We start from the raw sequence: 288,358 nt of genomic DNA, 5'->3' as shown, positions 1-288,358 counted from the left end.
ATCCAGGAATTCCTAGCTCAGCATCTCAAGGCGCAGAGCTACCACGGTCGGTGGAGTATGTAAAAAACTGCTGTTTTTCACTGTTTTCAAATCAAATAAAATGCATCACGACAAGAGATGGAATTCTGATATCGTACGTGTTTCATTTGATTGTGCATGTTTCGTCATTTGATTTGTGCATGAAAGCATGCATTTTAAGATTTGATTGTGCAGGGAATTTGAGGCTTTACTCGTTATTATATTGCGAGAGCGTAAATAGATTTTGGATGAAAAGGGGGGAGGGGACAGGTCGAAGATAGCTCGTACAAATACAAGCAGCCTCTGAAAATTTTTTTTAGAAACGAACGAACTATAAAATGTTTTGTCATCAGGTACCCCTTCTGCTCTTTGCACACCACTGTACACCATTCCGAATCGGAACCGGTTTTCATAATTGAGTACTGCCCGGATGACCAGATTTCGGCTGATAATGATAGAATTTCCAGCAAACTTTTTAATAAATGAAACCATCACCGTTTAGGGGACATTTTGTGGATCACCGCGATTTGTGGACGACATAGTCAAATCCTATTGTACTTTCGTGTAATGGTTTTAGTTTAGTGTTACTTGCAATGATGTTTACCGCTCCGGTGCCTTGAGAAATACTGAAATATTTCAACCCGTAAGTTCTACCAGTCTCCAAATAATGACTCCATTGCTAACATTAAACTGATAAAGATGGATTTTTACTATTATAATAATGCGTACATATTTTTTAACTTTTCATAACGCTACTGTACGAATCAAAATCTGTTTTCTTCTTACGAACTTATCTGTAATTATAAACTATGAGTAAACGGTAGCACTTACGTTACATTAAACTGTAAGTAAGAATTGAACTAGAATGAGATTTTCACTGTGCAGCGGAGTGTACGCTGATATGAAACTTCCTGCCAGATTAAAACTGTGTGCCGTCCGAGACTCGAACTCGGGACCTTCGCCTTTCGCAGGCAATTGCTCTACCGTCTTTTTTTTTTTAATTCTTTCTTGATCTCATTTTGTTCTATTTTGTTCGTTGTATATGATCGGGGCGGACGTCTCATGACAGCTGTAGAAGTTGTTCGTTGAACCGTTCACTCAGTTTTTTTTATTACAGAGGGTAGCTAAACCCTCTGACCGAACGCGCTGAGCTACCGTGCCGGCTTTACCGGAGCACGACTCACGCCCGGTACTCACAGTTTTACGTCTGCCAGTATCTCGTCTCCTACCTTCCAAACTTTACAGAAGCTCTCCTGCGAACCTTGCAGAACTAGCACTCCTGAAAGAAAGGATATAGCGGAGACATGGCTTAGCCACAGCCTGGGGGATGTTTCGGCAAGGTTCGCAGGAGAGCTTCTGTAAAGTTTGGAAGGTAGGAGACGAGATACTGGCAGAAGTAAAACTGTGAGTACCGGGCGTGAGTCGTGCTTCAGTAGCTCAGATGGTAGAGCACTTGCCCGCGAAAGGCAAAGGTCCCGAGTTCGAGTCTCGGTCGGGCACACAGTTTTAAACTGCCAGGAAGTTTCATATCAGCGCACACTCCGCTGCAGAGTGAAAATCTCATTCTGGAAACATCCCCCAGGCTATGGCTAAGCCATGTATCCGCTATATCCTTTCTTTCAGGAGTGCTATTTCTGCAAGGATGGGCAAAAGCCAATAGTGTCATCGAGATATCGATAGTTTATAGCTACCGATAGATGTGCTGCCTAACGATACTGCATATCGCTTTTTCGTCTCATTATCGAAAATCAGAAAAGGAACGATCAAGAGGTTTCTGTTCGATGGACGTACAGTCCAGAATTAGTGTTACTTGGACGAAATCGCAGTGCGCATTGAGACAGTCATCCCACCGACGCACCAATTTGAAGATACCCATTTGGTGTAACACCGTATCCTGTTGTGTGAAGAGGTCCGTCACTGCCTGCTGTACATCCTCGTCCGATAGGAATTGTCTGTCAACCCTTCGAGGCCTTTTTCAAGGGATCGTAGGAGTGGTACCGCGTGGGGAGAGATCACAACCATAGGGCGGGTGTTCGAGTGTCCCTCACTTAAGCTGGCGTACTTTCTTCCTTATATTTGCTATATGGGGACGTGCGTTATCATGAAACACCAGCAATCCCTGTCGCACTAGTCCAAAACGGTGCTTTTCGACAGAAATGCTGCCCTCCACACATTCTTCATTCTCCGATGGTTGTCTACTAGTATCATCAGGTGAGAAAAGAATAACAGTAGGTTGGTGGTGTTTGGACGCATTTAGTAATAACGTCGTCATAGTACACGTTTCCGCATTTACCGCCCATAAGTCGGAAAGTCACGAAGGCCAGACTAACCCCTTGCCTACATGTCAGTGCTTATATACACACATCAGAGTCGCGATACGTTGGATGTATGCTGCAGCAAAGTCCTTAAACGGAAGCCTTTTGATCGCCCCTTTTAATAATACACTTAGTTATAAGAGCAGGTGTAAAAAGGCACGTGTAAATGGTAGATGCTATAGAATGCGTAGGGATAGGGCAGGGATGCAATGCATGGCTGATATCGAGAGGTTCATTGCAACGGATTCTGCGTCATTCATAACAAGGAGTGTGAGCAGCTGATATTTCTAATTCGTTTGTTGAACTGCATTCAACGCTTTTCCAAAGTGGACTTCTTTGAATGCTTTCATTTCTGAGGTAATTAAGTCATTTATTTCTAGTGTTTCCTTTGAATACCGGTGATTTTACACCAGTGGTCCAACAGAAGGAAATGACGGCACGTGTGTGTAGCTACGACTGCGCCATCTAGCAACAAGGATATAAGTTCAGGCGGAGCGCCGCCATTTGAGGCAGTGAATCCCTACTTGCGCATTCCCACTGTAGAGAGCAGCAGCGCCTGGCGTGTTTCGTACCTGACAGCGCGAAAAGCAGCTAACACCGCATACACATTGATAGGATATAGTACGCTTTGCCTTGCCCAGACGTTAATATAAGAACTCTGGTTTAACCATATTTTTGAACTACGTAAAAGAGAATGCACGTCCCGTCGATATGCATACCACGTGGGGCATCGCCCCTAAGCTCTGTGACGATGTTGGAAATAGAATATTTACGCACAATGATGAACAACACCGCACTTATCAATTATTTCATCGGTCGATCACAACCAGTTTCGCTCATATCGAAAACGTCATGAAAGACACAGGGAAAAGCGACTAAAATGCATAAGCATAGCGACAAAGAAGACAAAAATTATAACCTCAGTCGAAAAGGTCAGGAGAGAATTTGTGTTTGGTAGAACGAATAGTCAGTCACTAACACCCCATTTAAAACTCGAACTGTTATCATTTAGGTGAAAAACATAATGATTTTGGTCAGAGCACAAACACGTCATAATTCGCGTTGTAGGTAAATACATACCACATAAGATAATAAAAGACAGTAACGCCCACTTTGGTTTAAAATTACGATACGAAGACATTGCCGAAAACAGCGAGTGTGGGACTGTAACATCATCGCAACAAAAGAGAATAGCGAGAAATTGATTGGAAATGCTTAATGGCAATTCGTACATCAACAAAGAGACCAATGTGTGAAGCCCACAACAATTTCTACAGTCGAACCATGGTAAAAGTTGTACATACAGACATACATACATACATACATTAATCTTTGTTCCATGGATCATGAATACGACATTTTGTAATGATGTGGAATGTGTCAATTTAAAATAAGTTTTCTTTACACAAAATAATTAATTACTTCTTATCTAAGAATTCATCTATTGAGTAGAAGGAGTTGTCATTCAGAAATTCTTTTAATTTGCTTTTAAATGTTGGTTGGCCATCTGTCAGACTTTTAAAACTATTTGGCAAATGACCAAAGATTTTTGTGGCAGCATAATTCACCCCTTCTGTGCCAAAATGAGGTTTAATCCAGAATAGTGAAGATCATCCTTCCTTCTAGTGTTGTAGCTATGCAGTTCGCTGTTATTTTTGAAATGGGATGGGTTATTAATAACAAATTTCATAAGTGAATATATGTATTGCGAAGGTACTGTAAATATCCTGAGTTCCTTAAATAAATGCCTGTAAGGTGATCTTGGGTGGGCTCCAGCTATTATTCTGATTACACGCTTTTGTGCAATGAATATTTTCTCTCTTAATTACGAATTACCCCAAAATATGATGCCATATGAAAGTAGTCAATGGAAATAGGCATATTAGGCTAATTTACTGATATGTTTATCACCAAAATTTGCAATAACCCTACGAGTATAAGTAGCTGAACCTAACTGTTTCAGCAGATCATCAATGTGTTTCTTCCAATTCAATTTCTCATCAATGCACACACTCAGAAATTTTGAGTATTCTGTACTAGAAACAGACTTCTGTTCACAGTCTATACTTATAAATGGTGTTATGCCATTTACTGTACAGAATTGTATAAACTGTGTTTTCTCAAAATTTAGTGAGAGTCCACTTGCAGAGAACCACTTAATACTTTTCTGAAAGACATTATTTTCAATTTCCTCAGCTGATTCTTACTTCTTGGGTGTGATTACTATACTTGTATCATCAGCAAAAAGGACTAGCTTTGCATTTTCATGAATATAGAGTGGTAAGTCGTTAATATATATTAAGAACAATAAGGGACCCAAGACTGAACGCTATGGGACACCATTGTTGATACCTCCCCAGTTAGAGGACTCTGCTGGTTTTTTAAGCCGATCTGTACTGTTAATTTCAATCTCCTGCATTCTTCCATTTAAGTATGAATTAGACTATTTGTGTACTGTCCCACTCATACCACAATACTTAAGCTTATCTAGAAGAATGCTACTCTAGAAGAATGCTACTTTTTCAAGAATTTTGGATAAAGGTGTCAGGAGTGAGACTGGTCGGTAGTTGTTAGCATCATATCTATCCCCTTTTTTATGCAATGGTTTAACAATAGCGTATTTCAGTCTATCTGGAAAAATGTCCTGTTTCAGTGACGTACTACAAATGTGGCTGTGAATCCTACTCATTTGCTGGGAACAAGTCTTTAGTACTCATTTGGAAATGCTTTTACTTTTGAGTAAATTTATTATTTTCCTACTTTCAGTAGGAGAGGTGAGACGCATTTCAATTTTATCAAATTGCGTAGGTACTGCCTCTTCCATATACTGCCTTGCATTTTCTAATGAATAGCTGGATCCTATTTTGTCTACAACACTTAAAAAATGATTATTAAAAATGTTTTCTACTTCTGACTTCTTGTTAACAAACTTTTCACTGTGTTTGATAGAAATACAGTCTTTCTGTGCACTCGGTTGCCCTGTTTCCCTTTTAACAATATTCCAAATTGTTTTACTTTTATTATCAGATGTGCTAATCTCAGACATAATACACATAATTCTGGACTTTTTAATAACTTTTCTTAACACAGTGCAGTAGTTTTTATAATGTTTCACTGTTTTGGGATCATTACTCGTCCTACCTATAAGATATATTTCCCTTTTCTGTTTACAAGATATTTTTATCCCTTTAGTAAGCTATAGATTTTTACATGGTTTCTTACAATTATGTTTCACTGTTTTCTTAGGGAAGTTGTTTTCAAATATACTCACAAAGGTATCATGAAATAGATTAAATTTAAAATTAGCAACATGTTCCCTGTACACCTCACCCCAGTCTAACTGTCGCAAGCTTTCCCTATAAGTTTGAATTGTTAAATTGTTAAATGAATGCACTATTTTGGAGGACTGTTTTGCATTACTGTGTGGAGCTATATAATATACTGTAACTAGCTGTGCATCATGATCAGCAGGCCATTCTTAACAGCAAAAGTTTTTATTTGATTAAATTTATCCTGGTCTATGGAAACATTATCTATCAGTGTGCTGCTTTCCTGTACCACCCGAGTAGGAAAATCAATAACTGATGTCAAATTGAAAGAACAAAGTAATACTTCAAAGTCAAGCTTTCTCTTGGACTCTTTCAGCAAATCTACATTGAAATCCCCACAAACAATATTTTTTCTTTCTTCTGTCTGACAGATAGCACAACAAAGAATCCAAGGTCTTCAAAAATAGTTGAAAATTTCCCAATGGGGACCTATACATGGCTACAATTGTAAAAGTGTTATTATTTAGTTGATGCTCACATGCACCTGCTTCTATATGTTGCTCTACGCAAATTTTTTTTGTTTCCAAATTTTTCACACTATGGCAGATTTTAACATACATGGCAACTCCTCCTCTCTCCATTGTGTCTCTACTTACGTGTGCTCAAAGCTTATATCCACCTACATTTAGCATTTCGATACCTGTGACTACATGATGTTCAGACAGGCATAGTGCATCTATGTTTCAGGAAAACCTAGGAATTTGTCAAGTCAGTAGACATATGGAAACCCCGTACAGTCTCTCACTCCATCAATCGGGTTTCGAGACAGTAGGCAACACACAGCACGTCGAAATATTCAATTCTGCGTTTAAAATCGCATTTTGCATTACACCACCGTTGACTGAAGCACAAACTAACACTTGAGTGATGTTGAAATAATTATCATCTGAATTGAAAAACAAATGAAACTACCCAACGCAAACATAGCAGTATACGCCGATGAAATTCCCGAAGGATTACACATTGAATATGCAGCAGAATTATCCCTTTTCCAAGCTCACATTTATCAAGAACATCCTGCGTAGTAAATAGCCCCGACTGATTGGGGCTATGTTTAAAACCATTTTGTATTGTACTCTGGTTTGGAATACTTTTTGGTATATGTACAGACAAACCGTATAATTGCATTGCACAATTCTTTGATGTTGTTTTACCCTTACGCCTTACATTGTACTATGTATTGTGTCACTACTACAGTGCCACCTGGTAGTTCATCGTAACACCTGTGCTGTTTACTTTAGAACGGTGTCTGTCAAATTGGTAAATTGGCTCCCAGCTGACACTAGTGGGTAATTCAGCTCTCATGGTGGGCGGTAGGCATATTCTTTAACTTTTTGTAGCTCTGCTTTATAAATTTTATAAAATAAAGTCACTTTTGTAAGTTACTTCCCTAGTTTATAGCGGCAATGAAGACATTGCTATCGTACGCCCATACCAACATATCCATCCATCCATCCTACTTTATAAATCACCATTACTGTGGAATCGATAACGCAGATACAAAAGTGGGTGGTACGTTAAAGATGTTGACTACCCATGCCTTAGAACCTCAGTCTTCATTCAGTTATTGTACGAACATGAACGTTTAAAGTCGGTGCGATATCCATGGCATTTTAGGTAACGGTTGTTTTATGCCTGACATGCCGATATCCCATGATTTTCATGTTCCTGAAATACCTTTTTATGATGTCACACGGTATAATGCGCATATGGTTGATATTCACTGAAATGTATTGCATAAAATACGTTGTATATATTATTGTTATGTAATAATGTATCACACCTCATTATATGTTAACCTACTGTGCTTACAATTTCTATATATGCTATATACAGATGCGTAGATGGCAACTTGGTTTGTTGAAACTGGTGAGCTAAATAAATGCTGTAAAATAGCGATCTTAGCTGTTTGAAGTTTCTTACTTCTATTTTCACTTCAGGGAATAGCATCCGTCATCTATATTATTACTGAGCAATTTACTGAAGTGTTTGAAAGCGAGTTCATAGAATCACTTTCAGACTATTTCTCCATTGTTCCACTCTCGAACAGCACGTGTAAAAAACTAACACCTAAATCTTTCCGTGCGAGCTCTGAGTTCTCTTGTCCATCCCACACGTGTCCGGAACGTCACCAGGCACGTCTTAGCTGGTGATTGGGGCTCAATTCGAAGCGGGACTCATAACTGAAGAGAATTCAACTCCAGCAAATGTGATTCCATGTGGAAGGCCTGTCTGGGCACGTCCCGGACAGCGGTGGGATACCAACCCGACTGTCGTCCGCCATATAACACGACAACCAGGCGTGGTGGTCTGTGGTGCCATTCCTTTTCATAGCAGGGCCCTTTGGATGTCACCCGCGTCAACCTTACAGCACAGCGACAATATTCTACGCCCCATTTTGTTGCCTTTCATTGCAAGCCATCCTGGGCTTACATTTCGGCAAGACAATACCCGCCCGCACACGCCGAGAATTTCTGCTGCTTGTCTTCGTGCTTACCAAACCTTGCAACGGCCAGCAAGGTCGCCGGATCTCTCCCCAACTGAGAACGTTTGGACCGTTATGGGCGGGGCCCTCCAACCAGCTAGGGATTTTGACGATCCAACGCGGCCATTGGGCAGAATTTGGCACGATGTTCGTCAGGATGCCATCCAACAACTATCAATCAATTGCTTCCATAAGGACCAGAGGTAGACCAACCTGCTTTTAACTTCCTCAATCTGTGAAGCTATTTCTATTGAATAAATAATCCAATTTTTTCTACAATTCTACTCATTTGTTTGTCTGTAATTGTACGTCACATCTACCGATTCCCGTCAATTCGGGTAATTCCTTCATGGTGCGTCTTTTATCTTACAATATTCTTTGCGAGTTGCATATTTACATTATATTACTGGTTGCTGAACTTACTACCTACGCTTCTTGCTGTTGTTTCGGGTTTTACCTTTGTAATTGTGACACAAACAGTTTTTCACTTTTATCTTGCACAAAATCAGGGCAGTATCCGCCATATTGTCGACTGACATCTTTCTTTACATCGGAAGATTATATCTATGGGCTAATTAAAATATACTTTCACGAGAGATATAATTTTCCGATGTGAACAAAGATATCATTCGGAAACATAGCGGATACTGCGCTGTTTTTTTTTTTGTTTTTTTTTGTTTAGAAAGATTCAAGCGAAAAAAATGTTTGTACCCCGATTATAAAGGCGAAAATCATAAAAACTACAAGCAGAGTAGAAAGTAAGTACACCAACCAGTAATATATCAAAAATATACAGCCTGCAAAATATAGTAGCTAAACAAAACTGGTAATTTGCAGAAGCAGGTTGCAGCATCTATACTCATGTCGATGTTTTGAGGACGTACAACTAAAGACTGAAAAATGTATTACGCCAATTGAAGATTAGTGAAAGCCCGAAATGTGTATTAGCATCAATAAAAGTACATAAAAACTTGCTGGTTTCTGTAGTTCTTAAAATAATATAATCCACAGCCAAGGAGACCAACAACCAATTACATGGATAAATTGTTATTAAGAAGCGTATCGCACTTTATCGCTCAGGCTTGTCACATATCTGCTCTCTTTTAAATATACACTCCTGGAAATTGAAATAAGAACACCGTGAATTCATTGTCCCAGGAAGGGGAAACTTTATTGACACATTCCTGGGGTCAGATACATCACATGATCACACTGACAGAACCACAGGCACATAGGCACAGGCAACAGAGCATGCACAATGTCGGCACTAGTACAGTGTATATCCACCTTTCGCAGCAATGCAGGCTGCTATTCTCCCATGGAGACGATCGTAGAGATGCTGGATGTAGTCCTGTGGAACGGCTTGCCATGCCATTTCCACCTGGCGCCTCAGTTGGACCAGCGTTCGTGCTGGACGTGCAGACCGCGTGAGACGACGCTTCATCCAGTCCCAAACATGCTCAATGGGGGACAGATCCGGAGATCTTGCTGGCCAGGGTAGTTGACTTACACCTTCTAGAGCACGTTGGGTGGCACGGGATACATGCGGACGTGCATTGTCCTGTTGGAACAGCAAGTTCCCTTGCCGGTCTAGGAATGGTAGAACGATGGGTTCGATGACGGTTTGGATGTACCGTGCACTATTCAGTGTCCCCTCGACGATCACCAGTGGTGTACGGCCAGTGTAGGAGATCGCTCCCCACACCATGATGCCGGGTGTTGGCCCTGTGTGCCTCGGTCGTATGCAGTCCTGATTGTGGCGCTCACCTGCACGGCGCCAAACACGCATACGACCATCATTGGCACCAAGGCAGAAGCGACTCTCATCGCTGAAGACGACACGTCTCCATTCGTCCCTTCATTCACGCCTGTCGCGACACCACTGGAGGCGGGCTGCACGATGTTGGGGCGTGAGCGGAAGACGGCCTAACGGTGTGCGGGACCGTAGCCCAGCTTCATGGAGACGGTTGCGAATGGTCCTCGCCGATACCCCAGGAGCAACAGTGTCCCTAATTTGCTGGGAAGTGGCGGTGCGGTCCCCTACGGCACTGCGTAGGATCCTACGGTCTTGGCGTGCATCCGTGCGTCGCTGCGGTCCGGTCCCAGGTCGACGGGCACGTGCACCTTCCGCCGACCACTGGCGACAACATTGATGTACTGTGGAGACCTCACGCCCCACGTGTTGAGCAATTCGGCGGTACGTCCACCCGGCCTCCCGCATGCCCACTATACGCCCTCGCTCAAAGTCCGTCAACTGCACATACGGTTCACGTCCACGCTGTCGCGGCATGCTACCAGTGTTAAAGACTGCGATGGAGCTCCGTATGCCACGGCAAACTGGCTGACACTGACGGCGGCGGTGCACAAATGCTGCGCAGCTAGCGCCATTCGACGGCCAACACCGCGGTTCCTGGTGTGTCCGCTGTGCCGTGCGTGTGATCATTGCTTGTACAGCCCTCTCGCAGTGTCCGGAGCAAGTATGGTGGGTCTGACACAAAGGTGTCAATGTGTTCTTTTTTCCATTTCCAGGAGTGTAGATTACTAGTACGAAGTAAATTCCAACATGTCCTGATCTGAACTGGCTACATCATTCAGTAGACAAAATAATGGCTCATGTAATTAATTAATTAATGCAGTTTGACTGTAACATGGTCAATGAAAACTTATTGAACAGGCGTACGTTAGCAGCAGGAGCAGCACCAATGAACACAAGTAAACACGAAGAACCATCTCTAATATTCCTGCAAGAGTGAATGTGTTTCAGCAACTCTGCTTGTAGTCAACTGCAGTGCAATAGGAATTTAAGCCCTGCTCTGTGATTGTAACAGTCATATGAAAACCTGAACATATACACTGTTGTAGGATCACATAGAGCGTCTCTCCAAGTTACAGCAGCATCAGGACCTATCTTATTTGTTGTGAAATTCATGCAATAGAATCTGAATACGTAATATTTAGAATAAGGGATGCTATCTATGATTTGAAATATTAGTCGAGAATTGCCAAATGCATCAGTTATCAGAGACAAAGGTTGCTCTTCGCAATAGGCGATCACGTAATGGCGGCAGAATTAAAGCTGTGCTATGCGTACCATATCAATGAACAGTGGCGTTGAAATGAGAGGGAATATTTAAGTTCCATCTTATATTATTATTTAAAAACTCAAGTGAAAAGAGTAACACGTGAGCTCTTAGAAGACAAAGACGCGTGGGGGAAGTAAGCCAGATATGCCTGATATGCAATCATCTATGAACCAAGTGTACACAACACAAACCATTTAATAAGCTAAAAAGAATGGAAGAGCGATTGTGTTGCCTGTATTACTCTTCGAATTAAATCTCTAAATGACGATTCTCTACCAAGTCTCGTGGGTGCTGACCTCACAAGACAAATAATTAACGACGGCACGTGGAAGATAATTACGCTCGCTGCATTTATAGCAACTTTACAGTAGAAAACAGTGAAAATTTAGTCATGAAATGCAAATACCTCGTAAACGCTTAAGCAAATAACTGTGCAGACAGGTAATCTCTGCAGATACTGCCCCACCCAGCAGCAAACACAGCGCACAGCGACAGCTACTTCAAGCCAGCATCTCTCTCTCTCTCTCTCTCTCTCTCTCTCTCTCTCTCTCTCAATTTGGTCAGCATGTGTAATCTTTGAAGCTTAAGAGAAGCCATGTGTCTGGTTTTCGGCTCAGGGTGCCAGTCATATCGCTACCCGCCGAGATATATATATATATATATATATATATATATATATATATATATATATATATATATATATAGGCGTGTAGCGATATGACTGGCACCCAGAGCCGAAAACCAGACATATATATGTATATGTCCCGCCGATGTCGGCGGGTAGCGATATGACTGGCACCCTGAGCGGAAAACTAGACACATGGCTTCTCTTAAGCTTAAAAGATTACACAAGTTGACCAAATTGTTTGCAGCCGGTTCTTGGTATAGGATACCATCTTTGCATTACTTAAGCAGTAAATGTTTCGCAGAATATAGTAATAGAAAGAGTTGAACATTGAAAGTGACTATTTAATATATTTCAATATCCTTGCGTATATTTCAATATTTTACACTTTTCATTGTTTCCTGCCATCATATTAAATAGTTAAAACAGTGAGGGACACAATTTTGTCGAACATTTGCAAGTAAGTATATATAATTGGTGGTGGTGGTTAGTGTTTAACGTCCCATCGACAACGAGGTCATTAGAGACGGAGCGCAAGCTCGGGTTAGGGAAGGATTGGGAAGGAAATCGGCCGTGCCCTTTCAAAGGAACCATCCCGGCATTTGCCTGAAACGATTTAGGGAAATCACGGAAAACCTAAATCAGGATGGCCGGAGACAGGATTGAACCGTCGTCCTCCCGAATGCGAGTCCAGTGTGCTAACCACTGCGCCACCTCGCTCGGTAGTATATGTAATTGTCAGTTTTTATTTCGTGCCTCTGGCACCGACTGTTATTTCGTGATTTCACGGATTGATAATAGAGTATTAACATCTGGGCGGATAGAGTAGAAACAATTTTGTTGTCTGACGAGAAAGAATATAAGTATGCTTTTAATTAGTAGTGACGCCCATGTCTCCTTTCAGTAAGTAGAAAGAATTATTTACGATTATTTACAGTGAAGAAAAGAGAATTGTTCTAGTAATTACGCCTCAACATTCGCCAGTACTTCGGATAATTTGTATATGACTCTTCTGGGAAGAGATTTATTTCAGAATTACCTTCACTGGACGTCTGAATACCCTGTTTGAGCACGGAAATTTAAGGTTTCAATGCGCACTCTGCACTTCATTGTGCTCCATACTATCTTGATGTATCAGTAAATATGAATATATGTATTAATCCTCGCAATACTTAGGGGTAAGGGGTACTTTACGCCCGACTTTTCAAAATATCTAGTCATGTCCCTTATATTTTAAAACTTTGAAAGGAATTGAGATTGTTTTTAATGATATCTTCTACCATATTCCGAAACTGTTTTAAATTTTTCAGTAAAATTTAACCCAAACCTTTACGTCCTTGTAGTAGACTGACTTTTCGCAAGTTTCTTTATTCATATTTTCACCTTAATTCACCAATATACAGGGTGAGTCACTAACTATTGCCACGAAGAACAACTCCGAAAGTATGGTAGTAGCTGAAACGTTTGTGGGACAAATGTTGCATGGGACAATGGGGCCTATAATAAAGACGTTGGTATTTTGTTGCTGGGCGGGGTCGCTTCAGAGATATGAAGGTCATTTTTTTTTCATTTTGTTAATGGGATGCTACAGTCTGGTATTTATTTTCTGATAGCGGCTATCGAGACGAATCCAATGATGTGTAACAGTAAGGTCTTTGAAGGTCAACGAAGGTGTTCGACGTGATGACCGTTGGTATCAATGCAGTGCTGCAGTCGTCTTGTCATGGATTAAGTGGTATTCCTTATCACTTCGGCACATATCGAAGCACATGAACTGACAATTATCTCTCGCATATCTTCAGGTGTAGTTGGAACGTCTTTGCAAACAATGTCTTTTACGAATCCCCACAAGCAAAACTCCAGATGCGTAAAGTCTGGCGAACGAGCCAGCCACGACACATCTGCTCCGCGTCCAATCCAACGATTTGGAAATTGTCTCTGCAACTCATTTCTAGGCATCAAGGAAAATGTGCCGGACGCCCATTGTGTTGATACCACATTCTGTTCCTTGCTCCTAAAAGTATTTCTTACAATAACAGACCTAATGTTTCTTGAAGGAATGTGGTGCACTTCCTACCATTAAGATTCACTTCGATGAAATAGGGGCCTATAATTCCGTCCTCCAGAATCCCACACCATACATTCACTGACTACAGATTTTGGCGTGCAACTTGCTGCAGCCAACATGGATTTTCAGTTGCCCAATAATGCACGTTATGCAAATTAACATTTCCATGGTTCGTGAATGTAGCCTCATCAGTAAATAAAATCAAATTAATAAATGCGTCATGGGCTCATGCCAGATTCACTTCCGGTTTGACGCGAACTAACACAAGGAGCTCGAACCACAATGGCAAGAGTACCAATTTCCGTTTCCTCGTTAGTAACTTTCCTTTACCGGGTATGTTTCCGATGCGTTAAAGATCCAGTTGTTCTCAATTTATCATACACAAATTTAAATGAGGTGAGTACATTGAGGATATCTTTCAGCGTATAAGTCTCTAGCTCTCACTGAAATTCGTTAGCATTCTGCGTAAATGGGAAGTATATCAACTTGTCCTTCGAAGGAATACATCATTCACATTCGCTTGATTCGACGATACTAGTCCTACCGTTCCTGTTAGTTTTGTATTGCAAAAACGTCGAATGGTTCAAATGGCTCTGAGCACTATGGGACTTAAATTCTGAGGTCATCAGTTCCCTAGAACTTATAACTACTTAAACCTAACTAACCTAAGGACATCACACACATACACGCCCGAGGCAGGATTCGAACCTGCGACCGAAGCGGTGGCGCGGTTCCAGACTGTAGGGCCTAGAACCGCTCGGCCACAACGGCCGGCCGTCGAATGGTGTTCATATGTCAGTGGCACGTTAGATGGATACGACGTATTCGGCGAATATTTACTACTTGCACGATATACGAGAGGGAATTGTCAGAGCATGTGCTTCAGTAAGTGCCGAAGTGATAAGAAATACCACTCAATCCACGATAAGAAGATTGCAGTTCTGCACTGATACCAATGGTCACCACTTCGAACACCTTCTGTAAATGGACGTTCATGCCACCTTTGTGACCTTCAGTGACCTTCAAAGTCCTTACTGTTTCACATCATTGGATTCGTCTCGATATCCGCTATCATAAAATAAGTACCAAACTATAGCATCCCATTAAAAAAAACAAAGTTGACCTTCTTATGTCTGACGGGACCCCATCTAGCAACAAAAAACCGTCATATTATGCCCCCCATTGTCCCACGCAACATTTGTCCCAGAAACTTTTCAGCTACTATCATACTTTCGGAGTTATTCTAGGTGGCAATAGTTTGTGTCTCACCCTGTATGTTTAAAAAGTATGTTGTGAATAAAAGTCAACGACAATTAATGATATTTGTATTTTTTTTAAACTTTTGTGACGGACATAAAGTATTGCTCCTTGGTTATGGAAAACGCATTGTTATGGCTAAAATTGTTTTAAAATACCTTTTCAGGTTATGAACTCTACTTACACATTAGCACCTATTTAGTAAGTGTGTTATAAATAAAAGTTAACAATTAATGAAATTTTTTTCTAACCTTTTTTGTATTGGGCATAATGTACCCCCCCCCCCTCAATCCTTCTTGTAGTACGATTATGGGAAACACATTGGTATTGCTAGGGTTAATTTGTTTGTTTGTAGAACAGAATATAAACTGTGAGTATGTAATTACTGCCTATACGAGGAATCCCACAGGCGAAACGGAGCAGCGTGTAGAACTCTACTAGCGATGCTCATCTGTCAAAGACTAGGGAACCAGAGTGGTAAGCGTGAATCAGCGTAAATCACATGAAAGGGAAAAATAACTTAATGGGACATAAAAAGTTAGATTTATCAATATTTGTAGCACATCTTTGGCAGTTGTGCACTGTTTTCATACCATAACAGTGAGAGAAGCAGATGCCAATCCCAGATTCATGCGATGAATCTTAAAGAAATGTAACTCATCCACGAAGGAAGTGGCTTATAAAGCGCTTGTTCGACAAATTCTTGAGTACTGTTAATTTAGCTCGGATTCCTACCAGGTAGGACTGATAGAAGAGATAGAGAAGACCCAACGAAGAGCAGAGCATTTCGTCACGGGATTGTTTAGCCGGCGCGAGAGCGTTACAGTAATATTCAACAAACTCCATTGGCAGACGTTACAAGAGAGGCGTAGTGTATCACGGAGAGATTTACTACTGAAATTTCGAGAGAGCACTTTCCGGGAAGACTCAGACAACATATCACTTCCCCCCAACTATGTCCCGCGTAATGACCAGGAGGAGAAAATTCGAAAATTAGAACCAAGACAGAGACTTACAGACAACCATCCTTCTCACGCGTTGTTCGCGAATGGAACAGGATATGAGGGCTCCGTTAGTAGCACAGAAAGTACGATCCGCCACACACAATTAAGTTAGGGCTACAAAAAGTAACATTTGGTGGCTTGCGGAGTATGATGCACATGTAGATGTAATGGAGACAGTGGGTCAGGTAGGTGTGTATATGCCAAGACAAGATATACCAGGCAGAGCAGAGGGTCATACGAGACAGACGAAACAAGCAGCATTAAGATGGGGCATTGGACGGTAATAAGTTTATATTAGAACAAATGTGCCTGAAGTGATGATTCCTGTCAGTGATGGCACAGGCGTAAGGAAACGGGTTGGTGTTATTGACTTAGACATAATATAAGTGATGCAGCAGTTTTCACAGCAATTTAAAACTGAAATCAGTGAAAATTCTCAAATGTTACCGCAGCAGGGCAGTTAAACTGCAAGCATTAATCAAAGCGGGAAACAGACTGACAGTACGCTATCACAGCAGAGCGGTGAACTGTCAGATTTAAAGTGGTATGGATTTTACAGCCGCAGGTTGGCACATAAATTTCTGCAGACTTTTGGTGGATCGAATATTTTATATGTCAGTTTAGAAATAGATAAAAAGAATGTGGAAGGGGAGTACGTATCAGAATAAAAGTTATTAATGATGGTTATTATTAACAGATGAGGAAAAAAAGACGATGATTATCGTGGAAGACACATCAAAATGGCTGAACAGTGTGCAGAGGCGAGGTCTTCGATCTGGAAACATATACAAACAACAACAAAAGTTTTGCATCACCCCGGTTCCCAGAACTCTTGAAGACAGACGTTCACTGTGGATATTTTATCACAGACACAGTCCCTTTGACTGTTCAGAGATGTCACTAAACCCGCCCAAAGATGTAAACATCCATGCATAAGCAGCGCCTATTAACGGAGGGTGTCCGACAGCCGATCAGTTCCAGTCATTCGACCAGGAAGGAGGAACACGGCTCGTGTTGTCTGTAGTTCAACCATGCCTAGACGGTCAATATCGCGGTTCGATAGCGTCCGCATTCTTACTTTGTGCCAGGAAGGGCTCTCAACAAGGGAAGTGTCCTGGCAACTCGGAGTGAACAGAAGCTATGCTGTTTGGACATAAAGGAAATACAGAGAGACAGGAACTGTCGATGACATGCCTCGCTCAGGCCGCCCAAGGGCTACAACTTCAGCGGATGACCTCTACTTACAGATTATGGCTTGGAGGAACCCTGACAGCAACGCCACCATGTTGGAAAATTTGGAAATTTGTGGTAAGGTCTTATGGCATCAAATTGCTGAGGTCATCGGTCCCTAAGCATACCCAGTACTTAATCTAACTTAAACTAACTTATGCTATGGACAACACACACACCCATGCCCGAGGGAGGACTCGAACCTCCGATGGGGGGAGCCGCACGGACGGTGACAAGGCGCCCTAGACCGTGCGGCTACCCCGCGCGCCATCATGTTGAATAATACTTTTCCTGCAGCCGCAGGGCGTCGTGTTACGACTCAAACTGTGCGCAATAGGCTGCTTCACTCCTTACGTCCATGGCGAGGTCCATCTTTGCAACCACGACACCATTCAGCACGGTACAGATGGGCCCAACAACATGCCGAATGGACCGCTCAGGATTGCCATCACATTCTTTTCACCACTAAGTCTCGCATATGCCTTCAACCAGACAATCGTCGAAGACGTGTTTGGAGGCAATCCGGTAAGGCTGAACACCTTAGACACACTGTCCAGCGAGTGCAGCAAACTGGAGGTTCCCTGCTGTTTTGGGGTGGCATTATGTGAGGCCGACGTACGCCGCTGGTGGTCATGGAAGGCATCGTAACGTCTGTACGATACGAGAATGCCATCATCCGACCGATAGTGCAACCATATCAGCAACATATAGGCGAGGCATTCGTCTTCATGGACAATTCGCGTCCCCATCGTGCACATCTTGTGAATGACTTCCTTCAGGATAAAAACATCGCTCGACTAGAGTGACCAGTACGTTCTCCAGACATGAACCCTATCGAACATACCTTGGATAGATTCAAAAGGGCTGTTTATGGACGACGTGACCCACCAACCACTCTGAGGGATCTAAGCCGAATCGCCGTTGAGAAGTGGGACAATCTGGACCAACAGTGCCTTGATGAACTTTCGGATAATATGCCACGACGAATACAGGCATGCATCAATGCAAGAGGACGCGCTACTGGTTATTAGAGGTACCGGTGTGTGCAGCAATCTGGACCATCACCTCTGAAAGTCTCGCTGTATGGTGATACAACATGCAATGTGTTGTTTTCGTGAGCAATAAAAAAAGCGGAAATTATGTTTATTTTTATCTCTATTCCAATTTTCTGTACAGGTTCCGGAACTCTCGGAACCGAGGTGATGCAAAACTTTTTTTGATGTGTGAATAAAGACATAAGAGCACTGTACTGATGAATACAAAGGCTTGGGGATATGCGGTTCAAAGGTTATTAGAAGTGCAAGACATACTAAACATAGAATTTGAGTTTGTTTAAAATTTGTCTCACAAAGATCTCTAGGCCGAGCGCAATTTTTGAATTATGTTAGAGATGTTGTGGAACTACTCTGGAACGAGAAAACAAAATAGCATCTTTTTTATTTATGACTTCTTTCGTTAAGTCTTGATAGAACAATTTCATATTTAAGGTAGAATTACAAGTACAAGTAACAAGTACAGGAAGCCTGAAGATGGCCTAATAGACCAAAAACTAGTTTGCAATAAACACAAATCAGTAGAAAAAAACGTTGTACTTGTCATTCAACATTAAAAATAGCTTTCATTTAGCGACACGGAGGAGGAAATGGCATCAGGTGTGTGTTGATACATGTGAGGGAGTAAAAAAATATGAATCTAAATCCTTAAAGAGGTATTGATCCAGAAATTGTCGAAGAAGGTAAATGCAGAAATTTATAAATGTTGATTGATTTATCATAGATTATCTAAAATAGCATTTAAAACTCTCGATAATCCGTGTGGAATGGTGTACGCATTTTACACAATCGTAATTTCATCATTCATCTCCAACTTGACATACCGCCTATTTTTGCGTGAGTTGTATTTTTACATTACTTATGAATTTCGTTATGTTCGTCAACTAGGCTCCTTTAGCACCAGAATGAAAGAGCAACGTCCCACGTAAACAGTCAACTGAGAAGCTGGTGGATACATTCGCGAAGTGGTGTTTGATGTACAGTACTAACCGAAGTCTCACACTGAAAGAATTTCCCATACGTTATTATGATCCAAAAAATTGATATTATTACTTTGTATTAATTATAGGAGGAAACTACAAAAGTCCTTCTTAATTGTACGTGATATGACACTGAGATAAGTAAGTGTTAGTCTTTATTTATCTAAGTGGGAAGGGTCTGGAGGATGACGAAGCATATGGTATTTAATAGTAGAAAAGAGACACCTCTACAAATTTCACCTTCTATCCATGAACTTCAATGGCCGACACTTACCGATAACCATATCCTTAATCACCCTGTCCCTGACTAGTGAAAGGACTCCAGGCCACATACATTGGAACTTGCGCTTATGGAGCTTGTGGCGGAACAAGCGCTGTAACGTTTGAGAGATACAGAGGCGAGCGAGTGTTACCCCAGTTCACTGCTAGTGGCGCCACGTCACCATAACGCGTCTGTGCGTAGCACACGAATATTGCACTATAGTTAAGAATGAAATTAAAAGTTAAAGTTGCTTTTTCAAATTTGGCAACATATGCTTTAGTGTAATAATGTTTAAACTGTCGAGTATCAGATTGATTAGCTCAATATTTTACTTAAATACAACGTTTAAAAAAATTAGTGGCACTAAATAATAAAGCTAGGAAGCCAAAATTGGTCTTAATCTGCAGATGCATGTCAAAATTAAATGTTACAAGTCTCAACGTGAATAAAGGGTCTAGTGAAGCAGGGGACACAACCCGTCGGCTTTGACCAATGAAGTCAGAATTGGCCAGAGAGCATTCATTACACAGATGAAAGAGCTGACAAGACTGTTCAGAAACAAAGGAATACGAGAGACGAAAAATGTGGTTGACATATATGTCATATATCAAGGCAACTAGTATTTTCATGTTAAGGATATCGCGTGTTTGTATCGTATTATATCTGTGGAAAATGAGGGGGAAAAATGGATGGAAATATTGGTAGCTCAGAATACTTCACGTCACATATATATGGGTTGTATCTCGAACATCATTCGAACTGTGTTGGTTAATTGCAGTACGGGATACAAGTTCAGAGTACGTCTATTTTTTTTCTTTTTCTTTAGCACTAATATCCTGTTGTTCAGTTCAACTATATAGGTCAACTGAAGCACGGGATACAAATTTTACAGCTGTTGTTTCTTTCGCCTCCGCTACCAGTAATAGTCTGTTCTTACGTAGATAGTAGTACTACCGATGGGAGAAGGAGCTACGTACATAATATTTGTATCCCATACTTCCAAAATAGTTCAAATGGCTCTGAGCACAATGGGACTTAACATCGGAGGTCATCAGCCCCCTAGAACTTAGAACTATTTAATCCTACCTAAGGACATCACACACATCCATGCCCGAGGCAGGATTCGAATCTGCGACCGTAGCAGTCGTGCGGTTCCGGACTGAAGCGCCTAGAACCGCTCGGCCACCGCGGCCGGCACCATACTTCCGTTGACCTATATATATGTATACTGCTAACAAAAACGTGGAAATGGACGTACGTTACATTTGCAACCTGTGCCTCATTTGAACTACGCGAAGAGGCGATAAGACGACACACATACAGTTTGTATCCCGTACTTCACTATGGGGTACAGTTTTTTTCCGCCTTCATGCTAATAGTATCGACTAAAAGTTATAGTTTTGATCACAGTAGTGACAATAGTATCCCGTTCTTTAGTTGAGCTATATAGCTATACACAACATTTGTATCCTGCTGTCCAGCTGATATATATTGGTAAATCTCATCAATGTTACGTATGTCGTTATTTTCGAATAGGTAGTGTCAGTGTAAATTTTATATCCCGCCTGGGAGGCAGTGCGTGGGTAAGGAACAGGAAAAGGAAAAGATACTATCTCGGTACTGCAGATACAGTTAAGGTACCTTTACTAGCGGATAACATATGCAAACATATTACATAACTTGCAATGTCGTGCGAATTTGAAGCGAAGTGTCCTGGCTGTCTGCAGCTGATGAAATGGGCTGAAGCAGTCGCGGAGCTCGTAGAACTCGACAGCACCGGCTAGAGGGCGCTGTCGTCGGTGTCTCTCGTAGTGCCAACCTATCAGAGCGGAACAACGTTGTGGCATCCTAGCTATCGATACCACAGTAAGGTCAATTGAAGGACGGGATACAAATTTAAGTTGTGTCGGGCGTTCCGCCTTTAGTATTGCTAGTATAGATTCGAAAAAATCGTACTGATACTAGTGCTGGGAAACGAAAGAACGACAACTGCGAAATTTCTATTGCGTACTAGAATACACGAAAACATACGTAATGGTGTATTAGAACAATGTAATACGTCAAATGCAGTAAAAGAAAAAATGGAAAACTGAACTTACTACACGGGAACTTCTTAAAAGAACCGAAGCTCGCCTAGAAAGACATCGACAAAAATAACATACCCACATACACAACAAACAAACTATCATGAAAACACACACACACACACACACACACACACACACACGCACAGCCACACAGATTCACCCCCCCCATCCTAATGTGAAATTAGCTAACATATTTCGAACGGTACAGTTGCCAAACACGTTTAAGAAAACATTTAAACGGGCAATGTGTTTGGGGAATACTACGCCTCCACGAATATTCGTGTAAGTGACTTTGAACTGTGGAATTCTGGCGTTTCCCCTTCCCTACAAGAGATTTCACAGCTGACCAATAACCCTCTATGCTATCTGTGAAAGCCCATGTGGATAATGATCTGAACTCAATATTGTGATTAGCTATGAGATGCTGATAACCTCTTTCCCCTAAATCCCTATTTGAAGAAAAACCATCTGAAATTACAACGGAACCCTCTGCAACGTGATCTTCAATTAAGCTGACCAAAACTTCCTTCCTTCTACTGGGTACTACTTTAAACACTACATCGTCACACTCTTGACATCAAATCCATAATTCCACCGGAGGTTCCCCCCTGTTGCACTTCCTTTTGCCAAAATGCGATTCGTCACTTTCGACCATAACAGCCGCACCCGCCCCCCCCCCCCCACCCAAACTGCCAACTATAATTCATGTATTCCCCACAAACTTCGCTACAAAAAGAGTACCAATGCATAACTGTACGCTTACTCACACAATATTCGTGGACACACAGCCACACAGGGTATCTCAAACACCAACAGTACGTGATTTTCATAATGTCTCTCTCGATCCACGTCCCTCGTCTAATGGACCGCCACAACCGATCTGTGCTGCAGCGTCATAGGCTACGAATAAGTCGTTAATACGGCGACGAGACACGTGTGAGGCGCATATGTTCGCCGCACTCACGACATCGAGCACACTCAGCAACGAGACCACACATCTGTAAAAAACAAATCGTGGCCAACATGTCTACGCCCATAGCCTCTCTCAAATCGTCCAGGTTCATCGGAACAGATAAATCCATATCTACAAATGAAAATGAGATACAAAAAATTGTCCTAAAATAAGAAACTAATAGTCCAAATTACCTCAATATCACTAGGAATGAAATTAAGTACCGAATGAATTGCAAACACACAATTATTTAAATAAATGAACACGAATAATATTAAATGCACACGAAAAATATTTTGAGCAATATGTAGCGTATTTAAGAAAAATTGAAGGCGCTAAATATTAGACTTAAAAACGTGAAAATTTGTATGACACTTCAGTTCAACATAAAAACAATAACTGTGGTGTCACCGCCAGACACCACACTTGCTAGGTGGTAGCCTTTAAATCGGCCGCGGTCCGTTAGTATACGTCGGACCCGCGTGTCGCCACTGTCAGTGATTGCAGACCGAGCGCCGCCACACGGCAGGTCTAGAGACACTTCCTAGCACTCGCCCCAGTTGTACAGCCGACGTTCATAGCAAAGGTTCACTGACAAATTACGCTCTCATTTGTCGAGACGATAGTTAGCATAGCCTTCAGCTACGTCATTTGCTACGACCTAGCAAGGCGCCATATCCTTTGCTATTTATCTTGTGAAGCATGTACAGTCAAGAGAGATGTTCACCAATTGTGGATTGAAGTTAAGTATTTTACCAGTTACCTCCTGTTTTGCTAGTCTTATTTCTCTGACCTGTTCCAGACCTCACGCCAGCCTGCGTGAGCTTAAACGCATGCCTTTCGGCTTCCTCCAAACCACGTGAATTGGCTCCTGCCAATTCACAACAATAACTACATGATCCCATTAAGCTACCTCTAATAGTTTTCGAGTAATTTACTGTAAACTAAATTTGGAACAAAAACGTCCTCATTTGTAGTAGATTAAGTATCTGTTATATTAATATTAGAAAGTTTTGATTACAGCTCTGGGTGAAACATATTAAATAATACAGCTATAACAAGTTTTAGGGCCTTGATGTTAATAACAACCAATACAAGGTCTCTTAAAGTTGTAGTTCAGAGCTCATGTTCTACTGTAAGTTCCGTTCTAAAAATTCTAGAAGGCAAAGTTTTAATGCAGGCGAGCTAAAACTTTTTTTGTGATTGTAACCAACTTACCTACATGCACGCAAAAAATACGAAAATTCAAAATTAACACACAACAATGTCATAAAATATTATGATTCTGAGAAAGTGTCCGTTTAGAGGCTACTACCGTGGGCATAGAGCGAATGACAGCGTATTTTCCCTTGGCCGTCTGCTGCGCCCGTATATAAATACAGCCCGAGAGGCAAGACGGACATCACTTCACACCCAGCCACCGTACAATTCCCATCAGTCGAATGCCGGAGTGCGCGCTGCTTCAGATGACGTCCGAGACAGGCTGTTACTAAACGTATATTTTCAGTAATAATAGAACGTGAACTCGCGAGTACTGTGCGCCGTCCTAGATCGTTTAATTTTGAAAAGACTTCACCTCGCACTCAGCTACCGTACGTTCCACGTCAGTCAAACGCCGGAGTACGCGATGCCTCAGATAACGTCACAGGCAGACCGCAACTAAACGCTGATTTTCTGTAGAAATAGGAAGTGAAATCGTGAGGACTATACACCGTCCTGGATGGCTTAGATTTCGCAAAAGTAACTGTTAGTGTGCCGCCCGTAATGTTAACAAATCTGTGTGGCAAGTGGTGACAATGATTTGGGATTTTTTTTTTTATCAGTATTCAGGGCGAAAGACAATTTAGTAGGAACCTTCCGTCGAGGTCGACTCTGAACTGCTCATAGTGCTGTTTAGGATAGAAAGATTTCCTGTCTGTACGAACATAATGAAAATTACAATGTTGTGTGTGTCAAACTTTACCAAATATATGTATCAATTAGAACTCAAAATCTTCATTTATAATCTCAGTCCTGATCCCGCTGAGAAAATAGAGAACAGAAACATTTCTTTCCGTGCGTTGGGATAGAATGTAGACTTGCAGACTGGGAACTATGGTCAGTACGTTCTCCTTCTCTTTCTGGCTGACCACAGAAATAGTTGCCAGGATCTCGCAAAAGACGGTGAACAATATTTACAACTCCAGTTTCCTCCTATGACAAATGATTATTAATATGTTAAAACAACCCGCCGCCCCACAAGCTACATGACGCCATAGATGTAAAGTGTCCGATGAGATCATTGAACATGTTGAATAAGGTATCAGGAGCAAGCAATAGAATTTATTTCATTGCGTTGCAGTCCAATTTTTCTCGCAACTGATAACCGTCGCAGCGAACATCTGAAACAGTTGCTGTGCTGTAAACTGTGCTACTCGACTATGCAAATTACTGAGTAAGGGACTTACAGCTGCGTTTCAAGGAAAATGTTTGCTTTTCTGGAAGTAAAATATACGCTATCTGATCAAAAGTATCACAGGGACCTCTATGTAATATCACGAGAGGCGGACTCGCCACTATGTAGGGCATCTGTGTTTACTGTGTTGTTAGAGAAGCAGCGAGAGCAGAATAGGTCGGTCAGAAGAGCTCAGTGACTTCAAACATGGTTCAAATGGCTCTTCGCACTATGGGACTTAACATCTGAGGTCATCAATCCCCTAGACTTAGAACTACTTAGACCTAACTAACCTAAGGACATCACACACATCCATGCCCCAGGCAGGATTCGAACCTGCGACTGTAGCGGTCGCGCGGTTCCAGACTGAAGCGCCTAGAACCGCTCGGCCACACCGGCCGGCTCAGTGACTTCAAATATGGTCACTTCATTGGATATCACCTGAGTAACAAATCCTTCAGGGACATTTCAACGCTTCTAAAATTGCCCGAGTCGACTGTTAGTGATGTGAGTGGGGAGTAGAAACGTGAAGGAAGAACCGCAACTAAACCAAGGCCAGGCAGACATATACTGGCAGACAGGGCCTGTCGAGCATTGTAGAATGATGGTTGTAAAAAAAAAATGCATGAGATCGAAGGAAGGAATCATTCTTGCCTTCGAAGGTGCTACCAGCAGTCCAGCTAGCACAATGACTGTGCGTGCAGAGTTAAAAAGAATGCAGTACAATGGTCGAGCAGCTCCTCTTATGCCACGCATTTCTGTAGCCAGTGCTAAGCGACAACCTGAGGCGGTTTAAAGAGCGAATACACTGGACAATGAATGATTGGAAACGAGTGGTTTGGAGTGATGGATCAGGCTACACCCTGTACATTCCGATGAAGTGATATAGTTTTGTGCGAGTATATGAAGGACATTACCTGTACCACATTTGGTGCCAACGACTGGTGATACGGTATGAGGTCAGTTTTCGCATCCCCTTATTGTTAAATGTTGAATGATATGAACAAATTTTACAGCATTACTGCGTACAACAGAGGAATAGTTCAGAGACGATAACTGTAACAGCATGACAATGCATCCTGTTGTAATGCAACGTCTGTGAGGCAATGATTTATGGTCAGTGACATTCCTGAAATGCATTAGCCTGCCAGAAACCCAACCTGAACCTAATGGAACACTTTCGGGACGAGTTAGAACATCGATTTCGCTCCAGACACCTGCGTCATCACTACTTCTCTGGTTTCGTCTCTTGAGCGAAAATGGGCTGCCATTTCTCCGTATATAATGTCCAGTAATAGCTGCCCGGTTACTTTTGATAAGACAGTGTGCACTGATGATCTAAAACCTAACAGTTACTGCCTACTGCGAGACTGAGTGATGCTTAGCGTCGTTGCGGGCACGTGACGTGGTGAGGGAAGTATATAAGCGGACCAGAGACAAATTACGAATTATTCTAACGATACCGGCCGCAAATGTAGAAATACGGCGACAAAAACAACTTTGACAATGTTATAGCCTGGTACCTGGGAATGTGTGTCAAGGAAACAGCGAAGCTGTTCGGATGCACATCTGCTAATGTTGTGGGCATATATGGAAACTGGTTCAAGAACGGTGAAACCACCAGTAGGCGACAAAGTGTGGACGCCCACGCCTCATGACAGAACATGGAGATCGGATGCATGATCCCCTCTATGAAGCAAGATATTGGGTGAGCGGTGGCTAATGATGGTACAAGCAGTAGTGCTATGGAATACACCATTCAGTGCACATAGTTCAACACAGGACTGCTCAACAGACGACCCACTATGTGTTTGTTGTGTCCGTGAATGGGGAACAACAAATAACAGCAGGTATGAGTTGATGACAAGTTTATTCCACAACAAGGGAAAGACGAAAACAGAATAATACAACACTACAATGACTGGGACAGCGATCAGCAGAGACCGTGGATAACACCGAGGTGAAGCAGAATCCCTGAGCAGTCCAGTTCCAGAGCTGGGTTGAAATCATGATGATGGTGAACCGAATGGTGTGGCGTCGTGATATCAGCGGGAGTGAAGTCCAAGGCAAGACTGCCTGGGGTGCTGCTGCATGACAGAGACAGATGGGTCCTTGTAGTGCAATGGAGTTCAGGCAGGAGAGCTATGCCTCCAAAATGACGGGTGAGGGAGTGTGATCCTGGCATCGTGATGGTGTCCTATTGGTCGGCGGGAACGGTGTCGTCCAGCGGTACTTGCGACTTAGAGGTCACGAAGCAGGTGAGGCCATCTGGTAGCGTTGAGACACTGCACCCAATGACCCAGTGTTCGAAGAAGTGGATTTGTGGACTGGGCGGTCTTCTCGTAGAAGGACCGAGCAGCCTGGTGGAACCTATCTCGGACGGCAGGTAAGTTGGACACCCTGACGAGGTCGGCCGACGGGAAGTCTCGAGGCAGGTGTAACGCCAGCCGCAGGACCCGGTTCTGGAGCCGCTGTAGACGGTCGACGTGAGTCGCAGCTGCGTTGCCCAAACCACAGCGGCGTAGTCGGAGATTGGGCAGATAAGCGTGATATAGAGCACCAGATCTAATTCAGGTGGGAGCGTCGTCGACGGATTGAGGAAGGGGTACAGTTGGGTCAGTCGACTCCTGGCCTTTCGGACGACGTCGTCGACGTGCTGTCGTCACTTTAGCCCCATGTGCAGCGTCACACCCAGGTACTACGCTGTAGTGCCCCAAGTTACGGCGGTTCCCCTCATAGTGATCCGTGGAAGGTTGCCCAGGATGTGCTTTATCGTGATGAGGAGAGCTTGCGTCTTAGCCCCATTGAAGCTAAGGCGCTATATAGTCGCCCACTGACTGAGGGTGTCAGTCGATGCCTGCATGCGACGGTGGAGCAGTGCTGCATTCATGCTTCTGATAAACAGCGCCGTGTCATCGGCATAGAGGGCGAGGTGAACGCTGTCAACTCGAGGCGTATATGAAGTGTAGAGAATATATAGTATGGGGCCAAAGACGGAGCCTTGGGGAACTCCGGCAACACGGCGGCGCGTCGACAGGCCGTCAGTCCGGACATGGAAGCTCCTGTCGGCGAGATAAGCTTTCAGGAGACGGACATGGAGCAAGAGCACGCCGAGGTCCGGGAGCTTAAAGAGGAGCCCCTCATGCCATACAGAGTCGAACGCCCGTGAAATATCCAGACTGCCTGGTGTGAGGTGCTGCATGCGCTTATAAAGCCCCGAGCGGCATAGGAGTACGCCCGCCGTCGATGAGTTTACTGCGGCGTGGCACAACGTGACTAGCGCGGTATCGTCGTGTAGTTATTTGACGAGGTTACGTCGGCCGGGCCAGGCTTTGTTATGTTACCGCGTATGAGAATCGGCCGCGCCTGCACTGTCCAACTCAACAGCGCTGCGCATAAGCTAAGAACTGCTGGCCTTTGACTGTATTAGACGTGACCTGCGGCCGCGTGGCGTATTGATGATACCACAGTAATCCCATGTAGACTCAATGGCGTTGTCAATATCTCTGAATACTACCTAGGACTTGTAGAATCCATGCTACAACGAATCGTTGTTGTACTCAATTCCAGATGTGCAGCAACACGCTATTAAGCATGTGGTCATAGTGTTTTGGCTTATCAGTCCGTTTTCAGTAAAGCCTTATAACATTACTTGAAATGATTTTTAAATGATTGATTTCTCAATTTTTCTGTTACTTTTGTATCACCATATACAGGGTTGTCAGAAACAGCCTGAAAAGCTTGTAAGATTATTTCAGGGTAAGTTGTGTCAGGAAATATTTGTTAAGAAAAAATTCGATATGTTGCACCGTTTCCGCGTTTAGTACTGAAGTCAGCTATACAGGCCATTTCGTGTGAAAATTCACGTGGTTCGCTAGATAAATTAGTGTCAGTGTGTTTCATAGCGTAGGTGACAGGCTTTGGCTTCGGCTCGATTCTTACTGCCGTTCCATGTAAAATTTTTGTATCACTCTCTTGTTCCGTTAAGAACACCTTTGGCGACACCATCTCCGGTGGGACACTTGAATTTGAACGAGCGACGACCTAACTGGCTAACTTCAATGCTAATTAAGTCCGAAAGGGCACAAGGTATCGAATTTTTTCTTCACTAATATTTGTCGACACAGTTTACTCTGCAACACCCTCACAAGCTTTTCAAAATGTTTCCAACCACCCTGGCCGGCCGCTGTAGCCGAGCGGTTGTAGGCGCTTCAGTTCCGAGCCGCGCGAGTTACGGTCGCAGGTTCGAATCCTGCCTCGGGCATGGATGTGTGTGATGTCCTTAGGTTAGTTAGGTTTAAGTAGTTCTAAGTCTAGGGGACTGATGATCTCAGATGTTAAGTCCCACAGTGCTTAGAGCCATTTGAACCATTTCTTTTCTAACCACCCTGTGTATCTTATTCTTGTTACAATTGAACTAAATACGAGGGGCGTTCAAAAAGTAATGCAACGTTTTTTTAAGAGAGTGTTTATTTTAATCAAGATTCCAATACACAATATTATTCCCCAAACTTTTGGCTACAAAACCCTATTTTTCAACATAATTTCCATTCAGTGCGACGCCTTACGCCATCTTACTGGAAGGGCCTGTTTACCCACATAGCACCTCTCTACTGGTCGATGTTGGAGGAAACGTCTTGCTGAATTAATAATCTCACTATCATCCATAAACTGCTTCGCTCGGAGTGCATCCTTCATTGGCCAAAACGGACGGTCCTTGGTTGCTCTGTATAGTCTTCCATTAGGCGGCGAGGGACCCAGCGGGTTGAGTACCCAAAATGGTGGACGAGTGTGTCAGAACTACCGACAGAGGCATCCACTTTAGCAGTGAGGTGTTTGTTTTTGATCTGTCGAACACGTCGAATGAGAGTGTCCGCACGTTCCAGCATTGCAGGACTCACAGCAGTGTGCGGCCAGATGGGACGCCGGAAATCGGACAGGTTTTCGCGACAATGTTGCTGTTGTGTCCTGCCCAGTCGTCTAATATAGGGTGTCTAGGAAACTTGCTTTCTCGGATCGCTTGGCAACAATTCAAACAAACCGTATTAATGAATTTTTATTACAATAAGATAAATGACAATACTAAACTTTGTGAATTGACAGAAGTGTCACAAACAAATGGTGACAGACAAATAAGAAGTCTCTTCAGTATATACAATTCCAATGCAGTGAAACAATATATTTCCTAAGTCGCTGCTGCCGAACTCCTAGACTGCCTAGATTTCAACTGGGCAGCGGACAAGCGGCGCGGCGCTTATGTCCTGTTCGTGTAGATACCGCTGCTCTCACGGTGTCGTCCTAGAGAGGGGTCGGTCAGCGTACTATTGGCTGACGTCGTCTCACAGACTCTCTGCTCTAACTTTCTTGACCGTCGTGCCGGCGCTTGACGTTACTCCCGAACGATGTTGCGATGAGCCGTGCTTTAGCTTACTACCAGTTTTCCGTGGACATTCTGCAAGCGCCTATGAATATCTGCAATGCTTCGGTTTTCCGCCAAAAGAAACTCAGTGACAGCTCTGTGCTCAGAACTCACCCCCGTTACGGACGCCAGTTTAAACGCTGCGTATAACGCCGAAACCTATCTGAACGTCTTGAAACTGTGGGGTTTGAAGCTGGAATATTCCAAGATGCACAACAACAAATTCCGCATTTTTTCAACCGAAATTGGCCGAGAAGAGAAGCGTTGCATTACTTACTGAACATCCCTCGTATACGAGGGTTATTTGGAAATAAAGGAACGATCGGTCGCGAAATGGGAACCACAGTGAAAATCTGATGAATTTTTGCACAGGTGTCTTGGGCAGTGTCTCTAGTATGCCCGTCGACCACATTACGTCGTTATTTCTAGTTCTGAGCACACAGGCAGCACATAAAGATACCTTGAACAGTAGTGTCTCCCGCCAAGTACGAGGGCCTGGTGAGAATTTTCCCCTGAAGCTATGCAGCCAACATTACATAACTGTCGTGCGTTTTCTTCTTCGAGACAATTCTCAGCCGCATTCTGCAGGGGCAATGAAGATGCTTCTGCATCGTTTTCAATTGGAAATGTTTGATTACCCACAATACAGCCCGTAATTGTCTCCCTCTGAGTTTCATCTATGTTCACATGAACCGCTGGCTATGAAGACAACATTTTGTCACAGACAACGAGCTGTGGTCCAGCGTAGAGAATTGGTGGAAAGCACTGGCGGCTGCGTTCTATAGCTAGGTTACCGAAAGTTGGTACAACGCTACGACAAACGCCAAAGTTGGATCGGTGACTATGGAGATAAGTAGCTGGAAGTTGTAGCTAACTGTTACAAATAAAGCAGTTTTGATTTTCACTGTGGTTTCCATTTCGCGACCTATCGTTCCTCACTTTCCGAATAGCGCTCGTATTTTATTGTCATTTTCCCCGAAAAGCATTACATAATTATGACAAGCAGTTTCTTCATCTTCTTCCCGGAAATTTAACAATGTCTACGTATGATATGTTTTGTGAATGGTTCCTGTACCCATATGCCCTTACTAAAGTTAATATTAAAATATTATTTCAAGGTGTCAGTCAGAAATTATTGGGATGATGTGCGATTTATTACACAGTAGTGACGGGTGCACAAGCCGGTGCCGATGCCGATATCCGAACGCTTGCCGATGCCTGCAGTATCAGCACTTAACGCTACGCCAGCAAATCCGCAACCACGATCATGGCGCTGGTGCAGTAACCGACGTTTCGATATATTTCGACGGTACTTAGATGGGCTGCACACGAGGCCTCATCCACAAGAAGACTTGCCTTGTCCTGTGTTACAGCTGGCCATCCAATCAGGCTGGCGATAATGATACAGCTGGTCTTCGAATCGGCGTTCGCTGTGTGTTGGTTACCACCGTGAGGCCGCCAACGTTCCTGGTGTACGCCGCCGCGGGGGTAGTGTAGCAAGTAAAACGCCTAGGGGCGCCGATGTTTCGGACCGGAATTTAACATCACGTGACCATATCCACCCGGCTTCAGAGAACACCCCGTTGCGCCTGTTCTACCATTCTGAAAGTAGCTACTAAGACGTGTGCTACGCCTGTCTACTCCCACATCGCTTGCTTATTCCAATTTAGCTTTCTTTCTTTGTTATTTTCTGTTTTTCTGTTCTATATTTGCTCCTGGAATTTACTTGTTTCTTGTATATTTGGCGCTGTTAAAAAGATGAACACAGTAAGCAGGGTCAAAATGATGTTGGTTGCAGCAGCTACGTTACTCGGTGATGAAGAGGCTTGCACGGGATAAAATAGTGAGGAGAGTTGCTACAAATTAGTCTTCAGACTGACGGTAACAGCACCAGCAGCAACAACAACAACAATATTCTTATGGTGATCACTGTCACTGCTATTCCTTGCCCATTACGTTAGTTTTGAGAAAACGAGAGTCTCCATAATGTAAATACATGATAAAGAACTCAAACAGAAGTTTACAGGAGTTGCTAGGTTTACATCTTTTACGATTCTAATTGCTTTTATTTTTGTGTTTTGAAAACTCCCTCATCTGCTAGCACATTACTCCGGAATTTGACCCCAAATTTAGCGTGGGAAAGAAAGCAGGAATAACAGGTATACTTAATTCTTTTTTCACGTGGTGTCCATATTTTACATAATTCTGAAGCTGATACTATTTACATTTTCCACTACAAACTCAGTGATCGAATTAATAAGTATGCTCAGTCAGACGGTTAGTCATACACTTAAATCTGAAACTGACAGGGGCTAGGCACGCTGTCAGCAGGTTAGCAAGCTATTAAAAGTATTTTCATCCTTCACAAATTAGGAACCATTGTAAGTGAAAAACAGTTGCTTGCATGATACACTTTCATCTGTTAACATTGTTGTCTTTTTATCAGACTCTGTGAAATCTATACTGTGCACTACCAGTACTCCTGTGGCGAAGGAAAACAACCAGAGCTGCCAAAGGAATACTGAATACGCTTCTGAATCATATACGCCAACCACCCTTCTAAGTGCCTTACGACACTAATTGCATTATTATAGCATGCTAAAAAAATTCTTTATTCCAAAAGCAAACAGAAATTGGGTGAGTAATTATCACAAAGGCATGATTACACAGACATGACTCTATTGATAGTAATCTAGACTTATCTTGTAGACTGAATAAATATTAATAGTTTTAACTTCGCTGAGATGTCAATGAACTGTCTTTACCAGTGATACAGATACCTAGAAAAATATGAGAGTTTCGTGTCATACACCAAGCACTAACAAAAAAATATTTATGAAATTTGAAGTTTTTTTTATTTGGTTCTGACATTCAAGTAATTTATGGGCATAGAGTAACAATTACATTTAAAATATTTGTATAAATACAGGGTGTTTCACAATTCATGTTACACACTTCTAGAGGTTGTAGAGGGGACTTAACTAATATCAAGTTTTGCAGAATAATGCAAGTCCTCAAACGCCATCCAACGACACTACAGAGCGACAAAGCTACAGGTGCCGGCGGTTTTAAATGTATTTGTGTACAGCGTGATTCCGTGCTGATATTTCAGACTTTCAGGGATGATGGAGATGGATAAATTTATCAATTTGAGGTAAGGATCCCTGGTTCGAAAACGAAGAAGTCGAAAGCTACAGTCGAAAATCATTTTGATACCTCTGACAATGAACACATATACCGGTACTGTTGTTGCTAAGAATATAGGATATGCAACTTTCAGAGGTGGTTGTATGGACAAAGAAAACAAAAGACCAGCAAACATAGGCTCTAAAATGCATACTTGGGGAGCTATGAGCACTTGTTCATCTTCGCTAGTGTGAGCACATCGCCTCTCTTGAACAAATGCTCTTAGCTCTTAGAGTACGCATTTTAGAACAAGTGTATACTAGACATTTTTTCTTACTTTGGTCCATGCCACCACCTCGGGAAGCTGCCTACCAGTCAGTCTTAGCAACAACAGTACAGGTAAATGTATTCCACTGCAGAGATATCAGAACGGTTTTCGCTTATAACTTTTGATTCGTTTGCTGTATAGGGACTCTTACCTCAAACTGATACATTTATTCTTCTCCACCATCTCTAAAATGCATACTTGAAAGTTTGTAACGTCATCACGGAATCAAACCGCATATACATATGTTCACAGGCGCCGGGCCTATAACTTTGCCGCTCTGTAGCGTCGTTGGGATGACACTTCTGGACAAGAGTTCCTCTGTAAAGCTTGATGTACTAAGTCCCCTCTAAAAGCTCTAGAAGCGTGTAACATGAACTGTGAAACACCCTGTATATTTAAAGTGATCCCCAATGTGCCAGGATGGTCTTGTATTAATTTTGCGAGAAAATCTTCCATACTGTAACACATTTCTCAATATTTTTAATGCACAGTGGTAAGTCGACCACGCAACAAATATTGACAATTGTTGAACCTTGTATCTAGTGCCACAACGGGGTCACACAGAAGTGTTACAAGAATAGCAATCACACGCTTTCGACAGGCGAAAGTTCTTAAGCACAACTGAAATGTAACTAGCATCATATTTTTCCCTTTAATATCAGACAGTCATTATAGTGAACTCGCTGATTTGTTTAGTGCATATTGATAAATGAGGGATCAAAATGAGAAAAAGGACACCAATCTTATAGCTACCAGTATACTCCACTCGAGCATAGAATCCGCGTCAGCTATTCATCTGTAGTTGGAGCCAGGCGTGTACAATGTACACCAGCAAGTCACGTGATGCCGCTTTCCGATATGAAACGTCAACGTAGCCAAGCGTTTTACCGGTGCGAGACACTCCCCTCGCCAGGTGAAGCGAGGTTCGAAAATCGATGCCCTCCTAATCCCCAGGCCTCTGGGTCCGCCGCAGCTGGGCGCTACCACAGACAAAGATATTACTCTGTGGCGCTACACAGCCCCCGCGCCACCAGCGTAACAACACAAGGCCGCCTCATCTGACGCAGCAAGTCGAAGAATGCCGACCACGCAAAGCCTTGGCACTACTGCCTCGTGACACCACTTCGCGCCGCTGTGGGCCGCGGGATCGACGCCTGACCACACCCATGGAACACGGACGTTCTGGCTTTTGTTGTAGATCTTTATTTCGATATGCTACGTGTCTGTGTTAAAAGAGTTCATGAATGGGCAGTTGACGGTGGTGTGAAAAATTGGTCAAAGCCATATTTACACTAAAGGTGTGAAAGATCATTGGGCGCTTATGTAATGAAGATATTCAAATGCCGTCTAACAGATATTACTCTAGAACTGGAAGGAGAAACAGCATTGGTTGTATTTTTTGTTTTATTATCCGAAAAATCGATTTTCGGTTACTTAGTGACCATCTTCAGTGCTGTGATATACAATTAAAATTGGTAGGCACTGATATCAACAAGCTTAGAGCGATGTGGTGCCAGTTGATACCAGTGCCTACCAATTTTAATTGTATTTTACAGCACTGAGGATGGTCACTAAGTGACCGAAAATCGATTTTGCGGATAATAAAACAAAAAAATAGGACCAATGCTGATTCTCCTTCCAATTCTAACCACTATTTGGTCGTGGTGCACTGAACACTCCATGGAGTCGCCAATCAATAAAGATAGTAGTCTGCTCGGTAACTTGGGGTTACTGAATTACACTATAAACAGAGGGCGTCTATATGTGCGACAACGAACCCACTCAATGCTCAAAAGCTAAAATAATCTCACATTCGTTATTTACATCTGTTATTTAAATATTTTTCCTAATCTATGTTTCTCAACTCATGTAATGGCTATGGAATGTTTTCATTTTTTCCGTTAGCTAAGGAAAGACAAAAAGTATTAGTACTGACAGTTTTGTTTATGGGGGTGAGGGGGGTACAGTTGAGTACTGCTTGTGAAATTTGTAAAACCTGCATCTACATCTATACCGTGCAAGTCACCTTACGGCGTGTGGTGGAGGGCACTTTGCGAACCACTGTCATTTCCCCCCAGTCAATGTTCCAGTCGCGAATGGTTCACGGGAAGAACGATTAAAAGTAAGCCTCCGTGTGACCACGAACCTCTCTAATTTTACGTTCATGGTCTTTTTGCAAAATATATATGTAGGATGCAGCAATATATTGGTCAACTCTTCTAGAAACGTTCGGCTCACATAATTGTAACAGTAAACCACACCGCGGTGCACGTCTCACCTGCAGTGTCTGCCGCTGGGCACCGTGACGCTTTCGCGTTTACTAAACGAGCCGGTAACGAAACGCTCAACTATTCTTAGGATCTTCTCCCTTTTCTCTATGAGTCCTATCAGATATGGATCCCAATATTAAAGTAATAGTCGAACAAAGGCTCTGTACCCGTGTATACACTGCGGAATGGTCCTGTAACACTCCCTTGTGTCACGCCCAAAGTTACTTCTAGGTCTGAAGACTTTTGTTGGTTGAGAATGACATGTTGTGTCCTGTTTAATACAAACTCTTCAGTCCAATCACACCCACTCTAATATTCCGTATACTTTTTTTTGTTCGTTAGGCGTTAACACGGAACTGTATCGAACGTTTTCCGTAAGTGAAGGAACACATCAACTAACGCGACGGTATCTACTGCTTTCTGGTTCTCGTTGACGAACAGACCGAGCTAGGTTTCACAGGACCACTGTTTTCGTAATTCGTACTGGTTCCTACAGAGCAGATTTTGGTCTCCAGAAATGTCGTAATACACGAAAGAAGGAAGATTACTTTTCAACGCCCCGTTAACAACGCGGTCATTAGAGACGAAGCACAAGTTCGTATTATGAAAGAACGATCAAGGAAATCGGACTTGACCTTTTCAAAGAAACCATTCCAATATTTGTTTGGAGTGGTTTAAGGAAATCAAGGAAAACGGAAATCTGGATGGCCGGACGAGGATTTGAACCATCGTCTTCCCCAATGCGAGTCCGTTGTGCTACCATTGCGCCACCTGCTCGTAACGAGCATTAAACATGTTCCAACGGTCTACAATTCTACCACGATGTTATTACGCAAATGATACCAAGTAAATTACATGGCGTATCAGTTAAGCGACTTGACTCCGTATTCGGGAGGAGCAAGATTCCAGTCTCCATCCGCCCATCTCAATCAATTAAAGACAAATCCGAGATGGTTCCCCTGAAAAGGATACGGCAGATTTTCTTCCCCATCCCTGCTCTATCCAGTCTTGTGCGCCATCTCGCATGTCCACTTCTTCGACACGCATTAAATCCTAATTTTCCTTATTGAAAGTTGCTACCTATTCGAAACAGGTTATGACATGATGTTAGAATTATGGAGAGTTAGCTCGAAGGTATGAGTGCAATCCACAACAGCTGTCGCGTTAAATCTACAGTATATGTAGTATCCTATGTAGGAACATTTGACGGTTTGCATGGTTCCCTGCAGGCGGTAACCATAGCATGAAAGATCACTGCTGGTCCTTAACACCAAATAGCGTTACAGAGTTGGGCTTCACGCAGAATGTGAGAATTCGCAACTAGTTTCTTCCGTAACTAGACTGCTGCTACAGTGATCTCGAAGACCTGGGTAGGTTAAATCATAAACCAGGGAGTGAATCACGAAATTTGCAGGGATTCATGTCGCTTGTTGGCACATCACGGCTATAACTGCGCTACTACCTGTCCGCGGAGTTAACAAGTGTCTCCTGTGGTCTGGTATGCTTTCCACTAGATATCCCGGATGGCAGTACCAAGGACTCTTGTCCCCACTCAGGGCTTTTTGATGTGTTGTTTAGGATAAACTGTGTTTTCTGACTATTATAGCTTTAATTTAGATCGTCATCGTAATCGAGGAACCACTTGAAGCTCGTCAGATATACATCGTCATTCAGGGCCATTCATACAACGCCATATAGCACAACGCTAAATGAAATTCCATTCCTCGAGGATATGCAGTGGTGTGTAGAACTTAAGGGTGGAAGTAACTTTCGCATGATGTGTCTCTGCCAAATAACGTAGCTCGACGAATCTTGGACAGTAATCCTGCGCGGCAGCCTCGTCAGGGACTAAGACCCGTTCAAGGTCACCCGCCTTGCGCAACAACAGGGCGGCTACTCACGCAGCCTTGCATGAATACCCACCCACCTCCCCAGGAGTCGGAACTCCCGCACCCTTTAGAAGATAGAGATGCTTCAGTAGCTGATAGAATTTTTTTTGGGGGGGGGGATATAGGATCTTTATTAAGCATGATAATATAAAACAACATCTCCTTGTACATCAATTACACCTTCTAAAGCTCCACTTATTTTACACCATACATCTTTCATGTACTACCACAGAGGTTGTGAGTGGTAATTCTTGGTTGACTATTGCCATTCTACGAGGAGGAGAGACATCGCTTGGAGGACTTGAGAGCTATAATGAGAGGGATATTATATCCTTCCGTTTTCAATTGGTGTAATTCCAAACAAGAGTTATGGTACCTCTGTAGTAACAACAGACAAACCATTCTCTTTGTATATCAAGAACAGGAGGAAGATTAACGCTGATGAGAGACTGAATGTATGGTGTAAAATAAGTGGAGCTTTAGAAGGTGTAATTGATGTACAAGGAGATGTTATTTTATATTATCATGCTTAATAAAGATCCTATATCCCAAAAAAAATTCTATCAGCTACTGAAGCATCTCTATCTTCTAAAAGGTGCGGCAGTTCCGACTCCTGGGGAGGTGGGTGGGTATTCATGCATGGCTGTGTGAGTTCCGCGGTTCATGCTCGTCCTCTGGACAATGTAAAAGGCGGGATGTGGTTCTTAATAGGGGGTGTGATCACCATGGACGGCAATACATGCTCTGCAACGGGCTCCTATGAAGGCCACAAGTTTGATAACGAGCTCTTGTGGTAGGGCGTTCCGTTCCTACACCAGCTCGGTTGACAACTGCTGGATGGTCGCAACGCATCCCACTCGTGCTCGATGGGATTAAAGCCGGGGGGAGAGAGCTCCTTGACCTGTGCAGTTCGATGCGGTCGCGCCTTGTCATCCATAGAAATGAAGTCAAGGCCGAATGCCCCCCACAAAAAATGCACGTGGGGAAGGAGTACGGTGTCACAATGACATTGACAGATGAGTGTACCCATGCTATATTTTGCCTGCTCACGCCGCATCTAGTCCGATTATGTTCGACGATGTCCCTGGTTGCATCACGAGTTCCCGCCTCTCGCCATATAAGGGTACACAATGCACGATCGCATCGAAATGCGGAAGTGGAAGAGCTCTTGGAACGAAATTGTTTGGCAAATGGACTGGCCTGCCGGTTCTCCCTACTCAAATCCCATCGAGCAGGCGTGGGTCGCGCTGGAGAGACATACTGCAGCACGTCTATGTGCACAGCCACCGTCCGGTTGTTGTCAGCCTCGCTGGTGAAACAATGGAATGTCCTACCACAAGAACTCTTTACCAACCTAGTGGCCAGAATGTAATGTACAGTGGACCATCATAAATTGCAATGACTTCAGTGTAATTATTGTCTTCAATTAAAAGTATCATTCCTGTTCGTCTGCGAATTTCTTTGAGTTACTTTCTGTACTATACTGCAGCAATTCTTTCTATGTATTTTTCAAGTTACAACGCTCTATGTGTCCGCCCCTAGTAGCTTAGTGGCCAACCGGCACGATAGGTGAGCGTGTTCGGTCAGAGGGTTAGCTACCCTCTGTAAAAAAAAAAAAAAAAAAAAAAAAAAAAGCTGAGTGAACGGATCAACGAAAAACCTGAACGGGTGAACGGGTGCCATGAGACGTCCGCCCCGAACATATACAACGAACAAAATGAGATCAATAAAGAATTAAAGAAACAAAGTCAGCGCGTTGGAAAGTCATACCTAACGGCCCGGGTTCGATTCCCCGATGGGTCGGAGATTTTCTCCGCTCAGGGACAGGGTGTTGTGTTCTCCTTATCATCATTATTTCATCCCCATCGACGCGCAAGTCGCCGATGTGGCGTCAAATCGAAAAACTTACGCACGGCGAAGGGTCTACCCGACGGGAGGCCCTAGTCACACGACATTTACATTTTACTACTCCGAGGATATTCGTCCACGGTATGAAAGTCTGCAAGAACAGTAGCACGGATCGTTACAGACAAAGATGTTTTCGCTTGAATATAACCCGGCGTTGCTCAATACGGAAAAATTCCAGCACGCAAAAACTAGCAGTAACACATAACAATACTGGTCAGGCACTGTGTCCACTTACGCACATATACACAAGATACACAGTTTATTTTCTTCCTGATAGCCTGATATCGACCCAAACTTCTAGCTGAAGGAAGTGGAACATCGCTGGAGAGAGAAAACCAAGAAAGAAAGAGAGTCAGACAGCAGAAGTTCAGCATCGGATTATTTCTTGCTTACTAATAATGTAAAATGCCCAATACATATTAAAACTTCGACAAAAACCAGGAATCGGTGCAAAATGTTCGTAATGTATGTTTAGCAAGTGGCATGACAGATGCCGTCACTGCTGTTTCATCCACTTATTCTCTATAATAATAGCAATGAGATCTATTGTATTCAAATATTTTCTAATTGGAATCTAACTGGAAAATTAAGGCGAAGTTGGAATAAGGTGAATCATTCATTTGCGCCTTTCACTCGAATTTCTCTAGATAATTCTCAGTGCACGAGGCATTGCGTTGATGAAGGTGTAAGTTTTCTTGTGTGAAATCATTTCGCACTGGAATGTTTGTTTCCCATGCTCGTATGGATCAGTTGCTGAAGGAGGAAAGATTCTATCAGGATTTCAGTTGAGACACTTATTTTAGATACTTTATTTTAGGCCATCTCTATCTGAGTTTGGCCATCTTTCTCTCTCTACCGCAGCTCACGTTTTCAAACAGATAACTTATTCAAAATGCAACGCCTCCCATTTACATTTGCTAGTTTTGTGCTATACTCCTGTGGTACCAATGCAGCCTATTACAATTTCCTGCCAGTTGCTTCGTTTCCCCATTCCTCAAATATCGCTGTTCTTGTGCTTTCCATAGTTCAAGGAAAATAGTGGAGTTTACTAATGTGATCTAGAAATTTCTTTTATGCAGTGGAGTTGTGTTACTGAGACATTCCACTGGATTACTACAACTTTACTCACTGACAACGAGAGCCTTACTAACAAATATCAGTACATGCTGTCATCAACACTTCTCCCATACCAGTACAGTTACCCATAACCTTTACATTACTTGCCGTGGATCATACTTCACATATCAGTAACGAATACAACAAAACAAGTCATAAATCTTTAATATTGGAGCCATTGACATCACAAATCATCTTTATCTAGATTTACACAACCTTATACACAACCACCAATCTTTGTTAATAAATTCTAATTACATAATACTGTAAGACCAGGAGCACTACTAAAAGTTTAATATGGACTCAGAAACAATATCGGCCAAGAAACAACGTCTTTACGTAGCTGAAAGATAATCTACAAGAAACAACATACCGGAATCACGCGTGAGAGACGTACAAGACGCCCATTTTCGACTTCCACTTGACGTGATGGAGAGCTTAGTATCGAAGGGGAATTGACGTCATTAGCACAGTCTCTGTGATTCCTGTGACTTAGTGCTCCAAGATTTATCAGAACAACAGATAAAAATGTAAATAGAATTATGTGACAGTTATAGAACAGAATACATTACAGAAGTAATCGTAACAGTGAGCAATAGAAATTATACATTACGTAATTAATGGTGTACATTGACGGTGTAGTGTAAGTAACTGTGCTTTCTGAACTTCTGCCATGTGCGAATGGATTTGCTGGAGGTGTAACAAGTGCGCAAAAATCGCTTTTACCAGTGGGAAAAACGCATGGTTCCAATAATAAAGCATTTGAAAAAGTAAAATCTGATATAGGCTACATGTGAAAATTATATACGTGGACACTTTGGAAAACTTGTTGTGCGCCATCAAGTCCAAGCGACCAGGAACGACATTTTTTTTTAATTTATTGGCTTTTGGAACGTGCACACACAGCCGTCTCAACAGTGTAAATACTACATTATAGATTACAGCTTGTTTTGACAATTCAAAGTACACATTAGTTTACGTCGTATCCCGGTACGGAGTTACCTAGGCTGAACGAAGGAGCGATTCGGACATAAAACAAGTTTTAGAACCATAGTACACTGATTCAAATAAATAAGACGAAAATGTAACACAGGATACTAGAGATAGTATGCTATAAAAATTCTGCTGGTAATACAATAAGAAATGATAAATCGCCGTTGGTACACATTTGGGATATTCCCAATTCAATCCATAATATTGATTCTATATCTAAACTAACAATAAAATATTCTTTTGTGTGTCCTGCACGAACTATTTACAAACCTGTGAATAGAGAATAGAATATTTGTGCGGGTCTATAAGTACCACCAAGATACAAAAAGTGTACTGTTTTCAAGAACCAGACTTGCGCATTACGGCCATACGTATAGTTACACCAGTAATCAGACACACGCAAATATAGGAGATACGTAGTGACATACATCTAGTGGCTGAGCTTTCCACATTCCGTTGAGAATCACGTGGCCCAGGAAAATTGACGTACGGCATCATACTGTTGTAGGATAATGCACACCCACATGTTGCCCAGGATGTTTCGACCACGCCGTAGTCCCTGGAAAGCCCTTACACGTCTTTCATACAGTTCCGATCCCTCCCCATGCGATTTACATATTGTCTGGAACTCTGAAGAAAGACATTCGTGGCCGTCGATTTGTTTCGTACGAGGAGGAGCACGTCTGGTTCCGTCGGCAAACGCAAACATTTTATCATGAAACCAGTGACTGTCTTCTCTCATAGTGGGATAGACATATTAACAGTTATGACAGTTCCTTTTTAAATAATAAACAGTTTACTTACTTTTTTCCATATGCCCCGTTTTCATTTGATTACCTCTTAAACAATAGGGCGTTACAGATACATGTTTTGTACAAATGACAATCGGATGTGAACCAAATGTCGAGCGTTGTTATGTATTATTAGTTGCATGTCATCATTACCATTATTCAGCTTCGTCCAGTTTTAGATAAATGTAGTTTCCCGGAAGTTTTGTGTTACTCTACTCAGCTTTACGCTTGCAAGGTTGTCCTGCATATTTCATATGTTTGTTACCCATATTCGACTGGTTCTTTGTGTAGGTAGTTTTTTACTGTGAGAAGTGCAACAAAAATATCCTTAGCTTGTTTTCCATCACTTTGTACCAATAAAGTACAACATGCACAATAAAATCTTTAGATACCGTTTATTTCTCCTTACCAACACATTTGCCTTCTCGTTACTCTTGCTATTCCCTAAATATTTCTATCGTGACCCAGTTTTCTATTCCCTTACACCCTGTCCATATACGGTTCGTGTATCACAAATAAATTTTTCGAGATAGCACTAAATTACCGAAATAGTGTTGTAACAATTTGTATTCGACTGTGTACTTCTGCCAGTGCTCAACCACTCGTCCTTGCCCCCACGACACGAACTCCCTACTTCGATCACAGTATTACTAACTTTCGTTTTCTTTCTGTCGGCAGTAATTAATTTTCTTACATCCTCTCATAGTTCATCAATAAATTCTTCCACTACTTTTTATTCATTTTTGTTGTCGAAGTAAGTAAAATAATCTCATTTGGATATTTACTCCAATTTTGTAACTTGACGATGTTGTTCCGAGGATAAGGAAAATTGTAACAAGGAGTCGACTGACATGACTAATTTTTCAATTCAGACTTTTGAAATAATGACAAAGAACTTGTCAAAATCAATACCTCCCCCACTAGCACTTTCAGTTTCTTTCTGCACCCTTTTTTTATAGTTTACACATGGTGCAGTGTACAGTACCCACTTCTAAAATCAGTATGTTCCTTTTCTTCGTCAATCAATAATGTGTTCTTTGTTTCTCAGTAGACGTGTGTTGACAGTTTTATTGAAAATCTTGTGTAATGCTGGTGAATAACTAACGGCCTTTCTTATATAATTATATTTTAACTATTCCTTTTATTGTGATAGGTAGTAATTTCAGTAATCATGCATCGTTTTCGCATGCGGACGTGCTGAAAACTATTCTGCTAGTTTCACTTGCAACTGAGTACCTGTACAGCATTTATTTTATTATTAATTTGTTTCTCTTTTTTGTCAGTTGTCGGATTTTCTCTGGCATTTTACTGTACTTGATCGCCTAGATATCCACTAATGTTAACATAAACGCTCACTGCAAACTATATTACTAGCTTTTTACAACTACAAATAAAATAAATAAGACACCAGGCAGCTGATGTAAAGCAGGTGCATTACCCTGAATGGCTTCCATGAATACAATAACATTTCTCCTGAGGCCTCACAGCACTAGTTGACGTTTCAGGTCACTTTGCTTTCCGCAGTATGGCATATATCCAGTGCCCGGATATTACTACAGTCACTCGGAATATTTATGTCACGCACTCTTACCGATATGCGATACACCTCATCAAAATGCACCCACTTTCACCTAACAGTTTCACTACTAGCGGACGCAGAATTGTGTAACTAATTTCGCATGCGCCTCAACAATTTATTCCACTTCCCACGACAGTTGTCATGTGTGAAGAGGTGTAAACGCTTCCTTAGTTCTCAGTCTAACTAGCGCGAATCTCCTGTCGTCAAACAGACATTTCTACGCTTACTTAGCACACCGTTTATAACTCGATGCACTGCGTGACAGATGTTCCACATTATCAGAAACTGTTAATTTTGAAGAGAAAGAGAAAAAATAAGTTAAATATAGACATCAAAGCAATCAGACATGAACCGAAAACTCTGTTGGACTCAGCTAAGAAATTTCAAGGAATTACTCTGGTATTCACCTGAAAAGATTTAGGGCATCCACAATAAACCAACTGCACAAGACGCACGTATTTTACTTTTCGAATATTTCAGAGTCAATTATATCTAATGAATCCAACTGGAAGCCACTTTTATCACAGTCTTAATACCCCTCCCCTTTAGAAATAAACAGGTTGCTTCAAGGGAAACGATAAAACATCTTTCTTTATTACTGACTCAGAACGATGAATTTCTTCACAATATTACAACACTATTTTATACACTCGGTCGTGTGAATTATGCTGTATTGTCATAAATTTCAAGAACTAAGCCTTCTGCCCTCCTTCCTTTCAGGATTTCTCACACAAATTTTTCATGGGACACAATGTATCCAGATTTCATTTGGTGCTGCACTATGGGACGCCTTTCATGATTCTATTTTCTAATGTAATTCCTTATAATACCTGTAGGTGGTACAACTTTAAGTTCTTGTCTGATTTTTTTTGGTCGAGGAAAGAGTATCCTATGTAACGGGGGGAACCAAAAGCAAGGACTCGTTGTCACACGAGAGGCACTTGTCTTAATACGTTGGTGTGGCATTACGCTACGCTGCCCACGTGGGTACCGCAACCATAACCACGAACGCTTTACCAGTCTGTATACGTGTATTCGTGGTGGCCGCTCGACAATAAACTCGCTGAAAACAATTCTGCAAATTTCTATTGCGGATGAGCACCTGTTACAGTGTTTCTGTAAGTAATCCGGCAGTTAATCCCGCCAGACTGCGCATCGAATCAACGAGAGACTGAGTCGGCGGCCGCTGTAGTGTGGACTTCTACATCTACACACATACTCCACAAGTCGCAGTACGGGGCGTGGCGGAGGATAGGTTGTGCCACTACTAGTGATATCTTTTCCTGCTCCACTCGCAAACAGAGCGAAAGAAAAACGATTGTCGGTATTCATCCGTACAAGGTCTAATTTCTCTTCTCTTATGTTGCAAATGCCAGTTCTCTATGCCAGTTCTCTAAATCTTCTCAGTAGCGTTCCTCGTAATTAACACTGACTTCCCTCCAGAGCTTCCCATTTGAGTTCCTGCAGCATCTCTGTAATACTTGTGTGTTGGTCGAATCTACCTGTAACAAATATAGCAGCCCGCCACTGAATTGCTTCGGTGTCTTCCTTTAATCCGACCTTTTGGGAACCCCAAACAATCGAGCAGTTGTCAAGACTGGGTCGCATTAGTGTTCTACAAGCGATGTCCTTTACAGGTGGATCACACTTTCCTAAAACTCTCCAAATAGACGGAAGTCGACCATTAGCCTTTGCCACTAAAATCCCTGCATTATGGTTGCATTTTATACTGCTTTGCGGTGTTACGCCTAGATATTTAATCGACTTGTCTGTATCAAGTAGCATATGATTAATGATTTGTTCGAACATTACAGGATTATTTTTTCTACTCATCTGCATTACCTTAAATTTTTCCACACTCAGAGCTACTTGGCAATCATCAGAGCAACTGAAAATTTTGTCTAAGTCATTTCGTATCCGCCTACAGTCACTCAATGATGACATCTTTCTGTACATCATAACATCACCAGCAACCAACCACAGATGTCTGCTCGTCCTGTCCGTCAGATCACTTATGTATATAGAGAACAATAGTGGTCCCATCACACTTCCCTGGGATCCTGATGACACCCTTACCTCTGGTGAACAATCGCCGTCGAGGACAACAAACTAGATTCTATTACTTCAGAAGAGCTGGCGCCACTCACTTCCGTGTGTTCGTACCTTCGTTAACTCTGCAATGGGGCACCGTGTCAAAAGCTTTTCGGAAATCTAGCAATATGAAATCCGTCTGTTGCCCTTCATAAGTAATTCGCAGATATTATGTGAGCAAGTTTCGCGGTACTATCTAAAATTGTGCTCATTTGTGGACAGAAGCTTTTTCATCTCACGGAACATTATTACATTGGAACTGAAAATATGTTCAAGAATTCTGCAACAAATCGATGTTAACGATATTTTTCTGTATTTTTTCGGTTCAGTTCTTTTTCCCTTCTTATATACAGGCGTCACCTGCGCTTTTTTTTCCAGTCGCTTGGAACGTTGCGCTGGTCGAGAGATTCGCCATAAATGCAACCTAAGTAAGTGGCCACTGCCATAGAGTATTCTTTGCAAAATCGAATTGGAATTCCATGCGGACACAGAGGCTTATTTGTTTTCAATCCTTCAGCTGCATCTCTAGGCCAGGGATGCCTGTTACTTATGTCCTCCATACGGGAGTCTGTGCGATGTTCAAATGAGGCCGGCATTGCTCAACCGTCGTCCTGACAGGACCGTCTGCTAACGGTCCAGCCTCAGCACTGGTGGTCCGAGAGACAAACTGAGGCCTTCCCTGTCAGTGAACCACTGGGTATCTCCCAGCACCAAATGCTACCAGTCAGACACCCCGGACAGGGGTTCGCACCTGGACACCTACGTACCAATCACTCGCCAGGATTAGGGCACGCAGCCAGCTCGTCGTGCATTCATCGTAGACATTGAATCTACCGCGCCAGCTCCTGATGCAGTTCAGCTGCCCGGCTAGGAATGATAGCGCCGGGAAAGTCGGCCCGCCATCGAACTGGGTGTTGCTGCTACTGGGGTCTTCACTACAACGCGTCGCCGGAGAAGGCTTTGGGTTGGATGCTCAACACCCAGTTCCTGCCTGATGCCGACATGAATTATTAATTCAAACCGTTGGGAAATAAATAACAGACTTCTACTGTCATCGGGCTGCAGATGAATCACTCTGTCCCTCCAACCTCCGACAGAGAACCCCCAATCTCTACACATATTACATCATGGAGGAATTTCAGTTGAGCTCACGGACTCGTCTTGATTGGTTGAACATTGCATTCCAACACTCACATTCATACTGCAGAACCGCAGAACTATAGCCTTTTAAAAATTAAGCCCAGTGTCGTGTTGAATGCTGTGTTTCAATGTTCGTCACACTGAATCATAGAAATCATTTCATTCCTACATCACGTGCTTCAAATGACATCATACAAGTAGAGAGGATATAAAATGCAGTCTAATAATAGTGAGAAAAGAATTTCTGAAAAAGAGGAATATATTAACATCTAATACAAAGTTTAACGGTTAGAAAGACTCTATTGAAGATATTTGTCTGGAGTGTAGACTTGTTTGGAAGGCGAACGTGGACGATAAGTCGTTCATACGAGAAAAGAATAGAAGCTTTTGAAATGTGTTGTTAGATAACAATCCTAAAGATCGGATGGGTAGACTGAGTAACTAACAAGGAGGTACTTAATCGAACTAGGGGAAAAAGAAAATTATGGTACAACTAAAAGAAGATATCAGTTCATAGGACACATCTTGAGGCATTGAGGAAGTATCAATTAGGCAAAAGAAGGAAGTATCGGAGGTAAAAATTGTAGAAGAAGACTAAGACATGAATATAGTAAGTAGGTTGAAATGGTCCAACAGTTAATCAGAGATGAAGAGGTTAGCATAGGATACACTAGCGTAGGAGGTGTGTCAAACTAGTCTTTGGGCTGAAGATAGAACATGTGCTACAGTTCATTAGTAAGTTGAATACTCTGTCTATTTATGAAGTTCTTAGAGGAGATATGAACCATGGACCTTGCCGTTGGTGGGGAGGCTTGCGTGCCTCAGCGATACAGATGGCCGTACCGTAGGTGCAACCACAACGGAGGGGTATCTGTTGAGAGGCCAGACAAACATGTGGTTCCTGAAGAGGGGCAGCAGCCTTTTCAGTAGTTGCAGGGGCAACAGTCTGGATGATTGACTGATCTGGCCTTGTAACATTAACCAAAACGGCCTTGCTGTGCTGGTACTGCGAACGGCTGAAAGCAAGGGGAAACTACAGCCGTAATTTTTCCCGAGGACATGCAGCTCTACTGTACGATTAAATGATGATGGCGTCCTCTTGGGTAAAATATTCCGGAGGTAAAATAGTCCCCCATTCGGATCTCCGGGCGGGGACTACTCAGGAGGACGTCGTTATCAGGAGAAAGAAAACTGGCGTTCTACAGATCGGAGCGTGGAATGTCAGATCCCTTAATCGGGCAGGTAGGTTAGAAAATTTAAAAAGGGAAATGGATAGGTTAAAGTTAGATATAGTGGGAATTAGTGAAGTTCGGTGGCAGGAGGAACAAGACTTTTGGTCAGGTGATTACAGGGTTATAAATACAAAATCAAATAGGGGTAATGCAGGAGTAGGTTTAATAATGAATAAAAAAATAGGAGTGCGGGTTAGCTACTACAAACAGCATAGTGAACGCATTATTACGGCCAAGATAGACACAAAGCCCATGCCTACTGCAGTAGTACAAGTTTATATGCCAACTAGCTCTGCAGATGATGAAGAAATAGATGAAATGTATGACGAGATAAAAGAAATTATTCAGGTAGTGAAGGGAGACGAAAATTTAATAGTCATGGGTGACTGGAATTCGTCAGTAGGGAAAGGGAGAGAAGGAAACATAGTAGGTGAATATGGATTGGGGGGAAGGAATGAAAGAGGAAGCCGCCTTGTAGAATTTTGCACAGAGCATAACTTAATCTTAGCCAACACTTGGTTCAAGAATCATAAAAGAAGGTTGTATACCTGGAAGAATCCTGGAGATACTAAAAGGTATCAGATAGATTATATAATGGTAAGACAGAGATTTAGGAACCAGGTTTTAAATTGTAAGACATTTCCTGGGGCAGATGTGGATTCTGACCACAATCTATTTGTTATGAACTGCAGATTGAAACTGAAGAAACTGCAAAAAGGTGGGAATTTAAGGAGATGGGACCTGGATAAACTGAAAGAACCAGAGGTTGTAGAGAGTTTCAGGGAGAGCATAAGGGAACAATTGACAGGAATGGGGGAAAGAAATACAGTAGAAGAAGAATGGGTAGCTCTGAGGGATGAAGTAGTGAAGGCAGCAGAGGATCAAGTAGGTAAAAAGACGAGGGCTAATAGAAATCCTTGGGTAACAGAAGAAATATTGAATTTAATTGATGAAAGGAGAAAATATAAAAATGCAGTAAATGAAGCAGGCAAAAAGGAATACAAACGTCTCAAAAATGAGATCGACAGGAAGTGCAAAATGGCTAAGCAGGGATGGCTAGAGGACAAATGTAAGGATGTAGAGGCTTGTCTCACTAGGAGTAAGATAGATACTGCCTACAGGAAAATTAAAGAGACCTTTGGAGAGAAGAGAACCACTTGTATGAATATCAAGAGCTCAGATGGCAACCCAGTTCTAAGCAAAGAAGGGAAGGCAGAAAAGTGGAAGGAGTATATAGAGGGTTTATACAAGGGCGATGTACTTGAGGACAATATTATGGAAATGGAAGAGGATGTAGATGAAGACGAAATGGGAGATAAGATACTGCGTGAAGAGTTTGACAGAGCACTGAAAGACCTGAGTCGAAACAAGGCCCCGGGAGTAGACAACATTCCATTTGAACTACTGATGCCCTCGGGAGAGCCAGTCATGACAAAACTCTACCATCTGGTGAGCACGATGTATGAGACAGGCGAAATACCCTCAGACTTCAAGAAGAATATAATAATTCCAATCCCAAAGAAAGCAGGTGTTGACAGATGTGAAAATTACCGAACTATCAGTTTAATAAGTCACAGCTGCAAAATACTAACGCGAATTCTTTACAGACGAATGGAAAAACTGGTAGAAGCCGACCTCGGGGAAGATCAGTTTGTAATCCGTAGAAACACTGGAACACGTGAGGCAATACTGACCTTACGACTTATCTTAGAAGAAAGATTAAGAAAAGGCATACCTACGTTTCTAGCATTTGTAGACTTGGAGAAAGCTTTTGACAATGTTAACTGGAATACTCTCTTTCAAATTCTGAAGGTGGCAGGGGTAAAATACAGGGAGCGAAAGGCTATTTACAGTTTGTACAGAAACCAGATGGCAATTATAAGAGTCGAGGGGCATGAAAGGGAAGCAGTGGTTGGGAAAGGAGTAAGAAAGGGTTGTAGCCTCTCCCCGATGTTATTCAATCTGTATATTGAGCAAGCAGTAAAGGAAACAAAAGAAAAATTCGGAGTAGGTATTAAAATTCATGGAGAAGAAGTAAAAACTTTGAGGTTCGCCGATGACATTGTAATTCTGTCAGAGACAGCAAAGGACTTGGAAGAGCAGTTGAACGGAATGGACAGTGTCTTGAAAGGAGGATATAAGATGAACATCAACAAAAGCAAAACGAGGATAATGGAATGTAGTCAAATTAAGTCGGGTGATGCTGAGGGAATTAGATTAGGAAATGAGACACTTAAAGTAGTAAAGGAGTTTTGCTATTTAGGGAGTAAAATAACCGATGATGGTCGATGTAGAGAGGATATAAAATGTACACTGGCAATGGCAAGGAAAGCGTTTCTCAAGAAGAGGAATTTGTTAACATCGAGTATAGATTTAAGTGTCAGGAACTCGTTTCTGAAAGTATTTGTATGGAGTGTAGCCATGTATGGAAGTGAAACATGGACGATAACTAGTTTGGACAAGAGGAGAATAGAAGCTTTCGAAATGTGGTGCTACAGAAGAATGCTGAAGATAAGGTGGGTAGATCACGTAACTAATGAGGAGGTATTGAATAGGATTGGGGAGAAGAGAAGTTTGTGGCACAACTTGACTAGAAGAAGGGATCGGTTGGTAGGACATGTTTTGAGGCATCAAGGGATCACAAATTTAGCATTGGACGGCAGTGTGGAGGGTAAAAATCGTAGAGGGAGACCAAGAGATTAATACACTAAGCAGATTCAGAAGGATGTAGGTTGCAGTAGATACTGGGAGATGAAGAAGCTTGCACAGGATAGAGTAGCATGGAAAGCTGCATCAAACCAGTCTCAGGACTGAAGACCACAACAACAACAGAGGAGACAGTTCCAAATTTCCATCAGGTTAATTTTAGTTGTTGACATTATCATTACACATTAAGAGCAGTATGGTTTATGTATTATTTGTTTGAAGCACTTAGTCTATTACGGATACAGTGCTGTGAACTGATCATGTGAATTTGTGGGTTTTGCAAATACCGGAAGAATGTGTTAGTGATTTTTAATTCATTATATGTAGCAAAGCATAGAATGTTTGCTAATTGTAACTGAAGGTGATTTACGCCTCTTTTCTACAGGGTTATTACCCACTTTAGCGTTTAAATAGCCCAGTAACAGAAAATAATAATTTTTTATTGAAATGAATCAGTGCAATTGCCAATTACGTTGATGTTTTATTCAAACAAACGGCTTTGACTCTGTTTTGAGTCATAGTCATCTATAAAAGAATTGGTAACTGAGCCGAAACTGACTGTATGAAGAAAACAACGACATAATTTGCAACATGGAAGTTTGATTTCAATAAGAATGCAATCAACAGTTGCAGAATAACTCCAGCGGTTCAAGGAATGGCAACTCGACCACTTTTTCGTGAGTAAGACAGTAATAAATCTTTATTATTTTTAAATATTGTTATTTGAAGGCGTTGACAAACTTCTTTACTGAATAGTGTTATGTCTTCTTGTGGGACATAGCGGGATGATATTGAGTCATATATTCTATCACTTTTAAAGTTTAGCGTTATCATCACCATCAACTATCTGGTTCAAAAATGGCTCTGAGCACTATGGGACTTAACTTCTGAGGCCATCAGTCCCTTAGAACTTAGAACTACTTAAACCTAACTAACCTAAGGACATCACAAATATCCATGCTCGAGGCAGGATTTGAACCTGCGACCTGCAACCGTAGCGGTTCCAGACTGTTGCACCTAGAAACCTGCCGGCCAAATATCTGGCATCGAGTCCTGGCTGCAGGCTTCCTCCAGATCTCTCCACGCATTACACTCTTCAGCTATACGCATCCATGCTACTTATACTACGACTGCAGCTCTGCAATGTGACATTCTTACTGCAAATCGTGTCTAATTAGTTAATTGTATCACTTCGAATGAATCAGCGACATGCAATAATTATTCTCGTGGACTTAATCCCATGGTCTTTTTGTTACAGAGTTTGTAATTATCCGCCTTCTACACTTGAAGAGACTTCCCAGGACATGCCAGTAAGGTGATCTCTTTTACCTGCAACGTGGTGGTCAGCCCTGGCTAATTATATCGCTGCTTTCACGGTGACGTTTTGTGGGAAGACCATTAAATTAGAGAATAAATCCACAGTTGGTCGTTTTGAGTGGTAAATTATTATTGTGCACTTTGCTTTTTCGGCGCCAATTGTTAATATACAGAACTAGTACCAACTGTAGGAGAAAGCAGGGTACGATCTGGTACCTAATACTCCAGCGCCCTTTGGAGCTAAACTATTTAACCCAGAGATTGTCAGATTTAGTGAAAATAATCATTGTTTAACTGGGTACAATATATTATTACTGAATACTCATAGCTTCAGTAATCTTTTAATGAGACGTTATTTTACACGAAAAATCTAATTACATGATCATGCCCAACTAGCGGGTTAAGAGTGGGTACATATTTTAACTTTATAGGATTATAGAAAATAATATTTTCAGTGGAAAAGCAGTAGAAAATCTTTATTGAAGAACAATTTAATTAAAGATATTATTTACAAATTCGCATGTAAAGCAAAACTCATCGTCTGCTCCATTACAGCTTTCTCTTGGGCCCAACAAAGACTTTTTCCGCATTGAATCCACCCTTCTTCTTCTTCCTCTTCTTCTGAGACTGTGAATATGTCGTCACAATAGAAGCAATTGACAGCTGATTTGTTTTTATTGTCTTCGTCCATAGAATCTTTGTCAAGGGATTGTGAATTTTATGATAACACTCCTTTTTATGTTGGTTTGTCACATACATCTCTTTTTGGTTGATTTGCTTTCATGATGTCTCTTTCAGCTTTTCTGAGTCTCCAAAAAAATAATTTTCTCTTCCTTGAGGAGGCAATTCCAATATAGTTCTATTCTTGTTTGCAACTCGAGGTGTTGGCGTTATATCATTTGGTGATATAACAAACACCGACGATGTAATCGCGTTGTCACTCCCGAAAGATTGTTGTTCCAAACGTTTAGAGCAGCAGGGCTCTTGGGTTCTAGAGGAAACCGAGGCCTGTCTAGATTTCCAGGTTTATTCTTTCCTTGTGGTAAAGAATTTTCTGCTGCAGTTAGGTCCTCTTTTGGAATGAGATTTGCCTGTGGATGCAGGTTTATCTTCTAGAGCAGGGTTTTCTGCTAGAAGTAGGATCTCTTCTGGAATAGTAGTTACCTCTGGAGGATCAGGTCTGTCTGCCGTCTGGAAAAATAGATTTGTTGATGGATAAATTCCATTTATTGCAGTTTGCAATCCTGCTGGTTTCAGGAAGCAGCACCACACCATCTGGCTACCTGATGTATGGTCACAGCTCCTCCAGGAAATGTTACAAGTCATTGCTGTTGCTAAAAGGTGTTCAAAGGAACCATGAAAGTCAAGTCCAGCGGCTGCATTCTGTGGGAACTATGTGATGACAAGCACAATAAAGAAACATTGTTTTCTTTGGCCAAGTTGATCAGATAGAGGCTCTTCGTATGTGTGGCGTGCCCTTCCAAAATCAAGAGAACTTGCTTATCTGCAAATGGCTAGGAAAATGCAATAAACTTCGAAACCTGTGTACATCAATTTCAGTTTGTATCAATCCAGAAGAATGATACTGAGAAAAGTTACCTTGTGGTGCTTCATAAATGAGCAAGGGGTTTCCCTCTTTCGAGAGAAAATAAACGTTGTGGGCCTAAAGGATCCCACTGCACTCATAGAAATTTCAGCGGTTACTAAAGCACCACGATCAGTTGATACCGGTGATCCGTTCTCTTTTTTCCCTCGTAAATAAGAACTTGTGATGACCTGCTGGGAACTGTGGTTACTACTGTTTCATCGACAACGTGTATATCACGAGAAGAAAAACTATGCTTCTTACATACATATTCTAACAACTCAAAAAAATTGTTACCAGACTGTTTACTGAAACCCATGGCTCTTGATATCGAAGTATTTTCTGGAAATCATAAATAATGATTGAAACTTGCGAAATTAGTTGCAGAGTGTTTGCGAAAGAAGACAGTTCACCAAGCCTGGAGCAGTACTGTAAATGTTAGCCTTCACTGGAAAAGACATGAAAAAACTATAGATTTATCAATTTTCCCTGTGCAACGTACGGGATATTGGCAGACATTATCACTGACCGAAGAGGAAAAAAACAATGATTTTGATTCTGATCAAGCTGGAGAACATGCCGGCTTTAGAAGTCTATGTAGCACAGTGGACTATCTGAAAGTGGTTAATGAGGTTACAGAACGATGCACTTAGTATTATTTAGCCTAGTGGAGCTTTCTCCCTAGTTAATCCACTCAACATAAATGGAAGTCTGGATAATACCCATGTTCACGTAAAAATGAGAAAATGTCCCACAGAAAATGTACAGGGTGAAATATTTGTCCCCATGTGTTAGGATAATTTAAGTACAAAGGAACAATTCATTGCCAGCGTGAGAACTACACCGATCAGCCAGAACATGATGACCCAGACATACTTCCGAGGTATACCCGTCCAGGCGACACCAGGGTCACCTGGCGAGGAATGACTGCTAGTCAGACACACGCACGGTGCACGTAGTATCAGTGAGCGTGCTGTCCGTTTGTACAATGGGGATCTGTGTTTCACCGAGGACAGGTTGTCATGGCGCGGATGTTCGGCACAAACATTTCAGAAACTGCACGATTTGTCGAGAGTTTGAGGACTGCTGTGGTGACTTTCTTCAACATGTGGCGAAACCAAGGTGAAACCATGTCCAGACGTCGTGGAGTTGGGCGGCCGCCTCTCATTACAGATGTCGGACGTTGTAGGCTTGGCAGACTGGTAAAACAGGACATGTGGTAGAGTAAAAGTGTGTCTGAACGAACAGTGCACCGAACACACCTAACTATGGGCCCCTGCAGCCAATGATGCCTGCATGTGCCAATGTAAACACACGACATCGGCAACTACGACGGAAATTGGCACGTCACCATCGGCAATGGGCGTTGATGCAGTGTCAGAGCATTGCATGGTCTGATGAATCCCGATACCTTCTTCAGCCTGCCACTGGGAGGGCGCGAATCCGTCGTCTTCCAGGGGAACAGCTCCTTGACACCTGTACTGCGGGACGGGGACAAGCTGGCGGCGGCTCCATTATGCTCTAGTGAACATTCACGTGGATATCCGTGGGTCTAGTGGAACTCGTGCAAGGCATCATGACAGCCAAGGAGTATGGTACATTGATTGCAGACCACGTACAGCCCTTCATGACGATCATGTTCCCGATAACAGTGACATTTTTCAACAAGATAATGCGCCATGTCACAAGGTCAGGAGTGTGATGGAGTGGTTCAAGGAACACAGTGGCAAGTTCCAGTTGATGCGGTGGTCCCCCATCTTGCCACATCTGAACCCAATCGAACACATCTGGGATGTGACTGAAAGTGCCATCAGAGCTCATCGCCTCCCTCCGCGAAATTTACGGAATTTATGTGACTTGTGTGTGCAGCAACCTACCAAGGCCTCAGTGCTTCCACGCCGCTACGCATCGATGCTGTTATCGTGTCAAAGGTTGACATACCAGGTATTAGGTAGGTAGTCATAATGTTCTGCCTAATCAATGTGTATTCGTTATACCACATTCAAAGTCGTGTAGAACCATCGCACTCAGGGAATGAGTGTAGGGGAGCAAATACAGAAAATATGCATCGCCATTCTAGGAAAAATCCTAAGGGAGATGGTTTGTCGTTGCATTCCTCCGACCTGTTATGGAGTCTGAAATGTGTGCATGTGACGTATGGATGACAGTGATGCAGGATTAGGTTTCTGTTGTTATGGTTGAATGGAAAGGAGAGGACGAAACCCGGTGTTGACACACAGCCAACTCTTCTCAAATATCACCAGTGGGATCACCGAGCTTAGTGACTCCACACCACACGAATCACCATCAACAGTGTCACATGCCGTCACTTAATGAGACACTCCAGAGATGTCTGGAATTTAACCCAGGACACTGGCGCAAAGACTGGCGATCGGGAGCTTTATAGCACCAGCCCTCTTCCCCTTGCCAGCTAAATACTGGCAGTGAAAATTTTCTACCACCAGAGCTCGAACTGGCATATATCCTTGTCGAGTGGAAGCGCATAAGCGTGCGTTAGAGACCTTCTTATGTCAGTTTAAAAAACCATATAACCTGCTCGTTACAGCCATCTTCGTTTTATCGTTGAATTTATGCTTCAAATTATTTTTTGTTGCAAGATCGTATGCCAATCTTGGGACATCTGTCAAAGTTAAAGCAAAAAGCCTACTCTCTAGTATTGACATATGATCGACTAATTTTCTGTCTTATTCTGAAAACAGAAATGGGCATGACGTCAGTCGTCCTTTAATTGCCGCTTCCTTAGATGTTAGGTGATTTTATTAAACTTTTATAACCTCTGCACTCGGGGTAAGACCGGGTATGTTGAGTGGAGGCAAGACCAGGTAGTACCCGGACTTTCCCCACCATATAATATTGCACAACAAACTTTTATTGTTTTTTTTCTTTTATTTCAGTGTCAAATACACCGAGAACTTACCAGAGGAAGACAAATGGACAATCATGGAGCTAAGAGAGCGTGGAAGGGAAGTTGACGGTATATTTGACACTGAAAAGAAGGATAAAGACGACAAAATTTTGTTGTGCAATATTATATGGTGGGGCAAGTCCGGGTACTGCCTGTTCTTGCCCCCACTCAACATATCCGATCTTACCTCGAGTGCAGAAATTACAGAAACGAAACAAAAACATGCTGTTGTTGAAGCAAATCCCTATAGTTTGCTAATGATGACCACTTACTAATCATCTAATATTCCTGACTAGCGCTTTTATAAGTATAATGATTGTGGAATATTCGGTGTTTAAAAACAAAACAACATTAATCAGTTGAAACCGTAAAACAAACTTACCTTCACAGACACGGTGAACTGAACAGCACCAACACCTCAATATAGTGGCCCTTTCTTCTCGATTAGTAGAGTCTAATTCTGTACCTCCCCACTTTGCCTAAAACCTCGATTGATTATATTAGACACTTCTTCTGAGATCACTTCTGTACATGTTTCATTATTTTTCCTAAAATCCTCGCTCCTGTCTTGCACCCTCGATATTCTGACCCACGGGTGCGTTTACTTCTGTCCTGAACTGTGATCACACAGGTGCCGACAAAAAAATATCGTATGATACTTCCTGGCAGATTACAACAATGTGCCGGACCGAGAATCGAACCGAGACCTGTGCCTTTCCGAGGCAAGTGCTTTTTTTCTATTGTTCGTTGTATTTGGTCTTAGCTGACGTGACATGACAGCCGTTGAAGTTCGTTGCTGATCCCTTCACTCAGCTTTTTTATCACAGAGACCAGCCAGTTCTCTGACCGAACACGCTGAGCCACCATGCCGGCTCCAACCGTGTTCCCCAAGCATTCCACACGACCCCTCTTCACGTCTATACATCCACCAGTACCGCGTCTCCTACCTTCCAAACTTGTGCTAACATTTCTTTGAATGTCCAAATGCTTATACACACATCAAAAAAAGTTTTGCTTCACGCGGTTCCCAGAACTCATGAAGATAGATGTTGACTGTCGACATATTATCACAGACACAGTCCCTTCGACCGTTCATATACGTCACTAAACCCGCCCAAAGATGTAAAAAACCATGCATTTTCAGCGCCTTTTAGACGGAGGGGGTCCGACAGCCAATCATTTCCAGACATTCCACCAGGAAGGAGGTACACGGCTCGTGTTGTCTGCAGTTCAGCCATGCCTAGACGGTGAGTACCGCAGCTCGATCGCGCTCGCATTGTTACTTTGTGCCAGGAAGGGCTCTCAACAAGGGAAATGCCCAGGCGTCTCGGAGTGAACCAAAGCGATGTTGTTCGGACATGGAAGAGATACAGAGAGACAGGAACTGCCGATGACATGTCTCGCTCTGGCCGCCCAAGGGCTACTACTGCAGTGGATGACCACTACCAACGGATTATGGCTCGGAGGAAACCTGACAGCAACGCCACCATGTTGAATAATGCTTTTCGTATCGTCACAGAACGTCATGTTACTACTCAAACTGTGCACAATAGGCCGCATGATGCGCAACTTCACTTCCGACGTCCATGGCTAGGTCCATCTTTGCAACCACGAAACCATGCCTCGAGGTGCAGATGGGCCCAACAACATGTCAAATGTACCGTTCAGTATTGACATCACGTTCTATTCACCGATGAGGATTGCATATGCCTTCAACCAGACAATCGTCGGAGACGTGGTTGGAGGCGGCCTGGTCAGGCTAATCGCCTTAGACACACTGTCCAGCGAGTGCAGCAAGGTGGAGGTGCCCTGCTGTTTTGGGGTGGAATTATGTGGGGCCGAAGTACGCCGTTGGTGGTCATGGAAGGCGCCGTAACGGCTGTACGATACGTGAATGCCTTCCTCCGACCGATAGTGCAAACATACTGGCAGAATATTGGCGAGGCATTCGTCTTCATGGACGACAATTAGCGCCCTCATCATGCACATCTTGTGAATGACTTCCTTCAAGATAACGACGTCGCTCGACTAGAGTGGCCAGCATGTTCTCCAGGTATGAACCCTATCCAACATGCCTGGTATAGATTGAAAAGGTCTGCTTAAGGACGACGTGACCCACCAACCACTCTGAGGGATCTACTACGAATCGCCGTTGAGGAGTGGGACAATCTGGACCAACAGTGTCTTGATGAACTTGTGGCTAGTATGCCACGACGAATACAGGCATGCGTGAATGCAAGAGGACGTGCTACTGGGTATTAGAGATACCGGTGTGTACAGCAATCTGGACGACCACCTCTGAAGGTCTCGCTGTACGGTGGTACAACGTGCAATGTGTGATTTTCATGAGCAATAAAAAGGGCGAAATTATGTTTGTGTTGATCTCTGTTCCAATTTTCTGTACAGGTTCCGGAACTCTCGGAAACGACGTGATGCAAAACTTTTTTTTGATGTTTGCATTTATTTCCCTCTTTTGTTAATATTTACGCCATCTGCCATATTATGTTGTGATGTATGATCCCTGCCCAATATAAGGTCTTACTATTTATAAAAATTCTGTTTTGAATCGTTTCTCGTTTCGAATTTCCTTTTTTCCATCTCTCGCCGCGTAGCATACATTTACAAAGTATTATTTAGCTCACAGTTTATTATCATTTACTACTGTCGTTTGCACCGAACCATCGTCTTCTCAGTAGCAGTTACCTAGTTCCAGTCGAAAGTTTCTGGTTTTTTCCTGCTTTCTTCGAACTTGCGACAACGTTTTATATTCACATACGTGCCATTGTTAATTTACTGATCTTTCTGCATCTGCCAGTATAATATTCATTTTATAAAATGCTGATCTTCTTGCATAATTCGATATGGTAGAACTCCGTTTTCTTAAATAAATTATCATAATATACATTTCTCACATCCTACTTGAAGCATTTATTTATTTCTAATATTGCGTCTATTCTCGCCATGGATGTTATAACTCTACGATCATTCGAATATCCTCATAAGGTTTTAAGACCGTCACGTCCAGAACAATGTCCGAAAATCGGGCACCTAAATGCAGCTGCAGGACGGTACGAATGCACTAATAAAATAATAAGTAGAGAGAAATAATAATTTAATCTGACTTAACTTGTGCTGCAGATGTTGTTTACCACCCAACAACAATAAAATAACAAAAATTGTACGGTAGAAACAAATCTGTCATTATTACTTTGAAACGCGTACTACAGGCCACTGAAGATGTTCCACAAATAAACAGAAGCAAAATGCACATGGCACAATACAAACAGCCTTTCATCTAACTGCCTTAGACGAATTACATCTCCAAGTATAATTTCTTATTGTTTGATAATTGTAAGTTAATTTCATTGTTAGTCCCATTTCATCCTTTCTAACTCAATTTCTTATTTTTTATATTTCGTAGGTATGAGCTAATGACAGACAGTCGTGCTTCTTGGCAAATTATAGTAGAGTATGAACTTCATTATTTCTAGTATGATACCTAAGGTGTACTTGTGAATAATCATTCTTTAATTTCTGTCCTACTTTGCATGAAAGTATCCGACTGTCATGTTACATTAGGATTGGCTATCACTTAACAAATTTTGTATCCGTAATGGATAAACATAATTTTTGTAACCATTTGTAGAAGTCTTTTATCTCTTTATCAAAGATTCTTGCATCTTCTTGAATATTTCCATTCAGTATATTTTCTTCATTGCTATTCTGTCTGACGTCGCTTCAGTACCTGTAATACTGTTCTTAATTTTCTTGTTTACAATAAAGCTAACTTCTGAATGTTCTTCCTGCACAGTTATTCTGTAGTAAGATACATGACATTAAGTTAATTCCCTTTTGTGTTAGTTTTTACGTGCATTTTGGTAACCCAACTGTAAAGTTCCTAGGGCTCTGCTAACATGTTATCAGCATGCTAACTGGCCGCACTGGTTCCACGCTCAGGTTCGTATGAACTCACGCTTGACCTGCGGCTGCTGCGATGACTGATCTATTGAGATTTAGCGCTATACACGTGTCTTGATAAACTCTTCAATCTGTGCTATGGTTGTGTACCGTAGGGTTGTCAGAGGTTTAAGTACAACGTTGATATGACGCCCCTGGTGGAATAACATTGGAAGGGGTGGACTGAGGGAATTCAGGCAATGATTTCAGGCTACAGGACATGCCCTGCTCATTCTACGACATTACTTTGGTAGATGAACTTTTGCTAAAGAGAGAGTAATACGACGTTAGAAACGCAACTACTTCTACCATTTTTTTTTAAATTTTGGGACAATAAGCTGCAAACCTTTAGGTTCCGAAGATTGGTTAGTGAAGATGAAAGATAGTGTCGGAAGTTCCATGCGGCTTTTCGCGGATGATGCTGTAGTATACAGAGAAGTTGCAGCATTAGAAAATTGCAGCGAAATGCAGGAAGATCTGCAGCGGACAGGCACTTGGTGCAGGGAGTGGCAACTGACCCTTAACATAGACAAAGGTAATGTATTGCGAATACATAGAAAGAAGGATCCTTTATTGTATCATTATATGATAGCAGAACAAACACTGGTAGCAGTTACTTCTGTAAAATATCTGGGAGTATGCGTACGGAACGATTTGAAGTGGAATGGTCATATAAAATTAATTGCTGGTAAGGCGGGTGCCAGGTTGAGATTCATTGGGAGAGTCCTTAGAAAATGTAGTCCATCAACAAAGGAGGTGGCTTAAAAAACACTCGTCGACCTATACTTGAGTATTGCTCATCAGTGTGGGATCCGTACCAGGTCGGGTTGACAGAGGAGGTAGAGAAGATCCAAAGAAGAGCGGCGCGTTTCGTCACAGGGTTATTTGGTAAGCGTGATAGCGTTACGGAGATGTTTAACAAACTCAAGTGGCAGACTCTGCAAGAGAGGCGCTCTGCATCGCGGTGTAGCTTGCTGTCCAGGTTTCGAGAGGGTGCGTTTCTGCATGAGGTATCGAATATATTGCTTCCCCCTACTTATACCTCCCAAGGAGATCACGAATGTAAAATTAGAGAGATTCGAGCGCGCACCGAGGCTTTCCGGCAGTCGTTCTTCCCGCGAACCATACGCGACTGGAACAGGAAAGGGAGGTAATGACAGTGGCACGTAAAGTGCTCTCCGCCACACACCTTTGGGTGGCTTGCGGACTATAAATGTAGATGTAGATGTAGGAGTTTGATAAGATTTCATTTTTCTGTCCTTCGCAAAATGATAGGAACGTGTGCTACTCTTCAGGTTTACCATATCCAGATGGACACTTACGCAGAACAACTTCGTTGCTGTGTTATCATTATGCAGGGTGGTCAGAAACAGCCTGAAAACTTTTTAAGGGTACTGCAAGGTAGGTTATGATGCGAAACAATTGTTAAGGAAAAAAATTCAGTAGTTTCTGTCCTTCCCGCGTTAATTAGCATTGAAATTAACCAAACAGTCCGTTGCTCCTTCCTTTCGTTTCCTAAAACCGGGCAAGAGAGCAATACAAAAATTGGACATGGGACGATAGTAAAGCTCGAAACTGGACCAAAGGCTAAGCAGTCTCGTGCGCTATCATCTAAGCTATGAGAACAACTCACTAATGGTATATGGCTGGCCGCTTGAATTTGCGTTCGCAACATCTTGTTGGCTAACTTCAATGCTAATTAACTCGGAAACAGAGTAACGAAGCGAATTTTTTCTTAATAAATATTTCTCAGCGCAACCTACCCTGCAACACACTTATAAGCTTTTCAGACTGTTTCTGAACATTAAATGAAACAACAAGTTTACTGTTACCAGTCACCGTTTTATTTATTTCCATGACGCCTTTCAAAGGTTTAAACCTCCATCATCGAGTGGATTTACATTAGTTAGTATGAGATTTGTGTGTGTGTTGTGTTACGATTTTTTGGAGGAACTCGGGGCACTGCCTAATGGAGAAACAAGACACTATTTCAGAATATGGTTTTGGATTTCTTCTGACAAAAAATTAAACTAATACCTAATGGTAAACATAAAGTAAGTAAAATAGAGTACTTCCAGTGGTCACTGTGACTGGTGACTGGTAACAGTAAACTTGTTGTTTCATTTACTGTCAATAACAGTCACGGTATAGCCTAACCTAAAATGTTCGCATTTAATGTTTCTGAACATACTGTAAATATTTGCGATTACTTTGATCCTTGCTATTTCTTTTTCGTTTTTGCAAAAGCTGCAGTTTCAGTCTTAGTGGTAGTTGTCCGTCACTTTATCGAAGCTGAAGACATTTTTATTTCTCATACAAGACGCCGCTCTTGAATGTACCGAATTCTTTTTCTTTCTTCTCCGCAATAATCAAGTCTAGTACGGAGTCCACTGCACTCAGAATTTGGCAAAATACATTTTATTTGACTTTGCGATGGGCTGCCATTACTGATGCACAGTCGTCAGCTACCTGAGAGAGGGAAATCGCGTGAGCCACCTGTCTCTGAATTGTGTAAACCTTGTTCTGTATGCGAACTGATTTTAGTTGTTAGTGTATCGTATTTTCAGAGGGATACATGGGCTACAACCAAGTATTTGCCTAAACGAGCGTGGAAAACTGTCTACACACCACACTCAGACTGATCGGTGCAGCAGCCACGGTCGTTAATCCACCGTGAGAATCAGATCCTGGTCCGGCTCACCTTCCTGTCTGGCAAGCTAGTGCTCTGCGCGTTACGCTTTACGAGCAGTTCTTGATTGTACTACTGCCTCAGTAAGTGTAATTTACTTGACGTGTAGTTAAAGAGTATATTACTTACAATAGCTGTCACTACGTCTCAACATGCTGTGTTAAACTTAAGTCCACAGTTGGACATTTCGAAACTGCCGCGCGGGATTAGCCGAGCGGTCTTAGGCGCTGCAGTCATGGACTTTGCGGCTGATCCCGGCGGAGGTTCCAGTCCTCCCTCGGGCATGGGTGTGTGTGTTTGTCCTTAGGACAATTTAGGTTAAGTAGTGTGTAAGCTTAGGGACTGATGACCTTAGCAGTTAAGTCCCGTAAGATTTCACACACATTTGAACATTTGAACATTTCGAAACTGAGAGCTTCAAACAAAGGGTAAAAATAATTGGCGCAGAATGTCAGGCCTCTGTATTTGTGACTTGACAGATGAGTAACGATAGCAATGATGCTCCACCTTAGTGATAACTGTCATGGTAACAATGTTTTAAGATTGCCTGTTCTGACATAGTGAGCTTCGTAAAATTGTCACTGTTCATCCTAAAATGTGATTATAAAATAGGATACACTGTAGTTACACAGAGATTATTCATACATGTGTTGTACAGATATTGATAAAAGTTGTACACTTTAACTTATTTAGTGTCATCATATTGCAGCCATTAGAATATCTGTAAATTCATACAAATAATCACATGTAAGACTTTCATAATATAAGGGGTGGTCAAATTGTTTCCTTTCAAAGGCCGTACAGTGCAAAATCGGTGTAAGAATCAGGCAACATCGGCGTGAACATTGAGGAAACACCCCACCGGTGCAGCAGGTTGAAGATATCCGTTTGGCAAAACACAGTGCCCTCTTGCGTGAAAAGGTCCGTAACTGCCTGCTCCACATCCTCATCTGACAGGATTCGTCGATCCTTCAAGGCCTTTTTTTAATGGACCGAAGTTGTGATAATCGCATGGGGAGAGATAAGGAGTGCAGGGCGGGTGCTCGAGTGTATCCCACTTGTGTTGGCGTAATTTTTGCTTTATGACATTTGCGATATGGGCACGTGTGTTTTCATGAACTTGGAGCACCATTCAACAACGGTGGTTTTCGGTAAACATTCTACCCCATACATATTCTTCATTGTCCAATGGATGTCTACCGGTGTTTATCCTTCGGTAGACAGGAAAACAAAATCAGCAAGTTGGTCCTGTTTGGACGCATTTGATAATAACGTCGCCATAGTTCAAGTTTCCGTATTTACGGCACGTACGTTGGAAAGACATGAATGCCACACTAATTCCTTGCCTAAACGTCGGTGCTTATACACCCGCATCGAAGTCGCTCTACGTTTCATATACGCTCCAGCAAAGTACTCAAACGGAAACTTTTCGGTCGCCCCTTTCAATAATATACTTAATTATAAGAGAAGCGTTCACCAAGAAAGAATGTGACATTGCTGCCAAACTAGACAGACAGTTACTTCATATTCAACAGTCAATCAGTTAGTGTAGTGTAGTAGAAGATACAACAATAAACACATCGAGACGTTGCGAATGCGGTGCAATCATGAAGGCGCTCGAAGGGGACTGAAGTGTAGTGGAGATCTTTCACAATTTGTGTTGAAATCTTAGGACACACAAGATGGAACTGACGAATGTTCGTCCTATTAACTCGAAATCAGAGCGGACGTATTTATGGACAGTTTGACGTTGTTACCTAGGACCCTCATATCGGCCTCTTCACACGTGTTAGACTGAGTGAGAAGCGCTGTGAAAGACACTTTACTGGTAATAGTGTACACAGCAATTCAGATGCCATCCAACCATCCACATTTAGGTTTTCCGTGATTTCCCTATATTGATTACGACTAATGCTGGGGTGGTTCCTTTGAGACGTAACTGGCAATTTATTTTCTAATCATTCCAAAGTTGATCTTGTACTCTATCTGAAATGAGCTTTTCGATGACAGGACGTTAAACTTCAGTCTTCCTTTAATTAGATATTTTGGGATCTGTCAGTCCATAGCTCCAAGAAAACACGGCGGTCAGGTCGAAATGCGCTCACCAAGCCATTTCAACGGAGGAACTCTGTTGCTTATCGTCCCAGCACTCAGTGGCGACAGCGAAGTACTTCGTTGCCGCGAATGTGTCACGGGAATATCTACTTTTTCCAGAGCGGCTGACTTGGGTTAATTGAATACCTAAGAAATGAAACTAACATATGGCATCTTTGGCCGGGAAGTTCCCAATCGGCGATGTTCCGCCGCCAAGTGTGTGAGTTAACGAGCATTGCGCTCTCATTTAAATATATGGCTGAAAGAGTCAGCCTACAGGAATTGTGAAACGAACCCTGTGGTCCAGGATCACGTGCCACAAAGGGCACAGATTCACAACGAGATGGGGAAATTCACAGGCGTCTATTGTCTATTGATGCCTAAACGTTGTAGTGTGCGAGTGAGACAGACGAGAACCTACGTCGTAGGGAAACCCAGAAGAAGGCTTTTGTGCCTGAGGAGACGTAGCAGTGTTAAATATGGCGGACCTAAAGGGCATAAAGGGAAACATTTATGAAAACCATTTGATTCTGTAGGAATGCAGGGAATCAAGCCACAGTAATTTTAATCTGCCATCCTCCATAAATTTTCATGGTGATCCCAATAAAACTTGAATACTGATCATATCTATAATAGTTTAGGATTTACTATTAAAGTGAAATTACCAAGTTTTGTAACAAATACCTGAATGCTACAGTCTGAAGGCTTTGGTCGATCTTAACGATCGATATTTCATACGGAAGAGCATCATTAAAATGGCAAACGTTGTAAATATCAACTCTGTAACTTTGTTTGTTTAAAAGATATAATAAACTTAAATTATCAGTATTTCCAGTTAAGCATGAGATCATCATTTCCTGCACACAAAACACATTGAACGATGACAGCATGACACCTTATTCAATCATTAAGTAATAGAATATTTGTTGTAAAGTTTAGTGCATAATAGTTACTTTCGTTCTTTATTTATTTATCAGAAAGCACACTGGTGCAAGGCTACTGGCCGTGACATTCAAAGTTAAGAAGGAAATTGTATTGGTTTTATGTAAAGGAATTTAACGTTTATTATGTAATGGATATTATTGTTACTTTATTTAAAACGTGAAAGTGGCCAAGCTCTGATCATCTAAATGTGTTAAAATGTAATGTAGAATAAGCTGTAGCCAATCAGATGGACGGCATCAGGAAAGGGAACTGCGCTAGTCAGTTGAGCGATGATGTTCGGCACTCGGGAAACGCGGTCGGAGACGAGAGGGGGACAGTTCTGGTCTAGACACCAAAGGGGACAGCTCGGCTGGAGACGCCAAAGGGTACAGTTCGAATTGAGACGCGAAAGCGGACAGTCGGTCTTTAGGCAGCTAGCAAGTGAAACGACTTAGAAAATGCCGCGATGTGTGGTATCTTGGGACTTAGTCTCTGTGCGGTGAATAACCGCGCGCCTGGTGTGAACTCTTTAACTTTTCGTGTAAATAACGAGATGGAGTAGTGGACTTGGGTTTCGCGATGAGATTGTGAATGATCGAAATGCATCAAATGGATATGCACTCGAGTGTAACAGTAACTCTAAATACGATCACTTTCGCTATTAGTTTGCTTTCTGAATAAACATTATTCCAACCAAATCGCAACTGTGTGGCCTACATCATTTATGGGTCGTTAATTTAGTTCCCGATATAATTATTACTGTTATTATATGTTATATTAACTTTGTATTTCGCAAACTTGCCATCAGCCAGACAATTTAACCAAAGCGTCACAAATGTCTAATTTAGGGTGTGTAATACTACACGTGCGGTTCAACCCATAGACGATTTTGAACCAAGACATTTCGACGAAGAGGAACCGCATGTGAGCCCGAAAATCTTCGGGATGTTAGATTGCAAGTGCAAGTCTTATTTCATTCGACGCCACATTGGGCGACTTACGCGCAGGTGATGAGGATGAAATGATGATTAGGACAACACGATACCCAGTCCACGAGCGGAGAAAATCTCCACCCCGGCCGGGAATAGAACTCGGGCCCGCTCCACGGGAGGCAAGCACGTTACCAACCAGCTAAGCAATACCTCACAGATAACTATCCACTCCAGCTACAGCAGTTTTGTACTGTCGCAGGTAACCGTCGATACTCGTGGGTTACTTCCTGTGTCCAATGTAGTGGTTCTCTCATCGTGGCGGTGGACGCACTAAAACCAAGTCCTTCTGCAGGGCAACTGGCGATTACGACCGTTAGTGTTCGCTGCCAAATTGTTCTTGCAAGGTGTGCATTACGCTATTCCTCATTTTTTTAAATCAGTATTCATATCAAATGTATTTAATCTTGCGATAAAAATAATAATAATATTACTATAGGTAGTATCAACCCGTCAGTAATTCTGCATTCATGTAGCTGCCTCACGAGCGGAGCTTAGTGATCTGAATGTTTGCATCCTAAGACATCATTTCTTCAGAAATGTCTACAAACTATATATATTGGAGAATAGGTGCTACTATAAGGTTGCAGTATTCAGCGGATGATGTTACCAGCAGGGCCGCGCTGAGGCGAGCGGGATGTAAGTACTCCAAGCAGGTACTGACAAGGCTGTAAGCAGAGGGGTGAAACTGAGCCGCGGCATGGATATGGACAGTGAGTGGCATGGCGAGATTCTGAATGTGTCGAAAACTAAAGTATATACATTCACCAAAAACACTGAAATCGTATCCAATAGAGCTACAAAAAATCTAATGACAACACTGCAATCGCAGGAAAGAGGCGAGTTCAGTAAAATTATAGCCAGGTTTGTACAACAAACATTCACAAAATTATTGACGTTTATACGAGAAATTGTTGGTAATGACTGTAACAAAAGCTACAAACACGCTACAGTTGCGTATAACAAGCTACCTAATAGCGCGTGAAGTCAGCTATAAAATGAGTGGGCTATATTCGTTGTGGTACAGAACAGACTAAGAAATTATTATAAATAAATTGTTTAATAATTTACTTCCCACTGCCGAAAAAGGAGTTTTCCACATTTACACTAAAACAATCAGCATCAACATTAATAATTTACCCTATAATCCTAATTTATTTATATGTATTTAATGTGAAAATACGATAACATAACACTGTAAGAATTTCAGATGATTAGAGCGGTACTGTAGGACGTGAAGGATAAAGATGTGAACTTGACTACCTTCCTGCAGTTCCGATTTACAGCTTAAAATAGTTGTCCAAAAACATGATTTCAGCTATATATAAAATTAATATATTTGTTAATGGGACGCAAATGAGTTGAAAAGGTATGTTTTATTTGTTTACGAATGGAATATGTTAAAAAATTATGTAAATTTGAATCGTGGTCTGGAACTTACGAGCTGACATGACTACAATGGTGGACACATGACGGACAAAGGATGGGGCCCCTCCACGCCCACACCAACGTGGTGACCAAACTAGAAGTTCTACTGTCACCTCCGTACAACATGTTAGTTTTTCAATCAGGAGTCACAGGATGCGGGCTGTGATGTTATCCATGCGTCTGGGTAAGATTACTGATTAACATGGTCCATCAGGAGATAGAAAGTGGACGAAAGCGATCGAAGGGTAGCGGTTATGAGGGCAGAGGAAAAAAAAGTGCCAAGGCAAGCGCCAAGGAAAAAAAAACCTCTGCGGCAGTAGGACGGGTAGTAAGGGCAGTAGCGGCTTGCTATCTGCGACAGTGCATGCAAGGTGTGGTTGTGTTAGCGCGAGGTTTCGTGCATCGTTACCTTTGTCGTTGCTGGAGCTCGTTGCGGGGCTTGCTGCAGTTGCTGCGTCCCTGCAACAGTACAAGGTCGTTGTACATTAGTGGACGATCGGTCATAGATCAGCTCACAGACAGTGTAGGGAGTGTGTGTGGTTGGTTTTTGTGCTGTGTACAGTGCGGTTTCCCTGCAGGTTGCCTGTTTTTCGGCGGGTCGACATCTGGGGTTACCAGTAGTAGCTGTGTTGCAGGGGCTCGCCAGTACTGTCGTGTTAGCGTGCTATGGACCATAGATGTTTAGTTCCTAGCCAATAGTGTCTTTGGTCTGTTATGCTTCCATCTATGGTTGTGGTCGTAGTTACCCAGAAAAAGGATAAACGGGTTGCGCGAGAGTCTCGTGTTATTGTACAGTCGTGTGGAGAGTTTTTGGAATACCTGCAAGATGGTATCTATCCGATATTCCCGGTGAAGGTTCGCGATGCGTGTGTAGCGCGGGGCGTTGCTTATGATTTTGAGTACTTTGTTCTGTATGAGCTGCAGACGGCGCAGGCGAGTGGGCGCAGCGTATCCCCAGACAGGGGCTGCGTACGTCATCAGGGGTCTAATAAGTGTCATGTACGTGGACCTAGACACCCTCCTATTCAATGTGCTACGCCTGTTAAGCATAGGGTAGAGTTGTTTGAGCCTCGCGTTTGCTTTGTTGGTCACGTGTTGAATGTGGTCCCCCCAAAGTAGTTTCCTGTCCAGCCAGACACAGAGGTATTTGACCTTCTCGCGGAAACGTAATGGGCGTGTGTATAGTGTTATTGGGTTGCAGTGCTGATATCTGCCCAGTAGCTTCGGTCTTCTAGTGAACAGAACGGCTTCGCACTTGTCGACGTTTACTCTAACACGCCATTTCACCAGCCAAGGCTCCGCCGTTCTGAGTGCAGTCTATAGTCGTGAGTTAGTGTTAGACGGCTTCCAATCGTGCGCAAGGATGGCGGTGTTCATCCTCGTAGATTCCCACCGTTATGTTGTGTGTAGCTGGGAGGTCGTTAATGTAGAGGTTAAACAGTAAGGGCCCTAGGGTGCTTCCTTGGGGTACCCCTGCCTGGATACCATGTCGTGTCGATTGTTTGCCCTGCACGTCGCTGTTGAAACTCCTGTCCGTGAGATATGAGTGTATGAGACGTACGAGCTCGTCGGGGAACCTTGCGTCTCTGAGTTTGCGTATTAGGCCATTGTGCCATAGACGATCGAAAGCCTGTTCGATGTCCAGGAACACCGCCCCAGTTGCTTTGTTTGTATTGTATCCGTGTGTTATGTATTCAACGACGTGGAGGAGTTATGTTGTTGAGTGGTGATTCCTGAAACAGAATTGCTCCGGTCTCAGGGTGTCGTTTGTGATACAGTGCCTGGTAAGTCGTTTTAATATTACCTTCTCAACGATCTTGCTGAGCGCGCTCAGCAGACTGATGGGTCGGTAACTTTGTGGGAGGGAGTGGTCTTTCCCCGGCTTCCTGAACATCAGGACCTAGGCCGTCTTTCAAAAGGCGGGGAAGTGTTGGTGTTTGAGTATGGCATTCGTGATGTGTGTTACGTAGTCTACAGCTTTGTCCGTGAACTCCTGGAGGACACGGTTTTGAATGCCATCGTGACCAGGTGCCTTCCTAGCGGTGGTATGCATGATGGCCCATTTGACTTCAGCTGTACTAGCTTTTCGGATGATGTTGCGCGCCGGTTTGGACCAGGATGCGTGTGACCTCCTGGTCGGCAGCAAGTGTGGACGCTGGGACTGAGGGATCCAGGTTCGGTGTGAATGACGCTGCGAGTGTGAGGGCTATCAGTTCCGCTTTTTCTTCCGCAGAATATGCTGGTCCGTCGAGCCATTGTAGCGTGGGGGTGTACAGTTTCTCCCTGGTGAAGTGTCGGGCCAACTGCCACACGCCAGGTCGCGTAGTGTCCAGCCCTTCGAGCTTCTGGTCCCACTGTTGTGTCTTAAATGTTTATATTTTGTCCCGGATTATACCCTGGAGCTTGTTCATGTGCTGTTTGAAGTGCTGGCGTCTGGTACGCTGCCAATGTCTCCTGAGGCGGTTCCTCATTGAGATAAGGCCCAGGATCTCCTGGGGCAGGGCAGCACTGTGTTGTTGTTGAGGAGGGAGCAGGCAGAGTGGGTCTTGGGGTCTTTTAGTAGCTATTCTTGGTGAGGAGAGGTGGTAACGTCTGGTGCGACCTATGAACCGCGAGTTTAAGTGATAGCGTGGTGTGCAGCTAGTTAGGACATAGTCATTTTGGCGCAACAATTAGTAACTTTGTTGACAGTAGAGATATTTCTTACTGAACTGCGATTTAATGAATAAGTTATTCCAAATACACTTGAATGAACTGGTTAGACGTTAAGAATTTGTTCAGATTAACGATCTGATGCACTGACAATGCCTTTGGCATACATTAGTCGTTGCCTGCGTGCACTCGACGTGCTCTGTTAGGACAGTTATTTCAGATTTCATTTACAGTATTGTCTGTAATATTATCCTTTGTAGCGCCATAATTCAAAGTAAATATGTGTCTTCTGTGAATAAAATGTTAGCTAAGTCTAATCGTGTTGTTAGTCTAGATTAATAGCCTGAGGGCTCACAACCTCTGTTTCCCATTTTTAATTAATCACTATGTTATTCATGACTGTTTCCTTAGACCTCTCAGAGAATCATTAAATTCTTTCATAAGGGCGCAATGCAACAGTGCACAATCAGATCCCTAGATTAGCAGTCGAGCCACTAAATTGACATATGGTTATTTTCTCGCCCTCCCGTGGTTAAGTGCAACAAATTAGTATTATATGACGCTTAATTTCACTCTGTAAGTTTGTTACCGTAAACCATTCCAGGCGTTGCAGTCGGGTTGGCTCGTCTAGGATACTGCATTAATTTGCCTTCCATTCCAAGATTTATTTCGGAATCGGGTGTCACAACAATTTTTAGGCCTCTGGGCAGTTAGTGTGAGCAGTGAGCTACAGACCACTCCAGTACGTTTCGTAAGAACAGTTATACAAAAAAATGAGCCCCAAGCTATCGATGCAAAAGAGAAACAGAGGTAATGTAAATTCAAGGTTACAACTAATACAATTCCTTCGAAATTATTTACGAATAAGACCTAATCACCAACATTACTGAAAACAATATAGACTACAGAGAAACCGCTTTTCACCAGTCCACCATGTACTCCTCTCTATAAGACGATGTAAATGAGTAATTATTGGCCCCTAAACACCAAAATTCTACCATAGATTTAAGGAACGATCTATTTAAAAGAAATCGTCAAACACATAGCTGCCCAAAGAAAATTTATTTGCAAAAACTCAGGCACTGATGAAAGCTGATCAAGATGAGCTCCTCTCAAAAGAAACCATTCATATTCATTCATGAAATTCAAAATGTTCAAGTTTCACTTGTTGAAAATTCTGTGTTGCATATGAAACTGTTGGTCACATTTCTTATGGATAAAAATACACTGACGGAAATGGAAAGTCTGAAACAATGAAGCACCATTCGGACATTTATCAGACTGTGCAGATGTTCATCACATAATTGGTATTAAGTGATTAAACTTTCATTCCGCTCGAAACTGATGTCAACCATTAACATCAGCATAAGATGTGAGCCTCAAGTGCACGAATACACCCCTATATTCGTTGTGATATGAAAATGAACACTCTCAGAATGTCATCTAGCGCAACTTGTCATGTCTGAAACGACAGTTCATCAAGATTGCTGGCTGAAGGCTGGTATGATAGTCTACATTATTGTCCCATCCCAGACGTGCTCCATAGTTGGCGAATTAAGGGACTAGGATAACCAGTAAAGGTATTGTAAATTCTTCAAGCCGTTTGTGGTGTAAACTACAGTGTGAGATGTTGCATTATCCTCCTGGAATGTGCCAGCTGCTACTCTAGTCATGAATGGTTTGACAACATGGTTTACCGTTTTTGTTAGATACTGGCTAAAATTGAGCCTCCCTTCAACAATTACCAAATCAGTCCTGTTGTTGTATCGAATAGTTCACCACATCATAATTCCAGGAGACGGAAAGGTATATATCTCGACAACTGCTGCTTTCAGGTCATCTACGGACAAGCTGCCGTTGAGCTAACAGCCACAAACAGAAGCGATACTCACCGCTGATTACCATAGAATACTACTCGCTATCCCAGTTGACTCTGACTTTTGCCCCGAGAGTCCATTTGGTTGTGCAGTCATTGCACTACAGCCAGCTGTCTGTGCGGTCGATAGATATGGTGCTCCTATGTCCCTCATGCCAATGATTCGACCATTCTTAAAGCCCGAAAAATGGCGATCAGCTGCACGTGCTTGTCCTGTGGGCACGCTGTGTTGCGATCTCAGCACTGAGAGTTTGAGTAACGTTAGACAGGCCAAATAACCATCATGTACTCATACAATTTTTCGTCTGTAACAACAGCTTTTTCTCTGCACTGAAAATACTCAATATAGACTAAATATTAATCAATATATCCTACAGGCAGATGATTACTGGAATACAGGTTTGATAGCGGTCGATAAGCTGTGGCTATATGAACGTCTAGAGCATATAACAACTTCATTTATACCACATGTCATGTATTGCCATTACATCACACATGTCAAGAAATTAGTAATCTTTGAGATACTCTCCCCGGAACTGTTCAGAGCTTCTGCAGTTATGTTACTCCATTTCTCGTTCAGTACCATTTGAAGATCACACTGATAGTTTGCGGAAATCAACTCCTGGGAGTGTCCCGTATATACTGTTTGGAGTTGAGATGTGGGGAACACATGGGTGCGCCCCATGTACTCCCTATATGGATGTATGCGTGTGCGCTGCCGTCCCACTGAACAAGGGAACAGTCGAATATATTCCTCCACCACCTTGAGAGTTTTCATTAACTCTGTTTGAATGTCTATGGTGTAAAGCGGTGAAGAGATATGAAGCGAAGTTATCGCACTATCGTAATGCTCATATAGGTTATAATTCCAGAGCCACGGTAATTCTCGTGGTTTAGATTTGGGAACACATTCCTCGTCCTCTCCACTCTGACTACGCAGATGCTGTACTCATCTGAGAACAATGGCTAAATCGCTGTATCTCCTACACCACTGAAAGCTGTCACTGTGGAAGGTGGAAGTCAGTGAAATGCAGTATGAAGGTCTTCATGCAGGCAATCCGACAATGTGTAGTAATCATGTAATGGTTCATGGAAACATGTGGTTGCCTGGACACTAAAAACGTCTGAAGCTACTTCCGCAACAGTATCATGCCTGGTTAATTTCGACATTAGGGCTATAACACGATCTTCCTTGTATTGTAAATATTCCATGAATTTCACAGTCACCACCTTATCCTCGGGTAACATCAGCTTTCTCTAATCCAAGTATCACACTTTTTGACACATCTCTCGCACTCGCGAAGGTAATGACTTTCTGAAAGGACTTCAGCCGACGTACTATCCTTTCGTAGTCAGCCTGGTGCCACTTTCCAACAGAGATATTAATTTAATGGAGCACTAACACACTAAGACTGATCGGTTTAGCCTTTGCGTTTTCCTGGGTTTGCTACATACCGACTGGCTGCCTCAGGATTGTTTTGAAACGTGATCTCTGTTATATCTGTTGCGCGAATGGCGCAAACAGGCTGCTTGTCAATAGCCTAACGCAGATGTCTCTCTCATCTATTAAGTATTAAGGAAAGTCAATTCTTCCCGAGGGGGGGGGGGAGGCGGAGGAGGGGAAGGGGCGCCCAATGGCGAGAATATCAGCATAATTGTTTCCAATAAGCTACCGGGCAGCACGTACGGACAAATCGTTAAGTCTTTACCGATGGAGCAGCGAATCGAGTCACGTACTAGACCGCGGGTGCACTGCCTCTACGTGAACATAAGGAAGTAGCGATCAGTGAGACATTTACGTTTCAAGTGGACATTGTATGTAAACGTGAGTACAAAGGGGCAATCGTATTTGGCCGTGCCTGTGGCCATATGGCGCGTGAAGTTGCTGGATTTGCTGGTGTTTTGCGGCGGACTGTTCAAAGTGTCTACAAGCAGTGGTGTAACACACGTGGTCAAGAAACACGATCTCAGATTGGTGGTCAGAAAAGATCCTGACTGAGCGGGGTCGGAGACGCGTTTCACGGCTTGTGAAGTAAAATCACTTCCAGACCCAACAGAACTCCTTCAGGAAGTGAAGGAAGGTCCATCCCAACCTGTTCACGAGAGAACATTACGATGGAAACGGCGTGCAATGAACATTTGGAGACTGTCTCCTCGCAAGAGACTATTGCTCACACAGGCACATAAAGACGACAACAGCAAAGTTCATCGGGCTCGAAGGATAAGCGACTGGTTTCCTAAAACCTTTCCATTTCGATTGGTCTGCAAAATCACCTGACTTTGAGACATGATGGAAAAACGGCTAAAACGCCAACTTCAGCATCCCCGCAGTTTCGTGGAACTGCGCGATCAAATCCTAAGCGAATGGCTTCATCGGGATGTGACGTAACTGCACAACATTGTGGACTCAATTCCTAACCGAATCCAGGAGGGAATTGCACATTACTAAGTGACGGATGTAATGATTTCTCTACGGATAGTTAATATTTTGTTCGGTGAGCTTAGTATTCTTAATTAAATTACTCGCCCACACAGATTCCCAGTCACCTTTGCAGGTAGCTGTGACTTTTCCAGCGTGAGATAGCTGGGATAATCCTCCAAGCCGTACAGTTCTACATCTACATCATTACTCCGCAAGCCACCTTGGGATGTGTGTGGGATGGTACTTTGTATACCACCATAATTTCCCCCCTCTCTGTTACATTCCCGGTTGGAGGGTGGGAAGAACGGCTGCCGATAAAGTTCCGTGTGAGCTATAATTTCTCTCATTTTTTCGTCGTAGTCATTTCGCAAGACATAAGTGGGAAGAAGAAGTATGCTGTATGAAACATTCTTGGAATGCTTGTCGCGTCAATTCAGGATCGTCGCATTGAGCAACGTTAGTAACGTGGAACGTAAGCATCATGCACAATTAACAAATGTTACCCTTTTATATGGATATTAAAATGTGTTTCTTTCACTGGCTTGTTCATTGCTTCTCTTCCGCATGTCCCTACGAATGTTAGCACAAAGTTTAATCGTCCTACGATCACTAATTTCTCATGGGGTCTCTCTTAAGTAGCGAAAGTTTAATTATAACCACCCTGTATTTTAGAAAAATCGTAGACCTGTGGCAGCTGTAAAGTCTCGAAACTCACAAGCAAGTGTAAAGGTTGCGCTCATCTAGACTAAATTCCTGTTTATTATTTGAATTCTAGATTGAATCAGTGACCTCATTTAAATGTTCTGAAGTGACCGTTCGGAGAATCATGAAGAATATGTGTACATTTCATTGGAAAAGGCAAATGTTAGACAGAAATTTATATCGAGAATTTCAATAAACTGAAATTCTCTACGCAGGAAGTAGCTCACGAGTCTTTTAAGTTTTATATAGCAGTAAGCATCAGAAGCTCGTGATAAAAGCTATCCGATTACACGAAAATTATTCCAGCAGGACACCATTACAGTTCCTCGGTTGCCGTCATACAAGTAGGTAGAAGATGAGGTGGGTGACTTAGGACAGTGGAGCGCTCCTGTACTCCATGGGCAGACAGTGACCGTTCCAGGCTCGTTAAAGAAGAGATGAGCTGCTAATGGTAAAGCAATTTAAAACAGGGAAAGAATATAGTGGGGCAAATTTTTATCAGTTGTGGTGATGGTTGTGTCCCGGCGTCACAGTGACAAACGGTCACAGTCCCAAGAAAAATCGAAAACATATGGATCGATCACGATTGAAAATTTAATTTCTCCTTTCTTTAAAGGCGAGGAACTTCTTCACAAGAAACAGATGAATTGAAAATCCATTTGATGTCAGGAACGAAACTGTATCCAAAAGTCATTGTCCATTACAATGGAAAGAAAACAAGCTTGAATACCAGATTGAAACAAGATCTCATCAAATTGCATTCTCGTGGGCATAACGACAGCCAACAAAACCATAAAATATACATTAATAGGCTGTCAAACTTTCAGTTTGCATCTGTGAAATAATGTAGATTTAAATGAAGTAAATAGCTGATTTATATCCTGAACTTCCACTACTTCTACGATGTATGACTACAAGCCCCACGCAATCTGTTTATAACTCCACACGGAAGCAAGTGCCTCCTCATCCACGAGAAGTCCTGCTTGCATTACGAAATGTGAAGTATAATGTGTTTCCGCGTATCGCCTTTAAATACCGGATGTCGGACCTAATAGGAATGAGGCTAGAAGACCACAACAACGTATCTTCACCGTGATATTTCTGTGTCATCGCTTCCGGAAGATTCTTATTGCCATTTTAACGAAACTGCAAGAAAGTGTGACAGGACCGTTACTGTTTATAATGTATATAAATGATCTACTAGAAAGTGTCGGATGCTCTTTAATACTGTTCAGAGATGACGCGGTTCTCTATAACAAAGTAGCAACGTCAGAAAGCAGTATCGATTTGCAATTGACCTGAAGTGGGCTGATGAACGGTGCAGGCTCTGGTTGTTGACCCTGAACGTAAATAAATGCAACATATTGCGAATACATAAGGAAAGAAATCTACTAATGTACATCTTCACTATTCATGGCAGCCAAACTGCTGAAACAGTATCTACCATAAAAATGTAGGAGTAACTATCCAGAACAACCTTAAGTGAAATGAGCTGATAAAATAAACAGTGGTAGCAGATACCAGCCTGAGATTCATAGGAAGAATCTTCAGGAAATGTAACTCAGCCACGATGGAATTGACTTAAAATGCGCTCGTTCGACCGATTATTGAGTATTGTTCACCAATAAGGCGGCCTTACCAGGTAAGACTGATAGAAGAGGTACAGAAAATTCGACAAAGAGCGGCGCGTTTCGTCACGGGATCGTTTAGTAGGAGCAAAGGGGTACCGAGATGCTCAAAAAACTTCACTGGCAAACGTTACAAGAGAGGCATTGTGCATCACGGAGAGGTTTTCCATTGAAAATTCCACAGAGCACTTTCCGGAAAGAGTCGGACAACGTATTACTTCCTCCAACATTGCCGGCCGGAGTGGCCGAGCGGTTCTAGGCGCTACAGTCTGGAGCAGCGCGACCGCTGCGGTCGCAGGTTCGAATCCTGCCTCGGGCATGGATATGTGTGATGTCCTTAGGTTAGTTAGGTTTAAGTAATTCTAAGTTCTAGGGTACTGATGACCTCAGAAGTTAAGTCCCATAGTGCTCAGAGCCATTTGAACCTCCCACGTTAATCTCGTGCAATATCAACAAGCGGAATAGGGTAGGGGGAATCAGTTAGTGGTACCAGAAGTACCCTCCGCCACACACCATTAGGTGGCTTCCGAAATATGACGTAGATTTAGATACAGACACTTTATTTATATTTCCGACGTGGAAACATTTTCCTCGCCTAGAATGCAAAAGATGGCTCTGTCCGTTAAGCTGGCCTGTTATCGTGGAGATGTTAGATACTAATTCGATTAATGATAACAATAATAACATTATTTATAATAATGTCAATAGTAAAAATGACAAGCGTAACAACGCTGAATTCGTATTCCAATATGAAAACCACCTCTCGATATACAAAGGCGACTTATTACGGTATTAATGGTGAAGGGGTGCATCCTAGCTGGTGATTCATTCCATACATTGTGTCATTTCATGTTCTAAACAACTTGTGCACATCTCAATTCCTTCCTTCTCCTACAGTTTTTGTGCTCTACGGCTCTCCCTACTACTACATAAATTATTACCTGATGTCTTCATCTGCATCTACAAATACGTACAGGAGGTGGAAAGAATATGGAAACACCAAAAACACAACACTTCCATGTCTGATACGATGTCGGAAAACAGTTGGCATTCGAAACAGTTTTCAGTCGTCCCGGAATATATAAATGCTGGTCTTGTATTTTGTCATATGAATCTTACGAAAGAATAGTGGCAAGTGCAGGTAAAGACGATGGAGGTGAATAGCGATCACGCACCCTTCTCTCCATAGCAGACCACAAAGGCATAATAATATTGAGATCTGATGGCTATGATGGCCAGGGTAAGTGAGAGAATTCCTCCTCTTCGTCACAAAACCAGTCCTGGACGATGCGAGCTGTGTGAACAGGCCCCTGCCGCATTCGAACACATTGTCACAATTTGCGAACAACCATTCTACCGTGGGATGGACCTGATCAGCCAGAATGGCCTCATAACTGATGCCACTTCTCCCCCTGGAACGGAATTCGTGTACCTCTCTGTCTGCCTGTAGAGTAAATCTTACTTTCAAGTCAGAGATCGTTCCCTAAATGTTTGCATAGCGTGTATCTGAGGCAAGGCGTAAGTACCAGTCTGGTATTTACGTAGTTTGATGTGGGAAACCGCCTAAAACCCACATCCAGCCTGGCCGGGTCACCAGACCTCGTCTTTAATACACGAGACGAATTCGAGCCAGGTCAGGCTCGTTTCCCCCCATACAGGAAGCGGTGTGTTAACGATCTCGACTCTTTGGACAGTTCCGTTCTTCTAATTGGTGAGTTCCACATATACCTTTCCTCACTGTTTCTGCGGAGATTCTCCTCATTCCTTACCTCATCAATCAACTTAATTTCCAGCATCGATTCTTTTCTTTTCCTGGTTTTACCACAGGCCACGATTCACCTCCATGCCATGTTAAAGTGCTGTGCTCCAGAAATTTCTTTCCTAAACTGAGTTCCATGTATGATACTAGCAGACTTCTTTTGGCGAGGAATGCCTTCTTTGCCTGTGCAAGTCTGCTTCGTGTGTTCTTAGGCAATGCGCTATTTGCTTCTAAGGTAGCAGGATTCTTGCACGTCGACCTCCACATAGTCCCCAGCTCTTATGTTAGGTTTGTTGCAAATCCCAAACCTGCTACTCTTCAATATTTTCGTCTCTTTATAGATCACTCCAGATCTATGTTCTGTGCTCAGCAGATTGTTCACTACATTTAGCAAATAGCCTCATACTCGCTCATTTTCGCAAAAGATTTGTATCTCATCAGAAAATCGTGTCATTTAAAAGATGCCAGTTATTCATTTGATTATACTGAACCTTATTGCTGATCTTAAGCTTTATTCCAGGTACGGGATACATCTTTCTCCACATCCAATGGACATTGTGGAGCTATTGTGCAGTCAAGTGCAAGCAGTGCGTCTGTATTGGTAAATTCTACAGACTGCGATGTCGTCTCAAGACGGTAAGAGAATATAATAAGACCTGACCCTACAATTTATCTAAATTGCAAAATGTAATCTGTCTAAAGGAATTCAGTACAACTGATCAGGGAATGAGTTTCACTGAGAATTTAAAAAAGATATTTCTCAAGCACGACAGTTATTATCATTAATCACAGGAGATGGAAAGGGGCAGTAGAAAGCACGTAAGAAAAAGACTAGTGAATCACATTCCATGAAAACTGACATTTATTAATATGAGGTATACTTTCCTCGAGTTTAGTTATAATTTAACAAACAAAAGTCATCTTAATATTATAGTTCCTTACAGAACTTAATTTCTTAACAATTTCTATGGACATTACTCTGTCAGCAAAGGATCGTGCCACCGTTAGGATGGGGACGGTTCCTTTTGTGAATGCTTTAAAATCCAAAGCACTCGCTACAGCGGTGGAATAAAGACATTAGACGATCAGTTCAACAATAGTTCCTAGGAACTGCGAGTGGTTGCCGTAACACCTGGTATGTGACAAATCATTCTGCTCAAAAAATCTGAAGAGCACAGTGGAGCAATCCTAACTGGGTGGGTAATGAAAAACAAGTCACCCTTCCAGAAACAAAGTTAAAAATTGATCAAATTTAGACGCAAAAAGTTAGTTATGATAAGTCTCCTATATGTAGACTACCACGTCTCATATACCAGTCATAATTTTGTCTGTAATCATTACTATCTGAACTTAATACCAGTTGCTAAGTAAAAATGTAATGGACAAAATCAATTATTGCCATATGAAGCTGTCTACCACTACACTAATTCCTTCTTTTACTGCTGGCTGTTCTGTCTGTAATTTTCTCTTTATCTCAAGTGAGTGAGTGGTGAGCCAAGCCTGACGGGCCAGGGCAGTGACCCAATGTTAGGAACGAACCCCCCGCGGGATGCGTGTTCAGCGCAAGCCACAGCGACTGCTAGAGGTGGTTTATGGAATAGGGATGTTGATAAAGTATCGATATATAGATATATCGATCTTTTAACCAGAAATTATCCACAAATAACGGCGATATACACTGTAGCTCATTAATTTCAATACACCCAATAAATGGCATCTAGTTCTCTGTAGATAAGGTCTAATACCGTGCGTACGGTTGAAGAAGCAAAGGAATAGTGCAACAGTTGTACACATGTCATGATTTTTGTTTGTGGACATCGAGATACAATAGTATCTAACAAATAATGTTGTGTACATAAACGTTATGTACCTATCTGATATGTTTGTTTACCTATTTGCCGACGGACGCCGCATTTGTAGCACCTGTGTAGTTTCCTGTAGTGACGTCACGTACGCAGCAAACGGTAAGCATTGCTCCGATATATAACGTGCGGCTTCTGCACGTCAGTTCCTTCGTGACATTGAAGTGTGCACATCGCTAGTATGGCTCCACGTGTTGAGATATCCATAGAAAAATGTGCTGCAATTGTAGCATTTATCCAAGCAGGTTTATCTATTCGCCAAATTGCGAAACAGTGTAGTGTGTCTATAGGGGGAGTGCAATACACCCTTCACCGACAGAAGACGACAGGTAGCAATACGGACACACCAGGACCAGGACGACCTCGTAAAACAACTAAAAGCAGGTCGCTGTGACCGAGCGGTTCTAGGCGCTTCAGTCCGGAACCGCGCTGCTGCTCTGGTCGCAGGTTCGAATCCTGCCTCGGGCATGGATGTGTGTGATGTCCTTAGCTTTAAGTAGTTCTAAGTCTAGGGGACTGATGACCTCAGATGTTAAGTCCCATAGTGCTTAGGGCCATTTGAAACATTTTTTTTTTGGAAACAACTAAAAGTGATGATAAATATATCAGAATTACCAGTAAGAGAAATAGATTCAAAACATCGCCCCAAACTCATGCAGAATTGGTAGAAATGAACACGACAACAATATCTGTTGCAACAGAAACAAGGAGACTAACTGAAGCCGGATTGAAAGGCTGTGTCACACAGCAAGAAAACCCCTTCTAAGGCCCAAAAATAAACAGGAAAGACTTGAATTGGCTAGAAAACATCGTAATTGGACATCGGAAGAGTGGACGAAGGTGTTATTCACCATATTAACAGAATATTCCGTCGGTTCTTGGTAGAAAAACATTATAATAATAAATGAAAAGCACCAGTTTGCTTTTGTTCTATTCACCGATGAATAGAAGTTCGGGATTTTTGGAACCAGAAGGAGAATATTTGTTCGCCAGTTTGTAGAGGAAAACGTAGCCCAGCAGTGTGTTCTGCCTACAGTTAAACACGGTGGAGGTTCTATTATGGCTCTGTGATGTTTTGTCGGAGATATAGTTGGCGACATTCTGGAAATAGAAGGATGTATGGATCAGAAGCAGTACCACCGCATACTTCAGTATCATGTAATACGAAGTGGATTGCGCTTAACAGGGAAAGGGTCCACCTTACAACAGGATAATGAGCCAAAACATCGGTCGGCATACTGTACGAACTACAGTGCATCAAAGAAAAAACAGGAAGTACTGAATGATATGGTATGGCCTTCCCAAAGCCCCGAAGCCCCGATTGCAATCCCTTTGAAGTGGTCTGGGATGAAGTCGACAAACGTAATAGGGAAGTTAATATATCCAGCAAGTAACGTCTCTGGAATATTGTTGAGGTTGTGTGGAATCATATATACTATGTTATCAAAGGTATACGGACACCTGGCTGAAAATTACTTACAAGCTCGTGGCGCCCTCCAACGGTAATGCTGGAATTCAATATGGTGCTGGCCCACCCTTACCCCTGATGACAGCTTCCATTCCCAAAGGTATTCTACAGGATTCAGGTCAGGACTCTGTTCAGGCCAGTCCATTACAGAGATGTTATTGTCGTGTAACCACTCCGCCACAGGCCGTGGATTATGAACAGGTACTCGATCGTGATGAAAGATTCAATCGCCATCACCGAATTGCTTTTCAACAGTGGGAAGCAAGAAGATGCTTAAAACATCATTGTAGGGCTGTGCTGTGATAGTGCCTCTCTAAACAACAAAGGGTGCAAACCCCCTCCATGAGAAACACGACCACACCATAACACCATCGGCTGCGAATTTTACTGTTGCCACTACACACGCTGGCAGATGACGTTCACCGGGCATTCGCCATACTCACACCCTGCCATCGGATCGTCACGTTGTGTACCGTGATACGTCACTCCACACAACGTTTTTCCATTGTTCAGTCGTCTAATGTTTAGGCTCCTTACACCAAGCGAGGCGTCGTTTGGCATTTACCGGCGTGATGTGTGGCTTATGAGCAGCCGCTCGACCATGAAATCCAAGTTTTCTCACCTCCCTCCTAACTGTCATAGCACTTTCAGTGGATCCTGATGCAGTTTGGAATTCCTGTGTGATGGTCTGGATAGATGTCTGCCTATTACATATTACGACCCTCTTCAACTGTCGGTGGTCTCTGTCAGTCATCAGACGAGGTCGGTCTGTACCCTTTTGTGATGTACGTGTCCCTTCACGTTTCCACTTCACTATCACATCGGAAACAGTGGAACTATGGATGTTAAGGAGTGTGGAAATCTCGCGTATATACGTATGATAGAAGTGATTCGCAATCTCCTGACCACGTTCGAAGTCCGTGAGTTTCGCGGAGCGCCCCATTCTTCTCTCTCACGATGTCTAATGACTACTGAGATCGCTGATATGGAGTACCTGGCAGTAGGTGGCAACACAATGAACCTGATATGAAAAACGTATGGTTTTGAGGGGTGTCCGGATACTTTTGATCACACAGTGTAGATTGACGATACCTACAAAAACTGAGTGACCGCATGCCTCGAGTTTGTGAGGCAGTCAGTAAATCCAAAGGAGGATACTTTGATGACAGTAAAATATAATGATTGTGATTGTGTTATACAGGGTGAGTCACCTAACATTACCGCTGGATATGTTTCGTAAACCACATCAAATACTGACGAATCGATTCCACAGACCGAACGTGAGGAGAGGGGCTAGTGTAATTGGTTAATACAAACCATAAAAAAATGCACAGAAGTATGTTTTTTAACACAAACCTACGTTTTTTAATAATGGAACCCCGTTAGTTTTGTTAGCACATCTGAACATATAAACAAATACGTAATCAGTGCCGTTTGTTACATTGTAAAATGTTAATTACATCCGGAGATATTGTAACCTAAAGTTGACGCTTGAGTACCACTCCTCCGCTGTTCGATCGTGGGTATCGGAGAGCACCGAATTACGTAGGGATCCAAAGGGAACGGTGATGGACCTTAGGTACAGAAGAGACTGGAACAGCACATTACGTCCACATGCTAACACCTTTTTATTGGTCTTTTTCACTGACGCACATGTACATTACCATGAGGGGTGAGGTACACGTACACACGTGGTTTCCGTTTTCAATTACGGAGTGGAATAGAGTGTGTCCCGACATGTCAGGCCGCAGTACATCTGGTGTAATGTCGCCGCAGGCTGCCACAATACGTTGTTTCATATCCTCTGGGGTTGTAGGCACATCACGGTACACATTCTCCTTTAACGTAACCCACAGAAAGAAGTCCAGAGGTGTAAGATCAGGAGAACGGGCTGTCCAATTTATGCGTCCTCCACGTCCTATGAAACGCGCGTCGAACATCCTGTCAACGGTCAGCCTAGTGTTAATTGCGGAATGTGCAGGTGCATCATCATGCTGATACCACATACGTCGACGCGTTTCCAGTGGGACATTTCCGAGCAACGTTGGCAGATCATTCTGTAGAAACGCGTTGTATGTTGCAGCTGTTTGTTACAACACGCAACTGAACGTCGGAGGTTTCAAGCGTCAAATTTAGGTTACAATATCTCCGGATGTAATTAACATTTTACAACGCAACAAACGGCACTGATTACGTATTTGCTCATATGATCAGATGTGCTAACAAAACTAACGTGGTTCCATTTAAAAAAACGTAGGTTTGTGTTAAAAAACCTACTTCCGTGCATTTTTGTATGGTTTGTATTAAACATTTACACTAGCCTCTCTCCTCACGTTCGGTCTGTGGAATCGGTTCGTCAGTATTTGATGTGGTTTACGAAATATATCCAGCGGTAACGTTAGGTGACTCACCCTGTATATGTGGAAGTTAATATAATTATATTTTGTGAGAAATATCGTTTGATTTGTGTTGTAAATCTGAAATACCACGGTGTCTTGCAGTTAATGAGCGGTAGTGTATTTTCCTTCCATATCGATATCGTGAAGGCAGTATCGAGTGCCGATATTTTTATTTTATACGTATTACATTTTTTCGCAATTTTCGGTAAATATTTGAAATTGTAATAGAATATAATTTTATTTTCACTGTGTGAAAGAGTCTTACTACTTTTTGAGCTTTCTACACTTTTGAATGTGTATAGCAAGCATAGGCGGCACAAAGAAGAGGTTCGATTGCACTGGGGATGGCTGTGCGAATGGAATAACAAGATTTCCGATGTTAAGAAATTGCACACCAGTTACGTTAAAAAACAATTTCTAACGCAACTAGTGCGCTATTTCTTCATATCGGCATTCTTCGAAAACAGTTGCTGAAATGATGAACAAAAGTCTAAATGACAAGCTTGGTCTTTGCGGTAGGTGGAGACGTGTGAGGGGATATGCTGACGTAATCGGCGCTCGGCGCTACTATCAGAAACTGCAACGTTTAACTTCACCACGCAATTTTGTCATTACAACTGATAGGTCGCCGGCGTTTTTAGAAATGAAAAAAAAGAAACAGGTAATTCGTCATTAAGTGTTCCGGACAATTTCGATATGTGACGAAACCGAATGATGGAATGGAGAGCGTGTAGCAGAACACGCTTCGTAGGTACAATGTCTGTAACAACGTCGGTAGTCGTCACATCGAGGCCCTGTAGTAATGCATCACTACTGGTATGTACATATAGTATACTGGGTCTTTTTTGTTTTGGAATAATGCAAACATGCAATATTTAAGCGTTAATACAAACAAATGTGCTTAAGTGATAAATGGACGTTTCATTAGTTTTCATTTCGTGTTTTTACCTAATAATTGTGCTGCTTCATGCCTACTTCAATTTCTCCAGTTGAAGCAGACGGGTTAAACATGTGAACTGAAACAGTTATAGAACGGAAACGGTACGTATCCGAACATGGCTTTCTATTCAAATTATCATGTACTCCCTCTCCTATACACGTCTTAGAAGTTTGTAATGGGAATTTCCGAACACCTTGAACCAATATCTTATGGTTCCATGTTTAACAATTACTGCACTGCATGGTTCAAACAAATACACTCATGCTATGTACCAAGTCTGTATGTAACAAGGTTCCACTGTAACTAACTTGTTCTTGGATTATTTGTCTTTTAAAAACAATGACATCACTATCAAAACTTGGCTTCTTCTATATGTACGTATATCTTATCTTAATTAGTGTAATTTATGACCCAAAGTGGCAGAAACACTACGACGTCACTGTTAGGCTGTGTGAGGTTGTCTCCATACCCGTACACGTCTATCCGCACATCCATGCCGGAGGCAGGATTCGAACCTGCGACCGTAGCGGTCGCGCGGTTCCAGACTGAAGCGCCTAGAACCGCGCGAGAAGTTAAAACGGTAATTTTCTAATAATAAGGTTAAACTACTTATCAATATACCTTCATCAAAGTGATGGCTGATGACATACTGCTAAGTGATATGGTTTCATTTTCAGCCAATGTTTACTGGTTATTTGATCGAGAGTACTGGACGTGTGGGCGTGGGAGGAAGGTTTCACGTCTTTTGCACTGTGAAGGTGCGCTCTGTGGTCTCAGGGTCCTGTTGTCGGCAGAAGGTAGTCAGTGAATGTCCTTAGGAGAGGCGAGCCTCGCCAGGGAGATAGGTGGTTTTGGCGGATGTGACGTTGCATCCTGCTTCGTGCTTTTGTGGGCGCAGCCAGCACCTGCCCTCTCCATTTCATAATGATTGACCCCTGACTTTGAGCTCACATTCGTATCACATCGCATGACGAACATCGATGTGTTGTATCTTGTCGAAATTGTGGAAATATCTGCTTTTATGTGGTGTATGAATATTACATTTTAGTTGAAAAGAGGATGGCATACTTTATAATATTTCAGAGAAAGCGTGTTCTTTTTCGACCATTTTTTGACGTGTGACAAATTTGAGAAGTTATAGAAGTCAGACCGCAATTAGGAGAAACATTTCCTTTACGCAGTTTAAAGATACAATCACACTCAGCTTCCAGACGAATTGTCATTGCTTTCCAGTAAGATGTTTTGTCCTAATAATGGTGGGCGTAAATTGCTGCAATTCGACTAACAGTGATATACATTAAAAAGACGAAAAATGTAAATGCAAGCAAGCTTTCACTGCTGTTACGTTTTTATGCACATAAATCTACATAAAGCGCTAATATCACATCTTTAATTTATTTGCTTTTGCGTTTCTATTCGCTGTGTGGTCGCCGGTCCTCTGAACAGTACTTCCACTTCATTGTTCATTGTTGCAGTGTTTACATCTCGGCTTCCCGTCAGATAGGAAACGCTCGTGCTCCCATTTGTTGTTGTGCGTTCGTATGAGGCACTGCTTCTAACATAATTATTTGCCTTGTACTTGTTTGAAACCATGCATCGTTAACTAAGTTGTGAAAAGTCTATGGTGATCAGTGCGCGTGCTTTCTCTGAGGTCAAAAAAGAACAGGGTGCGAGCAGTTCCATATCACAGCCAGTAAAGAGAACTTCTAAATATCTCGGTATTAGTGAAAGTACAGTGAAGAGAATTTCAAGAGAATATAGAGAAACTTCATGCCTTTTATCAATAAAAAAGAGTTCTGGCAAGAAACAGAAGTTTGTATCGGACGAGTTTACAGAGAGAGTCATAAGAACAAAAATCCACGACTTTAATATGAGAAAACAATTTTCATCAGTGGCAGCCATGTTGCAGAAGTTGAAGACTGAAGTAGAAGAGTTTCCTGAAATGAGTGGAAGATACCTTAGGCGTACTATCCGAAAATTGGGCTTCATATACAAAAAAATCAACAAAATTCTGTGCTGAAGAAAAATAACCAAGTAGCAGGAAAAAGAGACGAATTCTTACTGGAAATAAGACACACGCCCAACACTAGATGGAGTATTTATTACACTGATAAGAGTTGGTGGAGTGCAGATCAGGTTGACAGGAACATAAATGCCTTATGCATCAGAAAATGTATACGAATATCACAGAGGAAGTTTTCAAGAGTGGAATGACTGACATTAGGAATTCAAATACAATCCGGTTCTGAAAAAAGGATTACGATGCTGGTTTATATTTTATTGAGCAAAAAGGAGGTACAGATTATCATTCTGAAATGAATGCCAGACACTACGAAGAATTGTGTAGGAGCGTTCTCGAAAACTTGCCAAACAGATCTGCGATTGTTTTAGATCCGACTCCATTTCACACGATGACAATCACAGTGTCAAGAAATCCATCTACGAAATGGAGAAAGAACTCTATTAATGAATGGATGCAAAACAATAGTGTAGAGCTTCCATCTAATGCAACATCATATGAGTAATTTACTAAAGCCGTCCTACTGCAACACGCGGGACCGCACTTCAGGACGCAGCCGCACGGGTTAGCCGCGCGGTCTCGGGTCCCTGCCTGGCCACGGTTCGTGCGGCTTCCCCCGTCGGAGGTTCGACTCCTGCCTGGGCTTGGGTGTGTGTGTTGTCCTTAGCGTAAGGTAGTTTAAGTTACATTAAATAGTGCGTAAGCCTAGGGACCGATGACCTCAGCAGTTTGGTCCCATAGAAACTTACCACAAATTTCCAAAGCGCAGGAATACCTTTTGGAAAGTATGTTGCTATCAGTGAACACGGAAATTAAACTTCTGTGGTTGCCTGTACCGCACTGCGGACTGAGCGCCATTGATCTTATTTGAGCATTTGTCAAGAATAAGGTAACAAAAGAGAACAAGAATTTTAAAATAAATTATACTTTACAATTGTGTCGCTCCGCTATAGAATGAGTTCCTCAAAGTGTCTGGAGGAATTCAGTGAGTCATGAACACAAACTTCAAAACAGTTATGCACAAAGAGCCCATTGTCGTGAAATTGCAATAAAACCGTTGCTGATCCAAGCAGACGACTGCAATAGCAGCAGCGAAACCTCAGCCAACAGCGAAAGCGATTAAGGTAGCTTTTATTTCAGTCATCATTCTATACTGCAAAATTAATTCGAGCTAATCGACTTTTCCATTTACTCTTGAAATATGCTATTCAAGTTTTCATTTGTCAGCTGCTTGCATATCGAGCATTTATTTTCAATTGCCGATATCATTTCCCTCTACTCGATACAAAAACAGAACGCGACAGTGCTGTACTGGAATGCGAGTACGAAACTACCGTTCTTCCCTGATGGACAGGCGCTTATGGCGCCTTATAAGAGTGACGGCGCACTCGTGCGACAACTACGCTCCATCACAGCCTCCCATGTATTGCAGCTACTAACACAATTGCTTTACAGACCTTCAATTGACAAACATGAGGTATATTCATTAGTAAAGACATATGATGTAACCAACAAAAGTTCAAGCTTAACACCAGTGCCTTCTCCGTCGCAATAGCTACAACAGTAACCTCAATCGCAGCATCTTGCGATTGACATTATAAAGATGAAACGAGTAATTAAAAAATAAGGAAAATCAGCCTGTAAATAGAATAAGGTTGTATCTTTAAACTGTGCGAAGAAAATTGTTCTGATAATTACGGTCTGATTTTTATGCGTCTTTAAAGTTGACAGTCACCGGAAAAAGCTAGAAAAAGCACGGTTGCTATTAAATATAAGCGTGTGTCACGCCCATTTCAGCTAAGATGTAATATTCGCAGACTAAATAATTTCTAAGATTCCGGCAAGGTATAGCATTTCGACGTTCGTAATGCTATGTGACCAGAATGTGAGCTCAAAGTCAGGGGTCAAATGGTTCAAATCGCTCTGAGCACTGTGGGACTTAACATCTGTGGTCATCAGTCCCCTAGAACTTAGAACTAATTAAACCTAACTGACCTAAGGACATCAGACACATCCATGCCCGAGGCAGGATTCGAACCTGCGACCGTAGTAGTCGCGCGGTTCCGGATTGAGCGCCTGAACCGCTAGACCACCGCGGCCGGCAAAGTCAGGGGTCAATCATGGATATAACTGAGTATAACATTTTTGCCTTTTCTGCACCAAAATCAAATATCTATCTGCCGCAACTCTGCCAGGCCAGTGTGAGAAAAACAGTTGCTTTCACTCCAAAATTTTGGTCATCCAATCAACGTGTGCCGTCTCACCACCGTCCTTGGTCCGAAGAGGCCAACCAATCGTAGAGACACTGCTCTAGACCAGTACCAACCTTGTGTTTGCTAATGTGCATTTTCTGTGCCAAGAATGAGAAGTTTCTGCCATGTGTAGTGAGCAAGTTTAGTGCGGCTTAGTCGGGCAGCATGTTGAAACTTTAAGCAGTTTGCGTCGGCGGTGACACTGAAACTGCGTTATGCTATTACATTACAATAAAATGTTGTTGCTTATTATCTCTGAATATTGCAAGATCGTTAGCCAATTAGCCAGGAAACAACATTCAGCAAATTCCCCTGCTTTTTCATGAAATAAGCGATATTCTTGTCTGCCACATTGACGTCAGCATTTAATCATCCCCTCCATGTAGAGCGAGGTGGCGCACACTGGACTCGCATTCGGAATGACGACGGTACAATCCCACGTCCGGCCATCCAGATGTAGGTTTTCCGTAATTTCCCTGAATCGCTCTAGGCAAATGCCGGGATGGTTCCTTTGAAAGGGCACGGCCGACTTCCTTCCCCGTCCTTCCTAATGCGAAGAGACCGATGACCTCGCTGTTTGGTCTCTTGCCCCAAAACAATCCAATCCAGTCCTCCATGTAGAGTTTTTAGAAATTAGAGAGCTGAGAGAGAAGTAAGTTTCGTGGTATTCGTGTTCCAGTCACGGTTTATTTTGCCTCCCAGTCGCCATCTGGTGCTGATTTTAGGGAGGAGGAGGAGGATATTAGTGTTTAACGTCCCGTCGACAACGAGGTCATTAGAGACGGAGCGCAAGCTCGGGTGAGGGAAGGAAATCGGCCGCGCCCTTTCAAAGGAACCATCCCGGCATTTGCCTGAAGCGATTTAGGAAAATCACGGAAAACCTAAATCAGGATGGCCGGAGACGGGATTGAACCGTCGTCCTCCCGAATGCGAGTCCAGTGTGCTAACCACTGCGCCACCTCGCTCGGTGATTTTAGGGAAATGTAAGTTCTGCCATCTACTGTAGCCTAATCCATACTTGAGCAGCTCTCTACGTACTTGTTCTGGCACGCAATTTAAATTGTCCATTTGTTTGCAATTTGTGATTTTGTCTCATTTACGTTGAATCTGCGTGTTGACCAGATAAGGACAACATGTTGCTTTTTCTCCATGTAGACTTCCGTGTAATTTGATAGCTCTCCACAGTGTTAGCATCAGTTTGTGTGAATTCAATCAATATTTTTAGAAAACTTTCCTTTCTGTTACTTGTTTGTGTATTGAGTTCAATAATCAGAGCCAATAAAAATCTGTTATTCTCAGACTTGATTTAAATTACAAGGTCTTTACATTGTTCTCCAACTTTTATATGGTTAGGCGATCCATTAATAATAAAGACAGCCTGTTGTAGACCTAAGCTTGTTGTTCTCACTGTGACAGTGTTACAATTGTGCAAAGTGACCAGACTCAAAGATCATTCTCTTATTATTCAATGAAGGTAACGAGCATGACACTCGCTTCTCTTGTTTGATTATAAGTCTGTTTATTGAGTGGAGAGAGCTAGGATTATAAGTTTGCTGTTGTTGTTTCCTTACTAGTTGGCTAACGATCTTGCACTATTCAGAGATAATAAGCAACAACATTTTATTGTAACTTAATAGCATAACGCGGGTCCAGGGTCACCACCCACGCTAATAGCTTAAACCTTCATCGTGCTACCCGACTAAGCCGCACTAAACTTGCTCACTCCACTGTCGTTGGTTGAACACTTGACGAAGTCAATGTTGGTTTTCTGTTGACCACTAATACATGTATAGGAAATTTACATTCCAATGCTTTATTAAATAGGCCTCATAAGTAAACAGTGTTTTGTCCACAAAACTGTAATCTGCTGTACTGCAGACGATGTTGAAAGACTCCCGTGAAGCCCTCGATGTAGGAAAATATCAAACAGACTATACTTCTGCTGATGAAAGATACATAGAACGGTTCTTTGGAAGCTAAAAATCTCTCCTATTTGACGACAACCAGTATGCGGATTTATTGCAGTCCTTGCAGAAAAACTGCTCTTTGGGGTTGGGTTGTTTTGGGGGAAGAGACCAAACAGCGAGGTCATCGGTCTCATCGGATTGGGGAAGGAAGTCGGCCGTGCCCTTTAAAAGGAAACATCCCAGCATTTGCCTGGAGCGATTTAGGGAAATCACGGAAAACCTAAATCAGGATGGCCGGACGCGGGATTGAACCGTCGTCCTGCCGAATGCGAGTCCAGAACTGCTCTTTCTCTGGTATAATTTCTCAGTCGAATAGTTTTCTTTGAACGTTCCTTCTAGTATTATGATGATATTAACCATAGTTTATCCACCAGTTAATTGCAGCTATAGGGTCTCTTACGGTATATCACATACAAAATAAGTACAAAATACCCTGTTTTACACCTTATAATGACAATACCAGATGGGCGGGAATCGCTAATTGGTACCAACTGCAATCTTAAATTTTACGATAGTTTAGTAATCTAGGGGTAAGAAAGGACGGCGTATACATGGGGACAGTTCTGCAGACAGTGTCGTTGCTCTTGGTACATCGTGGTGACATTTGCCTCAAATTAAGACCATAGCTACCAATTCTTCAGGAGTAAAGAGCATGCTACTTTTGAAAACTATTTATATAATATCAACAGTTAGAATAAGTGTTTTACAATCAAAACACTGCAAAGGAATTGCAGTATTCCTCATAAAAACCTAAACTACTGCACTTCAGTAGAGACCGTTAGAGACCAACACAACTGTAATAAAGTATCTCTTGTCTCGACGACGATGTTTCCCGTCGAGTGTGGAGTAAACATCACATATCACTTGCCTCGGTGGTGCCAGTTTCCGTGGTACGTATCATTAACTTCTGGGCTGTGCAACATCCAAACGCACAAAAATCATGTACTCGTAAATCTATCTAGTTTCACGCCATCATTTCTTGTTTCACTTAAATAGTTATATTACTGAATTTGCCTCATACGCATCTTCTATTATGGTGCAAAAAATACCACAGTTCTGTTTGAAAATAAACAGGTGATCTCTGTATCTCGGTGACTAATGAAGCTGCGAAACCACGTAGGTATTTGTTTCGTTAGTCCTTCATCGTTGTTCGTCTGGATGAAAATAGGTTACAAATATATTTAAGGAATCAACGTAATTGGAGGTGTATACTGTTTTATGTGCTACTTTATTATGTATAACGTCTTAATATTTTACGCTGTGGTTTCCTTGTTTTTTCGGCCAAACGGCGTTGAGACAGTCAACCGCTCAGAAATGCTGTGAATGAATGTATAAGATTTCTAAGTGATTATACATGGAAAACGCTAACCATGTACGTAATTACATTATTTTAGTTAACCGTTTTAGTTATTATGAATAATTCACTCACACTTCAGTTACAAGAGTCGAAGGACATGAAGTAGTAGTAAGAAAAGAGCGGGATAAGAAAATTCAAATGGCTCTAAGCACTATGAGACTTAACATCTCAGGTCATTAGTCCCCTAGACTTAGAACTACTTAAACCTAGCTAACCTAAGGACATCACACACGTCCATGCCCGAGGCAGGATGCGAACATGCGACCGTAGCAGCTGCGCGATTCCGGACTGAAGCGCCTAGAACCGCTCGCGCGATAAGTGTTTAACATCCCGTCGACCGCAAGTAGCTGAGAAGGAACTGAGATACAGCTGCAGTCTAGCCCTGATGTTTTTCAATGATCTGTACGTTGAGCAAGTAATAACGAACGGGAAGCAAAAACAAATTTTGAAAGGGAAAGATTTGCCTTTGACATGATTCTGTCAAAGACGGTAGAGGGCTTGGAGTAACAGTTAAGCGGAATTAATAGTGCCTTCACAAGAAATTATAAGATACATATCAACAGAAGTAAAACAAGTGTAATGGAATCTAATTGAAACAGATAAGACGATTCTGATGGTATTAGATTTGGAAATAAGGCACTAAAGATAGTAGATGACTTTCGTTAATTCGGCAGCAGAATAGCTGATGGCCTAAGCAGAGAAGATATGAAACGTAGACTGGGAATAGCATTTCTGAAACAGAGGAGGTTATTAACACCTAATATAAATTTAAGACTTAGAAAATCGTTTTTGAGGATTTTTGTCTGGACTGTAACCCTGTATGGAAGTGAGACTTGGATGATAGGCAATTCAGACAATGAGAAGACAGAAGCTTTTGAAATATGGTGTTACAGAAGAATACTGAAGACCAGATGGGTAGAGAAATATGGTGTTACAGAAGAATATTGAAGACCAGATGGGTAGATCGCGTAGTGTATCGAACTGGAAAGAAAACGAAATTAAGGTACATCTTGACTAAAAGAAGGGTTCGGTTGATAGGATACATCCTGAGGCATGAACAATTATTCCATAAATAGTGATTACTGTGATTACTGAAAATGCCTTTGGTGTAGCGTAACGCGTTCCGGTAAAATTTTCTTTCGGTGCGGGAACCGTGCGTCAGGAAAAATTAATCTCTGCAGAATGTATCAGTGAAGAAAGACACAGTAAAATGTACTTATACACAACTGATTTTAAGACGCCTGTCAGACACTAGAAAGTGACAAGACAGCGGGATGCCCTTCGGCAAGTGATACGGATGAACTTCTCCTCTGTACCGCTGATTATTCTGTATGATTGGTGGATAGCGCCGTGAACTGCCAATGAGCAATCAAATATGCGTGTAGCAAAACCATTTACATCATTCTTGCAGAGGAGTCGGCCAGACGAAAAGTGTGTAAACGCTTTGTTCCACATTTCTTTTCCTTATGCCAACGGAACAACAGATGGTAGCAACCGGAAGCATTTTTGAATTCGTTAATTCAGATCTAAACTTTATGAGGAAATATATCTGAGATGACGAATAACTGTGACATCAATATGAATCGTCCACAAAATGTTGTCTCCGAACTAATTTGTTGTAAGACCGTGAAGGAAGAGATACACATCGTGTTTTACCATCCTAATGACTTAATCCATCGCAAATCTTACCTCAAGGACAGACTCCCTACATCTACATCAATATCCCGCAATCTAACTGACGGTGTATGGTGGTTCATACTTCTAGTACCACTAACTCATCCCTATTACCCATTCCTTTCGCAAATGGCGTGTGGGAAGAATGATTGTCGGTAAGTCTCTTTACTGACTCTAATTACCAGAATTTTCTCGTCGTGGTCATTTCGCGAAATGTGTGTTTGTGGAAGTAATATTTTTCCGACTCTTTCCGGAAAGTACTCCGTCAAAATTTCGATAGTAAACCTCTTCGTGATGCACAGCGCCTCTGTTGTAGAGTCTGCCACTGGTGTTTGCTAGGCATGTCTGTAAATGCCAACGGCCTTCACCTAGCGGTATCATGGAGCGATAGTTGAAGCACATTCAACATGTTAGCTCTGGGAAATACAATCCCCTGCTTAGTTAACTTACTCTTTTGCATGATAATTCGCACACTCACGACAAACACAGTGTCACAATTTCAGTCAGGGAAAAAGAGTGGTTTAAACTGACTCTGGCATATAAGAGTGCGAATTACTCAACTACGCAGATATTCAGCACGATTTTCGATGAATTGGAAATGTTCAGGGGAAAACAAAATTAATTTCTGGGAAGCTCGTGTAGACAGCGCTATGTTATTTAGCGACTTCAGGATCTACACCTTTTCTAAACGAGCACAAGAATATCCAAAACGCAATGAAAGTGCTATGTATTTGGCGGTAGTTCTTTAAGTCGAAAAGTGAAATCCACAGTAAAATAGAAATACTAACCATCCTTATTTACTGTCAAATGTGTAGAGGGTGTGGTAATATCCTGGTGGAGGATGGTGGGTAAGGTTGAGTTAGAAGCCGCTCGAATTTAACACAGCCCCTTCATTAATTTACTACAAGCTCAGGCCCTCATCTGACATGTCATTATACATACAACGTTCCCATTTTTGACAGTTTCAGATATCTATATCACGGAAACCACTGATAATAGCCGGCCGGGGGGGGGGGGGGGGGGCGCAAGCGGTTCTAGGCGCTACAGTCTAGAACTGTGCGACCGCTACAGTCGAAGGTTCGAATCCTGGCTCGGGCAAGGATGTGTGTGATGTCATTATGTTAGTTAGGTTTAAGTAGTTCTAAGTTCTAGGGGACTGATGACCTCAGAAGTTAAGTCCCATAGTGCTCAGAGCCATTTAGCCACTGAGAATAAACCATAAGTCTGTAAGATGTTTCGTCATCATTGTAGACCACATCCTTTTCATCTCAAAACATCCTACACGAGACAATACATTATATTAGCAAATCTTTTAGCACGTTGCCTATTACAGAGAAACATCGCTATAATGACCCGAAGAAAATGAAATTGATTAACAAACTATCTCATTCTTCCATCCAACTCCTTCGGTATATCTGTCTTATCAGCACCGAAAGTGAAACTAACTATGGAGGCTTATTTTCTGTGACACGGACGCTGGATACAGATTCAATTGATGATTATGTAAAGGCCTTTTAATAATTGAAAAACGGCTCTTATGCATAAAAAAAACTGTATTTGATGGTACTGGCTATTGTAGACTCCTATATATTTCAGAACTTCATGGAATTACGAGGGAAGGTCAAGGATGGTTCTGAACTATGCAGAAAAAACGAAGAGTATACTTATTCTCAGATGCCCACAGAGAAAGTGCAAATCAAAATCTAACGGAGATGGTGTTACGTGGGTGTACATTATAGAGATATGTTATCGGCTCTGATTTTCTTAATAGAAATTTTTTTAATATATTGTTGGAGACGAAACGAGATTATTGCGTAATATGTGTAATATAAACAAATGACCTAGCAAAGTGTGTGTGGGTAACTTTAGCTCATGGCATACGGGAAACTGTTACTTTCCTACAACAAAGCGAAGCGCATTTACTTTCAGACACGGTACTCTTGTAAATGCGTAATTTCAGTGAAACAAAATCAAGAAACAGTCAGGGTATTTTTAACATCTGGGAGTTAATGTAGATGCCAGCCCTACTTGTGGGTTTCATATTCTGCAACTTTCACTGCTATTTTCACCATGATTGTGATCTCTATCAGTCACTGATGCTGATACACAAGTGACTGTGTACTTAGTTTACATTCATGTTCGTTCTATTGTGTTCTTTGGTATCTTATTTTGGGTAAATTTTGTACGTTCTCAAAGAATGTTCTTAGATATGAAGGTATTGTTACAGCTGTCTGAATTTTATGTCCACGAACGTCTTGTAGGTTGATATTTACATGATTAGCACTTGGATAAACGTCCCTTAGTTATTGTACAGAATGGAGTATGCTGTTCAGCAGGTTCGATTTTCAATAGTCTCCCATCAGAATTAAGAAACATAAGGAATGAAATTCATATTTTCAAATCTTAGTCGAAAGCTTTGCAGCAACACGATACGTTTATTGCGAACAAGAAAAAGGATTCAACGCATAGTCAACATTAAGGTCGTTTGAGCTAGACCTCTAGCTTAGGAGAATTGGGAAGGAAATCGACAGCAGCCTTGTGGAAGGAAATATTCCAGCATTCACTTCAAACAATTTAAAGAAATCACAACTAAATGACTATGGTCCAGGTTCATTTAAACCCGCTGATCAGGAATATATTTGCTGTGTCTTAGACACTGCGCCATCTCTCTCGGGAATTTTTACTGACATCCTCATAAAATCCATTCCGCCAGCCTCTAATACATGAAGTCGTATTTTGGCTTGACACTGAAGTACTGTTATTTGAACAATCTCAAATTGTTTGACAATTACAGTGCTGGGATAGTCCTCAGGTTTTCGGATATTACAGCGTTTAATACGAAAATTCATGGAGTCCTTAATGTCATATTGATGATGGAATTTAGGTCAATTTTAAATCTTACACTCATAATAGAAATTTAAAATTATCAAAAATTTGTATCAATGTTTTCTTGTATGTGATTATTTGATACTTCTACATCGACTGCAAATTTGGAAGTTTAGCTAAAGCCTTTAGTGAAAATAATACACTATATTTGATTTATTTGGAATTGTAGCATGAAAATATTTTCCTGTTATCATTGTAACTACCAATAAAAGGCAAGACTGATGAAAACGTGGTATTTTAGTATAAAGCGAAAATATATATGGTTTCATCTCACGCGCAATTGCCGGAACGTATTCAGACTTTTAAACGAATGGGCGCCCGCTGAAGATGAAACTGTTGTTGTTGTGGTCTTTAGTCCGAAGACTAGTTTGATGCATACGATATTGCAGTGCCTGTGTTATTCTGAGTACGATGCAAAGTTCCTTTGCACATGCATGCACGTCCAAAGGAACAGACACTGCGGCAACCACAGACGTTACGAAACACTTGAAATGAATTCGCAGTTGCGTATAAGGATTATCATCAGCTGTAGAATGGAATGACGACAATGAAAATGAAACCGTATATACCGCTTATCGCGAGCTATCCGCTTACTATTTGGCTATCTGTGCATGATTTACGGCAAGCCCCAAACTTCCATACGTCGTCAGCCATGCGTCTACGGCCTGTACTCGTATATCCATTATGTTTAATCCCGTACACCCAAACGTTGTACTTCAAAGTCGCTTGCCCGGTATCGGCAGATAAATACGATATTGCAGTGCCCGTGTTGTTCTGATTACGATGCAAAGTTCATTTGGACATGCATGCATGCATCCGGTCTGGCCGTGAGTCGTGCACGGATAACCAAACGATAAGGCGACCGTTAGCGATTAGTGGGAAATCCGGGTTTGAGTCCCCGTCCGGCACAAGTTAGCATTGTCGTCATTCCATTGTACAGCTGATGGTAGTCCTTATTCGCAGTTGCGAATTCATTTGATGTAGTTTGACGCAGTTCTCCAAGCTAGTCTGTCCTGTGCAGACCTCTTTATTTCTGCATAACCACTGCAACCTACGTCCGTTTGAACCTGGTTTTTGTTCCTAGCACTTACCTCCATACCAAATTGACGACTCCTGGATGCCTGAGGATATGTCCTCTATCGCGTCGAAGCATGTTTGCGCCATAAGAAGATAAATATACGAATTTTGCAAGGTGAACCTCTACAAATACATCTCATTGTTGTACTCGCAACTCATAGGTTATCATCAAAACAGGCAGCCGGTTTTGGTGTGGGAAGCGGAGCAGTCACCCCGCGGTGGCCTGTGGGAGAAAGTGGTGTCCTAAATTTGGGCAGAAAGGGTAGCAGCAGAAGGCTGTGATGCGGTTTCCCAACAGCGCGGTGAAATGCACCTCCCCTCCCTGTGAGCCGACGCCGGCCGGCGCCGTGGCTGGCGGCTGGCGGCTGTGCGCATTAAGCTGCGTGCCGGCCCCGTGGACACCTCGCGCCGCCCGGTGAGTAGCCACGCGCTAATCCGCCCACACGACGATCCCGGCTTTTGCCTACCGCTCCACCTGCAACTAGCCGCGATCTTTCACCTCTACCAGCGGGCGATTTTCCCTGTGTCCTAAAGGCAATGAAATCTTTTTTTTTTAATTTTTTTATTCGTTGCTTGGGATTTCAGGTTTGTTGACAACGGAGATAGATTAATCACATATATGTTCCGTTGTTCCATCCTAGGATTTATCTATCACTTATCACTTTAGCCACCTCTGGCAATGTATATTGATGTGAAAAATGCCTAGTTGCACCGTGGTTCGGAATCCGCGTTAAACTGTAGGTCCCCCTGTAACTAGCAGGGTAGGTCAGTTTCAAAAGTCGGAGGACGTAAACGGCGGCATACAACCTTCAACAGGACCTTGCTCAATAAGGCACTGTGGTGTTTAAAACAATCTTCGCCGGCCGTTGTGGCCGGGCGGTTCTAGGCGCTTCAGTCCGGAACCACGCGGCTGCTACGGTCGCAGGTTCGAATCCTGCATCGGGCATGGATGTGTGTGATGTCCTTAGGTTAGTTAGGTTAAGTAGTTCTAAGTCTAGGGAGCTGATGACCTCAGATGTTATGTCCCATAGTGCTTAGAGCCATTTGAACCATAAAACAATCTTCGGATTGGTGACTACTTTACTTTCTACTCCATCCTAATGAATGGAAATAGCAGGCTCAAATTGTTTCAATAGGAAAGACACTTCACAAAATTGATTTGTCGGGGAGCCGATTGAGGTGGCGGAATACTTCGTGCACAGGAGCTATATTCCAGAATAGCAGGGTTCGAATTTCCTTGTGATCACCCTGTTTCAGCTTCTCATGCTCGCCCAAGGTAGCATTAGAGGAATCCTGGGCGCGATTGTTTTATATTGGTCATGACTGGCATCTGCTAGGTACTCGAAACTGTAATGACCAGAGGACGGCAATGATCACCAATCCTCTCCCTGATCGGCTAGAAACTGATACAACTGAATTCTGCGAACTTGTTGGGTAATTTACTTCGTTATCCTTGATGTCTATGAAACACTGGCGAAAGACTGCGACTGTGTCATATGTTTGATCAATCAGAAATACTTTAGCAGGAAAGTTTTTTATTCTCGCCGTTTTTCATCAACGACGCGTTTCGAAAAGGTCTTATCCTATCTTCCAATGGGAAACAATGTCTTAACATTCATTTTCCGACATCTGAGCGTGTAGAATTTCTCGTCCCGTGTCGTTTTTGTCAATATTGCAGCCAGAAAAGGCGTTCTATTAATTGTGAGCTAATACACACACACACACACACACACACACACACACACGCACACAGACGCGCGTGCTCTCACGCGTAACCCATCGTTCGCTTCAGAGATTCCATACACACAGAAATCGCAAGTCGAATGTAAGGTAAATATTGTCCACCTTAGTAAGATTAAATATCTTTTCTAAACGGGAATAATAAACTTCATTAGGAGGATTATTGCAGTGATAATTAATTTTCAGTCATCAAAAATAAGTTGGAGGTTTAAGATATTTCAAACAAGCTTCCATACGTCCATCCCATTTCGTCATTTTAAACAATTCATTAAACTTCGTAGTAAGCAGGATAATTGTAGATAAAGTTTTACGAACCTGTAGACATGGATGTCATAGAGCCACTACACAATCTTAGTAGGAACGTGCCTTGTTGGTGGGACTATTCCTTTATTCAGCAGAAAAATTATTTAGAAAAATCTCAGTCAACATAAGCAGATGAGCAACTGAACCCTGCTCATCCACATTGTAAGTCACGTCTTCATCTTTGCGCTCCGTTGGCCTGTAAACAAACAACTTCTTCAGTTCACTTTTTTTTTAAGAACCTTGCGCCATTTGACTGTAAATTACAGTTCATTGATTCCACACAATCATGATACCGGCTTTATAGCACTTCTCAAGTACAAGTTGAAATATTACATAATGTCCGACATGCCAAGATGACAAGTTATCGTCGAAGATTCATATATCTGGTCTTATAAACTAGTCGTCCTATTACAGGATATGAGTGCACATCAAAGATACATAATAAGGATGACATTGTTCACAGCGAATAAACATTAACAAATTGCGAGGAGTGTTTGACAGAAAATGTACTGCTGTGACCTGCATTCATAAATCAACTCTGTGATGTATGGACGTGATGAATTCAGGTCATAGCTATGTATTGGGTCTCAAATACTCATTACAGATTGTTAATGTTTGTTCGCTGTGCTGAATGCCAGACTTATTATGTATCTTTGATATGTACGCATATCCCGTAATACGACGACTGTTTTTAAGAGCTCATATTTGTTACTTCGACGATGTCATGCAATATAGGTACGTCGGTCATTTTGTGATATTTCAGCTTGCACTTGAAAATAGTTATAAAGCCGAAATCACGATTGTGTGAAGCAAATGGATAGTAATTTACAGTCAAATGGCGCAAATTTCTTTCAGAAAGTTTCGTCATGACTGTAATACCCGACGAAGGAAAAATCATTCTTCAGTTTAGGATCAGCATTAGTAAAACCATTCGATAATGAACGGAAATAACTTGATATCGTTTAAGACAACGTAGTAGCACAGATTTATAAAACACAGTACAAAAATACTAGGTTTCATTTCGGCTACCTAACACCGTTTATCGAAATCTGGTTCCTCTTTATGTATTTATCTACAGAGTAAACGAGGTTTAGCTTTAAGATGAATCCATCACTGGAAGCAGTCGTCCTGGAGATATAAAATTAGAAGCATATTTGCACTGAGAAGCTCCTAGGTATCCCCTCCCTTAAGAATGTCAATGTCATAACAGGTATGTCCCGGTTCAATAACTTCAAGGATACTTGGTCACTTTGTCTGAGTTGACTCTCGGTTACTGCCCTGTAGAAGAAAGTCACCGTTGCAAAAATTTAGGAGAACTATGCACTATGAAAGCCAAGATGGCTGGCTCGGAATCTTAACCCAAAGCTTTTCAGTATGAGTAACATTACTCAACCGCTTCACTAGCTTACTGCAGTACTTGAGAGCTGCGTACGGTCACCTCTGTGCTTTATACCATCAACAACTGTGGTCACAACTTTTGACTATCAAAATTTTATAAAAATCTGTCCAAGCAACTGAGGTGTTATACTGAAGCTCTTTTGTGAACCACAGTCTGCTTCGGACTAACTGTCATAATTTGATGCAATGGTCGAGCTCCGGGTATCATTTCGTTGGCAAACTAGAGTTACTGCACATAACTCATGTTCGTCAGGGACAGGTGTCATGATTTAGATTCTCCAAGAGTCCCCTAAATCTTTGCGGACATTCGTTGGGTGGATTCCTCGGACAACACGACGCCCTGTTTTCGTACTCAGACTTGACCACTTCTAACAACGGCACCGTCAAATAAACTCGTTGATAACAAGACGATAAATACAGATAATCCTAATCAAACTCCAGTCCGAATGTTGGGTAGAAATTGTGAAATTCGAATTTTCAAATCATTTTGAGCTGTGGGTAAGAAATAAAAAGTGTCCTTAACAAAGATAAACAAGAAGTACTGAGAGAATACAAATCTAGAGAGTGACGTAACCTCATAGCTTCTGTGGACAGCTGTTTCAGTGCCACGCAATGTTCAGCACATCAGTGCACAACGACTATTTCAGAGGAAAGTCTGTGTGTTGAACTCCATATTGGCATATGGACTCCATACTGACTTACATAATACGATATCTGAATTAATTCAGAATTATTCATAAATTTCTAAAATACTTATAGTAATGCCCAGTGGAAAACTAACATCACAAAGTAAATTGCATAAATAATTTCAACAACACAATGACGCAACGGTAAAATTTCAGTATCTCGTCTACTTATTCTGTCGGTAAGAAAGGATACTGCGAGAACGTATCTCGTATTTTAGAGGAGCGTATCGCACATTACCATGGAACCATCGTGACTGGAATTTTCTACCGTTTCCATGAATCATAACGGTCATTCAGCTCCGTTTAGTTCCCTCCCACACCCTTTTCTATCTCTACTGATGCTCAGTCTCCAGTGACCTCCATATGAACGGGTGCAAAAATTTGGGTCTCTGAAACTGATGTTTCGTAATTTAATTGGGTACTTGTGTAGCGTGCGGCTCGCTGACGGTGTCGAATAGTATCAGATTATTGGAAATTGGAAATTTGTGGTAAGGTCTTATGGGACCAAACGCCTGAGGTCATCGGTCCCTAAGCTTGCACACTACTTAAACTAAATTACGCTAAGGATGACACACACGCCCTTGCCCGAGGGAGGACTCGAACTTCCGACGGGGGGGAGCCGCGCGGACTTCAAAATAACTTTTACTAAACTTGGATATACTGGGGTGGGCACACTGGACGGTTCAAATCCGCGTCCGGCCATCCTGATTTAGGTTTTCTGTGATTTCTCTAAATCCTAGACCGCCCGGCTACTCCGCGCAGCGCATCAGATTACAAATCTACCTTTGTTCCCCGCTTGGCGTTCTAGTTCTTTCTAGCACGTGTGATTTGTTTCACCTCTGGCAATGATTTGTACAGGTAAAAAGTATCAAGTTCTTCGCGATTCGGAATCCGCGGTAAACTACATGTTCAACACTAATTGGCTGGGTATGGTAGTTCAAAGGTTGGAGGAAGCCAGAGGCGTACCGGCTCCAGTTGGTTAGCTGGTTGATTTGATCACCGAGATCATCGGTACCGTCGGATTAGGGAAGGAAATCGGCCGTGTCCTTTCAGAGGAACCATCGGGGCATTTGCCTAAAGTGATTCAGAGAAATCACAGAAAACCTAAATCAGGAAGGCCGGACGCGGGTTTGAACCGTCCCGTGTGCCGACCCCAGTAGATCGAAGTTTAGTAAAAGGTATTTTGAAGTTTAAATCAGTCTTAGTACTGAGATAGCTTACTTACTTACTTTTACAGAAAGAAGGTAATATTAATATTCGTTCCTCAAAGTGCAATAGTTTGCTAGAGTGATCGTATTAGCCCATTAGATGCCAGAACTTCCATTTGGGGATTACATACTGTAACAGGCCCAGTAACGCTATCTGTGTGTCTAGGACAAAAACTAAATGTTCTCTGCTTCGTGTGTAGCAGCGAACTTAAAGTGATTACGTGCGTGCTTTATGTTGAGGACGCTTTTTCTTTTCAACCTCTACTCACCTCTTCCTACGACAGGTGCGTGAATTTTGAAGTCAAATCAGACGTTAGATTTCGAGGCTTATTTTGCTCATCGTGATTTTTTTCTCGATTGCTGGTGAATGTTGATTACTATAGTAACACTGATTTTCATGTCGATATAATTTTCGTGGCTACAATGGGCACAAATCTCCATTTGGGGGCTTGACTAAAATGACAAAATTATCAAAAGATTTGGCTACAAAACCGGAAAAGGGGTGACTTACTATTTGTGTACAAAGCAATAGTAATAAAGAAAAAATTTTTCAAAAAGAAAATAATTTGTAGCTAATGGGTTAACATAGAGGTATCAACATAGCTGGTCCTCTTTTTAATTTGTCGCACAAGACACAAGGGCTGTCCGAACGACTATGGCTTTGTTTTATCGTTCAAGTTTTCATGCTTAGAAAAGTCCTAGGAATACTATTTAATGATGGCTATACTTTAGAACATGTGTCGTCACCAGCTGATTTCGACCAGTAGTCTTACCCACCATAGCTTTGAAGACACACAGGAACGAACAAACGTCAACAGCCTCACGAAACATAAAGATACAATGAATGATAGTAAATTATTTGTTTCAATATGAAACAGAAATGTTGATTGTAATAATTTTTGTTAATTACGATTTCTCTTTGCTATTTAATTTGTGGGGAAAGGAAAAATAATGAGCTATTGCTAACTTTCGATACAATTCATGGCCTCTTGGCGGATATTTTTACGATTCTCTGTTACTGTTCATTTCATTATTACTCTTGTTCTCATCCTTACACCTTTCTCCTTGCAGATTCAACGGCTGTCATTGTCTCGAAAATACAAATATGTATCACGCGGATTTACACTTACACAGAAATTAATAGAATATTTTTCGTTAGAATTTGAGCTGGTAAGCTTGAATAAATGTATTATCAAACAAGTTTGCTCAAATAAATAGTAGGGGTTGAATGACACTAAATATCCACAAAGCAATTTGTGCATCTAAAAATCGAGCAGCTGCAGGACAAAATAGCAGCAGGAGAAAGCATGTGTGGAACCAGACAGAAACATACCTACACCACCAGCTTGTATTCATCAATGTGCCTTGCATCATTTTCAGAATGATAAGCAACTTCTAGCGACGTATTTTGCAGACAAGAAAGCATTCGTATAAGCATTACCCTGTTTAGTCATTGCTGCACAGACAGTCCGATCTAGCAGGCTTTGTAGGTGAGTGTGGCATACATATATATATATATATAAAATTCCACGACGTTAATTTCTTTCATTCTCTTCTCTATTTCGTGCGACACTAGAACTTAAGCTTTCGTAAACATTAAATAATTATTGGTCTTCTTAAACTCTATAATTAGTGCAGACGCTATTGAATAAAATGTAATAACTTAGTCTTCTACTCTTCGCATTTTTCTTATTAAACTGTTTCACATTGTCCGTATTGTCTTCTCGGTATATTTATCTTGATCGCCGATTCTGCAGCGTCCCGGCTACTCAGTTCTAGAACCACTAAGCTCACGTGTATTTTTATTCTACTCGTTGTTTTTCAGTCTTCGAAATATGCAGTTTTCCTTGAAAGCGTTATCAAACTATCGCAGTGAAAGTGACGTCTGAAATTGTCGTCGTGTTGAGATAATTAATCACTGGTACTGCATCCAGGAAATGTGCAGTCACAGTTTGTTTTCCGTGGTTTGTTAAGTAAACAACGGAAAATTATTGCTGCTGGCGAATGTCAGTATGGCTCGTTAAAGAACCCTAGTGTTAAGTCTTTCATCTATTTTCCCCGAGAGTAGCTAACGATCAGTCTCTGAAGTTCTTCTTGTTTCCTCCTTCTCCAGGAATTATGAACGAAGATATTCCTGGCTTCCTCCGTGTAGAACAGAAACAAAGTAGGATGGTGTGGAGACTTGCCTGAATATCAAGGAAAGCACCCAGAACGTCATGGCATGGCATAAAGGCCACTAGAAAGTGCTATAAATCAAATGTTGCTATACTTAACTTTATAGTCGAACAGGACATGCCAAAATTTGAATGCCTTGTTCTTCGTAACGAATGGGCCTAAAATCATTGTACTAAAGACGATTTTGCCTTTGGCTTTGGTAAACTTGATTGTACACTTGCAGTTGTTTACCATTAAAACAATTATTTTTAAACTCTGGAAGTTACTCCGAGTTGATAGTGTTACGTCCCCCATTTGATTTTCGTCTTGAGCTTCGTTTCCTGTTTAGTAAACGACAATTATTCTCTGCGTTGCTGCGTTAGAGAACTGTTATTTAGAGCAACAGAGTGCTGACTGCGGGGAGAGGGGCACGTCTGGTGAAAAGGAGAGTGCGGGTGTTTATAAGAGTGTGGCAGTGGTTGGGTGGAAGGCCACGGTTTGTGGTGACGCAGAGTGGCGCATCGTTTCGCCACCCTGTGTTTCTTGTTTCTCGACCGGCCGCCGCTGCCCGCTGTCGCACAGTAGCCAGCACGTAGCGGCGCCTTCCACATCGCGCGACAACCCGCTGCCCGAATGATGGACTCGCTGCTCCTCCACCTTGTTCCCTCTATTGTCGACCAGGTAACAATACTGCTTTTGATGTTTAAATAGACTTCTTTCCCGTAAAGTTCCACATAAAATGTAAGAACCGTATTTAAAAATAAAAATGAAATTTTATTTCGTTCTTCGGTGGCGTTCTCTCCAAATTTCGTTTACTACAAAAATATCCAGAAAAAAACTGCGACACTATCTTGAGAAAATGTTTCTGTTTTATATTTTTGTGTATTGTGACGATTTCTTCTAAGAATTCATTCTCGTTTTTTTGGTTCATCAGTTTTCGACATTTTATGTGACACGGGGACAAGATTGTTATTTGAGATCTCCATTAAAGTAGTGTTATTGAGAGAACGTATCATTGCTGTCACTCAAGAGCTATAAATTCAACTATAAATTTTGAAAAAGATTTTTCTTGAGTTTTAAGAATTACTTTTAGATAGAAACGGCTAAGAAGAATATAGCTAGTGGAGATACCTATGGAAATTGCCCTTGAATGTGTTCCAAACCTGTTTTGCTGCTCATCATAGCATTTTATCAGATGGTCGATTTCCAGCCACCTCGCGAGGTTCTCACCGAGTGTAGAAAGCCTGTCCCGCCACTTCTGTACGATATAACAATTATTAATTTGTAGCCGTCCGGAGTGGCCGAGCGGTTCTAGGCGCTACAGTCTGGAACCGCGCGACCACTACGGTCGCAGGTTAAAAATGGTTCAAATGGCTCTGAGCACTATGGGACTCAACATCTGAGGTCATAAGTCCCCTAGAACTTAGAACTACTTAAACCTAACTAACCTAAGGACATCACACACACCCATGCCCGAGGCAGGATTCGAACCTGCGACCGTAGCAGTCCCGCGGTTCCGGACTGCAGCGCCAGAACCGCTAGACCACCGCGGCCGGCTCGCAGGTTCGAATCCTGCATCGGGCATGGATGTGTGTGATGTCCTTAGGTTAGTTAGGTTTAAGTAGTTCTAAGTTCTAGGGGACTGATGACCTCAGAAGTTAAGTCCCATAGTGCTCAGAGCCACTTGAACCATTTTTATTTACTTGTAAGCAGAAATTGTGACATTTTATTTCTTAGAGTTTCTATTTAGCCATCTAATTCATATCTAGAATGAAACCGAACAGCGCATTTCATATCGACTTGTTGCATCCTGGAGGAGTTGCAGCAAACTAATTGTCTCCACAAACTACATCGTGCTCTAAGTACCTTAGAGAACCATAATGTTATGTCATCGCTTCACGTTTCCGTTAGATACTTACAACGATACGTTCGCATCTGGAGTTGCTCGGGATATTTGTTTCCACGAAAACTGTCCCTCTACCTGAGATCCATTATGAAACATTGTCAATAGAAGGAAAGTAGTATCGAAGTGCCTAAATAAAGATTTACTCTAGCAACAAGTACAACTGAAAGTTCACCTAAACGGCTCATCGGCTGTAGCTAATTATGAGTCTTTTCCTTTGAACGTTTTTAAAATGTTAGTCACATTTATTGGCGATCTGGTTTCATCAATTGGCTACCACTAAATAATGATCTATATTTTACTTCGTTGTTCGTAATGGTGACATTTATATGCGACTGAGCAATGGTAAATCATTGACTTTGGAATAAAGAGAACGTTATTTCAATCTCATTCCAGCAATTCTGATTCAAATTAACAGAGGCTTTCATAAAGACAATTGAAACAAATAAGCCCTCGGTCACAATTTTTTAGTCTTATTAATCAGGTTTCAACACTTCTAAGAGTGCCCTCATCAGAATTTAGACGTTTAAAGTGGTCTATAACATAATTACAAATTTCTGGGAAGACTCTCCGAGGAGTCCGTTGCAACCTGTGGCTGTACAGGTATGAGCAGCCCTTAGAGGCTCGCCTTCACACATTCCTTTTAAATGTTTTGTGACTAAAGGTCTTCTGGCATGTTATTTGTTTTATACGTGACATGTAGGTACTGTCTCTGTCTTGTATTGTTAGTTAGCACTCACACGTTTTTAGATTAAAAAAATTTTCTTCCCTCAAATTTGTAATTATGTTATAGACCACTTTAAATGTCTAAATTCTGATGAAGGCACTCTTAGAAATGTTGAAACCTGCTTAATAAGGCTAAAAAATTGTGACCGAGGGCTCATTTGTTTCAATTTATAAACGGTCACTGAACCAAGCAGCCATATTCAAACTTTTGCGTTTCATAAAGACGTTCACACGAATACCTTGTCGGATCAGAGAAAGTTCCCCATCAGTAAAGATCTCACTCGCTGTGGAGGACTAAACTAGATATAACTAAAAAAAAGATAGTCAGAATATTACAAAAGAAGAGTTTAGGATACTGATTCAAAAGTATTTAAGACTGGAAGTCTATTGAAAATTATTTGTTCAATTCGTGTCAGGATAGGAAGAAAGTATGTGTTTTAGTAAAATTTCATCGAAATTTCTGTCAGTTTATGCTTTATGCAAGAACATACTCTTTTCTTCTCAACTTAGCCTTCTAAGGCGAACTGGTATCATCTAGATTTCTTCTCTCACCAGCAACAAAAATTTATAAAATTTTGTGGGATATGAGGGTAGCGTTTCATGGGAGTGACGACAAAGTCAGATCGATCAGAAGTATTCAACTTTTATAAAATGGAAAATAATATTGGTATTGTTTTTTCTCCGAAATCTGCGATCCCTGTACAAGAATACGAGAACAAGGAATCAAATGTAACCTTACAAATAAGTTCAATGGCAGATGCAAGATGCCACTGGAATTCATGTCATACCATAACCAAATTTCGAGTGGCGGTAACTGTAGGTCTGAGTTCAGTTACCTATCGATGTGAGAGACAGAGATTCAGCAAGCAGAGAAAGGTCCGAGTATTATGCGTGATGTACTGAAGGAAAAAGCACAGTCGTAACAAAAGTAGTGTTTGGAAAGAGAATTATCATTCCCTTGGGCTCCAAAGTTTATATATTTGGCTCGACCTGTGAATTGTTTTTAACACCACTACCTCGTTGTTGAGTTTTCTCGATACGTAAATTTTGTACTACCTGGAAACACGAAGGAAACAAATTTTACTGCAGTCAAATAAAAAAAGTTTTGACCACAGTACGACTGCTGACGAGAGCGAGCTGGAGAAGAGCAGTTTACGAGGGCTGTGAAGCACGTTGCGCAGTCCTTGTTGACGGAAAGGGCCGGGCATGTGCGAGACATCCTTGAATATGCGCCCCACCCGCGCAACCAAGGACGCAAGCGCCAGTCCTGGCCCCGCTTCCGCCTTCTAAAACCCTTACCTGTGAAATCTAACAACCTTCACCATCTAGTTCTTGCTGTAAAGCAGAATATGTTTCGAAATCCATACTTACCACTCCTCAAATCTGCTAAGGTTTCCTTTCTAGGAATAGCGATCTATTATACTTCGACCACAAGGAAACTTGTTTCTGTTTCTTTCATCAAGTTTCTGTGTGTTATTTGTCTTATACTTCACGTTCCAAAAAAGCAGTTATCACAGACTTTGAATCTGCGTAGCTGTGAATTGGATAAGAGGGAGAATTTCAGTCGCATAATGTAGGAAATTTACAACATACTGGTATCAGAAAGGTTCGACGTTTTTCTAAGCTTTAGTCTTCTCTGGTGCAAGTTCATTGGTTTGTCAAAGTACCAGTGCCCTTGGCCGTCACTAACAGTGCGGTGCGTAGTGAGCCAATAATCTGATCTCCTAAATGATGAGTCCATCTTCACCTACATAACAGACTTGTTTCTATTGATGGTCAGTTTCTGTTGTCTGATTGAACTTCTGAAGCGGGTGTTAATCGCCTCACCCCAACATTCTGAATCTTCAGTTTACATGTACCGCTTACTCCATTTGCTTGTAAATTTCAGTAGGTTTTCAATACAATGGCATATACGAAGTACACTGTCCATACCTCGTTGTCGATACGAAACCTCATTCATCGTAAGTCGTCTTCCGACTTCGTATTTTCGCAGCATCTACTAAATGCGCTTTTTAAAGCACTTTTTTTATTTTTAAATCTTATGGGACTTAACTGCTAAGGTCATCAGTCCCTAAGCTTACACACTACTTAACCTAAATTATCCTAAAGACAAACACACACACCCATGCCCAAGGGAGGACTCGAACATCCGCCAGAACCTTACGCCCAGTTCAATTAATTTATTTAAAAAAGACACACGATAGTGGTACAAAAGTATGAATGAAATCTTTAAAATAAAGAAGTGAAGCGTAACAGGTACATAAACAAAATAAGTGGCTCCATCCTTGCACAGGATCAGCCACAATCATATTAATGTAAATGAGCTACTGAGATAACTTTAGACATTTCCCGCGAATCGGCTGCTAGGAAAGATGGTGCGCCTGAGATATTAAGGACAGCTCAGATTTGTTGTTAAATTCAGAGATAACTAAAAGATGTAAAATTAAAGTGATGCCAAATGCTAGAGAAGATTACCAAGAATGAAGGGCAGTTCTGGTGCAATAGAGACAATTTGATTTTCACTTTTTTGGTCCAGTCACGCATTACGAAAATCGTATATGAAATTTCTGTTATTTCATAATCCTGCAAAATAGGTACATTTCACAAATAAAACAGACGAATATTCGTTTGTATTTTGGTCAAAGAAACTTATGAAATCTGTACTCAACTCAAAAAGGGAGTTATGTTTCGACTTTTAGATTCAGTTTTTCACATTGAGCGTATGCGCTCCAAAACTGAAAATAACCATTTTAATACATTTATGGTCGCTGATATTGGATTAGATCAAGCCAACGTATGAAATAGCTAGCTACAAGATAAAATAATAGACTTTCAGGATCGCAATAAAAAACTTTTGATAACTTATAGGTATCACTTGCTGAGGTAGATAAAAATTCAAAACGTTACCATTTTCTATAATGGAATTCTCTGTCTGTTTTCTGTGGGTATTGAATTTTTCCGTACGTCATAATTAAAAAAGCTATCTAACATCATTATGTTCATTTAAGATATCTTATATTTCAGTTAGAAGACAGAAGTCGGAGGAGACACCATGCTCGTAACTTCCGAAATCTCTGAGAGACTGGTTATATTTAAAACTGATGAAAACACTATCGCCGGTTTGTTGTAAAAATGACAGAATGGTTTCACAGTTCATGACAACCGCTGCATATCACATGCAGCTAAAGACAAGTTTCTATTAATGCTTTTAACTTTCACTTTTTGGACCTTTTAATATTTGACAGTTTATTGAATTTGACATATTTTCTTAAAAAGATATTCTGCAACATTATTTATTACAATTACTTTTTACTAATAAGTTAAGTAGGTACTTTCCTTCATTTATGTACAGCATTACTCTTATTGCGCAACAAAACTAAGTTACTGAAATTACTGGTCAGAAGTATTTGAAACCTATTCCGAAAGAAATCACTTTGATATCTTTTGACACACTGGAGAAGACTTGGCATTGAGTCACGGACACGACCTAAGGATAGTGATTCATTACTTATTCAGTGAAAAATTTAACTCGAATAACGGAGAATTCAATTACTGTCTGAGGTCAATGAACTCTATAGCAGGTGCAGCCAGAGGGCAGGGCATTGTTTTCATGAGATCACCCGATACTAGTCACGGAAGTATGTTACGTGAGGACAGGAGGATTTCTCAGGAAGCAGTAGTACAAATTCTTATTTTCTTTTACAGTCTCTTGATGTTAAGAAGAGCAGACGATGCAATAAGACAGTGCGTAGATCATCGTTGTACAAACACTAACCATACAAAAGGACTGCAGACAGTCACTGTACTATTGCGATTTCAAATATATTACATTTCGATATGTGTCGTCAATAGATGCAACACCATTACGAATTAAAAATATTTTGGAGAATATTAATGTACGCTACCAATAACGTCTGTAACACATTAAACAATTGTTAATCCTCGTTTGCATAAGCGTTGTATTGCATAAATATGTTTAATAATTGTTACTTTCTTCTCACCTGTGTTGTAACAGATTTTGATTGCTAGGCTTGGGTAAAAATTACTTATATATTTTGTGAAACTTTTGGAAATATTCAACTAGAACAACTCGTCTGTGTAGTAAGTCCTTAGACTCCTTTTGCCAAAGGGAAGAGTTCAGATACCGACGTGGTTATTTTGCTGTACTTATGATTTACGTGGTTTTCTTAAACTGGTTCCAAATAAGTTATGACTGGTCAGTTCACGAAGACTAAAGTCAATAATTACCCCTTCATTTTTTTCAAGAGTAGTTGCCGACTAGATCACGCCGACTACAGAACGATAGACATAGATCTTTTTTACATCTACATCTGCGTTCATACTCTGCAAACTTCTATGAAGTTCATGACAAAGATTGCTTCCCATTGTATCACCTGTTAACGCCTCTTACCATTCCATTCAAGGAGCACGGGAAAAATGATAGTTTAAACGCCTTTGTGCACGCTGTAATTAGTCTAATGTTGTCTTCACAGTTCCTAAGAAAATGATATGTATGGGGTCGAAGTATACTCCTAGATTCCTCACTTAAAGCTACTAAGTTTTTAAATATGCTTTCAAGAGATAGTTTGCAACTATCTTAGCGTGTCTCCGCTTCAGATTTTTCAACATCTGTGTAACTAGCTCCCACAGATGAAACACGCCCGTAATTATTCATGTTGCCGTTCTCTGTATACGTTCATTACCCCCTGTTACCCATATCTGCCGCGTGTCCCACACAATTGAGAAGTATTCTAAGATGGGTTCCACGAATGATTTTTAAGCAATCTACTTTGTACACTGACGTCATTTCCTTGATGATGATGAAGTCCCATACTTCTTTACAGAGCGTAGGGGAACGACGCGGGAGACCCGCGCGGCTTTACCCTAGTGGAGGTGGTTTGCCGTTGCCTTCCTCCGACCGTAAGGGGGATGAATGATGATGATGAAAACGACACAACAACACGCAGTCATCTCGAGGCAGGAAAAATCCCTGACCCCGCCGGGAATCGAACCCGGGACCCCGTGTTCGGGAAGCGAGAACGCTACCGCGAGACCACGACTGCGGACGTCATTTCCTTAGTGTAAATAATAAAACGAAGTCTGCTACCTGCTTTACTTGCGTCTGAGTCAATGTAATAGTTTCATTCATACCCTTTCAGCGTGTTACACACAAGAAGTTGCATGAATTGACCGATTCCAGTTGTGACTGGTGGATACTTTAGTCACAAAAGACTACTTTTTTTCATTTAATGAAGTCTACAATTCCACATTTCGGAAATTTTAAATCAAGTTGTCAGTCTTTGCATCACTTGGAAAGCTTATCAAGATCTGACCAAACATAAGTGCCCCAAAGAATTTTCCTGGAGCAACCAGATGTTGCTTCGACCTCTGTCGCTGGCCCTCGATCCGGGATAACATGTTGCTTCCTTCCTACAAAAATATCCTCAGTCCAGTCACAAATTTCGCTTGATATCCCATTCGATCTTACTTTCGATAATACGCGTACATGTGTTACTGAGTCAAATAATTTTCGGAAATCGAGAAATACTGCATGTACCTGACTGGCTAGGATCTGTGCTTTCTTCCCTACCGGGCATTGTAGTTTTTTCGAGGGATTTACGGTAGATAATAGTTAAAAGAGGAGCGAAAAAGGCCGAAAATTCGGTACATAATATCATAATCTGCTGGCGATTACATCGGGCCCTGGAACTTCGTTCGATTTTAGCAATTTCATCTGTTTCTCAACACCACTGCCACTAATGTCTGTTTCACTCATCTTCGCAGAGAATTAAAGTGGGACAATAGCCATGGATGTTCATTTGTAAAGGAACATTTGAAACCAAAGTGCAACGTTTTCATTTTTGCTTTATTACCCTCGATTTCAGTCTCTCTCTCTCTCTCGTCTACGAGTATCTGGGCAATAACTTTGGTTTCATACAACATCTGCGTATCTCTAGCCCTACGCTTTGCTGTACGCCTCTTACGCAGCAGACTCTGTTTTTCATATGTTTCTGTACAGTGATTGTATACCATGGGAGGTCCCTCCCATCATGAACTGTTCTACCAGGTACATACCTTTCAAGTACATGATTAACTACTCTTTTAAGACTGATCCACGGTTCTTCTGCATGCTCCCTTCGAATTTCTTATCGAGATACGACACTACAGCCTCTTTTTCTAGTTTTCTGAAACTATAATTACTTCTACTTGTCTTAACTACCCTTTGTACTTTAGTAATCACTGTTGCTGCGACTGTCTCATGTTCGCTGATACCAGTTTCTTGGTGAACATCCTCAAAGAGGTTAAGTATATTTATTGCTTTCGAACAATGTTTTTTGTAGTTCTCAGAGAAGGCAATTAGTAATGTTTCCCAAGATATCTTATCACTCTCACAACAAAACTATAATTTTTCCAATTGATTGCTGAATGATTAAAGTCTCCTCCAACGATGACAAAGCCGGCCGCTGTGACCGATCGGTTCTAGGCGCTTCAGTCCGGACCCGCGCTGCTGCTACGGTCGCAGGTTCGAATCCTGCATCGGGCATGGATGTGTGTGATGTCCTTAGGTTAGTTAGGTTTAAGTAGTTCTAAGTCTAGGGGACTGATGACCTCAGATGTTAAGTCCCATAGTGCTTAGAGCCATTTGAACGATGACAGTATGATTGGGGAACTTACGTACTATTGAACCTCCATTTTCTCTAACGTTTTCTATTACATTGAGTGGTGAGACTGATGGCTGAAAGAAAGTTCCGATTATAAATTTACGTTCACCCTGGGTACTGAAACTTGCCCAGATAATCCAGCATGCAATTTCAGTTTCTATCTCGCTATATTTGAGTTTCTTGTTGAAATGAAATGTCGTGTGGTGAGGGCCTCCCGTCGGGTAGACCGTTCGTCTGGTGCAAGTCTTTCGATTTGACGCCACTTCGGCGACTTGCGCGTCGATGGGGATGAAATGATGATGATTAGGACAACACAACACCCAGTCCCTGAGCGGAGAAAATCTCCGACCCAGCCGGGAATCGAACCCGGGCCCTTTGGATTGACAGTCTGTCGCGCTGACCACTCAGCTACTGGGGTCGGACAGTAAACAAATACACCACCTAGATTTGTAATTAGCCTCTCCTTTCGATATACGCTTAAATTTTTTCCAAAAATCTTCCTCCTCAGGAGCGCTTCAAACTCGGCACTTTGATGCGAATGCTTCGGCTGTTAATCACTGGAAGTTTAAAAATCACCCCCTGTGGGTGCTTTTCTCTGGATCTTATGCTCACACTGATGGGTGCCCCACAGCCATCGTTATCTGCCCAGGAAGGAGAGTCGTCAAATCCAAGACACCCTTTAGTGAAACCCTCATACAGTCAGCGACCTGCGTAGCAGTCCCTGATGTGTAATGCACACCTGACACGTTAGGCGGTTCCTACATTTCTCACCCTTATGGGTAAAGTCCAAGAAGCCGCAGCCTAGCTCGTCATAGTACATACGAAGTTTTGGCTCAGTCCTCCTACTCGGCTCAGAACCAGGCGGCCACCGCCAGTTCTGGTGACAGTGCTACAAATTGTGAACCTTGTTGAAACCCTGCGTGCAAGGCTGGTCTTCACACCCTCCTCTGCCGGTCTCTGGAATGATCTAAATGCAACCCCGAGCTCAGATGACAGATATCGTTAGTTCCAACATGCACCTCAGTGTGCAGTTGTTTGCACCACGTTCCCTCAGTGGCTGTTGGAATAGTCTCTTCAACATGCTGAATCAGGTCCCCAGCCATACTCGTTGAGTGCGCCTGGCATTTCTTCCCATTAGTGGACCATTATACGCTGTACGTTTGAGCAGAGGAGGGGATAGTACTTGAGGTATCTCTGGTATCTTTGCTACACGACTCTCGGATGCTCTCTCGACACATCCACTCGCAGCAACTTCCAATCGTTTGCAATATTCAGGCCTATTTCCACCTGCTTGCGAACATCGACTGACTCATACCATATTCGAGAAAAGCGTTCACATTGGGGCTGCATTGTGCCTGGGGAATTTTCTACGGAACAATAAACAAATAACTTAAAAATAAGCCTGCAGATTCTCTTTTAAATTATGGACCTGTTAAGCTAAAGGTATTGATATAATTCCGTTTATGAAATCAAGAAATTCGTCCGCAAAACGAGATATGTATTAAGGCAAATGAAAACCCTGTGATAAAAGTTACTAATATCCTGAAACTTTTTTTAGGTTGTAGTCGCTAACAAACTAGAAAATAATGTTAATTTACGATAAATGGAGACAATATACACTTGAAAGGGAATACTAATTGTAGCACAATATGTGACACAGTTATTCAATCACGAACCTGAAAACTGTTGCCAAAAGTTTCTAAAAAGCACAATTTAAGTTCACAAATTACGATATACTATGAGATTTTCGCCACACTCGGAAATGTTCTGAAGCACACAGTATATCAAGATACACATAGGTATTGAGACAATCATCGGAAGATTATGAGAAAACAACGCTTAGAATATTAAAATCTAAAATTTCGAATCAGCACTTGTATCTGTCACACTTGTATCTCACACAAAAGGAAAATCCAGAAATCAGCTTATATATGCAAATAAAGGCGCAAATTGTTGTATTTTTTACTTAGCTGAATTTGTGACATCTTCCACACTGTCGTGCCACAGATGAATTCTGCAGAGTCAGTTTGTTGCAGTCAGAATAGCGAAAATTCTAGAGCAGCAAAGCATGTTTTCCACATGATACGGCTAGCATGCATTCCGTTTTAAACTCTTTGGTTTCCTGTATCTACTCACTACTACGTCACTATAACCCTATCATGAGACTTACTTAGCCATCACAATATGTATTTATCAGATTTCAACCTAATTAAAGAAAACTTTAATGCAAATCCTATACCATTTTTTTCTATCGTAATCTGATTCATTAATGGCCAGAAATCTGTACTGCTGCAAAACCAGACGTAAATATTACCTATATTGCGAGACCTTTTTTGTTTTCATTGTGCTTTGAAATCCGTTAAAAATCCTATCCTGAACAACGTCATGAATTCAGTCTTTATAAAATAAGTGATATTATTCAGCTGTCAAGAAGAGGATGAAAATTCAACAAGTACAATAAGTTCTTGCACGATCTCACGGATCTAATTAAAACCAGGAAGCTCTCCCCGAAACAAAATAACATTGACTTGGTAATTTTAGAAAGCGGTACTGTTATTAACATACAAACAGGGCCAGTATAGGAAATGTCGTTGGGTTCTGTCTACATACAATTTCAATGACGGCCGCAACTTTCGTTTAACTTTGTATGGATTTGTGCTATGCCTTCTTTCTGACACAGCGTCAACCGATTTCCGCAGCTGATGCCGATATTTGCGCAGTAACATAATCTTCTAAAATTACGTCATATATATCTAAGATTACAATAAAGAGAAATACTTTAACTACGGATTCGTTAAAAATATTCTCGAAACACAGCGAATCCCATATTGGCCCCAACACATCGATGAAGAGAAAGGCTGTAGATATATCAAAAACAGTCCGAAAAAAGAAAGATGTATCATTCGATGATAATTAAAAATTTGAATATTCATTGGCAATAGGTGTCTAAAGACAAATCCGTAATTTCGCAAGAAAAATAAACTTCTTTGCAATATCTATCAAGGATTGTTGCTCTCATTTGAACTAGGAAAATATTCTTCTCTTCCGATATGCTCCAATTTCATATTGTTAAACTGATGTACTGATGTATAAAAAAGCAAAAGAAAAAATTATGTTACATAAAATGCTAAAACTATAAAAGTAAAAGTGAAAATAGTATAGTTCATTGTGGAACACTTTCAGTTGTATATTTTTATACTGGACTAAAAAATGTTTTGGAGTAAGACTGACAAAAATAATATTTATCTTTATTGTGTTTCAGAAAATGGCTAGCCTCATGCACCTGGTCGTCCACAATTACAATGAACTCATACAACATAAAAAACGTAAGTACTGCTACGAATTAAATAAGAGTTATATTTGGCGACAAAAGTTGGTGCACTTTCATCTTCACTGACACTGACAGAGTACTTAGCTTTGGAATTAAGAACAGTAAACATACAATACTAGTACTGCATTATGCTTCTAGAGAATCGCTCTGCGTTCTTCTAGTATAAAACCTCTTTTAGGAGTAATTTAGGAATTTTGAAAAAGTCAATGGTTTCCATTGTATTCATTGGGCTTAATTTTCTACTGGCCTTACCGCTACTCTTTGCAACGTACGGAAGGTGCAGGAGCAATAACTTACATAATGAAATCAACGTGCTGTATCACCGTGTCCGTGCAATCTTCTACTTCATCACGGTTGTTTTGAAAAGTACTCATAAAATTCTGGGTCAACTCGTCTTGCAGCAAAAATAAATTATGCTAATCATAAGCTTAAGGTTTCCAATTTTAGTTATAATTTCATTTCCTGAACTAATATAGTTCTTACTGACAAGTTGAACATTGGCAATTGTCCCTCTCTTTACCACCATCGTTCGTTCCAGTCTTAAAAATTACTTCATTGGGAAGAACTTACTGAGATAATTTATCAGATTCAGACGTCGCCTTAATTTTCACATTGGATATAAATCCGAGAAACAATAAGTAATATAAATTTAAGTGTATTATGTGTAATATTAAAAATGAAGTGTTTTCGTCCATACTAGATGATTCTGTGGTTGATATTCTCCCCACCTCCTTGATACTACTGCTTACAGCGAAAGTGTGATGGGTAAGCAGTCATACCATGTCGATGCTGTAAACGCAGATCTACGGATGGATGATCACGATGACGTCGTAGCAGAAATTACGCTTTTGAAGTCAATTACTGAGTACAGTGAATGTATACCGTACCGTACATTCAGATTATGTCAGGTTTTAGTGACGTTGGAGTCTTTCTTCGACCTGTGAATGGCGTAAAATGCATGGATAGGTAAACGTCGTAATTAATTTTGCAGTTTAAATCAGTATTTGATCTATTTTGGAATGATATGAAAATAAAAAAGATGTAGAACATGGGTTCCGGTTTCGGTAAATAGCCTACTACTCCCCTATGACGTGAAGGCGTAACAACCCTCGATTTGTCAGCCTAATTCTACTGATGAAAATATTTTTACCACCAACACTAGTGACAGCTTAACCTTACCTGAAACCCCCCTCCCCCCTCGCGTTAATAGGTTTTATTCAACACTGTCATGAAGGCTGTTGCATAGCGGATTACCTCGTTTGAGAGAGAGAGAGAGAGAGAGAGAGAGAGAGAGAGAGAGGGAGGGAGAGAGAGCGGTATTACGGATAAACAAGTGTTAAATGGAGTCACAGAGACCACGAAAACAGAGATGTGAGAGACAGCAAAGTTCTGTCTACAGGAGTATCAAAGAAATTCACGTAGTTTTAGTCATATGCGGAACCAGTAATTACATAAAATTCTCTCTTCAGTCCGCCGTAGTACTTCGAATAAAGGAGTTTTCTTTCACCAATGTACTGATATCACTCTTCTCGATCAGTGTACTGAAGCGAATATTAAAACCATAGAATGTAATAGAAACTAAAAGCAATGCGTTCGGATCACATTAAATTTTTGATTAAGTAGGTTACAAAGCCGTCATCGAGTTTTCTGGAGGACTCTCGAGCCACTACAAGTATCCCGTGAACAGAAGAAATAGAAGACAGGTAAAAACAGTGGCATATTCAAAAATTTAAGAATAATTTATTGTCCGTCGCAGTCTCGGGTGGGAGTGAATCACGGCATCTGTCTCAAGGGCTCAGGATAGCCGGTGACAGCCGAAACCGGTAATTTGATTGTGAAATTGTTCTCCTTGTATCGAATAATAAATTATTTTCAAAATAAGCAATCACTGGCTATCCAGTACGACTTAAATTTCATTTTTTCCAAAACATTCAAACAATGTCAGTAACAACTGGCTACTAGTCTCCATCTGGCTGTAGGGTTCGAGAACAAATTTTTACTTTAAAATGACAGCTTTCTTTGAATCTGGTCAAATACTCTTCCGTAATAACCGTAGATTTGTGATGTAACAAAGTTTTGAACTCCATCTCAAGCCCAGTACTCACGAGATCTATAACAAATATCCGTACGAATATTCATGCAGATGCCATGTTTATTAACTTTCATGCTGTTCGATTAATCAACAATGAGCACGCTTACAGAACGTATGATGTAGCAATATATTGACAGTTTATTTGAGAACTCAGCATGTAAGTGTAGACAACGAACCACTTTCGGTAACGAAAGTTAGTGTCTTGTTTTTGATAAGTGTTTTAAGAACGCTCAATTAGTCATTCATTCCACTCTTATGTTAGATACTGAAAGAAATGGCATCTGTCCAAGACATGAAATCAAAATTTACTTATAGGTTTTTAAAAATATAAGATACAAGTTATAAAGTAAAACCTTTTAAAAATTTGATTTTTGAAGTTAATATTAATGTACCACAAACCTTGATTATATACATTATTTTTAGTTTCCTAGCAAGAATAAATAGGAGTGCTAGCAGTGTCTTAACGGCACAGTACTTTTTGCTGGGTAGTAAGCCATCCATGTGCCATGTTTAGTTGCAATTTCCTCCATGTGTTCCAGAGTTGTGCTTACCTTTCAGTTCGTTCTATCCCTTATCCCACACTCACCGCGGTATTTTTTATCGATTTGGTAAGTAATGTACGTATCAAGCCTAGTCGATATTGATGATTTGTTGCAGAGTTGTACTTACAAGTCACCACTTTTCCACTTCCACGACAAATATTCGATGGCTGTCTTACCCCAACGGCAATTATGTCGTGGTACTAAGTCATACATGTAGCAAGATTGGCTGAATTTGCCCCATACATTCACAGCTGAGCTGGAACGTAGATAAAAACACACAGATTGCTCTCATAATAATCACCGACCGAGATGGTGCAGTGGTAGGACGCTGGACACGCATTCGGGAGGACGGTGGTTCAAACCCCCGTCCGACTACCAGTATTTAGGGTTTTCCGTTGTTTCCTTGAGGCACTTAATACAAATGTCAGGGTGATTCCTTTCAAAACGACTGTTATGATTTCGTTTGTCAGCCCGAGCCCGTGCTCCGTCTGCAATAACCTCGTCGTCGACAGGACGTCAATACATAATCTTCCTTCCGTCCTTTCCTTCTCAAGATAATCATACCAGTTTCGAAATTGTAAGAAAATCTGGATTTGGTGCAGAGAAAGATAAGTAATTACGATATAATTTATAGGAATGGTTGTATTGTGATTTCTGAGTCTTTTTCCGGCGTGATTATTGCAATATACGAGTACTGCCAGATGTCCAGTCGGTTTTATTGTTCCGTCTTCCTGCATAGTATTTAGACTACTGATTGTAGGTCATTGTCAGATGCTGTAAGCAATTATCTTTGACGTACAACTACAACCAGACTGTATCCTGACATGGACTACAGCATCAACGTAGAAATTGCAGACTTTCATTGGGGTCAATGACATAGTTCAGATGCACAGGAATGACAAAGAAAAGCTGTGTATAATGGGTCGACATTGTGACTGAAACAATATTCAGAGGCTCTTACGAGCAGCAGTCTGCACGACATCAGAGAAGGCCAGTGTTGAATGTACTTCATATGTCTAATAACACTATCAAGTTTATAACACTGGTTAATTAGAAAAAGGTGTATGATTCGAAATAGCTTTATTTTCTCTGGATGAAACTCTTATACAGTTGCTCCATAAGTTCCAACGGCAAACTTTACGAGAATGATATCGTTCATTTCGCGAAGTAATACAATCCAAAATCAACGTATCTCTCTTCATAGAAAACACTTACATCTTAGTCTCTCCTGAACATATATTCCTCAAAAAAAGATCGCATTATGTATACAATATAAATTACGATACACACACAAATATATGTAAAAGAGTGAAAACACCCTTAATGTCAGAAAGAAGTGCTCACTGCCGAATATCGTACGGTTCGTCTGATAAGCGTTTCTTTTTATTTATTTAAGTCGTCTACGGTGGTAGCAATATTGTCTGATTTCTGCTTATTTCTGAAACTGTCATCTCTCTGCACATTTTTGTCGGTTTGGCACTGCTTTTAGTCATATTTCTCGTTAGCTTGCAGCATTACACATTTCCTACATGTACAACACGATAAAACGACGACTTTCATTCAGCTTGTGGTTCTGGAGAATATGAGCACGAATTTCTTTGTGTTATGTTAATTAATGAAGACCAAATTCATCTCTTTCGTTCCAGACACTTTCCTCGCTGTTATAAAATTGCTCTGTTACCAATTTGTGTAAAACAAAAAAAAAGAAGAATCAACAGATAGTGTGTCAGTTGCTCGCTTTATAAAGTGTCTGTTCACATCTCCTTAATAGGATGCTAAATACGAACAAAAATTATCTAAGTTGCAGAAACATTTCCTGAATTCTGAGATTTGATACGTCGAAAAAAATGATTACACGACAGTAAAAACAACAGTTCTACAACATAAAGCGGAAGCCTGCACGAAAGCAAGAAAATTGCAACTGAATTTATTCGTCCGTTGTTCTGGTCAAACAGTGTATCAGCAGGTTAAGAGAGACAACTCGAGCTTTTCCTCCCAGCACAGTTCTCAACAGGTAATTTATGAGTTTCGTTTCTATTGTGACTACTTCTTATTAAATTACAGTACAGGATTTGCGACGTGAGAATGAACTCCGCGCTACATTTTCACGTTCTTTATTTTTTCGAAACTGATGAATGTTTTTAATGTCTTTGTAACCCCACAGCCCTATTATATTGCGTAATACGTCTAATTCATAATTTTTGACAGAAATTAAATAGCTTTTTCAATTGCTGTTTATTTATTTATTTATTTCAATGTTTCCAATCAAACGTAAAAGAAAAAGAGAAAAATGCTAGAGAGAGACTATAAAATTCTTGAATATGCAAGTGGAAAAACTGAATCGTGGACCACTATTTTCCTGACTTTTAAACTACATGCACAAAAAAATCTATGAGCTGTGCATGTCAACACTCTTCTTCCAGGGCAACTTTTAACATGATTTTTTTACGAAATTTAAAATTCTCTTAAAAAGATGTAACAGTGACAGCTCACACCATGAGATTCCTTCTCAAAGAAGGAAACGTTTTTAAGCGTTCTGTGCGGCGTAACTTCGTTCGAGATCCGGGAACCCTAAAGCAGAGAGCAACACTTTCCGATGTGGGAATTCCGGGCGACGTGATGTTTGTGGGGAACACCGTCAACAACCGTTACTCGTACAGCGACGATATCTTCGCACTTTCATTGCGAGCGGCGGTCAGCCGACGTTCAACAGCTTTCATGCCATAGTAACCACTGCGACGCGATCTCCACGCGGGATCAGAAACCAACCAGACACTCCCTCCTTTTTCTGCTTTACGCAAAAGAATTTTAAGAAAAAGCGAAATCTTTAAGAGCATCCGGTTTCCTTCAGAATCTTCTGATCACTGTTACTTGCTAACTATTGATCTTGATATGCTCACAAAAAAGCTTTTGCATACAATTGATCTACATAAAACTACCATTCCGGCAGCTGACGCGAACATTTCCCAAAAAGTTAATGAACAGTTTTCCAAAAACCAGCACTCTGATCAGTTCCAGTCATGTTCACAAGTGCCATTATTTTGTGACCTGCAGAGAAATGAAAATAGTCTTAAGAATGTAAACAGTCAGAATAAATTAGTAAAGGCTTTCAAAAAGCTAATTTTGGCTTTCAGGGTACCAATCACGGTTTGCAGAACACCAATTAGTAACTGTCCAGTTATTGTCAGAGTTACTGTTCCTCATTTCAGGACAGGTACTTCAGTGAACTGCCATATAATTTCCAAATAGCTTCACTGTCACATTCAAGCTGTAGGAAAAATAAATGGATAGCAATATGAGAATGAAGTGAAAGAACTTCTGAGTTATAAGGATCGAACAAGGACTCCATCGACAAAATTTAGGAAGTTGTTCAGAAATATTTTATCAGTAAATCGGTAGGAGGGTCACGTGACATCCGGTGGCTCGTTATAGAGTAATAACGAAATTACGATTTATTTGGCTTCGTTATCAAAATTTTTGTTGTTTCTGTGAAAATACTTTCATAACAGTGAAAAAGCCTGTAATACCCAGTCACCAAAACGTAGTAACACGGAAGGATCCGATTATTCTTGGGCGCTTATGTTCAGATGCCAAAGGACTGTGATGTGGTTGCCGTCGCTTCGGGAATAGCTGACACATGTGATTATACTGTCATCATGCTGCTATCCCATTGGATTCAGTGAACTCGTACACGAGCTGCATATTGGTCAACTTCTTATCAGTTATTTTCGTCCTACTGTGTATCACTGTTAACATACTACTAACACCGTCCGAAAAAAGCGAAACCCGAGACATAACAAAGCAGTGTTGAATGCAAACTTGAGGACCGACAGTGAAGTAGACATTGCTGTTGCTAATAATAAGTACAATGGGTGGATGGAACACGTTTGTTTCCAGGCAATACACACTGCGCATACTGTCGACATTTGTAATGTTGTGCAGTTATTTTTAGTGTAATCCTGATACAAAGGGTAAGAAACCAAGAAACAAGTAATTACCCTGTAACGAGCCACCGCAGACCCTGGGGCCGTTGTACCAAAAATTCGGAAAATATCCATGAAAATCCACAGAAATTTTATCGATGGAGTTCTGATTTACCCCATATAAGGGTGAATATGGCTCAACACCCAATCCTATGTAACAAATATAAATTTTTTATTGTTTTCTAAGACGAAAATCCTTCGATGATACTTTTAGTAGCGTGGCAGCCCATTCCTTTTACTATCCTCGTTCAAATTAATTCGTGCTCCATCATACTGGCACAAACTAAATTTCAAAAGGTAACTGTTACTACTTTTTCAAACGGACAACAGCGATTAAGTACTTAGGAAAATTATACTTCTGTGCAGAATTGAAAAACGGCAAATTTTTCATGACTGACGCGAAACGTTCAGACGAGAACGAGGAAAAGAATAAAGATTGGCTTATATCTGAATTCCATAGCAGAGGTCTTTATTGACATAATTGAATGTATTTGTCTAAATTTCATACTCATAAAAGACGTGTCATTAAAATTAAATTACTGGGAGAATTTAAAAAAGCTAAACATGTTTCGTAGTTGGACTGGTAATTTTTAACTATTAAACACTCTGTCTACTCTTTTTTTGTTGTTATCAAACAAGACAAAGTTTAAAAACGTGGCAAAAGTAGAACCGTTGTGTTTCTATCGAGCTAAGAGTGAAAGTAACACACACTACGTTTTATAGCGGTTGACCTCCTGCGAACCGAATTTTCTAAAACAAATACGTATTCTGTGTTTGAGAGATAGTACGCGCGCATTATGAGTTTGAAAAAACTGTGAGAGAATGTTATGTTGACTCTTTAGTACCGCTGAAGGTTATTAAGCAGGAAAGCAGAAGATGAAACTGAGTTTGAGGATAATCAATTAAGATTTTTTCTACACCTTCGCACGAGAACAGAATGTAATTTGGGTGCGAGAGGCTCCTGCGGCATCAGATGCCAATACATAGATTATTAGATCCGGTCGATTATTTAGTTTTTTATCATTTTGTTTTCCCGACAAGGAAAATAATCATCGTTATATGAACATATATCTGTCACAATATATATGTTAACAGTTAAACTCATGTAAAGGCAGAATTAATACGAAAATTTACAATAAAATAGTAGTCAACATCATGAATTATGAACTTAATTTGTTTTAGACTAAACAAATTTCAACATTCTGCACAATGCCCAAGTTCCAATGAACACTGCCTCTACTTCAAATCATGGTCTCTGTAGGTTTAGTTTTCTTGTATTCACACAATTTCAGAGAGGAGATCGTGAGAAGTGAGCTTATTCTATTTCTGGTATAAGTTACTGCTTCGTAACAATGCAGCCTTCAGAGAATGTGTGTGTCTGCGACAGAAATTTTGTGATGGGTTCAGCACAATGCTTCCTGCTGACGTAAGCCGTCTCTCAACACGTGCCGACGATGCTGCTGTGCGCGGCGTAAACTAAAACTTGCACCTTTGCTAAAGACTGGAAGAGAAAAAGAAATGTTATATAGTCCTCTTAACTTCCAATTTATAAGTAGCGTGCTGTACACAAAACTTGACGTTATGTACCGGTGTACCTCCCGCGATCTGAATTTTTTAAACTAATACGTATTCTGTGTTTGAGAGATAGTATACGTGCACTGATGAACGAAAATAGTTTGAGGTCTTTCCGTTCGTTTATTTTTGTTAGATAATTCTTGTCCATCACTAAAAATTGCGAGTGAACTCCGCAAAATAACGCTGAACTAAAGTAATTATTATGTTTGTGAGTCATACATTTTGATGTTTTATTACAAACTACAACTGTGTGAGCGTGTAGAATCAGATACTGACTAAGATCTCCAAGAAGCATGCGCATCGTTTCCACTCCTAGCACCACTTACTCCATAAATATGAAATTTGCCAAGCAACAATGATTTCATGAAACCAATTTTCGCTAGTTTGTTTGGTGACCTCATAGTGCGTAAATTTTTGTGCAGCAGACAATTATCTGAATCTTTTAGCGCCTTTGCCCAAAGGTCCATTGTAATAAAATGGACTGAGGAATTTTAACACCATCCTCTCAATTTCATCTTAAAAAATGGAACGTATTTCTACTTTTCACTGATATGGATCCTCCTGATACATGAAATGTGTGTACCATACTGCAGTTTTAAAGTAGAACAGCTGTATTTGAGCATACTGGAATACTGCAAGTTTGAATCGGTTGGTAGAGTTACCATCCCAAGGTAAAGGCTGGTGTTAGAATTTTATTGTAGTGTGTCGTCTAATGTAAAATCAGCTATGCCAATACCAGTTGACACTCTTTTGGGGAGAGAGAGAAAGCTTCAGCTAAGACGTCAGTGTCAGACTTCGTAAAAACACATTCAACATCCTATTATTTTCCCGGGGAAATAAATTTGGGTGAGGAACACGCGATCTGCTGACTCCATATGAAAATTACCACATCTAGATATTGCACCAGAAATGAAACATGTTGCAAATAATTCAAGACAGTGCCAGTTGATACGAAATGAATTCAAGTTCTGTGAGCCTGAAAGAAAATTATCAGTAAACAGCAGAACTATATTGATTAAAAAATTCTCTGAGCGCTAAGTCTCAAGTCAAAAGCCATTGTTCCAAATATAGGGTAAATGTGCCAAAGAGTGTGCAGTCCCTAAGAGAGTGCAGCTTGTGTTTCTGACAGTTGACTTAACTGATCGGCTCGCCGCCGACGTGTCTGTGTTCAGAGTGGTATCAGAAACACCTTCTAGAAGTTGTGTGAAGAAAACCTGTGTTTCGGAAGTGAAACAGGTAAAAATCATTTTTCAGCTTTCCTGATGCAGTTCTGGTACTCTGTTGCATAAGTAATACACAGAATACACGAGCAATAGCCTTTAATTCTTGACTGCAGTTAGAAATGCTGACTTGCGGTCTACAATACAGCAACCACATATTTTGCAAATGTGATGTGTGCTGCCATCTATTGACTTCGCTTAGAATCATTGTTTCTTCACGAAAGAGAGCGCTTATAGCGTCCCCAAAGAGTGCCTGCGATCTCTGTAGGGTACAAATGCAAATTTGTACCTCTTGAATGTGTTGTGGACTCCGAAGTGCAGGTACATATTTCTGAATGACTTCAAATTAGGCTGCTGCTGCTCTTGGTACGAAGGAGTCTGCTTTAAGGAACAGACTGAAAGCTATGAGTAGAGAACATAGATTTTGACGTTTCCAGAGGACTGGATCCAGTGCATTAAGTGTGAGAGACTGTGGCACGAAGAGTGCTCTTCATTTGAGGGTGATATTGCGTTCATTTGCGACATTTGCTAAATGCGTACTCTTTGGGCAGGAGCGCAGGTGAACGAAAACGTGCGCATTTCCAGTTTTTTGTATTTTTGAAAAGTTCAATGAAAGTATTATCTCTCTGCTGCTGTAGTTTTCTGAACAAGTAGCTTTTGTGTTAATAAATGTAAATCTAAAATGATTTTGTTTTCCTGCTGATAATAACCCAGATATTTACGGCTATTCCTTAACAGCGCACTCTTAAGTTGGTTCCCTTTGTTACCGCTGATCGAACTAAAACAGATTATGTAATTTCCTGTACATATTTCCGTCTATGCAGAAAGCATAGCGGTGAAAGTTCTTTCCTTCCTGTTATACTGTAAAGGCTGTGTTGTCTTTAATAATAAATGTGTTTGAAAATACTGTGAATACTTGTGACATACTGCTGTCGGAACCGTCACGCTCTTGTGTGACGCCTCGGATAATGTTTTCCAACTGAACCTACTTTTGTCACGTGCTTTGCGCAACAAAATCCTTCGCGTGTTCAGCTGCTTGTAGCCAAGTGTCGTTACAAGAATTACGCGCAAGAAGTTGATCTCCTAACTGCATATTGACATTATGTGTAATAGATTTCCTTACAATCAGTGGTTAACACATCAAATTCTAGTGCATTCATGATTTTGTTCGTCTGTTTGACTGGCCCCGTCAGTACAGTCGAGAGACAATATGTTTACAGGATTAAGAAAGTGTTTTGTAAACCGACAAGAATCCTACGTCAAATACCCTCACGTTCAGAAGAAAAAGAACTCCTTGAAAGACTAGAGGCAGGAAGTTCATATCTGCCGGCCGTGTACATTAGCATGTTCTGCAGAAACAATTAGCATTTGAAGCATGTCGGTCCTCGGGTTCAGGGTCAAGATCGATATCGCGGCTGCAACACCACCTACTGTTAAAATGTGCCTGCAGCTCTCATTGTCGCTCTAAACGGAAGGTAATGGATCAGTGTGACTTGAGCACATGTGCAAGATGCCCCGCAAACGTATGCACGAACCGTACCATGAAATCGGTGAGTTTAAAAGAGGGCGCGTTATTGGCAGAATGGTTCACGGAAGACCGTAGAACACGACGAGATGGGTCAAGTCGTACCACCCAGCTCAGCTCCCGAGGAGATCAGCACCTCGTCCGAACGGCCATGCAGGACAGATCTGTATCGTTCTTGACTCTGGCGCAACAGTGGAATTGTGTAACACAGCATACACTATCAGAGGTGACAGTCAGTCTCCGTTTATTACGGCGTAAGTTACGTGGGCGTCACCTACTTCTCCGCCTACCTTCGACTAATGTGCAGAAACATGCTAGACGGCAATGGGGCAATGGTGTATGGAACGTCATCACTGGAGATAGGAATGGCATCAGATAATGTTTTGGGACGAATGCAGGTTCTGTTCGTTTGAAAATGGTGGCTGCATTTTGGTTCGGCGCAGTCAGGGGGAGCGGCGTTACAGTGACTGCATTCGCACAAGACATCGGCGCCATCTCAAGGCCTTTTGATGTGGGCTGCTATTGGGTACAACCTGCGTGTGCAGGATACTGTGACCCGTTTGACCCACGTGAATGACATCCTGCGACCCGTAGCCATACCCTTGCTTCACGACAACCCAGACGCCATTTCTTAGCAAGACAATGCACGGGCACATGTTGCTGCACGAACATGTGCCTTCTTCATGTCTCAGGATGCCAGCCTTTTGCCCTCGACCGCCAGATCACCAGACTTGTCGCCAATCGAAAATGTCTGAGAAATGGTGAAACGAGAGGTGCAGCTCTGTGACCCAGTGCCAACAACCACAGATGAAACTTGGAACCAGGTGAATGTATCCTGGATGACTATACCACAGGACTCCATTCTCGCTTTATATGCGTCGATGCCATAATGCATGGAATAAGTTATCAGGGCCTATGGTCGACCCTGTGCCTACTAGGCAACAGGACACGTACTGAACCGAGGTGACTGAAATGCTCAAAAAATGTTCAAATGTGTGTGAAATCTTATGGGACTTAACTGCTAAGGTCATCAGTCCCTAAGCTTACGCACTACTTAACCTAAATTATCCTAAGGACAAACACACACACACACATGCCTGAGGGAGGACTCGAACCTCCGCCGGGACCAGCCGCACAGTCCATGACTGCAGCGCCTTAGACCGCTCGGATAATCCTGCGCGGCGACTGAATTGTAATCATTTCTTCAGAATATAACAATGAACATGTCCTGTGAATATGAATTTCCTATCTCTAGTCTTTCAAGGTGTTCTGTATTTCTGAACATGAGCGCAATATTACTTGATAAAGCGTAAGTACAAACATGCAGAACAGGTTAGTACTATTTGTAAAGAAACATAAGTTATTTGAAAATGAAGCACCTGAAGTATTTGCGCGACAAGTAACGTAATAGGACGTAACAAAGTGATCCGCCATCCGCTTATTTCAAATAATATGTAGACCAATGCTGTTTAACAAGATAAATAAGGCTGCACAAATAAGTTAATAATGCAAAGCTCCCTTACACTGTTGTCCGACTCCTTAGCTGAGAGGTAAGCACGGCTGACTGTCATGCGGGAGACTCGGGTTGGATTCCCGGTGCTACCAGGGTTTTTCCCTCGGTGGGAGGAATCCGGCTAAAAATGGCTCTGAGCACTATGGGACTTAACATCTGTGGTCATCAGTCCCTTAGAACTTAGAACTACTTAAACCTAACTAACCTAAGGACATCACACACACCCATGCCCGAGGTAGGATTCGAACCTGCGACCGTAGCGGTCACGAGGTTCCAGACTGAAGTGCCTAGAACCGCACGGCCACACCGGCCGGCTTGGGAGGAATCCGTGCGGGATGAACTCAGCCTCATGAGCCCAACTGAGGAGCTACTTGACCTATTAGTAGTGGTTCCAAGGTCAAGAAACCCGACAACGACCGAGCGACGGTGTGTTGAAATCATGCCCCTCTATGCCGTATCTGATGACTCTATTGGCAGAGGATGACACGGCGATCGGTAGGGCCCGACTGACCCGTCTAGGGCCAGAAGGCGCAGTTTCACCCCCGCCCCTTCTCCCATACACTCTTGTCTTTCTAAAATGCTACGGATTTGTGTTTTCGTATCTGAAGCGAAAAGGTAAATCAGAATATACATTTTGCGACCAAAACACAGTCATGTCAGATTTCTAGTATGTTCTCTTAGTCCGCCACATTGCAGTGGTTGAGTTGTTATATGTTCTTCTATCCGTCCTTACACAGCTATTAATCCCTTCTAAAGATCCACTTCAGGTTGGCACCACATCTCGTTACTCCAGCGCACTGCCCATACTTGTTGATGCGTCTTGCTATGGGATGCCAGCGCCGGTAACTCACACAGATTGATCAGCGCAGATCAAAAACGTACGTAAGATTCGCATAACAGTACTATAAACCAGATATTATGGGAGGGAGTGACGGGCGTGCTAATACCGTCACATCTAGAGAGGTTTCATAAAGTCATTCTCACACTATTCGTGGAGCTGGATCTCAGTCTTGGATCGTACAAAGGCGAAGAAGAAGGTCGGCAGTGACGTTTCTAAAGGAACCATTAGTACATCTGCTCACGTGATGTAGGAAAAACCACGACTAACCTAAAGCAGTATGGTCGGACGATGGACTGAGCACTGCTTTTCCCAAATGCAAAAAACTCTCAGGAGCGATGGGGCCTTGTGGACTCTCTGGTCTTATAGCTTTCTAGCAAAGAGCTAAATGAGTACGAAAGAAACACACTAACTCATGACAGGTCCCTGTGGTGGACAATGGCAGTTGTAAACATTTTATTATATCCCGAGAGTAGTCTCACGGACTTTAACTGTACACCACTAAAGAAAGGTCAAAAGCCACGAAGTAAGTCATACCTTTCTTTAGTGGTGTACAGTTAAAGTCCGTGAGACTACTCTCGGGATATATATATCAAGGTATACAGATATTCATCACATCTCGTCAGTTCAAGGCGAGCTTGTTCCTTACTTCAAGTGCGAAATTACGGTGTTTCTGCACTCGTCCTAAATCTTAATTTCTGTGCTCTTTGACTTTCTGTTATCCATAACAAGCCTAGGATAGTGTGGTCTCTGTACTCTATACCCAAGAGATAATTATGGATGGCACACCCACTCATATGTAGAAAGGACATTAGATTCAATATCCCGTCGACATTAATAACGACCAATCATGGCACTGGAGTAGGTCGTGAAGAGTAATTGATCATCACCCTCGTTAAAGAAATATTCGGGCATTTACCTTCAGTGATATAGCCATGCAATAGAAAACTTAAATCTGGATTATTGGACGGGAATAGTAACCCTGTTCTTCTCGAATCCTAGTCCGGTATTTACATCACTGCACCAAGTATGACGTCGTTGACCAGCATTGGAATGTTATGTATTTTGGTGCACCATGTGGCTATATTAAAAGTCAGTGCAAAGCTTACAAATTTCACCGTCACTGAACGCAGAAATGTAAAAGCAGTCGGTAACCTCCCGTATACTACTCGTTTCATGTTATTATAAAGCCTTGTTTTCTAATAGCTATCTATCCTTAATTTCTCACAATCTGTAATAACATAAGAAATATTTTCTTTCCTACTTCCCCTCTCCTCCTCCGCCACTTTTTACCTTTTCCTCTTTTCCTTATGCTCCGTCGGTTACGCTTCTGACTTTCTGGTTGAAAACACATTCATTCCAGCGTCAATGAGGCAACACAGTTATTCGTAATCTCACCTCTGAGCTAATATGTGAGGTGCTTGTACTCCTTTTTTGTCATTTATACTGATTACGAAGAAGGTAGCACAAGGTAAAGACACAGAAGACGTCCGAACCGGATTCATTTCGATAACGGAAATATCTCTTAAATACTCACTTCTGGACATTCATCCAGACGTGAGGAATACGTCGTCTCAGAGCACATTTGCCTATCGTTGCTACGATATTATCAGCGCTCTAACGACTGTTTAATGGACAGAAAAGCCAAAACAGAAGGCTCTTTCAGCACAGAATCAGGGCAGTGAGGACTAACTTCTGCTTTTTCTTTCTGAAAGCAGCACATTGTAATATTGAATGACTTTCAAATTTTGTGGGTATTTTGCTGCTTTGCAGATCCAAGTGCGTTTATTCTTTATTTATTAAAACAGACTACGATTTAAGGAAATATGTTGAAGTGAAATGATAGCTTAAGTGATGTTTATCCGGGTTTTTGTCTCTTATCGCCAATTATTTTGACTACAGTTTTCTGGGAGATTACGAGTTGTGCATGTCAGTCGAATTACAATTTGATTCTTCTCTGGTGAAATAATGTCCGGGCAGGGAAAGACGTGTGAGGGTGGGATAGTGATGCATTAGCACTTTTCTTGTTTGTGCAGGAAATACATACCCAGTCAACTGCATCCTTTTATGCGAATTTGTAATAAAGGTAAGGATCTAAAGTCCCGTCAATGATAGGGTCATTACAGGTGCACCACAAGCTAGGACAGGGCTAGAATGGAGAATAAAACGGCTATGTCAATTTCAATCAACCATCCCTGTTTCCGCCCTTTAATCTGATTAAGGGAACAAGTAAATCAGGGTGACTGGGCTAAGATATGAACCTCGCTACTCCGATTGAGAGTCCAGTGTCTAGCCGTTACGTCACCTCGCATTGTGTTATAATCTGACAGAGCATTCCCTCGAGGCAATTACATGAAATTGTGGGAAGTCCATTCCAATTGTTTCATTTCAAATTAGACTTTGGGATACCTTGAAAGTATTGCTAAAATTATCCAGAAACCTTCTCCCAATTTCTGCCTCAAAATTTATGATAGAATTTAGCAGCTGTTATATGTTAATGCTAGACAGAGCTCCATCGTTATTTGTCAACGACTATCGAGTGTTACAAAGAAACTGAGTAATGTGGTACTATATCGACGGCATGAACCGTTGTCGCTGGTCGTCACTTTTTTTCGTGAATACAATTTTCCACATGATTATTCCCAACGTATTGCGCGTATATCTTCAGCGTGAGTGTAATTTCACAGTTTCACAAAAACTGGAGGCAACGTACGAGCGGTGGTTAATAACACATATTTTCTGTAAGCATATTAGTTTTATTCAGGATTCCAATACACCATATTATTCCACACTCTTTTGGCTACAAAACCCTATTTTATAATATAATCTCCGTCCAATACGACCGCCTTACGCCACCTTAGTGTACCCATTGTACCACTCCGCTGGTCGGCGTCGGAGCCAACGCCTTGCTCCATCAATAACCTCCCCATCATCAACATACTGCTTCCCACGGAGTACATCGTTCATTGCGCTACACACACGGAAGTCGAAAGGTGCGAGACCCGCGTTGTAGGGTAGATGAGGAAGAACAGTCCAATTAAGTTTTGTGGGCTCCTCTTGGGTGAGCAAACTTTTGTGAGGCCTTGCGTCGTCATGAAGCAGGAGAATTTCGTTCGCATTTTTGTAGCGCCAAACACGCAGAAGTCGTTTCTTCTATTTCGTGAGGGTAGCACAATACAATTCCGAGTTGATCGTTGCACCATGAGGGAGGATATCAAACAAAATAACCCTTCAGAGTCCCAACGTCGCCGCAATGACTTTATCGGCTGAGGTTGAGGCTTTTAACTTTTTCTTCGGAGGAGAGGTAATGTGGTGCCACTCTATGGATTGCAGTTTTGTTTCCAGTTCGAAGTGGTGAATCCATGTTTCTTCGCTTGTGACGATGTTCGACAAAAAATTGTCACGATCAGCCTCGTAACGCTCAAGCAATTCCGCACAGATGGTCCTTCGTTGTTTTCCGTTAGGCGACGAGGAACCCAACAGGCACACACATTTGAGTACCCCAACTGGTGGACGAATATGTCAGCACTACCAACAGAGATGTCCTGTTGCGCAGGAAGGTGTTCGATTATGATCCGTCGATCAGCTCGAATGAGAGTGTCCGCACGTTCCAACACTGCAGTAGTCTATCTGTGTGCAGCCAGCCAGCACGAGGCTGAGATCGGGCAGGTTTGCGCGACCTTGTTGCGATGATGACATGCACCTTGCCCAGCGACTCACCGTGCTCTTGTTCACTTCCAGGTCTCCCAAGCGGCTATGCATATCTGCGACACTCCGGTTTTCTGCCAAAAGAAACTCAATGACAGGTCTCTGCTTGGAACACACCTCCATTACAAACGCCATATTGAACGCTACGTATAGCGCCGCCACCAAGCGGAACTTTATGAAACTACAAGGGCTGAGACATGAATATTCCAATATGTCACACGAAAAATTTTGCATTTTAGCAGCCGAAATTGCCCGAGAAAAAAAAGTGTTGTATTACTTATTGAAAGCCCCTAGAACGTCTCGCCGAGTGATTGGAGCTTAGCGCCGACGGCTAGCGACGCTTGTGTTTGCGGCTTGACATCTTGGCGTGCACCACCCTCCAAAAGCATACAGAAATCTTGGCGATATATTCAGTGTGTCTCCCCCCTATCCTCCATCTCTACACCCATCATCTCCTTTCCCAAGGTGGCTTCCGTCACCTCCCTCTCTTGGATAATGCCCTCTCTCCCTCCATTTATACCTCCTATCAACTCTGATCCTCACCTCTCATTGCTTTCCTCTGTCCTTTCCCTGGGCTCCCTCTCCCCTCCCCCTTCCATCCTGTTTTTTTCCCACCTATCCTCTCTCTGCCTCCCTTCTTTCCCCTGAATCCTTTCTGCTCTCCCCTCCACTGCCTTTCCCACTCCTTCTCGCGTCCGCCCACCCTCTCCCCTTTTCTATGTCCCCTCCCTCCATCGGTTCCTCCCTTTTTCTTTTCCTCTCCTACCCCCTTTTCCCCCTCATCGGTTCGGGTCCTCCCTCTGCCCCCCATCTGCTGCCTTATCACCTGTATAGTGCTGTTATAAGTGAGTGTTAGTGTTGCGCGTCCCGTCAGTGTTGCGAACACCTGCCATAATGTCGCTAGTGTGTTTTTTATCTTGTGCGAACAGAAACCAGACTGTCACCATGTTTTTTAATTGTGCCTGTCTACTTCTTGTGTGTCTCCATCTGCATCGTCACCGCAGTGTTTTTATATTTTTAATTACACAACTTACCTCCATTTTACAGTTTTTTACAATGTCACCGTTTTATCACCTGTTTTCCTTATTTGTTTCTATTCTCATTATGTTTTTTAACTTTTCTGTAGTCTGTAGAGCAGCATATTACGCTGATGCCAGCCCCCCCCCCCCCCCTCTGTGTCAGCATAACACATCAGTTGCTGCTTGTTCTAATGCTGTGTATGACATGTAAATAATGTAATCTACATGACTTTTCTCTATGCAGATTTGCGCAAATACTTTTTGGTTTCTTGTTGATTAGTGGTGAATCTGTCATACACATTCCTGTAACAGCAACTAATTGTTGCAGCTCCTCTGGTGTGAGAGTCGTCCGTGAACAACAAACTTCAACTTTTAATTGTTGCTTCCTATCTGGAAAACGAAAGCCTTCTCTGCAGGAATCAGCACGAATTCTGATAACGGCTATCTTGTGAATCTCAAGTCCCTGAGTACGCCCATGTGATCTAGGGTGATGCCGGTTTCCTTTGCCTCCTAAAGATATTCAGAATAATTCCGCATTGTCGCCTAATGAACAGCACACGAGTTTACAGAACGTCGTAATGGCTTTGTGACTTTGTGCTTCTCGTCAGGTAGAACTCAACACTCCAGGATTAATTCACGGATGTAAAATTAAGTCACCCAAAGAAGTTTTATATGGTCGTTAACAGTGTAAATAAATAAACTAGTGAATAACATCAGAAGCTCCAGGAGGCTGTTTGCGGGTTATCAATTTGTATACAGACAAGTCGCAACGCCAGAGGCGGGAAGAAAATCAGTGCTTGAAGCGGGGACTTGGCGTTCAGCACAAAAAAATTAACGTATTGCGTATAATTAGGTGAAAAGACCTATTATTATTTGGTTACAAAATTGGCAGTCAGTCACTGGAAAGAATCACGACCGTTAAATATCTAGGACTCTGCGTCCCAACGGTACAACGTAGAACGGCCACATGAAGCTAGTTGTAGGAAAATACCACGACTTAGATTCACTGAGAGAACTCTAAGGAAATATAAGTCACCCACTAAAGAGCTGGTTTATATTACCATCGGTCGGTTATTACTAATAATCCTCAGTGTGGGACTCTTAGGAGGTAGGATTAATAGATGAGGTACAGAAAATCCATAGAAGAACAGCAACTTTCCCCATGTGATCGCTTACTGGGAACTGGCTCTCACAGAGGAGCTACTGGAAGTCTGGCAGCTGTACATCACGGAGAGATTTACTACTGAAATTCCAATAACATACGTTCCCAGAAGTGTCGCGCTATATATATACACTCCTGGAAATTGAAATAAGAACACCGTGAATTCATTGTCCCAGGAAGGGGAAACTTTATTGACACATTCCTGGGGTCAGATACATCACATGATCACACTGACAGAACCACAGGCACATAGACACAGGCAACAGAGCATGCACAATGTCGGCACTAGTACAGTGTATATCCACCTTTCGCAGCAATGCAGGCTGCTATTCTCCCATGGAGACGATCGTAGAGATGCTGGATGTAGTCCTGTGCAACGGCTTGCCATGCCATTTCCACCTGGCGCCTCAGTTGGACCAGCGTTCGTGCTGGACGTGCAGACCGCGTGAGACGACGCTTCATCCAGTCCCAAACATGCTCAATGGGGGACAGATCCGGAGATCTTGCTGGCCAGGGTAGTTGACTTACACCTTCTAGAGCACGTTGGGTGGCACGGGATACATGCGGACGTGCATTGTCCTGTTGGAACAGCAAGTTCCCTTGCCGGTCTACGAATGGTAGAACGATGGGTTCGATGACGGTTTGGATGTACCGTGCACTATTCAGTGTCCCCTCGACGATCACCAGTGGTGTACGGCCAGTGTAGGAGATCGCTCCCCACACCATGATACCGGGTGTTGGCTCTGTGTGCCTCGGTCGTATGCAGTCCTGATTGTGGCGCTCACCTGCACGGCGCCAAACACGCATACGACCATCATTGGCACCAAGGCAGAAGCGACTCTCATCGCTGAAGACGACACGTCTCCATTCGTCCCTCCATTCACGCCTGTCGCGACACCACTGGAGGCGGGCTGCACGATGTTGGGGCGTGAGCGGAAGACGGCCTAACGGTGTGCGGCACCGTAGCCCAGCTTCATGGAGACGGTTGCGAATGGTCCTCGCCGATACCCCAGGAGCAACAGTGTCCCTAATTTGCTGGGAAGTGGTGGTGCGGTCCCCTACGGCACTGCGTAGGATCCTACGGTCTTGGCGTGCATCCGTGCGTCGCTGCGGTCCGGTGCCAGGTCGACGGGCACGTGCACCTTCCGCCAACCACTGGCGACAACATCGATGTACTGTGGAGACCTCACGCCCCACGTGTTGAGCAATTCGGCGGTACGTCCACCCGGCCTCCCGCATGCCCACTATACGCCCTCGCTCAAAGTCCGTCAACTGCACATACGGTTCACGTCCACGCTGTCGCGGCATGCTACCAGTGTTAAAGACTGCGATGGAGCTCCGTATGCCACGGCAAACTGGCTGACACTGACGGCGGCGGTGCACAAATGCTGCGCAGCTAGCGCCATTCGACGGCCAACACCGCGGTTCCTGGTGTGTCCGCTGTGCCGTGCGTGTGATCATTGCTTGTACAGCCCTCTCGCAGTGTCCGGAGCAAGTATGGTGGGTCTGACACACCGGTGTCAATGTGTTCTTTTTTCCATTTCCAGGAGTGTATATATATTACTTCCTTTCACATACATCTTGCGAAATGAGATAAATTTGATCTCATTCGAAGGCTTAGCGAGCGTCATAATTTAACGTAAAACAATTCGCGATTTGAACGGAAGAGTGGATCACTGACGTACCTATAAGTTCTCTCCGCCACTGACCGGAAGGTCACATGCGGATACAGAAGTAAAAGAAAATGTAGAACATTGGAGAACTTAGTCTACACGTATGTTGGTACTAACAGGTGCGATGGACAGCAACTAGTGCCAAATACACACATCAAAAAAGAAGTTTTGCATCACCGCGGTTCCCAGAACTCCTGAAGATAGACGTTGACTGTGGATATTGTATCACAGACACAGTCCCTTTGACTGTTCAGAGATGTCACTAAACCCGCCCAAAGATGTAAACAACTATGGATGACCAGCGCCTATTAGACGGAGGGGGTCCGACAGCCGATCAGTTCCAGTCATTCCACCAGGAAGTAGGTACACGGCTCGTATTGTCTGTAGTTCAGCCATGCCTAAACGGTCAATGCCGCTGTTCGATCGCATCCACATTATTACTTTGTGACAGGAAGGGCTCTCAACAAGAGAAGTGTCCAGGCGTCTCGGAGTGAACCAAAGCGATGTTGTTTGCACATGGAGGAGATACGGAGAGACAGGAACTGTCGATGACATGCCTCGCTCAGGCCGCCCGAGGGCTACTACTGCAGTGGATGACCTCTACCTACGGATTATGGCTCGGAGGAACCCTGACGGCAACGTCACCATGTTGAATAATGCTTTTCGTGCAGCCACAGGACGTCGTGTTACGACTCAAACTGTGCGCAATAGGCTGCATGATGCGCAACTTCACTCCTGACGTCCATGGCGATATTCATCTTCGCAACCACGACACCATGCAGCGTGGTACAGATGGGCCCAACAACATGCCGAATGGACCTCTTAGGTCTCTTCACCGATGAGTGTCGCATATGCCTTCAACCAGATAATCGTCGGAGACGTGTCTGGAGGCAACCCGGTCAGGCTGAACGCCTTAGACACACTGTCCAGCGAGTGCAGCAAGGTGGAGGTTCCCTACTGTTTTGAGGTGGCATTGTCTGGCGCCGACGTACGCCGCTGTTGGTCATGGAAGGCGCCGTAACGGCTGTACGATACGTGAGTGCCATCCTCCGACCGATAGTGCAACCATATCGGCAGCATAATAGCAAGACATTCATCTTCATGGACGACAATTCGCGCCCCCATAGTGCACATCTTGTGAATGACTTCCTTCAGGATAAAACATCGCTCGACTAGAGTGGCCAGTACGTTCTCCAGACATGAACCCTATCGAACATGCCTGGGATAGATTCAAAAGGGCTGTTTATGGACGACGTGACCCACCAACCACTCTGAGGGATCTACGACGAATCGCAGTTGAGAAGTGGGACATTCTGGACCAACAGTGCCTTGATGAACTTGTGGACAGAATGCCATGACGAATACAGGCATCCATCAGTGATAGTGGACGTGTTACTGGGTATTAGAGGTACCAGTGTGTACAGCAATCTGGAGCACCACACCTGAAGGTCTCACTGTATGGTGGTACAACATGCAATGTGTGGTTTTAATGAGCAATAAAAAGGGCGGAAATGATGTTTATGTTGATCTCTATTCCAATTTTCTGTACAGGTTCTGGAGCTCTCGGAACCGAGGTCATTCAAAACTTTTTTAACGTGTGTATATCTAAGTCTTCTTCATCTTCCAGTTCCTGACCTTATCCCGTATCCGCTGAAGGATAGAATGTTAATCTGCATTTGATCATGTTAGTGGCAGAAGGTGGCCCCCGCTCCGCAACGGAATTTGTGTTCCCCATGAGTGTGCGTCTAGTGTGATCCCACATGAATGTGTGTGAACGTATTTGGAAATGATTAAGAATCGTGTGAGCGACGCGGGACGTGGGTATTAGTTCCGTATTCACCTTGTAGGATGTGAAAAACCGACCAAAACACCACATCCAGGTTAAAAATCACACATAGACTAACAACCGCATCTTGGCTGGTCGGCACACCAGTCCTCGTTATCAATCCAGCTAGTGGATTCGACCTGCGGCCGGCAGGCCTGCCCGATGCCGCAAGAGTCGTCCTAACGCCCATATGTCTGTGCGGGTCCAAATATATCCAAGCTGTAACCTACCATAATAGCTAAAACAAATTTATCTTGTAGAAGATGAGACAAAATTTCGATTTTGGAAATGATGGTGCAAATATTGGCTTTCCTCATCATATTATACTAACTACGTGAAAGAATGGCAGAAAAGAAAATAAACAATTTCCTTACACTTATCGTGCGTGACGACAGTACACTAACAAATATTTGACACATACATTTTGAAAATTTAACATTTTTAAAAAGTTAAAATAAAATAATTATAGATCCGCTTCAAAACGTTAAGAACGTAAAAATAATACTAGAAGATTACATTGTGAGATTATTTGCAAAAATCGTAAGGTGCTCGTTTACTCGTTATGTGCCCAAGTTTCACGCTGGAAACACATCACTTCAAAGTCTCCCACTGAACCTTCAGATTAAAGACATTACAAAAAATGTAACATGATCTTCTTGTTGTTGGACATATCTCCTTGCCGTATCTCAGTCTCTCTTTCACCGTCATCCCTCGGAACATGTGATTGTTTGAAATAATTTTCAGAATCTGACGGCTCTACGATGCATTTTGAAGATTTTTCCTTTTAATTTTGTTTTTCTAGTGTACCTAGTCTTCTTCTTCATCTTGTGCTTGCTTAGTACACTGAAAAGTTCTTCGTTTCTCCTTAGTATCCTGCTTATCGCCAGAATTTAGTTTTTCTTGCTGTTATTGAGTGTAGTTATTTCAAGTGATGCAGGCAGAGCTTCATTGTACAGTGTCCTGTGATAACAGAAGACCCAGCAGATTACCGATTTTGATCTTAGTGGTGAGACCTTCAAAGATCTTGCAAGGACTGATTGTTAGGGCAGTTTCGGCTTCAGCATGCTGCAGAGATGTATGGGAAGTCTGAGCTGTAAAGATTAGAAGGTATACAAAGTTTTCTTTGACTGACATATATGATATTTAGTGGTGTGTTGCGTGCCTTCTGAACTTCAATCTCAGAAGCTTCGTCACCACTGCCAAAGAAGATACTTTTGTTCAGAGAAAATATTCCAGTATTTCTAAATCCGCTGACTATTATATGACTAATCTGCACTTCGAGGTACGCGTTTTCAAACAGTTCTACGATGTCAAATGCTATAGCTGGTCTCTGAAACTGTCGTATCCATTTTCGTAGGTCTTCAGTCTAAAGCAGTATCAATAGACCCGTGAAGGTTTTATCTTCAAGCCACAGCATCGCAGAGGCAGCACTATCATTGGTCACGGTGCATGCACGGTAGACTCCTCTACGGCTGCTGGTAGGGACACTCTTAGCGCAATTGTAGTCAAACTGTAAGAGATCTTCCGCGACTGAGTGATTCCTGTTCCTGACCACAATAAATCTCGTCGTCAGCGCGCAACTATCATCAGCTGCGTCATGTAATAGTAGTAACTACCGTGACCTAAAGATGTGGAAGAAATAGTGCGTGAGGTACATAATGCCATCCGGCGGCAAACCCGAGAAGTGTATTTGCAATATATGTGCCAGGAAAGCCTGAAAAGTCACAGCAGTGTTTTTATTTCTAATGGTTGAAGGTTGCATTGAAGAGAAAGCGAAATAACAGTCATTTGACTGTCTCTAGCAATATCAACAGCATCTACATTTCGAACACGGCTATAACGTCCATCCAAAATAAGTTGGACAAAATAATTTTTTACGATAATTCTTGCAGGAAATGAGCGAACGTTTCTATAAAGAGATTATCTTTGCACCTATCCTGATGGGTAGGCTTTGTCAATCTAACTAAGTGCTCATTTCTTCATTACCATTTGGCCCATGTACGTATGCGTGAAAATTGAAAATGGAGGGTTCAGGAACTAGTTCTCTGTTGTAGGCTGTTGCGAAAAAATTTAAACATTTTCCTTTGTGAAGCCTAATGTTCCACAAGATATACGACAAGATGAGTCTTGTGCAGTTGGATAAAAAGACTTACCCAAGATCTTCCAGTTTCATACTCTTTGAAAGTAGTTTGCAGACGATTCCTAAGTGATAGCTTATAGGCCATGTGGCGCTAGCCACCCTAGTGCCCAGAAACAATTTTTTTCCATAACTAACAAATATCAAACTAACTGTTCCTCTACAGCTGTATCCACATTTTTGTTGGGTGTTTTTTCCAGCGGAAAGCATGCTGTTTCAGTTGGAACAAGGCCAAGATTTTGCCTAAAAAAAAATAAAAAATTATGTACCTCGTACAACCACTCAGATTTCAACAATTCCCATTTCTTCTTCTTAACGAGAGTAATAACTTTTTCCATATTCATTTCTTTCCAACTTTTGCTTACCCCTATAGTATGTATACAGGAGTGCGTTTGGGCAGCGGTTTTAATGGTTTTAAAGAAGTGGTTTTAATATGGGCCAGCCCATATTCAGAGCACAGTATATAGCCTGTAAGTAGACCAAAAAGTATGATGTTTAAAGGGGTACCAGCCATTTGCAAGCTACAATATTCCGCCAAAAATCATGCTTCCGAATACCTTGGATGTCTGCAATGACACACTTATTACGAAATGGCATCTACTTGAACAGATTTTCTAACAAGAAATAGACTGAATATACCTCCAAGAAGTTTTAGTGTGGAAAAACACACAATATAGTGCACTTTGAAACACTGCACGTGTACTTCAATTCCCTATTATTTCTCAACAGTTATTAATCACTCCCTGCGTGTCAGAGTTTTGATTTCAAATGGTACCTACCGCACCAGTCTGCAGCACCAAATCGTGCCATCACTCCTTATAGCTTATGTTTAAACCATACACTGTAATGCAAAAAAGTATGGTTCACACCCACACTTCTGTTTTAACCCATGAATAATATTAAATGATTCAGACATGTTATGGCCCCACCTCCCTTCACAGTGGCTCCAGAGATTCATCCAAAGCGCTTATAACAGTTAGCCAAACCGAATCAGTAATTACATAATTATGGATTTAAAAATAGGACAGATTTACGTTTGCATGTAATTCAGCTGCTTAACGATTAAATGTCTTATTTTCCTTCTGATACTGCAAACTTTCAGCATAAGATGCCTGTGCGTATCTGTGTTTTCCCATGGCTTTCGTTATCCACCACACGGATTAAATTTCTTAAGTATTATTGCAAAGTGGCCATCTGCTGTCCCATGTATAACAGTCCACATGTTTGCGCTACATTTCCTAGTCTCTGCGCATTGTACTTTGTGACTATCAGTGTTTGTCATTCAGCCTTCAGCTATAATCATACTGACGTGATAGGCATTTCTCACTGTAGATCTGAGGTCCATCGTTGTAAGTCTACGTCCATCACATATCGTTTACTTCCACAAAACACGCAAAAGAGTGCTGAATGAGAGTTACTGTATTGCTTAGAGATGCTACCATATTACAACTGCTTCGCCTTCGCTAACGTCAATTTTCGCGTGTCAAATGATATCTGTTGCTAAGGAAAAACACTGCGAAGCAGTGACAACATCATAAAGTCTGTCAATGGAAGTATATGAAAAACTGACAAAGTGATGGGTGAAGGTGTTTCGGCCTTTGAATCTGCAGCAGGCTATGAATTAGTAAGAAATAATAAACAAACGTCACTTCTGGTTGGTTGATTCGGGGGAGGGAACCATATAGCAATTTCGTTGGTCCCATCGGATTAGGTCGGTATGGGGAAGGAAGTGGGCCGTGTCCTTTCAAAGGAACCATCCCGGCGTTTGCTTGAAGTGATGTAGGGAAATGACGGAGAACGCGCATCTGGATGACCACGCGGGTTTGAACCGTTGTCCTCCCGAATACGAGTTCAATGTGCTAACCACTGCCCCACCTCGCTCGGTCAATGCGATTTCTTTCTGATTAGGGTGATCGAATATTGAAGCGGTTTGCTACGATCAAGTGACGTCAGAAATCATTAGGCAACTCTAACAACTTATTTCCGCCACGGGCTGACACTCATTTCCATCCGCGGTCGATAACGTCCGCTCCTGCACTGCCAATCGGACGAAAGCTACGCTTCAGTGATTTGGTTAGGAAACATTGTAACATCCTCCATACAGCATGGACCCTTCACCGTGTGATTTACACATGGTTAGCGACCTGAAAATAGACATGCGTTGACGTCGGATTCAGTGGGACGACGCCGTTGCTGTACAGCAGGTTAGTGATATTTCTAACTAAATACCCCATACCCACCACACACAGAAAATCAGCAGCCTCGCACTGCAAGGTTTTTATGAGTGCTCCATAAGCTTAGATACTTACAAAAGCCAAAAATGTTACGGGCATTAATTAATAGGGTAAAACTGTGAAAATTGGTCAATTTACTGGCAGCCTTTCTTTCCTATCGTTTATACCATAGTAAAAGGTCCGCAGTTTTTCATAGTTAATGAAATTTATTTGATTTAATTTTGGGGCCAGATACTATCCCTAAGGCCACAGTCGTGTGCGACATCTATCTTTGTGTAAACTTTGTTCTGTGTTTTATCGTATTTTAAATGTTTGAGCAACGTATTTTCTGAGGGAGAGACTGGTGACTAGCACAGCATTTGATTAAAAGAACGTGGAAAATCCCCTTAGGACCACACTCAGACTGTTATCGTACCAGACCAATGGCGGTTAATCCGCTACGATCAGTCTATATTGTGACAGTACCTCTCAAGGATAGACGCTGTGCCCCGTTAACAAACGCATCTATACTGCGTGTCTAATTTCAGTTCGAAGGATCGAAGGAAGATTAGGGTTTAATGTGCCGTCGATGACAACGTCATTAGGGACAGGGCACTAGTTTAGATTGGGGAAGGATGGAGAAGGAAAGTGGCAGTTTTCTTTCCGAGGCATAGTGGCATTTGCCTTAACAGATGTAGTGAAACGCAGAGAATATAAACCCTGATGGTCATAACCGTATTTCAACTGCTGTTCACCCTAAAATAGATAGTATCTTACCAACGAGCCACCTCTACAGGTAATCTAAAATCTAAGCAACATAGATGTCTGAAATTAAAGTTTCACTCTTATTGTGTTTTGTATGATAGAAATTTAACAAGTTTGGCTACTTTAATAACCTTCAAGGGCAATGTGATATCACCTCGACAACATGTTCTCCTATATACTCCACGGACTGGGCTAAAACCACGCAAAATAAATAACATAATTCTCTTGTGGTTTTCTTTTATGAATCTTTACGAAGTAATTGATATAAGTACCTTGAAATTAAGTGCTTCATTGATCCGAACTCGGCACATCACTGTACATATCTGTCATACACAGAGGTGACAAAAGTCATGGGATACATCCTATTATCGTGTTGGACTTCCTTTTGCCCGGATTAGTGTAGCGACTTGACGTGGCATGGTCTCAATAAGTTGTTGGAAGTCCCCTGCAGAAATATTGAGCCATGCTGCCTCTATAGACGTCTATAATGGTGACAGTGTTGCCGAAGCACGATTTTGTGCACGAATTGATCTCTCTATTACGTCCTATGAATGTTTGATCAGGTTCATGTCGGGTGATCTGGATGACCAAATCATTTGCCTGAATTGTCCAGAATGTTCTTCAAACAAATCGCGAACAACTGTGACCCGGTGACATGGCACATTGTCATTATTATTGGATATAGATTCCGTCTTTTATGCAAAAACACTGTTTTTTCTTGCTACCCAAACATGTTTCGGTACCTCTGTGCCATCATCAGTGGGTTTTGTTTACTGAAAACTGTAAAAAGTGAGAATATTTTAGGTTGTATTAATCTAAGAAAGTGAAGCCTAAAGAAAGTTTTTGTTCGTTTTTCTTCTTACCGTGATTTCACATTATATGGTTTTGCAGGACCATTTTTTATGGTGTCCCGCACTGATAGCTAGCCACCTGCAAAAGGTGGAACCTATAACCAATAATTAACAGCAAACACGGAGAGAAAGACTAGACCTGCAGATCCAAAAGATTAACACATTGTCATCCATAAAAATTCCACCTCTGAATGGCTGAAAATGGTCTCCAGGTAGCCAAACATAGCCATGTCCAGTCAATGATCGAGTCAGCTGGACAAGAGGGCCCAGTCTATTCCATGCAAACATAGTCCACATCATTATGGAACCACCAGCAGCTTACACAGTGGATTGTTGACAACCTGGGACCACGGCTTAATGGCATTTACGCCATACACGAACCCTACCATCCGCTATTACGAACTGAAATCGGGACACATCTGACCAGGCCACGGTTTTCCAGTCGTCTAGGGTCCAACTGCTATGGTCACAAGCCCAGGACAGGCGCTGCAAGCGATGTCGTGCTATTAGCAAAGGAACTCGCGTAGCTCGTGTGCTGCCATAATCAATTAACGGCAAATTTCGCGCACTGTCCTAACTGATACGTTCTTCGTACTTCCCACGTTCATTATTGCTGTTATTTCAGGCAGTGTTGCTTGCTGTTAGCAGTGACAACTGTACGCAAACGCTGTTGCTCTCGGTAGTTTAGGAGGGCTGTCGGCCACTGTGTTTACCGCGGTGAGATGTTATGCCTGAAATTTGGTGTTCTCACCACACTCTTGACACCGTGAATCTCGGAATATTGAATCCCCTAATGATTTCGGAAATTGAGTGTCTCATGCATCTAGTTCCAACTATCATTCCGTGTTAAAAGCATGTTAATTCCCGTCGTGCGGCCATAATCACGCCGGAAACCACTTCATATGAATCACACGAGCAAAAATAACAGCTCCGCGAATGCACTGCCCTTTTGTACCTTGTGTAAGCGATACTACCGCCATCTGTATATGTGCAGATCGCTGTCCCATGACTCTTGTCATCTCAGTGTAAATTTGTAGTCTAATAGACTAGATTTTCTCTGTTTAATTTTGCACGTCGTTTTGGGCACGTTGATGTAATGTTTTTACATTTGATGTAACTTAACTGCTTGTCACTTCCGACGGAATCACTCTAACCTTCCCCAATACAAAAAGATTGCGCCTTCTACAATTTTCTGAGTTTTCCATTTATCAGTTTTGGGGTGCAAGATTAGCTGCTGTTATGACGAATATACTGACTGTAAGAGAGGTTATTATCAGGTCTTTGCACATGAAATTTGTTTCCTGTGTTTAGACTTGTCCTCTGAACAACTCCAATAGCTCACGATTATCAACTCTGGGATCTGAGTGCCAACTGTGGGATAATCTGGATCTATACTACAACGCGATTCAGTTTAAAAACGAATATACCGAAACAAGGCAAAAAAGAAAGAGTAAAGCAGGCAGGTAGATAGACAGATAGATAGGTAGACAGACAGATCAGAGTACCCTACACAGTCATAAACATCTAAATTAAGACATTCTCGCGTTGTGAAATCTTGGAAGTTACATGAAGTCCCAGCGGTCTACTGTCTCTATATAAAGAAACATCTACAGTTTAGTCTACAGTGTAATTATTTGAAGTAAATCACAAGCTAGGAATATAGTGTAGACAGTTTCTATAGTTGAGATTTACTTCTAACGCTCACGTGGTTGTATGAGTCTTTGTGTGTCATTTCAGTGGCTCTGAGCACTCTGGGACTTAACATCTGACGTCATCAGTCCCCTACAACTTAGAACTACTTAAACCTAACCAACCTAAGGACATCACACACATCCACACCCGAGGCAGGATTCGAACCTGCGACCATGTCATTTGAGTTCATCTAGATTTTCAGCAAAGACCTTTTTCTGCGTAACTTACTGTTTATGACCGTCCTTCAGTCTTAGTGGCGGAAGACCCACCGCCTCCGTAGTCAATTGTCTCCAGGTAACGGAAGGTCTTCATCCCGTTGGAATAAGTCCAATCTCCAACTCACAATCACAAATTGTTTTTTGTTCTTCATTAGTTATAACTGTGACATTTGTAATGGGATGTATTAGTAAGGTGGTATTGCTGTTTTCCTGATGTTCCTGACGGATGCTGCCGTTGATTTCACTAACGCCAATGCCTATGCGCTGTCATTCCTACTATCTTGTATTTCATTAACGTTGTCATTTTTTTTCGGTTTCCTCCTTCAGTTCAGCAACTCCCGCATCTTGACTCACAATCATATTTCATCTCGTCTTAACAGATAGTTTTACAGCTCATTATGGGATCTAACATTCATTACTTGATGATTAGCCCACTTCACGCAAATCCTTAAGCACGTGACATACTGGATTCTTGGGGAACTCAACGTGGAAAACACTGAATGTAATCATATGACATACATTCCGACTAATACTTTTTTTTAACCCAGTAGTACCGGTATACCATCCTCCTACGTACTCTTTATATGCTACTGAGAGTGAAACTGCTCTAAAATAGCAGTTTTGTTCTTCGCATTCAGAACATATTCACATTTAATGGAAATTTCCGTTTAACTCTTTATGAAGCATTGTATCAGAATAATCTGGATGTACAATAGTTCTCTAATCCCAACAGAGTACAACAATTAAAAAACAATTGATTCACTGTCTCAGAGGATATAATATACACACATGAAAATTAAATTTTGCATCACCTCGGTTCCGAGAGTTCCTGAGCCTGTACATCACCATCAACATCATCTCTGCCCTTTACATGTTGTAGCACCATACAGCGAGACCTTCAGAGGTGGTGCTACAAATCGCTGTACACACCTGTACCTCTAATACCCCGTAACACGTCTTCTTTTATTGATGCATGCCTGTATTCGTCGTGACATTCTATCCACAATTTCATCAAGGTACTGTTGGTCCAGATTGTCCCACTACTCAACGGCGATTCGTCATAGATCCCTCAGAGTGGTTGCTGGGACACGGCGTCCATAAACAACTCTTTTGAATCTATCCCAGGCATGTTCGACAGGGTTCATGTCTGGAGAACATGCTATCCACTCTAGTCGAACGATGTCGTTATCTTGAATGAAGTCATTCACAAGATGTGCACTATGGGAGCGCTAATTGTCGTCCATGAAGATGAATGCCTCGCTATTATGCTGCCGATATGGTTGCACTATCTGTCGGAGGATGGCACTCACGTATCGTACAGCCGTTACGGCGTCTTCCATGACCAGCAGCGGCGTACGTCGGCCCCACACAATGCCACCTCAAAACAGCAGGGAACCTCCACCTTGCTGCACTCACTGGACGGTGTGTCTAAGGCGTTCAGCCTGACCGGGTTGCCTCCAGACACGTCTCCGACGATTGTCTGGTTGAAGGCATATGCGACAATCATCGATGAAGAAAACGTAATGCCAATCCTGAGAGTTCCATTCGGCATGTTGTTGGGTCCATCTGTACCGCGCTGCATTATGTCGTGGTTGCAAAGATGGACCTCGCCATGGACGTCGGGAGTGAAGTTGCGCATCATGCAGCCTATTGCACACAGTTTGAATCGTAACACGACGTCCTGTGGCTGTACGAAAAGCGTTATTCAACATGGTGGCGTTACTGACGTCCTGTGGCTGTACGAAAAATGTTATTCAACATGGTGGCGTTACTATCAGGGTTCCTCCGAACCATAATCCGTAGGTAGGGATCATCCACTGCAGTAGTAGCCCTTGGACGGCCTGAGGGAGGCATGTCATCGACAGTTCCTGTCTCTCTGTATCTCCTTCATGTGCGAACAACATCGCTTTGGTTCACTCCAAGACGCCTGGACACTTTCCTTGTTGAGAGCCGTTTCTAGCACAAAGTAACAATGCGGACGCGATCGAACCGCGGTATTGACCGTCTAGGCATGGTTGAACTACAGACAACACGAGCCGTGTACCTTCTTCCTGATGGAATGACTAGAACTGATCAGCTGTCTGATCCCCTCCGTCTAATAGGCGCTGCTCATGCATTGTTGTTTATATCTTTGGGCGGGTTTAGCGGCTGCTGTGGCCGAACAATGCTATGCGCTTCAGTCCGGAATCGAGCTGCTGATACGGTCGCAGGTTCGAATCCTGCCTCGTTCATGGATGTGTGAGATGTCCTTAGGTTAGTTAGGTTTAAGCAGTTCTAAGTCTAGGGGACTGATGACCTCAGATGTTAAGTCCCATAGTGTTTGGAACCAAAAGGCGGGTTAAGTGACATCTCTGAATAGTCAAAGGGACTGTGTCTGTGATGCAATATCCACAGTCAACGTCTATCTTCAGGAGTTCTGGGAACCTGGGTAATGCAAAACTTTTTTTGATGTGAGTATATAGTCTTCATCACGCAGTAAATTACATAAAGTAACTTGGCTACATATTGCAGTCCAAATAAAAAGTGATCGTATGGTATTGATGGCCGGGAGTCCCCACCTGGGGAAGTTCAACCGTCGTGGTTTTCCCAGTTGATGCCACTCTGGGCGACTTGCGTGTGGATGATGATTAGGAAAACACAACACCCAACGACTGAGAGTAGAAAATCACCGACCCGGTCGGAAACCGAACCCGGGCCCCCTGCAGGGCAGTCAGACACGCTGACCACTCAGTTAAGGAGACGGCTTGATCCAAACAAACAGCACATAAGATTTTACAATACCATTTTAGTCCTAGGATTGTTACATTGCAATGCGAGTAGTCCTTAATCGTGTCAACAGTCGTTTAGGACCATGAAAATCGTAGAAACAATTCGTTGCCATGCGTCACGGAGCAAATTTATGTTGACTCACGAGCAATGTACCCTCATGTTGTATACCATTCTGTCCACAGTAATCAATCACTGTACCTCTTGGGTCATGAAATGGATTATAGCAACATGGGAATGCTTTTCCAAACGTTGGGCCTCCCATGCTGTCACAGAAGAGACGCAGAAAATCGTTTGTGACGTAACCTTGTCGGACTTCATGGCTAAGTAAAGCGTGGGATGTACTCGTCTCAGTAGCAAGGACGGACGCCAACTTCAATTGTGATCGCGTTCGCCTACAAAGTAGGCTACTGGGTGAGGCCCATCAAGAAGTCATCACATTACTAAAATTCCGTGCATAATATCTGACTGTTCAATTGTTCCTCCAAGAAGGCCACGGCCGATTCCCTTTTCAGCCCTTGCCAGGCTCATGTTAAGGCTTGTCGCTAATAACCTTGACATTGCGGGATGTTAACCTCCAGATTTTTTCAACAAGTTTTGTTGTCCATCTAGGTTTAATTCATTTGATAGGCAGTAAAATTTGTCGTACAAAAACTGAATGCGCGTTTCTCCCCCAAAACCGCAATATGTCCATTTTTAAGCTTTTTACTGACTTTGATATCCAGTAATACCAGTACAGTTTGTTGCAGTTTTCCATTAATATGTGACAAATTCAGAACGATTTTAGGTGCACATTTAAGAAAATAAATCTGCTAGAAACCAGAGCAGACCACCGGGCGTAGCACCGCGTTGATTCAGACAGCGATCTCATTATGAGACCGACCGAAGGGGCACAAAGGTTAAAACACTGAACTCACATTAAGGAAGAACAGGTTTAAATTCGTCGTCAGATAATCTAGTTTTAAGTATTGAACAGTTTTCCTAAATCATTTAAGGCAAATGCCTGAATGCCTTTGAAACGGGCGCAGCCGATCCTCTTCATTCTGAGTTTGTACTCCGTCTAAAATGACCTTATTGTCGATGGGTCTTTAAGCTCTTATCTTACTTTCTTTGTTTTACGTCCAGAAGGAGTGGCGTTCAAATTTCCTTCCGACATTTCTGAGTTCGGTATACGTGACATTCTTAAATCGTTGAAGGATTTATTGAAAAAGGTCAGGACCGATTTATACCCAGATCTTTTTCTAGCAAATGTATATCTGAGTCTCTAATTATTTATATGTTGACAGTATCGAGATGATTTAAGTAATGATATTTCCTGAAAGATGGGAATTGTGTTTGTATTTCGAAGCCTTGCCTTTCGCACGCCATACTTTTACGCCGAACATATCCGGGCGCGTTGTACGAGGGCTATGTTTCTTTTATATTATTATTATTATTTATTTTTCAACTCTCCAATCGGTCGCGAAACTGAAACCACAGTGAAAATCAAAAATTTTTATTTGAAACATTGAAACACACCTTGGATGAGAATTCCGCCTTATGCAAGAAACCTTTGGAGTTTTGTTTCACCCAGACATGTTACAGCACTTTTTATGCTATCTTCAGTGGGTTACTTTATTACCTTTCTGTAGAACTGTTGTTACATATTAACGTTTAGAGAAAACATTTGGGCTGGCCGTGGTGGCCGAGCGGTTCTAGGCACTTCAGTACGGAACCACGCGACTGCTACTGTCGCAGGCTCGAATCCTGCCTCGGGCGTGGATGTGTGTGCTGTCCTTAGGTTAGTTAGGTTTAAGTAGTTCTAAGTTCTAGGGGACTGATGACCTCAGATGTTAAGTCCCATAGTGCTCAGAGCCATCTGAACCATTTTTTGAAAACATTTGGTACAAAATATTTACATTTGCAATTAAGTGACTTGTCAAATATTATACATGGTTTGTTTCCAGTTTACAGTTGTGATATGTATTACTGGGCTGATTCGTTGTACGTCGTTTATTACAATATGTCTAAAGTTCTGGTTTTATTGCTTATTTGCAAAAAGGAGTGGATGTATGCATTAGTTTATACACCTTACCTGAGGCTGTTGAATGTTTATGTTGCTATCTGTGAGTCCGCTACACAGTCTACAACGTGTCATCTGCAGACAGCAAACCGTAATTTTTATTTTTACTTATTATACATTTCCGTACGAAAAGCCCTAAGTAACACGCAAAATAACGCGGTACGTACTTATTCTCGTTTGTAAGTACATAAGAAACAAAAATAAAAATTATATTTTGCTGTTTGCAGATGAAAAGTTGTAGATCGTGTAGCAGACTCACAGATACCAACATAAACACTGAATAGCTTCAAGTGAGGTATCTAAACTTATGCATACATACATACCTTTTTGCAAATAAGCTATAAAACCAGAACATAAGACACATTCTAATAAACAAGATACAATGCATCAGCCCAGTAATACGCATATCAACTATGAACTGCAAACAAACAATGTATAATATTTGACAACAATCACTTCATTCACAAATGTAAATATCTTGTAACAAATGTTTTCTCTAAACGTTAATATCTAATAACTGTTTTACAGAAAGGAAATAAGGTAACCCACTGAAGATAGCGCAAAAATTGCTGAAACATGCAGTTTTTTAGCAAGCACGGAAATAAGAAGAACTGCAACACCATTAGATGATTACTGAGACACACCTTCCAGCTTCTTCTCTTCGTACACGCCGCTCCTATTTAGACATTTATCGCAGCGTGGCACAACCTTGCCGGTACCCTCGCCATGGACGGCAGCCACATGTGCTTCCTGGCAATTCCCTATGCTGGTCTGCAGTTCGTTGTCTGTACCAAACTGCTGTCCTCATAGCCAGCGTTTCATGTGAGCAGAGAGATAAAAATCAGAGGGAGCGAAGTCCGGAATGTATGGTGGGTGATCATGCACGTCCCGTCGAAAGCTCTGCATAGCGTCTTCCTTGCGCTTTCTTTGTGCGGCTGTGCATTGTCATGGAGATGGAAATGCATGACAGTTACGTTATGCAGTTTGCATGAAATGAGGCGGAAACCCTCATCAAGAACTTCACACTTTCGGGAGACACTACTATGCTCAGCATCTTACGGGCTCACTGTTCTCAGAATTGAAAAGTGCGACATGACGTAATCGATAGGCATACTAGAGACACTGCACAACACATCTGTGCAAGGTTTCCTTGGATTTTCACTAATTTCGCGATCGATTGGCGGTTGAGAAATCCTGCTGTTATCCCTCTCCTATTATTCAAATCATACAGAAGCTTTCCAGTATCCTGTTGAGTTGGTGTAGTATATCTTTGCCCGGAAAAGTTAAGCGTTCAGATATGTGCCAGGCGGCTACATACTATTTTATTCTGTCAATAATTTTCGAAGCAAGCTACACTTTGCTGTAGTGAGAAAGATTTAATTTGGAATTATAAATGGTAATTAAATTCTGCCTCAGTAGCTGAGTCGTCAGCTGCCATTTGGGAGACCCGGGTTCGATTCCCGGTACTCGCAAGCAATTTTCCTTGGTGAGAGGAATGCTGCGGAGTGCACTCAGCCTCTTGATGCCAACTGAGGAGATACTTGAAGAAGAAGTAGCGGGTCCACGGTACGGGAGATCGATGTGCTGACCACATGGCCCTCCATATTGCATCCGAATGATACCACGAGGCAGAGGATGATACGGCGGCCCGTTGAAATCCCTTGGTGCTTCACCACCTGGACGGGGAGCTTATTACATTCTGCTGATTGTTGTCACCGAGGTGTTCGATCTGAATAATTCCCTAGAGATCTAATTATGAATACTTAGTGATAGCTATATGTATTTTGAATATAAACTGAAGAACCGAAGAAACTGGTACACCTGCCTAATATCGAGTAGAGCCCCAGCGAGCACGCAGAATTCCCACGGCACGACGGGGCATGGACTCGACTAATGTCTGTAGTAGTGCTGGAGGGACTTGAATCCTGCGGGGCTGTCCATAAATCCGTAAGAGTACCAGGGAGTGAGATCTCTTCTGAATAGCACGTTCCAAGTAGCAATTCTGAACTTGTTGAGTATCGCATTGTCCTGCTGGAATTGCGCTAGTCCGTCAGAATGCACAATGGACATGAATGGGTGCAGGTGATCAGACAAGATGCTTAGGTACATGTCGCCTGTCAGAGTCGTAGAGTCGTATGTAGACGTATCAGTGGTCCCATATGGATGATGTTTCGTTCAATGGTTCGCTGATGGCCCAGCATCGAAATCTGCAGCAATTTGCGGAATGGTTGCACTTCTGTCACGTTGAACGATTCTCTTCAATCGTCGCCGGTCCAGTTCTTACAGAATCTTTTTCCGTGCGCAACGATGTCGGAGATTTGATGTTTTAGCCGATTCCTGATATCACGGTACAAAAATGGTTCAAATGGCTCTGAGCACTATGGGACTCAACTGCTGTGGCCATAAGTCCCCTAGAACTTAGAACTACTTAAACCTAATTAACCTAAGGACAGCACACAACACCCAGACATCACGAGGCAGAGAAAATCCCTGACCCCGCCGGGAATCGAACCCGGGAACCCGGGCGTGGGAAGCGAGAACGCTACCGCACGACCACGAGATGCGGGCTATCACGGTACACTCATGAAATGGTCGTGCAGGAAATCCCCACTTCATCGCTACCTCGGATATGCTGCGTCTCATCGTTCATGCGCCGACTATAACACCACATTCAAATTCGCTTAAATCTTGATAACCTGCCATTGTAACAGCAGTAAATGTAACAACAGCGCCAGACACTTTTTGTCTTATACAGGGTGTTACAAAAAGGTACGGCCAAACTTTCATGAAACATTCCTCACACACAAATAAAGAAAAGATGTTATGTGGACATGTGTCCGGAAACGCTTAATTTCCGTCTTAGAGCTCATTTTAGTTTCGTCAGTATGTACTATATTTCCTCGATTCACCGCCATGATTTCATACGGGGTACTCTACCTGTGCTGGTAGTACGACACAACATGTGGTTCATGTACGATGGAGCTCCTGCAAATTTCAATCGAAGTGTTCGTACGCTTCTCAACAACAGATTCGGTGACCGATGGATTGGTAGGGGCGGACCAATTCCATGACCACCACGCTCTCAAGACCTCAACCCTCTTGACTTTCATTTGTGGGGCCATTTGAAAGTTCTTGTCTACGCAACCCCGGTACCAAATGTAGAGACTCTTCGTGCTCGTATTGTGGACGGCTGTGATACAATACGCCATTCTCCAGGGTTGCATCAGCGCATCAGGGATTCCATGCGACGGAGGGTGGAAGCATGTATCCTCGCTAACGGAGGACATTTTGAACATTTCCTGTCACAAAGTGTTTGAAGTCACGCTGGTACCTTCTGTTGCTATGTGTTTCCATTCCATGATTAATGTGATTTGAAGAGAAGTAATAAAATGCGCTCTAACGTGGTAAGTAAGCGTTTCCGGACAAATGTTCACATAACATATTTTCTTTCTTTGTGTGTGAGGAATGTTTCCTGAAAGTTTGGCCGTACCTTTTTGTAACGCTCTGTATAGTCACTGCCGACCGCAGCGCCGTATTCTGCCTGTTTAAATATCTCTGTATTCATACACGTAAGCCTATACCAGTTTCTTTGGCGTTTCAGTGAATATTGATTTCTTTTTTTCGTATGGCAGGCCTATCATAATCTTAGATAAGGCTGTAATTTTCGAAGATATTTCTTAGCATGGAAAAGTGCTATCAGGACGAATATCAGTGTATGTTTATGAAGAACGCCTAACCATTCTAGCCGGCCGGAGTGGCCGAGCGGTTCTAGGCGCTCCAGTCTGGAACCGCGCGACCGCTACGGTCGCAGTTTCGAATCCTGCCTCGGGCATGGATGTGTGTGATGTCCTTAGGTTAGTTAGGTTTAAGTAGTTCTAAGTTCTGGGGGACTGATGACCTCAGCAGTTAAGTCCCATAGTGCTCAGAGCCATTTGAACCATTTAACCATTCTAAGCATTTTAACAATAATATTGGAGTCACATATTCGTACTGGTGTTTGTTGATAATGATAAGGATACATAAAAAAGAACTACAGAAACCACTAAGTAAAGGTTTGAAAGAAAAGTGAATTGTTCTTGTACACAACGTCCTCTTAAATCTTACAAATAAGGATGCATTACTCTGCTGGTTCTACACTCCTGGAAATGGAAAAAAGAACACATTGACACCGGTGTGTCAGACCCACCATACTTGCTCCGGACTCTGCGAGAGGGCTGTACAAGCAATGATCACACGCACGGCACAGCGGACACACCAGGAACCGCGGTGTTGGCCGTCGAATGGCGCTAGCTGCGCAGCATTTGTGCACCGCCGCCGTCAGTGTCAGCCAGTTTGCCGTGGCATACGGAGCTCCATCGCAGTCTTTAACACTGGTAGCATGCCGCGACAGCGTGGACGTGAACCGTATGTGCAGTTGACGGACTTTGAGCGAGGGCGTATAGTGGGCATGCGGGAGGCCGGGTGGACGTACCGCCGAATTGCTCAACACGTGGGGCGTGAGGTCTCCACAGTACATCGATGTTGTCGCCAGTGGTCGGCGGAAGATGCACGTGCCCGTCGACCTGGGACCGGACCGCAGCGACGCACGGATGCACGCCAAGACCGTAGGATCCTACGCAGTGCCGTAGGGGACCGCACCGCCACTTCCCAGCAAATTAGGGACACTGTTGCTCCTGGGGTATCGGCGAGGACCATTCGCAACCGTCTCCATGAGGCTGGGCTACGGTCCCGCACACCGTTAGGCCGTCTTCCGCTCACGCCCCAACATCGTGCAGCCCGCCTCAAGTGGTGTCGCGACAGGCGTGAATGGAGGGACGAATGGAGACGTGTCGTCTTCAGCGATGAGAGTCGCTTCTGCCTTGGTGCCAATGATGGTCGTATGCGTGTTTGGCGCCGTGCAGGTGAGCGCCACAATCAGGACTGCATACGACCGAGGCACACAGGGCCAATACCCGGCATCATGGTGTGGGGAGCGATCTCCTACACTGGCCGTACACCACTGGTGATCGTCGAGGGGACACTGAATAGTGCACGGTACATCCAAACCGTCATCGAACCCATCTTTCTACCATTCCTAGACCGGCAAGGGAACTTGCTGTTCCAACAGGACAATGCACGTCCGCATGTATCCCGTGCCACCCAACGTGCTCTAGAAGGTGTAAGTCAACTACCCTGGCCAGCAAGATCTCCGGATCTGTCCCCCATTGAGCATGTTTGGGACTGGATGAAGCGTCGTCTCACGCGGTCTGCACGTCCAGCACGAACGCTGGTCCAACTGAGGCGCCAGGTGGAAATGGCATGGCAAGCCGTTCCACAGGACTACATCCAGCATCTCTACGATCGTCTCCATGGGAGAATAGCAGCCTGCATTGCTGCGAAAGGTGGATATACACTGTACTAGTGCCGACATTGTGCATGCTCTGTTGCCTGTGTCTATGTGCCTGTGGTTCTGTCAGTGTGATCATGTGATGTATCTGACCCCAGGAATGTGTCAATAAAGTTTCCCCTTCCTGGGACAATGAATTCACGGTGTTCTTATTTCAATTTCCAGGAGTGTATTTACTCAGATGGTTGTACAGAACCTGAGACACATTAACAATCAAAATAATCATAACTAGTAAACGATCCATTTTTAATGCTCACTGGACATAGTTTCTTGATTAACTGATGAACTACAGCAATGAGCCTGCCGGCCGTGGTGGCCGAGCGGTTCTAGGCGCTACAGCCTGGAACCGCGCGACAGCTACGGTCGCAGGTTCGAATACTGCTTCGGGCATGGATGTGTGTGATCTCTTTAGGTTAGTTAGGTTTAAGTAGTACTAAGTTCTAGGGGACTGATGACCTTAGAAGTTAAGTCCCATAGTGCTCAGAGCCATTTGAACCATTTTTGAACAGCAATGAGCCACTTTTAGGTACTTTATTTCGCAGTGGCACCTTCTACGATCTCGCTCAACTGCAGCTAGTGAAATCCCGAAATGCATCATGAGAAAATATAGTACAAAAAGTGGTATGGCCTTGTATTTCTTCAACTGACTGAATCTAATGCTGCGGTTCTCAGACAACACTCTCATGGATGTAACAGTAATTATTTCTTTTGCACTTCTGGCGTTTCTGTACTTAATTACGAGACGTCCAGTGAAACAGGTTCACTTCGATAGTAAGACATTATTCTTATACTTAGATACTAACAATGATTTCCTTGGTGAAGTTTGATATTCATAATCCACATCTAATGCGAGCAGATTGCTAACAGGTGGCACGGCTTAAGCAGGTAAAAGTAATGCGCGAGTGTTTGCAGACCCCCTGGTGGACCAGTGGCTGCTGATGGACTCGCCGGTGCCGCTGCTGCTCATCCTGGGCTTCTACCTGTACTTCGTGCTGAAGCTGGGGCCCGCGCTCATGGCCCACCGCAAGCCCTTCGAGCTGCAGAAAGTGCTCATCTTCTACAACGCCTACCAGGTCGTCTTCAGCGTGTGGCTGTGCCTAATGGTAAGTAGGGTGCTAACTTTCGCTTGTCCTACCCACGTGCCACTCTAAGACATAAGGAAATTTCTTACCAAACGGTCCCTTCAAGGTTACCTTTCTTTTTATTTTTTATTATTTTTTCCTTCATTAAATCGAGTTCTGTCTCTGAACTTTTCACCATTGTAGCAACAACACATCAGGTCTTTCCTCTTTGAATGTATATAGCTATAATTATACTGAAGGAGGCCAAAGGGACACATCTCTACTTACCTGATGTACGAAGTGCCGTAGTTGTTTTGGCTTGGCGAGAACACTGAACATTTCGCCATGGTAACAGAAAGATAGCATCTACCGGTTTCTCGTGTTATTGGTTGCACTAAAATACACTCTAATCTTAGATGTGCCAGCCATAAGACGAGATGAAGCTTGGCATTTAAATTACGTTTTCTTATATCTAACAGAGAGGTACTTCGAAATTGAAAACTATTTTCAGAGAATTCTATGATAGGCCCAAATGTTACTAATGTCCTGAGTTCATTAAAAAACATAAAGCAATTTCGTTCCAACAGTTAACAAAGAAAAATATAAAGAATCAACATATCAGACTGAAGGTAATTCAGATTAATAAAAATTATGTGAAAGCAAAATGTGATGAAACAGAGAAGTTACATAAAAAATTGATACTTTTGGAGTTCATTAAAGATTAAAAAATTACCGGGAACGGGAAAAAGGAAAAATCCTAGTTTAAATCACAAATAAACAAGGAAACCTAATTCTGGATAATGATATCGAAAAGATAGAACGATAGGATTGATGTCGAATACTCTAAAAGTCGTCTTCAAAATCATTCACAATCGAATATACGAAAAAAATTAATAATATGAGTGAAAAACAGTTTGGATTTCGTAACAGTATGGTTGCCAGAGAAGCCCGATTTGCAATGAAAATTTTGATATAAAAACGCCCACGTTTGCATCAGGATGTAGTGCTGGAGTTCACTGATTACGAAAACGACTTTTACAAGTGAAAGATGATAAACTGGTGATTCCATTGGAAGAAAGTGAAATCGGCCATCGATCTATTAGAATAGTTAAAAGCATGTACTAGCAACAGACCGCCATTATGAATTGCGACGGTCAGACGTCAGAAGAATGCAAGGAGTAAGACAACCCTAGGTTCTGTCTCCACTCCTATTTAATTATTATTCGGAGACAAATACAGGCAAGCTATATAAAACATAGAAATAGAAATGACAGTCAGTGGAAAAATGATTAGCAAAATACACTATGCTGATGACGCAATAATACTGCAAAACGTTTAACACAGCTAAAGACACTATTTGAAAAAAAAAATTAGTAGAGTGAACGACAATTTTCACCTCAAAAAATAATTTAGTAAAGCCAAATACATGATTATTAGCAAAACTACAAAAATCTCCCCCGATGTTACTACTTACACCATACCAATTTAAAGAGTACCAAAACACACTCTGACGGCAAAAAAATAAAACAATCGCAATACCAACAAGGAGTTGTGCGACATAAACAAAAGTTGGTAGGCATGTTCCTACATCTGAAAGATGATTTATATTAAAATTTTGCACCAGTCGCATAAGACGAAAGCCGATTTCACTTTCTTCCGATAGGATCATTATGAGGATGCAAATCACGTTTGCTCTAAATACACGTTGTAACGATCGTGAATGTTAGTTACCTTTGAGACTGGACGTGGTGAGCTTATGGTGGTCAAGAATGAGTTAAAATGCGACAAAGACATTATCAACACCTTACTGAGTAATGGCTACGAGAAGCTGGATGTTCCTTCTACAATATTGCAGAAAGCCTTGGCAGGAATGTAGCCACTGAACATGATTGTTGGTAATGGTGGTCACGAAAATGTACAGTCGCAAGAAGACGGATTCCGGACGACCACGTGGCACTACCGAGAGGGTAGACCATAGTGTTCGGTGTATAGATCTAGTGCATCGCACTGCATCTGCAGCAACAATTTGAGCACCAGTTGGTATCACAGTGGCACAATGAACTGTTACAAATCAGTTACTTCAAAGACAACTCCGAGCAAGACGCTCTACAGCATGCATTCCACTGACCCCAAACCACCACCATTTGCAACTTGTCAAGTGAAAGCTGGTTCCGCCTCGGTGACAGCGATGGCCGTGTGTTGATTAGGAGGCGGCCTGTTGAGGGCCAGCAACCAACATGTCTGCGTGCTAGACGCACTGGACCTACACTGGAGTTATCGTCTGGGACGCGTTTTCATATGACAGGAGGAGCACACTCGTGTTTCTCTCACGTACCCTGATTGCAAATTTGTGCGTCAATCTGGTGATTCGACAGGTTGTGCTGACATTGATGAATAGCATTCCAAGGGGTGTTTTGCAGCAGGATCTCGCTCGCCCACACACCGCTGTTGTAACCGTACATGCTCTACAGAGTGTCGACATGTTGACTCGGTCTGTTCGATCACCAGATCTGTCTCCAATGCTGGGACATCATCGGACGACAACTCCAGCGTCATCCACAAACACCATTGCCTGTCCCTATATTGACCGACCAAGTGCAATAAGCATGGAACTACATCCCACAAACTGACCTCCAACACCTGTACAACACAATACACACATTTTGCATGCGTACAACGGTTATTAATGTACCAGCACTCCACATTAGCAATAGCTTATCTGCAGCTTACATTAACGTGTGATCTTGCAATGTTAATCAATTAAACATGTTACCTAGACAAACGTACTCCCGAAATTTCATTACTCTACATTAATTATTTTTTGGTGCTGAGATTTTTTCCGTCAGTATTTTGATCAATGATAACCCTCGATCAAATCCAGGAAATCAGTAGCAAAATTGAATAAGTTAGAGTTGCCTTTTTGAAGATTAGAATGTTTTTTACCAAAACGTGCAGTTAAGACTCTGAATTATTAAATGTTACGTAATCCCCGCACTCTTGCACGGAATGGAATCATGAACACTAAATAAGGCAATAATGATGAAGATTAAGTTATCAGAAATGTGGCTATATCTACAAGTGTTAAAAATATCCTGGACACAAAGAATTACCGGTGAAGAAGTTCTAAGGAGAATCGATAAGAGTAAGAAACTGAGGAACAGAATCAAAACCAGAAAACTACAATATTATGAGGAGAAAGGTCCAATATTCTGAGATTCATAACGGAAGGAAAAATTGCAGGGAAAGGATCAATAGGAAGAAGATGAACATCGTGGCTGCAGAGTCTGAGAGAGTGCTTCGGATGGCCTTCCCTATCACTGTTTAGATAGTCAAATTCAAAGAAAAAATATTTACCATAATGACTACCAACCTCCGAAGAGAGGTAGTTCCAGCAGTAGTTATTAAACGATATAACAACAAAGGTACACATGCATCATAACACGCTAACAATACGTTCTAGAACGCCACGCATAAAAACGGGATTTATCCGGGACTCACACCTCGGGTTTTGTTGGTGATAGTAAGGTAGGGTCAAGTGTTTTGAATAGCGCCTGACCTAGCGACCATTTGTTTACCCAACAATAGGATCGTCTGAATTTATCCTACAGTACAGGGTCAAAGTATGAATATTACACACTTCCTCCTGCTTAGGCAAATGAAGATAATGAGTTGGTTCTTTTTGCATTGGATGTTGTCTACGGTATGCCTTAAGGAATTATGGAGGCACCATTTGGTTCATTGGCGGTTCCTGAGAAAACCCCGAAAAAAGGATTTTTCACCATTTTTACGCGATCAGCAGCGGATATCTACCATGTTCCCGTTTCCAGAAATCTTTACCTCTTATCGAGAAACACCTCAAAAACATGGTCCCTGGGTACCAAAACCGAGCCGCAGATTCCAAGACGGCTATGGACAGCAAATAGCTGAAATTTTTGCTATATATTCTTAGTATAACTGTCTCAAAGACCTTGAAAATTTTCTTGATATCCTTATCCGTTTCCTAGATACAGAGTTAGTAATTACCCTACCTGTACACGTAATATCGGTATGAGGGGCAAACGTGATTTTTAAAATGACGTAGCACGGAGAAATATGCGGTAAGGTGTCTTCATCATGATCAGAAGGTTTTGGGGACCCCATTTTGTGGTACTGAAGCACATGCAAAACTTTGTTGCACGTAAAATTCTATCTGAGGTATAAAATTAATTCTGAGTTTTTTTATTTCACCTAAGTAAATCACCAACATTTTACTGACCCATAAAACTCTTTTCATATGAGTGATACGTCACTCTGTAGCAGAAAAAGAAAGGAACCAGAGCACAAAAAGGCGAATATATACCTGTGTAAAAGACTGACTGACAAGTGGGATTCCAGTTACCTCATTCTGCCTTCTTCAGACCATTTAAAAATTTCTCAGATATTCTGGCATGCGAACGCATTCTCGTTTCTATGCTGAGAGAAGGAGACAGTGGCAGTGGGAAAGAGACGGGAAAGTAATAAATACTGGAAGATAGTAGACATTCATTGTGGTATAGAAAGAGCTACGGAGAAAATGGCAGTGTGAGAGAAAGAGAGGGACACAGTGGCAGCGGAACAGTGGCAGGACAGTACCAGCAAAAAAGTTAAGGAGACAGTGCCAGAGGGAGAGGGATAAAGAGAAGGAGAAAGTGGAAGTGGATAATGATAGTGATTTGGGCGGAAAGAGTGAGTGAGAATGGGCAAGTGGGAGTGGATGGGTATGGGCATGTACAGCGCTGGATTAGTGGGTGTGTGGCAGTTGTAGAAAAGGGGAGCTTGTGGGAGTGAGAGGTGAGTTGCATGTTAAAAAGAGCACGAATATATTCGCACGACAAAATATTTGGGAAAATTTTTCAAGATGCTGAGGAAGGTAGAATGAGGTAACTGGTACCCCAATTTTCAGTTTGTCATTTAAACAGAAGCATATTCGCTTCTATCGGAGCAGTTTTCCTTTGGTATCTGTACAAAACTAGTTTATTTTTAAAGAAGTTCGATGGAAAGTGGATAGCCCTTTCAGAAAAAGCAGAGTGTAGGAAGGAGAACTACATAAACTGCATGTTTATCACTTCGTCTAATTGTATTAAGAAGGATGTTTGAGGACAATCGTTCCTTCGCATGCTAAGAATTTTAATAGCAAATGGTCCAGACGCAAGATCTGACGTATGAAACTACCTCTGGATGAAAATGTGAGGGACACGTGTTGCTGGCTGTCTACTGCCAGACGATATGACGATATAAGACAAGGAGTATCATCAATATCTTCACTCTGAATTGCTAGAGCGGTTTGTGAATAATCGAACTGTGAGTCCATGTTGCCAAGAGGTGGTCAGGATGGAAATAGTGCAATTAAAGGAAAGCACCTTGGCCAGATAGAATAATAGCTGTATTGCTGCCTTAATTAGTATACTACACTATTCCATATCTGGCAAAGTTATTAAACTCTTTTGCAGGAATGGGGATCCAGAGTTCGGAAGATCTCGAATATCATTATACCAAAAACAGGGAGAAATCAAAGACCTAAGAAAAATGTAATACTACAGGCTTGCCATGAGTCCCCTGCAGAACGAATTCAAGATAGTGTCAGAGCTTTGGTTAGTTGGTTGATTCGGGGAAAGGGAGCAAACAGTGAGGTCATCGGTCCCATTGGATTAGTGAAGAATGAGGAAGGAAGGATGCCTTGCCCTTTCAAAGGAAGCATTCCGGAATCTGCCCGAAGAGATTTGATGAAATCACGGAAACCCTAAATCAGGATGGCCGGACGCGGGTTTGAACCGTCGTCCTCTCGAATGAGAGTCCAGTGTGCTCACCACTGCCCCTCCTCGCTCGGTGTCAGTGCTTTAGATGACAATTACATGATAACGATCGATACAGCTATGGCGTTCCATAAATCAGTGCAGCAGCGAAAATGTAAATTGCATCCAACCAGCTAATTCTTATCAGTTCCACTGCGCTGATGACGATGTTGATATTGATGTTTGGTTTGTGGGGTGCTCAACTGCGCGGTCATCAGCGCCCGTATAAAGTCCCAATTTTTACACAGTCCAAATTTTTTCACAGTCCAGTCTAGTCACTGTCGCGAATGATGACGATGAAATGATGGGGACAACACAAACACCCCGGGCAGAGAAAATCCCCAACCCGGCTGGGAATCGGACCCGGGACCCCGTGATCCAGAGGCAGCAACGACAGCCACTAGGCCACGAGCTGCGGACTGCGCTGATGACGAATGTCACGAAGGAAACTGAAACTTATTTCTAGTTTTTGTTCTACGAAGGTTTTCATCCACAAAAGGAAATAGGGGAAATGTATTGGCAAATCGTATATGATTATTACATATTAGAAGGATGAAATAATATAACAAAGGTATTATTGAATGCTCACGTCAGACAAGTTCAGTACTTACTTCAGTGAGTATTGCAGGTAGTTACGATTGTAATTTCTCCCTGTTTTGTAATCAAGTGATCTTTACATAACCAATGAAAAAATTTGTAAAGAAAATAAATCACGAAGGTGAGGCCTGTATGCAAGAGAGAATAAAAATCAAAGGGGCTATATTCGCTGGTCCACAGATTCTAGAGCTTTTCGGAGACAAGCAATTCGATAAAATTATACATGACGATGAGAAATCTTCCTTCATGCCCACCTTCTCTTCTTGCCTGAAAGTTGCGGAGCAGTTCCTGACGAACATGGTGAGCGATTCAATCACGACGCTGTAGTCGTGGAGAAGAAGTATTCAGGCAAGTGACCTCAAGTTGGTTTCGCCGACTCTTGCTAGGGATGCTCCAGGTGTAACACATAAGCACCAAGTCAAGCAGGCACACACAGCTGTTTTACAGATAATTCAGAAATCCTTCAAAATGAAACATAAGAGCACTGTTGATGGTAAAAGTGTTTGTAGTACTGAATATTATGTTATTTTCTTTATTCTTCATAAATTAATGGATTTTTGTTTGTGTATTTTTGATCATTTATATAAGAAACTTCCCAAACCAAGGAAAATTCTTCGCTTTCTTTTGGTTGTGTATAACAGTTTTGTGAGTTAATGTTTATCGAATTTTATCAGTTCAAGTATAATATAGTACTGTTAAGTGAATCAACCCATGAGGTGAAATAAATGTTCCAGAAAATAGACAACCGTGCGCGAAGGGTTGGGCTAAAAGTGAATCGAGACAAAATAGAATTCATGAAATTTGAAGACAAGTGCAGGACGAATTTCTTGAGATACAAGGCATGAGGTGCAAGAGAGTTCACCAGTAATTTACAACGTGTATTTTGTAATAGTGGGTACAATACAGTAGTGCAGTAGCATGCACCTTTTCACTCTTAACACTTATTTACTTTTCCCTTCTTCCTCTATTCTTCTCTCTCTCTCTCAATTTCACTTCTTTCTTACTTATTTTACATTTCTCCTTTAAAATTCTTGACACTAAGATACATCAATAAGTTTTTAATTTCATATTAATATCTTAAGTGTTATACTCGTACACAACTATATGTGCAACAAATAATCTGATTTAAAATTTTGATAACAGTCTAAAAGAAAATACAGAAAAAGGTATATATAAACCCTGAAGTCATTGGTCTTTTCCCAAGGAATATTTAAAGTATTATTGTCAAACATTTCTTTCATTAAATTAAGATCTTGTGCTCACCATAAGAAAATATATATTGGAACAGACAATCCTCTAAATGTCTTGTCATTTGTTGTAGCTATGGAAATATTACTATAATTACGAGAATGTAGCTGGGTAATGTCCTCGACAACCGCCGCGCGGAATTAGCCGAGCAGTCTTAGGCGCTGCAGTCATGGACTGTGCGGCTGGTCCCGGCGGAGGTTCGAGTCCTCCCTCGGGCATGGGTGTGTGTGTTTGTCCTTAGGATAATTTAGATTAAGTAGTGTGTAAGCTTAGGGACTCATGACCTTAGCAGTTAAGTCCCATGGGATTTCACACACGTTTGAACATTCCTCAACAACCGCCGATATTTCAACAGGTGACAACCAGTCATTTTCAAGGCACAAATGAAACAAGAGATCGATGTGCCTGGCAACTTAAACTATCGATGACCGAAAGAAACTATATGCTGTACACAATTAGTGCCACCACGCAACCAAAGATAACCAATACCAGACGTTCTCGGCAGCGGTTGAGCAAGTACAGCTCTCTCTGTCCTTCTGTTGTCTGGTCAGGTGGAGAGCAGGATTCCAAGCGGAATTTAAGCAGAAACTGCCGTCCTTATTAATACAGTCACTTGCCGCGCGGTTTGAGGCGTCATGTCACGGATTGCGCGGCCCCACCCGCCGGAGGTTCGAGTTCTCCCTCGGGCATGGGTGTGTGTGTTGTTCTTAGCGTAAGTTAGTTTAAGTAGTGTGTAAGTCCAGGGACCGATGACCTCAGCTGTTTTGTCCCTTAGGAATTAACACACACACATTTGGTAATTTAAACTCAACTGCGCCTTTAATAACACTAACCAAGGAACTAGAAATGCTCGTCAGACTGTGGTGAGGTATTGTTCTGCAGTCGCAGATCTGCTTGGTGGTTCTTTCTGTCTGAAGCTCTGCTCTCTCTCTCTCTCTCTCTCTCTCTCTCTCTCTGCTCAGTTGACGCAGGGACACAGGGTTATTTTCTTACTTGTCGTTAATTAATATTTCGCTATCGTTAACGTCTGGTGTTGGTTATCTCTGCTCTTGATTTGGCGCTACTTGTTGACAGCCTGTGTTTTCTGTTGGCATACGCCATCTTTTCTTTCTGAATGACACAGCTACAACCGAGGTTTTAAGTTATACACAGTGATCTCTCGTTTCATTTGTATCATGAAAATTAGTCTTGTTCACCTATGGAAATATCAGTGGTTGTTGAGAAAATTACCCGGTTGCATTCCCCTTAAGTTATTTGAACATGCGATACGCCGGGAGAAGCTCAAATTTCACATATGAAGGTACTGATCGATTAAACTAGTAAAAACTTAAACATGTCAAAACAAACCTTTTCTTGATGACAGTTTATGGAGGCCTGAGCAAAACTTTCAAATATATTTCAGAAAGGAAACTTGTTTTTCTATGGAGAAAAAAAAAAAACATGTAGTTCAGTCAGGACCAATATTTTCTATCTACTTAATTTCGTCATCTTGCGTATCAATAACTGTACATATCTTTATGTGTGAACCGGTAATTACACTAACGATGCTATTAAGAACACTGCTACTGACATCACTGTTATTGTAGAATAGGTGAAGGTAACGTAGAGACAACACTAATCCACCAACAGAAAAGAAAAAAGTAGCACGGGCAGAAAGAAGTCACGTGTTCGTTCCTTAGATATTGCCTAACGAGTTTTAAGTTCCGACAGTTCCTTTTGAGTCTCGTTTTTCGCTCGAACTTTGCTGTATCATTTTAGGTTTACGGAATGGATAACGCCTTTGCTGGGCTTCCTTGTGTTAAAACATATCTGACACATGTTTAAAACTTATTGTGACCGGTAATCTTAATGTAAGTGAAACATCACCAACCGTACTTACACTCACTTTCTTGTTGCAGCCAGTTCGAGTGGGAGCGATGGATTATCTTTTTAAGCATGTCTGTCAACCAATGGAACACAGAAATCCATTTGCGTACCAGGTAAGACCGATATAGTACCAAAAACTTCATTCAGTCAAAAATTGCGTTGTAAGTAGAAAAATTTCGTGTAATACTTCTCAGTATGCTTCATTTATGATGTAGACTAAAATCTGATAGGAAGCTTACGTTTATGTCATGAACGAAAATTTTATATTACAATCTCTCAGAGGCAGTAAAAAAAGTCATCATCTTTTCCCTTAGGTGTCGAGTGGGGCCTGGTGGTACTTCTTCTCAAAAATTATTGAGCTTCTAGATACGGTAAGTGTGAGAATATGAAAGTTGTTCTGAACACTCCGCACACATCCTTTCTTTTTCATTTTGCTGAAGAAAATTATTTCACATGTTTATTAAATGAATATTTGTTCGTTGACGCATTCAGTGTTTCAGAATCTCTTCCTGTGTGCAAGAGGTTCCAAATAAGGAATGTAGGCCTAATTAATGAATTCAGTGTTGAAACGAAAAAAATCGTTTCCTAAACAAAAAATTACTGTATGTCCAACACATTAATATAGAAGAGGTAGCTGTGTAACAAATTTTCATAGAACTCACATCCAATCTTCCTAGACCTTATGCATAAACAATTTATAATTTAATCATTTCAACTAGCATTAGTACAAGAACAAGCCGGACGTCTGTAAATGCTTATTTACTTCAATACGTTTCGTTTTCATTTCTGAAAGTAAACTTTATTCTAGAAACTTTCTATGTCACTGACACCACGTATATTCATGAACATACACCTGCTGTGATAATGAGCTCCATTGGCTTTCCTTTTAATGCTGGTTAAAATATCTTTCTTGAATATAAATATCTTTTAAGTGCATGTACGTGAAATATCTGATGTGAAATTTGCAGTGTGTAATTATACATATCATAGACTTTTCAGAAATTCATTCACCTTTGTGTCGGACTTGACTAAATCACAAAGACGTGGTAGGCCTTGATAATAAAGTCATTGTTTCGAATACAAATCATGTAATTTCTGAGACCATTATTTGCAGCGTACACACTATCTGATCAAAAGTATCTGGACAGTCTTATGTAATGGAGAAGTGATCACTAAATGTCAAGGGAGGTGGAGCCGCCAATATAGCGTGTATCATCAAAATTTCGAAAAAGAAGAAACTGGAAGCATTAGAAATGTAGTGCTGTCGAAGAATATTAAAAAAATTTAGTGAGTAGATAAAGCATGAAATGAAAAAAAAAACACCAAAAAGGATAAATGATGAAAGAGGTCTACGCAGATGGTTACCAGATGAATCGACTGATTAGTGGGACATATGATAAGATATCCAGGAATACCTAAACTAGCGCTGGAATGTGGGAAGGGAAAGGTAGATTGGGCAGACCAAGATTGGAGTACGCAAAAATCGTAGAGCAGGTGTGTAATAGCTACATAGAAATGGAAAGATTACCACAAGACAGAATCAAACCAGTCGAAATATTGATGGGCTGAAAATACACAGACAATTATGAGTATTACTTGCGCCCTGAGGGTTCCGAACAAGCTTTTAATCTCTGTATGTAAAAGGCAATGTCCTGAATGACTGACTGACTGACTTACTCACTCACTCACTCATCATCGTCCAGCCCAAACCACTAAAAGTATAAACTTGAAATATGCAGAGGGTGTTGACCTTATACTATAGGCGTCTTTTAAGAAAGGATTTTTCGATATTCTATCCCTAAGGGGGTGAAATAGGGGATGAATTTTTTTAAAAATATGTCGCTATTAAGGCAATTCTGAAGCTAGACCTACGGAAACTGATATCTGGTGTTTCGGTCAGAAATGAAGAAATACGTATGTCAGCATTTTTTGAAATTTAATCCCTAAGGGAGGTGAAACAGTAGGTGAAAATTTTTTTTGAAAATAAATCATTATTAAAGAACAACCAAAGTATTTTTAAACTTACGTCTATGATAACTGGTATTTGAATTCTTGGTTAGAAATGAAAACTGCTTTTGGAATTCAACCCCCTAAGTGAGTGAAATAGGGGATGAAAAGTTTTATGAAATTCTATCATTATGAAAGCATTTTCAGAACTACTCTCTGAAAATTTCTATTTGACTTTTCTTCCAGAAATTTAAAAAATACGTGTTTCATTGTTCTTGGAAATTGAGCCCCTAGGCAGGTGAAACAGGAGATGAAAATTTTTAAGAAAAGATTTCGTTATATTTAAAAAATTTAAAGCTAAATCTATGATATCAGATTTTCACTTCTCGGTCGGATGTAAAGAAATTTGTGTTAGGGGGCGAAAGTTTCAATGGCAGTAGCACCATAAGAATGCAAAAGCCATGATTAACAAAAGCTTGGCTCAAACTCGTCTAGCGGTTGAACCGCACGTATCGCATTACACGCCCTAAATTAGACAGTTGTGACCCTTTGGTTAAATTGTCTGACTTTTTTTTTCTTTTCTTTTTTTTTTTTCCATCAGTCTACTGACTGGTTTGATGCGGCCCGCCACGAATTCCTTTCCTGTGCTAACCTCTTCATCTCAGAGTAGCACTTGCAACCTTCGTCCTCAATTATTTGCTTGACGTATTCCAATCTCTGTCTTCCCCTACAGTTTTTGCCCTCTACAGCTCCCTCTAGTACCATGGAAGTCATTCCCTCATGTCTTAGCAGATGTCCTATCATCCTGTCCCTTCTCCTTATCAGTGTTTTCCACATATTCCTTTCCTCTCCGATTCTGCGTAGAACCTCCTCATTCCTTACCTTATCAGCCCACCTAATTTTCAACATTCGTCTATAGCACCACATCTCAAATGCTTCGATTCTCTTCTGTTCCGGTTTTCCCACAGTCCATGTTTCACTACCATACAATGCTGTACTTCAGACGTACATCCTCAGAAATTTCTTCCTCAAATTAAGGCCGGTATTTGATATTAGTAGACTTCTCTTGGCCAGAAATGCCTTTTTTGCCATAGCGAGTCTGCTTTTGATGTCCTCCTTGCTCCGTCCGTCATTGGTTATTTTACTGCCTGGGTAGCAGAATTCCTTAACTTCATTGACTTCGTGACCATCAATCCTGATGTTAAGTTTCTCGCTGTTCTCATTTCTACTACTTCTCATTACCTTCGTCTTTCTCCGATTTACTCTCAAACCATACTGTGTACTCATTAGACTGTTCATTCCGTTCAGCAGATCATTTAATTCTTCTTCACTTTCACTCAGGATAGCAATGTCATCAGCGATCGTATCATTGATATCCTTTCACCTTGTATTTTAATTCCACTCCTGAACCTTTCTTTTATTTCCATCATTGCTTCCTCGATGTACAGTTTGAAGAGTTGGGGCGAAAGGCTACAGCCTTGTTTCACACCCTTCTTAATACGAGCACTTCGTTCTTGATCGTCCACTCTTATTATTCCCTCTTGGTTGTTGTACATATTGTATATGACCCGTCTCTCCCTATAGCTTACCCCTACTTTTTTCAGAATCTCGAACAGCTTGCACCATTTTATATTGTCGAACGCTTTTTCCAGGTCGACAAATCCTATGAAAGTGTCTTGATTTTTCTTTAGCCTTGCTTCCATTATTAGCCGTAACGTCAGAATTGCCTCTCTCGTCCCTTTACTTTTCCTAAAGCCAAACTGATCGTCACCTAGCGCATTCTCAATTTTCTTTTCCATTCTTCTGTATATTATTCTGGTATGCAGCTTCGATGCATGAGCTGTTAAGCTGATTGTGTGATAATTCTCGCACTTGTCAGCTCTTGCCGTCTTCGGAATTGTGTGGATGATGCTTTTCCGAAAGTCAGATGGTATATCGCCAGACTCATATATACTACACACCAACGTGAATAGTCGTTTTGTTGCCACTTCCCCCAATGATTTTAGAAATTCTGATGGAATGTTATCTATCCCTTCTGCCTTATTTGACCGTAAGTCCTCCAAAGCTCTTTTAAATTCCGATTCTAATACTGGATCCCCTATCTCTTCTAAATCGACTCCTGTTTCTTCTTCTATCACATCAGACAGATCTTCACCCTCATAGAGGCTTTCAATGTATTCATTCCACCTATCTGCTCTCTCCTCTGCATTTAACAGTGGAATTCCCGTTGCACTCTTAATGTCACCACCGTTGCTTTTAATGTCACCAAAGGTTGTTTTGACTTTCCTGTATACTGAGTCTGTCCTTCCGACAATCATATCTTTTTCGATGTCTTCACATTTTTCCTGCAGCCATTTCGTCTTAGCTTCCCTGCACTTCCTATTTATTTCATTCCTCAGCGACTTGTATTTCTGTATTCCTGATTTTACCGGAACAAGTTTGTACTTTCTCATTTCATCAATCAACTGAAGTATTTCTTCTGTTACCCATGGTTTCTTCGCAGCTACCTTCTTTGTACCTATGTTTTCCTTCCCAACTTCTGTGATGGCCCTTTTTAGAGATGTCCATTCCTCTTCAACTGTACTGCCTACTGCGCTATTCCTTATTGCTGTATCTATAGCGTTAGAGAACTTCAAACGTATCTCGTCATTCTTTAGTACTTCCGTATCCCACTTCTTTGCGTATTGATTCTTCCTGACTAATGTCTTGAACTTCAGCCTACTCTTCATCACTGGTGGCAAGTTCGCGAAATGCAAAGTTAACATAACATATGATAACAGTAATAATAATATTGGGAACTAAATTAACTACCCATAAATGATGTAAGCCATACAGATGCGATTTGGTTAGAATAATGTTTATTCAGAAAGCAAACTATAGCGAAAGTGGTCGTATTTAGAGTTACTGTTACACTCGAGCGCATATCCATTTGACATAGTTCGAACGTTCACAATCTCATGGCGAAACACAATACTCCACCTCGATATTCACACGCAAAGTTCACTCCAGGCTCGCGGCTGCTCACCACTCAGAAGCTAAGTCCCGCGAGACCACACGACGCGACGTTTTTTAAGTCGTTTCACTTCCTAACTGCCTAAAGACCGACAGTCCGTTTTCGTGTCCCAGTTATGCACAATCCTTTGGTGTCTCGACCTGAACTGTCCCTCTCTGCCGGGCGCCGAACATCGTCACTCAACTGACTAGGGAAGTTCCCTTTCCTGAAGCTGTCCATCTGATTGGCTACAACTTATTCTACCTCATTTTACATTTTAACATATTTAAATAATCAAATCTTGACCACTTTCACGTTCTAAATAAGGTAACAATAATATCCATTACATAATAAACGTTAAATTCTTTTACATAAAACCAACACAATTTCCTTCTTAACTTTGAATGTCACTGCCAGTAGCCTTGCACCAATGTGCTTTCTGATAAGTAAATAAAGAACGAAAGTAACTATTATGCACTAAACTTTACAACAAATTTTCTATTACTTAATGATTCAATAAGGTGTCATGCTGTCAACGTTCAATGTGTTTTGTGAGGAGAAAATGATGATCTGACGCTTAACTGAAAATACTGATAATTTAAATTTACTATATCTTTGAAACAAATAAGTTACAGAGTTGATATTTACAACATTTGTCATTTTACTGGTGTGCTTCTGTATGAAATGTCAATCGTTAAGATCGAACAAAGCGTTCAGATTTTGGCATTCAGGTGTTTGTTACAAAAATTGTTAATTTCACTTTAACAGTGAATCCTAAACTATTATAGATATGATCAATATTCAAGTTTTATTGGGATCACCATGAAAATTTACGGATGATAGCAGATTAAAATTACTGTGGCTTACTTCCCTGCATTACTACAGAGTTTAATAGTTTTCATAAATGTTTCCCTTTATGGGCGATGTTAGGTCCGCCATATTCAACACTGCTACGTCTCCTCGGCCACAAACGGATTCTGCTGTGTTCCCCTATGACGTAGGCTCTCATCTGTCTCACTCGCAGACTACAGCGCTTAGGCCTCAATAGAAAATAGACGCCTGTGAGTTTCCCCATCTCGTGATGAATCTGCGCTCTTTGTGGCACTCGGTCCAGGACGCCAGGGTTCTTTTCATAATTCCTGTAGGCTAACTCTTTCAGCCATATACTTAAATGAGAGCAAAATGCTCGTTAACTCACAAGATTTTGATGAGTGAGTTTGTAAGTATCAAAGTATATGACATAAATGGTCGTCCCTTTAGATTGCATTGATTTAGAAGCTTAAATTTTTTACACTGCCAAGAGACCGTTGACCTTATTATTTGACATAAATTTCAACTTAATACCTCTACCTATTCCTGATAAAGAGGGATCTTTACACACGCGCAAAGAAGTGATCCCGTAAGGGTTCAGTTTTTACCAATTAAGGTATGGAATCCTATACAGAAGAATTTGCGGCTTTCGTTTCCTAACTAACTGACAATACTTTATTCCCTCTCAAATGTCATACCACACTACATTATCTTACTGATTATGACCAAAGGTTTATTTTTGCTGTTTCTTCACTGATTATAGATATTAATCGCTGACTTCTATTACTTCTAGGGAGAGCTAAATTATATACCACCACCACGACAATACTTAGAGAAGAATTAGCTTAACAAGAACGAAAAAAAGCTCAGGTGCCGTGTATAATTAAGAATTTGACATTATACAGGGTGATTCCGTGATGATGTTACAAACTTTCAGCGATGATGGAGAAGGATAAATATTCCAATTTGAGGTAAAGGACCTTGGTCCGGAAACAACCAAGTCGAAAGTTATATGCTAAACTCGTTCTGATACAAAACTTCCTGGCAGATTAAAACCGTGTGCCCGACCGAGGCTCTAACTCGGGACCTTTGACTTTCGCTGGCAAGTGCTCTACCATCTGAGCTACCGAAGCACGACTCACGCCCGGTCTCACAGCTTTACTTCTGCCAGTATCTCGTCTCCTACCTTCCAAACTTTACTGAAGCTCTCCTGTTATCTTTTCTACAAAAACATAAATGCCATGTCGACCACAACTATAAACCCCTGTCTGCGTCTACCTCTACATCTACACTCCAGGAATGACAGTGTGCTTTGTGGCAGAGGATAGGTTTATGCCAGCATCACTATACGTTGTACCTTTTCCATTTACAGATGGTTTTTGCCATACTAACGAACTGAACTAGTCTTCCTGTTTCTAACATAGTTTACCTTACAATACTTTTCTTGTTCAGATCTTTGCACAAGCAGATTCAAGAGTGATAGCTGATCAAACATACCTGCAGTAGCGAAATTTAAAAAAAAAATTGTTGATATCACGAGATCTATTTTATTGACTTGCAGATCTACAAACCTCATTCCTTTCTTAAGTCATATGATAAAAAATAGTAAGGGATTCATTATGACTGACCAAAACAATATTAACTTTCAATAGATTTTTGCCACTGCACTCATTATTATACCAGTACAAATATTCGGAAGCCCTCATGTTTTCAATTAAATATTAGTAGTTCATGTACCTTTATTGGAGGAGAGTTTTTAACATTTTCTGGAAAAAACTCAGTAAACTGGATTTGTATGTTTAACTACAGCTAAGTGTGTACTATGCACTCTGTTTACGCATGGATGCATCACCTGTTTTCAGTCTTGAAGCATATGTCTTCCTCGTTTTCTTCCTTGTTTGGTAAGTCACATAATCAGCTCCGTTCATGGCATTCCATCTAGTTGGGTCATGTCTCAGATGCAGTACTTCCCTTTTCCCTTTTTTCTCACTCGTTTTGCTCCATACGTCTTCGTGAGTTATAACACACCATCTTAACTGAGAAAGTATTATGCGTGAAACAAGTCATAAACTGAATTTATTTGGCAAATCACTGTTTATGTTCCTGCTCTTTTATGTTTTTACCAACATGAGTAGTGAAATACAGCCATATACTAAAAGTGACCATCTTGAAAGGTATCATTACACATTATTTTATCTTCGTTTGGTAGCTATAAATAAGGTTTGCAGTTTGCAGCAGACGTTGCTGTTGTTGTTGCAGTCATCATTCTCAAGATTTATCTGTTGCACCTCTCCACATTAGTCTATCCTGTGCAAGTTTCTTCATCTCCGTATAAGTACGGTGAACTGCTTTCATTCGATCCCAATTACTGCATTCAATCTTACAATGTTTACTCTTACTCATACGAGTACTTTACTTGTACTCATACTTTCCTTCATAACCAAATTACCTACTCCTTGATGCCTCATGCTGAATCGTATCAACTAATCCCTTCAGTATTCAGGTTGTGCATAAAACTCATTTTCCAGTGTTGGATTCTGCACCTCTTCATTAGTTATCCGATCTACCCAACGTATCTATAGCATTCTTCTGTAATACCTCGCTTCGGAAGCATTTATTCTCTTCATGCTTCTAAATGTCATCATCCTCATAAGGCTACAGTCCAGACAAATACTTCCAGGACCTGCTTACTGTGATGTTGAGATCATTACATTCTTCTTCAAGCCTAAAGGGACTTCGCTTGGCTTATATATCAACCAGGTTAATGATATTTGTGAGGGAATGTCATCCACTACAGGTATCTTGTTTCTACATGGGTATTTCACAGCTCTGTCAAATTATTCTCGCGGTACTGCATCCTCCACTCCCTCTTCCTTTTCGATTATATTATTCTCATTTGTCTTTCCTTCATATAGTCCTATAATTTTTTCCTGTATTTCAGCCTTGTCTTCTTTGCTAAAACTGATTCGCTGTTTGAGCTCTTCATGTTTATATAGCTGTCTTTCTTTTCTCCATAGGTTTCTTTAATTGTCCTATAAGTGCCTCCTCTCCTGTCTGCAGTCGTGTATGGATGTGCAGCTTTGCATTTCTCGTGTACACATTCATGCTGTACCACTTTGCAGTTTCTGTCAGTCTCATTTTCAGGTGATTCTATTTTCTTTTAGCTATTCCATTTCTTGTATTTTTATATTTTCTTCTTTCATCAATTAACTTTAATCCCAGTCCTTCTGCTAGATTTTGTCCTTTGCCGCGTTTTTCCTCTGCTGCTGCTACATCGTAATTCAAAGCTAGCCACCTGTCTTCTACCGAATTCTCTTCCTGTGTTTTTGCTAGCGATGGCCTCATGAAACTTTTAAAAATTCTCAAAAAACTCTGTTACTTTCAACTTATTCAGCTCTCCCTTGTTAATGTCTTACGTTTAACAATTTCTACAGCTTTAGTCTGCAATCCACAATTAATAAATTATGGTCAGAATAAGCATGTGATCCTGCAAATGTTTCCCAATACAAATATTAGTCCTTTCTTAATATATTGTAATTGTCACGTCTATGGTAATAAAACAGTTATGGGTTTGTAGAAAGACTTTAACTTGAATATATCTTTAAGTTATATCTTTAACTATTATAAAAGAATATATACAAAGTAATTGTGGTAGTAAATCATATTTATATCCTGTGTATTATCATTCATAGAATGATTCTAAATTTCATCTGCATTTGCGGTTGTGACTGTACTGGTTGCACGGGAAGTACAATAACTGTGTACATAATTAGCTAAATTACGAGTTCTGCTGAAGATAGAAACAAAATCTCTTAAAAGAAAATTAGCCATATGTCCACGTTAACTGGGAGGCCATGGTTCAAATGGCTCTAAGCACTATGGGACTTAACATCTGAGGTCATCAGTCCCCTAGACTTAGAACTACTTAAACCTAACTAACCTAAGGACATCACACACATCCATGTCCGAGGCAGGATTCGAACCTGCGACCGTAGCAGCAGCGCAGTACCGGACTGAAGCGCCCAGAACCGCCCGGCCACAACGGCCGGCGGGAGGCCATGAATGCTAGGTTCAGTCACCTCGTTAGAAATATTTCCATCTGTGTTGCTGTGGTGTGCGTACTGTAAGACCTTCGGTACACACACCATCAGATTATTTGACTTGTCGCTCTAACGAAGTAGGCGAGTGTCAGCAATATGTCTCGTGGTCTTATCGTGGCGTGTTTATCTTCAGCCGTTAGGTCAGACGATAGAATTGCCACTTGCACGCTTAGAGTAGCAGATTGACGGTGACCAACTTTAAACAGAACTTGATTAAGTTTCACACACATTTATTAAAATAATAACAATCATAAAAATAACTTAACTTGGTTCTGGATACTACACTCCTGGAAATGGAAAAAAGAACACATTGACACCGGTGTGTCAGACCCACCATACTTGCTCCGGACACTGCGAGAGGGCTGTACAGGCAATGATAACACGCACGGCACAGCGGACACACCAGGAACCGCGGTGTTGGCCGTCGAATGGCGCTAGCTGCGCAGCATTTGTGCACCGCCGCCGTCAGTGTCAGCCAGTTTGCCGTGGCATACGGAGCTCCATCGCAGTCTTTAACACTGGTAGCATGCCGCGACAGCGTGGACGTGAACCGTATGTGCAGTTGACGGACTTTGAGCGAGGGCGTATAGTGGGCATGCGGGAGGCCGGGTGGACGTACCGCCGAATTGCTCAACACGTGGGGCGTGAGGTCTCCACAGTACATCGATGTTGTCGCCAGTGGTCGGCAGAAGGTGCACGTGCCCGTCGACCTGGGACCGGACCGCAGCGACGCACGGATGCACGCCAAGACCGTAGGATCCTACGCAGTGCCGTAGGGGACCGCACCGCCACTTCCCAGCAAATTAGGGACACTGTTTCTCCTGGGGTATCGGCGAGGACCATTCGCAACCGTCTCCATGAAGCTGGGCTACGGTCCCGCACACCGTTAGGCCGTCTTCCGCTCACGCCCCAACATCGTGCAGCCCGCCTCCAGTGGTGTCGCGACAGGCGTGAATGGAGGGACGAATAGAGACGTGTCGTCTTCAGCGATGAGAGTCGCTTCTGCCTTGGTGCCAATGATGGTCGTATGCGTGTTTGGCGCCGTGCAGGTGAGCGCCACAATCAGGACTGCATACGACCGAGGCACACAGGGCCAACACCCGGCTTCATGGTGTGGGGAGCGATCTCCTACACTGGCCGTACACCACTGGTGATCGTCGAGGGGACACTGAATAGTGCACGGTACATCCAAACCGTCATCGAACCCATCGTTCTACCATTCCTAGACCGGCAAGGGAACTTGCTGTTCCAACAGGACAATGCACGTCCGCATGTATCCCGTGCCACCCAACGTGCTCTAGAAGGTGTAAGTCAACTACCCTGGCCAGCAAGATCTCCGGATCTGTCCCCCATTGAGCATGTTTGGGACTGGATGAAGCGTCGTCTCACGCGGTCTGCACGTCCAGCACGAACGCTGGTCCAACTGAGGCGCCAGGTGGAAATGGCATGGCAAGCCGTTCCACAGGACTACATCCAGCATCTCTACGATCGTCTCCATGGGAGAATAGCAGCCTGCATTGTTGCGAAAGGTGGATATACACTGTACTAGTGCCGACATTGTGCATGCTCTGTTGCCTGTGTCTATGTGCCTGTGGTTCTGTCAGTGTGATCATGTGATGTATCTGACCCCCGGATTGTGTCAATAAAGTTTCCCCTTCCTGGGACAATGAATTCACGGTGTTCTTATTTCAATTTCCAGGAGTGTATTTACGAATGACAATCTGAAGTTCCTTTGGTCTTGGTACGTTAATCTTACTCTCACATATCTCTGATACTTGACAAAGTGTCTGTTCATTGATCTTCATGGCTATGTACAGGAATATGTACAGACTGATGCAGACTAATGCAGACTGATGCAGACTGACTAATCGGAGGTCTGTACACTCGTTATAATACCTCGCGCATTCAGGTATCACTGCGCGAGTGTGTTCCGCGAGGAGAAAAGGTTCTACGTTAGCAGCAATCTCATTGGCTCCGTCACATATTAATATGCGGATCGGCGGAAGCAGAATTTGGTCCGTCTCTATGACAGCGCCATCTCGTAGTGCGGAGACGGACGAGCGCTGCGCCTGCACTGTTGTGCTTAGCGGGGCGCGCTCTAGTGGGAAAGTTGTGTACGCGCTGACTACGCGAAACTATGTACACAACAGTTGCCAAGCTATGTCTAACGCCTATCTGTTGAGTATGGTGACGCTAATGATTACATATAAAGACTTCTGTTATGATTATGTTCTTGTTGAAAATGAGAGACGAGAGAGGGTGACATCTAGTTCCAGCAAATAGCCCACTCATTTGAATAGCACATAGCTTGCCGTCGAGCTTCATTTTGCCATCCAGCGGACAGACCACCTCGAAAAGTGTTACATATCCTCAGTCCATGTTGCAGTGCAAAAAGGTTTGGAATTTTACCCAGGACATTGGCGCAAGGTTTGATGATCCGGAACTTCCCTCTTTTTAAGCCAAATGCTAGTGCAGATTTTTTTGTGAGACTGAGACTGGGAACAGCTATCACAGGATAGTAAATACCGCACTGGAGTGTTAAAGTAGCTGTGGAAGCAGGTACACGACATCCTTTATGAGGGATAAATTACATAAGAACTACATGCATTCATTAATTTGTGTAAACTGGTGAATCGCGATTTATGATCACGTCCTTAAAAAGAGAATGTCCTGATCACGTTTAGGACAAATGAAGCAGTGCACTGCATGTATAGAATAGGCACTGTGTATACAGAAATCCTCACGTAATAAATATTTGTTTTGGATGTATACCACTTAAGAACAGATGATAATGAAACACTCGCACTGCCGGCCGGAGTGGCCTTGCGGTTCTAGGCGCTACAGTCTGGAACCGCGGGACCGCTACGGTCGCAGGTTCGAATCCTGCCTTGGGCATGGATGTGTGTGATGTCCTTAGGTTAGTTAGGTTTAAGTAGTTCTAAGTTCTAGGGGACTGATGCCCACAGCAGTTAAGTCCCATAGTGCTCAGAGCCATTTGAACACTCCCACTCTGCTATTCAGCACGCCATTCTCGTGATTTACCAAAAAATAAATAAAAAAATAAAAATAAAAATAAAAGGAAAAGTTTTGATTTTGTAAAAAAAAAAAGGCTGGTTACTGTTAGCTGTTATATTGTATACTATAGCTTAGCCGAGAATTTTGTGAAAATGTAGTCCTCTCGCTAGTCTATTAACGTAGTTCTTCCATCTCTGCATCACTTGAATCACACTCTAATGCAAAAAAAAAAAAAAAAAATTGGGTGGAAATCGGTAGATGAGATGTAAATGTACAGACAAATAAACGATTACATTTTCAAAGTAATTGAATGCTTTATTAAAGACAAAAGGCTTCACAAATTGAAGAAGTCGCTAACCCGTTGATCCACCTCTGGCCCTTATGCAGGCAATTATTTGGCTTAGCACTGATTGACAGAATTGTTGAATGTTCTCCTGAAGAGTATTGTGCCAAATTCTGTCCAACTGTCGCGTTGGATCGTCAAAATCCAGAGATGGTTGCAGAACCCTGCCCGTAATGATCCAAACGCCAAGGTACGATTTGGTAAGCATGAAGAAAAGCAGCAGAAACTCTCGTCATGTGCGGGCGCGTATTATCTTGTTGAAGTGTAAGAAGTGGTCCCGATATGAAATATAATGGCACCCCAGACCATTTCTCCAAGTTGCCGGGCCGTATGGCAGGTAATCGTTATGTTGGTATCTCACCACTGTCCCGGCGTCTCCAGACACATCTTCGCTGGTCATCGGGGATCAGTTCGGTACGGGACTCATTGTTGAAGACAGTTTTGCTTCATTCAAGGAGATTCCAGCCCGAAGAAGTCCAGAGACGTCTTCGGACTGGAATTTCACTGGCTGTAATAGAATTGTCTTCAGTTGTGTGTCCCGCTGCGACCTAATCCCCTATGACCAGTGAAGACATGTCTGGAGACGCCCCGGACAGTGGTGGGGTACCAACCTGCCTGTAACTCGCCATACGGCCCGACAACCGGGAGCGATAGCGATGGTCTGACGTCCCATTTCTTTTCGTAGCAGGACCACTTTGGTTGTTAACAACGGCACCCTTACACCACAGCGGTACGTCTACGATATCCTACGCTCGTTTTGTTGCCTTTCATCACAAGCCATCCTGGGCTTAAATTAAAGCAACATAATGCCGGCCTGCACATGGCGACAGTTTCTGCTGTTTATCTTCGTTCTTCTGAAATCCTACCTTGGTATTTGGAGTATTATGGAGAGGGCCCTGCAACCATCTCGGGATTTTGATGATCTAACGCGACAATTGGACAGAATTTGGCACGATATTCTTCAGGGGGACATCCAACAACTCTGTCACTCAATGCTAAGCCGAAAAACTGCTTGCACAAGGCCCCGAGATGGATCAACGCGTTATGTACTAACTGAGTTGGAGAAGTTCTTTCTCTTTAATAAATCATTCAGTTTTTATGAAACTGTAATCTTTTGCTTGTCTGTACATTTGCATCACGTCTATCTGTTTCCGTCCAATTCGGATAATTTCTTCGTGGTTCGTCGTTTTTTTTTTATCTTGGGTGTACTGGTTCACCTTATTGTAAGTAACTTCTTAAATAATATGACGAAAATTCAAATTTCAAACGATTATTCTAACGAAAGTGGAAATTCGGAGCAGAATATAACTTTTTAGAGGCATATGAGGCACTTACAGTTCACCTCTCTTCGAGCCTCTTAAAATTCCAATAGTACTGTTGATGAAGCTTTATAACTTGAAATGTGTGTGGTCAGATAATGCTGGCTGTCCTCTGCCGTGTTCTCTTTCTTGGTGTGAAGGCTGATCTTAGGATCCTATGTTGAGATTCTGATACGGTTTTCACTAATAGACTGATTCACAAGGATGGTTTATTTATGTCGCCACATATTATAAACAAGTCGTCCGGCCGTATGTACTGCATGCTACCTACCAGTGTGATGCCAGGGCGGGTCGCTAGTTTTCGATAAATTTCTGCTCGTTGAGACCTAGCGAGGTGGCGCAGTGGTTAGCACACTGGACTCGCATTCGGGAAGACGACGGTTCAAACCCGCTTCCGGCCATCCTGATTTAGGTTTTCCGTGATTTCCCTAAATCGCTTCAGGCAAATTTTGGGATTGTTCCTTTGAAATGGCACGGCCAACTTTCTTCCCCATCCTTCCCTAATCCCATGGGACCGATGACCTCGCTGTTTGGTCCCCTCTCCCATATCAACCAACCACCAACCAAGTCTGCTAGGAAGTTTCGTATCAACGCACACTCCGCTGCAGAGTGAAAATCTCGTTCTGGCACCAACCAACTCGTTAAGGGGGGTAGGACGTCAAACGGGACGACTTGGAGCAGGAGAGGCACCAGAGGACATTTTAATTTCCACTATCTATACTTTTACGAATAAATTCATAAAACTTTGTCAAAACGGCCAGAAAGGATTCAGGATTTACACTCATAGCAGTGGAAGTTCAAAAATATAAGAAAATATTTTTTTTTTACATTTGAAATTTGACCTTTTTTCACTTACCATTGGCTGCATTTGTTGCTATAGGTACACTTTTCTTCATAAGTAAGGAAGATTCTTCGATGAATTTTGCACAGCATACAAACCATAATTACAGGTGTATGAAACTAGAATTTTCCAAATCTATTGAAAACTGTGGTAATAATTTAGATAATTAACTATAAAATTTGAGTTTTTTCTAAACGTGAAGTTTAAAATGTAACAGTACGTTCATTTTTTAATAAATTAAATAATTACTAGAGTGTCATACACCTGTAAGTATGGTTTGTATGCTGTGCAAAATTCATCGAAGAATCTCTCTTACTTATGAACAAACGTGTACCTACAGCAACAAACGTAACTAATAATAAGTGAAAAAATTATGAACTTTCACATGTAAAACAAAATTAATTTTGTTATGTTTTTGTACTTCTACTGCTATGAGTATGAATCCTGAATCCTTCCTGGTCATGCTGACAAAGTTTTATGAGTTTATTCGTAAAAGTATAGACAGTGGGAATTACAAAGTCCTGTGGTGTCACTCCTGCTCCAAGACGGCCCGTTTGACGTCCTACCCCCCTTAATAAAACTTGGAAGATTATGACTGGGAAGGAAATCTACCGAGTCCTTTTGAAAAAACCCTCCCTGAGTTTACCTCACATGCCGCAGAAAACCACGGGAAACCTATGCGTCAATGGCGGGGCAGTTTTTGAACTTCGATACGCTAGTCCAATCCGATAACAATAGTTTCGGTTGTACTCCCTATTCCATTATGAGATTTACGAAATATCTAGATCATTAAATTTTCTAAAAATCAACTATTAATTTGAAGACAAACTACCTGATACTTCAATTTCTAATAAAGAAGTAGACGTACCTTCTCCATCTGCCGACATACGCACAAGTTGTTAATACAACAGTACGTGCCCCTTTACGTCTGCCTCAATCTTCACATTTTCTGGGCCTGTTTTAATAACAACATCGCGTATATCTAACAGACTAGACGGTCATCAAGGCTCTCATATAAAAACGAGGTTTAGTTATTGAAACTTATCGTATGTGGCCTGTTATAAGACCTGACAGCTTTTCTTAGTCGTCCTTGCCACCGTGAAGCACTCAGGCGTACTTGAACTCCGACCTACGTAATGTATGAGCAGACAGTGCTCGTTTCCTGCAACCTATATTCCTGACGTAGACCGTGGCACATCTACGGTCACTAGGGTCATCGCTTCCATCGTAACGTCATCGTACGAAAGTCTTCTCCCGGTAATCTATTCCGTCCGCCTACACAAGCACGTACCGAGCGAAGTGGCGCAGTGGTGAACATACTGGACTCGTATACGGGAGGATGCTGATTCTAAACGCTGTTCCACCATCCGGATTTAAGTTTTCCTCGCCTTCCTAAATCTTCGGGGAGCCGTTTGGAAAGCACACGGCCAATTTCGTACCACATTCTTGTCCAGTCCCAGCTCCTACTCAGCGAATCATGACCTAAATGTTAAATCTCAGCTTCATTTTTTATTTGTTGATTTGTTTAACCTCGTCTGATTAGGCCATCAGGCTCTCTCTTACATCGGACCAGGGTTTCACACATTGAGTAGCTACTACATCATAGTTACCCAAGAAATAACAGTTTTAATATATCACCTAGTATTAATATGATTTGAGTGTCTGAAGCGACTGTGTGAGTAAATTATACTGACTATGAAATAGTAAACTTAATATTGGCAGTATCTGTACTACTGCAGCTGCTGCCATTAATAGTGATAGTAATAAAAATAATAATAATAATAATGGCAATAACTACGACATTAATAACAATAATCCTAGTGATAGATACAAGAATTTATGGGTGTTCAAAATAGATGTTTCTTGATGCAGCGAGTTCTGGGAAGCGGAAAATTTAAGGAGACTCCGTCAGCTAAGAATACTGGGAAACGAGGGAGATCAGGTTGGAAAGGTAACGAGTGCATACAGAGACAATGGTAATCTTTATTTTTGCTTTAGTAGATAAGTCATTACCTGTCTTCTGAAGCTGGATATGTTATTAAGATCTTTGATACAATGCGTGGGGTTGTTCCAGAGACATGTTACTGCTACTGAGAAGGACTTCGAGAAGATGGCGTGAAGGATGGTGTGGAACAGAAGGGATGTTGCTCTGATGGGAAGGGGTGTTTCTTCTATGTTGATCAGACAAGAACGTTGACTGGGAGGAGAGACATGAGGAACAATGTTAAGTGATAGCCGCCCGCTGTGGCCGAGCGGTTCTAGACGCTTCAGTCCGGAACCGCGCTGCTGTTACGGAAGCAGGTTCAAATCTTGCCTCGGGCATGGATGTGTGTGATGTCTTTATGTTAGTTAGGTTTAAGAGGTTCTACGTCTAGGGGACTGATGACCTCAGATGGTAAGTCCCATAGTTCTTAGAGCCGTTTGAACCATTTTTTGTTAAGTGATAAACACAGTAGAGAAGACAGAGGGGATGGAAATCTCTGGGCTTGTATGCATGCAGCCAGGATAGCTGCGCATGTAATGGTTAAATGTCATCAAACAGTCTAACATCACAGATATAACGAACAGCGGCATTCGTAACCAGTTAACATGCGCCGTGAGCATACCTTCGAAAGGTCTTGGAGGATAACATCGCTGTAATCAATAACTAGAAGTGTAAGTGTTTTTACAAGTTTCTTTTCCAGATCAAGAGGAAACAGTTTTTATAGGGCAAGGGAAGATGCTGCTGCCTTCTTGCACACTGCAGTTACGTGCTCAGTCCAATTTAGATTTTCATATATTATTGCTTCGAGACTCTTTTCTGGAGGAGAGAAGTTGATAGTTGCGGCATTTAGGGTTAAAGATGGTAGGGATTCTGGATATTTTTGGCTAATGAGCCTAGAATGTCCAACCAGCACTGCTTGCGTTTTGCATGGGTTATGATTTAACCTGATATCCTGCACCCATTTTTATAGTTTACACAGGTCTGAACAGCTGTCTTCAGGGTGACTGATTTTACACTTGGATAAAACTAGTTCTCGTCAGCTTACATGTGCTATTTGCAGTAGGACAAAACGGACGACACATCATTTACGCACCAAATATTATAGGACATAATACCGAACTTTGGGGGATGCCTGATACTGCCTGTCTCCATTGTGATTTTATGGTGCCGGAAATGACGCACTGCTGGCAAAACGTCAGGTATGAGCGAAATCTTCGCACGGCACATGGAGAGAAATTTAGGCTGATAAGTTTGGCAAGCAAAACGTCAATGGTCCTTCATCTTTCCCTGCAAGCTTGCATCGATGGTGACACACGTTTGTCTACACCTACAGTTTCGAAACACTCTTAACTCAAACATACTACTGACGCAAGTTATGGTATTGTAGTTTGAATATTCGTCAGAAAAGTGAATATCTCCATTTGCAATGGAAAATTGCAGTTAACTCGTCTTTTTTTCTTCTACTGGCCATTAAAATTGCTACACCAAGGAGAAATGCAGATGATAAACGGGTATTCATTGGACAAATATATTATACTAGAACTGAAATGTGATTATATTTTCACGCAATTTGGGTGCATAGATCCTGAGAAATCAGTACCCTGAACAACCACCTCTGGCCGTAATAACGACCTTGATACGCCTGGGCATTGAGTCATACAGAGCTTGGATGGCGTGTACAGATACAGCTGCCCATACAGCTTCAATTTGATACCACAGTTCATCAAGAGTAGTGACTGGCGTATTGTGACGAGCCAATTGCTCGGCCACCATTGACCAGACGTTTTCAATTGGTGAGAGATCTGGAGAATGCGCTGGCCAGAGCAGCAGTCGTACATTTTCTGTATCCAGAAAGGCCCGTACAGGACCAGCAACATGCGGTCGTGCCTTATCCTGCTGAAATGTAGGGTTTCGCAGGGATTAAATGAAGGGTAGAGCCACGGGTCGTAACACATCTGAAATGTAACGTCCACTGTTCAAAGTGCCGTCAATACGAACAAGAGGTGACCGGGACGTGTAACCAATGGCACCCCATACCATCATGCCGGGTGATACGCCAGTTTGGCGATGACAAATACACGCTTCCAATGTGCGTTCACCGCGATGTCGCCAAACACGGATGCGACCATCATGATGCTGTAAACAGAACCTGGATTCATCCGAAAGAACGACGTTTTGCTATTCGTGCAGCCAGGTTCGTCGTTGAGTACACTATCGAAGGCGATCCTGTCTGTGATGCAGCGTCAAGGGTAACCGCAACCATGGTCTCCGAGCTGATAGTGCAAGCTGCTGCAAACGTCGTCGAACTGTTCGTGCAGATGGTCGTTGTTTTGCAAACGTCCCCATCTGTTGACTCAGGGATCGAGACGTGGCTGCACGATCCGTTACAGCCATGCGGATAAAATGCCTGTCATCTCGACTGCTAGTGATACGAGGCCGTTGGGATGCAGCACAGCGTTCCGTACTACTCTCCTGAACCCACCGAATCCATATTCTGCTAACAATCATTGTATCTCGACCAACGCGAGCAGCAATGTCGCGATGCGATAAACCGCAATCGCGGTAGGCTACAATCCGACCTTTACCAAATTCGGAAACATGATGATACGCATTTCTCCTCCTTACACGAGGCATCACAACAACGTTTCACCAGGCAACGCCTGTCAACTGCTGTTTGTCTATGAGAAATCGGTTGGAAACTTTCCTCATGTCAGCACGTTGTAGGTGTCGCCACCGGCGCCAACCTTGTGTAAATGCTCTGAAAAGCTAATCATTTGCATATCACAGCATCTTCTTCCTGTCGGTTAAATTTCGCGTCTGTAGCACGTCATCTTCGTGGTGTAGCAATTTTGATGGTCAGTACTGTATATTGTGTTCGAACATTATGAATTACCTCGAAGAAAACGGTCTATTGACACACAGTCAACATGGGTTTAGAAAACATCGTTCCTGTGAAACACAACTAGCTCTTTATTCACGTGAAGTGTTGAGTGCTATTGGCAAGGGATTTGAGATCGATTCCGTATTTCTGGATTTCCGGAAGGCTTTTGACACAGTATCACACAAGCGGCTCGTAGTGAAATTGCGTGCTTATGGAATATCGTGTCAGTTACGGTATATGACTGGATTTTGATTTCCTGTCAGAGAGGTCACAGTTCGTAGTTATTGACGGAAAGCCATCGAGTAAACCAGAAGTGATTTCTGGCGTTCCCCGAGGTAGTGTTTTAGGCCCTTTGCTGTTCCTTATCTATATAAACGATTTGGGAGACAATCTGAGCAACCGTCTTCGGTTGTTTGCAGATGACACTAATAAAGTCATCAGAAGATCAAAACAAACTGCAAAACGATTTAGAAAAGATATCTGAATGGTGCGACAAGTGGCAGTTGACCCTAAACAACGAATAGTGTGAGGTCATCCACATGAGTGCTAAAAGGAACTCGTTAAACTTCGGTTACACGATAAATCAGTCTAATCTAAAGGCCGTAAATTCAACTTAGATTAGATTAGATTATTTTTTTGTTCCATAGATCCGTGCTGAGGAGCCGGCCGCGGTGGCCGTGCGGTTCTGGCGCTGCAGTCCGGAACCGCGAGGCTGCTACGGTCGCAGGTTCGAATCCTGCCTCGGGCATTGGTGTGTGTGATGTCCTTAGGTTAGTTAGGTTTAAGTAGTTCTAAGTTCTAGGGGACTTATGACCTAAGATGTTGAGTCCCATAGTGCTCAGAGCCATTTGAACCATTTTTTCGTGCTGAGGAGATCCTCGTGGATGTGGAACATGTCAAATTTTTTTTTAAAGCTGAAATAACATTACTAATAGTATGAATATATACATCATTTGTTTCTATTAAAAAATTCGTCAATGGAGTAGAAGGAGTTGGCAACTAGTAAGTCTTTCAGGCTCCTTTTAAATTGATCTTTATTTGTAACTAAATTTTTTATGTTTGCTGGCAAATTATTGAAGATGAGTGTTCCTGAGTAGTGGAACCCTTTTTGTACTAAAGTAAGTGCTTTTAAGTCCTTGTGCAGATCATTTTTGTTCCTGGTATTGTATGTATGAACTGAGCTGTTTGTTGGAAAAAGAGATATATTATTTAGGACAAATTTCATTAAGGAGTAAATATACTGAGAGGCAGTAGTTAGTATACCCAGTTCTTTGAAGAGGTTTCTACAGGAAGTCCGTGAATTTACTCCACAAATAATACGTATTACACGCTTTTGGACTCTGAAAACTTTTGTTTGACTTGAAGAGTTACCCCAAAATATTATACCATATGACATTATGGAATGAAAGTAGGCAAAGTATGCAAGCTTTTTCATTTTTATGTCGCCTATGTCTGCTAACACTCGAATTGCAAATACAGATTTGTTAAGGCGTTTCTACAGTTCTGTGGTGTGCTCCTCCCAACTGAATTTATTGTCAAGTTGTAATCCCAGGAATTTAAGACTGTCAACCTCTTCTATCTGCTCTTCTTCATACATTATGCATATGCTGGGTGGAAACCTCTTACAGGTTCTGAATTGCATATAGTGAATCTTTTCGAAGTTTAATGTCAGTGAGTTGGCTTTAAACCATTTATTAATATCCATGAAAATATCATTAGCAGATCTTTCTAGAACTACACTCGACATACTATTTATTGCAATACTTGTGTCATCTGCAAACTAAACGAACTCAGCTTCTGGCAGTGTAACTGATGAGAGATCATTAATGTACACAAGAAAAAAAAAATGGCCCTAAGATGGTTCCTTGGGACACCACATGTAATTTCTTCCCATTCTGATGATGACTGATGACTTAATTCACTAGTCCCTTGCACTGACACCCTTTGTTTCCTGTTAGTGACGTATGACTTGAACCATTTTGCAGCACTGCCCGTGATCCCATTGAATTCTAATTTATTTAAAATGATGTTGTGGTTCACACAATCGAATGCCTTCGACAAATCACAGAAAATACCTGCTGCTTGTAACTTGTTATTTAATGAATTAAGTAAATTTTCACTGTAGGTGTAAATAGCCTTCTCGATATCAGAACCCTTCAGAAATCCAAACTGTGTTCTTGATAATATGTTATTTGTAGTCAGATGGTTGAGAAGCTGCCTTTACATTACTTTTTCTAAAATTTTTGAGAATTCTGGCAAAATTGAAATCGGTCTGTAGTTTGATGGTATCTCTTTATCCCCTTTCTTGAATAGAGGCTTAACATCTGCATATTTTAGCCAGTCAGGAAATGTCCCAGTTATAATTGACTGGTTACACAAGTAACTTAGAATTGAACTAAACTCACAAGAACATGCCTTAATTAACTTTGTTGATATTTCGTCATAACCACTAGAATTCTTTGTTTCTAAAGATTTTATTATGGAAGCTATTTCTTTTGGTGAAGTGAGTGACATATTCATGTACCTGGAGCTATTTGTAAAGGCTAGTTTCAGATATTCAAGGGCATTATTTACTGATTCTGGCAATCCCACTCTATCAGTAACGGATATAAAGTACTTGTTAAATAGATTTGCCACACTATGCCCATCGGTTACTAATGTGTCATCTACCCTTAGTGCTATTTGCTCCTGTTCCTTTCTGGTTCTACATGTCTCCTCTTTCACTATATCCCATATTTTGTGTTTGTTTTGTTCCCTGACATTGCTATTTTCTTCTCGTAGTGCATTTGTTTAGAGGTCTGAATTACTTTTTTTAGTATTTTACAGTATTCCTTGTATTTAGCTAAATCATCAGCATTGGAGCTATTCTTGGTCGACAGATACATTTTCCTTTTTGTCTTACAGGAAATCTTTATTCCTTGTGTAATCCATGACTTTATTATAGACTTCTGTTTAATTTGAGTAACTTTTAGAGAAAAACAGTTTTCAAACATGGTACTGACATTGTTCATGAATGTGTTATATTTTTCATTCATGTCGTGAGCACTATAAACATCTTTCCAGTTCATATCTGTGAGCAGTTTTCTAAAACACTCAATTTTTGGTTGATTGACTACTCCCATGTACTCAGATTTAGCAGTCTTGATAATCTGCTTAGAATTTACATCTAAAACAAGGAGCTGCATGTCTTGATCTGATAGTCCATTTATAACAGGTTTTATGATATGATTTTGTTCCTTTGATTTGTCTGTAAAAATGTTATCAATGGCTGTACTTGAGGATTTAGTGATCCTAGTTGGAAAGTTTACAGTGTGAGTTACATTGAAAGACAACATAAACTGCAGTAAATGTTTACTGTTGCATTAGAAAATCTGTATTAAAGTCACCAGCAATCAAAATTTCTTTGTTTCTTCCTGTTAAATAACCCAAAAGTGCTTCTAGATGATTTATGAATAGATTATAATTTCCTGCAGGTGCTCGGCAAATAGTTACTATTATATAGGATCTGTTATGGAACTCTACTTCTGTTGCACATGCTTCTAGATGCTGCTCTAAAGAGAATTTATTAATGTCAATGTTCTTGAATTTATGGCAGTTTTTAATAAATGTGGCAACTCCTCCTCCATCCATATCTACTCTGCAGAAGTAGGAAGCTAGCTTAAATCCTGAAATGTCTAACAGATGTATACCAGTGGTCACTTGATGTTCAGAGAGGCAGATTATGTCAATTTGGTTAAATGAATTCAGTTCATCGATACAAATGAGTAGTTCATCAACTTTATTTCTTAGTCCCGGCATGTTCTGCTGTAATAAAGATAACTGATTCTGCATACTAATGGGATTATAACTGCTTTGGCGAAGATGAACTGGCCGCTTCTGATTACTTACTGTTAAACATTGTTTAAATGGAAGCTGTATGCTAAAATCTGACTTCTGTTCATCTGTTTTCTCAAACTGAGTGTGTCTGCCAATCTCTCTTAAAACTCGTTTTCTTTCCCCCTTCCCTATCCTAAAAAAGGCATCCCTCTGACACCTGTGACCACTGGTATTTTACCACTTGTGCCAGTGTCCCCCCTTAAGTTTTCTGCAATCAACCCAGACTGTTTTCCCTTCCCTTTCCTGTTGAGGTGAAGGCCATGCCTAGTGTAGTTCCACCTATCGATAGCATCCACAGGAATCAAACCAATACGAGACCCTATATCCGTCCTAAGTAGCCACTCCAACTCCATGTTCACTCTCCCTACGGAAGAGTTCAAATGAGGCCGGTCATGACGTCTCAACACAGACACAAATCCCACACTCGTATGCTTCGTTGCTGATGCTATCTTCACCAGGTCACTCTCCATGGAATATTCAGAGTCTCTGTCAATGCTATTTCCCGGACCACCCACTATAACCACGGCATCCTCCTTTGTGAAATCTACATCTACATCTACATCCATACTCCGCAAGCCAACTGACGGTGTGTGGCGGAGGGTACCTTGAGTACCTCTATCGGTTCTCCCTTCTATTCCAGTCTCGTATTGTTCGTGGAAAGAAGGATTGTCGGTATGCTTCTGTGTGGGCTCAAATCTCTCTGATTTTATCCTCATGGTCTCTTCGCGACATATACGTAGGAGGGAGCAATATACTGCTTGACTCTTCAGTGAAGGTATGTTCTCGAAACTTTAACAAAAGCCCGTACCGAGCTATTGAGCGTCTCTCCTGCAGAGTCTTCCACTGGAGTTTATCTATCATCTCCGTAACGCTTTCGCGATTACTAGATGATCCTGTAACGAAGCGTGCTGCTCTCCGTTGGATCTTCTCTATCTCTTATATCAACGCTATCTGGTACGGATCCCACCTACTGAGCAGTATTTTTAGCAGTGGGCGAACAAGCGTACTGTAACCTACTTCCTTTGTTTTCGGATTGCATTTCCTTAGGATTCTTCCAATGAATCTCAGTCTGGCATCTGCTTTACCAACGATCAACTTTATATGATCATTCCATTTTAAATCACTCCTAATGCGTACTCCCAGATAATTTATGGAATTAACTGCTTCCAGTTGCTGAGCTGCTATTTTGTAGCTAAATGATAAGGGATCTATCTTTCTATGTATTCGCAGCACATTACACTTGTCTACATTGAGATTCAATTGCCATTCCCTGCACCATGCGTCAATTCGCTGCAGATCCTCCTGCACTTCAGTACAATTTTCCATTGTTACAACCTCTCGATACACCGTAGCATCATCTTCAAAAAACCTCAGTGAACTTCCGATGTCATCCACAAGGTCATTTACGTATATTGTGAATAGCAACGGTCCTATGACACTCCCCTGCGGCACACCTGAAATCACTCTTACTTCGGAAGACTTCTCTCCATTGACAATGACATGCTGCGTTCTGTTATCTAAGAACTCTTCAATCCAATCACACAATTGGTCTGATAGTCCATATGCTCTTACTTTGTTCATTAAACGACTGTGGGGAACTGTATCGAACGCCTTGCGGAAGTCAAGAAACCCGGCGTCTACCTGTGAACCCGTGTCTATGGTCCTCTGAGTCGCGTGGACGAATAGCGCGAGCTGGGTTTTTCACACGATCGTCTTTTTCGAAATCCATGCTGATTCCTACAAAATCCTTGCATAAAGAACCTACATCCTCTGTTACCTGACCCAGATCTGCACTTGAAAAAGTTTGTGACCTGGTACTCTGGACCTAAATTTTCCTGCAGTAGTTGGCCAACACCTCTACCATGGGAACTACCTACAACAGAACTTTCTTTCTCTTTACAAATTTCCCTAGCTTTTTCAAGTCCTTGAAAGCTTGTTGTGCCCTTTCTACAGCTTCAGCTACACGAGGCTCATCCGATTCTGACTGAGGCAACAGGTCAAATCTATTTTCAAGATTTATGACAAAGCTGTCTGATGCTCTCCTTTGCCTGTTCCCCCTATTACTTGTTGCCACTTCCACCTCTGTTCACCCTTCTCCCTCTTTAACCTGTCCAGATCCTCCATTGCCTTGTCTAGGTCAGCTTGAAGAGATGCAATTTTCCCTTCCTGTTCCAGTATTTTCCTATCTCTACTGTAGATCCTACAATACCACTGGTGAGCCTCATTTATGTCCCCATTTCCCACGCCACTACATTCGCTCCAATGAAAGAAACTACGTTACGAATAACTTAAGTTGGAAGGAACACATAGAAAATATTGTCGGGAAGGCTAACCAAAGACTGCGTTTTATTGGCAGGAAACTTAGAAAATGAAACAGACCTACTAAGGAGACTGCCTACATCACGCTTGTCCGTCCTCTTTTAGAATACTGCTGCGTGGTGTGGGATCCTTACCAGATAGGACTGACGGAGTGCATCGAAAAAGTTCAAAGAAGGCAGCACGTTTTGTATATGGGCGAGAGTGTCACAGAAATGATACTGGATCTGGACTGGACATCATTAAAATAAAGGCGTTTTTCGTTGCGACGGAATCTTCTCACGAAATTCCAATCACCAACTTTCTCCTCCGAATGCGAAAATACTTCGTTGACACCTACAAAGGGAGGAACGATCACCACGATAAAATAAGGGAAATCAGAGTTTCTACTGAAAGATATAGGTGTTCATTCTTTCCACACGCTATACGAGATTGGAATAATAGAGAATTGTGAAGGTTGTTTGATGAACCATCTGCCAGTCACGTAACTGTGATCTGCAGAGTATCCATGTAGATGTAGATCCCTGAAAGTTACATATCTGTGTCTGTTTTATTTACTGATTTACGACACCTTTTATATCTGTTTAATTATGCAAATGTTTTTTAGAACATCGTATCCGCCATAGTTACACAGTGACTGAATACAGCATCAATAGCTCATATTGTCATACTTGTGTTTTACGCTGAAGAGCCAAAGAAACTGGTACACCTGACTAATATGGTGTAGGGCCCCGACGAGCACGCAGAAGTGCCGCAACACGACGTATCATAGACTCGGCTGATGACTAAAGTAGTGCTGGAGGGAACTGACACCATGAATCCTGCAGGGCTGTCCATAAATCCGTAAGAGTACAAGGGGCTGAGATCTCTTCTGAACAGCACGTTGTGAGGCATCCCAGATATGCTCAATAATGTTCATGTCTGGCAAGTTTTCTGGCCAGAGGAAGTGTTTAAATGCAGAAGAGTGTTCCTGGAGCCACTCTGTAGTAATTCTGGACGTATCGGGTGTCACATTGTCCTGCTGGAATTTCCAAAGTCCGTCGGAATGCACAATGGTCATGAATGGATGCAGGTGATCAAACAGTATGCTTACGTACGTGTCACCTGTCAGAGTCGTATCTAGACGTATCTGTGGTGCCATATCACTCCAACTGCAAAGGCCTAACACCATTACAGAGCCTCCACCAGCTTCAACAATCCCCTGCTGACATGCAGGGTCCATGGATTCACGAGATTGTCTCCATACCCGTACACGTCCATCCACTCGATACAATTTGAACTGAGACTCGTCCGACCAGACAACATGTTCCCAGTCATCAACAGTCCAATGTTGGTGTTGAGGGGCCCAGGCGAGGCGTAAAGCTTTGTGGCGTGCAGTCATCAAGGGTACACGAGTGGGCCTTTGGCTCCAAAAGCCCATATCGATGATGTTTCGTTGAATGGTTCGCACGCTGACACTTGTTGATGACCCATTATTGAAATCTGCAGCAATTTGCGGAAGGGTTGCAATTCTGTCGCGTTGAGCAATTCTCTTCAGTCCCGTTCTTGGAGGGTCTTTTTCCGGCCGCAGCGACGTCAAAGTTTTGATGTTTTACCGGATTCCTGATAGTCGCGATACACTTGTGATATGGTCGTACGGAAAAGTCTTCACTTCATCGCTACCTCGGAAATGCTGTGTCCCATCGCTCGTGCGCCGACTGTAACACTACGTTCAAACTCGCTTAAATTTGTTAACCTGGCATTGTAGCAGCAGTGACCGATCTGACAACTGCGCCAGACACTTGTGCATTATTCTGCCTGTTTACATTTCTCTGTTTTTGGGTATGCATGCCTATACCATTTTCTAGGGCGCTTCAGTGTATTTAATGAAGAGTTAAATATTTTGCCAGAGACTTTATTTAAATGTTGATTGAAAGTGCATTTAAGAAACTGTGCTAATTTGTTTCGTCGCTTGTGTTAGCGGACACCACAGTTGAAAAGAGAAATAGAAGGCACTTCGGTCAAGAAGGCATAAATAATTATTCAAACAACCTTAAACGCCTCTGTTGATCCATTGTGGACGTGGGACAGTGGCTGGTCAAATATTTAAAAATGAAATTCCGTAAACAGCCGTGCAAATTGATAAGTTCTTATACAGGGTGTTACAAAAAGGTACGGCCAAACTTTCAGGAAACATTCCTCACACACAAAGAAAGAAAATATGTTATGTGGACATGTGTCCGGAAACGCTTACTTTCCATGTGAGAGCTCATTTTATTACTTCTCTTCAAATCACATTAATCAAGGAATGGAAACACAAAGCAACAGAACGTACCAGCGTGACTTCAAACATTTTGTTACAGGAAATGTTCAAAATGTTCTCCGTTAGCGAGGATAATGCATCCACCCTCCGTCGCATGGAATCCCTGGTGGCATACCGGGGCCATATATTTCTGGATGTCTTGAATTCTCAAGTGCTTTCTTCGAAGACTTGACTTGAGTTGCAGTTAAGTCTTCGAACGAAGCACTTGAGAATTCAAGCCATCCAGAAACGTATGGCTCCAGTATGCCAATATCGATTATTTTTGAGAGGTGCAATTAGGCTTGAAGGTGGCATAATTAATTTACGTAACTAGTAGCGAAAGTAAGTTAAAAGAACTTTTCAATTTGCATGGCTGTTTGGCGAATTCCTTTGTTAAGTGTTAAAGGACATTCTGTTGTCATTTATTGTGAGCACATTTGCGTAAGAATGCTGGCTTATTTATTTATGAACCAACCATTACTTATATTTACTGTAAATTATGTGAGTGGAGCCAAATGTTTATTCATTCATTTATTTAAATATTGTTGTAATATACTATTTAAGTCCGGGAAGTGGTCAGAAACTGACTCAAATGATATCTCTAGCACATAACGACGATGCATTTTTGTGGGTTCAAAATGGTTCAAATGGCTCTGAGCGCTATGGGACTTAACATCTTAGGTCATCAGTCCCCTAGAACTTAGAACTACTTAAACCTAACTAACCTAAGGACATCACACACATCCATGCCCGAGGCAGGACAGTTCCAGACGGAAGCGCCTAGAACCGCTCGGCCACCCCGGCCGGCCACTTTTGTGGGGATAGCTGTTAGCCAGACCAGCGGCGTTGCCGCAGTGGTAGCACCGGTTCCTGTCAAATTGTTGAAGTTAAGGGCTGTTGGGCCAGGATAATACTTGGATGGGTGTCCATCTGGTCTGCGGAGCGCTGCTGGCAAGCTAGGTGCACTCAGTTCTTTTGAGGCAAACTGAGGAGCTGCTTGATTGAGAAGTAGCGGCTCCGGTCTCGTAAACCGACATACGAGGGGGGACCCAAAAGAAACCGGACTCCGATGGCGCTGCCACTCGTAGACGTAAAGCAGGGTTCTCACGCTAGATGGTGTTAGTAGAGACCTTCATGAAACAGCTGTGCAGACAGCGTTAGTGTAGAGCTGAACGTGCAAGTGTAGTATTGTGTTTCTCTGACTGTTGGCGGGTTACCTCTGCGAAGTCGTTATGGCAACTTTAAAAGAATAAAGAATGTGTGTGAAATTTTGTTTCCTGCTTTAAAAAAAACTGCAACGGAGACACACCAAATGCTTCAGGAAGCTTTCCACGAGGACGCTATGAGCCGCACACAGGTTTTCGAGTGGTTTGGGCGCTTTAAACGTGGAGAGATTTGTGTTGAAGACCAAGCTCGTTCTGGACGCCCTTCAACATCGCGAAATGAGGAGAACATTGAAAAGGTCCGCCAAAAGATCAGAGAGGATCGTCGCCAAACGATCGACCAAATTTCAGCAGAGACAGGAATCAGTTGGAGCTCGTGCCAGCGGATTTTGAGTGAGGATTTGCACATGAAACGTGTTGCTGCTAAATTTGTTCCGCGCCTTCTCACACAGGAGCAAAATAGCATCCGCATGAATGTGTGTCAGGACTTGAAAATAGAGACTGCATGTGATCCAAACTTCTTGAACAAAGTCATTACAGGGGATAAGAGTTGATGTTACGGATATGACCCACAAACCAAGCAAGCGTCAAGCCAGTGGAGGACTCCCAACTCTCCCAGACTAAAAAAACAAGGCAAGTGAGGTCAAATGTGAAGACGATGATCATTGTCTTTTTGGATGTTCGTGGAATTATGCATCGGGAATTCGTACCCCCTGGCCAGACCGTTAACCAGCACTTTTACTTGGATGTTTTAAGGCGTCTGCGGGAGGATGTGATGAGGAAACGCCCGGAACTTTGGCCATCAGGTGACTGGTTTCTGCATCACGAGAACGCTCCAGCACACACGGCCTTACGAGTGACCCACTATTTGGCATCTCAGAGGTGGTCTGTCGTTCCCCACGCTCCGTATTCGCCGGACCTAGCCCCGTGCGACTTTTTCCTATTTCGGCGAATGAAAAAAACGCTAAAAGGGGAGCGTTATGACGATGTGGAGGCGGTAAAAACAGCTTCGCAAAGGGCACTGCAAAATATCGCATGTAATGGAGAGTATTTTGAAGGTGACTGAAGTAATTTTGTAAAAAGGTTCATCAATAATTTTTTTATGACAACAATCCGGTTTCTTTTGGGTCCCCCCTCGTATGGCTGGAACAGCGGTGTGCTGACCACATACCCCTCGATATCCTCATCCAGTGATGCCTGTGGGCTGAGGATGACACGGCGGCCCGTCGGTACTGTAGGTCCTTCATGGCCTGTTCGGGCGGAGTTTAGTTTACTTTTATAGCCATCAGCCAATGGGAAATCTGACAGTAGCGGAACACTACAGGAGTCAAGTGGAGACTGGGACTTTTCGGGTGAAGAGCTCAAGGGAGCGATTATGGACACTTTGTGTCGAGTGCTAGAGAAGGCACACCTGTCTAAGCTAGCGTGCGTCATTCAGTCCTGTAGGTGGTTGATCCTAAGCGGTTAATGGCCGCTACAATACTGCAACCTATGAAGGGACTCTCACTCGCGAGAGCTCTGAATGTGCTATAGATTAGGACTCTAACTCTTTCAAAATGGCTCTGAGCACTATGGGACTTAACAAAATGGTTCAGATGGCTCTGAGCACTATGCGACTTAACTTCTGAGGTCATCAGTCGCCTAGAACTTAGTACTTAAACCTAACTAACATAAGCACATCACACATATCCATGCCCGAAGCAGGATTCGAACCTGCGACCGTAGCGGGTGCGCGGTTCCAGACTGAAGCGCCTAGAACCACTCGGCCACACCGGCCGTCTAACTTTTTCCTCTTGTAATACGGAACTGAGGACAGACAGAGTATGAGTAACTGTTCTTCGCGTCGTGTGTGTTCTTTTTTGTATCACCATATTGAACTCTGGACTGTCTTGAGCTGGTGAATTTTGCGTATATTGTGATTACGAAATAGACTTAATTTTCGCATGTCTTCGATGACTATTTATTCTGAGGATGACTATTTATTCTGAGGATTTTGCTACCATTCTCCTAACGCTCTCATCGTAACTTTACTGCATTTCACGAGGGTATTTTCTGTCTGTATTTTAACTGATTATCATAGGTCTAGTTCCCGTTTATCTGAGATTTCCTTTCTTAGATAAACATCATTCAACAAAATTTTCTATCGTCTACATCAATTACAGACGTTAGAACAAATCCTTTCTATTCAGTTATTCATTTAGCTTTTATTCTGTATTCTGTATTTTACTCACTTACAAATTCTAGCCATTGCCTAGACTATTTGACTGCAAGATCATAACTACATGTTATTATTTGCAGCGTTTTACCTACTGGGCATGAAAGCAGACGTGCTCGGCTCGACCCTATGACTACATCGAGCTATTCGTTTTAAACAGAGCCGTGCATAACCTAGGTACCTAAAGTACGAGTAACCACAGGTAAAAATGAAAGTGGTTCGCTCGTATGTGGTGCTTAAAAGCCATTCACCAGTCAAGATCGCATAAAATATTTTTTTTTTATTTAAGACAACCGGTTTCAAAAGACTACGCTGTCATCTAAATGTCTTAAAATCTTTTGTTGTAAAGCATGATAATTTAACGCTAACCACACGCATGAGACGTCAAGTGGGTAAAAATAGCACATTATAAAAGATTTCTCATCGCTGAAATATTTAAAAACATAAAACACTTTGTGCAGCAGGCTATGTCCACATACATGTCGCTCACAGATACAACAAAAGATTTTAAAATCTGATGATGACAGCATAGTCTGCTGAAACCGGTTATCTTAAACTAAAAAAATATTTTATGCGATCTTGGCTGGTGAATGGTTTTTAACAATTAAACAAATGGCCCATCGGTTTTCTGAAAACGATAAAATTAAATCAGTATGTGATGCTGTTTAGAAGAGCAACTACACAGCAGTAACCATTAGGTACCGTTGCATGTTCTGCAGATCATTCAAAAAATGTTCAAACGTGTGTGAAATCTTATGGCACTTAACTGCTAAGATCAGCAGTCCCTAAGCTTACACACTACTTAACCTAAATTATCCTAAGGACAAATACACGCACCCATGCCCGAGAGAGGACTCCAACCTCCGCCGGGACCAGCCGCACAGTGTATGACTGCAGCTCCTAGACCGCTCGGTTAATCCCGCGCGGCTGAAAATCATTCTAAAGTACCTGCGAAGGGGCACAGTATACTCTGTTCAGTAGTAAGAGTTCTTCATATTCCATTTACGAAATGAGTACGTTACCTACTTTTGCGCGCTGTTATTGCTCCAATTTTATTTGCAATATTTCTACGTGAGAGATATCTCGGCGGCTCAAGAATATTCGTAGATTTTGATATAAAACCGGTTCATGGAATTCCGTAAGTAGTTTTAGCATGACATTACATGTGTTTCTACAAGGGTCGTTTAACCACAGCGTGCCCGCCTCGAGCGTGGTGGGCTCGAGGAAGTTTGAGCGAGTAAAACACCCTATTTGCAGACGTCTACCCGACATATCGTAAAGCAAGTAACTTCCTTCGTTTCAGTAACAGCGACGATCAATGTACTTAAGTAATCGACGTTTCCACCTTTCAAAGCCAGTTTGTTACGTAAAATAGCTTTTACAATATTTTAATAACCATCTGTAATTACGGTCAGATGAGGAACAACTAACGAAATGTATGACGCTGTTTGGGTGAATCACTCCTTGTTTGCAATGCATTAGTGATGTCCTGTTAGGATGCCAAATAAGGACAAGGACACGCAATTATGTATCCCTCATTCTGTCAGTGAATTTCACGTGAAACTAAATCTCTAAGTATTAAAAGGGTAGTCGGAATCCATTTTAACAAAAAATCAAACAATAAAATGGTCAATGAATGTGAGTTGAAGCACTGGAAATGTAAATAACAAATGACTAACACGAAAGTTCGTAGTAAACGTAATTGGGAATGAGTCCCTTCCAGAAGAAAATGCCTTCCCAATACTTTTCTCAGGTGGTAGTTACAGCACATGTTTCTCTTTTACAGGTGTTCTTTGTATTGCGGAAGAAACAAAGCCAAGTGACTTTCCTGCACGTGTATCACCACACAATTACTGCACTTTTCTCTTGGGGATACCTCAAGTTTCTGCCAGGTAAGCGTGTTGCTTCTAAACAAGTGTTATCACGAGTCGCCCTGCAACGTGATTTTTTTCTTCTTTTATGAAAGTACGTTGTTCAAGATTTTACTTCCACCTCTTTAGGTATAACTGCAGCTTTAAGTTTACATTAGACAAGAAAATTGCGAATCTTTGACTATATTATCTGCAGAAGCATGTTGTTAGCATGATCAACCTATCTTTCCCATTTTTCTGTTGCATCTCAGAGTTGAACTGTGGAGAGCGCCGAGGGTTTCGTTGAACAGCGACTGCGATTAGTAGTGAAATAATTTTCCTGAGGGAGAGATCCGTAAACTAATTAATCTGATAACTCATTATATAATTTCACATCATTATGTTATCTGTCAAACCAAGACCATGTACTAAGATATCAGATCTCCATATTTCCGAAGAACTAGCATGTTGTTCAAATTATCAGTTATTTTCTATATCACAGACCTCATCTGTTCCAGTCAAAAATTAATAACTAATTTTAGGTTTGCGTGTATGACACCATCGTGTGAAATTATTTTCTAACAATTAATTGTATCACCTATAGCAAAGTCAATTCCAGCTTTAATCTCGTGTGTGAAAGTTTGCGGAGTATTTTATTTTGCCATACGTTTCACCAGGTACATATAGATATAGCGTAAGAGCCACTAGATAAATAGATTTTAACGTAAATTCCAGTATCAATAAATATACGTGGTATTCTACGGAGGTCTAGGAAAACCGTTTTGAAGTACATAAAAGAGGTAATAAGTATTATTACCCACAGCGCACATATCACTTGAACAACATAACACTTTCATATTTCTTCTCTGCAAGTACCATTAATACAGTGCAAAAAAGTTTACAAATACAAACTACACAAGTTGTAATAAAGGTATCACTGCGAAATATTTCGTCTTCAGAGAGCTTTCTGTAATAATGAAAATCATAACATTTGTTAATAACAAGCAATTCAATGACTGATTGGCTAATTGCTTGTGATATAATTTCGTAATCGATTATCGAAGCAAAGTCAATCGCAACACCTAGCAACAAACTAGTTGACCCTAACCTAAATGTCCATTTTTTTATATGTAAGAGATATTTAGGGCAGCAGCACAACATTGGTGATTTCTTGCTGATTCCATAGATAACACACGACCCTTCTGAAACTGCATTTTAAGATGTTAATTCATCACCCCATTTCTTTTACAATGTACTGATGGTTTACAACAGCTCAAGAACATAAGTGGATAATGCTGTGACTGGTCATTTAGAGCTGCAGTATATTTAATTTCCGTGATTGCCATCCCAGTGTTGGGTGAAAACAGCGCATAAGCTTGTCGATTGTGAGTTGCTACATTGAGTGTCATGAGTAAGTTGTTTACGAAAGAAATATCGTGCTATGAAGAAATATTTTCACTTTTCAGTATGTACTGTCACGCTCAAAAGTATCCGAACGACCTGAATAGCGTTCCACCTGATTCGTATGCAATCCACAAAACTGAACTATCTTGTAGGTGCTCTGCTCTCTTTTCGCTACAGTTGTTTGACTATAAAAATTGGTTACTGCAAGATATCATAAGAGATAACTGCTCTGTATGGCTTTCATTGTGGAAAACTGGTACACATTTTGTTCAGCACCAGAATCCAGATGTCATTCAATTCCATGCCCTCCTCCTTCCTATTGAAATTCGTGGGAGTGTTTCAAAACCTCTCAAGAAAGAAGATGGTAGTTTAGGCCACACGGTTCACCGACAATCCACGCAAACAGACCGTTACCTACAACGGGATACGAACCACCACCTAATACAAAAGCGAGGCATCATAAAAACGATGCATTGCTCAATAATGGTGATTTGTCAGCTGAGGTCAAAGGAGCATTAAGACTACCGCCCAGAAATCATAGCGATACCAAATGCCTGTGAAATCGAAAGTTTTCCTGCCTTTCATTAAGGACGTTGCTGACCGCACAGGGGGAAAAAACACGAAACAGCGCGGTAATCCACAGACCCACCCCGAAGCTACAAAATCACCTAAAACTGGCTAAGGATGTACGCCAAACGCTGGAAAAAGCAGGTATTTACAGGATTCCATGTAGTTGTGGGGAGATGTACGTGGATACTACAATAAAAATGGCTCTGAGCACTATGGGACTTAACATCTATGGTCCTCAGTCCCCTAGATCTTAGAACTACTTAAACCTAACTAACCTAAGGACATCACACAACACCCAGTCATCACGTACTACAATAAGAACGGTAAAAAAAAAGACTAGAAGAGCACAATGACAATTGAAGAAGCGTGGAGATTGATAGATCAGCTGTTGCGGAACATGTTTTGCAGCCAGAAGACCACCACATCATTTTTATAGAGTTCAAGTACTGGCAACCACAAGCGGACACCATGAAACGCTATACAGAAAGTCCATAAAGATTGTAAAACACACCAGGAATTTCAGAAAGAAGGGGGAAGGTTTTAACTGAATGACATCTGGATTCTGGCGCTGAAGAAGATGTGTATCCTCCCACCATGGGGTGATAGCAACAGCGGATGACGGCAGTTGACAACGGCCAATAACATTGTGCTCGGGCACCGGTATTTAAAACATGTGACGTCGTGTCACTGCGCGGAAGCTTGCGGAAACAGAATTCGGCTGCAGTCAGTAGCCAGCTAGGGTGTGAATCGGACACTCAAAGAAGCTACGGTCTCCGTTGAAAATGTCCTTCGCAGATGGGCACGACAAGTTGGGCTTAAATGTGAAATCCATTCGACCACCGCATAATAGCCCGTAGAATTTTATGAACTGTGAGTGAAATTAAGTGCTGAATTGCTAATTGCAGCATACTTTTATAATCATCTTGTGATATTTTTCTCCCCATGTTCATATTGAAATAATCATAAATTAGTTATAAGTTATCTGATTTATCGACAACACACCACGGAAATGTAACGCTGTTGCGTTGCAGCATGACGTTGATGAAATCCCCATGTTGGATTTGTGACAAGATTTAATGGCAGATCAGAATTTATTTTTATCAACCACCAAGCATGACGCAAGTCACATGGTATACTGAAAATGTAAAGGTTTTGGATTCAATTCCAAGTCGGTCTTACAATTCTTTTGTCAATTTTCGCTTCTTTCGCCTCTGGCAATGATTTATTAATAGAAAAAACGTAGGAATACACTTTGATTCTTAGTCCACCTTAAATGCTAGGTAAGTCAGTTCATAGGTAGGCCATTGCATACTTGCATACCATTTCCTGTAGTATAATAGTTAGTTAAACCTTGGTGCGTCCACACCAACTTAGAGCCCGGGGAAAGCTTTACTTTTATCTTTTTGCCGTAAAAATCGGTCAGCTGGCGTGAAAGATTGCGTCGCAGTTCGGTAAGCAATGGTCGCTACCTCACATCATTCTCCTTTCGCCATAGCGACCACAGCTCCGTCACGGCAGTAAGCGAAGTTCAGTACAGTTCAAATAAAATAGCCCGGAGAACGGAGTTCCAGAATACAAAGAGCCACAGCAGAGAAAACGAAATACAGTACTAACCCGATTGTAGCAAATGTTTAAAGTGACCACCATTCATCCTTTAGCAGTTTTGGGCCCTGTTCAGCAAGCTACTGAAGGCGGATCGAAGCTGGACTGCTGGAATTCCTTCAGTCTCATCAGAAATGCTCTGCTGCAGATCTTGCAGACTATGAGGCTTGTTGCGATACACCTTAGACTTGAGGGCTCCTCATACAAAGTAATCGCACACCGACAGGTCAGATGACCTGGGTGACCAGTTAGGGCCGTGACCACACTGACCTCTGCTGACAACCTCATCAGGCGTGAAGATCGTGCAAACGTGCTCGAAGGTTCGGCCGAATGTATGGGTAGTTGCTCTATCCTGTTGGAAGTAGCTGTAGGTCTTTTCCTCCTCCGTTAATGCTGCCACAAATGGTCGGGACCGCTTTTATTTATTCCCCCCCCCCCCCCCCCTGTATAAAAAGTTCTATAGACGCGCAGGACAGCAGCGAGAGGACTGCGGAAAACACTCGATGCCGTCGTAGAAGGAAAAGCACAAAAAATGGCTCTGAGCACTATGGGACTTAACTTCTGAGGTCATCAGTCCCCTAGATCTTAGAACTACTTAAACCTAATTAACTTAAGGACATCACACACATCCATGCCCGAGGCAGGATTCCAACCTGCGACTGTAGCGGCAGCGCGGTTCGAGACTGTAGTGCCTAGAACCGCTCGGCCACCCCGGCCGGCAGGAAAAGGACATTTTTCTCTGTCAGAGAGAACAGAATCTGTGGCTCTGTTGCATATCAACTTCAAATTATAGACCAGTGGCTTCTTAGGAGGTGGAAGAGAGCAACGGATAGGAATATAACATCAGTTTTCAGCATGGATTTGAATGTATCCCGAAATCCAAACAGTTCGTTTCATTCCAATGGCTTACTTTTCCAAGGGTTACAATGTAAGCAGGAGTTTAAATTAACTAAGATGATTTTTCATTTACATCAGATGCACAAATGAAAATTACAGTAGAGACAAGAAACTGAATAGAAATCGTAAAATAAAAAGGAGTCCAGTGCTGATGACACGGAAGTAATTCATGTCTAACATTTAAAAGAACACTGAATTTAAACAGTAAAATTAAATAATATTTGCTAAGCATTGATTCACGTTTACAGCGTCTTCCGATGACACAGTGGATTCAATTCTAATGCAGAACGAGGTTCACCATACGCTTTGGAGCATGTCGGTGGGTTTTTGTGAAGTCTAGCAGTCGCGGAAGATTGATTCTGTCGAGCACTAGTAGAGAATGTGTTCAAGTCGTTTTTGAGTCTGCAAGCCCTTGCACCCTACCTCAACCTCTATCCAAGGTTGATCATGCCAGGTGATAAACATTTCGGAGTTGGCACCTCCCGGATTGCCTGTCATAGGTGTAGCGCGAACTGGTGCTACCCACAGATATCGGTGAAAGAGAGCTCAAGAACTTGTTCCTAGATTTCAGTATTGATCCGAAAGGTTGGTGCCCATGTAGTGAATAAGTCAACATCAGTAGCATCATCACAGCTGCACCTTTATATCTATAAGTGCGACAATGCTATAAACAGTGGTGCCCATGTTCTATGAGATTTGTAAGACATTTGATACATTCCACACTATCGCCTAGGTAACAAAATTTGAGGTTAAGAATTATCGGACCAGCTTTCTAATTGTTTTAGTGTTAGCTCTTTGTGCTGGTCCAAACCATCTTCTAAGTAGTTTTCTTCTTCATTCTTTAGTTTTGGTGTAGGTCCCCCATATTTTTCTCCTTTTTTTAGCATTTTGTTTCATATGCCTGTTTCTTCTTTATCACTTGAGAGACTTTAGGCTTCCTCCCTAACACACGTTAAACACAAAAGCTTTTCGTAATTTCCCTTTCGTCTGCATCCGAGTTCATCGAAGTTAATTGCTGTATCTTCTTCTGTGCCACTTTTGGATTCTGTGTGAATTCTTGTGTGTCTTATATCGTTTGTCATGTCGAGGAAAAGGAAACTATTTTAGAGCACTAACATTTTTATTACTTGAATTGTTCTATCGATGTGTGCGATATTACTTCAGTTAAATCAACTTCTACAGGTTGTGTAACATTTGTCAGCACCGTTCATGACTGTATTACAATTTATACTTCCCTTTCTCTATACACATGCAAAGAAGCACTCCTGAAATCGGAGAAGCTAATGAACTAGAGATAGAGTTTAAGAGCAGGTGAACCAGAAACAAATAGGTGGTTGCGTACAGCAGTACCTTTTGTACTATGAATGACGACAGCTGCACGAGATACATTAAGCGTTGGAGAGGAATAATCTCTCTAATACTGTGCACAACTAAAAGATACTGGTCGTGTTTATGTTGCTTTTGAGTCTGCAGGCCCTTGAACCCTACCACAACTTCCATATAAGGTAAGGTTGATCATGCCAGAAGTTCTCAATTGATCTGAGGTCTAGTTATTCTGAGAGGTGCACAAGTACTCTCATATTAGTAGAATGTTAAACTTCCTGGCAGATTAAAACTGTGTGCCGGACCGAGACTCGAACTCGGGATCTTTCCTTTCGCGGGCAAGTGCTCTACCAGCTAAGCTACCCAAGCACAACTTACGCCCCGTCCTCGCTGCTGTACTTCTACCAGTTCCTCGTCTCCTACCGTCCAAACTTCACAGAAACTCTCCTGCGAAACTGTTCTGCAAGTCTGGAAGGTAGGAGACGAGATACTGGCAGAAATAAAGCTGTGAGGACGGGGCGTGAGTCGTGCTTGGGTAGCTCAGCTGGTAGAGCAGTTGCCCGCGAAAGGCAAAGATCCCGAGTTGGAGTCTCGGTCCGGCACACAGTTTTAATCGGCCAGGAAGTTTCACATCAGCGCACACTCCGCTGCAGAGTGAAAATCTCATTCTAGTAGAATGTTCCTCAAATAATTCTGACACAATGTGAGGACAGTGGATGGTAAATGGCCCGTTTGAAGATTCAGGGCAGCTTCAATATCCTGTAGCTTTACAGACAGACGCACGTCATTGGACTGTATGTTAGGGGCGAGTGCTGTACCTAGAGGGTACTGTACCTAAGAGCATGTAAGTTTTTTGGTCGGTACTTCAGACTCGTTACTGATTTTAGTATAATATGAAGGAATGCGACTAGAGACCGCCGTAAGCAGTTTGGACAAATTTCTACAGTTTTTCATGTTGCTGGATGTGAGGAAGTGTAAGGTGCATCATTTGCAAATATTTAAAGTTTTACACTTTGAAAAGCTGTACGAAACATTAAAGCTATTTGGAAGAGATGGTCAATTCTTCAGTTACAGAATTTTACGGCGAGTGAAATTCTACGTATTTTTAAGACTAGTTATATAACACGTGGACTGTTAAACCACATTTCGTTGGTCGTGTGCACTTTGAAACAAAGGAGGATCTTTTACCATGGAACATACAATATTTTCAGATTAACTGAATTTCGGTAATGTCTTAACAATTTTACCTGTCTTGAAAATGGATATTTGTGTTAATATACAATAACTTCTATTTCAGAATATATTTAGCTTGTAACTGGTTTTTAATAATACTTCTACTTAAATTCATTTCACTTACGGATTATTGGAGTGAATTAGCGCAATAATGTAACAGACAGACGACTAAATACTGTACTGATAAGATTGTCTCTGTTGCAATGCTTTTAAATTTCAATAGAATATTTGTTCTTAAGTACATGATCGTGTTGTACCTTGGAACATGTTTTCACATATGAAAAAAACAACTTAATTTTCTGGAGTAATTTCTGTAATTTCAGAAAAAGTTAATGTCATCATTTAAAAACTGAATATAAAAATATATAAAACTTTTGCTACAGGTCTACAGGCGAAAGTCTGAAAGATGTTCCATGTTACAACACTCTCCCCAACAGTATGGTTCTTTGGTTGGAGACAAGGTAGATATATCAGACAATCCTTTCCATGTCCATATCGAAATACCTCCAACCCTCTGTCTTGTCAGCCACAATTAGCAATAGCGATATATTGTTTCATGTGATTTTCGACGTACGCGCACCCTGTTGTTGAAGTATAGCAGTGTGCACCTCTCCTTATCAGTCTGGGCGACCTTTTTCCGTGCTTCCAGAGTCCAATAGTGGTGTCATTGCACCAATGATAATCCCTGTTTCTTGTAACATGGGGTGAAAAAGATGTACCTGTGGGGATATTGGTTTTTGTAGCCCAAAGCGAGGAGTTGTTCATGGATGGCATCCTTTCTCATCGGTTGCTATTGTCGGCACTGAATTGACGAGAGATTTGCCTTGTATTCGCTGTGACAATCTACGACCTTCCGTCGACACGTCGTTCCCCATAGTAACTGACTCTGGCGACGACGGTTTTCCCCGGATCGAGCTTCTCACGATACATTCTCTACACAGTGGCACATGAAAAGCCTGGTTTCTTCAAAACCTAGGAAATAGTGTCCACTGTGTCGTGCACACACGATCTGGTCTCGATTCCATGCGCTAATGTCGCGCGTCCTACCTATCCAGTCACGACGTTGGCCAGTACCAAATCAGGCGACACCCCCGCCACTTTACGCGGCGAACTAGTCGATTCACATCAGTGAGACTGTACCTATACGATCCATTCGTATCAATATGACCACCGCCTATGTTCGTCGTCAATGTGCAATACCCATTCACAGACGCCAGGCGGCAGCACTAGCAGTGGACGGTATATAAAGTGCGTCGGGGGGACGCGGGAAACAGTGCAGTCGTTGTTGTAAATGCGGAAACAGAACACTTTATCCCACGTCCAAAAGGGCATGATCATTGACTTTCGGGCGAAGGGTAGAACCATTTCCGAAACAGCTAAGTTTGTAAACTGTTCGCGTGCCACCTTGGTCAAAGTACACTCCTGGAAATGGAAAAAAGAACACATTGACACCGGTGTGTCAGACCCACCATACTTGCTCCGGACACTGCGAGAGGGCTGTACAAGCAAAGATCACACGCACGGCACAGCGGACACACCAGGAACCGCGGTGTTGGCCGTCGAATGGTGCTAGCTGCGCAGCATTTGTGCAGTGTCAGCCAGCTTGCTGTGGCATACGGAGCTCCATCGCAGTCTTTAACACTGGTAGCATGCCGCGACAGCGTGGACGTGAACCGTATGTGCAGTTGACGGACTTTGAGCGAGGGCGTATAGTGGGCATGCGGGAGGCCGGGTGGACGTACGGCCGAATTGCTCAACACGGGGGGCGTGAGCTCTCCACAGTACATCGATGTTGTCGCCAGTGGTCGGCGGAAGGTGCACGTGCCCGTCGACCTGGGACCGGACCGCAGCGACGCACGGATGCACGCCAAGACCGTAGGATCCTACGCAGTGCCGTAGGGGACCGCACCGCCACTTCCCAGCAAATTAGGGACACTTTTGCTCCTGGGGTATCGGCGAGGACCATTCGCAACCGTCTCCATGAAGCTGGGCTACGGTCCCGCACACCGTTAGGCCGTCTTCCGCTCACGCCCCAACATCGTGCAGCCCGCCTCCAGTGATGTCGCGACAGGCGTGAATGGAGGGACGAATGGAGACGTGTCGTCTTCAGCGATGAGAGTCGCTTCTGCCTTGGTGCCAATGATGGTCGTATGCGTGTTTGGCGCCGTGCAGGTGAGCGCCACAATCAGGACTGCATACGACCGAGGCACACAGGGCCAACACCCGGCTTCATGGTGTGGGGAGCGATCTCCTACACTGGCCGTACACCACTGGTGATCGTCGAGGGGACACTGAATAGTGCACGGTACATCCAAACCGTCATCGAACCCATCGTTCTACCATTCCTAGACCGGCAAGGGAACTTGCTGTTCCAACAGGACAATGCACGTCCGCATGTATCCCGTGCCACCCAACGTGCTCTAGAAGGTGTAAGTCAACTACCCTGGCCAGCAAGATCTCCGGATCTGTCCCCCATTTAGCATGTTTGGGACTGGATGAAGCGTCGTCTCACGCGGTCTGCACGTCCAGCACGAACGCTGGTCCAACTGAGGCGCCAGGTGGAAATGGCATGGCAAGCCGTTCCACAGGACTACATCCAGCATCTCTACGATCGTCTCCATGGGAGAATAGCAGCCTGCATTGCTGCGAAAGGTGGATATACACTGTACTAGTGCCGACATTGTGCATGCTCTGTTGCCTGTGTCTATGTGCCTGTGGTTCTGTCAGTGTGATCATGTGATGTATCTGACCCCAGGAATGTGTCAATAAAGTTTCCCCTTCCTGGGACAATGAATTCACGGTGTTCTTATTTCAATTTCCAGGAGTGTATATCGTATATGGCAAAATAGCGTTACTTAAAACTGGCAACGAGGCAACTGGTGCATCACGGGCCATAGATGACAGGGGTGAACGACGGCTGCGGCGTTGTATACACGCGAATAGACATGCAACTGCTGAGGAACTGACCACCCAGACGAACCCAGGCGCTGCCAACAGTGTCTCCTCAATGACCGTTCAACGAACGTTGCTGCATATGGGCTTCCGCAGCAGGCACATGGTTCATGTACTCATGCTGACTGCTGTCATTGGAGTCGACATGACTGGAGATTTCTGTCGGTTCCAGAACCTCACTGACTCTACTCCAGCACGCCTCACAGCCGTCCGCACTGCAAATGGTGATCATTCAGGCTTCTGCCAGGTGGTAACATTAATGTGACTCGACAGTGCGACTCCATAGCAACTGGTCATAAATGGGTCTGTCGTAGAACTCTTCGCTACAAACCTTATACTGATGATCCAAAACATCACAACGAGCTGTTCAGTAGCATGTTGATCCACCTTTTGAATGCAATACAGCAACGATCCTGCTTGACATGGGTGCGACAAGTGCTTGGTAGGTCTATGCAGGCACAGGTGTCTACACATAAGTCACGCAACTCTTGTAAATTACGGGCCGGTGGTACGTGGGCGCGGAGTTTGCGCCCGATAGCATCACAGACGTGTACTGTCAAGTTCAGGTAAGGCGAATTTGGTGGCCAAGACACCAAGGCGGGCTCACTGTCATGCTCCTCAAACCACTGTAGAACGATTTTGAGTTTTTGACACGAACAGTGATCCTACTGGAAGATTCCATCGTAATCGGAAAGACATCAAGGGCGAAGGGACGCATTAGTGTGCAAGTAATCCACAGGTCCCTTGGAAGCCTGCGCGAATCTTCCGACCTCCACGTTCTGTGGTGGGCCATGGACGTTCAACAACATGTCGCCTGCTTGTAGTTTCATAGTCTTTCAACCACCATCCATAGACGCTTACGGCAATACCAGACAAACAGCTGATGAGGTTCTGAAACACTCGTTCCAAGTCTTTGCCAAAGCCGCTAATGTCAGTGGACTTACTCATCTGAGACCTGTATCGTTGTTAGACGTATACCCCATTCGTCTCTGCTCCATTCGTATCCTTACCTTACTACGTCACATGACCGGAAGGCCACCCGGTCGCATTCAATTTCGCGCTGGACAATTGTCATAATGTTTCGATTCATCAGTGAATACTAAGCATTACTCAGCAAATAGCTTGAAGAAAACGGCAGTAATTGCTATCAGCGTTTCAACAGATCGTGCAATTGATCGACTGTCAAGTTTTGCGTATTTGATATTTATGCTTACGTTCGTTTCCATACATCTAGTCTCTCCCAATTTTATTCCTGTACTTACTGATACAGTTCGATTTCTAAAATTGTTCTTCATTTTTTCCCTCGACATTCCTCCCTCTGAATTAATAGTTATTTTATTTTATTTCATTTAATGCCTGCTACAACAGCTGTCAATTATTTTAGCATCAAGTTCAGACTGTGCCTTGAATATTTTTGTCGTATACAATCTGTACTTGATTCAATGAAAACTACTCAAAACTACTTACTTGAGCTTTGCTTTTCCAGCTTCTTTAGACTGGAGTTCATTGGCTATGTCCAGCTGATTTTCATCCCAGTTTTTGACAAACAAATAGCTTTGTCTTACGTTTGTTAATGGTATCAAAGCTTACTACTGAGTCAAATAGCCATTCTTGTTATCCTTCATATTTCTTATTATTCCGTTATAAAATTCCCTATCTGCGCTTTACTTCCGTTTTCATGCTATTTAATGAACCCCATCTACTTAACTACTTACCAGTTGCGCAACATACAGTAATGTCTAAAACATTTTCTTCTTCCTCTCCACAAATTTGTTTTTACCTTAAAACATCCCTCATAATACTGCTATATAATCGCTACTTACTACTTACGTCTTAATCAAGGGTTAAATTCACAGTATTAGATTCATCTGTGTCGATTTTTCCGTAGTCGTAATCCTGATATCAGTATCAGACTCAAAGATGTTGTACTTCTTACGTTGTGAAAGCATATGGCGTATAACTGCGACGTCCAAAATTTCTTTTTTTGTTTCCTGTTTCTCGAATTTGTATATGATAGTTACACTTTCATCCCGTAACATTTACTTCATTGACCTCTCGTCAACGCTTATTACAGAACTATCGAGGGTAGGGAGGGGCTAGGGTACGCAACTTTATTCCGAGAAACACTGTCGATTACTGAGAAAAGCTATAAAATACTAGAAAATATTTTGTACTCTGTCACTGAGTGTCTACTGAACTACTTCGACAGAGCAGTAACTTGTTGCCATTACATCGAAAGTTAACATGGTGAGAATAATGGGTACCTTGTTAAACTGTGCAGGGAAAATTTTTCCTTTCGCCTCGATGCGTAATTTTTATGAACAATAATTTCATATATGGTTTGATCAAGAAGATTACTGATATATATTATGACGGTTAGTTTCACCTTCTCGTCTGGTCCGTAATTCCATAGTCATCGGAATCTGGATTTAAAAGATCTGTAAAACAGTGACCCATTTATCATATATGAAAGCAATAAAAGTGAGATTCCTTTTTCCTCACGATTTTATGTTGTAAGCACACTCCGCAATTTGTATGGTCTGCAGTGGTCCTGAAGCTCAGACACTGGTAGTACTGTAAAAAGGTATAAGCCATCTGTAGGAAAGGATAGTCATTGGAAATGAAACAAATGTTCAATTTAGAGACAGTATGGGGACATATTAGCAGTATTACTCTCACAGTGTGACGTGTATGAACTTTAATTTGAGAGTAGCTTGTCTAAATTTACGATCACGGTTTGTATTACCTTACATCATTAATTTTTCAACTGCATGCTGGAGGGTCCCCCATGGATGTCTAAGCTAATCCTTCGCATCTGATGGGCATCCTGTAGACGGAATGCTAAATACAGAGTAAAAATGTAGATTTGACAATTACTGCTTCCAAATTTGTTCAGAATTTCGCCAACCCTACCATTCAAAGTATTTCTCCTCGTTATTATACCTTCCTTACCTTACCTTTTTGTTCCAAATGAGAAACATTGTCACATGATATTATATTACACGAATTATAATAACAATAAAAGTAATACTTTCAGTCACACACTTTCTGATGATAACTTTATTAGGTCTTTTCAATGTTTTGTGTAGTAATTAACTGTTGATTGGTTCAACCTACGGATTGCTTTCGCAGGTGAACAAGGCGTCGTTATTGGAGTGCTTAACTCTTTTGTGCACGTGTTCATGTACACATACTACTTGCTGGCAGCCCTCGGCCCGCGCTATCAGAAGTACCTTTGGTGGAAAAAGTACATGACTTGGATCCAGCTCGTAAGTACTTTCATATTATACTCCTAAAAATAATTATCAAACATTTGTTGCTAAAAACAATTCCGAACAAGATGTACGACAAGATATTATTTCCTCTCTTTGAAGCTTACGTCTGAAGTCAAAATACGTGATTTCTTGATAGTAACGTGTGATGGTCTGCTTGTAGCGGGTAATTGACTTAATAATAAAGATAATTGTCTTAGAGGTGTTTTCAGATAACTGCTGTAGCACTTAAGCTGGATGTCTCCTATAAACGTACAGGTGTGTCTCCATTCTTTAGCTAGGTGACAAATCATATTAGATATTAGGCAAGTGTTACGTTTTCAGGAGAAAAGAATTAATAAAGAACTATGATCATATTAGTCACCAATATATAAGTTTAAAAAACACTATTTGTACAAAAACAAACTAAAGATATGGAAGATTTTGAAACAATTCCATAAAACAGAAACAGTATGCACAATCAAGGAAGAGAACGCTAATTATCAGATACACTTCATTTGCGCTATAAGATTTCTACATCCAAATTTATAGCTATTAATAATTTAAGGGAATCACTATGAACTACTTACGGGAGGTATATTAAACTGTATTGCATCTGAAGGTTGCTTTTCGTTCCACTCATGGACGGAGCGTGGGCAGAATAATTATTTAAATCCACTCACAGATTCTGTCCTGAAATTCGGTTCTTAGAAACCTATAACTATGTTTTCGACTGGTATTAGCCATATTCCTTCGAGTTTCGTCTAGTGACTGTTTTTCAGTGTTTCTGATTCAGTTTCCCATTAGCCAAACAAGTCTGTGACCAATCACACTACCCATTTTTGTGTACGCTGTGTCCCCTATGGCTGACACATACTTGAGCAGCGTTCCATTACATGTCGCTCTTCGTGTAGTCACCCAATATCCTACCAATAAATTGAAGTCTAGCATTTTCTCTAACTAAACCCGAGCTTATGAGGTCTTGTTGCTTTCTATCATTTCTATGACACATAGGCAAGGCTACTACCATTGAAAGTTTCCTGAAAATAGGAGAGATATATGTATTTCTAAATTCAAGGGTAGTTGCCATTCTTTGCTTGAAGTTAGTGTTATTTTTTCGATGCCTGACTAGATAGTACTACATGTTTTTATGGAAAAATCGTTTCCACGTAGTCTGCTAAAAGTCTGAAATAGCATATTTGGAAAGAAAAACGTTGCAAGGACCCAGATCAGGTGAACAGGGAGCCTGTGGATTCCGTGATGGAAGCGGCCGTGTGACATGGAGCGTTGGAATGAAGCAGCATCCACTTGTCTACAATGTCCGGTCTCACTCAATTCACACTTTCCTGAGACTTTCAAGGACATTTTTGTAAAACACTTGGTTGCTATTGTTAAACGTCGGTCTGAATCACAAGAGCACACACGCGTTCGACTTTTTCATCGGTTTCTGAAGTTGAATGTCTCCCTGAGCGGATTCATATTCAACACGTTCTCGGCCTTCCAAAAATGATTTGTGGCAGCGAAAAACTTGTGCTCTTGATACGGAATGTTCCCCATAGGCCTGTTTCAACTTTTCGAAGGTCACACTCGCGAGTTCCCCAAGTTTAACACAAAACTTGATGGCATAACGTTGGTATAGAATCCGCTATTCCATTTTCGTTACACACAGTTGAAACAAAACGTCACTGATGGCGCTTTCAAAAATCACGTGAAGGCTGTAGGAAGCTGAAACTCGGACTGAGCGGCTAGAAGGAATGAACACACCGGTTTACACAAGTGGAACAGCACAGCATTGCCAAATCGCTTGCAGTGTTGTCAGTCTCATTACTTTTCTCACACAGCTCGTAATTTAAGAGAAATGCACGGCCTGAGCTTAGAGATACCAGAGAACCTAGCAGCGACCTATCGAATCAATTCCACGTAGAATCGCTGCTGCACTCCGTTCCAGATTTGGAGCAAAACGCTGTTAAGCGTATGACGATATTGTCTTAGCTCATGAGTGTACGTAAACCCTAAACCCTAATGCAATAGAAACGACCAGCATGCTATGAAGTAAGTGTCTGTTGAGCATGAAGTATCTTGAGAGGAATGCATGCACAATACAAAAGGTATAAAGCGATATATGTTGCTTAGTACGAGACCGAGTAAACACTGAAATTGTATAACTTGTCTATTAATGAACGAGAAAATCAAGAAATTGTATTTTTCCCTGTTTCGATCATTTTCATGTCAGCTGGTATGTATCTATAGAAATAAATTCTTGGAGTTTAGCATTGGACAATATAAGTGTCACATTTTTTCTTTTCTTGTTTTCAGGGGCAGTTTTGCATCATGTTAATGTACCTGCTATTCCTTTTGGCCTACGACTGTGAGTTCCCGAAGGCGCTGACATTCTTCTTCGTAGGAAACGTGGTGATCTTCCTGTACCTGTTCTTCGACTTCTACAGAAATGCGTACAAGAAACGCGCCTGACATTTTAGCCCACACAGCGCATAAGCTTCACAGACGCCAGCTTTAAGCAAACTTGAGAAGTGTGCTGTATCTCCCATTGTAAATAGTGCCATCACATGTGTATCGGTTAGAAGCTAAGTACGAATCACTTTCACCTCTGCTATACTGATTCATTTCTCTGTTAACATTCGGTCAGTATACAGAACACTCATTTCTTTAAGTGTGCCGTATTTATTGCTATCGGCTTTCGTAGGAACTGGTTCACAGAATGTGTTTTACGCCTTATATATATATATATATATATATATATATATATATATATATATATATATATATATTTCTTCTATCAGTAATCTTTCACACGTCTCACCTCTGAGAATTGAGGGGGTTGATAAGTGAAAGGATACATGCCATTTATCTGGACAGCAATTGTAGCCTCTGTGGTATCAAGATGTTCTGTCTCTCGGAAGAGTGTCAGTGTCGTGTTACAAACACAAGAATAAACGAAGACAATGAAAACATTGATGGTACTTGGTTGTACGTCTTTCAGCTTATACACACAACCACTGGTACCGAAAGTTATTTTTAAACCTAAGAATAAAAATTCTAAATCTTTATTCAGCAACATTTCTGATGATCTGAATGAGAGAGCGGAACGTTCATTTCCGTTATTCATTTTAGTTATGAACAACGGATAAGTTTACATGTTCTGAGACAAACACTTCTAGAAAATAATATGACCCTGAAGAGAACGTAGTGTTGTGTAAACATACACGCATTTATTGTGTCTGACAGATCTCATGTTAATAAATAATTTATTGTTGCTGATTTCATATGATTGCTATCATATTAATTTGACACTTGTTCATATAAGTTCATTATGAAGAGTATGTATGAGAAGTTCGTTGTTTCCGACATTTGCAACAAAACTTTTTCTGTGCCAGATCTATTACATTCTTGAAAGTATTTAATTTTTTCCAACTTCATGTGTATCTCATTTCATAAAATGTACAACAAATAAAATATTAAAAGCGTGAAACCTAAAATATTTCTCATATTTCTTTTAAATTCGTAGCACTAAAATGAAACAATATCCGCCTGACATCGTTAAGGTTCATTCTTGCATGATAAACTGAGAGGTTCCAGTGGAGAAACACAGAGCTTTTCGTTCCAGTGGTTATCAGCACCTCCATGGTATACAGCGTAATTCAGTTGCCCCTACCGATGTCGTTTTATGCAACCCGCAATGCTATATCTAGCTTTAAAAACGAAGCACAAGATTTTCGTATTCTCTCGCTCGCAATGCGCAGACTATTAGTCCTACAGAAAAAATGAATAGGACATTTTTGTCGGAAATTTAATGTAGATAAATTTCTACTGGGATACGTTTTCGCTGGATGCCACGGTTTTTGAATTATTTAGGGTAAACGTACAAAAGTCACCTTAAAACGCCCCCGCACTCCCACACTTACCCCCACCAGTCACGATTTCTAATATGTTGTTCATGGCACTTCCTCCACCAATGTACAAAAGTTATCGACTACACGAACTATTCCCGATATTCGACATTCTTGGTCTCTATTGACTGAGCTGTTACGCCACCAGCATAGTCAGCTGTTTAGTTAACATAATCAATCGATACGTGCCGGTGAGGGTAAAGAACTGACGAATACAACGATGTAATTGTTTATTTCATGCTGTTAATATTCACAAAATTATCAGGTAAAATTTACACAAACGTCAATTTTACAATTTGCAACTGTCCGACTAGACCGATTGCTTAATAAGGCCAGTCAGTGAAAAGGTCGAATGTGGGAAATAATTCGTGTAGATGCAAATTTTTGTTCAGTGCCATGAACAACACGCTAGAAATCCTGACCGTTAGGGGTTGAGCGTGGGAGTGGAGGTGCGTTTGAAGGTCACTTTTGTACGTTGTTCTTTAACAACTCTACAACTACGGCTCTAGCGAAAACATATCCAAGAACAAAATTTAACTACATTAAATTTATTACAAAAAGGCCCTATAGGACTAATAGTTCGCGCCTAGCTAGTGAGAGAATGTGAAGATCTCTCGCGTGGTTTTTGAAGATCAGAATAACATTGTAGGTTGCATAAAACGACTCTGTAGGGACAGCTGAATCACCCTGTATATGAAAGAATGATCTACTGCCTGAAGTAGTCTACACACTCTCTCTCTCTTCCAGTGCCTTTTATCCAGCCAAAGCCTATTCCGACCAGTATGTTACTGCTCTAGTTCCGTGGTTAACCAACCGTTCTGGTATGGAGGCTGTTATTACGATTATTTTAAAGCTATTACCAGATCCCTTTAGCCATAGGCTGCCCATCGGTCCCTAGGCATTTGGAGACCGGCCGTGGTCGTCTACTGTCATTCAGTATTTAAACCAGACAACTGTTCTGAGTGAAGTAGACACTTCTATTCCAAACTTGTCTTGTTTTCAGGAACGTCTGTTGTCTAGGTGCAGCCTAAGTGGAGCCATTTGTTCTGAGCACCTGACGGTTAAATATTACAAAACTTAGTGGTATCAAATTGGAAATTGTGTCGAAACCATGCTACGTCACACACCAAGGAGAAAGCATAAACTTGTTGAAATGTAAATTGCATTATACGCGTATGCAAGTATTTTGTAAGTGCATAAGACATAATGTGTCCATTTACCCAGAGTTCGCTGTGCTAAGTGTAGAATAAACCTAAAAATCTGCCCTCACTTCCTTACAAATAAGATGAAGGTAGCACTGCTGCTGATATAGGTCGTCTTGTGGTAGAAGGACATAAACCCCAACCAAACTGAATCATAGTTTCGTGTAACTCATTTTTATGCATTCTGTAATGTTAACTATAAACCTCTAAGAATACCTCTGTAGATGCTAGAGAGGTACTGAGGACCCTGTTCCTGCCACGTCAAATAAATGCACAAATAATTTGTAGAATGACTTATTGCACCAAATGACAGCTGGCCCAAACAATTCTGAAAAAGCTACAGAAATGTTCATCAACATCAAAGGGTAATGGAAGGAAACAATTGCACACATCAGCTACCACTTCGCAAAAAATGGTTCAAATGGTTCTGAGCACTATGGGACTTAACATCTACGGTCATCAGTCCCCTAGAACTTAGAACTACTTAAACCTAACTAACCTAAGGACATCACACAACACCCAGTCATCACGAGGCAGAGAAAATCCCTGACCCCGCCTGGAATCGAACCCGGGAACCCGGGCGTGGGAAGCGAGAACGCTACCGCATGACGACGAGCTGCGGACTCCACTTCGCAGAAATTCATCCTAGCAAGAGGTGAAGTGAATGTCTACGGCCAGACTTCATCGCGACGTTCAAGAATGCTCAAATTCTGACGGAAATCACGTAATTAATGGCAAGTTAGTGTATCTTTGCACAACAGAAGGACGTGGAGAACTGAAGGTAACCAGATGCCGGGAGCTTGATTATACTCAGATACCAAATTACATGAAATAATAGAAAGAAGTTAATGTTGTAGACTAATCGTTGTGTAAGTAGTAAACGTTAGTGCATTTTGAGGAGCACGTGTCTGTGTCTGTGTGTGTGTGTGTGTGTGTGTGTGTGTGTGTGTGTGTGTAACGTTTCTTACACCTCTGAACCTTTAAGTTCAATACTTTTAGTCGTAGGAAAATAGGCATTACTGGTTCTTTGGCTGGACTGGTTGCCTGAACGCTCAACATGACAAAAACCATATGTTTCTTATTCTTACGAAAATCATTTAACTGGATAGATTTTCTTTATCTAAACCGTAACATCAGTCATCATATTGTTACGGAATATAAACTGGCTGAAGTTATGGTTAAAAACATAATGAAATTCAAAAACTGGAAGCTACCTTCGCTAGAATGTTACACAAAATTAATAACATATAGGTTAACATTTGTGAAAATTCCAGCTCGAGGTAAGATACACGTGACAAACCTACATTATGGCTCGGCTAAGGTACACGACCTCATTTCGATAATTCAGTACGATATAAAGCCCCGACGTGCTGCGGGCACACTCAAAACCTCGTTGCATGGAATAAACGAGGGTTTGGATATACACTACTTGAACAAAAGTATGTGGACATCAACCAGTGGACATTAATATGTGGTGTGTCCATCCCTTGTCTTTGTGAAGGCTTGATCTACGCTGGGGGTACTTTGAAAAAGATGTCTGAATGTCTGTAGAGGAATAACGGCTCATTCTTCCTCAAGAGCCGAAATCAGCGAAGGTAGTGATGTTGGACGCTGGAGTCTGAAGCGTATTCGACGTTTTAACTCATCCCAGAGGTGTTCATTGGACCCATGTCTGGGTTCTGAGCAGACCAGACCACTTCAGGAATGTTACTGTCCGCAAATCACTGTTTCACACAGTACACAATGCATTGTCACGCTGGTACAAACAATTTTCGTCTCCGATTTGTTCCTCTACTGTACGCAGTACACAACACTGTAGAACGTGTTCATACCATTACGCATTTAGAAGTTTTCTTAAGCACCCACTTAAAACATGTCCATACTGTAACACCACCTCCCACATACTTCACTGTTTGCACTACACATGATGGCAGGCAAAGTTCTCCAGACATTGGCCAAACCGAAACTATCCATAGGATTGCCACAGAGTGTAGCGTGATGAATTACTCCAAATTCCTCGTTACCAGCCATACACTGTCCAGTGACATTTACACCGCCTCAAGTGTCGCTAACCGTTCTATTGACGACAGAAATGTGTGGCTTATGAGCAACTGCCCTATCTTTTTGTCCCATTTTTAATCTCATTACGTTCGGCCATTGTGCAAGCTGTGCTGCTGGGAGCACGAGTGATTCCTTCTGCTGATTTCACGCGCTTTTTTTACAACAAAACTCCGCAGTGCTCGACAGTCACTGTCAGTCAAGTACTTAAGGTCTGCTTGGGCATAGTTTAGCTGTTATTATTCCTTCGCGTTTATACTTCACTACTACTTCACCAACAATAGACTTGGGCAATACTGCAAGGATTGAAATGTGCCTGATGCACTTGTTGCTCAGGTGACTTTAGTCCACGTTAGCAGTCACTAAGCTCTCCTGACGGACCCATGCTGCTGTTAATGCTTCTCTTGTGACAACACAATACTCCTCGGCTCCTTTTATGCTGGTGAGTCCGCCTTTTGTGACATCTAGTGGTCAATTCCGTATTACATAAGAGTATCTCGATTCTTTTGTTCAGATAGTGTGTTCCTCGGCAACCATCCTACTCGTGGATTGTTCACGAGTCCAGGAGGTATTAACGGTGATTTCTGACAGATTGTGACAAACAGTCTGCAAGCCAGACATTTTCGAGACCTGTTCGAAAGGGAAAGTATGAGGTGAACGTGTAGGTCAGGAAAGGAGTAACTAGCATCTATCGTGCTGCCAAGGTGGCTTTTACGTTCCTCATTATATGCGGACAAGCATTGCCCTGCTGTTATATGGCACGTGGAATGTCATGAAAACGGGACGGAACCTCGAGCTCTAAAACTTCCCTGATGTAGTGATTACTGTTCAGACTACCTTTAATATGTAGAAGCCGAGATCGTATGTTGGATTCAATGAAGCCCCAAACGATCCAACTCCTCGTTTGCCCGCTATGAAGCTTAAAAATGTAAGCTGCCACATTGTGGTCAATGCGGTAGCATATAAAAAGACTAAGGCCATCGACTGCAGAAGACGTTGAAGCGAGACTCCTTTCGAAAACATTAGATTTCGCCAGTCAGCATACCAGTGACGACGTTGATGTGACCATAGTACTCAGAGGCATTTCTGATTTCTGTGCAACTGCAAGTCAACACAGTGGCTTGTGTGAGACCAGTCCTATCTGCAGACGAACTTTCAACGCGGACGCTTCCACGCCTGTTTCCACGCTCTTTCGTGTAGTTAACTGTGACGCAGGTGTACGATCCGCCGTGGTTATGTTGACAAGACGGCAGTCTTTCCAGGGGTGGTACATTGCCTTGTCCAGTGCTCGTTCGTCACCGTGTATGACTCTTTTGTCCGGTGGTTCCATACACATATCACTGTCATGGAAACACACCCTATACGATCTGAAATGACATGGTGCGACAAAACCGTTTCCTGAAGACCTAAAGACCGATTACTCAGCCTCGCTAGTTTTCCTGCATGTTTGCACTTAATCTGACGGTTTTTCAATGACTTCTCCTGAAATCGGAAAGACCTACATGTGCACAACTTTGGAGTTAGAGGACACAGAGAGCCACGATGAGCTGTTCTGGATCAAATCCACTAAGCTGTTTGTTACCCATTCCATGTGTAACTGGCACTCGCGGCCGAGTACCGAGTCTGGTGATATAATAATCGCTTGCCACACAGAGCTTGCTTATTCACAGACACAATGGGTCCACGAACCTAAATTAAATTACTTATAAGTAAAGAAGTGGATCTATTGTGCTGTGCTTACTACTTTGGTACATTTCCTGGCTTCTGAAATCTAATATCCTTTGAACTTCGATGGTTCAAATGGCTCTGAGCACTATGCGACTTAACTTCTGAGGTCATCAGTCGCCTAGAACTTAGAACTAATTGAACCTAACTAACCTAAGGACATCACACACATCCATGCCCGAGGCAGGATTCGAACCTGCGACCGTAGCGGCCGCTCGGCTCCAGACTGTAGCGCCTAGAACCGCACGGCCACTCCGGCCGGTTATTGAACTTCGATGATTCACCACTATCTTCACAGCCTTGATTGTGTTTCTGGTGGAATAATGCTGTTAACAACATTATCTTACAGTGGTGTTAATAGTTCTCATGGTATCTGTCCGGGTGCAGCACTACAAGCGGTCATATCAGGTTTTCTGCACGCTGGGACAACGCTGTAATCCAGAAACATGACTGACAGCAGCAACGACAGTTTCACGTCTAGTAAAATAAAACGTTTGAATAACGTAAGATAAGAAGGAAATTGACAATAAACAGAATAAAGACTCCGGAGAAAGTTAGGAGCACATATCAAGGAAAGGGAAGTTAGTCCCTCCAATAAAGGTGAGTCGGATAATGCTTTTTGTCTAAGCATTTAGCATAATTCAGTATACTGATGCTGCGTGCATTTTAAAAAACACAGTCTATACCTAATGACAGACATGTAGATCACGACTCGAACGTAACAGTAATAAAGAACTACAATAAAACAGGTATAAGCAAAGCGAATATTTTATGGTTGACAATTACACGTTATATAAGATCATGTAAACATCTTCGTGAGCATGAGAAATAGCGAAATAACTCATATCATTTTCAAAACTCGCTTGAAATCTTATTTCAGTATCCAGGATAGAGTCTGTATCCTAGTTGATACTTCAAAAGTGATTCTAAAGACATATAGCTTGGAGCCAAGTTGAAGTTATACTGGGAATATCACAGTTTGACTTGATGAGCAGCTTGCTGGTTTCATAAAGTTGTAAAGAACCTACCGACAGTTTTCAGTATATAAAGTCTGCGGCATGAACTAACACTATAAAACTAAGGCTTTGCAACAGTATTCCAAAAATAAAAACAAAAAACTTTGTTAAAAATCTTAGAATCCACTATTAATTCCACGACTACTTCTTTACACCAGACTTTCACAGAAGACGCAGTTATCTACAGGGTGTTACAAAAAGGTACGGCCAAACTTTCAAGAAACATTCCTCACACACAAATAAAGAAAAGATGTTATGTGGTCATTTGTCCGGAAACGCTTAATTTCCATGTTAGAGCTCATTTTAGTTTCGTCAGCATGTACTGTACTTCCTCTGTTCACCACCAGTTGGCCCAAGTGAAGGAAGGTAACGTTGACTTCGGTGCTTATGTTGACATGTGACTCATTGCTCTACAGTACTAGCATCAAGCACATCCGTACGTAGCATCAACAGGATAGTGTTCATCACGAACGTGGTCTTGCAGTCAGTGCAATGTTTACAAATGCGGAGTTGGCAGATGCCCATTTGATGTATGGATTAGCACGGGGCAATAGCCGTATCGAGACAGATTTCCAGAACGAAGGTGTCCCGACAGGAAGACGTTCGAAGCAATTGATCAGCGTCTTAGGGAGCACGGAACATTCCAGCCATGACTCACGACTGGGGAAGACCTAGAACGACGGGGACACCTGCAATGGACGAGGCAATTCTTCGTGCAGTTGACGATAACCCTAATGTCAGCGTCAGAGAAGTTGCTGCTGTACAAGGTAACGTTGACCACGTCACTGTATGGAGAGTGCTACGGGAGAACCAGTTGTTTCCGTACCATGTACAGCGTGTGCAGGCACTATCAGCAGCTGATTGGCCTCCACGGGTACACTTCTGCGAATGGTTCACCCAACAATGTGTCAATCCTCATTTCAGTGCAAATCTTCTCTTTACGGATGAGGCGTCATTCCAACGTGATCAAATTGTACATTTTCACAATCAACATGTGTGGGCTGACGAGAATCCGCACGCAATTGTGCAATCACGCCATCAACACAGATTTTCTGTGAACGTTTGGGCTGGCATTGTTGGTGATGTCTTGATTGGGCCCCATGTTCTTCCACCTACGCTCAATGGAGCACGTCATCATGATTTCATACGGGATACTCTACCTGTGCTGCTACAACATGTGCCTTTACAAGTACGACACAACATGTGGTTCATGCACGATGGAGCTCCTGCACATTTCAGTCGAAGTGTTCGTACGCTTCTCAGCAATAGATTCGGTGACAGATGGATTGGTAGAGGCGGACCAATTCCATGGCCTCCACGCTCTCCTCACCTCAACCCTCTTGACTTTCATTTATGGGGGCATTTGAAAGCTCTTGTCTACGTAACCCCGGTTCCAAATGTAGAGACTCTTCGTGCTCGTATTGTGGAGGGCTGTGATACAATACGCCATTCTCCAGGGCTGCATCAGCGCATCAGGGATTCCATGCGACGGATGGTGGATGCATGTATCCTCGCTAACGGAGGACATTTTGAACATTTCCTGTAACAAAGTGTTTGAAGTCACGCTGGTACGTTCTGTTGCTGTGTGTTTCCATTCCATGATTAATGTGATTTGAAGAGAAGTAATAAAATGAGCTCTAACATGGAAAGTAAGCGTTTCCGGACACATGTCCACATAACATGACGAGAATATCAATGAGCCACAGCTGCAATCTGTGAACTAATCCAAAAACCTGGTTATAACGCTTTTTAATGATATGAATTGGAGCGATTACGTAGGTTCAGTCATAGGTAAGTAGGTGGCAGACTGCGTTTCTTTAGTGGAATACAGGCGAAGTATAACCAGTCTGCAAAAGAGATTGCTTATGAAACATGCGCTCCATCCTAGAATATCGCTCAACCTTAGTACTTACTAAATAGGACTAGCAGCGAATATTTAACGGCCGGGGTGGCCGAGCGGTTCTAGGCTCTACAGTCTGGAACCGCGCGACCGCTACGGTCGCAGGTTCGAATCCTGCCTCGAGCATGGATGTGTTATGTCCTTAGGTTAGTTAGGTTTAAGTAGTTCTAAGTTATAGGGGACTGATGACCTCAGAAGTTAAGTCCCATAGTGCTCAGAGCCATTTGAACCATTTGAAGGGCAGCAAGAATGGTAACAGGTTTGTTCGACCATTAGAGAGTGTCACGAAAATGCTGAAAGAACTGAACTTGTAGACGCTTGAAGAGAGAAGTGAACTATCCTGTCGAAAGCTGTTTAGAGAGTCTTTAGAACCAACTTTAAGGGATGGATCTCGGAGTATGTTACAGCCCTTTACATATCGTCCCGAACACGGTCGCGAAGACAAGATTAGACTAATTGCAGCATGCATAGAGGTATTTAAGCTAGCATTGTTCCCCACCTCCATAACAATGGGACTTACCTTCTTCCATGTACTTGCCAGTGGTTTGCTGAGTATAGATGTAAAAGTAGATAGAGAATTACAATACTTAAAAAGAAATTGCTAGTTACTTGTTTTGTCATTATTTTTCGGTACCTAGCGCCCTTTTTTTCCTTTTCTGTAAATTAGCTGAAATGTGCCGTGTAGCGTTCTTCACGCACACGACGCAAATGACACTAATTTTTGTTTAGTAATACTGATAAGTGTGTGCAGACCACATGCTACATAAACAGAGTGTCTAATAACTGACTGTTTGAGTCACAGAGTCTACTGCAAGGAGAGGTAAGCGACTACAATGTAATAAACAGCGTATGATACTAAAGAAGGATAGAAAAATAGAAGAAATTGTGGAGTAAATTCTTTGTAAGTCTCTGACAAGTGATCTCCAAGGGTTGTTGAAAACAGCAACAGAATTAAGTCGTAAACTGTTAAACCTTAGTACGTTTTCATTATTCAAGATTTGCATGACCTTTTAGACACATTGGCTGTGACACTATTATAATTGAGTACAATTTATTTCTCAAAGTCCTTATGCAAAAACCACAAATATCCTCGTAGATTACTTTTAGATTTGCTTATATTGGAGTGAATAATTTTTAGTGAGAAATAATATGCAGCTTCGGAATTCTGAATTCATATTTTATTGCTAATATAAATAATGAAGTCAACTCGTCACAAGTGTTTACGTCTGTAACTTTACAGCGATTCAGTGAAACATATTCTGAAATATTTTATACGCTTTCAAAACTGTAGATGGGAAATTCTGTTTTAACAAATGATGACGGAGAATTCCAAATGTGTCACAAAAATTTAAACAAATCAAGAGATAAAATTGAATGATAGCTTGCTGTTTGGGTACAGGGATTTAAGACACACAAAAAGAAACACACCAGAAACATATCGAATCGGAGAGATCAAATTTGTGAACTTGAGCCTGAAAACAGGAAACACAAGAAATTATAAACAGGAACACCAGCATGGGTGATGTGCTGACTGGTTAAACGCAAAAGTAAAAAAACGATGTATGGTTCACCACCCAGATACAGTTGTGACTAATACTGTGTTCTGTATTTCACATGACTAACTACGAGCAGACAAATGTTATTTCAGAATCGTTCACAGCCAGGAACATAACCAAACCCTGACCACTCATTATTTTAAGAAGCTCTTAGAAAATAACTGAATCGCTGCAACATATCAACCGCCGGCTTCATAAGGCTCATCCTTAAATACCTTTCCTTTTGACTCTAAATCTGTACGGTTGTTATTAACGTAATTTAAATACAAAAATCACCCTTTAAAATTACAATCGTCATCACCGTCATCATCACCATCATCATTTCATCATCATAGAATAATGTACGTAATTCCTTAAAAAGAACATTACAATTTAAACATTCGAGTCTATTTCTACGGAAAATCTAAGTACTAATAAATCGAAACATATTAAATAAATTGGAAAAATCCCGACCAAAAGCCATAAAAGATAATAACAATACGAAGAAAAAAATCGTAAAAGGTAATACAGTAACATTCGAAGATTAGAGTAAATTATTTCGACGCAGGAGTTAGCGAAGTCAAAGCCGGTATATCCTACGGGCACCAGTTATTTATAGTGTAAACGCATCCAATGAAAAATAAGAAAAAGAAACATACCCACCCCTAGATTGCAGCCCAGAAAGGTATGATCAGTTCACAACAAAATTAATGAAAAAGAGAAAGAAAAGGTGTCTAGGTTTCCTCGTATTGTTTATTTTCAGTCATTAGTTTATTGTGACGAAATATTTAGGCAATTAAAGACGTACGTTTGAGGTATTTACCGAGTAAGGTGTATGGTATGGACAACGTATTTTATCATCTGAAAGTGTCATTAAATAATTATAGATCCTGCGTATTGTTGTATATTAGAACCGCCCTATTTTCCTAAGGAAAGAAATTTGGAAGCATTGTATACGGCATTACTTTAAAGCATTTACACTTCGTGTATTTATTCACAGTTACAGAAAAAAAGATGGCTCTTGAAAACGGTACTCATCTCTCGACGCTATACTGATCTCACAACGATTGTTTATAGACGAGTGAACAAAATAAAGCAAAACACATGATATTCACAAATTCTGAGCTGATTGTTAATATGATGTTACGTGTAAGGTTTGGATCAATACTGACTCGTGCACCTCTCATAAGAGAAAATAAAAGCTGAGTCCTCTTGAACGTTATGTGAATGCCATCAACCACAAAAACGCTGCATTTCATGAGCAGTGCTGTATCACCCGAGCGCGCCACAGGGAAGACCTAAACCTACATCCCGCTTGTGTTTCCTATAGCATCTAATAATCACGTCCACACTGTGATAAGCAGCTAAAACTGTGAACGAAAAACGATTTGCAACTCAATTAATCTACATCGAAGTTGTTCCGTTTAACTGACCTCTCACTGGTATTTATCAGCAAAAACTCTAAAAACGGGAAACTATGGAATAAAAATCATGATGAATATCTGAACGAAACAGATATAGTGTTTTTATTTAATTCAGATAATCACTCGATTCAATTTCTTGTTTACAACACTATAGTAAAACAATGTGTTATATTTAAGCTTCATGTTGCAGCTTGACTGATGAGTATAAAAGTAGCGTACGAACCGTAAACACACGCTAGTTCATCGCTTCAGATGTTCATAAGCGCTTCTAACTAACTGATAAAAGCATAATCTGCCTCAGACACAAAATTTGGAAATTAGTTAACGACAGTAGTTTCATAAAGTATATTACGCAGTCCCCTTACACCCACACCCCTCTTCCCCCTCTCATCCCTCCCCCCCCCCCTCCCGCCTACACACACACACACACACACACACACACACACACACACACACATCCAGTGTGACATTTTGAAATAATATATTACAGAAACTACCGCGACTAAAGTTAAAAGCTATAATCTGACCTCTTTTGAGCTTAAAATCCAGCTGATGTCTGGATCGTTCTGGATGGATTCAAAGCTCGTGAAAGAACCGACTTCCAGATCACGTGCAAAGTGGTAGAAAACAAAGCAACAGAAAGCTAAAATGAGAACAATTCGCCCGTGATCGAATTCAGTTTTTCGTGTTACGAGTCCCGCAGCAGCACTGAACTGTTTCAAACTGTTGCAGAGGAATCTCACTGCTGTTATTACACAACGACAGAACGACTACTCATGGACGTGTTTTCCGTCGATCTTAGCCTTCAAAACGAATACCAGGGGTGCGGCGCAAATAACCTATCACCACCAGCCCAAGAAAGGAAAATGCTTGCAGCATCAGCAGGAAGCCCATTTCCAATACTTTTGTAATGCGGAAAAATATTTCGCTGTGATTGACAAACTGATTATCGATATATATTTTTGTAACAAGTCAGATGTTGTAAACATTCACCATACTAAATATCCTGCACAAACAGAACGACTGAAATGGACCGAACAAAGACACTCTTCCTGGGCTCCTTTCATAAGCTAGAGTTTCTCCCTAGCAAAATTGTAAGTTAATCAATCGTGTTAGTAAGGAAGCGAAGGCTCTCCGTTCAAAGCCAAGTGCAATCCATGTTTTTCGGATTTCTATAGTTTTCTTCAATTACTAGACCGTATTATAGGAGGACTGCCTGTACAAAATCTGGCTCCAGTCCTCCAGCAATCTTTCACTAACCTGAGTTACAGGTTCACCCTAAACCAACAGAGAGACCCCATGCCATATTACAGCTCGCAAAGAAAACTTCCTACACAAAACCGAAAAGTCTTGCATCACTATTATTTTTTAAACATTTCCTGTTTCCAGTATAATTTCCCCTCAGTGATTTTATCGCAAAAGCAATGTACTGTAGAACAAAGGAGCTTTCGTTGGCTTGAACCGTGACGGAGTTCCGCAAAAGTCTTCTGTCACCACAACATTACTTTAGAAATAAATGTAGCTAATAGTATGAGAGTAGCACATAGTTCTACTTTAAATAGATTCCTGTTATATTTTAAATTAAAATAGCCACAGTCTCAAGTACTAGTGCTTCTTCGCGGCTCATTGGTTAAGTACCAGAAAACAAATCCACAGGCACATGGTCTTAGAATTTTTCCTTAACGCTTCTTCGCTTCTATCAGTGGTTTGTCTGTGTGGAAAACGCCAAGCTTCAACGTGATGTGGAGTCCATATTAAACCATACTGAGTGGTAAGTCAAAAGGGCACACCACCTCCAATTGGAGCATCCTCAGAAAGTACTGCCATCTCCAAGTTAACTTACTTCGGTTGAAAGACATCTTTTCATACGTGTAGAGTATTGACTTCGTCGGAGGAAAATAATGACCTCTTACAAAACTTTTTCTCCATAAATTCATAACTGATTCAACAGAATTCTGTGGCTATTTGATATTATCTTTTATGAAATTGCAGTAATTTAGTCAATCAGAAGCTTTTACCTAAATATTCCAAAAAGACACGGAGATTTTAAACGAACGCGTTTCGGGGGCAGTTGGTTTGATTGACATGAACACGGAGATAAAAACGACAGCTGTCCTAGCCCACTATAAACACCACCGAAACATAGTTTATTGTGCCGTTACATTCCTTAAAAATAGCAGGGGGCTCTTTGCCAGTTTTTTTATTCGACACAGTTTCTTCGGGACTTGATCACTCGAATATTCTGTGTGCCTTTGATATCCAGCGGTACGATTTGGAAGACAAGGTGTGTTACGGTTTCGTCACCTTCATCACGCAGTCTACACCTAGAGGCTTCTTGTTCCATACGCATCATGTGCAGGTGTTTCTTAAAGTTCACATGACCTGTCATTAATCCTAACGTGAATCTAGTCTGTCTCTTGTTGAAGCCAAGGATTACAGAATTTCTCTTAAAACATGGCTATGGCATATTTAGTTTGCCAAGTTTTTATTTTTGTATCATAGTTCAATAATCTTCATGTTGCCTTCTGATCCAGTTTCGTAGTTCTGATTTAACCATCACCATAGTGATGATTAGGGAAGGTTCTAGGACACCTTTCGTGGCCAGCCTGTCAGCTTGTTCATTGCCACTGATTCATGGGTAACCAGAAATCGACAGCAGGTTTACCCTGTGGCTTTCTCCTAGTCTCACAAGAGCTTTGTGGCATTCTGCAACGATCTTTGATCTCGTTACAGGGGCTCATAGATGCTTCAGAGCTGCTTGGCTGTCTGAATAAATGTAGATGCTACGATCATTGTAGCACTCTGTGTTTAGGCCACAAGTGGCCCATCGGGACCATCTGACCGCTGTGTCATCCTCAGCTGAGGATGCGGATAGGAGGGGCGTGTGATCAGCACACCGCTCTCCCAGCCGTTACGATGGTTTTCTGTGACCGGAGCCGCTACTGTTCGATCGAGTAGCTCCTCAATTGGCATCACGAGGCTGAGTGCACCTCGAAAAACTACAACAGCGCATGGTGGCCAGGATGGTCATCCATCCAAGTGCCGACCACACCCGACAGCGCTTAACTTCGGTAATCTGACGGGAACCGGTGTATCCACTGCGGCAAGGCCATACGATCATTGTAGCACCTACGTAAATTATCTTCCACAGACATCCTAATAGCTGCCTAGAATACCGTGGTCTGCCTCCCTAGGGAGATACTTCGGGGACAAAGTGCGCATTGACGTGAACTTCTGTTATCGATTACGAGAGTAGAGCGAACTGGAACTCTATGGGTCCCACTGTAAGCAATCTATCATGCCTCGAGGTTTCAACTAAAAAGCAAAATTGTCACAACACTCTTCTTTTAATTTTGTAAATTGTCCACTCACAGTAGCCCATCAGCCAGTCCGCAACAAGTAGTAATTTAGAAAATCATTGTAATGTTTATCGTGGCAGCGCTACTGGGGTTTACAGGAAACCGAAGAGCCGAACAGAGCTAGATGAAATATGTGAATCTGACCACGAGACATTCCCAGGCAGCTCTTTGGAATAACAACAACAGTGAAAACAGTAGATTTCTGACTGAATCATACCCTGGAACAGTTTCAACTGACAAAAGAGTTAACCAGCAGTCAATAACTGTCAAAGAACAGTCCGTCGAATCACAAACTAAAACGAACAGTTAACATTGTAAACAGCGTCCGTATTTCATATGAAAATGCGTCAGCAGAATTTGGACCTTTTTCGTACCTGAATATTCAATCACTGTCACATTTTACTGTCCCAGTTGTCGGTGAGGTATTTAATAATAAGAAGAAAAAATTAAAAGAATCAATTTTTTATTCATATTTTCATAATAGCACTAAAACACATTCGATGTGGGCACCTCATTTCTGTCTGCTTCTGAGCACTAATGCGAAAAAATTTCCAAATGATCAAAAGTTTTTGTTGATCTTAAGGAAACTTCACAAAAACACTAGTCGCAGCGAGACTTTAGAAAAGTACACACTGCAACACTGCTACAGAGTGACAATACGTCTAATCCACGTTCTTTGTCTCTGTAATGTTATCAGTTACAAGCTTAAAAGCTGGCTAGAAGTGAAAAGTTCTCTGTTAGGTGTGTTGCTTTAGAAACTGATTTAATGAAATTTTGGACACTTGAAAACATAGTCTGTGAGAAACAACATGGATTCCGCGAACAGAGATCTTGTCAGTTTCAGCTCGTTGTTGTTCATCCATGTGACTAACAAGGGCGCAGATAGCGACTGAGCCGAATTCCTTGACATTGGGAAGACGTTCGTTAGAATTCCGCATTGTCTCCTAATGAACAGGGTATGAGCTTACTGAATATACACTGAAGAGCCAAAGAAACTGGTGCGCAGAATTGCCGCAACACGACGTGGCATGGACTCGATTAATGTCTGAAGTAGTGCTGGAGGGAACTGACACCATGGATCCTGCCGAGCTGTCCATAAATCCCTAAGAGTACGAGGGAGTGGAGATCTCTTCTGAACACCATGTTCAAAGGAATTCTAGATAAGCTCACTAACGTACATATCAGGAGAGATTGGCGACCAGCAGAAGTTTGTAAACTCGGAAGATTGTTCCTGGACTCACTGTGTAGCAATTCTGGACGTGTGGCATGTCGCATTGTCCTGCTGGAATTGCTCAACTCCTTCGGACTGCACAGTGGACATGAATGGATGTAAGTGATCAGACAGGATGCTTACGTAGGTGTCACCTGTCTGGGTCGTATCTAGACGTATCAGGGGTCCCATATCACTCCAACTACACACGTCCCACACCATTACAGAGCCTCCACCAGGTTGAACAATCTCCTGTTAACATGCAGGGTCCATGGATTCGTGAAGTTGCCTCCTTATCAGTACTCGGCCATCCGCTCGATACAATCTGAAACGACTCGTCCGACCAGACAGCATGTTTCCAGTCATCAACAGTCGAATGTCGGTGTTGATGGGCGCAGGCGATGCGTAAAGCTTTGTGCCGTGCAGTCATCAAGGGTAAACAAGTTGGCCTTCGGCTCCGAAAGCCCATATCGATGATGTTTCTTTGAATGGTTCGCACGCTGACACTTGTTGATGCCCCAGCGTCGAAGTTATGCAGCAATTTGCGGAAAGGTTGCGCTTCTGTCACGTTGAACGATTCTCTTCAGTCGTCGTTGGTCCTGTTCTTGCTGGATCTTTTTCCGGCCGCAGCGATGTCGGGGATTTGATGTTTTACCAGATTCCTGATATTCACAGTACATTCGAGAAATGGTCGTACGGGAAAATCCCCACTTCATCGCTAACTCGGAGATGCTTTGTCCCATCGCTCGTGCACCGAGTATAACAGCACGTTCAAACTCACTTAAATATGGATAACTTGCCATTTTAGCAGCAGTAACCGATCTAACAACTGCGCCAGACACTTCTCCTCTTATACAGGCGTATTTGGATACTCATGCCTATACCAGTTTCTTTGGCGCTTCATTGTAGAACGAGCGTTGTGATTCCATTGATAAAATAACTTGTCACATCGATCTCGATTGGGAGAAATTTTCAGATGCAGAACCAACTGCTGCCGTACCCCAAGTCATTGTTACGGTGCCGTGACTTTTCACGATACGTGAAATATCTGATGAATAATTCGGATGCTCCGTGAGACTGTCCCCAAGTGATGCAGTTGTATCCTTCATTGAAGCCACAATGCGAGATAATTGTAGGGAAACGCAGGACGCCGCTTCGTTCAAGGATTGGCAGTTGATCCACAACATAAACCAAGGGAACGTACTGAGCATAAACATATGGACAGTCAACTATTACTCGATAACATGGTTGGTGATGACACACTGGATATAGTCACAATATTAAAATATCTAAGGGAAGTGGTCGGGAGTGAATTAAATTTTAATGACCACACGAAACTACATTCAAGCGCCAAACTAACTGATATAGGCATGCGTATTGGCTCAATCGCTCTGAGCATTATGGAGCTTGACATCTGAGGTCATCAGTCCCCTAGAGTTAGAACTACTTAAACCTAACTAACCTGAGGACATCACACACATCCATGCCCAAAGCAGGATTCGAACCTGCAACCGTAGCAGCAGCACGGTTCCGGACTGTGAAGCGCCTAGAACCGCTCTGCTCTGTATTCACATACAGAGATATGTAAACAGGCAGAATACGACCCTGGGGTCGGCCACTCTTATATAAGACAACAAGTGTCTGCTGCAGTTCTTAGATCAGTTACTGGTACTACAAAGGCAGGTCAGCAAGATTTAAGTGAGTTGGAACGCGGTGTTACAGTCAGCACACGTGCGATGCGACACAGTGTGTCCGTGGTAGCGATGAAGTGCGGATTTTCCCGTACGACAATTTCATAAGTGTACCATTGTGAGATGGCAAGAACTATGCCCCTTACATGAAGTTATTAAAGATCACTGAACTCACGTTGAGAGAACAGTAGGGCTGAACAAAAATGACTGACAAGGCACAATGCATCTTGTAGAGGGTATAGTACGGACGTATTGGAATAATTAATGTTGGGTGATGGTTTTAAAGTAATTCATGGGACGTAAAAACTTTGTGGATACGCGTCGATCTACTGGAGGCTAGTTTATCCCAGGGAAGTTTTCAGGGTTGACCGTGGCCGGGTGGCGGCGCGCGAAGGGAAGAGACAATAGGTAACTTAGGGTGGCTCAAACTCTGAGAAAGTGGTAACGGGGTGCGGCCTCCAGGTGCCTTAAGATGAGTGACAGTGAGGGGATGGTTGACCCCATGCTGGTGTACCGGGAAGCAGACGGAAAACGGTACACCTGTTGATAAATGTCCATCGTCCCATTTTCAGTGAAACATGCGAGAAAGCCGCGCAAAGCTATGGTGGAGTGGTCAACAGAGGCCAAAATATGCTTGTTCGTGACTATAGTAACTTCACGCTGAATTCACGGTCTACAGAGTCTGAAGTAAATCAGGTGAAGAGCGAGAGAATGAAATACGCCGGCCTCCGATGAGAACGTAGGACCAAGGAATTTGAAGCACTCTCCTGGGAATCACAATTTCGGAAAAATTGGTGTTTTATGCAGACGCTAACCTTGATGGATGGCCTGGGAGGAGCTAAATAGCAGAAGTTGAGAGGAAGGGAAATTTTGTAGGAATTTGTTCACTTCCCAGAGCAGGCATTGGTCGGCACTGGGAAGCGACCCATAATTAACGCGACTGGCGCTGCAATTGGCGTAAGTGATTTAGCTGGAGGGGAAACCAAGGCGAAGAGTGGACTGGCAGAAGTCTCTGTAGAGGTCTTCCGTTCCCAGCTTGCCTAGAGTGCGGACGCGGCGTTCTTTACTCAGCTTGCCTGAGAGAGAGTGAGCATTTCTGCAGTTTATGACTTAGCAAACGGAACGATTGAGCTTGGAGATAGAAAGTTTTCGTTCAGCTATGTACTGAGCGAGATAGCTAGCAGTGAATCGACGAGCGAAGCCTTGCAGCACCACGAGGCCGGCCGACGTCCGGCCACGCTGAATTCGGTGATATTGCGCCCGCTCCGGTTTGAGTTAGGCCACTTATTAATTTGTTGGATCACTGTGGCAAAGTTTCCACGAGGGTTTCATGAGCCGGGTATTGTAGAATTCTTCTCGCACTACGCATTATGCCTGGGTCAGTCGATAGGAATTAATTTTGATTTATCGCGGTTTACCCCACGTAAACGCAATTTATTCCCACTGCCTGTTAGGAGAACCATGTAATGTGATGATTGAAGGTCGTGAGTTAAAATAAATTTGTGCAAATCGATTGCATCTGTTTTCAGTCAAGTAGTTGAAATCCCAAATCACTTTCTTAATTAATTTTACATTCAACATTTGCATCTGGTGTTCAATAGCTGAATATAACATCAATGTGCACCCCTCTTTAATTAAAAAGGGATCAATTCTGAATCAATTAATGTCAACACTGCCACTGCAGTTCAATCAGGAGTCACAGGGCCTTATTACTTTCTTTGCGTTATCCGATATTGCGGCAGTTTTGCTCTCTCTGTTGATCTGTTAGTCAATTAGCTGGGGTGAACACACGCCAAAACCAGATAAGTGACGGGTGGGGTGTTAAACCATGAACATCAGGAACCTGGTAAAACATCAAATCACCGACATCGCTGCGGCCGGAAAAAGAATCTGCAAGAACGGGATCAACGACGACTGAAGAGAATCGTTCAGCGTGACAGAAGCGCAACCTTTCCGCAAATTGCTGCAGATTTCGATGCTGGGGCATCAACAGGTGTCAGCGTGCTAACAAAAAAAAAAAATCATCATCGATATGGGTACTCATTATGACTGCACGACACAAATCTTTTCGGCTCGCCTGGGCCGGTCAACACTGACTTTGGACTGTTGATAACTGGAAACATGTTGTCTGGTCGGACGAGTCTCGTTTACAATTGTAGCGAGCGGATGGACGTGGACGGGCATGGGGGCAACCTCACGAATCCATGGACCCTGCATGTTAGCAGGGGACTGTTCAAGCTAGTAGTATGTCTGTAATGGTGTGGGGTGTGTGCAGTTGGAGTGATATGGGACCCCAGATATATCTAGATACGACTCTGACAGGTGACACGTACGTAAGCATCCAGTCTGATCACGTGCATCGGTTCATGTCCATTGTGCATTCCGACGGTCTTGGACAATTCCAGCAGGACAATGATGCACCCCACACGTCCAAAATTGCTACAGAGTGGCTCCACGAATACTCTTCCGAGTTTAAACACTTCCCCTGGCCACCAAACGCCCCAGATATGAACATTATTGAACATTTCTGGTATGTCTTGCTACGTGGTGTTCAGAAGAGATCTCCTCCTCCTCGCATTCTCACGGATTTATGGATAGCCCTGTAGGATTCATGGCGTCAGTTTCCTCTAGCACTACTTTAGACATTAATCGAGTCCATGCCACGTCGTGTTGCGGCACTTCTGCGTGCACGCGGAGGGGCCCTACAATATTTTGTGCAGGTGTACCAGTTTCTTTGGCTCTTCAGTGTAGTTGCACGAAAATCAGATACCACACTGAGATTCACTGTAAGAATCCTGACAAAGAATATTTAACCCAAGACTGAAGCGGCTTTCAATATGCTCGTTCATCTGATTCTTGAGTATCACTCGTTAGTCTTGGGTCCCTACCAGATTTTAACGACAGAAGACGTAGCGAACATCCAGCGAAAACAGCATGACTCATCACGGTTTCGCTTAGGTAGCTCGAGAGCGTTCCGGAGATGGTTATCAAATTGTAGTGGCGGATGTTGCAAGAGGTACGTTTTTTATCATTGAGTGCAGTCCTGCCGGAGTAATTTCCACAACTGAGCATTATATTAGAGATGAAAATACCGCTTCAGTTAAAGGTTTTTTTTAATTTTTCATTGTTCATACCACGACCATTTTCGGGCTACTACATCCCCATCATCAGCTGCGATACTGAAAATAAGTACCATATAACATTTTATTTAAAAAAAGAAAAGAAAAAAACAAAAATTCGGCTAGACTATGTGTGGCAAAACGTTAAGTCAGTGCCAAAGCGACTCCGGACAATAAGAAAGACTACTGCCTGGATAAAGATGTATGTATTGAACACCTGGGCACTTACTCGTACACTCTGTGCTGCGACCCTGAGCTCCACAATGGAGAGTATAGGACGCCGTGTTCCACCAGCGAGCGCAGAGCACGGCGTAGCGTACACGAAGGAGGAAGTAAACTGATAAACCCCCTCGGCAAAAGTACTGCCTTTTGTTGATTGGAAGAAAGACGCAGTGCCAACTAGCCCGGTTGTTCACCATTTGAATTAGTGATTTACATGCAAAAGGAAAAAAACATTACAAAAATTTGCATGAAAAGCGTTAAGACTACATTGTAAGTGGTGCAGAAACATAACGAAATAGAGGCAGTACAGAACTGTAGTAAAATTAATAACTGGCAGTTGGTGACTTAAAACTTATGTATAAAGCGCAACACAATGAAATTTTCTTCCTTTTCCATTAGTGGTGCGCAAATTTTGATTTAGTGTGGACACACATGACGACGTGGAATAAACTGCCGCAGTCATGAGCTAAACAACGTAAACATGTGCCACGCCTTTTAAAAAAATAACATGTAACTAAGCAAAATGGAAGGTAGCTAAATCTTACATCCTCAATATCAAAAAATCCCTGTACTATCTACCAACAATAGCAATAAAGGGACACACCGAAAGTAGCAGTTATACAGCAAGGTAATAAAACTCCAAACTAAAAGCCGGCAACTCAAGAAGACTGAGTAAGACAAGACGTGAGGCAAGCTTTACATCGTGAATGACAGGTAAATTTTAATTTAATGAGGACGCAGATAGCTACGCACAATTAAGCGCCGCAGTCATAGGCTAAAAACTAAAAATATGCTAACTTCCAGTATGAGAGAACATTTTACAGCCATACAAGACAGAAACTGGGTAAACCATGAAGTGGTCGCCGTGGGAAATAGGCATAAGGCGTTTAGTAGCTAACCGTAATTGAGGGTAATACTGAAGCAACACGAAACTAGAGAAGACAATCGCTACGTGCAGACCGGTGTCTGTCGCATCCAATGTAGTGAGTGTCCTTTCGCCCACATAGGCCAAACTGGCCGCTCCTTTAGCATGCGGTTCAGAGAGCGTCAGGACATAAAGCAATTCTAAATCCGCCCTCACCAATCACCTGAAAGATTGTAATCACTCTATCTCAGATATAAACACGGATTGTAGCATTTTATATATTTAACGTAAGGGCCATGTTTTAAATATTTTAGAAGAAATAGAAATTATCCGCAGCTCTAGCCATGATCCGTCGTTCATTTTGAATAAACGAACCTCGTTTAAGGATGCAGCCCTTTTGAACAACTTTTCTTTTTTGAAGCAGCAGTCTCATTTCCTTCTGATTATTATCTGTTACACATGTATACTTCCTAACTGAGTCAATCTTTTCGACATTGATTTGATTCTTGGCTACTAAAAGTTTCCGATGGTGAGAACTTCAAGGTTCACTCAGTTTATATTTTGCATGGCTGTAAAATGTCCTCTCTTGATAAAAGTTAGAATATTTTTAGTTTTTTAGCCTATGGAAACGGTGCGTAATTATGCGTCATTATCGGCGTCCTCATTAAATTAAGTTTGCCTGTCATTCATGACGTAAAATTTGTCTCACGTCTTGTGTTACTTAAGCCTTGTTGAGTCGCCGGCTTTTAGTTAGGGGTTTTATTAGCTTGCTGCAATGCTTCTGTTTTCAGTTGTCCCTTTATTGCTATTGCTGATAGCTCTTAAATAGTACAGGCGTTTCTGACAGTGAGAACTGTAAGGTTTAGCTACCTTCCATTTTGCTTAGTTACAAGTTATTTTTTAATAGGAGTGGCACATGTTTACGTTCTTGTAGCTCATGGCTACGGCACGTTATATTACGTCACCATGTGCGTCCCTACTAAATTAATATTTGCATGCCACTCATGGAAAAGGAAACAATTTAATTGTGATAAGACGCCGGCTTCCAGTTAGGAGTTTTACTTCAGTTCTGCACTGCCCATGTTTTAATATGATCTTTTACTATGTAAACCACATCTTGTCTGTCACGCCTTTGACGCAGAACAAAGGTTGTACCACCTGACACTGGCTAAGGTGCATAAATAATTTCCTTGATGTTTTTATAAAAAGAAACATTACTGTAGGTTACACCAATAGGCTAATCATGTTTCACGACTTTTGGCTCAAGTCAGCAATCTATGAACACTTTCACTAATTAACAAGGCAAAGTATATTACATCTTCCTTCTAATGGGACAAATAAATATATAAACAAGACACTTAACTTGCTTCACACTGAGTTCTGATTTCTCTAAACTAACATTCACTAAAAAGTCTTCATTGACATCAACAATCTATATAGCATCTCTTTATAATTTACTCAACCATTCTTCGTGATCTAACATCGCTATGCTCTTCCTTAAATCAGCAAGTAAAATGTTGTTGAAACTTCTAACAAAAGCAGCTGAGCTCTCTATAAATCCTAAAAGTAGCTTACAAGGTTGATAACAAGAACCATAATCCAAAGATGCCGTATATCTTCGACTTGAGGGATTCATTGCAGTCTGCCACTAACTTTCTCTCTAATCAACAAATGACAGAACACGGACTTCAAGAATTTTTTGTAAAACTTCAGCCAATCTCAGAGGCATATCAGTTTTTAATAGAATAATGGCATTTATCTATCATAAGTCCTATAAAAGTCGAATATCATCAACTTCTTTCGCTATAATCAATACTCGATTATCATTGAACTAATGGTGGGTTCTATGACATTCGGTTTTAGCATCTTTTCAGTTTCTACTCTTTCTTTATAAATTAATGGTATTGGATAAGGCTCTGGCAAAGAATTTAATGTGCTCCTTGACTGTAAACTGATAAGAAAAAGCTCTGAAAGTACTTCTATGCTCTGAAAATACTGAAGAATGAAATAGAAAAACATTAAATAACGCCTACTTAATTGTTTCATCATTTCCTCAACGTAACTAACATGATAGTGTATTTCTTTTGAAGTGCACGCATCTGTTTGGTGATCCAACGAAAAGGTTTCCTCAGCACTATTCTCACTTCCAACAAATTTTGGATCAAGTGACAACTCAGATCTACTGATAAACTTGAAATAATAGTTGTAATTCTTTTCCCTCACTAGACACTCCTCAAATAAAAACTTAATCGTAGATACACTTTCCATCAAACTCACTTCTCTGTAACCGAAATTAAACACTGCTTGGTGTATCAGCAAAACATTCACATCTGAAATTGCCTCTTGGCACAGTAACAAAATTCACAGGAAACCTATACCGTCGACGCTGAAATTCATCGTACGCTTGTCTCTTCATCTCTACACTTCTCTGATGATTGCCACTTTCACCTTTGTCCATTGTAAGGATAGAAATGATCAAGAACCTACCCCTCCACGCCTCTGAAATGCAGGCTTCCTCAATACTGACACCTGACTCCCTGTGTGCAGAACACATGACAAAAGAACACCATTTACATATATTACAAGCAGCGGATTTGCTACTGATTTGATATTTTCTTAGTTCCCGCTTAACAAACACTCCCCTCACATCCTCAAAATTTAGCGTATTTAACTGTTTCGTTTATCCTTTCTGCAGCTACCATATCAGCTCTTGTCATTCTCTAGGTGCAGACTCTCCGATGGGGATTGCTCTTTGGGTCAGCTGATCAAACCTCAATGATTCACAGACATGAATCTCCATTTTGCCATCGACCATCATCACTATTCCGTCGACTACCACAGTTGCAACCAGACCTCCTGTGTTTCCAGTTGCCCCATACCTATGTCTACAAGAATCATGGTGCCCAGAATCATAATTACGATGATGATGTAGGCTGGGATCCAGATATTTAAAATGATTTTGCTTTCCACCCAGTGGGATTCCACTCTCCTATCATGTTCGGGCTCCAGACGTAAACTCTGAACTCTTTTGAGGTCATCTTTGCAACATCTGGCAAGAACGATCTGGTGCAAACATGAAGGTAATTTCTGTAGGCTGATAAAAACTAGTTCAGATGGGCTGTACGGGTTATATAGAAACTGATTTTATAATAGCATATCCTCAAAGTATTACTGAGTTTGTAAAATCAGATTTACTAAAATTTTTATCATTAATGTTCCATGTTTTACACATCTTCATCTGCTTCAGATCAATGTGCAAAAGAGAATGAATGACTGAATTCTTCATATGACTAACAATTTCTAGTTAATGTATGCATACGCATTGCATGTTTCCCCTCTAAATATCCACAAATGGAATCAGCTTTATGGCAGCTGGCCATGTGAGACGAAGAGAAACATCTAATTGTTGCAACCAGGCATGAGGATGAATGTTATTTGATATATTACAAAAGATTTGAAAATTGGTTACCAATAGAAAATGGCTGTAATCAAATAATAATCGTTGTGAAGATTTGTTGCTATTATAGATCTTTAGTCCGCAGCTCGTGGTCTCGCGGTAGCGTTCTCGTTTCCCGAGCACGGGGTCCCGGGTTCGATTCCCGGCGGGGTCAGGGATTTTCCCTGCCTCGAGATGACTGGGTGTTGTTGTGTCGTCTTCATCATCATCATTCATCCCCATTACGGTCGGAGGAAGGCAATGGCAAACCACCTCCGCTAGGACCTTGCCTAGTAAGACGGCGCGGGTCTCCCGCGTCGCTCCCCTACGCTCTGTAAAGAAGTATGGGACTCATCATCATCATAGTTCTTAAAGCAACTGCATGACACAGGTGTTTCTCAAATTCTTTGACTTATGTATTTCAAATTATATACGTAACTGAAGTGCAATTCGTTGGAAGTTATGCTGAAGTGGTGTACTAAGCACTGATGTAAACAAATTATGTAAAATATATTATTAAAATAATAATATATTACTATTTTTAATATCTTAACAAACTGTGGCTCGCAAGAATTGAGAGTCAGGTTATACTATTATATTACATTCGGGGAGGGGGTGAGGTGATAGAATTAACAAGCTGTAACCCCCTCTCCCCCTCCCCGAGAACCAAACTCTAGATTCACTACTGGCACCAACTGTTACACGCTGCACTCATGTTCGTTCGATAAGAGAGAACTTCGATATTTTTCTTTAATGTTCTTCCAAAAATACATTCGATTTATTCACACACAGTGTTCCAATAAAGCATCATGAAGAAGGACCTTCAAGGATGTGGAACGAGTCAAATAATACATAAACACGTGGAATCAACAGCTGCCGTCGACTTCTGTAAAGTATGCTAACAACGTATTGTGACTCTACTCAAACTGATAATTACTTCTAAAATAGTCAATATATCTGTGTCAGAAGAAAACCAGAGTGGCTAATTAGGTGTTCTTATACGTTGTTTTCGAATATTTGGGGATACTCAATCTACTGCCTGATGTCCATTTAAAACCTATTACAGGCATTTCCCCAGAATATAAAACTACATTCTGAACCTAAGAGAGGGATGCACAGTGTCTACGGAAATTATTTCTACTTCTACTGATGTAGTTGTGAATTTCTGAGTGCAGCCTAAATTCACTGTCATCGTTAAGCACAATTATTATGAAGTAGCAGAGGTATTGACGTGTGAGTAAAGATCAGATATCTTAAAGTGAAAAAGACTTAAGTTTTTCAATACCTGGACAAAAAAAGATCCTATAACGTGTCTAAATAGGAATCAATTAATGAAAAAATGTTCAGAAAATAACATTTTTTAACAGTGAAAATGTCATCTCTATTGAAGGAGAAAAATGCAGTTTTGACATTTGATACATAGGCTCTATGTACGAGTATTGCCTGCTAAGTATTGTTTGATGCGTTTGTATCTACAGTCTTCCCTCGATATTTCAAATTTATGGAAGTTCGACTGATGGAATGGAATTAAGAAACAGTTGGAATCACGGTATTCAGTAAGAAAAACAGATACAAAACAAATCAATAAAGTAAGGGCTAGAAGCTTGCAAGTAGCAGACTCATGCGTACACGCATGCGAGCTGCTGCTATCCCTGAAAGCTGACCTACTATTTGTGTCATGCTTGAGTCAGTACAAACGGACGACAGGAGCAAAGCGCCTACATAGTGAGTCGCTAGCTGCCTGCAGGCGGTAAATGATGATGATGTTTGGTTTGTGGGGTCCTCAACTGCGCGGTCATCAGCGCCCGTACAAAGTCCCAATTTTTACACAGTCCATTTTCTTTTCACAATCCAATCTAGTCACTCTCACAAATGATGCTGACGATGAAATGATGAGGACAACACAAACACCCAGTCCCCGGGCAGAAAAAAATCCCCAACACCGCGGGGAATCGAAGCCGGGACCCCGTGCTCCACAGGCAGCTAGACTACGAGCAGCAGACGCAGGTGGTAAAGCTGTTCAACGCGCAGCAAGGGGGCGGACAAAAGGAAAGCGGGTTACCTGCGTAGCGGTACACAGCGTAGGGTGGCTTGAACAAGTGCGGGAAATATCCCCTTGTTTTAAGACGAACATTTTAGGTTAGGCTTTAATGTGACTGTTACTGATATCGAATGAAATAATAACGTTGCTGTTACCAGTCACTGTTTATTTGTATCCACAACGCGTTTCAAAGACTGAAACCTCCGTCATCAGGTGGGTTTATATGTTTTGATATGGCGTGTGTGTTGTGTCACGACTTTGGGGTGAACTATGGCACTGTCTAGTAGAGAAACACAGCACTATTTCACAACACGGTTTTAGGGAGGTTTTTTGACTAAAAACTAAAGGTAAATGTAAATGTGGAAATAAAATAACTATAATAGAATAAAAATGGTTCAAATGGCTCTAAGCACTATGGGACTTAACATCTGAGGTCATCAGTTCCCTAGACTTAGAACTACTTAGACCTAACTAACCTAAGGACATCACACATATCGCTGCCCGAGGCAGGATTCGAACCTGCGACTGTAGCAGCAACGCGGTTCCGAACTGAAGCGCCTAGAACCGCTCGGCCAGTGCGACCGGCTATGATAGAATACCTACAATGGTGACAGGCTCGTTTCTCTGTCTTAATACAGCATATATAAACTGTCACACATTGCAAACAAAGACTGTGTCTGGAAACCACAAGGTGCACGGAACATACAGCAAAAACAGAAAGATTATTTCGAAATACATAGAAACATATATCAAAACATCACTATTATTACAGAGTATGTTGACTGAGTTGATGAATACATACGACAGAGCAAATATTTCAAATGGTAAACATTGACGTGACAAAAGCCATGTGATGCCGCCTAACATCTTGTCGAACGTCCTTTTGACCAGCGTAGTGCACCAGCTCGACGTGGCATGAACTCAAAACGTCGTTGGATGCCTCCTCAGAAATGTTGAGCCATGCTGCCTCTGAAGCCGTCCATAATTTCGCAAGGGCTGTTCGTGCAGGATTTTGTGGGCGGACTGACCTCTCGGTTACGTCCCATAAATATTCGTTGGGATTTGTATCAGGCGATCTGGCCAATACATTGGCTCGAGTTCTCCAGCATGTTCCTTAAAGCAATTGCGAACATTTGTGACCTGGTGACATGGCACATTCTCATGCATAAAAATTCGATGGTTGAACATGAAGTCCATGAATGGCTGAAAATGGTCAATGATCAGTCCAGTTGGACCAGAGGACCCAATCCATTCCATGTAAACACAGCCCGCACCACTAAGGAGACACCACCAGCTTACACAGTGCTTCGTTGACAACTTGGGTCCGTGGCTTTGTGTGGTCTGCGCCACACTAGAACTCTATCATCAGCTCTTACTAACTGAAATCTGGAACCATCTGACTGGGCCACGGTTTTTCAGTCGTCTAGAGGCCAACCGATGTGGTCACAAGCCCATGAGAGGTGCTGCTGGCCATGTCGTGCTGTTAGCAAAGGCACTCGCGTCGGTGTCTGCTAGCATACCAAACCTGCGCCAACTTTCGTCACACTGTCCTAAAAGATACGTCCGTCGTACACCCCACATTTATTTCTATGGTTATTTCACACAGTAATGCTTGTATGTTAGCAATGGCAACTCTACACATACGCCGATGCTCTCGCTCGTTAATTGAAAGCCGTTGGCCACTGCGTTGTCCGTGGTGAGAGGTAATGCCTGAAGTCTGGTATTATCGACACACTCTTGACACAGTGGATCTCAGAATATTGAATTCCTTAACGATCCCGAAACAGAATGTCTCATGCGTCTAGCTCCAACATGAAGTCCGCATTCAAAGTCTGTTAATTCCTATCGTGCGGCCATAATAACGTCGGACACGTTTTGACATGAATCGCCTAAGTACAAATGACAGCTCCGTCAGTACATTGCCCGTTTATACGTTATGTATGGAATACTACCGCCATTTGTGTATGTGCGTATCGTTATCCAATGACTTTTGTCACTTCAGTGTTCAAACCTCTGTTGTCAAGAATGAGATTTTCACTCTGCAGCGGAGTGTGTGATGATATGAAACTTCCTGGCAGATTAAAACTGTGTGCCAGACCGAGACTAGAACTCGGGACCTTTGTCTTTCGCGGGCAAGTGCTCTACCATCTGAGTTACCCAAGCACGACTCACGCCGCGTCCCCACGTTCCCATTCTGGAAACATCCCCCAGGCTGTGGCTAAGCCGCGTCTCCGCAATATCCTTTCTTCCAGGAGTGCTAGTTCAGCAAGGTTCACAAAAGAACTTCTGTGAAGTTTTGATGGTTGGAGACGAGATACTGTCAGAACTGAAGCTGTGGGGAGGCGTCGTGAGTCTTGGTTGGTTAGCTTAGATGGTAGAGCACTTTCTCGCGAAAGGCAAAGGTCACGAGTTCGAGTCTCGGTCTGGCACACAGTTTTAATCTGCCAGGAAGTTCCCTGTTGTCAAGTTTATATAGCTTGAGTTTCTTACTCTTTTATTCATTAGGTGACATGTTGCAAACGTTAAGTGCAATAGTTATGTTGCTAACAGTGGTGAAATTATAAACAAATAATCATTTTGTCTGGTATTCAGAGACAGGGGATGAAGGGATTGCGAGAAAGGGAGCTAAGTTTTGGATGTACTAGAGATGTGGGTTTTTTGAACTTACATCTGTTATGTGTCATAAATAAGTAAATATTGAAGTACCGGTATTACACCAATATCGAGTTAAAGAAAGGCATACAGATATTTGCACATTTGCATTAATGCGTAATTTTTTATCAAGGAACCTCCCAAAACAATGTTCTGAAATACTGTTTTGTTGCTCTACTAGATAGTGCCACAGGTTACCTCAACATCGGAACACAACACCCACATCTCGTACTAAAACAAAGATATCCACCTGACGATGGAGGTTTAAACCTTTGAAACGCGTTGTATTTAAACCTTTGAAACGTGTTTTGGATATAAACAAACAGGAACTGGTAAAGTAAACTTGTTGTTTCATTCGATATCCCTTTGTTATCTAACGAGGTAGCACACAGTGGCAAAGCGGTTAGTAGCGCCGACTGTTATCGAACGTGCCTGCCAGCAGGCCGCAAATAACGTGACGTTGTATGCCTGCTTTATGCGCGCTGGTTAGCGACACGCTTTGCTAACAGAATCGAAGCGCGCAACCTGCAATTTTTCTCAAACAATTTTGCAGAAACTGTTCGGTAAAAAAAATATTTTTACTTTACTTGTAGCTTTATATGTCAACTTCATGGTGAAGTACCCATCAACTCATTAATGGGTACTTACTGCTGTATTCCACATCTAACTGCACGAAATTCGAAAACGTTGCAATGAAAAACAGAAGTTGCTATCAATTTGCGTTTTCCACGGGGATCAAAATCTGCTTCCAGCCTCGAGAATAAGGATTTCACGTAGTGTATTCACATCCGATCGCACTAGCGTGAGAGTGAAATATTCATAATAACTTTCATATCTCCAAAAACCGCTCAAGATACCGAAAAGAGATGTTGGCAAATGATAACACACAAAGAGGAGAGTGTTTATCCATATGGTTAACGTACGGAATTTTCTTATCTATGGGAATATACAGGGTGTTTCAAAAATGACCGGTATATTTGAAATGGCAATAAAAACTAAACGAGCAGCGATAGAAATACACCGTTTGTTGCAATATGCTTGGGACAACAGTACATTTTCAGGCGGACAAACTTTCGAAATTACAGTAATTACAATTTTCAACAACAGATGGCGCTGCAAGTGATGTGAACTTTATAGAAGACAACGCAGTCTGTGGGTGCCCCATTCTGTATGTCGTCTTTCTGCTGTAAGCGTGTGCTGTTCACAACGTGCAAGTGTGCTGTAGACAACATGGTTTATTCCTTAGAACAGAGGATTTTTCTGGTGTTGGAATTCCACCGCCTAGAACACAGTGTTGTTGCAACAAGACGACGTTTTCAACGGAGGTTTAATGTAACCAAAGGACCGAAAAGCGATACAATAAAGGATCTGTTTGAAAAATTTCAACGGACTGGGAACGTGACGGATGAACGTGCTGGAAAGGTAGGGCGACCGCGTACAGCAACCACAGAGGGCAACGCGCAGCTAGTGCAGCAGGTGATCCAACAGCGGCCTCGGATTTCCGTTCGCCGTGTTGCAGCTGCGGTCCAAATGACGCCAACGTCCACGTATCGTCTCATGCGCCAGAGTTTACACCTCTATTCACACAAAATTCAAACGCGGCAACCCCTCAGCGCCGCTACCATTGCTGCACGAGAGACATTCGCTAACGATATAGTGCACAGGATTGATGACGGCGATATGCATGTGGGCAGCATTTGGTTTACTGACGAAGCTTATTTTTACCTGGACAGCTTCGTCAATAAACAGAACTGGCGCATATGGGGAACCAAAAAGCCCCATGTTGCAGTCCCATCGTCCCTGCATCCTCAAAAAGTACTGGTCTGGGCCGACATTTCTTCCAAAGGAATCATTGGCCCATTTTTCAGATCCGAAACGATTACTGCATCACGCTATCTGGACATTCTTCGTGGATTTGTGGCGGTACAAACTGCCTTAGACGACACTGCGAACACCTCGTGGTTTATGCAAGATGGTGCCCGGCCACATCGCACGGCCGACGTCTTTAATTTCCTGAATGAATATTTCGATGATCGTGTGATTGCTTTGGGCTATCCGAAACATACAGGAGGCGGCGTGGATTGGCCTCCCTATTCGCCAGACATGAACCCCTGTGACTTCTTTCTGTGGGGACACTTAAAGACCAGGTGTACCGCCAGAATCCAGAAACAATTGAACAGCTGAAGCAGTACATCTCATCTGCATGTGAAGCCATTCCGCCAGACACGTTGTCAAAGGTTTCGGGTAATTTCATTCAGAGACTACGCCATATTATTGCTACGCATGGTGGATATGTGGAAAATATCGTACTATAGAGTTTCCCAGACCGCAGCGCCATCTGTTGTTGAAAATTGTAACTACTGTAATTTCGAAAGTTTGTCTGCCTGAAAATGTACTGTTGTCCCAAGCATATTGCAACAAACGGTGTATTTCTATCGCTGCTCGATTAGTTTTTATTGCCGTTTCAAATATACCGGTCATTTTTGAAACACCCTGTAGTAGAAAATATAGTTTTTTATCTTACTTTTTCAATCTAGTACCGTAATTTTTAAGTGTCATCGACAGCCTGTGAAAAGAAAATTTGCTGGCAAGAAAATAAACACGAAATGTTCAAATGTTCAAATGTGTGTGAATTTCTAAGGGACCAAACTACTGAGGTCATCGGACCCTAGTCTTACACACTACTTAAACTAACTTAAACTAACTAGGAACAACACACACACCCATGCCCGAGGGAGGACTCGAACCTCCGGCGGGAGGGGCCGCGCAGTCCGTTAAACACGAATTTTTTTCTCTTATGTTACTGCAAACTAACATACGAGGTTTTCCATAAGCCGTTGACCTTTCTGGTCACCAACTGCCTGTTTAATAAGACACTCGATTTCAGTATTCTGTCAGAATAGCTACTGCAGTGTTTTGGTAAGAGAAGTAAAATTAAACCTGTCAAAAAATAAATGTAGCCATTATTCATAATTTATGATCCTTCTTCAGATGAGAAAAGGTTAACAGCTCAGACAAAAATACACTAAAGAGCCAAAGAAACTAGTACACCTGCCTAATATCGTGTACGGTCCCCCCGAGCACGCAGAAGTGCCGCAACACGACGTGGCATGCACTCGACTAATGTCTGACGTAGTCCTGAAGGGAACTGGCACCATGAATCCTGCAGGCCCTGTCTCTGAGCACTACCGGATTTAACATCTCAGGTCATCAGTCCCCTGGAACTTAGAACTACTTAAACCTAACTAACCTAACTACATCACACACATCCATGCCCGAGGCAGGATTCTAAACTGCGACCGCAGGGGTCGCGCAGTTCCAGACTGAATCGCCTAGAACCGCTCTGCCACTCCGACCTGAATCGTATGAGTACGAGGGATGGAGATCTCTTCTGAATAGCATGTTGCAAGGCAACTCAGATATGCTCAATAACGTTCATATCTGGGGAGTTTGGTGGCCATCGTAAGTGTTTAAACTCAGAAGAGTGTTCCTGGAGCCACTCTGTAGCAATTCTGGACGCCTGGTGTGTCGTATTGTCCTGCTGGAGTTGCTCAAGACCGTCGCAATGCAAAATGGACATGAATGGATCCAGGTGATCAGACAGGATGCTTACGTACGTGTCACCTGTCAGAGTCGCATCTAGACATATCAGGGGTCCCATATCACTCCAACTGCACACGCCCCACAACGTTACAGAGCCTCCTGCTGACATGCAGGATCCATGGATTCATGAGGTTGTCTCCATACCCGCACACGCCCATCCGCTCGATACAACGAGACTCATCTGACCAGACAACATGTTTCCAGTCACGAACAGTCAAATGTCGGTGTTGACGGGACCAGGAGAGGCGTATAGATTAGTGTCGTGCAGTCATCAACGGGTCACAAGTGGACCTTCGGCTCTGAAAGCCCATATCGATGATGTTTCGTTGAATGGTTCGCACGCTGACACTTGTTGATGGCCCAGCATAGAAATCTGTAGCAATTTGCGGAAGGGTTGCACTTCTGTCACGCTGAACGATTCTCTTCAGTCATCGTTGTACCCATTCTTGCTGAATCTTTTTCCGGCCGTAGCGATGTCGGAGATTTGATGTTTTACCGGATTCCTGATATCCACAGTATGCACGTGAAATAGTCGTACGGGAAAGTTCCCACTTCATCCCTGCCTCGGAGATGCTATGTCCCATCGCTCGTGAGCCGACTTTAACACAACGTTCAAACTCACTTAAATCTTGACAACCTGCCATTGTAGTAGCAGCAGTAGCTCTAACAACTGCGCCAGACAACTGTTGTCTTAGATAGGCGTTGCCAACGGCAGCACCGTATTCTGCCTGTTTACATATCTCTGTATTTGAATAGGCATGCCTGTACAGTTTCTTTGGCGCTTCAGTGTAAATCGTCATTTCTGTTGCAGTTTTGACGAAATCCCATTACCCATAGTATTTTTGATAGTGAACGACTGGAATGGAATCTTACCAAAGGATTTTCTTCGTGTTCTTCATCGAGAAATATGAAAATAATTCGCAGCAAATGGTGTACCATTTTATTTCTCTCCTCGTTCAGAATGAAGCTTCTCCACTTTCATTTTCTTTTGATGTGTTAAAGATAGATTATATACATTTATAACCTACTTTAACATTAAGGGCGTAGTTTCATACGGTTCATAATGTAATGACTATCATATTTTTGTAACCCGTCATCCACAGATGAACAGGCATCAAATTTGTTATTTCTAATAGAAAAATGCTGCATTTTTGCTGCAGAGTAGAACTGACGCAATAAAAGTTTCATAACTCTGAAGCTGTGAACACACTGACGACTCGCAGAACCTTCCCAGCTGTTCGTCAATGTCAATATCACTGATGAATTAAATTATATGTGTAGTATGAAGATTCACTCCCTTGCTCTTTACAGTGATAGGAATGAAAAGATGTAATACTATTTGCTCTACTTTTCCGTATGTTAACGATAACTGAAGGGTACAAAGAAGATTCTTTGGTATGTTTCAGTCCCAGCTGTTCATTGTTAAAGATACTCTGGGTTACAAGATTGCCCTGAAATTGAAACAAAATTATCGATTTATTTTTGTCTGACTTGTTAAACTTTTTTCTTCAGAGATGTGTTATCAGTAACGAGTTTTAAGTAATACATACATTTATGTAATTTCCACGTTAAATTTAGTTCATTTGCCAAAACACAACAGAACTTAAAAAGAACTTAATCATTATAGGCATAAATGGAATATAGTTTATTATCAAGCTACACAATTAGTGTACAAATATTTTTTACCAAATTGTTTCTTTATAATCGCTAAAACAAGTCTGCGTAGTAGGTTTCTACTCAAAAATCGCCACTCATGACGGTTTTTTGAAAGAGAAATGGTTAACAAGTCAGGTGAAAATAAATCGCTCCTTTTGTTTCAGTTTTAAAGGAATCCTGTAACCCAGTGTGTTTTTATTAAAGAACAGCTATTGCTGAAACTTACCAAAGGATTATCTTTCTGCGTGTTCTCCTGCACAGCGGTTTATTAAGTAAGGACCTGAGGGCAAGTCAGGTCAAAAGCGCACTAAAAGCATATCTTCTGTATAAAAGTAAACATGTAATTTCTTCATTTGTTGTTACAAAGCCATACTAACGCTCATTTCACCAGCTATTCATGACCCTTAAAAATTACATCAGTCTACTGAAAAAGACTATAGCTATTCATACATTGCTGCAGATAAAAATTTTATGCGTGTTAACCCTACAGCAAAATACTCTTTCTTTGTGTGCTATCATTTGACAACGATATCTCGAACGATTTTGGTGATATGAGAGATGTTATGAATGCGGCGCGCACGTTCCGCACATGTCGCGCTCGTCCAGCGCATATTGCGACGCGTACACCAAACTTTGCATGCGCCGACTGGCGACGCTCTGCGCTGACAGAACCGAAGCGCGCTCACTCTGTTGTCTTTCTCAAACAATTTTATAGAAACTATTCACTGAAAATACTTGATTTTCGCCTTACTTGTAGTGTTATATTTCAGCTTCGTGGCGAAGTGCCCATCATCTCGGTAATGGTCATGCTCTTTGTGATGTACACATTTTAGTAAGACACGACTCAAAACTCAAAAAGTTTGCAACGAGAATTAGAGGTCGCTATGATTTTGCGTTTGGTGCGTATTACGAGTTATCGACAGTTAGTGAGACAATAGTTTCCCAGTATGAAAATAAACATGAAATTTCTTCTCTTATGTTACCACAAACCGACACAATGAGGTTTTTCGTAAGCTATTGAGCTCTCTGGTCGATAGTTACTTGTTTAATGAGACACATTGTTTCAGAGTTCTGTCACAGTAGCTGCTGCAAAAAATAGTTCGTGCAAATTATACTGTGTTTTGGCAAAAGAAATGCTATCAAATCTGTGAACAAGAGAAATGTGGCCGTTACTCGTAAATGGTGATGCTTCTTCAAATGAAAAACGGTTCACACAAACATAAATCGCCAGTTCTGTTGGAATTTTGGTTGAATCCCACAACCCATCGTATTTTTAACACTGAGAGACTGGAATGGAAATTTGCCAAATGATTTTATTCCTTTTCTTCATCTGAGCAGTATCAAAGTCATGATGAGCGTACCTTTAAGGCGGAATGACACGCACATGCCTGTTGCTGGTTACTCACCTACGCCTTGCCAAACTGTCAGTCCGTGATTCGTGAATAAAATAGTTGTTATTGATAGAAGTAAACAATTGGTACGTGGCACAACACAATGGTCAGTGTGTCATCAGCAGCTGAGCATAATGTGCACGACAGGAATGCAGAAGTTAGCCAAGTGTCCTTTGTGAGAGGAAGAGTTCACGTCGTTCAGAAAACATTGTCAAGGAAGTAGCAATGCATTTCAACAAATTAAATATATCAAATCACCACACTCTTTCACGATACTCACACTTTCGTAATAATACCAACCACTACTTCATTTGTGTAGCCTGTTGTGTAATTAGTTTATTTATGCTGATAGTGTGTATGTGACAACTGAAATGCTTTTTCTCGTCGCGACGATACGATTAAAACATTCTTATTCTTGAGGACTTCTCGACTGTTTCTACCTTGCAGTGGAAATGTGATGTCCACATGTACGTAGTATAATGTCTCTTATTACATTCATATCCAAATAATGATAACGAAACTTATGTAGTTCGTACCTCGGACGCTTTTTACCAGGAACACAAAGGGGTCATACCGGTGGAAATCACACCTTTTCGACTTTTTGCAACGGATTTTAGAAATACTCCAGCATAACAGGCAGCAATTATATAACGTTGTTTTACTTTCCTGATGTTTATGTTGATCTCTATTCCACTTTGTGTACAAGTTCCAGAACTCTCGGAACCGAAGTGATGCAAAACTTTTTTTGATGCAGGGTGATTTGTGATGATATGACAGAATTTCAAGGACGATGGAGAAGAGAAGGATAAATGTATAAGTCTGAGGTAAGGGTCCTTGTACCGGAAATGAAAGAGTCGAAATTTATAAGCGAAAACCGTTCTAGTACCTCTGACAGTGGATTTTATGTACCAGTACTGTTGTTGCTAAGATTATAGGGTAGACAACTTTCAGAGGTGGTAGTAGGGTCAAAAACAAAAAACAAAAATATCTAGTAGACATGGGTTCTAAAATGTATACCTTAAGAGCTATGAGAACTTGTTCAGTAGAGGAGGTGTGTTTCACACTAGCGTAGATGAGAAAGTTCTCATAGCTACATTCTTAGCAACAACAGTACCGGTATATGTGTTCCACTGTCAGAGGATCTAAATGATTTTCGCTTGTAACTTTCGACTCGTTCGTTTGCGAACCAAGGCCCCTCACCTGAAATTGGTACATTTATCCTTCTACATCACCCTTGAAAGTTTGTAACATCATCACGGAATCACCTCGCACATACATACATTTATAGGCGCTGGCGTCTATAACTTTGACGGTCTGTAGCGTCGTTGGATGTGTTCACGGACATAGTTTCCCCTCTACAGCCTCCAGAAGTGTGTAACATGAATTGTGAAACACCCTGTATAAGGTGTTAACTATGTGTAGCAACTCTGGAGGGGAAGCTGAGTGCTGTCAAAAAGTATTCGTATTTCTCAGTGTGTGATCAAAAGGTATGAGCAGCCACTCAGGCAGAGAAGTTACGGTAAGAAGTGCTTTGTCACTGTTACAGTGAAGTGTCCCCCCTCATAATTTCATTTTGTGTTGCATTCATTAAATAGTTCTTATGACACCAGAATCATAATTATAATTATGGGATATTTGTGTATATGCACTATTAGGAACTTGCAATGGTGCTGAGTAAGGAACATGGCTCGATATGTAATCATGTAAAATAGTGAGGAGTGTTGGGATAGTGGTACGCTTAAGTCGTGGGTGTCTGTGTGAATGATGCAAGGCTTATCTTGTCATGGTCCGGTAACACCAGGAGGAGAGTTTTGAGTATCATAAGTGGCTGCCACAGAGAATGTGTTAATATTATATAGCAGATGAAGCAAATAACATGCAAGCGGACAACGCAAAGAGAAACTCGAAGCACTTCTGGCTAGGGAGAAGGAAATATCGTCTCACAATTCTCTGGAGTATACTGAAGAGAGGCAGATAAGTCTCGACGACTGGTAGATTGAAAACAGATGTTTGGAGGTTAGCAACTGGAAGATTTTGGAGAAGATGGAAAGAAGGGAAAGGGAGGAAGGAGAAAGCTGAAAGGGGAAGAACAGGTTTGTGTCTTTTTCACACGTTCCCACAAGATGTCCAGCTACCATTGGTGCAATTAAGCATGTCAGTCCTGGGAATCTGACGACTGGTGGGGCAATCTTATAGTTAATGAAGAAGATACTGGTATCGAAAAAATCCGTGCGTGTGTACACTGTACACAGAGTACTAACGTTACAGATGTTAAAAGGAATAACGTAAAAGTATCAGCTCCAGTATCGTGTGGAATTGTGGAATCTGAGTTAGCTGTAGACCCGGATGGTGTAAGTGTGGGCTATACCGACGCAGTAAGTCTGTGATTCTAATGTGGGTGATTTAAGTGTAATAGTATCTACTAGGGCCATTAATAAAATTTCAATACATCGATATTACACCCACAAAATATCGATACTTATCGGTGTGGTTTCCCTCCAAGATATATCGATAGATATAATAACAAGATTTCCAATGTGAAGATGTAGCGCACGAGTTGCAGTAAAAAAATTAACGCAACTAGTGTGCTGTTTCTTCACATAGGCATTCTTCAAAAACAACTGCTGAAAATGATGAACAAAAATCTGAATGACCAGATTGGTCTTTGCGGCTGAATGACCAGATTGTTCTTTGAGGCAGGTGGAGACGTGTGAGGGGTTATGCTGACGTAATAAACGCTCGGCACTATCAACATAAACTGCAACGCTCTTAGCTTCATCAGGCAATTTTATAACATCAGCCCACAAAAAGGTCTGTTTCTACGTGTAGCCAATGATAGATTAAGAAAATAAGGTATGAGAGGTTAATTGGAATTCAATATACCTAAGACAATGCAAAATATATACAGTTGTTAATTAACAACACAACAGTCGACGAAAAAAGTATTGTAATACAAATTTTTCATCTGTACATCTCATCATCGAGACGCAATTCGCCGAAGTGGCATCAACTAAAAAGACTTGCACCGGCGACTGGTCTACCGTATGGGAGAACACGACATTTCATTTAATTTCATCTACACAAAGTCCCATTACTAACTTACAAATTTTAAGATTAAGTGTTGTTCTTTCAACTCTTGCTGTAATGGGGATAGGCAGGCTGCTACCTTTTTGATGTACAGAATATATGATAATAAAACAATATTTAAATATAAAACTCTAAAACTGGCAGTATATATAGAGTGTGCAGCCAACAGCTTATAGGTCGATATGTCGATACATGTTTTCTTTGATACATCGATACTGCTCGTCGCTATATAGAGGGCCATAATGATACTTTTTTAGCCGCGCGGGATTAGCCGAGCGGTCTAGCCGCTGCAGTCATGGACTGTGCGGCTGGTCCCGGCGGAGGTTCGAGTCCTCCCTCGGGCAATGGGTGTGTGTGTTTGTCCTTAGCATAATTTAGGTTAAGTAGTGTGTAAGCTTAGGGACTGATGACCTTAGCAGTTAAGTCCCATAAGATTTCACACACATTTGAACTTTTTTTTTAACTTTTTAAATATCGATATATCGGATTCCCGATTTTTTTTATAAATATCAACAGTCCATCTCATCAGGTGATAATGGATATTGCTTAGAGGCCATGGAGAATGCAACTGATGTACAGGGAAGAGCATGCGCCAGTGCTTGTTGCGTCATGCAGAGTGGAACTTCAGACAATGATGTTATTATAGACAGTGTGAGGAATGCAGAGGAAGTTGTTGATGTTGATAGCTGTGTTGCAGATGTGGCAAAAGCGGTACAGATGCTTATAGAGAATGTAATGGGTAAACGAGTATAAGTGCAGTTATTTTTATATGTGGACGTTTATATGTGCATACATCAGTGTGTTGGTTCTTTTCTTTCTGTGTCGAACAGTCATCCCACAAATACGTCACAAACTTTACAACCTAATGTTTTCTGCAGGATCATAGCTGCACCACTAAGTGGACTACACCTGTCAGTATAGACTAGCCGTTTTGTGTCCACCCGTCCACACTTCAACAACTGATCTAATGCCAAAGGGAAAATAAACATTAATGGCTTGTTCTTGCTAACTGTAGGGGAAGCTGGGGCAGGACGGAACCAGGGGTCAGGACAGAACTAGGTGTTTACTTTGGTTGCAGAGTGGTGCACTCTAGAATCACTTTCAGGGACGATTATCCAAGCAACAAGCGTGGTGAGAAGCGACTGCAGAAGAAGCTGTTCTGGCAGTCCCTGTCATCATGGGGCCGCTTCTACGCAAGAACAAGGTGGTGCATTGCTTCAGGTGTCAGGGACTCGATCACATAGCCACCCACTGCCAGATGTGTGTGCGCTGTAGAAAATGCGCCGAACCCCACGAGCCGGCCGGTGTGGCCGAGCGGTTCTAGGCACCTCAGTCTGGAACCGCGAGACAGCTACAGTCACAGGCTCGAATCCTGCCTCGGGCATGGATGTGTGTGATGTCCTTAGGTTAGTTAGGTTTAAGTACTTCTAAGTTCTAGGGGACTGATGACCTCAGATGTTAAGTCCCATAGTGCTCAGAGCTATTCTGAACCGAACCCCACGATACCAGGACTTGCACAATAAAACACAGGGACCCCCATCGTAAGGTGCGCACTGTGTGTGAAAAGCCACATGGCAGGGTACCAAGGCACAGAAGGCAAAGGGTGCGAAGGCCACCCCCCCCCCCCTCCCGCACACACACACACACACACGAAAACAAGACACTGCCACCCCATCAAACCACACAGAGAGACAAAACAGGACAACCCACACAGACAAAACTTGGGTAATACCAAGGCCTGACACTCCAAGGGCAGCATATGCAAAGTGGTCTCTCCACCAAAAGCCACGAAAACGTCGAGAAATCGACGCAAGCCCTGTCACCACAACACCAGACACACACGCAAGAACAACACCGGGAAAAACACAACGACCAGGTCCACCAAGACAGAGGAAGCTCTAGGGAACCCCACACTCACTCCATCCCCTCGGATCAATTGTTAGGCATTATGGTCCAGATCATGAACCTCGTCATGAAAATGATGAAGGAATTCAGGGAGGCCCAGAAGCAGAACACTCAGATCCTCCTTGCCCTTCAGGCAGCAGTCCAGCAGTCGCTCCCCTCTGTGACTTCTTCGGTAGTTACAAAACTCCATCATGGATAGATGACCAAATATCCCAGGTCTGACAATGTGCATCTTTAATGCAGATGGCATTGTTAATCAAGAGTTCGAGTTCAGAGAACTCATGAAGGAGTTCTCCATCGACATATGCATGATGAGGGAAACCCACCTAAAACTGGGAATAAAAGCAACAGTCCCCAACTATGTTAGCTGCCATAAAGATAAGCCAACCCAAGGCGGAGGAGTGACCATATACAAAAAAGGAGGGATCCCATACCACAAGGTATTCGTACCAGCTACCAATAAAATCAAAGCAGTGGCCGTGGAAGTAACCACTGTCATCGGACCCCTAACAATTGTTGCAATTTACCACCCCCACAACACGAGATAGACGGGGAGACATAGCTGCACTAAGGCAAATTGAAGACAAACTCATAATAGGGGGCGACTGCAATGCCAAACACCCCAATTGGAACCCTAGAGCAACCTCCAGAGCAGGCGCCACTCTGCAACGACTAACGCGCGACCACCACTTCGAAACATGAAATCCAGTCGAGCCCACACATTTTCCAAAAAATGGAGGTACAACCGATGTGTTAGACATAGCCCTCACTAGGAGGATTGCGGAGTTTGTGACCACAAGGACAATCAACAGTATGTCCTCCGATCACAACCCAGTGATTCTAGAGGTCGATGTGGGAGAATGGGTAGCACTCCCACAGTAACAGACGTCCTACAAACGTACAGACTGGGAGCGATACCGAGAAACTGTCGCCACTGATATCGCTCGCGCTCCGCCACCTACTGCCGAAACAGTAGAACAAGCGCTATATCCCTACGAAGGCGTGGTCTGGCCCCGCAAGTACAACTCCCGGAACATTTACTAGCCCAAATCCGTCACAAGAACAGAGTGGCAAAAGATGACCAGAACGGCCTCTGCTTTTCGCAGGCAAGTGCTCTACCAGCTGAGCTACCCAAGCACGACTCACGCCCGTCTTCGATTCTCGGTCCGGCACACAGTTTTAATTTGCCAGGAAGTTTCATATGAGCGCACACTCCACTGCAGAGTGAAAATCTCATTCTGGAAACATCCCCCAGGCTGTGGCTAAGCCATGTCTCCGCAATATCCTTTCTTTCAGGAGTGCTAGTTCTGCGAGGTTCACAGGAGAGCTTCTGTAAAGTTTGGATGGTAGGAGACGAGGTACTGGCAGAAGTAAAGCTGTGAGGATGGGGCGTGAGTCATGCTTGGGTACCTCAGTTGATAGAGCACTTGCCCGTGAAAGGCAAAAGTCCTGAGTTTGAGTCTCGGTCTGGCACACAGTTTTAATCTGCCAGGAAGTTTCAACGTAACTTCTGTTGATAGGCTATCTGTTATTACAGAGTGAAGTGTTTAAGAGACTGTGAAAATTGTTTTATTTTGGGCAATGGACAGAGTGTGATTTACATAAAAATTTGTAAGTATTTCATCAGATGGAAACAAGGCTTTGGTAGATGAATGCTCTCTTTCCAAGGTATATACTGTTATACCATATTTGTCATTCACAAACAAATAGGGGCAAATAATTTGATTATTCTCTCACATTTAAATGAAAATAGTCAATGGAAGCTCTGGGTTTAGCCAGAATACTTCACATTTTAAATTTACTTTAATCTATAACAACTCTTTTAGTTGTCTTATGTCCAGTCAATATTTTTCAAAAATTTAGCATCACCCTGAATACTGTCACACACACAATCAGAAAATTTAATTACGAAGTTAATGGCAAGAGTGGGTGCACACTTACAATGAAGAAAAACTAAGAAGTGGAAGCAAAAATTCACAAAAATAGGTTAGGAATTCTGAATACTGTCAAAAGTCATTACAAAACTAACATAAGGAACATTTGCACAACCAAAGACCAACTTACCAAGCCATTTTAGGTATAATTATACACAAAATGTCACATAAATGCTACTTTTTGGAACCATTGGTTCCTCCAACCAGCATAATTGAGGAATGTGTGAAGGAACTATTGTAAAATAGTGATTTGCACTGTTTTCATGAGAAATTATCCAAAGCCAGAACAAGAGTGCCATGACATAGCTGCAAGGCATAAGATTGGAAATTATTTAAATGAAAATGAATTTTTAATAAACCTCATATTTAAATGAGACTAAGGAGTACAAAACAATTTCTCCTAATCCATACAGAGTCCTAACCCCATACAGATAGTCCTGGAAATTTGTGAGTGATTTTTAATAGCAATGACAATATTTTCAAGGTTTAAAATGAACAACATGGAATGTGTCAAACGGATAACAGTAAGTCGATGAAATACTCGTGCATCAATTAGTAAGCAGCGTAATAGTAAGGAGATAAATGATTCATGCATCATTGATGGATCAGTTACGTATTGCATACACAGTAGTGTCATAGCTATTAAAAGTTCACACTCACGAATTTTCAGTACTGTGTGTATGGGGTTAGGAATGTGTATGGTGCTAGGAGAAATTATTTTATACTTTTTAGACCAATTTAAAAATGTGGTATCTTAAACATTCACTTTTATTTTAATAATTAGTTTGTGTTTTTAATCATATGTATATGAAATTTTTCAGTTGATTTCCAATATTTCGATAATATTACAACAGAAACATTGTAAATTTCAGGTTTATTTTAGTTCCTCTTCACTTGCCTCAGCCAATACATTGCTTCATGCTACATATAACTTATTTGCGGTGAACAGGGAAAGAGGGAAATGATAGTGGTACACTAAGTAACCTCCGTCACACACCAGACAAGAAAGTGAGTTAATATTCAACTGACATCCACTACTGAGCTATGTTTAAAATTTCAAGTCTCTAGCTCATCAGTAATTTAGCTTCAAATCAATTGCTAAATTTGAATGGAAGAGACAAACAGAGTAAACAATGACATAGGCCTAATAAAAATATAGTAAAATGAGGAGGCATAGGGAGTCATCAGGAAGGCACATTCTTGGGGATGGCAGTGAAAACACACTGACTTTACTAAAAATGAGCAAGAACAGATGAAAAGTGAACGAAAAAGCAACCTGTAGGAAATGTACAGTCAATGGATGATTACAGAAGATATGTCTCCATTGTGTAAGTATCACAGGCAGGAAATATGATTTTATTTCATCAAACAACTGCTGCATACTGTATTTATAACATTTGTACAAAAAGGATTTAAAATTATAACCCTAAATCATATGTAGAAGTTATTTTAATAAAATATTGAGTGGAGAGTGCCAATCCCCCCCATACAACATCAGGATATGATTACCTGGAAACTGTTCTACTGAAACTGCTCCTGTGTTGCATATGCAGCTGCAAGATACTTTGGCACGCATGATTCATGATATAACATCAGGAGCAACCGCAAGGCTGTTATTAGCAACTGAGTCCAACTGAAGCTCATCTTAGGAACTCATTCCTTACTGCAAATAAAAAATTTTGTGTGATGAAAACAGATGAACTTCCTTTGGCCTCAATTGCTGATAACAGTCTTCTTATTAATGGTCAAAACTTTCAAAGAGGTAATTTTGCTATCCAGGTACATAAGCTTTTTGTGATAAGAATGGAAAAACTCTATCAACATTACTCTCATCAGTATCATACTATGTTGAAGTGACACTGTCACTGTTTACATTGTATTTGTTGCAATGCTGAAGTGGAGTATTTTGTTATCACTATTATTCTTCCTTCCATACCATTTAGAGATAGTCTGGAGGAGATAAAAATACAAGTAAAAATTCATTTGCATAACGTGTTCACCTAAATTCAACATCAAAAACTTTTCCACGTGGTGGAAATTCAGAAACATGAGGAAAAGCATTTTTGTCAACTTCCCCAAATGTCACCTTCAAAGTTCATTGTAGCAGACAAAACTGAAGTGGAAACATAGTGCAGATCTTCCAAAAGACATTGATGCTAGTAATATCTTTGTATACTTAGTAGTTGGTGAGTTTGAGCAAGTTGAATGAAATGTAAGATTATGCATGTGTTTTGTGTGCGACTTGGCAATGCTGCTTTACAGTTTTAAGTGGTTCTGTCAAACTGTCAATCCTAAAGTAGTTCTGAGCAAACTATAATCATGTCAGATGTTAATCCCTGTGTCCTACTTGTTTTTACACTTACTACCATTACACAATGAACATTTCTCACTGAGTGATACACAATTATTTTTAATTATTTACCAGGAAAACATTAGCAAGACTAGTGGTTCCAGCTGTGCACAGTATGAACCAGTTATGTGACTGTCACAATACTGGCAGTCATAAAGATATTCTCCATGAATAAATAACCATAATTTTTGTGACCACACTTTTTCTTATCAGAGGCAGTTTATGGCATCTGTAGTGATCTCTAAAAAAGACAGTCTTACATGAAGACACTGTCCAAGCTCACACTACTTTATCTGCTCACAGAAATTTTGGTAAACATGCAATTGAGTTTCAGTTGCCCCCCTGCATTCTCAATGGCCTAACTTATGTTACCATTATCAGTTCTACTATAGATAATATGAAACAGATTTTCTCACAATAATATGACACAACAAGTTGATTCACTGAATGACAACAAATTAAAAATTTCTTGGAAAACCATACACAAATTATATGTGTTAATTGATCAATGAACCACAAGTGTACGATATGATAGTGATTTACTGCATTAATTACTTGTTCAGGTTTTGCTACGCTTGTCTAAACATGGTTGCATTTTTTAACTGTTACTTCCCTGGCTGAGTCATAGAAGACCTGAGAATGGGACTACTAAGACATGACTGTCAGCTGAATGAGACTGAAGTACTTAACTGTTATGATGAAGGTTGAAATCAAATAAACAGATGTACAATAAAACACAAGTAATAAGACCATGCTATACTTACTAAATGTGGGTAGCTTATGCGTTTGTTTTGTGCAAACAGTTAATGTACAGTTCCAAATAAATCACTAAATAATAATATTGTTTATTTAATAGATAGACAGTACAGTACAATGATGAAAATAGTGAAGGCTGAAGTGAGGAGGAAAAATAGAGCCTCATATTTTGTCGACGATGAGGTCAGTAATGATGGAGAACTAGCTCACAGACAAGAATGGGGAAGGAAATCAGTTGTTACTTTTTTAATACAGGCATCTTGGCATTAATGTAAGGGTGTGTGTATGTGTGTGTGTGTGTGTGTGTGTGTGTGTGTGTGTGTGTGTGTGTGTGCTTTTTTACTAGTATTATCAATCACATGAAATAATCATGAAATCTGTTACTAACATAACATTTGTGTCAGGCTTCAGCTATAACTGTCAACAAGCATACATGCAATGTGTCCACCAATGTTTCACAGTAGTAAACTTAGAGTTCCTCCCATCTAACATCACATTAATGTGGTAATGGCAAAATAGTGGGGTAACTGATCATGGAAAAGAAAGTCCACTCAGTTCCCTCAACAGACAAAAGGTGACTAGATTCTGTATCGACTGTATATATATTACACAGATAAACTTTATTTCCTTTAGACAATAGTTTATTGTAGGCAGCTGGAGGAATGAAGCATTGCACAAGTGTAGAAAGAAGCAATGGTGATTGTAGTTTTCAAGAAGTCTTCACACAGTTTCAAATAATTACAGGCCAGAAAGATTAATGCCACACAAGTGGTAATCACTGGAAACAGACAATTACAGCAAGCTCCTGATTATCTGGATGTGGATTGTCCATCCACATTTTGGCAAACAAAAATAATACATTAAGTATTTAATTGCAGTTGTAACTAATATTTTCATTTAGGAATATAAATTTATGGTTCTGTTGATGCAAGTAACAAAAATATCAGAATTTGGTTAAGTAATGATGCATTGGACTCTGAATTGAAGTAGCTAAGTGACATCGATATAGAGAACAACGTGAGCTTGATAGAAGAAGGTAGCAAAGATGAGGTGATCATGGAAGGCATTAACGCGCATACCAAGACACCGATATTAAATCGTCTGTTATTAGAGTATGTAGGAAAAAACTTGGAAAAGAAAAATGTTGGTGAAAAACAGAAAAAGGCAGAGGATTTCCCATAAATTAAAAGAAAGCAAGAGATACACAATTTGTATTTTATGAACAATTTTGTAAATAAGTTGTTGGTTTGTGGTAACATCTGATTAATGCAGTGGGCTTCCAAATGTGACATGTAGCGTGCTTTGTAAATACTTCAAATAGTTCCCTGTAGAAAAGAGTTTCGGATTACCATTGTTTTAAAGTTATATATGCTATCCCAGATCCTTATTAAGCTGAATATTCACAGCTGTGCTGAATAAAATATCTAGAAGGAATACAAAAAAATTGATTTTAAAGTAACCACTCACAGTATAGTTAATTTTTAGTGGTTAACAGGCATGTAAACTAGATTAAACTGTCACCCAACTCTTAGACATTGTCCTTCCTCTGAGCTAAATGACTGGCTAAACACATGTAGGCACCCCTGATGTCTGGTATAAAGTAATGGGTAAGATTTTCCCCATATTTTCTGATCTCTGTATCAGAAACTGAACTGTGTTAGTCTGCTATGTATCAGTAAGATAATATGACTATTACTGAGAAGGATTGTTCTGAAAGCAGGTAATTGTCACAAAATTGCCTTGAGACAATGCATGTAGCATGAAAACAATTGCTGGGCTATAGATTAAATTTTATTACTTTTTACTGACAGCTGAATATGATCTTGATGTTGTTTCTCAAGCTTTTGAATATTTTATGATGCCTGGTGAAGTGACTCCTCAAAGAAACTGTATTGTTTCTACCATGCTGCTTTTGTGTCTGAATCTGCCCTGCTTACTGTAGTTTCCAGTTCACAATTACATTCTTCAGTCCCACTCCTAACAGCTGAAGCATACAAAAAGCTTCATCATGTTTTAACTTAACCCTTTGTTTCCTGACATAAGAAAAAATTTACTTTTTAACATTTTCTTTGCAGAATTTATGCTATTGTGGCCTCAAATGACGGTAGGATTTTTTGTGAAATTTTATTTTATTTTTTACAACTTTTTTCACTCCTGGTACTCAGAAGTACCGTCAGACTCCATGGACAGAATCACAACATGCGCAGAAAAATGCTCCAATTTTTATAACTTGTACTTTATTCCACGTAAATATTAAGTATTTTTACATTAGAAAATTATACAAAAATACTATATTTCTGATTTCTTAAATTTCGCATAAATTTACCTTGTAGAGCAACTTTACAATACATAGTAACTTAGCTATACATTTTTGACAGTATACACATATCACATATTTAGTGATACCTCATGAAATTGTAGGAAACAGTTCTTTTTCTCATTGCAGCACAAATACACTTTACATGTACTACATTGTGAATGTGGTCTCGGCTGAATTTTATTTTTCGCACACATTTCGCATCGTCCTCTTTTACAACTGAACACTACAAAATGGTTTCCTCGGTTGCCAAGACGTACATCCTTAGGAACAGAAAAGTTATCTTTCCTTCTCTTTGGGGGAGTTATTTCATCTTTACCAGAGTTTCTCTTTTTGAGATTTGGCACTTGCTGTTCATTCATTAGCCCTAGTGCCACAGCACGCCTGAATTCCAGCAGTGGCAGTGCCCCATGTAGATCACTGAAAATGACGTAAGCATTGACAAAAGAAATTTCTATTGCTCCCCAGAAGAGACGGTGCCACCATTTTTTTTGATCGCCTGTCAAGACCATAAGCTGAACGTAATCTGTCCGCATGATCCACACCACCCATGTTTTTATTGTAATCACATACAATAGCTGGACATGGTATTGTCATACTAGTTCCATCTTTCTGTTTTCTTGACACTACGCTCTGTTCAGTGCCATGGAAGTTTGACGTAAAATACACTACTTTATTGTCTCTCCATTGAAATACTGTTAGGTCTAAAGATGACACTCTGTGATTTGATTCCCCACACTTTACACATTTTTCTTTAGGTAAATTCGCTGGCAAACCTTTCCTGTTTGTTCTAATTGTTCCACAGGTAAATGTATTTACAGATTTTAATTTCTCCAAAAGTGGAATAGAAGTAAAAAAATTGTCAAAGTACAATTTTCTGTACTGACCCCAATACGGTTTAGACAATTTCAGTACTACTCTCTCCCCTAAACCGTACCCTTCAAAGTCCTTCTCCAGTGTCTCATTTCTACGTTGATACACTTCAAAATTGAGTGTGTATCCTTTTTGATCACAAATTGCCCATAGTTTATAGCCTCTTTTGATTGGTTTTAATGGATTATATTGCTTTATGCTACTTCTTCCCTTGAAGACAATCATTGATTCATCAATACTGAGTTCTCTAGTGCCCCTGTATATGGACATAAATTGCTTATTCAAAGCAGTCAGAGGCGGGCGTATTTTATATAATTTGTCAGTGTTTCTTTCTGGAATTTTTGTGTTGTCGTTAAGATGTAAATTACTCAAAATAAAATCAAACCTGTCCCTACTCATGCATCGCCTTACAATAGAAATATCAAGGTCATCACACGCAGACCAGTAGTGTTTCCACGACGGCAGCTTGTGGTAACCCATAAATAAATTAATTCCCAAAAAAGCAAACAGCTCATGTTCCTTCAGATTTAAAATTTTTCCCTTCTGTGTTGCGTAAAGATTGCTCTGGAAAATTATGTCTTCTACAATTGGCTTCAAAATGAAAATAAAAACATCAGTAGCTGTGAGGCAATCCTGAAATAATTCTTCCATAGGCCCTGCAAAACGAATACATGAATGGAAATAGTACTGCAGTTGTCACAGACGGAACAGGATTCTATAGTAATTCGTGAAATGAAAAAGAAGAAATTGACTAATGCTGAAAAAGAATTTATGATAACCTAAGTGTAAGAAGATACCTTCACTATATCTGTATTCACAGTTCCTTGTTTCACTGTGTTTGTCTCTCCACATTCTCTTTGTCCAATATTCACATTGAGGTGAAGATGTAAACGGCAAAGAACTCTCTGAGGCATCATTATCCGAACAAGTGGAGTTTGTTTCACAATCTGCCTCTTGCAAATTGCACGGAAAAGCTTTGTCAAAATTATTAACATTCTCGTCATCATCTTCGATGTCAGTATCCTCTGAAATATCAGAGGGAATGTCCTCATACAAAATTGCTTCAATCTCTGCATCACTCAAAGGTCGAAAGTAGCCACCAGTTTTACGATTTTCGTCCATCTGTGTGAGAAAAAGTGGAGGTAACTCACCGTTGCTACAATAAAGTGTTCGTACAACCTGGCGGTACTAATAAGTCCGCTTCATATTTTCCACTTTATCTCACTCACTTGTACCGTAATGCTTCAAACTATTACAAAAAAACAAAGAAGGTAAGTACTTACAATGGAAAGCTCAACGGAAGTTTCAATAAATTGCGCACAAATTCAGGGCAACACCATGGAAACAAGCACATACAATCTTCTGTTTTCACAGCAGCGCGCGAATAACAATTTCAAGCTCTGACCGCCAGAGAGGTCTATATATTGCACAATAACATCTCTGAAACAGTAGATCAGAGTTACTGTTACGTACCGGCAGGCTCTCAGATCACGAAACTGCACCACAAGAAAATAATGAGAGCCAAAACTTACTGGTACTTTTAAGTACCGTCAGGCAACAAAGGGTTAAAGACTAATATCAGTCTTTAGGTATAAATGTACTTTTTGTTGTCCATTTTCTGCATTATTTATGCAATGACAGTCATATTTACACTTACCTGAAGCAAATTCTTTTTTACTCATATTTATTGTAAATAAGCAACTGAAAATGGCAAAAGTAATAAAAAAAGGTGATCATCAATCTTTGGGTAACTATAGGCCTGTGTCTCTATTGTCAGGGTTTTCGAAAAGTATTGAAAAAGTGTTCCTTTCAAAACTAATTACATTCTTCGTGAAGAATAATATTATTTCTGGATGTCAACATGGCTTGAGACCACAGCGATCAATTGAAACTGCCACTTTCAATCTGATAAACCATGTCTTAAATGCAGTGGACAACCACAGAAATATCTCAGGTTTATTCTTGGACCTAACAAAAGCTTTTGATGTGATTTGATCATTCTGTATCCTGAGGAAGCTTGAACGGTATGGTCTAAGAGATGTGCCAAATCAGTGGGTTAAATCACATTTGGAATATTGCTCTCAGGTAACTGAAATTAAGTACATGGAAGGAAATGAACTCCAGGTACACCTTTCAGAACCATGTGCACTAAGTCATGGTGTTTCACAGGGCTCCATTTTAGGTCCCTTTCTTTTTTTGGTCTACATTAATGATTTCCCATCACACGTTAGGGATTCTGAACCAGTACTGTTTGCAGATGACTCCAGTCTATTGATTGAAGGGAATAAAGAAGAAAATCTTACTGCATCTGCAAAACATATTACAAAAGGAGTGTCTGAATGGTTTACCAGAAACAGGCTAATAGTCAATCGCCAAAAAACGATACGCATCAATTTCCACACTAATAAAAATAAAAATCTGGCACAACCTGTAATATGTATAGACAACCAAAACATTAGCACTGTCAATGAAACTATTTCTTGGGATTCATATCCAGGAAAATCATAAGAGGAGCACTCATATCACAGCCCTAAATTCAAAACTATCAAAAATGAGCTATGTAGTAAGAATTCTCTACAACAATACTAGTTCAGAAACAGTTAGGGCTGTATACTTTGCTTGTGTACATTCAATACGGAAGTACGGTATCATTTTTTGGGGAAACGTACACCAGGCCATAACAGTTTTCAGGAAACAAAAGGCAATTATAAGAATAATGAAACAAGTGAGCAGCAGAAAACCATGCAAACCTTTCTTTAAAGATCTAAAGATCCTAACTCTTCCCTGCATTTATATACTGGAAGTAGTCATGCATGTCAAAAAAAAAAAAAAAAACTGAGAAAAAAAGCCTTTTTCCTCAAAACAAAAATGTCCATGATTACAGTTCCAGGTCAGACAGTGACATACATGTTAATCATTGTAACACCACATTATGCCAAAAAGGTGTAAATCATGCAGGAACAAAACTTTACAATGGGTTACCAAGACATATAAAATCTCTTCCTGAACTAAAAAGCTTTAAAAAGTCTGTGACATCCTACCTTCTGAAAAACTGCTACTATTAAATCTCACACTATCTTATGCAAGAAAAAATGTAATTTGTGTCTTTAATTGTCAAAATAAGTTATAAATATACGGTATTTCAAAAATTTGTAATTATTAACTGTACAGATCCTATTTGTCATGTTGTTGTTGTTGTGGTCTTCAGTCCTGAGACTGGTTTGATGCAGCTCTCCATGCTACTCTATCCTGTGCAAGCTTCTTCATCTCCCAGTACCTACTGTAACCTACATCCTTCTGAATTTGCTTAGTGTATTCATCTCTTGGTCTCCCCCTACGATTTTTACCCTCCACGCTGCCCTCCAATACTAAATTGGTGATCCCTTGATGCCTCAGAACATGTCCTACCAACCGATCCCTTCTTCTGGTCAAGTTGTGCCACAAACTTCTCTTCTCCCCAATCCTATTCAATACTTCCTCATTACTTATGTGATCTACCCATCTAATCTTCAGCATTCTTCTGCAGCACCACATTTTGAAAGCTTCTATTCTCTTCTTGTCCAAACTATTTACCGTCCATGTTTCACTTCCATACATGGCTACACTCCATACAAATACTTTCAGAAATGACTTCCTGACACTTAAATCTATACTCGATGTTAACAAATTTCTCTTCTTCAGAAACGCTTTCCTTGCCATTGCCAGTCTACATTTTATATCCTCTCTACTTCGACCATCATCAGTTATTTTGCTCCCCAAATAGCAAAACTCCTTTACTACTTTAAGTGTCTCATTTCCTAATCTAATACCCTCAACATCACCCGACTTAATTCGACTACATTCCATTATCCTCGTTTTGCTTTTGTTGATGTTCATCTTATATCCTCCCTTCAAGACACCATCCATTCCGTTCAACTGCTCTTCCAAGTCCTTTGCTGTCTCCGACAGAATTACAATGTCATTGGCGAACCTCAACGTTTTTATTTCTTCTCCATGGATTTTAATACCTACTCTGAATTTTTCTTTTGTTTCCTTTACTGCTTGCTCAATATACAGATTGAATAACATCGGGGAGAGGCTACAACCCTGTCTTACTCCCTTCCCAACCACTGCTTCCCTTTCATGTCCCTCGATTCTTATAACTGCCATCTGGTTTCTGTACAAATTGTAAATAGCCTTTCGCTCCCTGTATTTTCCCCTGCCACCTTCAGAATTTGAAAGAGAGTATTCCAGTCAACATTGTCAAAAGCTTTCTCTAAGTCTACAAATGCTAGAAACGTAGGTTTGCCTTTCCTTAATCTTTCTTCTAAGATAAGTCGGAAGGTCAATATTGCCTCACGTGTTCCAGTATTTCTACGGAATCCAAACTGATCTTCCCCGAGGTCGGCTTCTACTAGTTTTTCCATTCGTCTGTAAAGTATTCGTGTTAGTATTTTGCAACTGTGTCTTATTAAACTGATTGTTTGGTAATTTTCACATCTGTCAACACCTGCTTTCTTTGGGATTGGAATTATTATATTCATCTTGAAGTCTGAGGGTATTTCGCCTCTTTCATACATCTTGCTCACCAGATGGTAGAGTTTTGTCAGGACTGGCTCTCCCAAGGCCGTCAGTAGTTCCAATGGAATGTTGTCTACTCCGGGGGCCTTGTTTCGACTCAGGTCTTTCAGTGCTCTGTCAAACTCTTCACGCAGTGTCGTATCTCCCATTTCATCTTCATCTACATCCTCTTCCATTTCCATAATATTGTCCTCAAGTTCATCGCCCTTGTATAGACCCTCTATATACTCCTTCCACCTTTCTGCTTTCCCTTCTTTGCTTAGAACTGGGTTTCCATCTGAGCTCTTGATGTTCATACAAGTGGTTCTCTTATCTCCAAAGGTCTCTTTAATTTTCCTGTAGGCAGTATCTATCTTACCCCTCGTGAGATAAGCCTCTACATCCTTACATTTGTCCTCTAGCCATGTCTGCTTAGCCATTTTGCACTTCCTGTCTATCTCATTTTTGAGACGTTTGTATTCCTTTTTGCCTGCTTCATTTACTGCATTTTTATATTTTCTCCTTTCATCAATTAAATTCAATATTTCTTCTGTTACCCAAGGATTTCTACTAGCCCTCGTCTTTTTACCTACATGATCCTCTGCTGCCTTCACTACTTCATCCCTCAAAGCTACCCATTCTTCTTCTACTGTATTTCTTTCCCCCATTCCTGTCAATTGTTCCCTTATGCTCTCCCAGAAACTCTGTACAACCTCTGGTTCTTTCAGTTTATCCAGGTCCCATCTCCTGAAATTCCCACCTTTTTGCAGTTTCTTCAGTTTTAATCTACAGGTCATCACCAATAGATTGTGGTCAGAGTCCACATCTGCCCCTGGAAATGTCTTACAATTTAAAACCTGGTTCCTAAATCTCTGTGTTACCATTATATAATCTATCTGATACCTTTTAGTATCTCCAGGGTTCTTCCATGTATACAACCTTCTATCATGATTCTTAAACCAAGTGTTAGCTATGATTAAGTTGTGCTCTGTGCAAAATTCTACCAGGCGGCTTCCTCTTTCATTTCTTAGCCCCAATCCATATTCACCTACTACGTTTCCTTCTCTCCCTTTTCCTACACTCGAATTCCAGTCACCCATGACTATTAAATTTTCGTCTCCCTTCACTATCTGAATAATTTCTTTTATCATACATTTCTTCAATTTCTTCATCATCTGCAGAGCTAGTTGGCATATAAACTTGTACTACTGTAGTAGGTGTGGGCTTCATATCTATCTTGGCCACAATAATACGTTCACTATGCTGTTTGTAGTAGCTTACCCACATTCCTATTTTCCTATTCATTATTAAACCTACTCCTGCATTACCCCTATTTGACTTTGTGTTTATAACCCTGTATTCACCTGACCAAAAGTCTTGTTCCTCCTGCCACCGAACTTCACTAATTCCCACTATATCTAACTTTAACCTATCCATTTCCCTTTTTAAATTTTCTAACCTACCTGCCCGATTAAGGGATCTGACATTCCACGCTCCGATCCGTAGAACGCCAGTTTTCTTTCTCCTGATAACGACATCCTCTTGAGTAGTCCCCGCCCGGAGATCCGAATGGGGGACTATTTTACCTCCGGAATATTTTACCCAAGAGGACGCCATCATCATTTAATCATACAGTAAAGCTGCATGCCCTCGGGAAAAATTACGGCCGTAGTTTCCCCTTGCTTTCAGCCGTTCGCAGTACCAGCACAGCAAGGCCGTGTTGGTTATTGTTACAAGGCCAGATCAGTCAATCATCCAGACTGTTGCCCTTGCAACAACTGAAAAGGCTGCTGCCCCTCTTCAGGAACCACACGTTTGTCTGGCCTCTCAACAGATACCCCTCCATTGTGGTTGTACCTACGGTACGGCTATCTGTATCGCTGAGGCACGCAAGCCTCCCCACCACCGGCAAGGTCCATGGTTCATGGGGGGGGGCCTATTTGTCAAATGTCAAACATACATTATTTAAATTTTTCCTGTTTGTCATAAAAATTTAAGTAATGTATGTTTGACATTTGAAAAATAAATAGCTAAACAGGTTTTCTGTCCAATATCCTGTGTACCATATATGTACTGAGAAAGAGATTTACATGGACAAATAAATAAATACTGTAACATAATGTTTTTGTAGTTTGAACAGTAAACATAGACCTGCATGTAAGTCACTACATTATTGAATATGCTTTTAGTAACAAAGGCCAACAGTAACATTACTAACAACTCAATGAAACAAGTAAACAAGATTCAAGGATACCTTAACATACAGATCTTTTATTTTACTATTGTTCAGTCTAAAAACACTCCTATGCATGCGATGTCCATGCAGACTCCCACAGGCAACACTACAGTGTCTCCCCAGCACCTAAACTGCTATCCTTCCCCTTCCTGTACCACACCTCTTCTGTACATCCACAACCCACCTAAGAGTTTGCTGCTCACCACAGTCACAGTCAGGTCTTAGTGCCTGGAGATGACAGTAGACAGTGTGTGTGTTCTGCATGTTAGAATGTGTGTATGTTTCATCTACATCTGATTAAGGACTTTGTCTGATAGCTGATAATACCAAGCAGTTTTCTTTCAATGTGCCTTTCGGCCACTCTGTGCCTCATCTATGTGCTGAGTAGCTATTAATCCTTTCTCATATTGTTACAGTATATTGTGATCCACATGTAGAAGAATTTCCCAAGTTACACAGGAATTTTGTTGCAGTCATGTGTATGTTTGGGTTAGTATTTTGTTGTGAACTCATCTAGCATGAATCGGATTAAAACATCAGAATGTTCCCAGCTTCATGGGGCATCTCTAAAAAACATTTTGCATCTTGCAGCAGCATAGTGTCCAACATCAAATATTTCAACATTTACAGATTAAAAATTCATGTTCCACAAATGGATTAAATGTTTGTGTAAAACACCTCACTCGCTGGTAGCATTGCACGCACAGTGCTGACAACACATCTGAGTGCTGTTCACTGATCCCTGTCAGTGGGCAACATCTTCTCATGCATAGGCACTCAAGTTGGGAGAGCATAGTGTCTGTGCCAAAATTGCGCAATTCTTTGGCATCTCCAGCTCTTTTATTTAAATCCACACAGTACTGGACAAGTCTCTTTGTGGAAATAATGAAGCAACTGACCAACAATTACCATATATATTAAATCAAAAAGTTCCCTTTCATTCAATTATATCTACATAAGCTTTACAATACAAAACGTTTCCTTGTGTGATATTTTTGAAACTCTTCAGGCTGGAGTGTTTCCATTGTCACTTCACTTTAATTTTTTACTAATGAATCACTGTCATAATCAAAATCATTGTCATGTACATCATTGTCACTTTTGTTTTCCCTTAGACATTCCTCACAAATCCCTACAGTCTCTTCCTCAGAAAGAAATGTGCATGACGAACTAGCCCTTTTGCGCTTACTAACTTGAACATAATTATTACAGCCTTTCACTCAACACAACTGCTACATTTTGACACCGAGTTAACACAGACTTTCCTGGATGACAGCACTATGCAGTATTGATGCCTGATACAGTCAGATTCAAGAATGGATCATGAGAGAGCTACGAAAAATATTGTTGAGTGAGGCTTTACATTGGAGTGGAAAACAAAATTCACAATGTCGAGCACCACTTGGCACTGGAGTGGAAAGAGTTAATCAATAAAGACAGCAATAATTACACACTGTACAACATATTGTATACAGACTGTACAAATAACTTTTTTCAGAGAAGTTTCCCCCTTCAGTCTCGTGTGTTATTGACAGAGAGAATATCACGCTCTTGCAAACAGTATTTCAGAAGCAGTGTGGCTACAGAGCTCAAATACTTCAACACAGTTTTATATCTTTGTATAAGTTGTTCAGATCTAGTATAAGATCTAGAAGGCTATCTTTCAGATATTAACTAAACTGTGATGGAGGGTTCATTTCAGTTTCAGTTTGCAAATTATTTTTTATTAATAGTTTTGATTGTCTTTCAACATGCTGAAGCATCTCCAAAATACACTGACAGGTAAAAAGTTGCGGCACTAAAAATAATTAATGTAGAGTAATGAAAATTTGGGAATTAATTTGTCTAGGTAATATATTTAAGTGATTAGCATTGCAAGAGCATAGGTTAACATAAGGGTGAGATAAACCACTGCAAATGTGAAATGTTGGTACATTAATAACTTGTGTGGGCACCAGAATGTTGAATGCAAGCTTGCAAACCTCCATGCAATGTGTTTTAGAGGTGCTGGCTGTCAGTTTATGGGATGGAATTCCATGCCTGTTGCACTTGAATGGATTATGCTGTTTTATTGATGAAACTGGATTTATAATCTGATAACGTCCTATATGTGCTCGATTGGAGGCAAATCTGATAATCAAGTATGCCAAGGTAACATGTCAACACACTGTAGAGCATGTTGGATTACAACAGCAGTGTGTTACCTGTTGGAAAACACCACCTGGAGTACTATTCATGAATGGCTGGTTCAAATGGCTCTGAGCAGTATGGGACTTAACATCTTACGTCATCAGTCCCCTAGAACTTAGAACTACTTAAACCTAACTAACCTAAGGACATCACACACATCCATACCTGAGGCAGGTTTCGAACCTGCGACCGTAGCAGTCCCGTGGTTCCTGACTGCAGCGCCTAGAGCCGCATGGCCACCGCGGCCGGCATGAATGGCCACACAACATACAAATGTGGAGTCAGGACATATGAGATGAACACAAGAGTGCACCTTCTGTTATACAAAATTGCACCCAACACCATAACTCCTGGTGCAGGTCCAATGTGTCTAGCACACAGACCGGTTTGTTTCAGGCTCTCAGCTGGCCTCTTTCTAACTGCCACACAGAAATCACTGGCATCAAGGCAGAAATAGCTTTCACCAGAAAACACAACAGCCCTTTACCCTGCCCTCCAATGAGCTCTTGCTTCACATCACTGAAGTTGCAAATGTCTTGGGGTCAATGGAATGCATGCTACAAGGTGTCTTGCTCATGGTGGTCCTTGAAGTAACTGATTCATAACAGTTTGTTGTGCAGTACAATGCACAAGAGCCATATGCTGAACACAATAATCTTCCCTCTCTGTAGCATCAGGTGGCCATATGGAGCCCAGTCTGCATGTGACTGTACATTCTGGAGACCACCACTGCCAGCAGTCATGTAAAGTGGCTACATTCCTACCAAGTCTTTCCACAATATAGCAGAAGAAACAGCCAGCTTCTCACAGCCCTATTACACAACCACATTCAAACTCAGTGAGGTGTTGATAATGACATCTTTGTCATGTTAAAGGCAGTCTTGACTAACATCAACTCACCACATCCAATCTTAAAGGTAACTAATGCTCACAGCTGTCACAACTGTCATGTATTTAAAACAAATCTGATTTGCACCCACATAGTGGTGCTACTAGTGCCACATTTATGTGACTGGCTCAAAATTTGAATAAAAATCCTCTTTCAGATGTAGAAATACACCTATCACTTTTCACTTATGTCACACAACTCCTTCTTGGTGCTGCAATTTTTTTTCTGTCGTGTTATATGTTCTTCAATATCGGATCAAGCAGCACTGATATGGAAAATATGTTCAGCTGGTAGTACATGCTTTTTGATTTCTGGTATGTTGTTACTCTACATATTCTCTCCAATAGTCTGTATCCATCGCATGACAGATATTTTTATTTTCAACATACTAGTTGTTAAGATTACTTTACTGCTTCATACTTCTCTACACAAATTCCATGTGCAGCCACTTCTGTAGGCTGGAGAATATCACAACTACCTGCCAGATCTACATCTTTGGTTGTTAGCACGGGTAGTGCACTAGCATGGCTATTGGCTTCAGTTTCAAAAATTTCTCCATCATATAGAACATTAAGTTGTGTCTAGTGTATACTTCTTAAATTAGCTTCAGATCTGATTCTTTTCTTAGCTGATCACTTGTTACAGCATTTTATTCAACCAATGTTACTATCCTTTTCACAGCGGTAGTCACCTCAGGCAGGCTGTCAGTATTTTCAGTATTTTCAGTAGTTCTTTTTTTTTTTTTTTTTTTTTTTTTTGCAACCACATTCTGCATATTTTCTTCCATACACTATTTCTGCCCTATTAATCATAGCACTTCTGTCATTATGAAACATGTTCAGAAAGAAATTTGTCTAAATGATGAAAAAGTTATTGACAACAGTAACAAGTAGCCTGAATTTTTTTGTCAGTATCAGAGATCAATATTTTGTCATTGCCATCAATGGCACAATATTAAAAGGACTTAAATACTGATATTGAAACATCCATTTTTAGACTCCTGCCATCATTATTCTGTAAATATCTGTCATCATAGATCCCTACTTTAAATAATGTTATGGCAGTATTATGAGATTTTTCATTTACATTCTTAAAAGAAATTAGTTTATGTACCTCAAATATTTCAGGGACAAATATAGACTCAAGTGACAGTAAAAAATTTAAAAAAATGTTTTATTGCATAAAAACTTAGTCCTTGTTCTCACCACCTTCCACAAAACCTAACACATCAGCATCCTTACATTGTAAAATATTATAGAATCCCTGTCACAATGGTCAATCTAAGTGCATTGATCTAAAGTAAAACAATTCACATCCAAGTATCACATTCTTATGTATGCTGCTGCTGTCAGAAAATTACATGGTTTTTGTGGTAAAACACTATTAAAACTTCTCAAGATAAATATCTGCAGAAACATTATTATCACTTCTGAGGATAAATCTGTTTCAACAAGTTCTATAACCATTTGTCAGTTTCAGTTCAATAGCTGTCTCCTGCACAAGAATTCAAATACTCACTTTCATGTTCCACCAGTACTGAGTTCTAACAAACTTGTTATAATGTAATAATAATAATAATCTGCCTATATAAACTAGCACAAAAACCTGTAGCATGAATTATTTCAAGAAATAGAAATAAACAATCAATTATCTGCACTTAACCTTTCAATAAATCCTTTGACTACCTTTGAAGTTTCACCCCATCCATCTCTATACTAGTAGAAAGATCATAGCACCGCCTCTGTCCTGTTTTTCCAGCAGTAGATACCATAAGATTAGCTATATCTGTATTTTGATAGATCAGCTTAAAATCATCATCTGGTCCTGATCCATGACTTTTTTCTTCTGTAAGAAATTCTTGATTACTTCTCTCGGTATTTAAAACAAGTTCTATTAGTTTTTAAAAACTGAAGACCAGCTCCTGTAAAAACAATGATAATACATTAATGTGCAGAAATGTCTGTAGCAACAGTTATTATCTTCAAAGCCTTTATCTAACATATGACCTTCAAAAATAATTTAAAACAAAAGTTAACTGGAGCATTCTGAACAAGTGAAATGATTAACATTAAACTAAATCTAAAAATAGGTTCCCAGCTATCAGATCTGTTGTAACATTGTACAAACACAATATCAGAAGTAAAACCACATGAAGAGATCCACAATAACAATGAATGAAGTATACAAGAGTACAAAGTCTCATACTATAGAACACATCAATATACGGTCTCATGAGTAAGCATACAATATGCAAGTAAACATAAGGGAGGCTGAGGACCCAGGGTAGCAGGTTTGTATTGTCAACACCTGGCCAAATGACAATCTTTTACTTAGAAGGATTGCTGTATCCAGTTGTGATGGACACAGTTTTTGTCTCAAGATTTTGAAGATTTTTGTACAAAGAGTGGCATGCGACACGTTATGACCCCTCCATTTCATCCCCACTCAAATGGGGAGGCAGAGCTGCTGGTCCATAGATTCAAAGCCCAGGTTAAAAAAATGTATCTCTCAATCTTCTCCCAAGGAAGCCCTCGATAGTTCCTTGAATTTGTACAGGTTCGCTCCAGTTGGTGACCATAGCCCAGCAGAGCTATGGAGGTAAGAACCACTTACCAGTCACAGGGTTGGGGTGCTGCTAAAAATTAGTGCAGCTCACAATGCATGAATATTCAGACTTCCTTCATCCAGGATTTCAGAATAAGAGCACTTAGTGATTTGCAACTAACTTTATACATAATTTCAAGACTTTATGAAACCTTTTCTTGCTCACTACCCCCACAAAGCTATAAAAAGAAAAAAGTTTATCAAATCATTTTTGTTGTTTAAGCAATAAAACTGCCATTTGAAACATGATGTAATGACATATACCAATGAATGCACCTGCAAATTTATATCTTTGTTTGACACAATTCAGTATATATGATGTCATAAACAATGAGCTTCATGAAAACAAAACTGCAAGGTGAACTTCACTAGAAGTACATATGAAATATCTGTACAAATATGTGTGAGGTATATTAAATACATACGAAATACATGGGATGTGCATATGTGGGCAAACCACAACTCTACTCAGTTTCAACCAAATTTGGTACTCATATGACTTACTATCTGGAAAGAAATACTGTGATGGTAAGAACCAGCAGCCTCATACTGGGGTAGGGGTGATAACATGAAGAGAAAAGAGGGAGGAAGAGGTGGACAGATATAGGGGGAAGGAGTATATAGACACAAATATGGAGGAGGAGCAGATGGACAGAGAGAGGGGGGAGGAGCAGATGGACAGAGAGGGGAGGACCAGATAGACAGAGAATGTGGAGAGGAGTAGATGGACAGAGAAGGAGAGAGAAGGGGAGAAGGGAGTAGCAGATGGACAGAGAGGGAGGGGAGTAGCAGATGAACAGAGAGAGGGAGGAGGAGCAGATGGACAGAGAGAGGGAGGTGGAGCAGATAGACTGAGAGAAGGGAGGAGCAACTGGACAGGGAGACAAACAGGAGTAGTAGATGGGCAGAGAGTTGGGCATGATGAACAGAGAAAAGGAAAAGGAGATGGACTAATAAAACTGGAATAAATACACACACAGCAATGCTGGGTACTCAGCTAGGAGTTGAATAAATATAAAAAATTAGATTTTCTAGATTCATCTGGCCAAATGGCATATAATAATAACAATAATAATAATAATAATAATAATAATAATAATAATAATAATGGAAAACAACAATGCAGATACTCTCAGAACTTTTTTACACGCTGCATCAGAAAACTCTGAAAATTAAGAAACATTTGAGACACCATTAAGCACAAGGTCCCAAAGCATAGACACAAAATTCAAGAAATATAGTTTTTTGTGAAAATCAAATTTATAGGCAAACTACAAGACTCATAGGTTTGAACTGTTTTTTTTTTTTAATTCTAATTTTAGGTGTGTGGATGGTAGCAAAGGGCAGTGAAAGAGAGAGTGGTATGTGTAGACTGTGGGTTGGAATTTTGCTGGAGTGACAATAGTGGGGAACTGAATGGGGAACACAACGTGGCTCTCTGATAGAACTGTAGCCTTTGCAAAAAAGACAAGAGAATCTCTGAGCAGGAGGCAAAGATTTGTGCCCTTCGGGCTGAATTTACAAAAAATTCGAATTAGACAGGTTGAAGGGGGAAAAGATGTTGGGAACTGGGTAAAGGTAACAAGCACTGGGCAAAAGAAGAACAGCTCTTCAACTTCATCTACATTTGAACCAACAATATTGAACAGATTTTAGTTGTTACCTAAAGTACGAGAGTAAGAGCCTGATGCAGCTGTAGGTCACAGACTTCTAGCAAAGAAACTCAATGCAGGTCAGTACTGAAAGAAAATAGGAAGAAAAGAGTCTTGCTGCTAGGTAATAGACATGGGAATGTTGTAGGCCAGATGGCACAGAACACATTAGGGACAGGGCACCAGGTCACAAGTACTGTGAAGCCAGGTGCTAGCCTTAGCCAGGTGACAGAGGACACATGGAGTTTGTGCAAAGGTTTTAACAGAGAGGGCCAGGTTATTAAAGTTGGTGGAGCAGAGAACAGCCTGGCTGAGAACAGTAATTACAGCATTAGGAGTGATGAAATAGGAGTAACAACTATGCACACAAATGTGAGTTTTGTGGAGGTTCTGCAGTGCTATGACCGGGGCTGGGTAAACACTACTGTGAGCTGTGTGAACACTGAGCTGAGCAGGCTGCTGCTGACTGAAATGAAATCTCATATGAGTACCATGCCAATTGCTACAATTGGGAGATGGGAATACACTAGACATGGCCTGCACCTGAATAAGAAAGGGAAAAATAGGTTGGATGAGCTTCTTGCAGATAATATAGAGGGGCTGCCATTGCACACAGCAAGATCCCTGTGGTTATTGATGTCAGAGGGGCACCTTTTTAGGTAAGAATCAGGATTCAGGCACCCTGTTTTGAAAGAAGTGAAAATAACAGAAGAGCCCCACAAAATGCTTAATAATACACAGAAAAGTAAGGTCAGCTTATTTCATCAAAATATTAAAGGACTCAGTGAGAAGACAGGAGTATTTCTTGTCTGATTGGAAAATTCAGAGAGCTCTGAAAAGATACACATCCTGTGCATGCCTGAGCACCACATAACCACAGGGTTAGATAAGTTACATATAAAAGATTGTACTGTTGCAGCTTACCCATGCAGAAATAACATGGGAAAAGGAGGAGCTGTTACATACATTAAGACAGAACCCAAGTCCAAAATCATTGAGACTAGTAGATTTTGTAGTGGTCAGATAGAAGCATCTGCTTGTGAATTAATGCTGAAAAATAGTTCACTTTTAATTGTAACTGTATATAGATCCCTACTGGGAAATTGTGAACTATTTATGAGGATTCTGGATTCCTTACTGTGCTATCTGTCAGACAGCAGCAAACAGTTAATAGTCTGTGGTGACTTCAGTGTAGATTTGATAAGGCATTCTGACAGGAAAAATGATCTGGAAACCTTATTTGGATCCCACAGTTTGGTGTCAATAATTAACTTTCCAACATGGGTGGATAGTGACAGTAGGACCTTAACTGATAATGTTTTCTTTGATGAGCTCAAAGCTTTCCCCAACGGAAATCATTAATGACTTCAGGACAAATGTTTTTAAGAATAGTTTACAGAAGATGATGTGGGATGTAATTTATAATGGACCAAATGCTAACATAAATTTTAATCTATTCTGTGATAATTCATATCATTATTTCAAAATAGCTTTCTGCATAAGCTAATCAGAAAGGACACTAAATAGCCATGTAAAAAGTCATGGATCATTAGAGGGATTAAGGTATCTTGTGAAAGAAAAAGGGAAGTGTATCTATTGGCAAGAACAAGTAGGAATCCTGCAATGGTTCTACACTACGAAAACGACTCAAAATTACTAAGAAAACTTATTAAAAAATCAAAGAACATGCACAAAGTGTCAGAAATCAGTACTTCCGACAACAGGCTTAAGGCTATATGGAATGTAGAGAAATGAGAGACACGACAGTCTG

The 288,358-nt window shown here is 41.6% G+C and overlaps 1 protein-coding gene across 1 annotated transcript; it reads left to right on the top strand.

The window, feature by feature from the left end:
- Nucleotides 1-101,016: 101,016 nt before the first annotated feature.
- LOC126183784 (elongation of very long chain fatty acids protein 7) lies at nt 101,017-221,969 on the top strand. The gene is made up of 8 exons (XM_049926020.1): nt 101,017-101,034; nt 120,662-120,725; nt 162,408-162,598; nt 172,110-172,190; nt 172,392-172,448; nt 205,947-206,052; nt 219,124-219,260; nt 221,559-221,969. The coding sequence occupies exons 2-8, from the start codon at nt 120,665-120,667 to the stop codon at nt 221,712-221,714; spliced, it is 789 nt and encodes a 262-aa protein (XP_049781977.1). The 5' UTR covers nt 101,017-101,034; nt 120,662-120,664; the 3' UTR covers nt 221,715-221,969.
- Nucleotides 221,970-288,358: the final 66,389 nt, after the last annotated feature.

Source organism: Schistocerca cancellata, chromosome 4, assembly GCF_023864275.1.
Source record: "Schistocerca cancellata isolate TAMUIC-IGC-003103 chromosome 4, iqSchCanc2.1, whole genome shotgun sequence".
Lineage (NCBI taxonomy): Eukaryota > Metazoa > Arthropoda > Insecta > Orthoptera > Acrididae > Schistocerca > Schistocerca cancellata.
This window is presented reverse-complemented; position numbering and strand designations above follow the sequence as displayed.

Coding starts and splice junctions, on each gene's coding strand:
- LOC126183784 (XM_049926020.1), top strand. CDS start 120,665: ATGGCTAGCCTCATGCACCTGGTCGTCCACAATTACAATGAACTCATA. Junction 120,726..162,407: donor ACTCATACAACATAAAAAAC/GTAAGTACTGCT, acceptor GAGTGTTTGCAG/ACCCCCTGGTGGACCAGTGG. Junction 206,053..219,123: donor ATACCTCAAGTTTCTGCCAG/GTAAGCGTGTTG, acceptor TTGCTTTCGCAG/GTGAACAAGGCGTCGTTATT.